Raw genomic sequence first — 288,358 nt, forward strand, 5'->3', positions numbered from 1 at the left:
CCCAAACCATGGGACATTATGTCAGTGGTGCAGAAGTGTACACAACACCCAGTAGGTCCCTTCCATGGAATCCTGGACAGTTAGATTCTTCATGCATCAATTTCCTTAACTGTAAAATGGAGATTATCTGCCAAGCACGGTGACACCTAGAAATTTGGGCTACTCAGGAGGCTGTGTTAGGAGGATCACCTTGAACCCAGGAGTTCAAGGTCACTCTGGGCAACACAGTGAGGTCACATCTTAAAAGAGAGAGAGAGAGAGTGAGAGAGTGAGAGAGAGAGAGAGAGAGAGAGAGAGAGAGAGAGAGATTATTATAGTACCTGCCTGTGTCATGGAGTTTCCATGAGGATTAAATTAATTCACACATGCAAAGCAGTTAAAACAGTGGTATATTGTGAGTGCTAGGTGCTATTATAAATTGGCCTGTGGCCATTTTTTCCCTATTATAAGAAATTAAAAAAAACAATTAAAGCTTACTAAAGATTTGTTTTGTACCAGGCATCACATGACATGCTTGATAAGTGTTGTTTCATTAATCCAATTTAGTCACTATTTTCAGAGGCCTACTATCAAGTTAGAGCTACCCCAAATCTTCATTTTGAGCCTGTTCCCAGAGACTCCCTGCATTTCTCAGGCAGGTCATGGTCACTATCTGAGCTCCAACAAATGCATAAATTCTCCAGGCAATGTCCCAGAAGATTTCTGTTCCAGCCACTGATGAACACTTGGTGAGTGACCCAAGCTTTTTCCCCTTACACCCTCAAATAGAAAAGACTAGGACAAAGTATTTCCAAAACAAAGGGCCATTGTTTGAGGAAGCAAAACATTTAATGGAAGGGGCAGCAATGTTGTCAATGTCACTGGCCTTGAAACACCCCTATGGGTGACCCATGTATGCCTTTCATATCCCTTCATATGGCTGACCAAAGATAAGGACCCAGATTCCGAGGGATCCCCTTCCCTCTGACAATTAAACAGGCCTATGCAAGAAAACAGAGAACAGCAGGTCATAGTCTGCTATGGTTAAAGGCCATGCATGATTCTGGTCAGAGCTGGGGATGTCGGAAGCCAAGGGTGTGTTTCCCCGGGCAGCACTCATTGGTGAGCTCAGCATCTTCATCTCCCCAGTCTCCGATCAGTGTTGCAACCAATACATGCACAATCCAGATTTCCAGTAACAACTCTCAACACTTCTGCGGACATCAGTCTCTCCTCAGAAACCTCCCAGGGCTCCCTGTGGCTTGCTGAGTTAAGCGCAGCCTCCAATAGGATTTTGAAACAGGTGACGCAGCTGCCACTGGCAAGCGTCAGATACACAGTGGCTGCCCTTTACACACAGTCCTCGAGCAGCGGCCCACATGGGCTAAATAGCCCTGTCTTGTTTCTGAAACAGACTCACCCTGTTTCTGCCAGTAGCAGAGCCTAATGTGGCCTCAGGGGTTCTGTGGTGTGGGGGCTTGCCTCTCAAGCCCTCAAGGACACTGTACCACCATCACCATGGATCCTCACTGCAACATGGAAGGACAACCTAACTCTGCCTGGTAACTACATGAGGATAGAGTTTCTCAGCAAAGCTAGTCATTTGGTGATTTCTATCCACTGGTAAGCAGTAAAAACAGAATTTGAGCTGAAGTCAGATTCCAAAGCCAAAATCTTTGTCCTGCACCTATAGAAATGATTGTGCAATATTTCTTCAGATGAATTACATCAACTCATTTTCAAACACTGAACCAAGTGTTCACTTTGGGATGAACCCTGTTTGGTCATATTTTATCCTTTTTATATATTCCTAGATTCAGTTTGCTAATATTGCATTGAGTTCACTGTTAATGCTCATGAGGGATATGGGTCAGTTATTTTCTTTTCCTATAATGTCTTTTTCTGGTTTTTATATCAGGATGATGCAAGAATCAGAAAATAAATTACAAAGCATTTTCTCCTGCTTTTAAAAAGAGTTCTCTTAGCTCTCTGTCACTGTCACAATTACCTGAGATAATGAACTTGTAAACAGAAAAGATTTATTTGGGCTCACAGTTTTGGAAACTGTAATTGTTTGGCTCCTCTGCTTTGGGACTGTGGCAAGGCCACACATCATGGCAGGAACATGTGGTAGAAAAAAGCTGCTCACTCCCCTCACGGCTGGAAAGTTGCAGAGAGAGGAAGGAATAGGGATCCCCTTCATGGGCATGCCCCAATGACCTATGACCTCCCTCTAGGCTCCACCTCTTAAATGTTCTACCACCTCCCAATAGTGCCACATTGGGCACAAAGCCTTCAACACATGAGCCTTTAGGCCATATTCCAGACCTAGACTACATTAAGTTATATATTCTAAAATAATTTCATTATTCTTTAAATGTTTACACTTTACCAGACCTGGAGGTTTCATTATGGAAGAATTTTTAAACAGTTTTAACTGTTTAGTTTATCTAATTCTTGATTGGGCTTAGGTAGTTTGTTTTTCGAGGAAGCTTATCCATTTCATACATGGTATCAAATTTGTTGGCATATGTACAGAAAAATAAAATTATGTCATTTGCAAGAAAATGGATGGAACTGGATACTATTATGCTAAATGAAATAAACCAAACTCAGGTCAACAGTCATATATTTTCCCTTATATGTGGAAGCTAGAGAGGAAAAAGGGGAAGAAAGGTGGAGTGGAGAGGTTTCATGAAAACCAAAGGGAGACCAGTAAAACAGAAAAAAGAGACTAGGGAGAAGGAGGAGTTGGAGGGAAAGGGGAAATACTGGAGAATGATACTGGCCAAATTATATTGTTACATTGTGTGAATGTACAAATATGTAACACAAATGCCACCATTATGTACAACTATAATATACCAACAAGAAATATGGAAACATTTGTTGGCATAAAGTTGTTCATAATATGCCCTTATTATCCTATTAATATCTATAGAATCAGGAGCCATATTCTCCTCTCACCCTTGATCAATCATTCGAGTCTTTTTCTTTATATCACTCTGGCTAGGTTTTATCAATTTCACCAATTTCTTTTGAAGAATTAGATTTTGGTTTAATGATTTTCTTGTTTTCATTCATTTATGTTCTCTTAATTATTATTAACTAACTGTGCTTACTCTGGATTTGATTTGTTTATCTTATTTGCTCAGGGTAGAAGCGATTGAGCTGAGACTTTTAGTGTTTTCTTATAAAAACTTTCATAGCTCTTCATTCTTTCAACAGGGGCCTCACACAGTTTTTGATATATTGTATTTTTTCTTGTCAAGATAATTTCTAAGTAATCTTGTGATTTCTTTTTGTCCCATAGGGATACTTAGAAGGATGTTATATAATTTCCAAATATTTGGGCATTTTCCAGATATCTTTGTATTTGTTATTTCTAGTGTAATTTTATTGAATTCAGAGAACATATTTTGTACAGGTTCAAACCTTTTATAGTTGGTGAGATTTATTTAATGGCACAGCCTATGTTTTATGATCCATTTGAGTGAATGTTCCATGTGCATTTGTAGATAATGTACATTTGCTGTCTGGTGAAGTGTCTTATAAATGTCAAGTATGTGAATTATGTTGGTAGTGTTGTGTAAGTGTTCTATGTCTTTACAGATTTTGTCTGTTCAATCACTATTAAGAAAAAATGCTGGAGGACCCAACTAAGATGGTGGATTGGTTTACTCCTCTCAGTCTCATCATGCTTGTTTTTTGTAAGTTGAAGTTTTTTGTTGGGTGTGTACACATGTGATTACTATGCTAATGTATTCCCTTTGTCTTTATGTGATGCTCCTTTTCATCCTTGGTAATTGTCCTTGTTCCTAAATTTATTTCATCTGAGATTAACATGCTACTCTGTCTTTTTGTTAGTGTTTGTATATTCTGTTCTTTTTACTTTACATATCTTTAAAGTAAATTTCTTATACAAAGAAGATAGGTGAATCTTACCTTGTCTTTCTTTTTTTGAAGTTCAATGTGCCAACCTTTTTTTTTTTTTTTTCAATTGGGCCTTTTGTATTTATTGCAATTGTTGATGTAGTTGGCCTCAAAACTATCTTTTGTGTGTGCCTGCCTTCCTTCCTTCCTTCCTTCCTTCCTCCCTCCCTCCCTCCCTTCCTTCCTTCATTAGTTTTAATCAGTTATACATAGAAGTAGAAACTTCTTCTTTCATTGTACACAAATGGAGCAGAATTTTTCACTTCTCTGGTTGTGCATGAAGTAGAGTCACACCATTCATGCAATCATACGTGTACCCAGGGTAATGATATCTGTCTCATTCCACTATCTTTCCTACCCCTTTGCCCCAATTCCCCTTTGCCCCATCCAAAGTTCCTCCACTTATCCCAGACACCACCACCCCAATATGGATTAGCATTGACTTATCAGAGAAAACATCCGGCCTCTGGTTTTTTGAGATTGACTTATTTCACTTAGCACGATATTCTCCAACTCCACGTATTTACCTGCAAATGCCATGATTTTATTTTCTTTTAATGCTGAGTAATATTCCATTGGGTGTATATGCCACAGTTTCTTTATCTGTTCATCTATTGAAAGGTATCTAGGTTGCTTCCACAGTTTAGCAATTGTGAAGTTTGATGCTATAAATATTGAAGTGGCTGGATTACTGTAATATGCTGTTTTTAAGTCCTTTGGATATAAACTGAGGAGTGGGAAAGCTGGTCAAATGGTGGCTCCTTTCCAAGTTTTCTATGGAATCTCCATACAGCTTTCCAGAGTGGTTGCACCAATTTGTAGTCTCACCAGCAATGTCTGAGTGTTCCTACATTCTCGCCAATGCTTACTGTTGCTTGTATTCTTGATAACTGCCATTCTGACTGGAGTGAAATGAAATCTTAGTGTAGTTTGGATTTGTATTTCTCTAGTAATTACTAGAGGAGTTGAACATTTTTTTCATATATTTGTTGATCAATTATATTTCTTCTTCTGTGAAGTGTCTATTCACTTCCTTAGCCCATTTATTTATTGGGTTATTTGTTTTTTTAATGTTAAGTTTTTTAAGTTATTTGTATATCCTGGAGATTAGTGCTCTATCTGATGTGAGTGTGGCAAAAAATTTGCTCCCCAAATGTAAGCTCTCTCTTTACCTCATTGATTGTTTCTTTTACTGAGAAGAAGCTTTTTAGCTTGAATCCATCCCATTTATTGATTCTTGATTTTATTTCTTGAACTTTAGGAGTCTTGTTACAGAAGTCGAGGCCTAATCTGACATAATGAAGATTTCTTCTGTTAGGAGTAGGGTCTTTGGTCTAATGCCTAGGTCCTTGACCCACTTTGAGTGAGTTTTGTGCATGGTGAGAGATAGGAGTTTAGTTTCATTTTGCTGCATATGGTTTCCAGTTTCCCAGCACCATTTGTTGAAGAGTGTATGCTCAAAACTATCTTAAATAGTCTTGCCAGTTGTTTTCGATTTGCCCCATCTGATCTTTGTTCATGTTTTCTTCTCTTCCTTACTTTCTTTTGGGTTATTTTTATGATTTCACTAAAAAGACTTCATTATTTTATCTCCATATTGATATACTAGTTTAAGATACACATTAGTTACATATCTTCAAAAGTTCTCTCTTAGTTACTATCTAGGGTCTATTATATACATCTTCCAGTTATGCTGTCCCACTTCCACACAGTGTGAACACCTACCATTACAGCTTCCTCCTTGGTGCCACTATTGTCATACATTTTACTTCAACCTAAGTTTAAAAGTCTATGATACATGAGACTCACTCATAGGTATGTGGAGGGAGAAAGGACATTCATTTCTGGCAATAAGCATGAGCCAAGATTTGGAGGTGTGCATCTTGAAAGTACCAAGAAGCTTAGGTATCAATTATGATATGTGGTAAGACATAAGCAGAAATTGTAGCCTGGGACCAAATCTTGGAGGGCTCTGTATGCTTTATTCTGTATGCAATAAGATACATTTCAAAGTCTTGGTAGGAATGTAGCAGAGGAGGTAACTACTTGAATGTATATAAGTATAAATCATGTGGTGGCTGAGGAAGTTGTATTTGGATAGGAAAAGAGTGGTGGGGAGGAGGGAGGACAATCAGAGGGTTGAAGAGATGGCCAGGGCCTGCAATGGATATGGTAGCACGATGAAGTACTAGTCAATTTGACAAACTCCTCCAAGGTGAACCCAGTGGTGAGGTGGTTGACCAGGTGGGAGGGGTGAGAGAAAAGAATGAGAATGAGCAGCTTCTGAATTACATACAGTGCTGAAGAGCAGCGTGTCATCAAACATGTCTCCAGGGCCTGATGGTTACAGGTGCACTCTACTCAGAACCTAACAACTTTGAGATTCCCTGCCCTGGATGGTTTTTAGTGGGCACCTGGACAGAGGGATTTGAAGTCTAGGAGGAGAGAAGGGTGAGCAGGATCTTGGCTCAGGCAGCTTCCCACCTTCCATACACACTGTGAGTAGGTAGAGCAGAATTTCTGGCATCTGTGGGCCACATGGAGGAAGAGAAGCCCAGGAAGGAAACTGAATGGTGGAGAGGAAGGGTTCAAAAAGAAACAGAAGGGTGTGGTTTCACAGAAGCCAAGGGCACTGAGGGATCTCAGGAAGTACAAAACCAATGACTTCACATTCAAGATGTCAGGGGCCGTGCCTAACATTTATCAAAATGCTGATAAAGTCTCACAACATCAACAATGAAGACACACAGGTACTGGTGCCAGAATTTAGGAAAAAGTGATTATGATTACAAGGCACATGGTGTGGGTTGGAGAGATGCCCACTCAGACCTCTATGTAATGTTTGGCTCTGCACCAATGGCAGAATAACACGAAGACCCTTCCCTATAGCCTGCCTCTGGTCTCAGTGCCCAGAATATCAGACAGACACCTCTCATGAAGAGAAGGAGGCCAAGAGTTACAATCACATCACATCTCTCACTTCTTTCTTCCCTTTTTTTAGGAAACTATTCCAAATCCCAGGAAACAACTGGTCAGAAAGGGTATACGTGAGGGCAGTAGAGCTGCATCTCCTAACAGTTAATTCTAAGACAATTAGAATAAAAATACAAAACACTAAAAAGACTAAAAAGTTCATTAAACATATGATTGTTCTTTACTGAACAAAAATTGGCAACACCCCAACATTTTCAAATGTAGGCAATTGCATGTTTTGAAATCCAATGCAGGCATTCAAATGAACATATGTTTTTATTTTTTGACAAGATGACCATATTTTAAAAGTGATTTATAAAGGTTATGCACTATTTATTTATACAGGTTATACACTAAGTCCTTAACATAATCCATTTAATATGTATGCACAGAAGAGTCTACACTGTAAAATGTTAACACTGGTTATCTCTAGGTGGTCACTCTTGTTACTTTCCTGTCCTGTTTCTTCCATTGTTTGCTTCCCATTGTTTGCACCCATCTAGAAGCCAGAGTACATAGAAGCCTATATATCTGCCATTACAGGTTGGGGTAGGGAAGCCCAGAGGGATCAGGTGACTGAAAAAGAGGGTGGGTAGATTTGGTGTTGATAGGATCCAGGAATTTACATATTGTGTGGTTTGGCAGGTCTTCAAGTATATTCAAACGTCAGGAATTGGGGTAGAGAAGGTAGAAACAATGCATGGAAATCTACCTGTCTAGTATCCTTTCCAGGAAGAAGGTAACGTGAGCCTGGCAATTTATGAGGAATTACAGAAGAGAGTTTCTGTTTATATTCACAAACTGCATGAGTTGGTTCACAGCCTATTAAGTGTGTGGCAAGGATGTATGCACTCACCAAATGTGCTTTCTTTTTTCTCCAGAACACAGGGCTTAAATCCATTTGCTGGCTTTTTGTGCAGTTAGAGGGCAGGACATGGGGCTGAGCTCCAGCTGATGGATTGGAGGAGGAGTGAGTGCACCATATTCCTGTTATGGTATCCACACAGATTCTCCAGTCTCTGTGACAGTAGTGTGTGTTTACAGACAAGCTTGTGCCCTAGGTCAGAATTTTACCAGGGGGATGTCTCTAATACTGTCCTAGCCTGACTCAGAGAAGCCCTTTCCACGCTAGCCTCTGTATTTCTCATTTTGCATCCCAGGACTGAATGGAAAGTTCTCCCAAGACTACATGTTGGCAGAGCCCCATGAAGGGAGGAGCCATCCTTCCATGGAGAGCCTCCTGGGGAGTCCCCTGACCAGGAACTCCACATTGGACTTTCATGTGAGCATGAAATAAATGTTCCTAGTGTCAAGTTACCACAGTTTGCATACTAATGGAACAGTTCGACTTTCCTCGGTCAGGTTAGGGGGATGGTGATGAATGGCTGAACCCAGGAAACCCTGTGTAGAAAAGATAGGAGAGTGACTGGCTAGGGGAGAAGGAGAAGGAAGGTGGTAGAAGTATTAAAGAATATTCAAGGTAAGAGTGTAAAATCTTTAAAGGATGGTGTCCTTGATGGCAAAAGGAAAATGAAGAGGAGAGGAGAGGAATGGATCTACAGTTGAAGAGCAGAGCTCTCGCAAACCCATTGGTTGGCAGTGGAGATAGCACAAAGCATCTGCAGACAAGAAGGGAAAGAGGTTAATTTGATTTCACACTTGATTTTGCCTCTTAAGGACACTGAGTTCAGCGAGGGACAAACGGTTCTCTGAGTCACAGGGAAGTGCCTGTGGTTAGGGGATGGTGGGAAGGAATCAGAATGAGCACTCAAACCTGCCCCAGCAGTTAGGAAGTCACCAGAAACTTGTAGCTACCTTGCTTGACTCTGGAGGACACCTTTATTTCTGACTATCATGACTTTAAATATGTAGAACTGTTGTAAAATGAATGAAGAATGGAGTAGAAGTGAATCCCTTTGCTCAAAGGATTTGAAGGCATTCCCTCTGGTAAATTCTCAACAGGCACAGTGCTGTGTTAAGTGGGAAGCACATGGTACCTGTCACAGAACCTGGGGAATATGTCTGGATCTCAGTTCCATTTGGACACTACCAAAGAACTGACAACAAAGCTCACCTCTCGGTTGGTTTAGTCAGAGTTGACTTGACAAGCTCAGGAGGGACATGATCTCTTCAGCAAAGTTCCTAGAGCAAAGTGGAAACGGTGTGAGCAAATACTAAGTTCTGACCACTTTTCCAAACCACTTCTCATTCGGGACTGCTTCTGACAACAGAATCACCCACTTTAAACCCTATAAGGGAAGAGCTGCTTGGGCATACTTGAGCTATTAGCAGGTTTTAAAAAATAATCCTGAATTTTTTTCCAATCACTTATTTTGAAATAATTTTTAGACTTATAGAAGAATTGCAAAGATCATACAGAGTGGCCATATATACTTCACCTGGTTTCCCCTAATGTTAACATTTTACATAAATTTGGGACACTTTACATAAATATTCCATAGTTATACAAACTATGGAATTAATACTGCTAAATACAGATTTTATTAAGATCTGGATGATAATTTAATGAAAGCAATTGTTGTGCCATTTGCAGGGAGCCAAGTGTCATGGCAGCTGCCAGCATGAGCTTGTCTGACCTATGGCTATCCCCTTTTGAAGTTACTGGTACAGCTAAGTGGAATGGACGAAGGAATGAAGGGTCTTAAGTTTGCAAGAGGCAAGTGAGATGGGGCAGTGCAGAGAGTACCCACCTGGCACCTCTTCTCCTTCCCTCCCTTACCCCCAGCTAAGGTGAAAGTGCAGACCAATTCTATTGTGGGTTATTGTGGGAAGAGACTAGCTATCTGATAGAGAGATAATGGTTGTGGGACACTTTACAGTTTACAAACTTTTTCACAAAATGACTAAAGGGTGTCCAGAATATAAGCATGACTCACCACAGGTTACTCCTAGAGTTGTGAGGAGCCTCCGTGATGACCTGGCTCAACTGCACCCAGCGCAGAGACCGAACTTGGGCTCAGGGACACTGGGAGTCACTTCTATTGGGTCATAGGTGAGGGAGGGCAGCCCACTTTCTGACTTCCAAGTCCATGTTTCACTGCATATTTTAATTCACATCTCCAGAGAACCCAGCCCACATGGTAAAACTCACATCTAAGAAGACAGAAATAAGATGACTGCCCTCTGTGGCATTGTTTGTTTGAGAGTGTCAGATTGGGATTGGCTTATTTCACTTAGCATATTCTCCCACCCACAAGAATGGGGTCCTAGTTAGAATAAAATATATCCCATGCTTGTATAACTTTATCAAAATGGATTCTACTGTCATGTATAACTAAGAAGAACCAATTAAAAAAAAAGAGTGTTGGGTTGGTGCACAAGAGGACCTGAGTCACCCAGGCACATCAGGCCAAAAAGAATCAGAAATTCTGTTTTGAGCCAAGAAGAGTTAGGACAGTTCTGATTTGGGCATGTGGAATTTTAACTCTTTTGCTTTGTTCCAAGGCCACATGCTCAGAGGTGCTGAGAGATTTATAAACTCCTGAACTTGCTTAGGAAGTGTGCATACCTGACAAGTTTTAAGTGGCTCATTGTTTTTTTGTGTGTGTTCTTTAAAGAGAAATCTTCGTGTTCTTAAAATATTCAAAATTACTTGAGTTTCATTTCTGAGGAGCATTGTCAAAGGTATTGTCTATTTTTATAAACACTTCTTTTTTCTGAATGAAAGTATTTATGGGATTTTCTTACAAATGAAACAATGTTGAGGTTTCCTGAAATGAAGTGGAGGCAGGTCTGTCTATCTGGTTTCCATTGAAGAGTGCATGGGTGATTCCAGCTCTCTCTCAAAAGTCATAATGGAGACTGGGGAGAGACTTCTCTTAAGATCTGTCAGGGATATAAGGAGAAATCTGGGGCTCATAAGAACAGTTTTAGACTCATTTCCTTGGGTTCCAAACAGCACATTGCTTGGCCTGATCACTGTCCTCCGTCAGGGATGGGGTAGATGATCCTAGTGCCAAGGAAGAGCGTATAGGCCAGGTCCGTCATGCATGTCAACTGGATATCAACAATCTTAATGGCTGATAGTCAGCCAGGGGTGACGTTTCCCTCCAGAGGATTTAACTGGGAAAAGTACTGCATATAAAGTCAGATAGTTTTTATTGAACTGGAATTTAAAAAAACCTCATGCAAATAGAGAACATCCAGGTTGGGTTCACAAATGCATGGTGCAGAAGCTGCTTCCATCTCTGTCAAAGGGGACACTAGGACTGCTTCTAAAAAGGAAACTTTAGCATACGGTATTTTCTTGAAAAGTGAAAAAAGGAAAACCAGCATCTTATATTAGTGAATGTCTTCCTCCCCTATTAAAAAAATACCTCAAAGGAGGGAGACAATTGCCCCTTCATGCCTTCCTTGGTCAGCAGGGCCTGGTAGATGCTTTGGTTAGTAACTTCCGAGTTACTGGAGACTTTGGTGTGTTCCCTGGGATTCCTCATTCATCTTTTCCTTCAGGCATGCCCTCTTCACATCCTGCTCACTGTTAAGCACAAGGTAAGCCTTCATTTTCCCAATTTCCTCTTCAAAGAGACACTTTGCTGTTGTTGTCCACCCTTGTCCCCCATGTCACTCTGTTACCTTGGTCCCACACAGCAAGCTCTAGGCAGTGGGAGAATTGGAGGAGAATCACTGGCTCTCTATAAAATTTATGCCCCAAGTCTGGTTGGAGTCATCTGTTTTCCATTTTGACCATGGAATTTAATAAAACAATTTAAGATCCCTGAACAGGGAGAAATCAAACACCAACTCCAAGTGTCAGGACTTTGTGTTGTCTCAGGGACAATGACTCAAGCTTTCATCAAGCAATGATGGAAGCTCTTTAAGGTGATAAATGTGTGATATAATATAGTTGTTCAGAGCCAACACTGAGATGTGTATTCAGACCCAGCCAAGTAATGTTTAGAGGTGAAACTAGTCTGACTCAGTTTCTTTGAGGTTCACAAATAAATTTTCAGGATATTTCTGAAAATTCAAACACACAAAGCCTAAAACATGATTTTGACATTCAGGCAGCAGAGCCACCTGATGATACCAAGGATGTGCCATTTATCTACATACTACACGCTACCATAACTCTTATTGAAACAGAGCCCAGACACCATGTCACTTCAAGCCTGTGCACGTCACTATGTGGCACATAGACAATAGGGCATTTTCTCACATAGGTCTAATACTATTATCACATCTACCCAAACTGACTTCTAAATATCATCAACACCCAAGCCATATTTAAGCATTCTCAAATATGATTATATCCCTAATATCCCTATATGGTTGGTTTACCAATGTGTCATACTGAAATAAATTACATTGAAAGTAGAATTCATTCGGATGTGTAGGTTCTGATGTGAATTTACAACCTGTCTCCCTGAAAACACCCCTCCTTCTCTTCAGGAAAAAGTTCTCAAGTTTCCAGGCCAGAGGCTAAGGACATCAACTTAGTGCTCTGGACCAAGAAGCTGATGACAAGACTAGAGAAGAGTGGCAGAAGCTCTACCTGGTTTCCTGAGGTTACACCTCAGCCCTGCCAAGGTAAGGCTCTACTAGGAAGACAGTGCCCTAAGACACAGTGGGTCTTGGTTTTCACTCATCCCTATGCAGTCATAGGTAAAGCACTAGATTTCTCCTGGCCTCAGTTTTCCCTGTGGTAAAATCTAGATGTAACAATATTAATATGTCTCATTTCAGAGGGAATCCTCAATCTTGTACTTGAAAGCTCCTGAAAAAGCACTATATGCTACACCTATGAGAGATGACGTCATGATCAGAAATGAGGGGTAAATACAGGTCCACCTGTACAGACATGTGGGCAGGAGCTGCTCTATGAAGATAGTGGTGCATGATGACATCTGTATTTACTGATTTGCACAACTAAAAAATTAGCTTGTTATATAATAGCAAATAGTCACCACATCCCTACTATTTCAATAAATGTAACAGAAGCTCTCCTATTAACACCAGATACATTAATTCAAGATGAAGTAGCATCCAGTGGAAAAATTGGTTTGTAGGATTTTTCCTTAAAAATCTAGACACCAATCTATTAAATGGCTGGGTTTGAACATGTTTTCTAAATAGTAAACTGTGATGTAATGTTTTCCTTTTGCATTTGCCCGAGAGCCTCAGTGCTCCATCTTGCTGCAACCCTGGTTTATTTATTTATTAATTATTATTATTTTTGAAAATCTGGTCCTCCAGCCCAGGCTACCTTGAGGATTTGTCCTGGTCTCTTTTTCCTTCTCATTTGATATGATCCCACTCATCCCTATGTGGCTTTAGCTAACATCTTTGATTTCTGTGGTTTCTTCCTGTCCTCACTACCTTGGGGGTCTCTGAGTGGTATATCCAATTTCTTCAAGCCCAAACAAATATTGGGAAGTTGGTGAAAATAAACCTCATGCCAAACTTCTGTCAGCCTGCTTTCTGCAGTTAAATTGATTCCCTTTGATTTTGTGACAATGGACTTGCCAAAGACACATAATCAGGTCAAGAACTTTTGTTCACTGGTGCTTGGACAGCCTCTTGACATGGAGCTTGTGGGAGCACAGGTCTCTACCCCTCCTAAGTGAGCCTCTGTATTCCTTGAGCAAAGCAAATATTGTTCATCTCCACAATCTGGTAGAGCCCAGGAGTCTCCACCAACCCAGGCTGCCTTTCATTCCTGCTTGGAGAGTCCATTAGGCCTGAGTGTGTGCTGTCACATGCCTAGTGTCATCTAAAGGTAGTGCAGATGGAGGGGAAGTGAACAGACTCTGGAGCACAACTCTTCAAATCCTAGCCGTTCCCCATTGGTTATGTGGCCTCAGAAAGGCTGACCCTCCACATATTTCAGTTTCCTCATGTATAAAATGGGGATGATAGTAGAGATCTGTAAAGGTTATCGTGAGAATGCTAATACATATAAACTTGGAACAATGTCTGAAAGACAGGAAGTACTCAACGTCACCTAGGTATTGAGGGAGACCCCAAGTGATAGGTTACAGAAGTTGGACAGTGCAGATGCTGAAGTCCTCAGCTGTGGCACCTCAAGTTAGGGAAAAACTGGGCCCCTCCTGTGAGTACAGTGGGTGACTTGGGTGTGCTAGGAAGTTTGAAAAACATTTCCTTATATGAAACTTCTGGATTATTCTCTTTCACTTTGAAAAGCAGAGCAAAAGCAAGTAACCAAGGCACTTATTTTATCCAAATCCTTTTCATCAGTGTAGGTTTGTGGAGGAGTTATCCTGTGAGAGGGCTGGTAGGACTGTGAATGCAAAGGCTGGGGTGCAGTTGGGAACACCCATCATTTGTGTGTCAGAGACCGATGGGAAGGAAGCAGTTCTATTCTTAAGCAGGATAGCATTTTTCGAAAGTTCTGATTAGGAACCTAATTTTTAAAACCCATTTGTCATTCAAAATGTCATTGTGGATAATATCTCACCCATCAGCTTATACATAATAGGATTTCATGTTGTGACTTGGTACTGTCAAACACAGATGATAAACCGTTAAAAAAAAAAAAAAACTCTACATGGTAGTTTTCTCATTCTCAAAAGAACCTTTTTTGATGAGAATCTGTGTTAAGCTCTGTATGGTAACTGGGAGGACTGAAGCCGAGTGGGGGCAGGGTTCACTGTGCTGAGTAGCTGTTTCCTGTTTGGTTAGGATGAAGACTTCTAAGAGGTGGTAGAGAGAGAGCATACCTGCACTTCCCACCCATCATCAAACCAAGGTACAGGTCCTCAACTTGCTGTGTCCAGAACTAGTTGTTTTGCTTTTTTTTTTTTTTTCTTTGTGGTACTGGAGACTGAACCCAGGGTGCTCTACCACTGAGCTGCATCCCCATCCATTTTTACTTTTTGAGACAGGGTTTTGCTTAGTTGCCTAGACTAGCCTTCTAAGTTCCTGAGATTGCAAGGTGTATATGACCATGCCTGGAAGAAATAGCTTATTTTTAAAAATCAAGTGGGTATATGTCATGTTTCCCTCTCCATTCCCAACATATATAATCTGTCTTTTTCCCCGCTTACCTTTGATCCATCTTGCCAGGTTTGTGTCCATTCTTTTAAATTTTCTCAAAAAACTTGATGGCTTGATCATCTCTACTGTGTTTTTGTCTTATTTTTCATTCCTTCCATTTGTGTTTCCCTCTATGTTCTTTGGGCTCACAATTAAAAATAATTTTTTTAAACTTTGATTTTGATGCCTAGCTCATGTTCAACCTCTCTTCTTTTTCAGAAAGGCATTAAAAGTCACACATTTCTCTTCAAGTGTTTAGCTACATCCCACATTTCAATGTGAAATTTTTCATTATCATTCAGCTCTTGATTTTTCTCATTTTTGTGATGGTTTCTTTTTTGGCTGGTGTGTTATTCAGAAGTCTATTTAAAAATTTCCAAACATATGCAGGGTCTTAAAAGTTATCTTTTTGTTACTAATTTCTAGTATAATTTTATTGTGGTCAGAGAACTTAATAACAGTTCTTCTTGAGACTTATTTTGTGGCTAGTAGTAGTCAATTCTCTGGTTAAAAGTTGAAGGGTTCTATAAATTTCTGCCAGATGAAGCTTGCTAATTGAATTTTTCAAATTTTCTTTCAATTTGATAACTATTTTGCTGGCTTAATCCATCAATTCTGAGAAAAGTATATTAAAAACTACAAGGATGATTATGGAGTATAAATCCCAACAATTTAAAAATTCTATTCTGGAGACTACATTATTTATTATATCTCCATTTAGAATAATTTTATCTTTCTGGAAAATTATTACTTTTATTATTATATGGTAGCTTTTATTCCTAAATGCTTTTTGGTTTCAATTGTCTGTTTTTAATATTTATTTTTTAGGTGTAGTTGGACACAATACCTTTATTTTACTTATTTTTTTATGTGGTACTGAGGATCAAACCCAGGCCCTTGCATGTGCTAGGTGAGCACTCTACCGCTGAGTCACAACCCCAGTCTTTCAATTGTCTTTTGTGTGTTGTCAATCCAGGACCCTTAGCTTTCTTTTCATGAATATCTTCCTGGCATACTATTTTGTGTGTGTGTGTTGTGGGGGACCAGGGGCTACCATTTTTTTGCTTCTTTTTTTAAAATGTTGCCAGTTTATTATGAGAAATAATACTTGAAATATTACATTTTGATCTTCAGATTACTCACTGTACGAGATTCATAGACAATCCTGTTCAAAAATCCTTGATCTAATTAGACCTAATAAGACTTATGATGAATTTGAACCCAATACTTTAAGATCTATCACTATGTGACAGTTAAATGATAACAAGGAATAGGTTAGTTATTGTATAAGCATTACTGTTCAGTAATTCTTTTTTTTCCTTTTTTTATTGGTTGTTCAAAATATTACAAATCTCTTGACATATCATATTTCATACATTAGATTCAAGTGGATTATGAACTCCAATTTTTACCCCAAATACAGATTGCAGAATCACATCGGTTACACATCCACATTTTTACATAATGCCCTATTAGTAACTGTTGTATTCTGCTACCTTTCCTATCCTCTACTATCCTCCCTCCCCTCCCATCTTCTCTCTCTACCCCATCTACTGTAATTCATTTCCCTCCTTGTTTATTTTCCCCTTCCCCTCACAACCTCTTATATGTAATTTTGTATAACATTGAGGGTCTCTCTCCATTTCCATGCAATTTTCCTTTTCTCTCCCTTTCCCTTCCACCTCATGTCTCTGTTTAATGTTAATCTTTTCTTCCTGCTCTTTCTCCCTGCTCTGTTCTTAGTTGCTCTCCTTATATCAAAGAAGACATTTGGCATTTGTTTTTTAGGGATTGGCTAGCTTCACTTAGCATAATCTGCTCTAATGCCATCCATTTCCCTGCAAATTCCATGATTTTTTCATTTTTTAGTGCTGTGCAATACTCCATGGTGTATAAATGCCACATTTTTTTTTATCCATTCATCTATTGAAGGGCATCTGGATTGGTTCCACAGTCTAGCTATTGTGAATTGTGCTGCTATGAACATCGATGTGGCAGTATCTCTGTAGTAGGCTCTTTTAAGGTCTTCAGGGAATAGTCCGAGAAGGGCAATGGCTGGGTCAAATGGTGGTTCCATTCCCAGCTTTCCCAGGAATCTCCATACTGCTTTCAAAATTGGCTGCACCAGTTTGCAGTCCCACCAGCAATGTACAAGAGTACCCTTTTCCCCACATCCTCGCCAGCACTTGTTGTTGTTTGACTTCCTAATGGCTGCCAATCTTACTGGAGTGACATGGTATCTTAGGGTGGTTTTGATTTGCATTTCTCTGACTGCTAGAGATGGTGAGCATTTTTTCATGTACTTGATTGATTGTATGTCCTCCTCTGAGAAGTGTCTGTTCAGGTCCTTGGCCCATTTGTTAATTGGGTTATTTGTTATCTTATTGTCTAATTTTTTGAGTTCTTTGTATATTCTGGATATTAGGGCTCTATCTGAAGTGTGAGGAGTAAATATTTGTTCCCATGATGTAGGCTTTTAATCTTTCTGAGTTGTTATATGTTAGGATGCAGAAGTAACAAAAAAATACCAAATAGATAAATTTTTTCTTTTTTTTTTCTAGGAAGGGGTATCTTATCTGAGGATTTGTTTGGTCTGAAAACATTAATTCATTGACATTTATGGTGCCAATTTACTTTAAAACATTTTTTAGCCTCTGAACTTACATTTTCTATTTACTCTCCTGTTTTTGTTTTACTACATCTCATATTAATTACTTCTACTCTTTTAATTTCTCCTTTAATTAACCAATACACACTTATTTCAAAGTTTTCCATCCTATTCCTATTATTTTTAAAAAACCAAAACAACTCTCACTTTAATTTTACCTAAAAACATTTCAATAAAGTTATAAGAATTCCTATATTCCTTCTCTTTCCCCCAAGCTTATCCAAATATAAATATTACATAGCCATAGCACAATGATCAAAATTAGGAAATTTCATTGATATATTATGAATTGATCTGCAAATTTTATTCCAACTTCACTATTCAGGATGGTTCCTCCCTCAAGTCTTTGTTTTCTGTGACCTTGATAGTTCTGAAGAGTACTGCTGAGGTATTTTGTAGACTGTCCTTCAATTGTGCTTGCTTAGTGTTTGTAATTAAATTCAAGTTATGAGCATCACTTGATATTTTTTGTCAAAAAATAGTAATACCAAGTATGAAATATCACCAAATCACAGATGTTTCAGTTTCAACTGTTCTCTCCTGTAGGTAATATTTTCATCAAACACTGTTCTATCACAACCTCCTAATTTAATCAATAGACAGGAAAATATTTACTTAGATCCAGGTGCCTGCTGAGCTTCAAGAGGTAGTCCTTAGGCAGGATGGTCAACAGGCCCAAGGGAGATCTCCTTGATGGTTGCTGGGAACAGCAAAATATGAGGGCATAATTTGATACTATTTAGAAGGAATAGTGATTTATTTATTCATTTCAAATCTTAGGATTTTCATGTGGTGCTTCCTCTTGGATGTTAAAACCATACTGTAAACTGTCATTTTAAGAATCCAAATAACATTTAGAAAGAAACCTATTTTAACAGAGGTAATAGGTACATCAAGGATGCTTTTTTTTTTTTGTAGCAGTCTTACCAGAACTTGTTTTGCGGCAGAAAACAACTTGACTTTGCTGTGTCTGACTTAAAAAAAAAAATTATTTATTTACTTATTTATTTATTTTTATCAAGGATTGAACCTAGGGAACTCAACAACTGATCCATAGCCCCAGGCACTTTTTATATTTTATTTTGAAACAGGGTCTTGTTAAGACATCAGGGCCTCATCAAGTTGCTGAAGATGAACTTGCTATCCTCCTGCCTCAGCCTCCCAAGCCACTGGGATTACAGATGTGCTCCACCACTGCTCTGAATGTCTGACTGAATCTTAGACAACTCATATGGAGAAAACAGACGCACAAAGATAATAATTTTCCAAGGGCCTCAGGAGCAAGCAAACAAAAATCAAGCTCGGAATCTTAAGCTGTGCTTTGTAGTCTACCTACCTCAATGTATTCACCCTTGCTTGATAAAGAACACTATTTTTGTGAGTTATGTCTTTGTTCATGGTATACATTCCTTTGAGCATTAAAACAATGCAAATTAATCAGTGTTACAAATTGCAAAAATAAATAAGGGGAAGTGACCATATCTTCTTTGGGCTTCATTTATTCATCATATTTATAAAGCAATTGCCAGGACAAGCTTATTTTTTAAATTCCAATATTTTTGCTTTTCTTCCTCTACAAGTAACAATTTGAGCACTCTGCGCACCAATAGAGTCCAACTGTCCTTATCATGCAGATGAGTAAACAGAAGCAGCAAGAAGTTCAGGGATTTGCCAGCATTGTGCAGAAGAGATGAGAGAGCTAATGGGAGAAATCCAGCATAGCACCTTTGGATTTCATTTTCCTTATTGCTTATGCATTTTCTAGTTCATTGACTTCTTCCCTATCTTTATTATTTCATTCTACCTTAGTTAGGCGTGGAGTTCAATTTGCCCTTCTTTGTTGAGTTCTTAAAAGGGAACCACTGAGTATAGATCTGTTTCTTTCTGACACAAGTGTATAAGGTCACAAATTTCCCTCTAAGCATCTATTAGCCACATTCTTCAAATTTTAATATGCCATTTTACTTTTCATTCAGTTTAAATGTTTTCTAATTTTTCTGATGTTTTCCTCTTTGATTCATGGTTTGTTTATTTCTATGGTGCTGAGAATTGAACACAGAGCCTCGTGCGTGTCAGGTTAGTGCTCTACCATTAAGCTTATACTCCAACCTCCATGGGAATTTATGAATGTGATGTTTAACTTCCAAACACTTAAGTTTAGCTAGATATTTTATTACGAACTTCTAATTTTTCTCAGTGGTCTCTGTACTATACAGTTGAATAATATTTTTATTTTTTACCTTTCTGATCATGGTTGATTATTTTTAATCCATTCTGACCACCTCTGCCATTTAACTAAAATCTACCATTCTAATATTCATTTTTCTATCTGTTTTCTATTATCCTTTTCATGCCTTTTAAGAATCATATAGTTATTTGAAAAATCAATCATAATTTTCCTATTGGCTTTTTAGTTACACTTCTCTATGTTATTGTCTTGGTGATTATTCTGGTGATTACAATATATATCTTTAATTTTCATAGACCATCTGCAGTTAATATGACACCACTTCATGTAAAATGTAGAAATATTGTAATCAGGTCCATTTCTCTGGTGTCTCATGTTACATCTGTACATGCTATAGAGTAATACTATAATATTTGACTGAAACAACCATATAAAAATTTAAAGACAAACAGGAGCAAAAAAAAAAAAAGTTCTATATTTACCCAAGTATTTGATACTCTTCATTGCTTTTTTAGGATCTGAGTTTCTATCAGATATCACTTCTTCATTATCAGGCATCACTTCATTTCAGTTTGAAGAACTTCTTTAAGTGTTCCTATAGTACAATTCTGATGACAACAAATTCTTTTTAATCTAAAAATGTCTTTATTTTGCTAAAGAATGTTTATGCATGATATTGAACTTTGGGTTGACAGTGTTTTACTTCTATCTCTTTAAAGATGGCTATTTCAATCATTCTGATGTTAAGTCAGAATTCAAATGTTGTTCCTCTGCATATATTGTTTTTTAATTTGTTCTCAGAAGTTTTTTTTTTTTTTTTTTAAAGCTTTGGCTTTCACCTACTGCCTCGGTTTGGCATTCTTTGTGTTAATACTTTTTGTTGTCCACTGAGCATCCTGAATCTGTAAAGTTGTATCTTTCAATTAAAATTTGGGCAACTATCCATTATTATTTCTTTAAAGAAGTTTTTCTGCTTGATTCTGTCCTTGTTCTTCTAAGGTTACAGTTCCACCTGTTAAGTCATTTGATTGTATCTAACAAATCTCAGTATATGTATATATTCACTTTCCCTTTCTATTCTTCACATAAGATAATATCCACTGATCTACTTTAAATTCATTCACTCATTCTTTCCTCAGTGATTGTCATTGTGCTATTTGTCCATCCAATTTTTTAAAAATCAGTTATTTTTCAATTTAAAACTTTTGTCTTTTTTTGGCTGATATTTGCTCTTAATTTATTAAGAGTAAAAGTGGTTTCTTTTACTTTATTGTGGATAGTTATAATAGGTGTATTAAAATCCTTGTCTGCTAATTCCAACACCTGGATCATCTTGTGGTTGGTCTCAATTGATTTTCTGTTGTCTTGAAAATGTGCTTCATTTTCCTTGTTCTTCAAACATCAAGTAATTTTGAATTTTATCCTTGATATTAAGAATAATAAGTCATGGATAAGTGGAATCCTATTTTCTTTAGACTAGTAGGCAATAATCTTGCTTAGATTTGAACTGCAAACTTAGTTTCCTGAGTGGAACTTTTAATCTCAGATAAAATTATGGTCTTTAGCTGAACTGTTCTGTTTTGTGCAGGCATTGTTCAGGGCTCAGTCCAACAATTTAGGCAGAGTTTAGGGATTTCTTCTCTGATTCTTTCTTCTCTAAAATTCTCCTCTTTTCTAGTAGCTACAGTTTCTGGGAATCACACCTTTTGGTTCCTGAGGACAAAAAGATGGCAATTTTTCCACTGGTGCCCTTGCCACCCCTAGCACTATGCCAACTATAAATGGTTCTAGGATAAAAGCTACAAAAAAAAAAAAAAAAAAAAAAAAAAGAGAGAGAGAGAGAGAGAGAGAGAGAGAGAGAGAGAGAGAGAGAGAGAGAGATTACTCACATACCTTGGTCACTGTGTTGTGGATTCTGCCTGCTCTGTTCCTGCTCAGGGCCTTCAATCAGTGGTTTTATGTGTACACCAGAATTTATGGTTGTTATCTGCAGAGTGTCAGTCAGTCTGACGGGATTTTATCCCCAGCAGAGAGAATTAGAACTCAGTTCCTTTTGAAATACTAAGCTTTACTCTGACTACAGTAATTATCTTTAAAACAACAACAACAACAACAAACTAATGCTCCTACTGTGAATAATTAAAGGGAAATGACTTTATTTTCTATGTAAAAATTACCTCTTTTAGGGCTGGGGTTGTGGCTCAGCAGTAGAGCACTCGCCTAGCATGTGTGAGGTCCTGGGTTCAATCCTCAGTACCACATTTAAAAAAAAAAAAAAAAGATATTGTGTCCATCTACAACTAAAAAATAAAATATTAAAAAAATTAAAAAATTACCTCTTTTAAAGGGCTATCCTTTTCTAGCATTTACTTGAACAATGAATAATCAGTGATAACACGGAAGGGAATAAATGTTTCCTCTGCTAGGATATACACCTGCTGTTATAGCAGTAACCATCTCCCACCCTTACTTAGTATCACAAGACCACAGCTATGATTTCTCATGAAGTGGTCTAAGAGCACTTGTCCTTAACGGACACTCCTCAGCCCACATCTGTTCAGTTCCAGCAAGAGATAAAAACAAATACAGCTGATGCTTACCAAGTCCTTCTATCTCTTGCCCATGTGTGAAGCCCTCTGACTCTCCATTCATCTCTTTCTAATAAAGAAATGATTTGACATTACTACGTGCAGTTGTTTAATTGACTATAGTGTAAGTGAGGAGGACTACTCAGTGACAACTTTTGTACAATTTTGCTATTTAAAAATTTCATTATGTAAAATTTCAAATGTATCAAAAGTGGAGAGAACAATATAATGAAGTATCTTGTACCTTTAACTCTGACTCAACAATGAGCAACTTGGAGCCACCTTTATCTCTATAAAATGAGTAGATATCTATATACTACTCTATCCCCTCATTCTCACATCTTTTTAATGTAAATCCCAGATATCTTGTCATGTCCTTTATAATGAGTTAAAAGATAAAAACATATACATATGTATAGAAGTCCCTCAGTATTCTGGGGGGGCTGGTTCTAGGACCCCTTGTAGACACCAAAATCCACAGATGTTCAAGTCCTTTATAAAAAATGGCATAGGATTTGCATAAAACTTATGCTCATCCTCCTGTATACTTTAATCATCTCTGAATGACTTGCAACACCTAATACCACGTAGCAAATGCTATGGAAACAGTTGTCATACTGTATTGTTTAGGGAATGACTGCAAGGGAAAAAATCTTAGGCCACACTATGTAGTATGTCAGCAAGACATGAGAATGAATGATGCTCAAACAAGTGCAGAAGAGAGACTGAGAATCTATGAAATAGTGAGAGGCTACTGTAGGGCATGCCTCATATTCCTTCTTCATGTGGATTCAACATAGTGCTCGGTGTATGACAAACTTGAGTTTTGATTTTTGGAATTTTCTAGACTTTTCTTTTTGAATATTTTCAATCTGCAGTTGGTTAAAACCTTGGATATGGAACCAGGGAATTTACAGAGCTGAAAAATTTATAGGTATATTATCCAGTACTTTTATTTTTTAAAAAAGTTTTAGGTTCATCACAAAATTGAGTGTAAAATCCACAGTTCCCATTCACAGCCTGTCTCTATACATACACAGACCCTCCAATCAACATTCCCTGCCAAAATGGCACAATTGTTACAAAAGATAAACCTCCATTCACACATTATTAATATCCATACTCAAAGTGTACAGGGTTCCCTTGGTGTTGTACATTCTGTGGGTTTTGACAGATGTTTGATGACATATCTACACCAATGTGGTATCGTGCAGAATAGTTTCACTGCCTTAAAAATTCTGTCCTCTGCCTCTTCACCTCTCCCTCCACTCTAACTCCAGGAAACCACTGATTTTCTTACTGTCTTAATAACTTATCTTCTCCCCAAATGACATACAGTTGAAATCATGCAATCTGTAGCCTCTTCATATTTGTCTGTCACTCAGTAATATGCATTTAAGATTCTTCCATGTCTTTTTAAAGCCTCATACATGCTTCATTTTAGTGCTGAATAACATTCCATTGTCTAGATGTTTATTCATTTATCCATTTACCTATTGAAGGACATATTGGTTTCAAGTTTTGGCAACTATAAAATAGTTGTTATATAAGTCAAAAGTCATCACTCCAACCAAGGTCATCTAGATTTTCTCCTGAAGCATCTTTCTAGGAGTTTCATGTTTATTTACAACTTTAATCCAGAAGAGTAAAAAAGTCTGTATCTAGATTCACTTTTATGCATGTGGATGCCCAATTGTTCTAGCACTACTTGTTGAAAAGACTAACTTTCCCCCATTGTATTGTCTTTGCTTCTTTGCCAAAGATCATTTGACAATAGTTATGTGGCTCTATTTATGGGCTTTCTATTCTGTTGCATTGATTTATTTGTCTTTTTTTTGCAATGATACATACACTGTTTTGATTACTGCAGCTTTATATTGACACACTAAATGACATGTATCATGTCACAAAGAGCTAAAACATAATTATTTTTAAAATAAAAATCAATACCATTATAACATTTAAAATTTTAACAATTCCTATTACCAATGTTTAAATATTGATAGAGTGTTTAATATTTTTAATAATTAAAAAAATAATTTCCTGGTTTAATTCAGGATCAAATAGCACCCACACAATGCCATTGATTGATAGATCTCTTAATTATCTCATCATACAAGATCTTCTCTGGCTTCTCTCTCTTTCATTCTCTTTTTCATTTCCCCTTCAATTTCTTTCTCAAAGAAATGCGGCACTTTAGAGTTTCCTGCAATGTTGATTTTGTTTAATGTCCACCAATATGTCTTTTTTTTATTGTTGGTTGTTAATTACATAGTTCTTGATATATCATATTTCACACTTTGATTCAAGTGGGTTATGAACTCCCATTTTTACCCCATATACATATTGCAGAATCACATCAGTTACACTTCCATTGATTTATATATTGCCATACTAGTGTCTGTTGTATTCTGCTGCCTTTTCTATCCTTAACTATCCCCCCTCCCCTCCTCTCCCCTCCCCTCTTCTCTCTCTACCCCCTCTACTGTAGTTCATATCTCTCCCTTGTATTATTTTCCCTTTCCCCTCGCTTCCTCTTGTATGTAATTTTGTATAACCCTGAGGGTCTCCTTCCATTTCCATGCAATTTCCCTTCTCCCTCCCACCTCTCATCCCTGTTTAATGTTAATCTTCTTCTTATGCTCTTCGTCCCTACTCTGTTCTTAGTTACTCTCCTTATATCAAAGAAGACATTTGGCATTTGTTTTTTAGGGATTGGCTAGCTTCACTTAGCATAATCTGCTCTAATGCCATCCATTTCCCTCCAAATTCTATGATTTTGTCATTTTTTAATGCAGAGTAATACTCCATTGCGTATAAATGCCACATTTTTTTTTTATCCATTCATCTATTGAAGGGCATCTAGGTTGGTTCCACAGTCTTGCTATTGTGAATTGTGCTGCTATGAACATCGATGTAGCAATGTCCCTGTAGCATGCTCTTTTTAGGTCTTTAGGGAATAGACTGAGAAGGGGAATAGCTGGGTCAAATGGTGGTTCCATTCCCAGCTTTCCAAGAAATCTCCATACTGCTTTCCAGATTGGCTACACCAATTTGCAGTCCCACCAGCAATGAACAAGTGTACCCTTTTCCCCACATCCTCGCCAGCACTTCTTGTTGTTTGACTTCAGAATGGCTGCCAATCTTACTTGAGTGAGATGGTATCTTAGGGTGGTTTTGATTTGCATTTCTCTGACTGCTAGAGATGGTGAGCATTTTTTCATGTACTTGTTGATTGATTGTATGTCCTCCTCTGAGAAGTGTCTGTTCGGGTCCTTGGCCCATTTGTTGATTGGGTTATTTGTTATCTAATTTTTTGATTTCTTTGTATACTCTGGATATTAGGGCTCTATCTGAAGTGTGAGGAGTAAAGATTTGTTCCCAGGATGTAGGCTCCCTATTTACCTCTCTTATTGTTTCTTTTGCTGAGAAAAAACTTTTTAGTTTGAGTAAGTCCCATTTGTTGATTCTAGTTATTAACTCTTGTGCTATGGGTGTCCTATTGAGGAATTTGGAGCCCGACCCCACAGTATGTAGATCGTAGCCAACTTTTTCTTCTATCAGACGCTGTGTCTCTGATTTGATATCAAGCTCCTTGATCCATTTTGAGTTAACTTTTGTGCATGGCGAGAGAAAGGGATTCAGTTTCATTTTGTTGCATATGGATTTCCAGTTTTCCCAGCACCATTTGTTGAAGATGCTATCCTTCCTCCATTGCATGCTTTTAGCCCCTTTATCAAATATAAGATAGTTGTAGTTTTGTGGATTGGTTTCTGTGTCCTCTATTCTGTACCAACCAATATGTCTTTCTACTCCTGTACTTCCTTTCTATAAACTGTTAAGTAGACCTGAATGCTGAGGTTTGACTTTTGGCAAGAATACTTCATTCGTATATTTTAAGCCTAGCTTCTAATTGGGCTATGAAAGATTATTTCCTGCATGCTCGACCTGACAACTTTGGCAACTGCAGATGTAGAATGAGTTCATAAGATTAAATAGCCTACCTACACTAATACTCTTTCTGACTTCTAAATATTACAGTAAATGACTGTATCTTAGGACAAATCTGAAGACTAAGTACATGTAAACACTCATGGTGTTATGAACAAGTAAAACATACAAACAAAAAGTTAATCTGAACTTTCAGTTATGAATGGCAGATTAAAACCACATTAACTTTGCTCTTCCAAAACTCAACAAAAATGACAGCATAAGATAGGGGTTTAGGGGTGTGTGTGTGTGTGTGTGTAATATATGCAGTATATATCCTTAATATAGGTCTATGCACACAGGATATACACTGTGTAACATTTATACACACAGAGAAGTAACACAGTTGGATTAAAAAAAATGGTATAATCCATAAAGCAAAAGAGAATAGAAAACAATGGCTAGAAGAGTCTGAAAGCTGTACAATGGATGAGTTAGTGGAAATTGATTCATAAGATCTACACAAGTTATATCCCAAATTGACAGTATTAAAAACAAAAATGCAAAATTTGAAGTTCTTACTGCAAAATTCCCAGAAGTCTCAAGAATTTGTGATATAGGAACCTCTGGAAGTGGGGACAAACTCAGGGTTAAAAAACATATGATTAGTATGGCAATATATAAATCAATGGAAGTGTAACTGATGTGATTCTGCAATCTGTATACGGGGTAAGAATGGGAGTTCATAACCCACTTGAATCAAAGTGTAAAATATGATATGTTAAGAACTATGTAATGTTTTGAACAACCAACAATAAAAAAAAAAAGACAAAAAAAACAACAACATATGATTAGGGATGGGAATGTAAAACATACAAACATCCTTGTCTAGCATGCAGGAGGCCCTATGTTCTATCATCAGCACTGGAGGGAAAAAACAAAACAAAAAGTCAGTCTGAAGGCGTTTAAGAAACAGCTAACTGTTCCAGGCTTCTTCCTCTTCCCCACACAACTGGGCACTGCCCTTGATATTCCTACCACCATAAAAGTTAGAGCTTTATTCTCGTGGGAGGCCGAAGGTAGAAGGTTAAATAAGGAATATCAGATCCAGTTGAGAGCAGGGATACTCTCTACCCAAACTGACCTCCAACCCCTTTTGCTGCCACTTGCCTCCCAGGATGCTGATTGCTGCTAAAACCTTCTAGGAATGAGATTGGAAGCACCTTCTCTGGGAATCTGATCAACCCTAGAGAAATTACCTATATTTTGAAAAATGAGCTAAAGATAATACAGTCATGGGGATTCCTTAGTGAAAAGACCCATCCCATCCTAATTGAAGCACTCAGTTGATAAGCATAATCCACTGCACGGGGCTCACAATCCTGATCAGCTTTGAGTTAAGTGTGAGTATTAACCAAAATTCACTAGAAATATAAACTTTTAGGTATTTAATGCATAGAATAAAGCAAACTGACGACTATGCAAACAGAAAGAAAAACTAATAGATTATTATTATTCCCAGAGAAATAATAAGACTCTATAAATTGGAACATTCAGAGAACAACAACCTTCTTGTCAGCTTAAAAAAATAGCAGAAATTAAACTCAATAGAAAGATTGAATGGTAAATGTGAAAAATTTCCCAGAAAGTAGAATAAACACAAACAGAAAAGAAGAAGGAAAGATTTTTAAAAATCTTGACAGGGTCAAGGGGATTCAAAAAAATAATTCCATAAAATTCCCTAGAATTTAAAAGAATTAAACTTATCACTAGGAATAAAAGAGCATCATATCCATAACATTATAAACTGTCAGAAAACTAGGAGAAGGATAAAATTGTATAGCAAAGAGAGCTAAAGGCAGAGAGATTGGAGAATAATGATATAAGGCTTTTGAATTCGAGGGAAAATGACTTCCATCCTAGAATTCTATACCTAACTAAGCAATCAATAAAGATTTTCTTTAGATGTTCAAAGTCTCAAAGAAATTCACCTCTTATATTCTTTTTTTTTCAGGAAGTTATCAGAGGGTAGATCCAAACAAGTACGGGAGCAAACTAAGAAAGAGGAAGACACAAGATACAGAAGTGGTGGATCCAACACAGGAGAGAAACAGGGAAATTCCAGGTTGATGACTTTAAAAGGAGGACCCAAATGTAAGGCCAGTCCAGGGAGCAACCAGTCCAGGCTGTGACAGGCTAGAAGGCTATGAGGGAAGTTGTTCAAGAAAATGAACTTGATAAAATACTTATGTGTGTGAATATATCACATAGACATTTACACATTTTGTATGAAAGGAGTTTGGGGATAAAGGAAAACAACGTGGAATACATAGAAAATACAAAAAACTACAGAACACATCACAGTCTAAATTGGTTTAGCATATAACAGGCATGATAATCTGGACACTGAACATGGAACCAACCAAAATAAACACATTGGGAGTAAAGTTTAGAAAAGGGTGTGTGTGTGTGTGTGTGTGTGTGTGTGTGTGTGTGTGTTTGAGGCAATAAGAAAGGAGAGAGCTAAATTCTCATATTCTATTGTAGAAAGATCATAGAGCACAAAACTTAAGAATTAAGAAGTAGCATTATAAACTTGTTAAGGAGTGACAGGCAAATACCAGAAGACTCAGATGAGTTAGGAGAACTAAAAATGGATGGCTTTAGAGAGTAGGCAAAGTGGGTAAGAAGGATAGAGGGACTGTCCACAACCAGCTCTGTGAAATCATTTTCTTTATGTATTTAATTTAAAAACATGAAAAGATTCTCTGGCACATTTGCTAACAGTTTCATCAATAACATTCAACAACTATTTCCTAGCTATTCATTACCAGCTGCTGGGTTGGGACCCCTGTCTACAGACAAGGATGGTCCAGTGATTACTGGATGTGGCACAGTGCACAGCAGTCCATGAGAGAAGGGGATGGGAAATATGGCTGTACAGAACCCAACCTGACATTCTGCTGTTTGTACTTACCTAGGCACAGACTGATTTCAGAAGCTGGGCTGAGACTCAGCCAAAGGTTGGGCAAGAACATCGGTAATAGTCCAACAGACAAAGATGCAAGAGCAGCAGGAAGTGATTAGGCACCGGGAAGACAATTAACATTAGAGAAGCTGAAGAAAGAGCCCAAGAAAGGAGTTTCACTTTGGTTCTTAAGGCAAAGATACTCAGTGACACTCAAGGAAGAGGCAGTTCTTTTAACATCCCCTATTGTGAGATAAGAGAACTACTGCACAGCAGTTCTTTTCTCTGGCCTGCTTTATTACTCTCATTCTAGTCATTTATAATTTTCTTAATGCCAAGTTTATTGACTATTTCTCAGTATTCTTCTTTTGACATCTAACTCTTTTGACTTTAATGATTGGTCTTGGTTCTTGGGGCTCTGTGCTTAGTTAAAGTGTTTATGGGCTGGTGGGACAGGAACAGTAGTTTAAAAATGTGAGGAAATAATAATGCTAAAATCAATATCAACAGTGATCACAATAACACAATCAGTGGGACACCAGCCACTGTTAAAAGACAGAAACACACTGGCTCCAGTGCTTGCCTGGAGTTTATAAACAGAAGGACATGCTAACTTTCTTTTGGATTTCATTGGCCACCATAAGTACATTGTAACCCAAAGACCCAAGTCTTGTCCATAGATTTTCTTTTTTGGCAGGGGGAAAGCGGGTACCAGGGATTGAACTCAAGGGTACTCAATCACTGAGCCAGAGCCCCAGCCCTATTTTGTATTTTACATAGAGACAGGATTCCACTAAGTTGCTTAGCACCTCATTTTTGCTAAAGCTGGCTTTGAACTTGCAATCTTCCTGTCTTAGCCTCACGAGCTGCTGGGCTTACAGGCGTGTGCCACTGTGCCCAGTCATAATATATTTGTTATTTATTTATAACCTGACAAGTACAAAGAGGCTTTTTTAGAGTGATATATATGATAAAATTCAAATGTGGGTTAGAGAAATGAGATAAGATCAGCACACAAAAGGCAGAATGGCATATAAATATATATAAATACACACACACACACACATAAATACACACACACACATACACACACTTATACCAGCATTTAAAGCAAAGTGAAAATCATTGCAACTGCTTCTCTAATTGAGGTACCCTGTAAATATTAAAAATTTTTAGATTTTCAGAGCAGTTTATAAATCCATATAAAAATCTTTATAATATTGATAGATAAATGTTCAATGACAAAAATGTATTCAAGTTTCAGTATTCATAATTTCAGTATTAACAACTGTGCTAAGCATACAAATATGAGATTTAATTATTTTAATATAATTATTCTAATTATTTGGAAACCAGACTTGATTTAAAAACTATTTGGAATAGTAACGTTTCAGAAAACAAATTTTAACACTCCTAAATAACAACTAGACTATCTTACAGTATATTCATAAGAGAAACATATACCACTACCTTGTACTTGAATCAGAATTAAAATACAACTATTTTTATTCATTCTCTTAAAGAAAAATTCATGCAAGGATGACACAGAAGTGGGAATGAGTCAGTAAGCTGTGCCTACAGCAATTATGCTTGTTTTGCAATGCCCAAATCATTTCTAGAACATGCCACTTTCATGGTACACTGATATAGAAAGTCTTAGTAAAATCAAATTATTTCTAATAGTTCCTTAGCATTTAAAATGAGGCCTACTTAGCTAACTCACATGAAGCCAAGCTGACCCACATAGACGTGGATCTGTTAAAATCAAAATGCTACCTGCAGATGAAAGCACCTTGGACACCTCCATTTTTTTTTTTTCTCTCAGCTGTCTCTGTGAAACTTGTTGTAGGGTCTGATTTAACTCTCAACTTTCTTCTAACTTATGTCATGTTCCTCCATCTCCACTTAACCACTAAACTCATCTTCTGTAACATAAGTAGCTCTTGAAATCCCCCTTTCTTCCAAGAAGTTCCCCCCAACTACTTGGAATAGCCTTCCTTGAATTCCCTCATTTGGGTATGGGGTTTTTATGCTATACTTCCCTCCATTCTCTGAGCCACAACTTATTCCTATGTTGCTGAAGTTTATTAGCCTCTTGCACTTATGTGTTTCCCTTGAACTATGTCCTCAGCTGGGAGGAAGAACTGGAGTAGTAGTAAGGCAGTAATGAGGTCAGGAAGCCAGAGGGTATGAGTGTGAACATGGGTCCTGCCACTTACCAGTCTTATTGTCTCAAGAGAAGTCACCAACCTCTCTATGTTTAACTGGACAAAGGAGGTGACCCAGCCTACAGTTATATCATAAGCTGTTGTGAGGATTAAACAAGGTAATGTAGTACAACAGCAAGCATGTGGCAAGTTCCCAACAAAAGATTTAGTGGGATACCTGATAAATGCTTGCTGACAATGACTTGACAAACATAGCGTAGACCAGCATTTAATTATTTTTGAATTAAAACTAGACATATCAGCAGTTTTATAACTAATGAAAATCTTGAAATAGACACTTGGGTAAAAAAAAATGTAAACTTAACTACATCTCAGAGTGAAGAAAGATTCTTTATTGGCTGAACATACTGTACTAGATATTTAAAATAACACAAACATTCAGGATTGCAGTTTTATAATTTAGTTCACAGTCATGCTAGATACAATGGTTAACACACTCAGGAAAGACAATATTCTGCATACATTAATTTATCAAGTCATGTCTGTAAAAGATTAAACTTTTAACGTCCAGTTATTGTGAGTCCACCCAAACATCAAATTAACAAATACAACATTTACTTTTTTTCATATAATTCTGTATATTGCTATACTATGCCCTAAAATCACTTGTATTAGCAAAGACATTTATTTCAGCAATTGAAAAATAGAATTCTATATCATCTACAGAAAAATTTGAAGACCTTGACAAGTAAACCACAATTGGAAACTGTTTTCTGAAACAGAGGGTAAAATGGAGTTAGGTGAGAGAAGCCACGTTGTCACAGTGACCTGAACCTATTCTGGTAAGTCCAGTCAGTAGTGAATCACTGCCTGCTGACCCAGGGGTGTCTTTTTCAGAAAACACTGACTATGTCAGAGTAGCATCCTTTCAGCTCCGGGGCAAGATTTTTCAAAGGCTAAGAAGTGGTGGAGAAAGTAAATCACTAGAATCAAAAGCAACAGGCAGGAGTGCCAGCTGTCCCCATGTGCCTGGCTTGTTCTTTAGATGACATTGAAGTTGGTGCCGTCCTGACAGTGCCTGTGAGTTTGGCATAGAGTCTGGCATTCACATCCCATCATAGATAACACACAGGTCCTCAGGAATCAATGACACACCAATGCTAAGTGACACACATCGCACACATCAAATCAAAAAGAATGAGTGAGAACAACAACAACAAAAAAAAATGCAAAAGGTGTTAAATATTTAGTACTGTGAAAAATAAAAACTGGACAACAAAATGCAAAGTTAATTCATGAACCACTTTTTAATGCAAGACCATAAATTTACCCCAAACCCACATGAATTAATGATGTAGGGCCATCTGTATGAAATAAGGTTTTAAAGTACAGCTGTGCAGTTTAGGATAAAGTCCCAAAGATGTCTAAATATAACTTTCAAATTTCTTATCAATCTCTTCATGGATCTTATAAATGCTGACATTAAAAGTCTATTAAATGATACATATAGAAATGCTTTCAGACATACCATGTGCCATCTCAAAACATTCCCTAAATAAGCTGCTCCTCCCACAACACTCACCAGGCAACATTTAGCTGAGGCAAAAATAAAATAAAATAAAATAAAAATAAAAACAAAGTATGTCAAACAGTCATATAGAACCTTATTAACAACAACAAAAAAAGAGCACACAAAAAAATTACTGCTTGGGTTTTTCAAATACTGTCATTTTGGTTGAAAAAAAAAACATACATTAATTTCTAAGCTTCTAAGGTGTGGAGGGAGGTATACAGAGAAATTGTAAACGCAGTGCTCTATACACCTAATACCTTTAGGGCACTTAGAAAGTGAATATTCTTATTACATGTTATCTTTCTGGACTGCCCTTTTTTTGCAGGTATTTATGTTTTCATCATGGTTGAAGAAGCAGCTTGGAAACAGGTAAGCTGCAAGTGCATACTGCTCTTGAACTTGTTCAGCAGCTCTTCCAGTAACCTGCAGGGAGGAGACACTATTTCACAGCCTGACAGTGAGGGTGGCTTAGCAACCTAAGCAAACAAGTAGGGAGCCAGCTTGCAGAGCTTTGCCTTCTGCTTGCTGTTTTTAGAAGGAAGCCGAAAAAGTCATTATCTATTGATTCTTAATAATAGAAACAACTCAACCAAGGAAGCTGGTCTAAAGAATATATTAATATACACATTGTGTTTATATTTAAAAATGTCCCTCCTGTCCCATTCCCCTAGATTAGATTTCTCCCCTAAAACAGAGTAATATTCGGGCCTATTTTTTTAAATTCACTCTAAACATTTTGAAAAATATTAAAATTCACTTTTTGTTATACATTTCTATGAAAGCTAACAAACACATATAGTAGTCTACCTGTTCAGGAGACAGAAGAGTTCCATCATCCTTTTGTAGTCAACCTTTACTTCTAAGCTCACACCACAGCAACCCTGACTTCTTTTTTGTTATTTTCTGTCCCTCTAATCTTCCATTTTGTCTTTAACAAATGTTGGAGCATGGTGAATAAAAGTAGCAAGTTAAACACCAGGGGAAACAGGGTTAACTCTAGCTCCTCTAGGAATATCATTCTGCTATGATTCTCAATTGCTTCCCTACTTGGTCTGATATATTCACATAATTTTAAAGCTAGAAGAAACCTTAGAGCTCATCTGATACAGATGAAGCAACCAAGGCCTGAATTTCATGGTACTAAAGTCAGGAGATTGTTTCATGATTGAACAATGCTCAATATTAGAACATTATCTTCCATAGTACATTAAAATATAGTCCTAATCTGGGATTATGTCAGGGTGTCTGTTGCTCCAGACTCAAATGTACCAGGCTTCTGAGCCATGCTCCATTTATTTAAAATAGAGGTGACTGCTTTAATCTTTTATCATATTTATTTTAAAGAAATAAACAGGGTTTGTTATAAATTCAGTTAGAAGTCAAAAGTTAGTGAGAGAAGAAGAAAGTAGGAAAATGGAAGCAAGGGCAGTTGGTGTGGGCACTGTTTGTTCATATATTTGTCTGCCAGTGTGAGAAACACACAAGGGATTGTACTGGGGATCACATAAACTGGGTAGCTGGTCTGTTCCCCCTTCTTCTAAGCCACGTCCACTCTCAATCTCATGACAGTGCCTCCTATTGGTCAGTTCCTGATGTTCTGTCTGTGCTCTGAGTTCCCACCACATTCCCCTGTGCTAGGGAGCCCAGCCAGCCCCATGTGCTTCCCACTACACCCTGATGGATCACATGCAAAGGTGGGTGAACTTCAGTTTCAACTGGTGAGGAAGCAAAGAGCTACAGCATTTCAGTTGCTTCAATTGATGCTAAGTTAGATAGTTAGGTCCCTGGCCTAGATTTTCTCTCATGTCAGAATTCTTGTTATTTGAGTAGTAAAGTTTAAATACAGGTTGAGATCATTACTGTGGTAGTAATGAAATATATACAATTTTATGATGCCATATTGTATAAATCTACTTTCTTTATACTTTTTATTTTGTAGAGAATAAAGTATACACTATTAAACTAGTCATAAAGAAAAAAAATACTGAGTTCTGCACTTTACTACTCTGCCCTCTTTATCATATTCTTAAATATATACGCCAATAATATAGTGTAAGTCAAATGAGTTTTCTTTGGATATTTTCAGACACTTAAAACTCAAAAAGTCTTAATTTCTATATTATCTTAAACCTAAAAGAAAAGTCTTACCTTATTCTGTCACTTGGAAGAAAAGCAAGATACAAGTAACTTGGTACAGCTATTAAATACTGCTCCTCCTTAAATCCACATTATCATCATCATCATCATCATTATCATTTTTAAAGGTTCTTCAGATAACAAAACCTTGTTCAATACACCTAACTATCCTGAGGACAACACAGAGAACTTACTTCTTATCTGCTCCACTTGCAAGCTGAGGCAGGGCTTCCAGGGCCTGTTTAAAACTAGACCTGGAATAAAAGGATAACACTTAAGCCCAAACAATTCAGAGTTCTGAGGAAATCAATTAAGAGGATCACTTAAAAATTCTTAAGCATATCTTAAGTATAAAGAAACCAATATAAGCCAGTGAAGCAAGTGGAAATATGAGAAAAAGTAAAAGTGAAAAACAACAGAAAAAGTAAAAGCAAAAGTGAGGCTATGGTTACTAGACAGAGGCTTCACAGGAGCAGGGTCAGAAAGACTCAACTGGGAAATGAAAGTCACCTGAACAAAAGGGGGCTATTCATGGGAGAGGCGGGCTGAGTGTGGACATGTTCTAAAAAACAAGATCTTTTTTTTTTTTTTTAAACAAAACTAAACTACAGATAAAGTAATAGGTATGAGAAGAAGGAACTATAAAGAAATGGGAATAAGCTTGTAAAATATGACATAAGTAAGGACATTATAGTATTGCCACGTATAGAGCCTGATTTACAGTCAGTATCTTATAATAACTAAACATGGTCTTCACAGGATTTAGCTATTATATTTAAAATCTGTAAGAAAATGGACAGATGTCTATATACTTTAAAAAGACAACATAACTTCTTTACATGAAAAGGACAAAAGGAATACATTTAAGATCCTCATATTTGGTAGGCTTTTTTTTTTTTTTTTTTTGTACCCATTGAATCCAGGGACGCTTTACCACTGAGTCACATCCCCAGTCCTTTTTATTTCTTATTTTGAGACAGGGCCTCCTTAAGTTGCTGAGGCTGCCTTTGAACTTGTGATCCTCCTGCCTCACCCTCCCAAGTCTCTAGGATTACAGGCATGGGCCAATTGCACCCAGCTTGTTATGCTTAACTTTTCCAAGTTATAAGTATCAGAAAAATCACCGAACCAAATGAAAAACATGTTAGGAGAAAATATTTGGTACTAAAATGTACTGTTCACTAAGAAAAAGTTCTGAGGATTTTCAAATCTCTAATGACTAGTCAAACTGAGGAAATAAATGTAATTGTTACTATTTTAAGATGTTCTGTGATTTTGTATTATAAAAACATCCTCATCAATCTACCAGGAAGTACATCTTTGAGCAATGCTTCTTAAACTAGGGGCAAGTGCTACATTAACATATAAAGAGAAGAAAAAGTTCCAACAAAGTCATAAAAATGGGCGCTGGGAATCTTTAGTTGTACCTGAGACAGAAGTGGGGGCTTCAAGGGGTCCTTATTGGTATACTCAGCCTTCCCAATAGTTATTTGGTTCTCCTCTTTCCTGGGATGGTGGGAAGGCACTGCCATTATCTCCACCATCATCTTGTTTCTTATAAACCTCTTTCAAAAAACTGAGAGAAATGCAATACTATTGTTCTTCACTGTTACTATTACAATAACAATGGATAATGATGACAAAGGTTATACTACCTAATACTTGTGGGGGCACCAACAGTTTAGAAGGTAACTTGATATATTTTGTTATTTAATCTTCTCATAACTTTGCCTAGGGATGCACGTTGAGCTTCCCCAATCAAAAATCTGAAATTCAACATGCTCCAGAATTTGAAACTTTTTGAGTACCAACATAATGCCACAAATGGAAAATTCCATAGCAAGCACAAAATATATTAAAAATATTGTATAGAATTTAAGGCTATGTATTTAAACCATATATGAAACAAATGAATATCGTGTTTAGACTTGGGTCTTAGCCCTAAATACCTCATTATGGATATGAAAATATCAAAATAAAAAATAATTCTAAATCCAAGCATTTTGGATATAGGGTACTCAACCTGTATTATCTTCTTTTTCTAGATGAGGAACTTAGGCTCTGTAAATTTTAGTTCTTGGGGAGAAAGAGGCACTCAGACTAAGCAGATGTGGACTGGGTGCTTTTTATCGTCTATATAGCACTTGGTGCTATATAGAAAAATGATGGTTGGGAAAAGATATGGTTGTACACAAACATGGGAGTCTTCTAGAAATAAATTCTGACAATCAGGAATGAAAAGCTAACTTCATTTGTTTAGAAAAAAATTTTTTAAGTCTTTTCAGGTATAATGATATCAGTAAGAATGATGGCATAAGCCACCTTATCAACACTGGAAATGAATAAGTATATTACAGTGTCCTTAAATATTTGATTTGCATACCACTTGTCTTCTCAGGCACAGAATTACAGTATTTTCTAGGTAATATTGCAAATGTGGTAAATAATTTTGTAAAGGTAATTGGTAGCTCTGTTTCACTTCATCTACTGATATTTCAATGGTAGGAAATCCTGACTTTCATTCAAAACAGCTAAAAATTATCATCAAATTTCCACTACAAAATTTTGTAGAGAAACCACAAGGCTTCCTCTTATACTGATATTTACAACATTCGAGCTGTCCTTCTAATCTGCTATGAATAGAATAAACCTCAATTCTTCTTCGCTTCTTTTTTGAGATGTAATTCTCTACCATATAATTTATGATAGTAAGATTTATCAGTAATGAAAGAAACACATAAAATTGTATTTAACACCTTTTCTTTATTTTGTGCTACAAAGAAGTGATCTTGAGAATACTTGGTTTATTGTAGGCTCATAGTGTGTAGCTAAAAAATTGATCAAATATAATCTTCAGCACAAGTTTTGAGCTTTTTTACAAAGCATGTAACACACTAGTAAAACAACCTTTTTAAAAGCAGACATGAGAACACTTGACATCTTACTTGCTTTCAGGTGTCAGGTAAATGGCCACAGTATCCCTCAAAGCACAGATCTCAAGTCTTGCCTAAGATGAGGAAAGGACAGAGAGACAATAAGGAAGCTGTGTTAATTTTCAAATGCACACAAGTACTGAGGGGAACAGTTTCTCCAGTCTACTACCCACAGGACAGAGTGGACATGGTGGCAATTAGTTGCAAAAAGACTTTCTAAAAAGTGTATAAAGAAATTGTCTACAATAAGATTTTTGTTTTTAGCAAAAATTAACTTGAGTCAAGTATGATTATGTGCAGACAGAGAGCTTTATACCTCACATGAAAAGTACAAACCATGCAATGATTTTACAGCAATCGGTATTTACTATCTGACTTGTAATGTGCCTGCTAGTCTGATGGTGACAGGAAGGAAACTCTGAAACAGTGGCCCTGAGGGGTCCCTCCCCCACAGTGGGGGAAGTCTAAGGACTTGCTTCCTCAGCCAATGCCCTTCCAAGCACATGATTTCCTCTCAAAAGCTAAGCTGTACTCTACAGATTTAATGCAATCCCTATTAAAATCATAGCTGTGCTTTCTTAAAAATGGAAATTAACAAATTGATCCTAAAATTCATATGGAAGTGTAAGGGACATAATACTGCCAAAACAATCCTGAAAAACAGGAATACATTTGGAGGACTCACACTTTCTGATTTCAAACTTACTACTGTGCTTCAGTAATCTAGTCAGCGTGGTATCAGCACATGACAGGCACTGAGATGAAAGAACACAACTGAGGGACTGAATAAACCATTACACTTATATCAATTGGTTTCAACATGATACCAAGATCATTCAGTGGAGAAAGAAGAGCTTCTTTAACAAATAATGCTGGGACAACTGGAGGTTGAATTTCTTCTTTAGTATGAAAATCAACTCATAATAAATTATAGGTCCCAACTGTAGGAGAGAAAACTATAAAACTCTTAGAAGATGGACCGAGATTGTGGTTCAGTGGTATAGAGTGCTTGCCTAGCATATGTGAGGCACTGGGTTCGATCTCCAACACTCTATAAAAATAAAAAAATAAAATAAAGGTATTGTGTCCATCTACAACTGAAAAGATATTTTTAAAAAAATTCTTAGAAAAGGAGTTGTTATGGTTTACATATGAGATATCCCCCAAAATCTCATGTGTGAGACAATGCATGTATTTCATATATGAAAATTTCAGAACAGACAAATCATAGAGATAGAAAGTTGGTGGCTGTCTGTAGTAGGGAAGGAGACTTATAAGAAAACGGTAGGAGTGACTGCTAATGAGTCTGGGGTTTTTGGTGGGTGATGAATATTACGGTGATGATTGGGCTATTCTTTGGATACACTAAAAATCCCTGAATTGTTATTCTTTTTCTATTGTAGGCAAACTACATGGTAAATGAAATTACCTACATAAAACAAACAAAAGAAAAGCTAACCTAGGGTTCACTGCCATGCAAGGAACATAAGCCAGGGTTCCCTGGTGCTCCAGAACTGTACAGTGATGATACCCACATACTCGCAATGCATTCTCTAATTTCTCTGTCCTGACAATGGGCGTTGGAGGAGCATTTATAAAAAACAAAACAAAACAAAAAAACACCCTATTCTCAGGAGTATAAGAAATAATGTAAAAGAATAGCAAAAGGCATAGCTAATTTATATAAGATCAATTTTATTTAGTGACTTCTGTTTGGAAAAAAGTTGTTTGGCTTCATTTTGCAGTGTTTAAAAAACTAGAAAGCATATGAAATTTTCGTCTCTATTGTTTAAATTCTAGTACAGGCAAACAACAATAACAACAACAAAAATTACAAACAGACCTAGAGGAAAATATTAAAGGGAAAAAAATGTGGTAGAATGCTTAGCTGAATATCTTAGGAAACAGATTAAACTGATGTAAAACTAATTTTCAGGTAGAAATTTTATTCCATCAAAGTTACAGGGTATTTCAATTAACCTATGAATTATGCCAATTATAAAAGCTATAGCTACTTAAATAATATATATACAATTGTAAGCCAGAAAATGTCACAATAAAAGATCAGCCAAATTGTCACTCTCTTCTTGCTCTGGGGAAGGTTCTGGATATTGGCCCATCTGTAAGTGACTGAAAAATGATCCTATAGTCCGAGATACCTGCTCCAAAGAAGGGAGTTCTAACAGTCATTCTTACCAGGAAAGGGTGAAGGTGGGAGTTTAGACTCACTTGAACTTTTTCAAAATATAAAATGCCTGCTCATACCCTCAGAGGGATTCGTAATGTCAGAGAGTAGAATAGTTATAGTAGCCAATACTCTCCTGACTTGTACACCTCAAAAAAGCTTCCCATTGATGCTAATATTTCTTCCCAACCTTTGCCTGCTGGATCTCTGTGGGATTTAGCCATTGAGTAAATGAATTGCGGAGGTAATTTGCAGAGAGGGCAAACTTCAGTTATAATTCTAAGACTGGTGAGGGCCAGAGTAGTTACTGAATCTTCCTTCAATACTACAAAATTCATCTTTCATAATGGAACCATTATAATAATCATGACCTTTCAACTTATACTATAATATCAAAGGGCTGATAAATCCAATTTCTAGAGAAAACTGGTGGCAAATGGAAATGCAGCACAGGTTTTTGTAACTGATTTCCCTCTAACCAAATTAATAAGTGTTGTCTATCCCTTTTCCATAATATATATATATATATATATATATATATATATATATAGAGAGAGAGAGAGAGAGAGAGAGAGAGCGAGAGAGAGAGAGAGAGAGAGAGAGAGAGAGAGAAAGAGAGAGAGAGAAAATTTTCAAAAGTACAGACTTCTAAAGAATTTGATAGTGACTACCTGTGTACTCAGAGGTTCTACTATTAACATTTACTTGACATACTACATTCAGCAAAATGTTCCTGAGATTCATCAGTAGTTTTTTTCTCTTTAATGCTGAAGAGCATTTGGGTATATGAACATATTGCAATTTGTTTATTCTGTTGATGGACATCATGGACACCTGTGCAGTTTCCTGTTTGGGGCTACTATGAAACAAATTACTATGAGCATTCTTACATGCTTTTTTTTTTTTTTTGAGACAGATATTTTTGTTCTAGTTATCACAAGGTTGGAATAGCGGGGTCATAGAGTATGCATATGTTTACTTTTAGAAGAAACTGCAAAAGCTTTCCTCCAAGTTGTAGTACTTTATATTCCCCGCAATGCGTAAGAGTTCCAGTTCCTCCACATTTTGCCAACATTTGGTAAAGTCAGTCTATCTTGGTGGATGTCTACTGGTGTCTTTCTGCAAAGTGAACTTTCATTTCCCTGGTCTTCCTTTACTGACTCTTTTACTCTTTTAAATATCTAGTTACATACATGCTAACTAAACCTCTGACACTGTCCCAGGAATCCCTGGAGTTCTGTTTGTTTTTTTTTTTTCCAATTATTTGTCTATGCTATTCCCATCTAGTAGATTTTAAAAATTTCACTCACTTTATTTTTCCATTTCAAAATTTCTATTTGGTTCCTTTTTTAGGGTAACTATTTCTCTACTGATATTTCATACCTATTGGTTCATTATGAGCATAGTCTCCTTTATGTCACTGAACATAGCTGCTTTAAAATTCTTATCTGCTAGTACCAACAACTTGATCATCTTATGGTTGGTCTCAGTTGATTTTCTTTTCTATTAAGAATGGGTTATGTTGGGCTGGGATTGTGGCTCAGCGGTAGAGCGCTTGCCTTGCATGTGCGGGGCCCTGGGTTCGATCCTCAGCACCACATAAAAATAAATAAGTGAAATAAAGACAATGTGTCCAACTACAACTAAAAAATAAATAAATAAAAATGTTTAAAAAGTTAAAAAAAAAAGAATGGATTATGCTTTCTCCTGTTTTGTCAGTTTTTATTAATTTTAAATTTGTATCCTGGACATTGTGAATGTTATGTTTTAGAAACTTTGGATTCTATAATATGCCTCTAAAGAGTTCATTTTTTTGTTTTAGTATGCAATTAATGTATCTGGATTCAAATTGAGTGCTCTTGGCTCTTGGGTAGCAGTTCCATTCTTACCTCAGTTTTTTTAGTCTTATCTGGGCTGGTTAGATTAGAGTTTAACCATGAATGTATATATTTAAAAGGTTCAACAGAGATTTAGGAGTTGTGTATATAGAATCTAAGGCACTTGCTTTCTTTCTCTCTGGGATACTTCCCTGTTGTTGAGGCTGCCCCAAAGCCTAATCTTTTCTATTTATTTATTCATTTATGTATTTATTATGCGTAGTTGGACATAATACCTTTATTTACTTATTTTTATATGGTGCTGAGGATTGAACCTAGAGCCTTGCACGTGCTAGGCGAGCGCTCTACTGCTGAGCCACAACCCCAGCCCGCAAAGCCTATTCTTTAAACCAGAAAGATGGCAGATTTTGGATTGAAGTTTTTGGTACCCTATAGCCTACCTTCAGGCTAAAAATCCATAAAAAATTGGGGAATTCATTCATGTTCCATTTCCTCCAGAATCTGCTTACTCACTGACACATTTGGTGCCTTGTGTCTTCAGGTGTTTTATTGTTATTGTTTGTAAATTTTAAAAAATCATTTTCAGATCTTATTCACATTTACAGCATTATCTTTGGAGGGTTGGCCTGATGGAAGTTTCCTCAGCCATTATAGGAGAACTGTTAGTGTTTGTTTTGTTTCTGGTGTGTGTGTGTGTGTGTGTGTGTGTGTGTGTGTGTGTGGTGCTGAAGATGGAATCCAGGGCCACAACCACTGAAACACAAATCCAACTTGCTACTGTTTTTTGTTTTTTTTTCCCCTTTTTAGGTTTTTAAAATTGCTTTTATTTTAAAAAGTTAGTATGTGTATAACAGGAAACAAAAACACTAGCAAAGATCAAAGTTATCCAGTCACAAGTAGCTTAGTAGGACATGTCCTTCCAGCAGCTCCATTCTTACTTCAGTTTTTATGTATGTGTACACATATATAACACCCCATTTTGTGTGATTGAGATCATTGTGTGTACTGTGCTTTTCCACACATCATGAATATTCACCAATTCAAAACCCCAAAGCTACAGGAGTATTTTGATAGCCAAGAACACACTGTTAGAACTCAATCTGTTACAAAAAAAAAAAAAAAAAAAAAACTGTAATCCTATCTTTCTTGGGGACAAAAATTTCATTGAAGTGGCAACAGGTCTCTAGATAGAAATACTCTGCTACTCTTTTTTTTTTTTTCCCAATATCCTCCCAATGCTCCAGGTACAAAGATAATTCATAGGCAGGGAGTTTCTCTCCCATACACCTACACATCTGCTCTCCTTGAAGTTGGCTTACATGCACACCAAGAATCAAGTGACTTGTTTATAGCAGTTGTATTTATAAAATTTAAACAAATGGGACATAAACCAATGAAATGTGAGATAGCTATTTGTGCTTTCTATGTACAATACATTGAATGCTTTGAAAGATTTATAAATAAGTTGGAACAATTTTCCTATGAAATTGAATATAATGAAGTCATGCACAAAGTAAAAAAAATCACAATATTTTTAAGTAATCTGCATTCAGATAATTTTTACACTTAATAGTCTTTAAAGTTTTGCTCTAAGGACTGAAACAGAAACTCTGGAACTTATAAGGTAACATGGGTGTGGCTCATGCAAGATATATGATACATCTGCAATCAGCAGAGACATTAAAAAAACTGTCTATATGTCACAGGATGGATGAGTTAAAATACATTTACATATTTTAAATAAAAATAAAATTTCAACACAGAATTGAATTTTCGTTACCTGTAGTGCTCCATTTTTGCTGAAGGAGGAAACACACTGCATCAGTCGACTTAGTTCTTCAGAAACTGCTTCTACCACCTTGGACAGTACCCGAGGCACCAATTCTTTGGAAATAGTAAACACCTGATGGGAGTTTAAAATAAGAAAAATGATATACTCTAGGATTTTCCTGGCCTGAATTTGTTAAAATCAAAGGAACATGCAAAAACAACAAAACCCCATAGGTTTTCTTATTCATTCATTTATTATTTTTGGTAGCAGGAAGTGAGCCCAAGGGAGCTCTTACCACTGGGCTACGTCTCCAGCTCTTTTATTTTGAGTCAGGGTCTTACTAAATTGCCCAGTCTGGCTTTGACCTTGTAAATTTCCTGCCTCGGTGTCTTGAGTGGCTGGGATTACCTGTATGTGCCACTGAACCCAGCTCTAAGTCATATTTTTAATAATTCTATTTAAAAATACAATATAGACAGTTAAATTTTTGAGAGTTACTGTTGATGTGGATAAACTAAAATTTGATTTGAAGATTTCTTCCTCTTCCTATTCTTTCACAAAAAAACAATTTTTAAAGAAGAAATTAGAAAAAAAAATACACTCTGGATAAATATTTTACCATAGTTTAAAAAAAAACACTGAGCCAAATATGGTGGTATGTGCCTGTAATTCCAGCTTCTTGGGAGGCTAAGGCAGGAGGATCACTTATGCCCAGGAGACTGAAGTCAGCCTGGGTAGTAAGTAACAAGAGTGATAACTGGTCTTAAATAAAACAAAACAGAACAAAACAAAACAACCCTGGGTCAAACTTTCCTTAGAATATGACAAACACCCTACTTGCTGGGTCCACTATTATGTATTGAACAAGATCCCCAGTTTTATTATATGTTGTACTAGATATATATATATATATATATATATATATTTTTTTTTTTTCATTTCACACAACATTATTTTCAAACTTTTTTAAAAAGTTTGACACTTTTAAACTGGGAATTATCAGGAAATTTAATGAAACATTTTCCTTTCTGATTTAAAAATTCAAGTAAATTATATTTTCTTTTTAGCTTTTCCTATTTTTCAGATTAAGCCAACAGGATTAATTAAACCTTTGGATCAAACCCTAACATGACTTGAGAGTTTAAGAAAATTTTGGCAATAATAAATATTATTAATGAAATTCTACTTTCAGTCATTGGGCTAAACTTAAAGAGGACTTGAATGCCTAATATTTATAAATAATCTCACAGCTATTGACAATGGACATTAATAAAAGCTGCCTTGCCAGGCATGGTGCTACACACCTGCAATCCCAGCAGCTTGAAAGCATGAGGCAGGAGGATCTCAAGTTCACAGCAAGCCTCAGCAAAAGTGAGGCACTAAACAACTCAGTGAGACACTGTCTCTAAATAAAGTACAAAATAGGGCTGGGGATATAGCTCAGTGGTTGAGTGTCCCTGAGTTCAATTCCTGGTACCAATACATAAACAACAAACAAACAAGCAAAAGCCATCTCATTAGAAATCAGCATGATCACTATGTGCACACCTATAATCCCAACAATTTGGGAGGCTGAGGTAGGAAGATGGAGAGTTCAAAGCCAGCCTCAGCAGATTAGCACTTAGCAACTCAGAGAGACCCTGTCTGTAAATAAAATATAAAAAAGGGCTAAGGTTAAGCACCCCTGGGTTCAATCCCCATTCCCAAAAAAAAAAAAAAAGAAAGAAAGAAAGAAAGAAAGAAATCAGTGTATGATCTTTCTATTCACAGTTCCCATGTATTTTGCAATTCCTCTGCTCACCTGCCACCAACATTTCTACCTGATGATTTTAATTTACCTTTTAAAGGAAGCTAATAAGAGTTTTCTGATAGTTTTCATAAAATCTCAATTAAATGAATTGCTCATTATTAGATCTATGTGATAAATTCCTGTCTTTGATATATAAAAACTTGATTTATAGAGAGAAAATTATATGCTTCCCTTTTACTAAGAAATGAAAAATATAATATACTATTTTGCTCTATTGCTTCAAACTTAGAGCCAAATTCAGGAACCAGGTAATATTACCTTTGTTTTCTGTGATGGCTGTTTTACTTAATTATCCATGGTTTTTTGTTTTGTTTTGTTTTGGTTTACCTCCGTGACCTGAAATACTTCTGGATGGAGGAGACAAACATAAATCTAGAAACACCTATTTGGATGCATACAGTTGAGGATGCTCTTGAGCATCTGTGCTCTTTGCTCTGTCCCATTTTATCTGGTTTCCCATCAGTCCATGAGCCACAGTCACTCTGAAAGTGTTGGTGAAGCAGTGAGTAATGGACTATGAAACTACTTAATGAGAACAAGTCATCACAGTGGTGACAATGGTGGTAGCTGTGGTACCAATGTTGATAGCTCAATATTCCTCAGAAAGGCTCTCTTCCCCAACTAAAGATGTTAACATGAAGCAACATCTCCAAGAGCCTACACTATTGAGAGCGTCTGTTTCATTCTAAAACGTCAGACTCCCCTGGGAGCCTGTCTTTCTAACAAACTTCTACTTTTCTGGAATCCCTAGCACTATGTGAACCCATATTGCAATGTGAATGAAATACCAAAGCTTATTTGTGTTCTGACTAACAAGAGAATAACTTAATTTCCAAGATAAGGAATTTAACATTCTTTAAAGAAAAAAATCTTTCCCTTCTATTTTTTCTGTACTTTCCAAATATTACTGAATTTATTCTTAGTTATCAGAGAAAACATACATAATTTCAGAAAAAGACACACACACACACTCACAGAAAGAGAGAGAAAGCGAGAGAGAGAGAGAGGGAGAAAGAGAGAAAGAGAGAGAGCTGAGCTTTATTTTATTTATACCCAAGATACCTTCTGAAGGAGAACAGAGATCCCTATTAAAAATCATCAAATTTCCCTTTCTCTTGTTTTCTTTCCTAGTCATCCACATTTCTTAGGAACATCTAATGATAGCTTACCTCTGCATGCACAGCAATTATATTCACCAACGCTTCTTTTAAATAGTTTCTGACACCTGAAATCAAGAAGGGGGAGGGAATAATGCATTAAGTGGGAACACAAGTCAGCCCTCTCCCCTGCTAGCACTAGTGTGCACTGTGCAGCAAGCTGCCTTACAGTGTTCTGAGGAGAAACAGAAAGTAACACCAAACTATCAATTTCCTTTTGAGAATCAAATGGTGAAAGGACTATTTTCAAACAGGTTATTAAAAAAAAAAAAAAAAGGTTAAATTAGAAGTTTTCTTTTACTGTTTTTCATTTCTATCACTGTGCACCTATATGCTCTTTGTCAACTATTGGTAACTTGGCCTCAAAATAAAAGTTTTTAAAAAATGTTCTTCTATTTCTTCACAAGTATATGAATAATAATGCAAAGAACAGAAGAAAGATTTTATTAAGGCTCATAAAATGTATATTAAATATCACAGCATTTAACTTCCCAAGGTAAAAGTCAAATTATTATGCAGACTGACTATTCTGATCTTAAGGAATCACTTTGAGGAGAAACTTCTCACAAAACCACACTGAATCTGATTTAGTAAGGCAAGTTTATGCTTGGACAAAACAAAGACTTCTGATTCTAGGTATAGTATCACTCAATAGTAGTACTCACAAGATTTATGAGTACAGGGTCTAAGGTCACACTATTTTGAATCAATCCCCAGTTTTAACACCGAATAGTGTTGAAACACCTAATAGCTTTTGGTGAGAAGACTGTAAGCTTCAATTTTCTCATCTATTAATGAGTATAGTAAGTGCACCCTCTCTTATCATCCTGTAATGAGGATTCAAAGAGATAATGCATGGGACAGGTATTCACACAATTCCTTAACAGCTTTCATGATCATTATTTTTCAAGAAAATACATAAAAACAAAATGCTATTGTATTGTAACTCCAAAACAACCACTGCCATTTAAATGAAATATTTTAGAATGCCTTCCAGAATTAACTACACCCCCTTAGAATACTTCCACTACAGAACAGAAAAAAATGTTCTATATGCAAAATCATGGATGTTAATAGTAATGACACTAAGGACAATCTCTCAGAATGTCATATACACTTCTGAATATTTAGGAAAGTTAAGACAGAGATCATGAACTATAACCAATTTTTTGAATCGGCATTTGTAGATTACTAATACATATCTGGCATTTGATTTTATCATATAATATGGTATAAAGTAAGTGCACTGTTTTTCTTTTGAGAAGCCAATTTCATATGAATAGAGTTTCATATGAACCTATGATATGAAGTTCAGATGTTGTTGATAGGATAGCTGAGAAAGCAGAGTGAAGAGTAATTACATGTAATCCAGAAATTGATTCTTTCTGAGAAAAAAAAAAAAAGGATAATTACAAGGGAAGAAGTTCTATGTGGGAGGTAGGACAGAAGACCTAAGGATCCTATTGTAAGTAAAGAGGGAAATAAACAAGCTTGGGAGATCACAACAGCATTCTTCCTGTCAGAGGAAAGCCACATCACAGAGTTCCTTTGGACTGAGAGTACCAGAGGGCTTGGCCTACTCTGACACCTGCTCTCTCCCAGAATTAGTGCAGGGTGCATGGAAGCCTGCTCTGGCTCCCGGGTCTGTGATCACTGTCTCATGTCTACTGCCTTTTAACTGCAATTCCTGTGGAAGATCAGCTCATATATATTTATATAATCAGTGTATTTAACATATAAGTAACTGATACTATACACATAATACTATGTTTTAAGGCACCAAGAGTCTCCATCCTCAGTGAAAATAAGGGTCCTGTTAATGCCACTATAAGAACACATGTCAGGAGTATGGGTTCTTGGGGTTCTAGCACTAGTACCTAGAAACATGAAGATAGTTTTTGATTCTTAAATTTCTTAAATGTAAAAGATAAATTGAGCCAGAGTGGTGACTAAAAAACCAAAAATTAAATTCAGAATCAAGCAAGAAAATGTCGTATGCTCTGTGACATCATATGCTATGAACTCAACTCCCACTCTGACCTTAATAGAAGCAATATTTCCTGGTAAGAACCATTAGACTAAGCATTACTAATAAAATACCCTTTAAAAGGGGGAAAATATTAGTTAATACAATTTTAAAGACTTAGCTGTGAACTATAAGAATAAAAGCAAAGGGTACTCTTTATTTTTTTAATTTATATATGACAGTAGAATGCATTACAATTCTTATTATTACACATATAGAGCACAATTTTTCATATCTCTGGTTGTATACAAGGTATATTCATACAAATTCTTGTCTTCATACCTGTACTTTGGATAATAATGATCATCACATTCCACAATCATTTCTAACGCCATCCCCCTTCCCTTCCCTCCAACCCCTCTGCCCTATCTAGAGTTTGTCTATTCCTCCCATGCTCCCTCTCCCTAGCCCACTATGAATCAGCCTCCTTATTATCAAAGAAAACATTTGGTTATTTGGGATTGGCTAACTTCACTAAGCATTATCTTCTCTAACTCTATCCATTTACCTGCAAATGCCATGATTTTATTCTCTTTTATTGTTGAGTAGTATTCCACTGTGTATATATGCCACATTTTTAAAATTCATTCATCTATTGAAGGGCATCTAGGTTGGTTCCACAGTTTAGCTATTGTGAATTGTGCTGCTACAAATAAACATTGATGTTGCTGTGTCCCTGTTAACCCAAAGAACCACATTTCTGATAGCAAATTTGAAACATGATCAAGCTTCCCATTTTAGGTTGACCACATGGATAATAATGTAAGAAGCAACTTGGATAAGTAAAAGAACTTTAGATTTCTTGGAAGGAGATTTTTTTCATTATGGACAGGAGAAAAAAAGAGGAAATACCCCCTTCCCGTCCCCCTCCGCCCCACACACATGAAGTAACAACTGCTTCAAGTGGTGATATGGGGAAACTAAAGGGGAAATGTATGGTTCCAAGGATGGACACAAACAGGGATCCTACTCAAGACTTCAAGGCAGCCAGTAAGGGTCAGATAGATAGTATGAAATAGAAGACCTCAAAAAAAGGCACACCAGCTTGATGCATAGCTTCATAAAGCATCATTTATGTCCCCCTAGGCAATTATAATATTTAAAACATAAAAGATTACTTCTCAAAAGAAACATAACTATCCACTGTGTTAAACACAGAAGTATTTTTTATTGCCTATTGTTCATTCTAAGGAAGTTACTCAAAGTTTTCACTTACTCATTTAATGTAATTTACTGAGACTCACTACATAGTGGACACCATTAAGTATACATCAGAAGCATTAGGTCCTTCATACAGAGGATCCCAATGTGCTTAGTTATTACAAGTTTGGCCCCAATTTACTCATGTTGTGTGTTTATATTGCATATAACAAATAGGTACAAGAGGGTTATATGAATGTGCTTGACATTGTAAAAAAATTCTTTATACTCTGATTTAAAATAATTTGAAAGACGTTTACTTGGTGTGAATTTCTTAATTGGTTAAAGAACAGTATTGGAGTAGGGGTAAAGAAAGTCTGAGCAAAGGGCTAGAAACCAGGCAGTATCTGTGTCTGGGAAACTCATAAAATCTCTGTACTCTTCTAAGCTAAGAATTTTGATTTCTTTCTTTCTACTCTCCAACCACAGTTGGGAAGCAAGCAGCTAAACCAGATGTGCCACACACTCCTGTCTTTCACCTTCCCTGCACATGCTCAGGGATCAACAGTCAGATGGCTGGACACAATCTTAAAATACTAACCTTTGATAAACTTCTTGGTTTTAATTGCCCATTGAGTTTTCTGTTTTAAAAAACTCAAAATCTGTTAGTAGGAGGATGTCAGATCTTTCAAAGACCTGTACCCAAAGCCAGGTGCTGTTGGTCCCCTAGCTCACTTGCTCCTTGCGGTACTCCACCTGGTGGCAAACACAGCTGGCAATAATGTGGCAATGTACTTTTCCAACTGGACAAATTAAAATACAGTTGGCCTCTTTTTCAACAGTTTTTGCATCTACAAATTCAATGAACAGTGGATTGACAAAAAAAAAAAGCAATTATAATGATTTTGTACACACAATAATTTGTCATTATTCCTAAACAACACAGTACAGCAACTATCTGTATAGCATGTATTCTGTAATAGGTATTATAAGGAATCTAGAGATGATTTAAAGTATATGGAGGATGTGTGTAGGTTCTATGCAAATACTAGACAATCTTATATAAGTGACTTGAGCATCTGTAAATGCTGTTATCTGTGGGGGTTCCTAGAATCAATTCCCCACCTCCGGAAGCCAAAGCTCCTCTAGAAGCCATAGTGAAAGAATGTGGATCCAAACACTGAGAGGTGACTGAGACCACACTAAGGCTTGGGAATGTGAGGATGGGTCTCAACTGTGCTCTCCTGGGCACTAACTGGCTCCACGGTTTCTTCCTTCAATTAGAGGACTGGAAGAAGAAAGACAGAAATGCTGAGGAAGATGTCACCTGAGAAAGACATAGATGTTGCCAGGAAGCTGTAAATGCATCTATTACAACAAATGTCCAAGGCCTAAGTGAGAGGCGGAATGAAGTGTAGAGTGAATTTCAAAGGACCCTGGTTTTCATATCTGGAGATAGAACCAGAATATGATTTTTGGTGATGGCATGATCTTCAAAAGGTCCAAGATTGTGTCCGAGGGACAATATTATGTTAATTTGGATGGTATACGTTGTTTCCCTTTCCACTGCATTTATTATAATTATAATATTATTAGTATCAATGGTTGATAATTACCTTTAAGTTCAGAGAGGTAACAGAAAGGACACTTGGGATCTAAATTCTGCCTTACCTATATACGACTTATATGACCTCAGAAACCACAACTTACTTTCCAGACAACTGTCAACTCTGAAATACAGAAATTATATCTCATTCTTTAATATTTGTGCATCTAATATGTGCTAGGTACCTCCAGGTGGTGGTCTCCCAAAGTAAGCAAAACAGATGCAACCCCCGACCCCTAGCCCTAAAGGAGCTTAGAGTTCAGTGGGGAGGAGCACTTTGTCCTGATAAGCAGTACACATATTTCAGGGGCTAATTTTTAAAAATAAAGACATTAGTAGTTGACTAAAAGACATAATGACTAGAAAAAAAATACATTAATTTTTCTTTTTGAATCTCATTGTCTATACCTTTGTACAATATAATCCATTATGACCCTTATGTACTTGTAGGTGAAGTTCTATTGAGTGGCGCAGAAATTCCTTAGCAATTGAATTTGTACATAAGGCATAACAGCAGCAAACAATCCAGACATAGCATCAAATGTGACTGTGCCATGATTAATGGAAAGATTTGTCTCTGACAGTACTCTCATTGTGCTGGTTTCACACAAAGTTCTCTAGAAGTTGGAATTTTAATGGAACTCTTTTAGGATACTTTGCACTGGCTTTGAAAAGAATGGTGGAACATCACATACCAGTAACAGTCTTGTGGTAACATCTGAACCATGACCAAAAAGAAGAGGACCAGGTGGACACAGGAAGACTTAGACATGTTCTCCAATACACATGCTACTTACTTACTACAGTCACCTTGGGACAAGTTTCTAATCTGATGATTTGTAACTTTCTCTTTCATAAAACAAAAATAACATTTATAAAATGGAATAATATTTTTAAGAGGCCAAGGACTCACTTGCCAAATACTGGGCAGTCAGCAAATGGGAGGTGCTATGATTGACTACAGCCACGGGCCCCACCCTGCACTTACACATGCACATGCATCACCTGGAACATCCTCTCAGAACACTGTGTCTTTTCCTCCCACTGAAGCAGCTTCACATTTATTTGTAAGACTACTTGATTAATATCTATCTCCTCTACTGGACTATAAATTCTACAAGCATAGAGATCACACACACTTTTTCTTATCTTTGTATCCTCAGAACCTACCACAGTGGCTGGCACATAATAGGCGTTTGGAAAATATTCATGAATGAAGAAATAAAAGGCAAAGTCTATGTCTGCCCTGCTTACTCCTAAGTTCTGAAGACTAAACCATCTAAATAAATTGATAAATGAATGATGAATGGCTAGATATGTTAGAGAAGAAACTTGAATATGTGTAAAATTCTATAATGTCCACAGTCAAATGACACGTGAACTATATTCACTTAAAAGATAAGTAACTGGACCTGTTTATGTGAGAAGGAGATGTTTTTTGGTAAAGCACCTCTTACTTTTCTTAAGATATAGGAAAATGAAGAAAGTCTTTCTGTGATTAACAGTCAGGATCCATTTGAAAAATACAATTTGACTAAAGAAAATATAGCAGAACAGAATGTAGCTGAGATTAAATCTATTTGCTTTTCAAATATGCTTTATTTTTCCAGCTGTATTCTTAAACTAATCACTTGTTTCAAAACACTGAAGTAATTGCTAAATTCTCACTATGTGCTAGATACTTAGGAAGATGTCTATGTATTAATAGAACATAGTATGTGAACATATTAGGAAACCTGGGTTTTAGTTTAATGTATGGTAAATTAGGAAGAAACCATCAGTGTAGACAGTGAGAGCAGAAAAAAAGCAAACTGCCTTGATTCTTGGAGTTATAGATAAATGTTACATTATTATGATATAGTAATAAGTACTGTTTTCAAAAAGGTACCCTTAGATAAACCCCCACAACTTTCCATGTTATTTAAGTGAGGGAATGAGAAATAGCTTCTAAGCATTTACAATATATATCTTCTCTACTCTGAATATGAAATTAGAATGTGTCATGATATTTGACAAAAAAAGTGTCCCCACCCACACAGTATCAACCCAGACTATCACTTAGCAATTAATTTGGTAGCCCATTGTGGAAATTCCCCATGGAGAAAACAAAGCTTATTTCTACTCTGTGCTAGGACTTGTAGGCTCTTTCTTGCAGGGTGGGATTCCTGTAAGTCAGCCAGTACAGTGTACCATCCCCAACAACTAAGAGATTTTTTTTCACACATCAAAATGGAAAGACTTCTTGCTTGGTATATTTGTGTTTGTTCTTTCAATGAAGTAGGGAGGTACTTGATTTTGGAATAGGATAACTATTAAAAATATTTATTGTGTACTTATTACTATTTCATGCCAGACACTATTCCAGGTGCTAGGGATATGGCAGTGACCCAAACCTACCCACAACAAAACCCCTCCTCTCACAGGGCTTACACTGGACTAGGGACATGCCCAGATGTAATACAATAAATAACTTGCACGTAGAGAAAAGGAGTCTTAAGCCATCCCAAAACAGTAAGCAAGTGCATGATATAAAACTGTTCAGGCAAATGGTAAAATCTGCATTACCAAAGACAGAGCTTCTGTTTAATAAGACTTCTCATCAATGTCTCTGGGGGAAAAAAATGTCTCATTACTTGTTGAAAAGATGTTAATCTTCCTTTTGTGTCAGTTTCATGGAAATAAATTCTACCATAACTTTTAATAGATAATGTACAACTGTGTTTTAGAATAATTGGGGTTTAAATCTCAGCTGGAAAATCAATTCACTGAGCTTCAGGTTTTCCTTAATGTATGGGAAAATTCTTTGTAAATATATAAATTAAAAAGTGTCATACAGATTTGATTCTTACTATTAATACTTTGGACAAATCACTAGGTAGACTGCTATAGGAGAAAAGTCCATATTAAAGAATAGAACATTGAACATTTGGGTTGATCAAGTCTTTGTTCTTCAGTTTTTAGTTTGAAAATTTAAAAACTGCCCATTGAAAAGAAATTAAAAACCACGAGAGTATAAGTTTACATAAAAATGAATAAACTCTTCCTTCATCCTTCTCCCCAGGAATAATCACAATTGATAGTTTGGTGTATATTCTTTCCATTTTTTCTGATGAATATAATGTCTTTCTAAAACAATGAGATTACAGTACACATTCTCTTCTTGAACTTGATTATGTCATTCCACAATACATCACAAATATTCTTTTAAAAATATTTATTTTTCAGAGTAGTTATGTTCTCAGCAAAACTGAGCAGAAGGTATAGCAATATCCATGTATCCTCTGCACCCACACAAACACAGCCATCCTGTTATCACCATCCAGTGATATATTTGATAAAATGATGGACAGACAATGAGACATCACAATCACTGAAGTCCACTGTTTACATTAGGGTTCACTCTGAGTGTTCTACATTCTATAGGATTAGAAAAAAACATAGTGACATGTATCCACCACTATAAGTACATGCAGAATATTTTCACTATCCTAAAAATCTTCTGTGCTCACTCTGCTTATTCATCTCTCTCTCCACTAACCTTGGTAACCACTAGTCTTGCACTCTCTTCACAGTTTTGCCTTTTCTGTAATGCCATATAGTTAGAATCATACAATATGCAGCCTTTTAAGATTAGCTTTTGTTCCTTAATAATATGCATTTAAGGTTCTTTCATGTCTTTTCACAGCTTGACAGTTCATCTCTTTGGGTGCTAAATTATACCCCATTATCTGGATGTACTAATTTATTTATCCATTTACCTATTGAAGGACATCTTGGTTGATTGCAAATTTTGGCAATTATGAAAAATACTGCTATGAACATCAGCCAGTAGGCTTTTGTGTGGACATATGCTTTTAGCTCCTTTGAGTAAATTTTAAATAATGTCACTTCTAGGTCTTATGATAAGAGTATGTTTAGTTTTGTAAGAAACTGTCCAACTGCCTTCCAAAGTAGCTATATCATGTTGTGTTCCCCCTGACAGTGAATGAGGGTTCTTGTTTACTTTCCATCCTTACCAGCATTTGGTGTGGTCCAGTGTTCTAGCCTTTGGTCATTCCAATAGGTATGTAGTGGTATCTCACTATTGTTTTAATTTGCATTTCCCCAATGACATAAAATGTTGAGTCACCTTTTTCAAAGGCTGATTGGTCATGGATAGATTCTTTATTGAGTTCTTTGGCCCATTTTAAATTGAGTTGTTCTTCCATGTATATAAATCTACCAGATAATTTTCAATGGCTACCTAGTATTTTATAGTATGATATATCATAATTAACCATCCTCCTACCGTTACTTCCATAAGTAATACTGCAGTGAACATAGATATTCATGCATTCTACTAGCATATTTATGTAAGATATCTTCCTGGAAGTGGAACTGCCGAGTCCAAAGATTCCACTTTTGACAGATTCTTCCAAGCTGACATTTGAGAAGCTATAGAAAATTATACTTCTTTTCGATTTTAACTTGGATTCTCTGGTTGCTATAATTAATAGTACCCCTAATACATGCTTCTCCTCACCCATAACAGTCCATTGAAAACCTTCTTATATAGCTATTTGAAAAAACTTTCATTAAAACAATAAAATAAAATTTTAAACAAAACACAAAGGTCAAGGGGAACTTACTAAAAGTTACACGAGACATACCCTTAATTTGACTGGATAAAGAATGTATAAAAGAGTTGGAGAGGAAGAATACTGTAATTACAGAAAACAACTGCTATATACCATTTGAATCTATACCAAGAATGCAAACTTTTCCATGAAGCACTTCCTGTCACAATCGAATAGACGACTCCTTTACTAAGTTCAAGATATTCTGCCTAATGTTGTTTTGAAACATGACACTCTTCAGTCAAGGCTATAAGAAATCAACCCTGGAAACTCTGGAGATACTGCCTACCTTATAAACCACATTTCCTGTTTTTAACCCCTGTGCCCTAAATCAGTTATCACTCCTAGTCTACTGATAAAAATAGATTGAAAAATACTATAAATATCCCACAATGTACTTTTTTATTGTCAAACTGAAACAATACATGAAAGTACTTTTGGGTATTTCTTTTTCAAGTAAATTATCTATTCAATTGTACTCTGAAGCCTGTCAAAAAAAAAAAAAAAAAAGTAACCAGAAACCATATTAATATTGACAGAACAGACAGAAAGACCTAAATATTTTGTAACAAAATTAGCTTTTGTTGGAAAAGAGAAGGGGTTTTAATTCCCAAGTCTCCAAGGTTTAATGTAGTAATTTCCACATTGATAGTGTTTGCCTATCTGAAGACAGGTTAGTAGTGTACAAATAACTTCAGCCTCTACAGTGTTCTACTTTCTGTTCAAGGATTTTTCTTCTTCTTCTTTAGTCAATATGATCTCCTGTTAATCAATATGATCAATCTGAATAGAAGACTTCAATGCTTTTGAAAAAGAAAAATTATCACCAGCAGTGAAAATAGCAATAAAATGATTTCATGGCTTACTTTTTCCATCTGTAATAAGAATTTATATTCCTAAGTTTAACATTCATAAACTTTATGAAAAGCTCTTAAGGTTTAAATAAAAGTAAGGCAAACATAATCCCCTGTCCATCTCAAAAGTTAAAGTCTGATGTCTAAGACAAAGAATGATATAAAATGTTACAGAATACTTTATACATGTAACCTAGAATATCAGTTTCTTCATTCAAAAACTTGATACACTGAATTTCAGACTTAAAGGTAGAAAATTAACCAATTTAACTAAAACTTATCAATTAAATTCATCTGTTTAATCTTTTGGCAAAAAAGTTTTTTCTATTAGAGGGCAACTTCAATTGGAAAAATGAAAGTGACAAGAAAATAGAATTCATTCTATAAATGCAAATGAATATATTTGACTTCTACTGTGAAGTATGACTTCTGGATTTAATGTTTTATAAACAGGTTTTGGGTAAATGTTCAATTTTCAAACTCTCAAGTGGTCTTTCAAAAAAATAAGAATGACTTCAATGAAACTGAAAGTAATTAATGCTCATGAAAGAAGCAGAGCTGTGAAGCAGGTTGTTTAGCTGTGTGGCCTCTGTGAACAATGGAAGCACTTCTACTATTTACTATCTGACACCATGTGGATGGTTCAAAATTGCTGGGTAGTTCTACTGCTATTATTGAGCAGGCAGTGCATCTCTATGACTAGAATTAGTACTGTGGAGCACAGGAAAGAAGTAAGCAGGTATTGTCCCTATTCTCAATTTATGGCTCCAAATTCAATTTTAAAAAGAAAATACAATCATTATAAGTTTCAGGCACTAGAGTTCATCTATCCCTCTCATGCTCCCGCTCCCTATCCCACTATAAATCAGCCTCCTCTGGACAGAGGGGTTGGAGGGGAAGGGAGGGGGTTATTAATGATGGTGGAATGTGATGATCATTATTATTCAAAGTACAGGTATGAAGACACGAATATACAACCAGAGATATAAAAAATTGTGCTCTATATGTGTAATAAGAATTGTAATGCATTCTGCTGTCATATATAAATAGAAGAAAACGTTTCAGGCACTAAACCAAAAGAAGGACCTTGAAATTAAAAATGAGCTTGAGTCATAATCAAATTGAAGGCAGATAAAAATGTGAAAAGCCAATAGTTATAACATGAGATAAATGTATAATATCTACTTTATAAATATCATGTTAGCAAAATGTTAATACTGTCTGTATATTGTAAAATACATATAATAACAAATGTATAAAACACATGTATAAATATCTACTATATATTTTATACATTATAAATAATAAAATAAATTAGAAAGAAAAGAAATAAAGAGAAAATAAAAATTATTTTATTAGTCTAGATAAGCCAGGTATGCCAAAGTTGAAGAATACCCCAAAATATCAGATGCTTAAAACAACAGGAGGATTTGGATCATTCTCATTCTTGTATGAAATTGTACTGTACTGTACATTTATCTGTAATAAAATTTGTTTGCAATTTTTAGCTATTTCAAATGGGGCTGCTATGAATATAGTTGTTCATGTCTTTTGGTAGACATAAATACCAATGCTCTTAGGAAAGCTACTAGAATGGAACTGGGTCACTGCAAACATGCATGCTGATCTTTAGTGCATATAGCATGTTCCTAGTGGAGATCACAGCAGGAAGGACTGCAGGCCCCAGCAGAATATTAAAAAGAAAGTTACTGTAGAAACCAAAAAAAAAAAAAAAGAAGGTTAAAAAAATACCAAGTATACACACGAATTTTTCTTTTCACTAATACAACCCAACCATAGAGTGCAAGAATATAAACTTCTTTCATACCCATCATATTTAAAGTCTATGAAGGTGGCTTTCTGTGACTGCATAAAACCTATTATTAAAGTTCTTCAATACACAAATTTGCTAAAAGTGATATGTAGTCTACATATAATTCTTAAAGCCCTTGTTACTGTAATCATGGGTTGTCACACCATTTGCAGCCAAAAATGACAGTAATTTCAAAAAAGAAAAATGAGTTTTTAAGTATATCATATTTATGAATTTACTTTGGTTGTCATTCAAACATTTTGATTATTAGTGTGAGATACTATCAAGAAATAGAAGTAAATTGATCCAAAAAATAATTCATATCCCAAGTAAATATTCTCTACTGTATCAAGATTTTATTAGCATTGTCTTTAATTTTCTCAGAGAGAAATAAACTGGTTCACTGGTGTCTTTTGCTCCAAATACTTTAAAAAAAATAGTCACAAACTCAGTTTTTATTCCAGCTATACTATTTTTGGACTGTTTATACAGGCTAGGCATGTTAATTAGCTTGTGAATAAATGATATTTTTTTGAAAGTGATTAGAAAGCAGAGAGAGAAAGAGTTCAATACTCGTCCATGGTCTTACGTAACATTTCATCTGGACCTCAGTTTTCTCAACTATAAAATGAGGCATGTTACATCTCTCATCCCCATTCAGGCCTGGATGTTTCCCATTTATTGTGGACTTCCAGGAAATGCTGAAGATATTATTTTTAAGATACTTAGAAGTTTTCCACATTGATGTTCAGCATAAATAGTAATCAAAAAGGACAACTATTAAGCTGTATTCAAAGTATTTGGGGGTTGACTTTTGCTTCTTATTCAGAGAAGGAAAAAAGAAAGTTGGAGTCCAGTAAATATTTATTGAATGCCTCCTATCTTTGAGGTTCTATATTGGTGTTGGAAGAGACAGATGGTGATGGCATTCTGAAAATAATGCTCTGTGGTTTAGCATTCTTAACAAATTCTCTCACATGCTCAATATTTATAAAAATGAGTAAATTTCTGTGTCTTCTTCACTCCCTGAGCATAGGATTTGAGCTCCTGGTAGTCATCTGATGGTTTACTAGTGGCTGTAGGTAGAGTGGTGGTGAAGTCCTACTCCTCAACGGCTCTCAGGGAACTCATCCATGGAGACAAAACTCACCCCTGGAAACGAAACTCCAGGGATGAAGGACAGCCAGGGAAGAGCCCACATTGGACAGAAAACCTGGTTTAGGCACACAGGAACCTCCCAGCAGAGGTGTAGGATAGGAAGGGTAGAGCAGGATATGGGGATCAAGTGAGGGAAATGAGCCCTTGAAAATGTTTTAAAGGGAGTCAATGACCAGACCTGCATATGTTTAAAAAAACAAAAAAAAACCTTAAAAGAGAATGATAATCAGCGGAGGCTTTACTCTAAACCAACCCTTCTTAAAACTTTTCTTTTTCAGTTTTAGCCAATAAAAGCATTTGAATGGCATTGTTTTTTGATGAAATTATGATCCTTTTGTCTTTTATAAAATAACACACCAGAAACAAATTTGTAACTTTGTAATGTATAAAGGAGGATACTTGAATTATACATTTTCCAGCTCAGCCTCAGAATTACTTTTCACTTGCCCAAAGTTAGCAACTAGGAGTTATTATTTGCTTCCACCTTGTCCTACACCCAGAAATACAAAGAAAAGCAAACAGTTTTAAAAAATAACCAACCAATACTAGGAAAAAAAATCTCTTTTCATCTTTTTATCATTTCCACAGTCTTCTGTTCTAATATTCCCTGTCATTCCTGTCATCTCTCTTACTGCCTTTTTTTTTAAAAGAGAGAAAGAGAGAGAGAGAGAAAGAGAGAGAGAGAGAGAGAGAGAGGGAGAATGAGAATGAGAATCCTCAATATTCATTTTTTAGTCTTCGGCGGACACAACATCCCCGCCTGCATGTGGTGCTGAGGATCGAACCCGGGCTGCTCGCACACCAGGTGAGTGCGCCACCGCTTGAACCACATCCCCAGTCCTCTTGCTGTCTTTGAAGGCACAGAATCTGTGTGACACATGTGGATGTGAGGTTCTCCCGAGTGATGCCTGGTCTAACTAAGTGCCAACAGCAGCTTTAGAGCTGATATGTAGCCAGTTAGACTCCAGGTGTGCTGGGAGGGATGTGGCACCACAGTCCAAGGGAGGAAACATCTAGTAAGAATGATTGCAATTAAGTAACTATTATCAATAAAAAATGAGAACATAAACACACACACACACACACACACACACACACACACACACAACATGTAAATACATGTGTGCTGAACATAAAGTGGCTTCCAGGATTTCTTTTAGTCAATTTGTCTAAAAGTCTCACTACTGTTACTCTAATTCCTTAGATTCTGCAAAACAGGAACTAAATTATCAAGGCACATTTGATAATGACTTAAAATTTGTAAGAAAGTCCAAATGTAACATTTGGAAATCATCTGAACCTCAGCTTTCTGTTGTGATGCATGTTATAAATAACTCAGAAAGTACAGCAGTTGTTAGTTTTCCAGTTCAAAGTAACAGTCTGGAATTGTCTATATCACAATACTAATCCAGTGCATGCCACTTATCCAAACACTATGTCAATCCTCAAGTTTTTCATTAAATCTCATCTTTAATGCAAAGTGCAGAGATATTAAAATTAGTCCAACAGTTTTTGGCTAACGGTAGATAGTGCTGCCCTATTCTGCCGAGCATATTTAAAGAGTCTTAATTGGCTATATATCAGCTCTAAAGCTACTATTGGCACCTATGTGGACCAGACTGCTCTCCAGCACAACAGATTAGGAGAATAAAAACTTCCACATATGAACCAAGGCTTTTGTTTAGAGGAGATATCAGAACAGAGATAAGATAATTTCAATGCTAAACTTACATGAAAATGATGATCCAAATTTCAATGTTCACTGTAAACTTTCAACTTTTTCCAACATGAGAGTATATACAGTAATCTCACCAGACATCCCCCCAGCACAAAAAGGCATATGGCATGGCTGCCTCAGTTATGTTATCTCTGTTCATCAGGTGTAGGGGCATCAGAGACTTCCACAGGCTCCTCAGAGAATGCCCTGAGGCAAGGAGATCAAACATTGGCAGGCCCAATGCTCTTCAAAGGTTTTCAGACAAAACTATTTAAGACAAATACTTATTAAATTTAGGGGTCACAGTAATGCTAAATATAAACAAGTTCAGTAAGAATAATAAAAATACCTGGAATAGAGGAAAAAAATGTCCAAACCGTGGCATATAATCAAGTATCTGTTATTTTATTATCTTGGTGTTTACCACTATGCACAAAACTGTAATATGAAAATTAGTTTTAGAAAAAAAGTCTCTCAGACTATGAACAAATGAGCAAAATCAGGTAAAGTGAAGAGAGGAAGTCCCTAATGCTTTCTATAGCACCTTAGAAGCTTAAGTTCCACAGATTCATAATACAAATATAAAATAATTACAGAACACACATACACACTTTATCCAAGGCCTTACAGACTGAGAAGTCGAGAATACAATGCTTCATCACCTATCTTAAAGGAACAGTGATGTTCTGGAATGGCTCAATGAGTGTTGACTTTCAAACAGAACTGATGCTATTGAAGGAATACAGAAAATACCAGGTAATAAATATCACTATTGCTAATGTGGTTCATCCAATTTTAAAACAGACTTTTGGATAAGATTTACTGAGAGTGAGAGAGAGTCCAAAAGCCACAGGATCAACAGTGAAGGCAGAGACACAGTTTGGATAGAGTAAAACTGAGTTAAGAGAGAGGAAGATTTTCATATTCTCTCTCCTTCTGTTCCATGGTTGGTTCCACTGGGACAAAAAAAGCTACAATGAGCAAGGAATGTAGCTCTATTCACCAGAGCACAAGGATACAGGGAAAGGCTGATCTATAAGACTCAAAGTCCACTCAAGGGATCCCTTGGTAAAGAGAGGCACAATTTGATTATTAAAAAATTAACTACTAAAATGAATTGAAGCTCATCATATGTGTTCATATCATGAGTTTCTAAAAAATAATTTTAAAAATAAACAAATATTTTGTTGAGACTTTTGAGAAATGCTAGGGAACCAACTCATTCTGAAAAGTGCCAAAGAAAGAATCAAAAATTTCCTTGAACTTCCAGTATAAATTATACTTCAGAATAAGTATACAATTATTGAAAAGAATTTTTTAACTTATGTCATATTCCAGGAAAGAATCATTAATTAATAATTTCTAATATGAAATAGATCATGGGAAAAATTATCAGTGGTACTAAAACTGTTAGATGCAAAGTTTATGGCCAACTTTTAAAGGGTGAAGCTGACAACATTTGAATCTAATTTTCATCTTAACACTACAAACAGACCAAACATACTATGTAGACTTAATGGAAGTAAACCCATTAAACCTAACATTGATAAAGCATCTTTACTAACCACAAAATTTAGAGCAAACAACAAAGATGGAGGAACATGTTAAATGACATCACGAGGAATCAATCTAAAACACCTAGACTGTGAGGAAATCTAAAGAACAAAGGACCTAATTTATTTAAAAAACTCAAGAAGGAACCCAGAGAGTTAATAAACTAAAAAATAAATAAATAAGACTGAAAACCACTTAAGAGATGCATGAATAAAGGAAAACATATGTAACTAGAGTGAATCCTAACTTAAGAAAACTGTCTAACAAGCCTCTGTAAGAATTTCAACAATGGAGTGGTGTGACTCTACTTTGTGTACAACCAGAGACATAAAAAACTGTGCTCTATATGTGTATTATGAATTGAAATGCATTCTGCTATCAAGTATAACAAATTAGAATAAGTAAATTTAAAATGAAATAACATGAAATTTCACCAATAAGGATATGATGAAATTAAAGAATCGTTTTTCTTTTTTTTTCAGATCTGATAATAGTATTATGATTGCTTATGTTTCTTTAAAAAAATAAATAATTTGCCTCTGGGTAAAATGATGTAATACCTGAGACTTCCTTCAAATTACTAGACCCTGGAAGCAGTGAGGAATAGGGTGGTAAAGATTAAAAAAAAAAAAAAAAAAGATTGGGCAGGGCTGATAATTATTAAAGCCAAAAGGTAAATAAAGATTTGCTATACCATTCTGTTTTACTTTGTGTCTAAAAATTTCTCTAATAAAAAGTTTGAAAAATGACTTAAGATTGTTTGCACAATAGTACATTAGTTTATCCTGATGCCAAAAACATAGTTTACCACTATCAATTTAATACATAATAAAATAAAATAAATACTTCAGCAGATAAGACATGCAATGAAGAAAATATGTAGGCCACAGTCCATCTCAAGGTTAATAAATTTCATTTCTAATAGTCTTCACATTTAAGACTATTAGAGCCAACATTTAGCTTTATTGAAAAATGTTTGGCAAACAAAGAAATTATAACCAAATGTCCAAAGCATTGTCCAAATGGTTTTCATAGCACTGGCTCTAATATGTTAAATTGCTTATAAAAAAGGAGACAATGTCTGAAAAATATGAACCTACATGAAAAAAAATGATTTTTAAAAAGGATGACCAACTAGGATTATCCTCCTTTAGAAATATGTAAAATTGCTCTTTGCTCATCAACAAATACAACACCATTACAAACTACCTTACAATAAGTTTCAAATGAAATTAAGACCCCTCGAAGGAGTTATAATATCTTTTCCTTTAGAGTTCAGTAAAGGGAAATTATTGACTTGGACATTTCTTCACAGATTAAGTTCACTCAGTTGGTGTTCGGTCTGATCAAAGGGAGAATTCAAACAGCACTGAACTACCCAGAGCAGGGGACTCATTGAGGGGTGGAAGGGTAACAGAGAGACAACTGCTTTCACCAAATGCTAACACAGATTTCATATTCAGAGAAGAGGACAGATTCTGAAGTGTCCCAACAGATAGCACTAGGAATATGATGTTTATCGTGGTGTTACATGCATTTTACAATATTCGAAGCCCTTTTAACTGGATGGTGTATGTGTTATTTTTGTAGCTGTGGCAATGGGGCAGGCAGGGCAAAGGCAGCAGTGCCATGATAAAGAACACAGAGGAAACAGAGTGGGCAGTGGGTTGGAGAGGAAGCCTTTTTGAAATAAGAAATGGAGATGTGGTGAGATTTAGGGTGTGTCAGAGACAGCAGGAATGCAAGAAACTGGAGCTCACTGAGTGTGATGTGGGATGAGCTAAGGACAAGGAAGGTGCCTAGAACTGCGGGTGAGAATAAAGTGGAACATGTCAGTTCTGGAGGCTGAGGGAGGCATGTCCAGGGATCAGGACAGTGAATATGACAGGCCAGTGATGGTAGGGAGAGCAGAAGAGTGAGCACCCAAAGGAGGAGGGAGAGTGTGATCTGAAGCAGTTCTTTTCAAAGTCTTGACTACGAGGGTAAAATGCAATGTCCAAGTGCAGCTAAAGGGGATGAAACAAGGTTTGCTCATTATATTTTTTAAGATACTTGAGTGACTTTCAATTTTGATAAGAAAAAGGCTATGGAGAGGAAGATGTCAAGACTTGGCCAAAGAAGAGAGGAGAAGAATGAGCCTCAAGGGATCACAGAGTGGAGTGTGAAAGCAAGTTTAATTAGCCTCCAGAGGCTAAGGAGCACATGATATGGGAAGGATGGAAGCACACAGGTGGAAAGGAGGGCAGTATCGATCTGGATTCCATCATCCAAAAAGCCAGGACTTGGTTATGGAGACAAAAACACTTCAAAGTTATAGTTTTATAAATCTTCCTTATAGTTCATCCCTGAACTGTTGGCTGAGGTGTTTTATTTGGAATAGAAATTAACACTGAAATAATGCTTTCTTTGTATATTATTAGAACACCACAAGTTTTATATTTGCTGAGATCAGCTCATATTTTTGCCTGCATACCTAGAACTGGTTCTCTAGATTTACCAAAGTAAACATTATAATCATTATCTCATTAATTATCACTAATTATTAATTATCATTAATCACAATTAACAGAGTATATCATATTAATTATAACTAACATTAACTCTTAGTGACATTATTTAGAAATGGAAATGGATTAGTGTCTTATAAAAGGGTTTGAGTGGCAAATGAAACTCTCCACCCCTTCTACCATGTGAAGATACAGGGTTTGTCCACCGCAGCAACAAGGTGTCATTTTGGAAGCAGACAGCAGGCCTCACCAGACATTGAATCTGCTGTCACCTTCATCTTGGACTTCCCAGCCTCCAGAACTGAGAAGTAAATTTCTGTTCTTTATAAATTAACCAATTGGTGCTATTTTCTTATAGCAGCTCAAAGGAACTAAGATGAAGAATAAGCCAGAAAGCAATATTGCAACAACCCTGTATATACCTCTCTGTGCCAGTACATAAAATGCATTTTAGTAAACTCTCCAGAAATTTTCAGAAAAAGATTTTCCCTATGAGTTGTTAAAGTTTAACAGCTGATGAGACTAATGTTTAAATAAAGGTGAAAATTTAATGATATGGGCAAACAGCACAGACAATACCTGAGTTCTGTGTACAGGAGCAAGTCTTACTTGTTTACTTTTACTTTTTTATCAGTAAAACAAATTTATAATTGAAGTTATCCCCTCTGCTTGACATAATGAAATTTTAAGTTCTCTTCTAGCTTACTTTTCTGCCCTGATTAAAGCATTTAATTCCCTTTCACTGCAATGTCTTAGTTGCTTACAAATCTTACTTGCAAGTCTGACTTACTCTGAGAGTCAAATTTTAAATATTTTTAAAATTACAAAATTTAGTATGAAGAGAAAAATGTTGGAGGAAATAAAACCATACAAATAGACAAATTAGATAGTCTTCATAGAGCAAATATATGTTTACTAGGTAACTGCAAAGAAATGATGGTATATAAAACAAGACAGTAAAGTATCAAAAAAAAAAAAACCCAACAAAATAAACACAATAATAAAGCATTTTTCACATGTTTTTTTCCCCACAAAACTAGCTGGATTTTCATTTCAATTTTGGGAAGGATCACCCCAAATGGTCCAAGAAGATATAATTTTTAAAGATAAATGGATATAAAAGCATAACAGAAGAGATCTACTTTGGTATTTAACATTTTTTCCACCTAATGCCATGATACATTTTACCAAAACATCTGCTCCCTGTCTATATACCTGCAACCACCACTACTGATATCAATAACCAACCAACCAAACAACAAAAAGAGAAACACTCACCACAGATAAAGATACTAATAAGAAGTAGTTTCAGGAGTCTTCTCTAGCAAACGCTATTTTAAGGATATTTCAGCGCGTAGAAAATATTAAGAGCACACCCATGATTTCAGGAATGCTGAAGGAGAAAGCAGTCCTTACTAATTCATTTGAGAATCACAATGCTGTCATCTCCTTCACAGCTTCTCTACTGACACTTTAAACTTGGAAATCAAGGTGGGCATGGTGACACACAACTGTACTCTCAGTGACTCGGGAGACCTCCCAAGTCACGAGGATCACAAGTTCAAAGCCAGCCTCAGCAATTTAGAAAGACCCTGTCTCAAAAATGAAATAAATAAATAAATAAATAAATAAATAAATACATAAATAAATACATAAATAAATAAATGCAAATGTATTTTTTATCTACCATGAGGTAAAGATTTTAAAAACTTTGAATATACAGATTAACATTCTGATTTTCATTTTATTCTAGTCTTAATGTTCTAAATATGTATATTTCTGTATCTGTGAATTAAATTTAAACAGGGCATGAATGTGTAGTTTTCTTTGGCCAGTGTGCAAAGCATAATTAGGTCCTTAAATTTGTACTGGTGATCTCACGGATTTTGTGACTGAACTGCTGTTTCCCAAATTCCTTTTTTTTTTTTTTTTTTTGAGAGAGAGAGAAGAAGAAGAAGGAGAAGGAGGAGGAGGAGGAGGAGGAGGAGGAGGAGAAGAAGAAGAAGAAGAAGAGGAGGAGGAGGAGGAGGAAGAATTTTTTTAATATTTACTTTTCAGTTTTTGGCGGACACAACATCTTTGTTTGTATGTGGTGTTGAGGATCGAACCTGGGTCGCACGCATGCAGGCGAGCATGCTACTGCTTGAGCCATATCCCCAGCCCTCCCAAATTCCTTTTAAAAATGGAATTTAGGGACTGGGGTATGGATCAGTGGTAAAACACTTGCTTGCATGTGCAAGGTCCTGGCTTCAATACCCAGCACTGAAAAAAAGTACTCTCTCAATGAAAACTATGTCTATTTCACATTAAGTTTATATTCTGAATAAAGTGTTATTATTTGAACATAGAGTTAGGTATGTATGCTAGGGGAGCAAAACTGATCAGGACTAAGACATTGCAGTGAAAGTTACTTAAATGCTTTAACCAAGGAAAAAAAGGAAGCCAGAGGAAGAGAACTTCAAGTTTCATTATATCAAGTGGAGGGGATAAGTGGTTATAAATTTGTTTTATTGAGAAAACAATATACTCAGTGGAAAGAACAATTTCTTATAATCCTTATTCAGGTATCCATTGGGAAGAACTATCAGACAAAGCAATGGTATAATTATGTAGAGAGGTCATCTTGTGAAGAAATTAGCCTGGCTGCAGCCTTCTACATGCCCAGTAGAGCCATCTGTGACTACCAGAGTGGGCCTAATGAGGCTACTCACAGATGGTTGAGGTCCAGAGAAAGTGATTCTAAAGTGATAATCTGCTTTCTTAGTTTAAGAAGCAATGTTCCTAATACACATAACTGAGCAGTGATGTACAGTGAAATAAGTGAATTGAAGTAATGGATGTTTTCCCTTTGATTTCTAACCACATATAAAAGATAAGTTCCTACTCTAGAAAGTTTTACAAATTTAGTTTTGAATTTTTTATTTCTTCTAGCAAAAAGAGGAAAACAAACAAACCCAGGTCCACTACTTACTGAAATATGAAAATGCTTGTCATACAGTCTTCCCCAAGTTGTAAATACATCTTACTGTACATAATTGTGTTAATTGTTATAAAGCACATTTTATCATAAAAAAATCTCATTTATTTTTTCCTGATTCCACCCAAGTGCACAGTCCACTCACCTCACCCCAGGACTTCCTCTATAGCTTCCTAACTAATCTCTTCAGCAGAATGATAAAGTCCCACCTCCATCATCTAGTCCCCACTAGGCCATATTGCCGTCACTACCTTAATAACTTCCCTTAAAGCATCTAACTTCAGTTTGATTAGTTTTATTTTTGTTTTGTTTTGTATTTGGTCTTTAATGTCTAGGAGTTTTGAATGCCCTAAATCATCTGAATTATTGGGATGTATCCCAAATCCTACTTGTTCCTTAAGATATCTACCCTATGATTATAGGCCAGGTTAAATTATCCCCAATTAGAAACAGCAGAATCAGAAGTTTGCAAGTCTTTGGAGGCCATTTCAATCAACAATATATCTGGTGGCTGGCCACTCAGCATTGATGTGAACACCGCTGCTGATAAAAATATATATATATATATATATATATATATATATATATATATATATATATATATATATATATATATTTCTTATAAGGATGACCATATTTTTGAAAATTCTAATGATAACTGCTATGTGATTTTAATTCTGCCTTCTCCAGCGATATAAAACTACTTTTCCTTTTTAAAAATGTAGATATAAGAAGATAGCTATTAAATCCATCTCTTTTTTTTTTTTTTAGAGAGAGAGAGAGAGAGAATATTTTAATATTTATTTTTCAGTTTTCGGTGGACACAACATCTTTATTTTATTTTTATGTGGTGCTGAGGATCGAACCCAGTGCCCCACGCATGCCAGGCGAGCGAGTCACCGATTGAGCTACATCCCTAGCCCAAATCCATCTTTAATCCCTTCTCTAGAATATAGTCTATCCTGATAAGCATTTTCTCACATGGTTTGGTTTTAAGATGTAATAGTTTCAGAACACAGGAATTTCTACCTTCTATCTTTGGCTACCATACTATAGTAATTCCAACTCTCATTTCACTGGACACTTTAAAGCAGAAACATCACAGAGCACTTGGACAGTAGACCTGCAAACAACCTACAACTTTTAGAATTCATACACTGCCCCATATTAAGCTGTGCCTTCTCCTCCCTCTAGTTGTTAAAACTTGCCTACCCCATAACTGTTCCTACATAATTTACATGTAATATCTTTTTTGTCTTTGTTTCTAATTATGCCTTTTTCTTTTTTGTATGCTTTTTTTCCCTCATAATTCAATTTTTCTTGCATGACTTTAAATTTTTTTCTACTCAATGAACTCTTTTGAGGTAAAATTCATATACAGTGAAAACAAAGATCTTTAGTGCATAATCCAATGGGATTTGATACAAGTGTGCAACTTTATAATTACTATCCAAATAAGATACAGATCATTTCTTTTTTGGAGGTGGAGGGGTACCAGAAATTGAACTCAGGGGCACTCAACCACTGAGCCACATCCCAGCCCTATTTCGTATTTTATTTAGAGACTGGGTCTCACCAAGTTTTTTAGTGCCTTGCTTTTGCTGAGGCTGGCATTGAACTCACAATCCTCCTGCCTCAGCCTCCCAAGCTACTAGGACTACAGGCATATGCCACTGCGCCCCGGTAGATACAAACCATTTCAATCACCCCTAATAGTTCCCTCCTGCCATCGTTCGGTCCATTACTACCACCCACCTCTAGTCATCTTGAATTAGTCAGCCTGTTCTTGACCTTCACTTAGATGGAATCCTCTAGTATGTATTCTTGTACTTGAGCTTATTTGCTTATGTCTCCCTTTAAGGGGAGTAACAAGTCATCGGTCTATGGCACTATTAGGAGGTGGTGAAACCTTTAGGAAGTAGGGCCTAGTTTGAGGAAGCAGGTCACTGGGAATAAGCAGGCCTTTGAAAAATATATTTTGTCCCTGTCCCAGCTCTGTTTCAGGCCACCATCTGGTGAGCAGTTTTGTTCTACAGTCCTTCTGCCATAATGTTCTGCCTCACCATAAGCCCAGAGATAATGAAGCTGGCTAACCATGGACTAAAACCTCCGAAATTGTAAACCAAAATAAACCTTTCCTACTGTAAGTTGAGTTTTTCAGGTATTCTTTCACAGCAACAGAATTCTAACACAGAAAATTGGTAGTGAAGAGGGGATATTGCTGTGGTTATACATGGCCATGAGAGCTGGAAACCTTTATAATTGGTTTGTGGGAGGAAGTCAGAAACATCTGGAGAAGTAGGCTAGAAAAGCTTAGAATGATGTAAGCAGAGCTTCATGGGTAATTTTGGTGGAAGCTAAGAAGAGAATGAGAGAATGCCAATGGGAATCCATATAGTAAAGGCTGGGCTCATGAGAGTTCAGATGGAAATGAGGATTCTACTGGGAAATGGACCAGAAGTCATTCATGTTACATTCTGGCAAAGAACTTGTCTACATTTTGTCCAAGTCACTCTAAGTGAGGGTGAATTTAAAGGTGATAGACTAAGTAATTTAACAGAGGAAATTTAAAAGCAGCCTGCTTTCAGGCTTGCTGGTTGCATTAGTCAGATTTACAGTGAGAATCAGGAACAAAAAATAGAGAAGAAATGTCTGAAAAACTTGCAGGAAAGAAGTGAGTGTAAACTTTTAGGCAAGGAGAGTATGATTGTTAAAGAGATCAGTAATATTAAAAAGAAGCAAGTCACTTTGCAAAGGGACATAGAAAAGATGCCTAGAGGACTTCTAAGGAATAAGTAAGACTCTATCCCTCCCAGACTCAAAGGTGTTAAAAGGTATAAACCATTCATCTGAGAAGAAGCCCTTGGGCACCCTACTCCCACAATAGCTTCCACAACAACTCAGAAGTTGTTGCCCCAGGACTGGTTTCACCATGTTCAGCTATCCAGGCACTCAGAGGTCACCAAAGCCATGGCCCAAGCAGTCCCTGGTGCTGCCTGAGCTGGTGGCACAACTTAACATAATCCATGAAGTTCTGGTTTTGCAGGCATTCAGAATGTAAGAGTCTTATGATTATGTAGGCGTCCACTGAGATTTCAAAGGAAAGCCTGGGAGGCGGCAGTAGACGGCAGGGTCAAGGTCCCTACAGGTAACCCCTGAAAGCATGATATGTGAAAACTATGAGAGTGATGCCCAAAGCTGCAATGGAGATCCCAGGAAATTAGAGATGCCAAGATTGTGGAACATCTGCCAAGGAATCTGTAGGCAATGAGAGCTAGCCTGTGGAGGGGCTTTCATTTCAGAACAAAGAAAAGGAAACGTGGCATTCAGTGTGCTTGTCAACTCTGCTGCAAATCTGTTATGACTCTGTCATAACTCAGTTATGTAAGAAGCTGTTGCAACTTTAGTTGCAACTCTATAGTATGAGAATACCCAATCAGAATATGTATTGTCTTATATGGGAGACAAAAGAACTTGTAAGAGACACACCATGCTGCATTCCAGGCTCAGCCTTTAGATATAATCCACTGGGCAAGTGTTGACACTAATAAAAGCTGTTTCCTGCTGAATGCCCCAGTGCCCTGTTTTACTGGGCGATAATCCCATTACAAGCCCAAGAGTGACCACATGGGCTATAGCTGACAAGACTATAGTGGAAGAGCCATCCAAGTCCTTTGTAGATCACATCATGCCCTGGATGCTGAACACGGAACTACAGAATTTAATATTTGCCCTGCTGGGTTTGGGTTTTGGTCTTAATCTTTGGCCCAATCTTTCCTTGTTATTTTCCTGTTATTCCCATTTTTAAAAGGAATTGTGCCATTGTATGTTTGAAGTATATAATTCGTCCTTTGATCTTTACAGCTAAGAGTTTCCTTGAATCTCAGAGGAGAGGAATAGATGCATTTTGCATTATGAGATGGTCATGAGCCTTTGGAGGCCAGAGGTGAAATGTTATGGTTTGGATAGACATAGACTTCACACAAAAGGCTTGGTTGCCAGCCTGTGGCCCTAGTAGGAGATAGTACAACCTTTAGGAGATGGGGCCTAGTTGGAGGAAGGTCACTGGGAGCAGACCTTTGAAGGTACATTTTCTTCCTGCCTCTCTTCCCCCCAATCCTAGTCATCACAGAGTGAGAAGCTTTACTATAACATGTCTTCAGCCATGATGTACTATCTCATCACAGGCCCAGAATTAATGGAGCCAGTCAACCATGAACTGAAACGTTTAAAACCTTGAGTCAAAATAAACCTTTCCTGCTTTTAGTTGATTATTCTCAGTTATCTCATCACAGTGATGGAAAACTGATGAATGCACTATCAATACTAGAGTTCTAGTTGCTCCACATCCTTTGCCAACATTAGTATTCCCAGTCTCTAATTTTAGTTGTTCTCATGAGTCTGAAGTAGTATTTCACTATGATTTTCTTTGCCTTTCCCTGATTATAAATGCTGCTGTTTATTCTCAATCTGTTACTGGCCTTTTGTGTTTTTTTTTTTTCTTTTTAAAAAAGCTGTTTTTATTCACCTGTTGCAATATATCTGTTAATATTTCCTTTTGCCATGGACATGCTTTAGTGCCTTGTCAAAATAACTGACCATGTATACATGTGTTCTTTCTGTTCCACTGATCTATTTGTCCTTATGCTAATACTAAAGTTTCATTAGAGTAGCTCTATCAAGTCTTTATACCAAGCAGTGTGAACACACCGACTTCCTGTCCTTCATTAAGAATCTCTGGGTTATTCAAAACCCTCATTTTTCCAAATAAGTTTTGGAACCACCTATTAATTACTCCCACCCCTACCCCCCAAAAAAAGATGCTGAGAATTGGGTTGGTAATGCACTATATCTACAGATCAATTTGAGAGACCTGACTTCTTAATACTGAGATTTCCAATGCAAAAACACAGTTTATATATTCATTCATTTTAGTTTTATTTAATGCAATTACATTCAGTAGTAATTTTCCATTTCCAGTGAAGTCCTAAATGTATTTTGTTTGATTTATTCCTTATTCTTTAAGCATTTAATGATACCATAAATGGAATTATTAAAATTTTATTTTCTATTTTTTGCTATATTTAACTGTTTTATGTTAAATATAACTGAGTTTTGCATGTTGATTCTATATCCTGAGATCCTATAAATTCAATTATTAATTACAATAATTTTATAGATTCCTTAGAATATTCTATATAAACAGTGACATTGTCTTGGAATAAAAACAATTTTATCTTTGTTATGGTTTGGATATGAGGTGTTCCCTAAAAGCTTGTATTAATGCAGGAGTATTCAGAGGTGAAATGATTAGATGATGAGGGCTAAAACCTAATCAGTCCATCTTAGAATGAAGTAACTAGATGGTAACTCTAGGCAGGTAGGGCATGACTAGAGGAGGTGGGTCATTGGGGGGTGTGCCTTGGAAGGGTTCCTGAGGCCCCTTCCCCTCCCTCTCTGCATTTCCCAGCTGCCAGGAACAGAGCAACACTCCTATGCCATACCTATCTGACATAACGTTCACCTCACTTTGGGCAGAGTGAGGGAGTTAGTTGGCTGATCATAAACTGAAACTCTGAAAGAGCGTGTCAAAAGAACTTTTCTTCCTCTAAGTGGTTCTTGTCAAGTATTTTGGTCACAATGACAAAAATGTCACTGACAACTAACACAACCTTCCCCCACTCCCACCAATCTTGTGTTTGTTTTTTTTTTTTCCTGCATTATGACAATAACTAGGACCTCCAGGATAATACTGAACAGAAATAGAGTAGACACCTCTGTCTCCTTTCTGATGCTAGTGGGAAGTATTTCATGTTGCATTATCTTATTTTAGCCACAGGACTTTTGTAGATCCTTTTATCAGGTTTAGGAAGTCTCCTTCTATATCTAATTGGCTGAGACTTTTTATGATGAATTAATGTTGGGCTTTTGTGAAATATTTTCTTTACCTCTGCTGAGAGGCAAAGGTTATATGGCTTTTCTTTCTCAGGCTATTAATATAGTGATTAATTTTCAAACATTGCACAAGCCTTTCATATCTGAAATAAACCTTGCTTGGTCCTAATGTATTAGTACTCCATTGTATGCATAATGTCACTTTATTTGAATTGCTAAAAATAATTGTAAAAAATTTTTTCTTCCAATGTTCATGAGGTAGATTGGGGTGTAATTTTCTTTCCTTGTAGTATTCTTGCCAGATTTCAGTTTGGGATTGTGTAGACCTCATAAAATGAGATTCAATATTCAATATTAAAAAATGAGATTTCTTCCACCAACATTTTCTGGTAAAATTTGTGTAAAACTGTTACTATTTCTTCCTTAAATGTTTCACAGAATTTATCAGTAAAAGTGTTTAAATAGGGAATTTTCTACAAAGAAAACTTCTTGATTGTGAATTCAGTTTAATGACTACATGGCTTTTTCTTGCATCAAACAATCATTTTTTTTAATTAGTGAAAAAAGCAAAGTTTGCTTTTTTCATTTACTCATGTGTCAATCTTTTCTTTAGATTTGAGTTTCCATCTAGTGTTACTTTCATCAGCTGCATTCCCTGTCTTACTTATCTGTGGCTTTCTGCTTGAGTGCTAGCCACAGGTGCTGCAACCTGGAGAGAGCCCTAAAGGGAAGCCGTGGAAAGACTTGCTTTGGTTTCTACAATTTCACTGAAGCACCCTCTTCCAGTTTCTGGTTTTGACGGCTCTTCTGTGCTTCTACATTCTGTGCAGAGTTTACAATTTAACTGTGGAAGGAGATATCTGATAAGTTTTCCACTATTGCTGGAACCAGAATTTCTCTGAAACTTATATTTTTGGTTCTGAGGTAGCACTAGTAAAGCATGCTAAATTTTGTCATTAATCTGAGGATGTTTCTATCACAAGATACACAAAAAGCATTGTAGAAACTTTGTAAGTATAATGTAACAGTGCTACATAAGCTAACTTCACTAGTCTTTATTCCTCCATTTTCAAATGGTTAACAAAGTATTAAACACTGTTTAAAAAAGAAGGGCTGGGGATGTGGCTCAAGGGTAGCGCGCTTGCCTGGCATGCATGCAGCCCCAGTTCGATCCTCAGCACCACATACAAACAAAGATGTTGTGTCTGCCGAAAACTAAAACAAAATAAATATTTAAAAAATTCTCTCTCTTTCTCTCTCTCTCTTTAAAAAAAAGAAAATACACCTGCAGTGACTCCAGGCTTCCCTCTAAACTGATAGGAAGACATTCTGAATTTAAGTAGCATATACTTCCAAGAGAATATCAGGAAAAATGGTTTCATGACTTGTTGAAACCTAGATTCATGAGACTGTCATTTTCATATCAAACCAAGTTCGTGTGTATGAAGAAAATGAATTAGTGTCATGTATACTTTTTCTTCATGAGTATCCTGCCTCCATGGATAAAAATTTCTTTTTAAAAATAAGAATGTATGGGGCTGGGATTGTGGCTCAGCAGTGGAGCACTCGCCTAGCACGGGCGGGACGCCGGTTCGATTCTCAGCACCTCATAAAAATAAAGGCAATGTGTTGTATCTATCTACAAAAAAGATGAAAGAAAGAAAGAGAGAGAGAGAGAGAGAGAGAGAGAGAGAGAGAGAGAGAGAGAGAGAGAGAAAGCTCCTCACAAATATTCTTCAAACACTAAACTTAAAATAGAAAATTAAAGTTTTCTGTGATTCTACTTCCCACCCTTATCAAGTCACATTTGTATATGACAAAATATGAACCTGATATGTTGTCTTTCTAAATAAAAATATGAGAAAAATGAATGCATTTTTCCTTGACCAGCATTTTCTACCACTACATGAACAATGTATATGTCCCTCCCTCTCTCTGTGTAGGTAGAACAATACCAAAATCTCTCTGTACCCATGGGAAATTGATTGCAGAACATTCCCCTAATGGAGACTGAATACCAAATCCACAGATGTTCAAGTCCTTCATGTAAAGTAGTATGATATGTGTAAAACCTATAAAGGTCCTTCCATATATTTATCTCTAGATTATTTATATTACCTACTACAAAGTAAATGCTATGTATATTATTGTTAGGCTATATTGTTTACACAATAATAATAAGGAAAAAAGTCTGTTTGGGTTCCATAAGATGCAATAATATTTTCAAATACAGTATTTTTTATTTGTGATTGGTTGAATCCACAGATGCAGAACCTGCAGATACAGTGGCCAAATGTGTAAGTGTGTATATGATTCACATAAACATATCACAAATATAATATATGATTATTTCATATGGAGCCACAAACATTTTAATGATCAATTTTCTCAGAGAGCAAGACCAAACTTTGACATTGCCTGCTAGTTTAAAGTTTTTTGAAAAATTAACCAAATATCCATTTTTTTCCTTATCCCTGTTCTTCTTATTCTCTAGAAATTCTAAACCAGACCCAAGCTTTTAATTTGAGTCATTAGATGCAGGCAATAACCTAATTATACAATGTCTCTTACAGAATTTATTTAAAATATTTGCAAGATATTTCTGAAAAGCAAAAATCTTAAAACTAAAATTGTTTTGAATGAAACAAACATACACATAAGAAATATGCATTTGCCTTTGTCTCCCAAGATGTACATTCTCTCTCTGCCTTGCTTAGATATGCTGCCTAGCACACTGCTTTGACAACAGACATCTAATAACTCTTGTTCACTAATGAAACTGGGCAGTACAGGGACTGTGATCTGACATATTACTAATGTATGGGAAATTATTCGACTCTGGTTATATGCACCATTTATGTAAGCAGTCAACTATGATATTATTTTTAGAATGTTCAGATGTATTCATGTCACAAATTACATAAACCATCTTCCCCTTCCCATTATAATTTCAATTATTATAATTAATAAAAAAGCACTTGAATTAAAAATTCAATTAGGTGCTTTACCTACATAAAATAATTAAGTTTAAATTCATTTTTTAAATTCCTTTAATGAATGAATATAAATTTAAACTTATATGCCTTTTGGAGAGAAAAGATAGCTAAAACTAGTATTTAAGAGAAAATTTAAAAGAAAGATTTTTAAATATACTATAAAGATATGAACTCCCATGTGTATATGAAAATGGAATTCAATAACATTCTCAAATTTATAGAATGCAAATCCTGTCGCTCTTGATAATTATGGATGACAGAACAATTAAAATCTTAAGAACAGTCAGTTATATGACTCAGAACTAGCCAGAATGATCTCTACTGACATAACAAATAAAAAGGTGACAACAATTTAAATATCCAACTGCCAGGTTAAAAAGCACATGTATGGCTTTAACGGATATTTTTTCTTGAATCATGAAATTAATCAACTGGATTTCTTTTTAATCACTACATAGAGTATTGAAAACTAAATTTAATGCTAACTACAGCAATAAATAATCAGTTACTTACATGATTTTAAAATTCAGACTCTGGAGATTAAAACTCTAAAGAAATATTAAAGTTGTGAATTGAAATTATTTTAGAAGATTAATAGTCAAACTTTTGACTGTTCACTTTACAAGGCTCAAGTCAACTTTAAACAAACTAAAAATCACTAGATGACTATGCAAGACTGAGGTTTGGGTGTACTCATGAAGTCAAAACTACACAAAGAACAGAACTAAATACAGTTTATAAAAGTGAAACAAACATGGACTACTTCTTAAATGCTTTTGGAATCAGAGAGAGTATATAAATTGCTGACATTAGGGTCCCATGTGCCATTTGCTTATGAAACAGTTTGTCTTTCTAAAAAACAAAAACTGAGCTGGGTTTTAAAAAAAAAAAAAAGCCATGCCACTTACTCATTTAGCCAGCAGAATTTTAATTTTGTATAGAGAAAAATATATATATATAAAACTATTACATTTTTAGACTTCACATGGTTGAAAACCATGAAGACAACAGATAATAGACTTTGGGTATCTGAAATTAATATGTTACAATGGGGGACTTGGACATCAAATGTCTTATTATCCAACTAGATACAATGGACACCTAAGATCCCTCTTAGCCTGATATTGCCACTCACACACTCCTTGCCTCTTGTTAATTTTCACTAAAGTGCTGTCACAGAACCCACATGGCCAGCACTTCAACCCAACAAAGCCCTTCAAGAAGTACAAAACTTCATGGAAGTCTCCTTCCCAAAGATATCTCTTAAAGAGGCAAAATGATGAGAAAGAATATCTATGTTCTACCCCAAGAGGAACTGTGCACTGCTGTTGATGTTTTTTAAGAGAAGCAGCAAGTATGATAAAGGGCCAGTCAAGGAAAAACAGACATCTTCCACACTGGCAACAAGTAAATTCTGTTTCTCTATAACAATTAGACCTTTTGATGAAGACATATAAGATCCTCAATTCCAACTTGTTGCAGTAATGGATGAATTAGTTGTGTCATGAGTGTTCCTATTACCACAGAAATATTGCAAGCAAATTAATCACCTTGGACATACACAAAATAAGGTTAAGAACTGTTTGGGTGCTAACTTTTAATATCTAGTATAGGTTACTCATTGAAGGAAATATGAATTTTAACAAAACTAGTTTACACTATCACTGAACAATATATTATTTTTACATAGTGATGCTACATAGAATTACTGATGTGTTAGATATACTTGATTGTTTAAAATGCAACTGCCCCAAATTTAGGGAGTACATACAGCTGTCATGTGAGAATTAACAAAGACAAGAAAATGAGCATTTACAACATTCATTTTAATGCACTTCAATAAGTATGAAAATCTCTTGGGTATAATTTATCAAAAAGTGAATAAGCATAATCATGGAAATGAACACTGTATGATGTACTTTACTACTGAAGAAAAATTTTAGAAAAATCACTGCAAAACCATATAGCAAACAATTGGAAGATAAATTGAGGAGTAACACACTTATGTACAAAGACTGCATATTAATAAACTTCATTCACTCAACACACACAAACTGAACATCTTGTGTGCTAAACACTGGGAGCTCAGATGTGAAAATGATCCCTGCACTAAGGGTATCCAGTAAGGACAAGATAATAAATAATTCCCACATATACAGCACTCTAAGAACAGGAAACTGCTCTAGAAGCACAAGGTCAGAGGTATGCCAACTTCAACTAAGGACATGTAGAAGGGGGTCAGGCAGAGCTTCCAGGAGGAGGAATCATCTAGGAAATCAGGGAAGGGCTGGAGTAAGCAGGATAGAGAGTGAAGCTAGAGGGAAGGGAGTGGACACAGGGCTTTGATGCTTGTTGCCTGCTGGAGGTACATGGAAAGAAGAAGGGCATATGGCAAGCATAGGTGAGTATATACAGGGCCTTGGCACTGCTTAAGAGTTTAAATTAGGGGATGGAAAGGATCCAATTTACATTTCAGAGGGATATGGTTTTCAAAAAGGTAGAGGTAGAGGCAGCTGGACAGAGGTCTTAGGGTGAGGTGCTAAGATATAGGGGCAGAAGCCCACATATCAAAGCTTCATGAAGCTGAGTGTATGATGGGAAAATACTGAAAAAATTATAAACAAGATTCTAACTGGATCTGATTTAGACTTTAAAAAAAGAAATAGTTTTGAGTATGAACTGTAATCCATTTGGGGCACACAAAGTATGAATACAGAAAAATAATGGAGATTACAGGGAAAAAAGATCAATATAGCAAGATGAAGGTATAAGGATATAACTACAATGATCAAAATTTCATAAAACTAAGTTACTGTGGTCACATACATTATTATTTATGATTGTTTTTGGTATCAATACATATGAACACATTTTATTACCATCTAATGAAATCATTACATAATAAGAAAACAAAAGACAAATACAGTGATTAATTAAAAGAACAAAGATTAAGTCAAACTTGTTAATAATTCACTGTTACATCTATGTATGTATACATGGGTTCTTTTTGGATATACATACATAGATGTATAGTACAAGCATGACATTTCTATATATGTCCAGTACAATCATGACATTTCTATATAAGACCACTTCTATAAAAAATGTTAATAGATAACTTGGTTTTATGTATCCCACATTATTTTGTAAAAGGAAACAACTATTTGATCAATCAAAAAATTTATTTGATTCAAAGAGCAATAATGATTTTTAAGACATATATTATAAAGTGATTTAAGCAATTTTCAAATAAAATCACAAAGATAACAGTGGTATATGTCAGTCATCCTTGTGTAGCTAAATTTTCTTTGCTGAATTACTAGAATAATCTTAGTCCTACATATTTTCCTTCTATTCACTTTTTTTTTCTTCTATTCACTTTTTTAGCATCAATAATGAGGTCTTAAACAGAACTGACTAGTTTTCTTAAATAACTTTTTTGATGATGGTCACAAGGTCATTGCATGAAAATGTCACCCATAGTCACTCTATTGTATCAATCAAAAAACAAGTATGATAGAGAACAAGTATGTATTATTAGAATGTTCAATGATTATAAATAAGGTAAATTAATTTTCTCAGTGCCTCACACATGCTAGGCAAGCACTCCACCACTAAGCCACAACTCCAACCCCCATCGAGCACTAATAATAAAAAAAATGGACTGGGGTGTAGCTCAGCAGTAGAGCACTTGCCTAGCATGCATGAGTCTGAGTTCAATCCCCAGCACTGCCCAAAAAAAAAGCGTACTAAATTCCAAACTATCAAAAAAAAAAAAAATGGGTTTGAGCTAATAAGTTGAAATAAAACTCATCTCCCACCCTCAGTAAGAATGAAAATTTGAATAAAAAGCATTCTAAGCATATATTAATTGACAAAAGCACATCTATACCTACTATTAGCCTATTAAAACTTCAGTTACTGTGTTTACTTACCTGTTGGAGGTAGGCAGTCTTTCCAGTCAAAATAGCCTGCATAAATTCCAGGTTCCAAGGAGCCAACGATTGGATCTGCTTTCAGCTCAATGTAATTTTCAAAGAGTCTTTGGTCTAGTTCTTTCAATGAGGCCATGCTAACCTAGAAACACAGAATAAAAAAATATGAGCTGCCTACCTAAAGGCAAAAGAAAAAGTAAAATAGTGTAAATAATAAATACTTCAGCATATTTTAAAAGTACTTACCAGTTTTAGGATTTTATTTTATCTATTTTAATAACAAAGGTCACTCTTAGCTATTTCACAAGAAATAATCTCCATCTATGAACTATAGATCATCTCTGAGAAAACTTTACTAAACTTTCACTTGTATAAGCAAATAAAAAAAGCATTAAAAATACTAAACTGTTATCAGCCAATAAACTTCAATAAAAAGAGAACACCTATAATTCTAAAGACTCAGGAGGCTGAGATAGGAGGATCACAAGTTCGAGACCACCAACTTGGCAAGTTGGCAAGCCCTGTCTCAAAATAAAAAAATATAAAGGGCTGGCGATGCAGCTCAGGAGTAAAGCACCCTGGATTAAATGCCCAGTACAAAAATAATAAATAAGGAACCATGTAAGATAATAAAACTGTTTTTTTCATATTAATTCATTCATTTAAGAGTATTATTAAGAGTACAAAACATGTTCTGACCCTTTAAAAACCCCAATGCAGCTTCCTTTCCTAGTTACAGCCCTCCTTGCTGTGACTTACGAGTGGCTTGATGGAGAGGAGACATCAGTTAGGACCTATGGTAACTCCAGAATGCAGGGCTCCCTCTCTCAAAGGCAAATAAAACACTAAAGCCACTGGTGTAAGGACTACAAAGAGACAAACCCTAGACAAAGTTCAGCCCATGTTATTCACCATGAGGTCCCCTGATGGTAATGGGATCAGAACAGGGATGAGGATGTTGACAGCAGCCCCACATGAGTGGGCCTGTTCTCAATAGCACTCAAGAGGCCAAGAAGTTACAAAAGAGTGCATGTCTGCCCCAGGTTCTCTCCAGTAGATGGTGGCTAGTGTGCTTCCATGCTATTGGTTTGAGGAACATAAGCTTCTCTCCAATACTAGACCTGAGATTCCACAAAGTAACAATGGAAAAAAAACCATATATATGAAGGGTCAGCCTAAAAGAACATCCATCAACATGTGGCATTCTGCTGTGAAAGATATAAGTGATAATCTGAACAGAAGAATAATAATGCTTAATGTGATTAAAGTATACCACAAAACAATATTTTAAAGAGATAAGACACATAACTTGCATAGCTGTCAACTAAATAGATGGCCACTACTGAGACTGAAATGAAGTGCAAGTAGTACAGAAAAAACATGTAGAGAAGTAATAAGTAATGATAAGTATGAAAGAAGAGATTTGGAAGATAGATCCGAAGGCAGCAAAGAATAGAAATTCAAGTAGAGATATGTAAGCAATTAGAGAAAAGGTAATAATTAAACAACCCATGAAAGAATATCTAACTGGTTCTCAACCAGAGTTTGCAACTTGAATAGGCTTGTTGAATTGATGAAAACACTTCACACGTCTAGGCAGATACTAACGGTTCCAGTTTCTAAATTAAATAAGAAAGAAACAGAAAATCTTTCAGGCTTCCAGATCAAAAAATAATTTATTGACAAAGGAGAAAGAATCAGAGTGACCTAAGATTTCTGACATGTGACAATGGAACCTGAAACCACTGGAATATCTTCAGGAATAAAAGCATACAACCCAAGAGCCCTATATTTAGCCAAGACATCTTTCCCTCAACCAAGTCCAAGAAACATATTTTTTGGTGTATTTAGCATGCGTGAGCCTTGCGTTCAATCCCCAGCAGCCCCATCACTAAGAAAAAAAAAAAAAAGAAGAAGAGAAATCATGGGAGCATCCAAAAGAGAACAACTGAATAGAATCTAACAACATATCAAAACCTATGTGGAGCCAGGCATGGTGGCACATGCCTGTAATCCCAGTGGTTACAGAGGCTGAGATGGAAGGATCACAAGTTCAAAGTCAGCCTTAGCAAAAGCGAGGCATTTAAGCAACTCAGTGAGGCCGTATCTCTAAATAAAATACAAAAAAGGAATGGGGATGTGGCTTAATGGTCAAGCACCCCTGAGTTCACTCCCCAGTACCAAAAAAAAAAAGAAAAAAGAAGAAAAAAAAAAACTATATGGAAACAAAGCCTTGGCAGAAAGAAATTTATATCCCTAAGTATTTAAAAAGAAAAACTTAAAATGGATAAAGCCTTATAATTAATGTTTTAATCTTCTACTTCAAATAGCTATGAAAAGAGATATTAAGCCCAAAAAAAGCAGAAGGAAAAGATAAAAGCAGAAATCAATTAAATTTTTTAAAAAGATGAATATTAATGCCAAAACATTAATGCCAAACACAGGTTCTCTGAAGAGAATAATAAAATTGATTAAATTCTTAGGCAAGACTGATGAAGAAATAAAGAAAAATTAGAAATTACTAATAACAGAAATGAAAATTGCCAATCTATTCATATTGTCAACTATTGCATAGTTGATAGCTATGCAAGTTATGTATCTTTATAAAATATTGTTTTGTGATGTACTTTAGTCACCTTAAGTATTATTATTCTTCTGTTCAGATTATCACTTGTATCTTTCACAGCTGAATGCCACTGTTTTCCTCAATTGTTCATTTTCCACTATTACAGACTCTATATTAAAAGGGTAGACAAAAGTCATTATATTTTTATGCCAATAAGTCTGACAACACTGAGGAAGTTGACAAACTCCTGAAAAACACAGCTTTCAAAAACTGGCACAAGTTGTCTTATATTTATTAAAATAATTGAGTTGATTATTTTAAAAATGGATTTATATAATAAAAAATTTACACAATAAAAATCTCAGGCCTAAATAACTTTTCTGGTGAATTTCACCAAGAATTTGAGGAAGAAATTATATTACATAATGTTTTTCACAGAGACTGAGAGCATTTCCTACTTTAATGAAGCTGGTATAACCCTGGTATCAAAAACTTATAAGGACATGTACAACTAATTAGAATAAAAAATAGGCAAAAAATTGATTACTACAAATACAAGAATTAGAAGAAGGAGGGGGAAGATGGTGATGATGGAAATTAATTAACTAATTAATTAATTATGCACCATTGCCCTTGTGAACAAAGACATAAAAATCCTAATAAACTATTGGCAAATGTAATCTACTAACAAAAAAAGACACAGAATGGTATTGTTTCAATAGGTAAAAAAAAAAGGTACATTATAAAATTCAATATATTTTCATGACAAAAATTCTCAATAAACTAGGAATAGAAAGAAAATCAATCTTACAAGTGGTACACGCAAAAATGGCACAAACAGAATGTTTATCACATGAGATAAGGAATAAGAGAGTTATGTCCTCTTTCACCATTTATTTTTGAGGTCATACTAGAGGTCCTATCCATGTAATATATGAAGAGAAAATATCCAAAAAGTAAAAGTAGAATAGACTATTCGTAGAAGACATGATGACATACCTTAAAAATCTAAACAAACTGACAAACTCATAAATGAAATAAACAAGTTTGTCAAGGCAGCAAAGTTAGTAACAAAAATCAATTGTACTTTCATATATTAAAAAGAAAAATTATCACACATTAAAAGATTTACATAGCATCAAAAAATATGTGGAATGAATTTTTTTAAAAATATAGCAAAATCCCTATTGAAAACTATAAAAAAATGACCCAAACAAGTAAATAAGAATTGATACTGTCAATCTCCCAAATTCAATGAACTCCTAAAAAGACATATTTTGGTTGGTAAAAATTCACAGGCTAATCAATAATTTGGAAAGGGCTTAGAGTAGACAATGCAATTTGAAAAGGACAAAGTTGGAGAAGTCACATCACGTGATTTCAATATTGCGGGGTGGCCAGCACCTTGCCAGAGAACTCTTGCCTGCTTGGAAGGATAAGCCTCTTAAGAATTTAAAGTCAGAAAAAATTAGTGAAGAACAAAAGACAAAGTTGGAATTAGTTTTAAAGTATGGAGCACCTGATGGGTTCAGTCCACAGAGAGCTGGAGGTAGACAATTAGAAAATGGCTCTTGTGGTTTATTTAAAGGGGTACATCAAAGGCAGGGATAAGGTTTCAGGGTGAAGTCTTGCTTCATGATGTCTTGCAATCAGCAAGTTGACTGGTATCTTGGCAGGTCACAACCTTGTTAGAGGGGCTGTGCGGCTATAGCAAGTCACCCCATCTCTGGTGCTGGGTAGGACCTTTGGCAGAGCTTGAATAAGGCTCACATGTGTTTGGGCAGTCAGCCAGAGGAAATGTCTACTGCAAGTTTCCAGACACCAGATTCTCCTATTAATTAGGGTACAATGCCAATGTAGTCTACACAGAGCCCACGAATGGCTCTCAACTACTCACATTACATGATTTCAAGTCATACCATAAAGACATAATAAAAATAACAATACAATATTTGCATAAGGATGGTAAGGTAGATCAGTGGAACAGAAAAAGAAGCCTAGACATAGAGCCAGTCATATACAATCTTTCATGTTTCTGACAAAAGCATCAATAAAATTCAGTGAATAAAGATTTTTTAATAAATTATGCTGAAACAATAATGATATCTACATGGAAAACAATATGAACTTTGACTTCATTTAATACAGAAAACCTTAATAAAAGATAATTATAGACCTAAACATAAAACATAAAAGCTAACATTAAAAAGCTTCAGGATTTTGTTCAGGATTTTGAAACAGGTAAAGGTTTTGACAAAATATGAAAAAAAAACCATTAAAAATTGATAAAGTGAACCTCACAACACTAAATATTTCTACTCAAAAGATATCATAAAAACAAAATAGCTAGCCATGGTTTGGGCTGAGAGAAAAGAATATGTATGTGACAGAAAACTTTAATAGAGACATCTAAAAATCACTAAGATAAATAACCCAATTAAAAAATAAGCTGAAGAATTATTCTCTTCAAAAAAGAAGGATGTGAATATCTGAATATTTAAGAAAAGCTATTTAATGACATATTTGTTAGGAAAAGACATTTATAGCAAAAAAAATTGATAAAAATAAAGAATAATAATGCATGCTGGTGAGAACATGAGCCCACTAGAACACTTATTTGAATATTTTTCACTGGCTGAGTGTAAAGCATAATACGCACTATGAAAAGCTATCCAGTTTCTAACTACGTTGATCCATCACCAGCAATTACACTTCAAAGTGTATGTCCAATAAAAATTAGTACAGAATGTCCACAAAGAGACTTTTACAATGATATTCATAGCAACATTATTCAGTAAAAGCCTAAATAGACATTGGAAATAACCCAATGTCTATGAGAACAACCAAACAAAATTTGGTTATCAATACACAGCAAAAAAAAAAAAAAAAAAAAATCATTGACAGATACACAATTTGAATGAATCTCAAGAAAGTATTAAATTAAAAGAGAAAGGCCAGATACATGTGACGTTTCAAAAAGGCAAAGCTACTCTACTGACAAAGTCAGAATGCCATGAGAATAGTGCCTGGAAGGAAATCCAAGAAAATATTTTGTATCTTCATCTAGGTGGCGAATATAAAAAGTCATCAATCCATACCCTTAAGATTTATCGTTTTACTGTATGTAAATTATTCCTCAACTTCTTAATGGAAGTGCATAATAAATGCTACCAGCTATTACTATTCTCACAACTGACCCTTTTCCATTAACACCTGTTCATGTTGGCTGCTGAGCATAGATGTTAACTTGATTCTGGCTCAATAGGCAAGAATGAGTTTCATCCACCATCCACCATCAGATCAATGCATGAGTGTGGAATGAAAGTTAAGTAAAAATAAGGATCCAAGGACTAAGCAATTTGGAGTTTAATAGGGAAGAAGGAAAGGAAAACATTTATAAAGGAATGTACTTGTGGGGCAGAGAGGGAGTGTGAAAGAGCCACTGGTGGGGGAGCTGAGAAAGACAACAAAGACTACACCAAGAAGTAGAGGTCAGAGAGCAGTGTCCTGTTGGACCAGGAGTCTCTAATTAAAAACAAGATGTATTCTTAACAAAAAGTGATAATTCAACAATTATGTGCTCATAAATAGAATTGCTGAATTCCTATATCCTAGAACTGGGGACCATCTTTTATAGTACTTTAAAAATTATTGGTAATAACTTACAGAGGTAAAGCTGATGTTAAAAGGCTGCATTTCTGATATAAGGGGCAAATTATTACCTATGATAAAATACTGTTCTCTATTCCTCAGCAGCAATATGGAGGAACATTCTTATCTCATGCAACCTGGCCCATGTCCCAGTCAAGGTTCTTGATGGGAAACACAAGACAAGACACGTCTGAATAGAGATCACATCATATTTTTAACAAATTTTTAGAAGTTGTCTTTAATCAAAATGGTTAAAAGGGTAAAATCATTTTCTTGGTATATTTTAATGTTTTAACTTAAATGTAAAAATTTATGCTTTAAACTGTTTTGGTAAAAATGGTATTTTGGGGGGGTTCTGGTTATTGAATTCAGGGGTGTTCAACCACTGAGCCACATCCCCAGCCCTGTTTTATATTTCATTTAGAGACAGGGTCTCACTGAGTTGCTTAGCACCTCACTTTTGCTGAGGCTGGCTTCAAACTCTCCATCCTCCTGTCTCAGCCTCCTGAGCCACTGGGATTACAGGTAAATCTGTTTTAAATAGAAAAAAAACATTTTTACTTTAAAGAAGACAGAAAAAATACACTAAACTTGATGAAAGTACAGAAATAAACTCAATAAAATTCCATCAGTTTTTCACCAAGCCAAGTGAATCTGGATAACTTGGTTCAGTCAAATTAACATTTTATTTTTAGAATTTTACAAATGGAAAAGTAAAGAAAAATGGCAAGCTCACATTTTCATATTATTAAAACATAACTGGGGACAAAAGTCAAGTAAATAATTAACTTTTAACAATAAACTCTTCTTAGTAAGAGGTGGGATTATTAGGAGAAAAATGAAATGTAGATGAAGCAGGATATAGGCCAGAAGATGTTCCTAGGACTTGCTAGGGAGGGCCATGCTTTCCCACTTCTTGGCTTCCTGCTATGGTTCTAACTTGATGTCTTGGAAATCTTATCACACTCACAAATTGAACAGTGTCTTCATTGTCTATGAATGCTTTATAATCTAGTTAACTACCCACTTCCCATTGCATAGACTTCATTTATTTATTCCAATTTGCTTTTGAATAGTACAATCTCATAGACTCTCTGAGTTGGCCTCAGTGAAGGGCAATCTTAAGGGTACTGGGGAGAACTTAACTGCCACCACCTTCTCCACTGATATTTGAAGTTATACCACTCCAAAGTAAGTTAATTGTTTTCCCTCAGTAACAAAAAACGAGTTTCTAGACATGAATGGCTGAAATGAAAAACTTAATGAACAGCAAATTTCAGAAAGATTAGATAAATAGAGATACAAAGAATGAGAGAAAGCTGCAGAAATTATCCCTAATTAGCAAAGAATAAGGGAGGGAATGGAAAAAATTAGACATGGAGAACAGAGTGAGGAGGTTCAACATATTCAACAGGAGGGAGAATTAATGGACACTGAGCCAATCATAATGCAAAATATTAAATATTATTCAGTGGTATGAATGAAGCATAGTAATTAGAAAGAAGAGGGTATGATCCACTTTATTATCTGGGAGAATGGATAAGGATAAGGTAAGGCCATAAAAGTTTTTATATAGGATGAGACATCTGCATCTCAAATGGCTTAGAAGGAAAACTCATGCTGAATGAATATTTGTTGAATGAGGAGGAAAGATGAGTAGGTGGCTAGGTTAGATGACAGGTACTGGAGTGGGGGAGATGAAAGCCATGACAGAAAGATTAAAACCCAACTAACACTACCCTGAGGAGTTCAGGCAATAAACAACTCTGAAATGTGGGAAGGAGGAAGAATAATATAATCGAATCTGTTTCTGAAAGCTCATCCTGGACACTCAGTGGAGGACAATTAAAGAGTAAAAGAAGTTACGTTACATATTAGACCAAGCATTTGTTAGGAAGGTTCCTACACCACTAGAGTGGTCAAATTATGGTAAAGGGCTGAGCTTCAACAGGAATAGCAAATGAAAGAAGTGTAAAAGAATTCAGAAGATGGTTCAGAGGTAGAGCTAAGAAAAAAACTGAGCATGAACTGTTATGAGGGACGGAGTCAGGAGCAATTCCCATCCAACAGATGAATGAATAAATAAAATGTGAATAATACACACAATGAAATATTGCATATTCTAAAAAAAAAATGAAATTCTGTCATTTGCACCAAGATGGAGGACATTACATTAAGTAAAATAAGCCAAGCACAGAAAGACAAACACTGATCTGACTTACATATAGAATATTATGTTAGTTAGCTTTTTGTCATTGTAACCAAAAAACCTGACCATAACAGCTGAGAGGAGGGAAAGTTTATTTCAGGCTCATGATTTCAGAGGTCCCAGTGAAGCCAGATTTAAAGTTAGGTAGTCAGTGTAGTTAGGTAAATCGGGTCTAATATCGAGTAAGATCCAAAATGGAGGCCATGTTGAGAATGAATTCCGGGAAAAGCAGGACAACTCATGGAATGTTAATGTCCCCAAGGCCCAGAGCCCATCCCAAAGAAGTGTTAATGAAACAGCTCCCAGCAAACTTGAAGATGCTGACCCAAAAGTCCTAAAAGATTACTTCTTTGGCCCACCTGTGCCCCATCCTTCGGGCCTTCCCACCTACATTCTATCACTGAAAGATAACAGAACAAAGGACAGGAATTGTGGTGGTGGTTGAGGGGGAGACCAGATGAAGGCCTTAACTATAAAATGGGGAGACAACCGCACTTCCACGGATTCCATCTCTTGGGTCCCCTTCTTCCTCAGGAAGAAGTCTTTTCTGCTGTTCTTTAATAAACTTCTACTTTCCACTCTGACCTTGCCTCGGAGTGCTTCTCTGGTGTTATACTTCAACAATGGGGAAGCAAGGACTCGTCACCGGTCAACAGCAGTAACACCAGTATAGAGACAGACAACTCCACTGTTTGGCTAACATGAGGCAGAATATCATGGTGGAAGGGCATGGCAGTAAAGCGGTAATCTTCTTACTGTGGCTAGGAAGCACAAAGATAAAAGGAAAGGAAGATGCATCCTTCTAGATCATGCCCCCAGTGACCCATCTCCTCCAGACTTATCCCACCTGCCTACAGTTATCACCCAGTCAGTCCATTCAAACTAGGATGAACTGATTAGGTTACAGTTCTCACAATCCAAATATTTCAGTTCTAAGTAATGATGCATTAACACTGGAACTTTTGGGGAACACCTTATATCCAAATATAATATTTTTTTTTAATTTATCTCATACAAAATGGTAGAAAGGTAACTCAAGAGTCTGTAGACAGAGAAAAGGGGAAAAGGATGGAAAGGAGAGATCAAAAAGCACAAAGTTCTAGCCAGATTGAATGAGTAAGTGTTAGTGAAGTACGTCTAATATGGTGACCACAGTTAAAAATAATGCATATTTCAAAATTGCTCAAAGAATAGAATTTTAATGTTCTCACCACAGAAGCACAGTAAGTTGATAAGGGGATGGGTATGTTAATAAGTCTGACTGAATCATTCTACAATGCATACATATGTCAAAAGATCACATTGTACTCCACAAATATATACATTTTTATGTCAATTTAAAATAAATAAAAAATAGAAATAAAAGAGAATAATTCCCAAATTCTGGCTTGAGGACTCAATGTTTACTAATATAGGAAATACAAAATAGAAAGAAGATGGTATAAAGGATGAAAGAAGATGACTCTGGTTTGGGCATGCTAATTCTGGAATGCATCAATGAAAACTTCTAGTGAAGAAATCTGGTGGGAAATGGATCTGAAGTGTACGAGTGACACATAGGTCAAAGATAAAGGATTTGGGAATCACAGTCATTAGTAGTACATAAAGCTATATGGTAGAGGAAATCAACTGAGGAAACCATTCCCAATATGAAGAAAAAACAAATTACAAGCACAGCAAACAAAAATATTAAGGGGAGGGTGACATAATCATTCTCATGGACTAACTTAAATTAATTCAGATTCCCTGCACATATTAAGAAAAACAAACTATACTCTTCAGACCTTCCATATTAGAGTTTCTGAAAGAGATTTAGGGGCTTAAGTAAAAATTCAATCATGAATTTTTTAATGCCAGACTTGTTTAATGTCCACATTCCCAAGTCAGGAAAAAATATGATTACATAAACTCTAAATTAGATGTTTGTTTTTTAAAGACTGGAACAAGGTTAAAATAATATTTCACATGATTTTTAAAAAGTTCCCTGGCATTATATTATTAGAATTACCACAAAAAAACTATATGCTAAAGTTTATTAACTATACTGCTCTGGTTTTCCCTTTTCAGAAGTCTCAAAGAATTTGACTTACGCAGATTTGGTTTGCACAGTTAAGAGTACAAAACTCTTGTGTATTTCTTTAACTCTCTAACTGCCTTCAAAACTTGTTCTTCTAGAACATAAACAGTCAATAAACAGATGAAAAAGTACAAATCCCCCTAAAGGGGAAAGTCATGCTAATTAAAATATAATGAAAGAGTCTTTTTACCCCTCAAAATGGAAATTGTAATAAGAAATGAGAGCAAAAATGTGGGTAAGATCAACTCTCTAAAAGCAATCTGGTGATACTTGCCAAAAGTCTTCAGAGCTATAAGTCTATTTCTAGGGATCTACTGTGAGGAAGTAATTAGACATATGATAAAAGAGTATCATTCTTTTTTATAAAATTTTTTTATTTGTTTTAATTAGTTATACATGACAATAGAATGGATTTATGCACTTTGATATATCATATATCATATATAGATGGGATATAATTTCTCACGTGTTACAGAATCATATTGATCATGCAGTCGCATATCACTCTTTCTTAGTAACAACAACAGTAAAAATGGAAAATAACTTTAGGGTTCCTACTAAGGGAGAGGTTAAAAAATAAGACGGTATTTTCATATTAACCTATACTGTAAGTCCTAAAATTCATATTTTACAAAAATAGTTAATAAAAATATTACTGTTCACAACAGAATATTCAATAGAAAAATATGTTCAATACAAATGAACCCAGAAAAAATGTTATTTGTAATTTTATAACATATAGATGTGTAGTAAATATAAAATACTAATTACTATAAATACTAAAATAGTACCACTTACCTTTGGTTAGTGCATAAAACACGATTCTTATTTTTATTTGATTAAATTTCTTATTTTCCTTTTTTTTTTTTTTAGTTGTAGGTGGACACAATACCTTTATTTTTATGTGGTGATGAGGATGGAACCAAATGCCCTATGCATGCCAGGTGAACGTTCTACCTCTGAGCCACAATCTCAGTCCCATTTTTTTCCTTTTTAAAAACAATGTTAGCCAGGTGCGTTGGCACATTCCTATAATCCCAGCAGCTTGGGAGGCTGAGGCAGGAGGATCACAAGTTCAAAGCCAGCCTCACTAAGCTACTCATTGAGACCCTGTCCCTAAATAAAATACAAAATAGGATCACAAGTTCAAAGCCAGCCTCACTAAGCAACTCAGTGAGACCCTGTCTCTAAATAAAGTACAAAATGTGGCTCAGTGGGCAAGTGCCTCTAGGTTCATTCAATTCTCAGTACCTACCCCTCCACACCGCAAAAAAAAAAAAAAAAAAAAAAAAAAAAAAAAAAATGTTGGGTTCTACTTTTATTTAGTAGAAAAACAAAGTATTATTAGAAAAAAACATTTCCATTTCCAGGTACATGTCATTTGTTGTCTGGGATCCAAAAAGCACAAAGACCCATGAAGGCTCAACATGGAGGAACTTTGTAGGGTGCGGTTCCCTTGTAGGGAGGGATGATTTGGATATTCTGACTATATGAATTACCATTAAATGAATCAAGAAGCTTCATTTTCTTTTCTTCTTTTGGGAGGGGAGGGGGTGTGTTTTCATGAGAATAATTTCATTCTTTAAGATGTTAGAGCAGGAAACACTTTGGATTTGGAATGAGAAAACTTAAATTTTGAGTCCTGGTTGCTCTACTACTTTCAGGTCAAGTCCTTGGCCTCTCTGAACATCATTCCTATGAAGAATATGGGGCTAATAATGCCATCCATTATTTATTTGCTTATTTATTTATTGACTTCTCAAGATTATTTGTATAGAGTAAAAATATACATACGAAATCATTCTGGTTTCTAATGTTAAAATCCTAAAAAGCATGGTTATTTGTATATTGTTCCTATGATTAATTCAACTCTACTTTTGAATGTGAGAAGCAAGATGAAGAGAATTAAAAAACTGATTGTTTTCAGTCTTCTACTGATTGAATGAAGTAGCAATAAGAAACTAGAAAGAAGGCGGGGGTATAATTCAGTGGAAGAATGCCGGCCTAGCATACTTGAGGCCCTCAGTTCAATCCCTAGTGTTATAGCTAGGATATGAGGTGTCCCCCAAAAGCTTATATGTGAGATAATCCAAGAAGATTTAGAGGGAAAATGATTAGGTCATGAGAGCCTTAATCCTCTAATGGGATTAACTGAGTGATGGCTGAAGGTAGGTAGGGTATGGCTGGAAGAGGTGAGTAATTGGGGGCATGCCTTTGGGGTATATATTTGGTAAGCTGAGCTTAGTCTCTCTCTGCTGCCTGATCATCATCATCATTTGAGTTGCTTCTCTCTGCCACACTCTTCCACTGTGATGTTCTGCCCAACCTCAAGCCATGAGGAATGGAGCTGGCTGTCTATGGACTGAGACCTCTGAAACCATAAGCCCCCCAAATAAACTTTTCCTCCTCTAAAATTGTTCTTGTCAGGTCTTTTAGTCACAGCAGTAAAAAAGCTGACTAAAACATCTAGCAATTGTGGGGTGGGGGTTAAGAAGAGAAGAATGTAGGAGGAAATATACCTGGAAGAAAATCTGGCCAACTACCAGATCACACCAGGAAGAGGTCTGAGAGAAGTTCTAATGTCCAGTGACACCACATGAAAAGCCCTCTAGTGAACAATTATCTCTAAGAGCAGAAACAGAGAAGAGAATTGAAAACTACGACCTTTTGTACCCTGTGATTTTTCTAAGATAACTCTAGAATCATCTGTCATTTGAAAAGAGAACCATATGAAAAATGATGGCAGTTGGCAACATTCCTCCTTGAATGCAAGCAATAATTTACTTGGTGGACATCATGAAAATAAAGGGTTCAACACCTAACAAAACAGAAACAGAAGAAATGCTATAATATAAATCTTGAGTACTGTCTATTGGTTTCAACCACAACTAAATAATTATAAGTATTCAAGATGATCAATTTATTAAAAAATCCAAATTCAGGTTCTGAGTGGTAATAAAGCCTATCTATGATACACTCCCAGATCCTTAATACTTTCTGCATCTTAATGATATAAACCTAAGCAACAGAAAGTTTCTAATTATTACTTTACAGAAATCTGGAGAAAAACCAAACTTATTGCTTCTCTTATATGCAATTCTTAATCATTTCATATATTTTTAAAATAACAAAATTTCTCCAATAAAATATTCATGTTATTAATGTATCGAAAACAGAGTATCCACATTCTACACATAGTAATTTTTTATTGTAAGACAACATATTGCAACTCTTTACACAAAAATTTCTGGAAGCAAACTAGACATTTGGCCCTACAGCCTTAAGTTACAACATTTCTCATCAGGATGATTAATCTTTACGAAAAGGCAGGAAAACAAGACAGTGCCGCCCACTATGACATTTTGATTCTTTGAAGAAAAAAAAAAATCCCAATCTAGTTCATGAACTAGAACCATCATTTATAAAAAGTATGCAATCCACCAACAGTACACTTTGATTATATGATTAACAAGATCATTATCTTTCTTATTCTTTGCATTGAGAAAAGTGTACTGACATTAAAAAGTGGTTCTAGCAACATTTTACCTAGAAATCTGATAAACCTTTGCCCAGGAACCAACCAAACTTTAATAACAAGGTTATTTCATTTTTTCCTTTTATGCTTACTTGAAAAAATATATAAACAAGAGATAACAATAGAGATTTTAAAAAAACCACTCAAATGATTTGTACAGGACTTATTTTTATCCAACCTCTCCAAATCTTTCTATATCCAATGATGTATTTTTCAGATGTTAAGCATCCTGCAGCTGTTATGAGCTGGGCACATGCATGTGTGTGCACACATGCTTGAGAAGTACAGCAAAAGCATCATTGTGGTCACAAGGAAAGGAAGAGAGGAAAGAGAGGTGTGGATCAGCAGGAAGAGGTTTATCCGCAGGCTCAGAGAGTTTGCTCTTGGTCATATCTAAAAGCTCTACCCTAAAAGTAGTTAAATCTGACATTTGATGCCTAGATCTTACTTTCTTCCCTCACTTTTAAAGAGCTTAGGTGGGGAGTGAACCATATCTAACTTTGCAAACATGGTTCTACAGAAAGTAGCTGTCATTAAATTAACTGTTCAATGGGAGGTATGAGAAGGAAGAGAATCATTAAAGATAGTGTGAGTGAGAGCAGAGTGGCAAGGAAAAGGAACAAGCACAGGAAAGAAAAAAAAATGAAGGACAAGAAAACAGCTTATAAACAAAGTTCAGAAAATGATCAATTTGTCCACTTAACTTTAACTCATTTACCTGTGTTATTTTTTCTATTCCCTGGAAGTTGTGCTTTTCAAAATGTTCTGCTATATTTAAGAAAGTACGACGTTCTAGATGGCGGCAATTACTCAGGACAATCAAAAGTCGCTGCTCCTAAAAGGAGAACAAATCTTTAGAAATACATTTATAGTAACACATGGCAAGTATAAAAGATAAACCTTATCACTTCTTAAATTTAATTATAATCTCTTGCTCTTTAACCTCTATATTGCATGCTTTCCTTTTCTTGACTATGTCTTTCCTAACATTAACATAGGCAGAAACATCACATAATTCTACAGTTCTACTAATTGCTTATGATTACATAATACACTAAAGAGTCAAACAGGAATTGGAGATGTGCTCAGGCATCGGTGCTTGCCTCACATGGGCAAGGCCCTACATTCAAAAATAAAAAATAAAAAAAATAAAAACCACCCCCGAAATAAAAAAATAAAAAGAAAAATCAAATAATGTTTATTATGCCAATTTTATGTACACAAAAATGTTATATAAATGGATACCTTAAATAACTACATAAAGTATAGAAATTATCAGAAAAAATTATTTATAAACTTTTTATAACTTGAAAGAGAATAAATCTACCCTTTTATCTGTTTGATAGGCTCCTTCAAAACTTCAGGCTTTTAAGAACTTTTTTTGTGTGTAGGAATAACCTCCTTCTAATAGGGAGTGAGGGTCCCTTAAGGTCAGGGGATTCTTCCACAGGAAGTAATCAGGTCAGTCAAGTGGAAGGAGTAGAGCTCCATTTGCTGGTACATTCTCCAGGGTCCTGTGCCACTTAAGTAATTTCTTATAAAAATGATCAGACCCCAATACTTATGAATACAATATCCGACAGTTCAGAGGAACTGTGTTTGTAGATAAAATTCTGGGAATGGCCCTTGAGGCTGCTACTGTGGTCACTGAGGCCAGGGGTCTTGTACTCCTGCTGGTGTGAGAGCATTCTTTGGAACAACTGTGACTCATCTAGGGCCTTAACTCAAGATCCTTGACTAAAACTAAGGCAAAGCCACTGTCTAGGAAAAATTCTCAACCACATTTGGCATATTCTTTCTGTATGGAAAAAGAATAACTTGCAATAATGTAGTTCAGTACAGAAAAGGCAGATACAAATAGGATGATGTTCTTTGAGTTACATGGACCAAGGATGAACTAGAGCCTTTGAACTCAATTGCCAAGCAAACCTTGCATTTTCCAATAATTTCACTTAGTTCAATCAAGTATCCACAGACCTTCTAAACGTCTTTCTTTCTTTTCTGGGGGTGGTGGTCGAGCAGGTGGGGAGGTAACCAGGAATTGAACTCAAGGGTACTTAACTACTGAGCCACATGTCCAGCTTTTTTTTTTTTTTTTTTAACTTTTTAAATTTTGAGACAGGGTCTCACTAAATTGCTTAGGGCCTCACTAATTTGCTGAGGCTGGCTGTGAACTTGCAATCCTCCTGCCCCAGCCTCCCAAGTCCTTAGGATTACAGGCATATGCCACCACACCCAGCTATATCCAGGTTTTTTTAATTTAAAATGTTCTCATCTTTATTTCTGGCAGAGTATAGCCTACTCACTGCCCTTTTTGGTCCTAATCAAACACAAATAAAAAGCCAAAAAAATTAATTAAAGTAACTTCAAACAAATGAAAAAATTGCTAATGGCTCTAAGTCAACTTGTGGATAGGAAGTGGGACATATAACAAAGTTAACAGGGTGATATTATGTATAAAACTCTTTTTCCATATTAAGTGGATAAGTGGCAGAAAAGGTACCAGAAAGAAAGCAATGGGTAAGTGCTAGAATTTGTACAGATGAAACCAGGAATGGCAAGACCATATCTCCCCCTCTTGTTCCCAAGCCTACTTCTGCCATTATGCAGTCCTTTCAAAGCACATGGGCTTTGAAACTGGACATTTCATCAGTCATTCCAAACATGATATACTCCTCAGAAACCTCAACTGCTTTCTCAGTTTATGAGTCAAAAAGCTTCATACCCAGCAAACTCAGCCTCCTGAGTCTTCTCTACACTGGTAGTGAATTCTTTTTGCTTGATTCTCCCCATTGTAATATATATAGTTCCTCTTCAAAAACAGAAAAACTTCTTGAGTTCAAGTCTCACACTTAGTAAGCATATTTTTCTCTCAAATCTAATCAATCAGATGAAATAAAAGAGGGAAGAACAAATGAACACCATAATCAAATTCTTAGAGTTGCATAGTTAATCAAAAGCTTATTATTAGCACCTAAGAGGGAAACGTATATTTGAAAAGAAACAGCTCAAACTGATCTAATACAGCACTTACAGATGAAAAAATATGGTCTGAGGTATTATTTTCTTCTCAGTTATCCAGGACAGGACCAGGCCTGGATGTCCTCAATAATATCCCTGGTTATACAGTGAATAAGGCACACACTAGGATGTGAACCTGTGTTCCCTGACTTAAAATCTAGATCTCTTTCTAAGCATAACTGCCTCCCATTTAGATAACAAAAGACCTAAGATAGAAATCATCTGAAAAGATGGGCCAAATTAAAAAGGCATCTTCCAATGGGGAAATACAGGAACTGAATTTGGTAACAAATGGACAATTTTTGGTGAATAAAACAGGACAAGCTGATATCAGCAAGTATAAAACACAGGAGTGGGGTAGCCTCTGAGCATAAGCTCAGTGTGAGCCAAGAGCGACAACTTTGATTCTTCACAGGAGGCAAGTCACAGAGAGTCTGTGCTTGCTCTCATGCTCCACCTCTGAAGAGGTACAGATTTAGGCTCAGAGCAGGAACCCCATGTCTGGGAATGCCCACAAGTCAGTAGAAAAATACCTAAATGGATACAAGGCATCAATAAAAGAAAGCAAAGCAGTTTTCAAACACTAGAAAAGTTACCATGTACAAATTAAGCTTATTCTGAAAGAAGGAGGAAAAAGTACAGTTGGTCAGATGGATGGAAGGTCTATCAATTTCAAAGACCTTTTCTTCAGTCCCAACCCTCTCTAGCATTCTTTCTTTCCAGGTTCACATGAAATGACTGGTTTAAACTTTGTGTGTGGCTTTCTCCTGTCACTCTCCTCCAGGACAATCAGCTGTTCCCTCATTAACCTACAGAAGCAGCTCCTATAACACAGCCCACAACGCTGAGTTTTCATCTCCCACAACCTGATCCTCCTCAGTTTGATTGTTCAGCATCTCTTTGCTTAAATGCTCTTTTCCGCCTGTTCAAAGTACACTGCTCTACCAAAATTTCCTTCTCGCTCTACAATTATTCCTTTTCAGCAAATGATGAGGAGGCTGGGGTTGTGGCTCAGCGTAGAGCACTCGCCTAGCACGTGCAAGGCCCTGGGTTCAATCCTCAGCATCACATAAAAATAAATAAACAAAATAAAGGTATTATGTCCAACTACAACTAAAAAATAAATATTAAAAAAAGAAAAAGAAAATGCTGAGGTTCTCTGTTAGTCACTCTATAACTACTGGTTATATATCCCCAATATTATTTTCATGTTGGTCTTTATCTCATTCTATTAATGTGGGTTCTCCTAGAACCCCCATTTTCTGTTCCTGGCTGAATGCTTTGACCCCTCTGTGACCCAGTCAGCTGAATGTCTTGCTCTGCAGACTTCAACCTGAGCTGGGCCTTATCTCTGGCATTAGGAAGCTGTTTGGGCTGTTGCTGAAAGGTACCCAAAGATGAGCTGTGCCATTGAGTATGTGGAAACCAACCCACCCTCAGTCAGATTATTTAAACCTAAATTTCATAACATGGGCTCCTTTTGTGGATGTTTATTCTCTTGTCCCCTGTCCACCGAGAGGAGATATGGTAGCCCTTCCATATGTAAGCATTCTAATAAATGCTTTGGACTAATCACCATGCATTTTGAAATCCCAACAGGCCCCATTCCAGGATGGTGTAGGGCAGTACCTTGCAGGAACTCCCCTGCCACCATGTCTGGGGAGACTCTGAGTATAAGTTCTGCTGGACGGAACACTAGTATTTTTCTTAGTATTTTTATCTATTCATAGGCCTTCTATTATGTATGTATGGCTTATTCACAAATCTCTCTAGGATCCAGACAAGTACATTGAATCACCCAGAATTTATCTCTGACTGTCACTCATTGGACAAATATGCTCCCAAACTAAGTTTTCAATCTTTCTTTAGAAGCTGTTTATTTCAGTGAATGGTTAACATTCTCTACCTAGTCATCCAAATGAGCAAACCCAGAATAATATTTTTAACTACTTTGACTAGACAATACTTTTCCTAATATGCCAAACACATTATTATTTAGAAATATATACTTAAAATTACTGTGGAAATAACAGGGTAGGAAATTCAGATGTTCTTTTTTCTTGATACACACACACACGCACATGCACACACATACTCAATAAATCATCACAAATCAGAGGAAGTTATTTTTTTAACATAGATAGCTTGAGTCTGGATTCAACATCTAAGTTTGCCTACATGATCAATGTCTATATCTGAATCATCACGTACATGTATACGTGAAAAATGTGTTTTTGTGTGTGTGTGCACGTGTATGCATATGCATGTGTGCGTGCACAGATACATAGTGATCTGGTTTTGTTTTTGCCAAGAAACCTGTATTCAAATAAAATGGGGATCTCACAGAAACAAAAGAGGGAAAAGCAGAGCTTCTCTGGCTGAAGAGGCAACAGACGTGAGGAAATGCCCTTGTCCTGTGCCTCCTACCCAGAGGATCAACTTTCAAACATCAGAGAAGTAGTAGGACACCTTTTAACATTCAAGAACCTGCAGGGATGCAACAAGTGTACAGGAGTTTAAATGCAACTCCAGCTAAAAAGCTTTCAATATGGAGTACATTTAATTATACTTTACTAAAATCTTCACATAACATAACATAGCTCCCATGTATAGGCACTGTTTCATACACATGCTACAGCAATGATGAAGTAATACTCAAAGTAATTCAGATTGATTTATGGACTAGTCATTAAATAATTTTAAATGGCACATCCTACTTTATTTTTATTAGCTTACTTACAGAAGTCAAACTGAAGTCTTCATGAATACTTCCAAACAAATCAGGAGAAGAAACATCTACAGAAAGACTAAATTATAGAAGAGTTACAATTAAAGCACTGAAATTAAAAAATGTAACAAACTATAAATTTCACTTTAAAAGGTTTTGGTATAACTATAATGCACATTTTTAAAAGTTTTTTAAAAAATCTTTTTTGAAAAAGGTTTTGGTGCAAAGAAATCAAATAACTTTCTGTGAGTTTCCTGAAATACATTTTAAAATTAATCTCTCAAAGAAGGCACAGTGGGCTATCAATTAACATGGACCATTAAAAAAATAAAAAAACTGCTTTTGGACCTTCTCAAAACTGGCATGAATTTAAAACAAACCATCAAAGGAAAAAAATGTCAAGCAATTTTACTCAAAGTGTTTCTATCAGAATTTCCAGGGGGCTTTTTGAAGCTTGCTTTCATAGTAATCCACTTAAAGGTGAGGTAAATTAGGAAATTAATTGATAACCCACAAACAACTAGAAACAAAACTGGAGACAGAGGAAGGACATATCATAAACACACCATTTCTTTTCTTTAAACCTGACTGAAATTAAAATCAATATAGAAGACTAAAGCAATGAAAATATCAACTAATATTTTAAAACAGAGATAATAAAAGAAGGCCAGTCTGAAAAACATTAAAACATAAACCAAAGATAATTAACACAGCACTAATATAAAATATATTTGATAAATCTACTAAAGATAAAGCTCAGAAATACATTGTACCTGTTTATCTAATACATTGATATATGAAAAAATTATAACAGAGCAACAAGGAAAGATTTATTTAATCAATAATATCAAGGTTCTGATTAACTATACACATTTTGGGCAATGTAATAAACTAAATATACAAAATCAAATCAGAAAATCTAGAAGAATTAAAAACTTATTTGGCCTTCAAAGAGGTAACAGTTTTATATACTGGAAAGCAAAAGCCAGTACTAAGAAATAAACATTCAGAAAAACTTGGTGTTAAGAAAACAAATTCAGCATTTTATACTACTGTCCAATATAGCCACACTTTGAAAAACCACCCCATGAATTTGTAAATACCAAGTCAGGAAGTATTCTTTGGAGCTCAAATAACTAAGCCTGGCCCAGGCTAACCTCTAACCAAAGGCTCAATTTCTAACAAGAGATCTGGTTTAGCACCCTAACACCAGGAATATAAAAGTAATCAACTAGGAGGTATACAATTTCCCGCTATTTTATTATTTATAAAACCTGTTGTTTTAGACAATCTGTAAGCTAATTATGTTTTAAATTTGTTCAAAATGTCTGTAATATGGTTACAATAAATTCAGAAGATAAAAAAATTTTTATGGAAAAAGCATAGGCCACATAAAATCATGATTTTAATATAAACAATTTACCTCTCTTACTGGAAATCTCAGAATATAAAGCCAAATATGTAACTTCAGTCTATATTTTTAATTCTCTTAAATGCATTGATGAGAATAATTTCACTTTTACTTACTGTGTAGTATCTATATCAGCATCAGGCTTGGTGCTCAATTGTTCCAAACAGTATATAAAAACCTAAGTCAAAGATAGTTTCAGTGACATGAAAATTTTTTACATGAAATAGAACTATCTATATCATCAGTTGTATGTTGTCAGGGTATATTAAGTATATTTATATGTGTATATTTGTGTGTGACAGGTATGTTGCTTCAATATATACCACATAAGAGATAGAAATTAGAAGCACCTATGTTTTGATCAATTAAGTTCTTGAATATATTTTAGGAAAAAAAAACTTTTTTCTTTCCCTTGTTCATTCACTAACATTTTCAACTTTGTTTATACAATGTGCCTACAGAGAAAGAACTGATCCCAATCAAAAATTTTACACTCCAGATAAAATGTAAACAAATAATTATCATTTAATTTACTCTAATGGAGTGATCTAATGGAAATAGAAATAAAGTATCATAAGAACACAAAAATGGAAAGGTTAACAAATTAAATATTCAGATATTATTAAAACAAGCAGGAATTAATCCTAGATTTAAATACTATTTTGATACCTTATTTACTCTAAACTATTATGTACATAGAAAAGATTCAAATATGAATCCATATTTAACATATTATAAATACATATTATATACATATTATAAATAGAAGGAGCTGACTATTAAATGCAGGTATGATCCCAAGCTTTGGGTATCACAGCTGTTAAATATTACCTGCATGATATTGATGCTTAACTGGCAAACCTCCTCCTGTGTTTTAGGTTGTTGAAAGACCTGTGAAGAAAAATTATGATTAAAACTTTTGGACTTTCTAAGAAAATAAAACTATTTACAAAGTTGAATACAAACAATTAAAACTGCTGTATGTGTGGACATCTTGCTCTGAAGAGCTGGACTACAGGTGATTTCCTACCTAGGGTAGTTCTGGTCCCAGGCTGGCTGACAATACCCAAGTTAGTCATTCACTTCATACACAAAGTGTTGCCTACAACCCTTGTACTCATATTTTAACTTTATCATCCCATCTTAGAAGTAGAAATCAATATATCCTGCAGTTAAGCTAAAAAAAAAATAATAATAATAATGATAAAATACATAAGCAATAAGGAAAAGAAGTTCTTGTATGGCAATGACTCAGAAATTTTAAACTGTGGAAAGGATTCCTCAAGAAATTCTGAAATGGAGGTGGAATTGAGCAGAAACTTACACTGGCTTCCCCAGGCTTGCACTCGAGAACGACCTTCAGGGACTGCAGGGAGTGCACAATACACTGTTCAAACTGACATGGCTAAAGGAAAAAAATATCCATATTCAATTTTTTAAAAAACACAGGCTATGAAGACAACTTAAGTAAGTAATGTGGCCAAGCACTCTAAATTTTCCAGGAGTTTGGAAAGGAAGAGAGACACAAATAATCTGACCAATAATAATCTAGTCACCAAGTTTTAGATTTGGCATGTGCCTTTTGCACTTTAAAATATTTTTAAATGGGTCAATCTTAAAACTAAATTACATCTCATTTTACTAGAAGAAAACTCAAATGCCACTAAAATTTTTCTTCAAAATTTTACTCTTCTGACAAATGATGCAATAAGGGCCAAATTATAATGAGCATATATGTTACTTTATTTATTTGTTTGTTTGTTTGTTTTTGGTATTGGGGATTAAACCCAGGGGCATTTTACCACTGAGCTATACCCCAGTCTTTTATTTTCAGACAGGGGTTCTAAGTTGCTTGAGGCCTTGCTAAGTTGCTGAGGCTGACCTGTGATCCCCCTGCCTCAAGCTCCTGAGTTGCTGGAATTATAGGTGTGTGCCAGTACACCCAGTTTGAGTTTATATTTGAAACACTATTATATCCCAGGTATATTCTGGGTTGAGCTGTTTCCTCAATGTTCCACATCTCTGGCATGGTTCAACAAAATCTAATGTTAATAATAATGATCTGGAGGATGCATAAGATCTGTAAGTGAAATAAATAATTGCAGTCATATATACATTAACTGAAAAAAAAAATGAAACTCGAAAATATGTCCAACCAATGGCATCTAATAAGCTTGAATGAATTCTAATACCTTAGGCTCCTACGTATGTCTGAAGTTTTACTCTGGATGACAGTGACACAAGAGTGAGTAAGACAGAATCCTCATGAAATGCTTATTTTAGCCAGGACATACAACCATGAAAGTCACAGTCAAAATTGTTTTTTTTTTTTAAAGCATAGAAATATAAATTTTCAACTGCATAACAAAATAAGCGTCATGAATAAAACTCAAGAGAAAAATGGTGCTAGAGGGAGGTCTTCTCTAAATAGGACAAAGAAAGCCCCTGAGATGGCAAGAATACTGAGGCTGAGACCTGAAGAGCAAGAGGGGAGGAAAGTAGCAAGTTTTCTGGAGGAAGACAGTATGCATATGGGCAGGGGTGGGGGTAACAAACTGCCAGCACTGAAGGACAGCAAGTCATAACCTCTGAGTGTGAACACAAGCACCACAGAAAAAGTTAGGATTTATTGAAGTGGCACTGAGCTGGGGCAGGATCAGTGCTCAACCAACCATCTCTGTGCACAAAATATGGCATGAATCTCTCCTCAAAATACGCACTAATTTTTTTAAAAAGTGTTTGGGGGAAAAAAAACTAACAGAAGAAAGAAGTGACAAATGTATACATATTCTTAAAAGACAAGTTTATTTCCTTATAAAAAGTAGCCCTTTTTTTAAGGCTCATAGTTTGTAGATTCTTTATGATTTTCTAGATATGTAATCATATAATTTGCAAGTTATATTATTTTTTTAATTCGTTGTAATTCTTAATGATCCCCTTACCTCCTAGCTGGTTTGTTCTTCTCCACCCCTTTCCCTTGCCGTGTTGCAGTGCATGTGACCTCCATTCCGTGTTGAATAGAAGTGGTACTAATTAACACTTTCTTATGATAGATGAAAAAAAACATCAACTAACATCAACTATCTTAAAGCAAAAGATTTTTGTCCATCAAAGGCACCATTTGGTAAAAATACATTAAAAATCACCATTTCTTTATGACAAATGTTTGAAGAGATAGATATGTTTATCTGAATTTTAAAATTATGCAATTTTAAAACATTTCATGACATCCAATTAATATGTACAATGTTTATGCTTTTATGTATCAGTTTAAAAATAAATTTTAAAAATTAAAAAAAAAAAAAAAAAAAAGTAACCCTGACTTAATGAAAGCTAAAATAGTGCCTTGGCTTTAATGATTTTATTGCTCTCTTAAACCACCAGAGGGCACCATAAAGAATATTTTAAAGTATTAAGTAGAAAACAAGAGGCATATAGGATGATGACCACACAGAAAGCATTTAAAGAGTCAAAATGTTTATTAGTGCCTAGCATGTGTGAGGCTTGGTGTTTAATCCCCAGCACCATGGAGGAAAAAAAAAAAAAAAGTTTGTTAGATGAACTGACCTTAAACTTTGACCTCCTGCCTCAGAAGGCATGAAAATTTAAGTTGTTAAAACAATGATAATAATCATAATATTGAAAATAAAATGAAAAATTCAACTATGAACAGTTAAATACTGACATTCATGTGTGTTCACTTAGTGTTTCTTGTATTACAATTTAAAATACACTTTTAAAATTTTTACATTTATATTAACACAATAAATGGACAGGGAGTAATAGAAGCTCAATGAGCAGTTTCAGTTAAATTGAGAATAAATGACAGTCTAAATAATTGTCTTTCCTTTTTTCTAAAAAGAATCAAATAGTGCTATCTCTGTGTATTTTCAGTGAATCATCCAAGATAGGTGACTACTCTACAAGAAGTTATCACAAATCATTCCAGTTCCTCTGAAGAAGAAAATTCTCAGAATTATCCAAATTGAAAAAAGGCAGAAAACATTTTCAACATGAGAAGAAAACAGGATGCTTTCAAGTAAGCTGTTATGGAGCACTGAAGGGAAGTTCTAATTAAAGATAATAGTTCAGCAGAAATAACAGTCATAGGTGGCAAAACAACATTCATTTCATTAACGTGATAAGAATGTTTCCCTATAGCACCCACAGAAAAAGAAACAAATGGGATTGGTAGTATGAAAATGTTAAGAAAATATAAATTAGAGGAATGTGACAAGCTTTGCAAGAACTAAGTCATTGTTCAAAGTCTAAGAATTTTACAAATATACATAAGGTTAAACTACTTTAAATTAGATTCTAGACTTGTGCTGTTAAGTGTTGACTTATTTTTTCTCTTAAGAGAGATCCATGCTGAATGGCTAAAACCTTGGTCAGCATTATCAGATCCATTCTGTTGGCTTATTTCTTCAAAGACATTGACCAGAAAATGTATTGGCTGACTCCCAATGTGCTCCTTCTCATGGGTCATTCGTTTCATGGTCTACTGGGGTTTAGATCTTCCCTACACATACTTACATGGCAGGTCAAACAAGGAATTAGCCATTTTACGGGTATAATTGCACTAGGGTAGTCAAACTTTAAAGACAGACTACAAACACATTTTTGTAGCAACTACCTCAGGTCATTTTCACAGAGGACAATTACAATAATCAAGTAAACAAACCGTCTTTGGTTACAGTGGCTGTCAGTGAAGCACACACTGGGCTGACCATATATGCTAGAAGTATTGACTTGAAGAAGGACCTAAACCCAATAGCTATTTCATGGCTGAGGATCAAATTTACATCAGTATATATGTATATATTTTTTTAAATGAAACAGAATCACAGCAACTGAGACTTAAATTTTCTCAAACTGAACATATACTCCCCCCCATTTTTCTTTGCAGAAAACTAATTTTAGGCAGGTATCACAAACCAGGAATTAAAGTGATTTAATGTTTAATTTGCTCATACCTATTTCATTTGGGGCAAGATACTCAGTGGATGATGGTTCAGCAATCTCTTGGACCTGTCCTTCAAACATGCTATGATAATTAGGACAGGGTTGTATAAAACAGACTTTCTAATATAATAAGAAATAATGTAAACTTAAGGAATTTCCATGGAGGCCCCATTCATTACACATGTTCAATTAACAAATAATGATTCTTTATGTTTGTCTAAAATTTTACAGTTTACAAAAGCTTCAGTCCACAGTATCTCATTTAATCTTAACTCAAAACACTGGGAAGAATTATTCTATTCCTTTCCTAATTAAAGCACAGGGGTTAGTCAGGTTATTTGGCTTTTTCAGGATAAGTTCTGATTCTAAATCAAATGCAGTATATTTTCCTCCATACCAGTGCTGTCCAATAGAAATATAAAGTGAGCCACAAGAACAAAATTGAAGTGTAGATTTCCCAGTAGCCACATTAAAAAAAAAACTAAAACCAAATAATTTTAATATTCAAAATATACAAATATCATAATTTCAAAAGGTAATCAATAATAAAAGTTGAAATATTTTACATTCTATCTTATAGGATCTCAAGTGGCTGCCCTAGTTGCTACACATCTTTTTCTTTGAATTTAATGTGAGGGGGAAAAAGATACAAAATAGCTTTTATTTAAATACAAATAACAGTGACAAATGGAGTAAATCTAATTAAGATATTTTTATTCTAGAGATTCTTAGAAATAGAATTATAATAAATTTATTAAAAACAATAAACTTTTCTAACTCATTTCAAGCTTGATTTAACAAAAAAAAAAAAGGAAGTTAAGCTTAACTATGTTGTTACTTAATGTAAGGAATGCTTGCATACATTTGTATCACCTTAATGTAGAGCCTTCAATTTTGGAGAAATACAACAAGCCCCAAGTTCTCCAATTGCTAAAGGAAGATTGTTAATAAGATGTTCAAAATTCAAGGAAAAGAAAAAATATTATGTGGGCGCTTTGTCCCTCAGCAGCCTGGCTCCTCACTGATTTATAAATCTGAGCTGGCCAAAATCATTTTATTCTTGTTTTCTTATCTGAGGCAGGAACCAGAAGTATTCTTCCCACAATTTATTTTCTCCCCTTTCTCACTAAGGTAAGACTAAAATTGGAAGCAGCCACAAACTCGGCTGAAAAACTTCACTTCCCTGCCTCTGCTGCTGAGGATGTGGACACAAAAATGTGTTATGCCAACTACATGTGGGGAGAGCTGTCAGCCATGACTCCTAGAAAAGTCCTGGACTTTTTTTCCTAACAGGAGTGAGGCTGTGAGTTATCATGAGCTCATCCTGAGCACAAGCCAGTACAAAGAACCACAGAGAAGGCAGAGGGCCTCTAGGTATGGGATTCTTGAGTTATCTGGCCAATGTGTGAGAAAAAGAAATTTTCTTATGTAAGCCGATAGGATGTTTTATTGGCAAATGCCAATCTTACTGACACACCCACATACAGGATTATTAGGGGGATTCATAAGTCAGGTATGAAAACACAATAAATTATGAAAACTATATTCATAGGTATTTTGAAACCCTAAAACCTATATGAAAAGAACAGACCATGGTTATAGTTGCTGCCTGACCTGTAAACACATCTGCAAAGATTTGTGCTTGTTATTTTTGTTTTGTTAAACAAAGCTTAAGGGCTGGAAGGAGTATTTCTTCTGTCCAGTTTTTCTGAAAATTTGAAGTTGCTGAGTAATATGGAATTAAGGATAATCTGTTTTCTAAAAACTAATGCAAACAAAAATAGTGATACAGGACGAAAAGAAGCCACTCTAAACACACTGTTTTCACTAATTGTTAAATAAATGTGATTAGCATTAAGCAAAAATGAAAAATAAAAAAAGCTTATTTTTCTATTTTCAGAAAACTATTTAGAGTTGTAATGCAGAGAGCATATACTCCTAATGAATGTAGTAAATGATTTATTTTTAATATAATAAACAATAATGACTAATAATGAAAAAGAATTTAAACTTACTAGAGAAGTCAATCCTTCATTATCAACAATCCAGTCCTCCTTTTCAGCTAATCTCTTTATTTCTACAAGGAAAACAAGCATACAATCCTTTTCATTATAATTATCTCACTGATATTTATAAAGATAAAAATCTACAAAGGGTATGGCTTTAATTGTTTTATATAGATTTGTAAAAACCTGATGAAAGTAGGAATAGAATTTAATTTTTATAGATTTAAAAAATTAAATATGCATTGCTTACTGGATTTTTCTAATAAAATACTAATATAAATACAAAATTTTTATTACATAGCCCAATTTGGAAAATAGGCTTAATGATCACTTGATTGAGGATAACTTATTCAGTACTCTAAACTGGACAGATAAGCACAAAATAAGCCCTACAATATTTTTTTCCCTAAAACTTCTGATTAATACATTGGATTCTATTTGAATGCTAGACATTCTTGACAATGGCAGGCAGCATAGTTCTCACTTGGCTAAAGGAACGAAAACTGCCCAAACCTTCAACATTGCAGGCTGGCACAGATTCCTAGGGAGAAAGGGTGAGGGGACGAATTAAGATGGGAATGTTCAGCTACACAATGTATTAACTACCAAGTCTACAGTGATGTGACTTCCCCACTTAAAAAGCCCAGTGACAAATAGTAATGGTTTGTGTTATTTCTAACAATGTTCTCGAATGTTTTCAAAAATATTTAATACATAAAAGGCTGCTTTATAAAAACTAACCTTACTGCTTTTTATGATTCTATGTAGAAAATCCTGAGAAAAATCAAAATGCATCTATAATTTCTAGTATTCATAATACCATTGCTAATAGCCTTTCCTCAGTTTTACATTGTTTTTTCTAAATTAAAAAAAATTAAATATACACATATTTTTGAAACCAAATCCATATTTTATATATTACATTTCCTATTTAACATTTGCCCTAAGGATGCTCTTATATTCTGAACTATTTTCAAGTATACCTGCCTCAATTTCTGCATGTCTTTCATATCAACTAAATTGATTGGAAAAGATACCAAAATGTAAAAACCTCTGATGAACAGATAGAAATGAGATGAATTTCCTAAGAGTACTTTTCACTTATTTTCAAGGATTTGGAAGCTGAAAGAAGAGGGTATATTCAGATAACTATTGTCCAAGTAAGTGTTATCAATTTTTCTTAACACACCTTCTGCTGTGTGTTGTAATGTGACCATTACACAACGTACACGGAGATCCAAAATAAGATCCTGGATAGTCTGCAACATATCATTAGGAATTTCGAGGGCAGTCAATGATTCATAAGTAAGCCTAGGAAACAAACAGAACAAAACAAAAATTAGCCGAAGGGATCTTGAAGCAATTCCTTCCTATTGCTTTTATCATCTGTACTTGTGTTTCATAGAGCTCACAAGCTATACCATTAGGACGAAAAAAAGGAGATGAAGACCAAGATCATGGTATAACAATAATATTGAATTAAGCAACAGAAAAGATGCATATACAGTTTGGTTTTCTTATCCAACATAAAAACCAGGAATGTTTAAGAGTTTCATTATTAGATGATAAGCGAAAAATAGTAGAGGCAACAGGACAGAGAAAAAGAAATTTCTTCCTTGCTGACTATATTAAAACATCATATCCCATACTAAAGTCCACTCTCCCCCTCCCCCGAAAAAAAAGAAGGTATATTTGTGTGTGTTTACCCTTTTTGATGACCATGTGTCTATACTTACCTTATGGTCTGAATGACATGAGCAAGCCATTGCCCAGAGAGCTCAGACTTCACCTCCCAGCCTCCATACTGCCTCATTTCTCCCTCTCGGATGCTGAGTGGGAGCAAAGCTCCACGGATCAACTTCACAAGAGAATGCATTACTTCCTGAATCATTTTCTAGAAATGGACAAGCAGAAATGTATTGAAATTTCATCAGACTGACCAATAACAAATACTTTCACTGTAAAATCTTCTCAGATTTTAAAACCTCAGATGAGAAAACCCTACTCTGTATTTCTGCATACTTATACTTACCTTAAAATCATTTTGTCTTTGCCTTACATTCTTTGATCTTTCAACTTGGCCTGACTTCTCAGCAGTCTTAAAAATTTTTAAAACAAAGAAAACATATTAGTTGTCTTTTAGGAACAATTTATAAAAATAAATCTTTTAAAGTTGTACACAGAACATGAGATATGAGCTGATTTGATTGGATACTTAAAAAATAATTTAAGTTTCTGGTTATAAGATGACGAATTAGAAAACCTTTCTTATACCAGCAAGAAGTTACATACATTTTTAAAACCTTTAGGAACAATTCCCATAAATAAATCTAAAAATTAAGTTGAATTTACCAACTTTGAAGGTGTTCATATGGTATTTCAATAATTCCATATGGTTAAACTATGATGTATCCATAATAACATTTTTAACATAATTTCTCATTAGATAGTACAGAAGTAAAATAAAGAGTAAACTCTAAATTAAGGTACAGTAATCATAGGATATCCATTCTATTTCCCTGGTAAATACTTTTTAAATATAAGCATTATGTAATTTTATTTAAAAAAATTATAAATTACGGCTCTTCTTTTAAGGATTTTACAGTGTAATTTAGGAAGAAATACATTCTACTATTCTAGAATAATTTTTTTTCTGCTTTTGACATATTCCATCTTTTCCTTAAAGTAATGTGTAGAAGACTTCATATTGATTAAAAGAGAGATCTGTTCAATTGGATTTCAGTTGGCATTTTATTAACCAATTTTTAACAATTAAATACTAGGAGGGCAAGGTGAGAAAACATTCCAAATAAAAAAGCAACAAAAAAATTACACCATGTGAAAGAAGATTCTGACATTTCATGGATATTATGTAAAAATTATTCCTTAAAATTAAAACCCTTACATATTATTGGTTAAAGGGTAAAGAGATGTCAAGAGACCTTTCAAGTTAAAAACAATCACTTTATCAATGATTATGTTATGGACTTCAAATTAACTTTAAAATACAAGTAGTGTTTATTGATATATAGAACACATATACACACATTGTATAAACTAAAGAAACAGTATATAGAATTTATATAATTAACAATATTAATATGAATGAGTAAACAAAGGATTAGATTGTTGGTTGTTTCCAACAAAAATGTCTGACAGGACTGACAAGAAATGGTCACACAAACATAAATATTCATCCTTCAAACTCTAATTTACACTTATTTTAAATTTTATATTAAACTATGAAGTTGTCAATTTTACTTAGAAGAAATTCACTTTTGCTTTGAAAGAATTAAAGGTATAAATAAAAACCCTAAGCTCAAAATTCACTTCAATAACCATTCAAAAAAGCTGACTCCTAGGTTCACTGATGCTTGAAATTCTTAGTACAGCAAAATGGATGTTTTCCTTTATTTTTAAGATGAATGAAAATAAGTAAAGTGTATTAAGTATGAGAGTGATGTGATATATATATATATATGAAGCCTGACCACCCTGGGTACTGTGGAAAGGAAGGTGACCTGTCTGTGCCTCTTGTCTGAGTCATATCCACTTAGGCAAGTCCAAATAGCTCTCAGAGTCTGCTAGCTTGCTTTCTGTTTTTGTTCAGTATAGTGCTCAGTCAAAATCCCACAATTGGATTACAAAACACACGTGAAGCTCTGGGTTTGATTCCCAGTACTGCCCTCCCTTCTCCAGCCGAATCACGCTGCTGGTAATATAGAACCTCAGTGCTGAAATAATTGCAAATTAATGTTCTGCTCACTAAGGGGCTAGTGCTGTTCTCTGAATGTTGTGAACACTTTTCCTCCACTTTCCTTTCTTTACTCTCCCACTAATTGTTCCTACAATTTCAAATGTTATTTCTATCCTTCCAAATGGTATCTCCAGTGCAAATGTTTTCTCTGAGACCCATACTTGAATCTCAAATTGCCTATTGCAATCTCTTCTTGAGTCCACTATCTTAGAAACTTGGTATGTTTCCTCCTAAGCACATTCTTTCTCGAATCTTTCAGGCTCTGAAAATGGCAAACCTGTTCACTCAGGAACCTATTACAGAGCTATATCTGACAACCTACTCTCATCTCTCTCATCTGATCCACCAGCCAGACCAATCAACACTACTTCCAAAATACAAATCATGCCTACCAACTTCTCTCCAACATAAAACCTTCATCCAAAACCACCACTCTTTCCTGCCACCTTCACTTGCGTTCTCTGACAATTTATTTAGAATAGGCAACCAAAGTGATCTTTTTTTAACACAGAAGGCCAGCCCAGTGAGCTCCTCCTGACGTGTGCATGTCTGCTAGGGACAGTCAGGGGCTTTCTTCCCATTTTTTCAGATGCCACATGACACATGTGCCATTCATCATATACTGCTTGCTAATCCCTCCTGCATTGTTTCCTTTTCATATGACAAGTGTCAGCTTAAATATCCAGAGAGACGTTACCTCCATTCCATTCCACTACTACAATTTTTATCTCAGGGTAAAAGACAAAGTTTTTTTGCTTCTTTTTGTTTCTTTTACAGCCCTTTGCAGGACTTAGGGTGACTTTTTTAAAAATATATTTTGGTCCTACCTCTCCAAGAGGGAAAAGGGTCAGGCTTACCCTTGTCATTGTTTTATTTATACTACATATGTCTATTTTAGAATTTGTGTCTGCATATATATATTGTGTGTGCATGTTTGCATGTATATGCACGTTGAAGTTATATGCACGTGTACTCATATAATGTATGCATGTATGTATGTGCACAAATGTATGTCTGTAATATTGGTAGCTACCTGTGCATGTGTTTGTGTCAGTATCTGGCATACAGAGGATTTCCAGTGTATTCCATAAATATCTGGTGAAGAAATTACCACCAGGGGTTAGGTTATATTCCTGAACATACTTCAAAAAGCATGACTGACCTAAACACTGTGATGCTCTGAAGGCCTTTTTGAAAAACCTGAAGTTCTAGGTCTCAAGGTGACAGACTAACCCTTGGAAGGAGATCTGCCAGGCATAAATACTATGATATGTCTCAGAAGAACTCAACACACTCAGTTCTTCCTGGAGACTTAAGTTGTCAACAAAAGGTATAAGCAGAAGTCTGAAAGTTTTGTGTGGGGACTGGGAGTACTACTATCCACGTTGAAATTCGAAGCTCCTGAGGATCCCAGCTCCTACTGCACTGTCAGGAAGTACACAATGAAACAGAATTCTGAACTGCTGAAGATTTAAGAAACTTACAATCATTAATTTTATTTGTCAACTTGAATAGGCCACAGGGTGCCCAAACATTTGTTCAAATATGAATCTGTGTTCCCAGATGAAGTTAACATTTAAATCAGGAGACTGAGTAAAGCAAGAGGCCCTCCCCTATGTGGTGGGCCTTATTTGATCAGTTGAAGGTCTGAATATAACAAAAGGCTGTTTCCCTGTTTCTGAGGGAACTCTTCCTGCCTTCTATTCAACTTGGGGTATTCATCTTTTTTTTTTCTTTGATACTTGAACTGAAACATTTGCTTTTTTTGGATCTCAAGCTTGATGACTTTCACACTGGACCCAGTTCTCCTGGGTCTCCTCTCCAGCTTACTGCTTCACCCTTTACACCTGACTTGTCAGTTTCCACAATTGTCAGCCAATTCTCCTGTGTGTGTATGAAGGAGAGAGAGAGAGAAAGAAAGAAAGAAGGGGGTGTTATGAATACCTACACATATCCTATTTGATCTGTTTCTCTGGAGAACCCTGATTCACACATTCCTACTCTGGTATGCTACAGAAGAAAGAAGAGACATGCCAGCATAAAACTGTCAGAGGCAGTCTTTTCTAATTGTATCCTCCACAGTACCTGAACTTTGTACATAAGGGGGATGTTCAATGGAAAGGTTATTTCAAAGTCAGTTGTTCTGTAAATACTTTTAAATGAATGAAAATGTGTAGTTAAGAAGTATCACATCAAGGGCTGGGAGCATGGTTCCATAGTAGGGCATTTGCCAAATACATATCAGGCCCTGGGTTTGGTGCCCCATTTTTCTCCCACTCAACAAATATCTCAAATTAAGGCTATGTTTTGTGATAATTTTGATCACAAAACAGGTGCTTATAAATGTATGATGACATCTACTGGTCAATAATTTTGTAAAACTCAGGGACTTGTCTCCAAATATATGCAAAGTAAAAGGGAAAGAGGAGTTAGGTCTAATGCATGCAATTGCTAATGAAACAACAGTTACATATTGTTTTAATCTGATGAGGAGTTGAACATTCCCAACACAACAAATTTCCTTAGGTTTGCCCTACTTGAAAAAAAAAAATCTAGCTTTGGAATCTACAGTACATTTTAATTGCATGAGTTATACAACTTTTTAAGATAAAATTCCTAATTATTAACATATATTTGGATACTTTTTAAAAATTTCATTCAAAAATACACTACATTTAAAACTATCTAAAGGAGAGATCCTAATCTATTATTAACCATTTCGTTAACTAAAAACCTTAACTCTTTCCTGCACACACAGACCAAAACTACTTTGTGGTAAGACCAACGGCTAGATTTCACTGTTTTGATTCACATTATGTTACTTCACATGGGCTAACTGGTTTTGAAGAACTGACTATTTATTTAAACTGTTGGAAACTTCATCTAAATCTTTAACGGATGGACTCTTAATAATAAAACAAGATAGTTCTATAACAAAATATGAAATTTTAAGTAAATTGTATTCAAATATTATAAAGCTCTCTGGTATGAAATTAATGCATTAAGACTCAAGTTGTCAATTCTGAGAACATAATAATCATTTCAAAGTTACCATAAGTGGTATACTTGTTGCTTAATTTAAGTTTTTATAGGTGTTCTACATCTGAAACAATGGGACCAAATGGGTTAAATATCAACTATCAAAAACCTCAAAATTCAGGGACTGGGGTTGTTGTTCAGTGGTAGAGCACTTGACTAGCATGCATGAGGCACTGGGTTCGATCCTCAGCACCACATAAAAAATAAATAAACAAAGGTATTGTGTCCATCTACAACTAAAAAAAGAAATTCTTTAATAAAAAAAAACCCTCAAAATTCTTCTCAGTATTAAGTTTCTAGATTTCACTCATAGACTGACAGGATGGACACACTTTTCAACTCTTCCACTCCTAGCTATTTCCCTTTGTTACCTTTTGAGCTTCTTAATAGATGGTAAAGAGTTTTAAAACATGCTTCAAACTGTACAGCAAATTATACTTAATTATATCTCATATTTTTACCATAAGTAGGTAGAACCTACAAGGAAGGAAAATATATCCCCTTTCACTAAAATATCCCAGATCAAAAGCTATTAGAAACTTTATGACTCTAAAAAGAGTCAAAATAAAGCAAGCTACTGACTATATTGGGTGGTTCACTTTTAGGAACTGATCCAAATGAGAAGAAAAAAACATTTGGCTAGAAACAAATAATATAGCTTACAACCCATTTCCTAAGGGACTGATTCTTGAGGTGAGTTAATCTACCTTGACGTCATTCAATTCTACTCTAATAGTTTAGCACTCTAATTTTCTCTCTCTCTCTCTCTCTCTCTCTCTCTCTCTCTCTTTTTTCTGTTGTTGTTGTTGGTACTGGGAGTCACATCCAGGGACCATACACATGTTATGCAAGTACTCTACTACTGAGTCACATGCCCAGCCCTGGCATAAATTTTATTCCAAATAATAAGAACAAACTCTTATTTATCTGCCAGAGACTGTTATAAGCACTTTACTTACTTTAACTCAATGAATTTTCAAAGCAGCCCTATGGAAGTAGTCATAGAGAAGTAAAGGTCATGCCTAGTAAGGGCTATACACTGGATATTTCTGTTTGTAACACTAGTGTTGTGAGAAAATCTTTGAACAACCTTTCCTGTCCACATAAGTGAGTTGGTTTAGAGATGGAGCAGATTGTTAAGAGGAAGCTGTGGTGCCAGCAATGCATCTCTTCTCCACTGTGGCATAGGGTAAAGGACCCAAAGCCAGTTCCCAGCACAGCAAGCTGTCCACATTCATTTAGCTGAGATCCATGGAAAGACAAATCAACGTGTGAAACGCATGAAAAGCAGAGCACTCGAAAAACTTTTCTCAGCCGACCTGCAAAACTGAAGTTAAAGTATTCTCTTCCGAAGCTAGCAATAAGCAACATTATATTTATGAAGAGCAGTCAAGTCCAACTTTATTGTATAGGATTCCCTCTTTTAAAGTTCACTCTTCAACAGAGGTTTTGCATAACCAGGTGATACAAAGTAAAGCAAAAAAGTTGTCAATTATTGCCTTAATATTTAAAATTGTACCTCTAGAATAATTAATACACTTTTGATGTTAAAGAAATAAAAATTGTACTTGTTATGTGATTGGTTTTTCAGCACTAAAAACTTGGGTTTTCATGTACTACCATTTTTCTGGTTTTCATACAAGAAGTAAATTTTATAGGCTGGATAACCAGCCAGTCATATAAATAAAGATCTAGGAATCCATAGGCAGAAAAGAGATCATGGACAAGGAGTTTTAATATAAAGGGGGGGGGGAACCCTCCAGAGGACAATTCTATTTCTTTAACATCTGAGTGAATTTATCTCATGGTCAAAGGAGATTCAACAGAACACTAGAGCATTCAGATACCTAACTACTTCTCACTGAGGAGGAAGGATCTAAAACATCAAAAATGTGCCATCTTTTGGGGGGCGGTGTTGTCATTTTATTTTTTGAAAAAAAAAAGGTTTATCCTTTGTTCATGTCTACTTTCCATGTTGTCAAGTTCAAAAAAGCAGGAAATAGATCTTCATGAAGACCCCCCACACCTCTTTTAGCTCTCCTAGGGCTATACAGAGTTCCCCTAGGTCTGAAATAATCCATATAACGAGAATTTCCTAATGGGATTAAATTTAAAAATCATGTCATATAGCCCCATTGTTTCAATCTACCTGAGTTCTTATGAGCCTTTACATTTTAATGAGTCACACATTTACTTAATATCTTAATAGTAATGTACAGATGTCTCTGACTTATGATGGTTCAACTTTACAATGGTGTGAAAGTGATAAATATCACTTTGAATTTTGTATGTTTCCTAAGCTAGGGACATATGTTGTAATCAAGAAACAGAACCATCTTCTTAATCTTACAGGTGGGACCAGGTAGCAACTAGAGGCAAAGGATGTTTACAGTGTATATTCCAAGAAATGGAGGCCTTTTGTGAAGTATCTGATGTGAGGTCATAAAGTGATAAGTCTGATTTCCAAGTGTGACATACAAAAGTCAAAGTCGTTACTTTTATGTCCATACTTTCCACTCTGCCAACTATAGATGCTTTTCAATTCACAATGGCATTATGTACTGATAAACCCATTATAAATTAGAAATATCCTAAGTTAAAAATGCATTTAACATATATAATCTATAGATATTATAACTTGTAACACAATAAACTATAGTGTGTGGGCTATTTTCCTGCTCACTGCTGCCACCTAGCATCACAAGTGATGATTACACCATATGTCCCCAGCTTAAGAAACACATAAAATTCAAAGTGATATTTCTATTGTTATCACGTTCACAATGTAAAGTTGAACTATCATAAGTCAGAGACATCTGCACATTGCAATTAAGATATTAAGTAAATGCATGGCTCATTAAAATGTAAAGGCTCATAAGAACTCAAGTAGGTTGAAAAAATGGGGCTATTTGACATGATTTTTAAATTCATTCCCATTAAGAAATTCTAGTTATGTGGATTATTTCAGACCTGTGTACAAGCTGCAAACATTTTGTTTGTGCTTTATTATTTGTTCACAGTTTACCAAAGTAATTTCATTCACAATTTGTCCTGACATTATACTTGAGTCTGAATCCTTGAAAATACTTCATGTTTTTCTTAATTTAGTTGTTTTCCTCATTTAATCCTTATAACCACTTGCTGAGATGAATACCCTTACCATTTGCTTTTTACAGATGAAGAAACTGAGTCCTGGAACAATCAAGTAATTTGATCAAGGTCATGTGGCCACCAAGTATCAGTGTTTAATAACACTTTTAAGTAAATCTTAAGATATAAAATGACAATTACAGGGTTCAAGCTTCTAAGGTTTCAAAATCTAAAATAAATATTTAAGAACAGAAATTCACAATAACTTAGTTCCACCTATAGTTTATTTCCTTTACATACCTCACTGAAAAGGCTTCCATTAACATAGGAAATCCAGAGTTTCCAGAAGTTAGGCAGCTGACTTAAAACAAGCTTAGTTAATTTTTCAACAAATGCCACTCTGTAGGGAGTTTTATATCTCCATGCTAAAGGAAAGAAGAATAAAATACTATGAATACTCTTGTGAATCAGAAAAATAATGTATTTGAAGATATGATTTTCTACTCATACCCACACCTAAAAATGAAATACAAAGAAGAAATAACCTAAATATGGGTAGAAACTTGTGTTGGCCCACTTTGGCTATGGAACGTCAGTTTAGTGATACAGCAATATTTCTTTTTTTTTTTTAATATGTAGTTTTTTAGTTGTAGGTGGACACAATACCCCCATTTTATTTTTATGTGGTACTAAGGATCGAACCCAGTGCCCCACGCATGTCAGGCAAGCACTCCACCCCAGCCCCACAGCAATATTTCTTAATTCATATCATACTCTAGAGCACAACAGTCACCAAGGTCCCTACTTTTCTTGTTTCAGTCTGGTATTGAGGAGCACCCTCTAAAGCATCCCAGGCTAGGCCAGGCAGGGACCAGGATGACAGGTCAGGCCATTACAACATCAGCTGGGAGGACCAGGAGAGAAGGGTACTTTGGCTCTTCAACCTTATCCTCAGGATAGTGTAGTTTTCTTCAAAAAGTCATGCCTTCAACCAGCAAAGAAAAGCCAACATAGGGGCTTGCTCTGCCATCTAATGAAACTAAAAGCTAATTACAACCTTTGAGAAATGTCATTATACACCCTAGATGGTGAAAATTCAGTCAAGAATCCAGTTGTCATAAAGGAGCATATTCAAGTGCAATCACTGAATGAATAACTCCTCCCATAAGATAGAAATTCAGAAAAAAAAAATACTGAAACCTCTTTGGTTCTACATTATTTATAGCAGTAACTATAGATTTAGCCTTAGATTTCTTTGAGGAGGAATACATTCTTGGGAACAAAAACAAATGTAGAAATTTAGGCACCTGTAGCTATTTTCAGGCTCCCCCTTTGTTTATCCCAGGGTTGACTGTTTGGCTACTTGGCTCAGGATTCCTTCCTGTCTTCACTGCTTCTACCCTACTTCCTAGCTGCTCACTTGGGAGCTGCTGCAAGATCCCACAAAACCCTTCACCAGTCCCATTTCAGTGATTATCAGAAATGCTGGAGGGTGGAGGGAATTATGATCTGTTATTTAGCAACATCAAAAACAAGTCAGCTTCCAGCAAGGATTTCCATTAACTCCATGACCAACCACTGTTTTTCAAAATACCCCTAGGCAAAAAAAAAAAAAAAAAAAATTGCTATTCTTCTTGGTATTACAGGGAAGGAGGTGTAAATTGTATTTGTTTTAAAATGTCTAATAACTTTATAACTTGTTAATATATGGCTAGGAAATAAAACAGTGGAAGACACTGCCTGGCCCCCACCCCCATTTGCCCAGTCCTTGGTCCAGCTGTAAGAAACCACTGTAACAAGTATCTTGTGATTCTTTGCTAAAAGCTTTTTGTATGTACAAACATAAATATGTACTCTCTCCCTCCCAACTGTCACTTTAAGTTTTCCTTTTTTTACAAAAATGAAAGTATACTAAATACACTCATTTGATGCTTGACTTTTTTCATTTAACAATGATTCTTATCTTCCACCTTCACACTTAATATGTTCCTCTTCTTTCTTCCCATAGATACAGAGGACACAGTATTTAATACTGGAGGTAGTCTAATAGGAAAATTATCTTCTAATAGAAAAGATTGTTTTCGGTCTTTTGCAATTAAAACTAATGCTTTAGCCAATAACAGTATGCCTATATCATTTAGCACATGTGCCTGTACAGAATAAACTCCATTATAAGAACTGCTGGGTCAAAGAGTACATGCAGTTGTAATTTTGAGAAATATTATTGAATTGCATTCTAAAGAAGTTATGTACACTTTATCAAACAACACATGAAAGTATAAGCTTCATTATAACCTCACCAACAAACAAACCAAACACAAAAGCTTGGGGGTTTTGCCAAACTGGTATTTCACTACAATAGTACACTGACTTTTATTACTATTGTTATGAATGAGGTTGAGTACCGATTCATATGCTTCCAAGCCACTGAAACTTCCTTTTTGCTGCTTTTAGAGCCTCCTTTTTTTTTCTTATGCATATCAATCCTCTGCCTATATTGTACAGGCACGTTCTAAACTCATTTTTCACATGTATGAAAGGCATGATTCTTTAGTTAAGGGCACATTGTAAACTTTTACTCGACCAATATTTATTGATGATCCACAGTGTGCTTATCATGTGGCTATACTCAAGATCTGTGTGAATTGTTCACCACTAATGCTGAACAAGCTCTGCTTTCACAGAGCTTCACAATCAACAGAACAGTCAATTCAGTACATCACAATAGCAATGTGAGGCAAGGCTAAGAAGTTAAGAAGTAGCTTTCATTTGTTGATAGAGCTGTTACGGATTCTTTTTCCTAAAAGTAAATGATAGATTATTTTCCAAAAGCAGGCAGCATGCCAGGGGCAGGTGTGTTCTAATAACAAGGTAAAAAACAGGAGGAGAAAAATCTAAAAGTTGAAGCACTGAAAAATTTTCAATACAGGGTAACAAATAAACATTGTATCTTTCCCAAGAACAATGTTTCCAAATATCTTGTCCCTCCATGCAGCCAAATCTATTATTATTTTGTACCCACCACCACCACTATCCAACCCCTCACTGTGAGAAACTCATCTGCACCTTTATCTCACATATTCTTTGCAAGGCTTATTTGATGGGAAATTAAAGTAAAAGCGTCCAAAGCAGAACCCATTGAACCTGTACCAGCTCTTTATGTAGTTTGTCCTAGCTCACTGCCTATAAATGTACCCTGTGCATATAGATAATAATGTAGGTATCTATACTCTATAGGTGTAAAAAAGCAGTTCTTCATGAAGATTACACCCCAAACCCAGGCAAAAAATAAGGAATATTGTCTTTTTTTCTCTCTTTCTTTCTTTCTTTGGGGGTACCAGGGATTAAACTCAGGGGTACTCAACCACTGAGTTACATCACTAGCTTTATTTTGTATTTTATTTAGAGACAAGGTCTCAGTCAGTTGCTTAGCACCTCACTTTTGCTGAGACTGGCTTTGAAATCACAATCATCCTGCCTCAGCCTCCTAAGTCACTAGGATTACAGGTGTATACGCCACCTCATCTGCTTTTTGTTACTTTAAAAGAAAAAATTCTTTTTAAAAACCATAAAATAAGCAAAGTAAACTCACCCTCTTTCTTGTTAAATCCATTAATGAGCATTATAAATTGAAATGATTTTAAGATAGAAAAAGTACTTAAACAATCATAAATAAAAACATAACAAACCAATTCCAAAAGATTCCTTTGACTGAATCTTTCTATGGCACATTAACCAGAGAAACTACTTTGCCAGACTTCACATAGTGGAGAAATGTTAGAATAGCTACTAAATAATGTTGCTGGACAGTCACAGGGAATGGGAGTTCTGCCATCACTAAATATACTGGCACTCAGTCACCAAGGTTCTCAGAAAATAGCACAGTTCCTGCACCTCCTGCCCAGTGACAGAGAATAATTCTTACCTTTACATTACGTGTAAATTCTTCTTACGTACACGTATATGTAATAGACTCCTTTCTCCCCCATTCCTTCTAAGTCTACTTCATCCAATTTCTTATCATTATAACTGAATAATAATTGGATTTTCTTTTCCAACAAGTCTTAGTTAAACGTCACATGATTAGTTAAGGGTCACATGATATATGACTGACAGAATAACATCAAGAGTAATTGCCTAAGAATGAAGAAAGGAACTAAGGATATATGGCAGAAACATTCATATTTTTTCCCAAAAGAAATCACAAAATATATAGATTGCTTTGATCACAAAGTTGAGAAAAAAAACTATTAAAATTTATTCATCCATGATTTATTATAAGTAATCCTTCATAATGTTACAATTTCAAAATATAACTTTAAGGAAATTAAACTTGATTTCTTTGACTTCCACTTGTAGCCATGCTAGAGTAATAAGAATTAGACTTAACCTCCAGCCATAAATAACTAGACCAGCATTGAGAATGGCAAACCCCTATGAAATAACTGTTTTCAGATACTGATAGCAGGCAGCACAGGTCTGTGATCCCTGGGGTGGGAATACATGTAGTAAGCCCATCAACACTCAGGGTTCCTGCTTGTGGCCAGTTTCTAGAATAAAGAGGCAAAGGAGGAAGAATTAAAATAAAGCTCAGTGGCCTTTCTGAGTTGTAGAACAAAGTTTAAGGAGGCTGGGGTAACTAGAAATTGCAGGGAGAGTTCAGGACAGAAAAGGGCTAGGTATTTAAAAATAAATAAAAAATAAACAAATAAATAAATAAAGCTTCAGATCTGTATAGGGATTCTCTTAAGTTTTTTTGCTGAGGACTAGGTCATGTATATTTGGAGTTCAAACACTTCACAAAGCTAGGGAAAGACCAATTAGGAAATTATAAACTCAACAATTTTCAGATATCACGCAGGCCATGATAGAACTGAATTGATCTTAACTGCCTGGCTAGCATTATTTACAAGAAGACAATAAAACCCAGACACTCACCACTGAACATTCAGTGTGTGACAAACACTAACAACCACAAAAATCATTAGAAATATTCGAAAGCAAGGGAATGAGAATCATAGCTAGAAGAAAGAAGAAAAATTAGTTGACAGTAACAGATTCAGAAATGATACAGATGATGAAATTAATAGCTATTAACAGATATCTTTATATCATATTTATACTATATAATATAATATCTATGGCATAATATTCATATTATAATATCTTAAAGGTATAACTATCTTCAAATACTTAAGGGAAAACATGAAAATAACAAAGGAAGGGAAGATTTTAAAAAGACTAGCTGGGGGTATAACTCAGTAGTAGAGCATATGCTTAGCCCTAGGTTCAATTTAGAGCAAACAAAGAAGAATAGAACTTGAACAGATGAGAAATATAGTACCTGACATTTTTAGGTTGAACATTAACTAATGTTGGGCTGGGATGTAGCTCAGCGGTATAATATCTGCTGAGCAAGCATAAGACCCTGGGTTCAATCCATAGTAACACCAAAAGGGGGGGGTCAGAAAAGTTGAAATTGACTTTATAATAAAGCACTGAGTAAACCACAAGGAAAAGGCAAAAAAAGACCCTATCAATTAAATTTAATTACTGCACAGTTATTTAAAAAGCACAAGAGGTAAGAATTGATAATATTTCATACCAGTTACATCACTAAATCATGGAATTTTCCAAGAAAAGGAAGAAAGTTTGAAATCATATGAGTACAGATTTAAAAGACCAAGTAAGTGTGTGTGTGTTGGGGAGGGAGAGGGGTGTTGACACCTACTGTCATCTCGACCAGACTGAAAGCTGCTGCCTCTCTTTAGTGATGCTGTCTGACTGAGGTGGCCCAACACAGAAGGTCGCACATCATTATCAAGATCCAGCATGGGACTGTGCAGGCCAGGGTTACCTGCAAGAGAGAGGTGATATTCCCATTTATTCTATATATTCTTACTTAATTGATTTAATGCACTGTTTCTCTGAGGCTATTTCTTGCTCTACTGTTCTAATCTTTAAATAAAGCATCTACTAAGTAAAATAAAAAATATTTTCTCTAAATAGCTTTAAAAATCATTACTACCATTACAAATTTGGAAGATTTAATCCATTATTTTAAAATCATATGGTAGAACATATGTGTCATTTTAGACAGCAAGCATGAAAACTGGCAGGTAAGGCTGTAAACATTAAAACTGGAAGGAGAAATAATTTTTTGCAAAACAATTCGTTGACACTTCAAAAGGAAGTCATGGAGACAGCACGAATCTTCTCTGGTTTTTTCACAATTTCTATTTAAATTCCCAAATCTCCTCCTTTTTTTCTGGGATGTAGAATTTGATTCCATTTCTATTCCTGATACAGGTCATCTAATTTGGATCCTTTTTACTTCACAATGTTAATATTCCAAAAGCTGAACATTCTGATATTATCAAAAATTTTCTTTCTTTTCCTAGGTAAATTTCACACAAAAATACTGTTCTTGATTCTCTTCCCAGAAGTCTTCCAGAAACCCTCAGGATAAAGGCTATACCAGTTTTTTTCCATTCCAAATTATCCTGAAACTCAGGACACAATTTCTCTAAAATGGATCTCAAGAATTATAGGAATGGCATCACATAGTACTAAAAGAGTTTGAAAGGATATTGGTTTCAAGTGGTAAAATTTGCTTTGTTGCTCTGCAGAGGACCCTAGAAACACCACTTTAAGCGCTTTAGTGGAGAATTCAAAGATCTCCAAAATAAATGGAATTCAATGAGCATTTACAGATCATTTACTATACACAGGACAAAAAAAAAAAAAAAAACAAACTTTAGGAGCTAGGGATGTTGCTCAGTGTTGGAGCATTTATGGGTACTTGCCCTAGCATGCATGAGGCCCTGGGTTTAATCCCCAGCACTGAAAAACCAAAACAAAACAAATAAAAATAAAAAGCACCTTACTTTTCTTGCCTAATTTACTATCCTCTCCACTTGAAAGACCTCACTCATGTTTCCTCTTTATCCATTTAAACCCTTGTCCTTAAAGATTCATCTTAAATTATAGCTACTGCACAGCCTCTAACTGTAGCAACTAAAAGGGTTATCTATCTTTGCCCTCTGACAGAAGTCAATCAGAATGTACACAATTTTACAATTTCACATCTCCCTTCTGTTCATTAACAGTTATGTATTATTGCCTAGTCCCAAACCAGACCACTGTGTTCTCAGAGGTAAGAACTAAATATTATATCTCCATATTCCAATAGTCATTGACCTTCCACAAATAACACCCTCAATGTATTAATGAGTGGTAAATTTCAAATTACTCACTAAAAACTGTATTTCCTGTTTTAAATAGCTTAAAAGAGCTTTAAAAACTTATGGATTTGTGTTCAGGTCAGGTGCTAAGGATATAACACATTTATAAATAAAAATAATTTATCATTTTAGTATGGTGATTTCCTTATTTTAATAAGAGAACAAGGTGATGATTTTATGCCACCAATGCTAAGCAATCCAGTTACATTCAACAAGTTATTTATTGAGCTTGTCCTGTGTGCCAGGAATCAAAGGCCCTGGGAAAAGGTGATAGATAAGTCCCTGCTCTCAAGGACTTTACCTTAGGAAGGTGGAGGCAAAAAATAGACCAGTAAAAAAATAATAAAAACCTAGTATGAATGCTATGCAGAGAATCTAAAGGAGTGAGGAAGTAGAGTGACTGGGTGATCAAAGAAACCCTGACTTCACAAGCATATGCTATCCTCATGAGCCACTGTACATAATACAGTACCAGGTAAATGTTACCTGAAATAGAAATTAAATCATTTGGACAGATTCTTTTAGTGGGATGCAAGTTTCTGAAGACTATCTTTGGACTGCTGTGTTAAATATATTACTAATTTGGAAAACTACTGCATTTAACACAAAGCTTATAATTCAAAATGCTAAAACAAAAAAAGACATGTGATGCAGAGTTAAAAAAAAAAGTAAAGAAACAATATTTTTTGTAAATAATTTTTCTATGTTAAATAGGAAGTTTGAGATTTTAATGATTTATGACATTTTACTTTGAAGTTTACATAGTTATTACTATTAATAGTAGAATTCAGTAAGTTAATATCAAAATATTAATTTTCTGATACACTTTAAAAGGAAACTCAAGAGGGGTCTCAAACTTAGCATCACATTACATCTATATCCATTTTTATCTATATTTTAAAATGTGTTTTAAAAAGTATAAGAGAATGTTTTAATTTAAAAATGTTACTTTTGCAGGTTTCAGTACTATAAATTTATGACAAAGAAGAAAAGTGCTTCCTAGTTTCCTGAAAAATATGCTATATAACATTCTACAAATAACACAATTATCACTGCATAAGTAGATTCTCAGAAAATCTTTTCCCCATAACTTATATCGTGACAACTTTAATTTAAATGGTTTGATATTGTATCATTTATGTAGTTTAAGTAAATCTTGAATTTTGAAACTGTTAAAAGACTGATTTATCTTTTTCTTTAATAACAGAAACTGTGTTAAGAATATGCTTTTGTTCTATTAGAAACCACATCATCAGTTTTCTGTGATATCAGACAAAGAACATTAAACATAAACTAATTTCTTAATTGATAGCCTAGCGTCACCAGCAAGTATAACAGCAACACATGCCCTTATAGGACAAATCAGCATCTGGAACACATTTGTGAGACCTATTTGCGCTGAGTGACCAGAAAGTAGCACTGCGCCATTGCACCTAAATACATAAGCCTTGTAATCCAAGCAGTAGGCACTGACCTAGAAGTGCCATTTCGCTCCCTAACGTTTGGCTCCTTTTCTCTGCTAAAAAGGAGGAGGAGGAAAACTTACAATGCATTATTGTACAGGGAATTAAAAGAATTTTGCTTTGCAGAAAAAGAGATGCAAACATTTTAAATGATTTGTTTCAAATAATTTACTATCAAGTGTTCACAAGTGTTCAAAAAAGAAAACTTGAGGATTATGACACTTCTTTAAACTGTATGACTTGATATTTTACCTCACAAAATTATTACAAATATTAAGTGATTTTGACAATAAGTAAGCATTACTATAAAAGAACAAGATGGAAAAAATCCATAATTTTTGTAAAATATAAAATCAGCAAAGGCTTTAAGATATTTTATAAGAGCCTGGCATGGTGGTACATGCCTATAATATCAACAGCTCTGGAGGCTGAGGCAGGAGGATCGAATTGCAGGTTCAAAGCCAGCCTAAGCAACTTAGAAAGACCCTGTCTCAAAATAAAAAATATATATATATAAAGGGATAGGATGCGGCTCAGAGGCTAAGTGCAGCTGAGTTCAATCCCAGATACCAAAAAAAATTTTCTTAATAAAATATTTCACAAGAAATTAGTCTATTTTATCTTGATTGTATTACCTTACAATATGTTAGCAATGTGTTTAAGAGAAATGTAAAGACAATATAAAGTTATATGTGAGAGTATCATATGCAACTAAAAATGATGTTATTTTGTATATTTTTCCTGAAAACCTAAATTTTCTTCCCATTGACGGTTAGCTGAGGATTAGTGTTCAACTATATCCATACTACTTCGACTTTTCATTAGAATGCTTGCTTGCAATAAAACCTTGTGTAGGTGACCGAGACTGAAGTTTTCATAAAGCTGTGTTTGACTTTCCTTTTCAAACTAATACTAGAGATATGATAAATTGTGGTATAAAGATGTATTAAGAATTTTAATGCAAAAAATAATAATAAGAGAGCTCATGTAAACAAATAAATAAAAATTTAAAAATATATATGAATTTTGAAGGGTAATTTGTTTTCTTGGCAGTAAATTTCCCCACTATTTTTTTCTGAATGGAAAAACAAAACTTTCTTTTTCTTTAGTGCAAGGGATCGAATCTAGTGCCTCATGCATATTAAGAAGTGCTCTATCACTGAACTACTTCCCATCAGATGGAAACTTTAAAGAAGATTTTGTCAAATAGGAAGTTATTACTTTTACCCTCAATGAAAATGTTTATGTTATACCCTCATTTGGGCCAATACCAATTGTTCCCTATATAAGACAGTAGGGCAGGGATTAATTCTATGAAGAAGTCTCATGACTATATAGCTGGTGTGGGGTTCTATAGCACTTAGTCACAGGCCTATTCTGTAAAACATACCTATAAAACATTAGTGCTTAAACCACACATTTTGTAAAAACTTCTTGAGCAGTAAAATTCTGATCCTGTGATTCAAAGTTTGAGTATAAAATTTTAAATCATCATTACAAACAAAATTGGAAAAAAAAAAGTTTATTCTGCTCATTATTCCTACACTTTAAGAAACTCATCACTGGTGTTATCTTAAAAGTATAAAAAGTTTGCCTCTACATATACAGCAAATGTGAAAATTATGCCTTAAAAGGAAATTATATCACACAAATATTAAAGGTAAATATTAAAGGTACTTCATTAGAATTTTGTGATATTATTTTATGGATTTTAGAGCTTGGCTAATTTTAAAGACACTAAGCACAGTAACCAATAAGTATTCTCAAATGAATAAACTTAAGATAAAAATTATACATTGCAGTCTGTCAAAATTATCTGAGAAATAACTACAGGGTCAAGACTACTCTGGAGTAATTTCAAGTAGGCACAAACCCTGTGGCGTGAAAAATCATTATAAAGCATTTCTAGAAATTCTACTATGTATTATTCATAAGAAAAATGGTACAAACAAAATTCTAAAAGAGTTCTTAGATCTGGCTTTATCTTTTAACTTCCACAAACTAGTATTACAATAGTTACAATTTTACCAATATAAATGATACATCTCATCTACAAAAAGTTGGAAGAAAAAAATGCTTTACCTAATTGCGATGAAGAAACACACACACACACACACACAAACTATACTTGGAAATAATTGACAGTAAAAATTCAATCTCATTTCTCCAGTTACATAAGTTTCTAAAATATCTGATAGCAACATTGTCAAAAGAAATTCTTAAGCCCAATAGTAGAGTGCTTGCTTCACATACATAAGACCCTGGGTTCAATATCCAGTACAGAAAAAAAAAAAAAAGTCAAAAGGAATTATTTTTCTAATTGTGAGATGTGAGCACTGGATATATCTAACAAATTATAAACAAGTATAAAATTAGTTTTTAAATACTGTATAAATGCAGAACAGAAATTTGGCTTTAACAAGAAAACAATGGAAAATTTGTTTAAAAGTTGCAGGAGTTACTTTCTTCAGAACAATACCAGTCACTTCACTATATTACAATATTTATCAGTAAGTGTGAGGTCCTGAATCATCAATAAAAGACCAAGTTAAAACATTTGCTTTTTTTTTTTCTCCAGCAACTATGATATTTCTACTAGGTTAAAAATAGTCCAGCTTTATGTGCATCTATAGATGAGGAAAGATCTCCCACAAAGCTCACAAACTCAAGGATTTATACTAAAACTCTGAATCCTACAACAATCAGTTAAAAAAAAAAAAAAAAAAGCTGAGGAGGACTCTAAGAAGACTATAGAAAAATGCTTATTATACCTACATTCCATAAGACTTCAAGAAACCTTATTACATATTGCTCAAATCCTTTCAGCTCAAGCTGTGCAAGGTTTTGCCTATTTTAAATGCAAATAACTGTCAATATTTGTTTAACGGGGGTCTATACAACATAAAGTGCAGAAAAGACATTCTGAAGGCAAGCCTGCAGATGTACAGCCAGGTGAATAAGTTTACTATATTTTCTCATCCTTTATGCCTGTATAGCAAGTTTTCTCACAGTCCACAATGGACTGATCTATAGCCCAGGGACTCTCAGAAGGGCGGCTGACTTCCTCACCGCCCTTAAACACCTTTGAACACATTTTCCTGTGCACAGCGGGCCCTTGTCCTGTGCTGCAGCCTGACCACCCACTGTTGCTTGTTGACCAAACATGCAGACCAGGAGCCTCCACAGACAGAGGCAGGATGGGATTCCTTTCAAGCACACCACACAGAAGAATTTCAATGCCAAAGCTGGGGTGGGGGTGGGTGTATCAAGGCAGAATTACAAATTCCTTACAAATTAGACCTGTATCAACAGATAAAAATGCTCTCTTTGATCTTCTGATTCTCTCTATATTGAAAGTTTTGATAGGGACATTTTCTCAATTTAAAAAAATCATTTAATCCAAATTAAACCAAGGGAGTCAATAGTTAATACACCCATGTTAACTACTTCATTTTGGATAGTCTTTAGCAGATCCTAGGCCACATTTCTGATGTACATTTCAACACCACTCAAAACAATATACAAAAAAGTAAATGTACTTTAAAAACAAAACTATGTGAACTTTCAAGAAGCCTTTTTAGCTAACTGGTTAGTTAAGCAAGAACTTTATATTTGTAATAAGTAAAATGGGTAAGTAACCAAAATGTTTATGTTTTTATTAAGTTCCTATGCTTTTTGGCAGTTATATATAGATTACGTAGAGAAAATATTATCTAGAAGATAAAAGTAAAAAATTGTTACAAAAAACGAAAGAATATAGAATTAAAATATTTGTAATGATCAATATTTTTAAATTACCAAGTGTGAATTCAATGTGTATTTGACATTCAATGTCACACTTTCCTTTCCACTAAGAAGAGAGGACCGGGTTAGGCATGAAATGGCTCTCAGCTGCAAGAAGTCTTCCTCCAGATGTACAGTAAGCCAAGGTTGTAGAAAAGAACCAGCTGCTAGGATAACCCACTGAAAAGGTCCTTCGACATCGCCTTTTTTGGCCTATCTGATCTAAAAAAAAGAGATTGCTTATTGTAAGGTGAATAGAATCTATTATAAAGCAGAAGATACAGAGGCCATAATCCAATTCTCTCCTATGATATTCAACAGCTGTTATTTTACCATACAGGATCTGAAATGCTATTCCAAAAGTAAATCAAGTTCTTAATCCTAGGTTATTGACTTTAGGGGAAAAAAAGTACCTAAATTACTAGTATTATTAGTCATAATTTGAAACTGGAGAATAAAACTTTCTTTTCAAATTAGATTTCTAAACAATCTACAATCATTATGTTAAAAAAAAAACTGCTGATCTGCATTTTGGCAATTAGAACCATTTATGCAGACTTGTACTACTTACTATAAGAGTGACAATTTCTGATGGTATGCATTCCAAACCTAATTCATGGTATATTAAATATCAACTTTTTTTCTTCTCTCTATCTCTCTCTCTCTCTCTCTCTCTCTCTGAGGAAAAAAAAAGGAAACTCAAGACTCTTGCTTTGCTTAAAAAAAAAAAAAAAAGACAATTTGATTGCACTCATAAATGGTACTTTTCCTTTATTTAATACCCTACCCTGAATTAATTTTCTCCCTGTATGGCCTCTAAATCTTAAAGCAGGTAAATAAAATCCTACTAAGCTTTCATATTCTGAGACCAATTTTTAAGACTGTCATCACAACATGAAAAAGAACAAGTATATAGGTGAATCAACTGTCAGTCCAACTCAGAAGTCCTCAATGTTGGATAGAACTTAGTTGTAAGTAGTAGCAGATGGAAATCAAATTAATATCCCCCATCTGTACTTACTATAATTCTGCCTTTCCTTTTGTTGTTGTTGTTGTTGTAAACTGAAGTTTATCATTCCAGGTTCATTTAGTAATAAACACTCAGGAGAGAAACTACTTCTTAAATCTCCAGAAATTAAACTACATTAACAGAAACTTAAATATCTACAACCTCATTATATCAGCTTTTAAAAATTATAATTATATTAATCTAATATATGTATAACAACACCCTTTGGCTGTCTTTTTGACTATGGAAATATTTTTATAGTTCCACAGAAAATTCTACTACTGACAGTTTCCTAATGGAGGCTGCAGTTTAATCCAGCATATAGAAAGTCTCCCTAACCCTGCATTAGGGCAAAACCAGAATTATATGTGTAAACCCCACTTATTAAAAAATGTACATGTACATACATATATAATATATATAACATGTACATACAGATCACAGCTTTATTTTTTAAATATCAAGAAAAAATACAGTTCAGTTTTACTGTGTAAATTAACAAAATCGTAGGCAAATTACAATAATATAACTTACACATATATTTTATGAGCTTCAGTTGAAAATATGGGCTTTTTGTATCATAAGGTCCTTGAAAAAACATAAACATTTTTCTTTCTTTCAGCAAGTATTTAACAATCTGTTGACTGTTTGAAATCAAAGAGAAACTGAGCATTGTATAAATTTATTTCCTTCTGTTATGAGGTTATTTTTAAGAATTCATTGCTTACTTAAGCTACGGCTCCTATTCTAAATGTTCCCTCTATTGGGACCCAATTCTAAGATGCCTTTTGGGAAATCTTAATTAAGCATATTTCTGAAAGAAGGGAATTACTCTATGAGAAGGCTGATGACTTTTTCCTCAAGTTATTAAGACATAGCCAGCCTATATCTGAAGAGTTAAGCTCAAATTCACTTTCAGAACAAAGAAAAAAAATACCTTTGAAGGCCACCTTTAAAAATCCTGTTTAGAACGCCAGTAGGGGGTTAACCAAAGGGCTTTTCCTGGCAGGAAACCTGAAGACTTACTCTAATTTTGGACCTATTTCATAGGAATTTCAAGAGATAATTGACACTTCTCATAAAGTGGTTAAGTTTAAGGTGTACAATGATTCAGGGCACAAGGCTGCTTTGAATGCAGGGGACCAGAAGCAAAATGGTTACCCTGTTGAGGCTGGAAAAAAACAGAAGTCAAAGTCTTCCATCAACATTTAAGCTTTCAAACAGGGTTTTATCTTTGTTCTTGTTTCTTTTGACTAGTTTTTTTCCCCCCATCTTTTTCTCCAGTAGAAAAATCAGAAGATCACATTTGGGTTACAGTTGTCAGGCTCCAGAAGAGGAGAGAGGGACATCTGGGGATGATGGCCAGGTGTGTTGAAGATGCAGGGACAACCTCCTGCTCTGCTTTCCCAGACTGTAACCTGAAGAGCACCATCTGCTAGGGTCCGTGTATATTATTACTATAAAAACTGGAATCCGGAGAAGGGTCTAATGCAGTACTCATAGGAATATCCACCTTACGGCCACCTCTGATGCCAAATGCTTCATCTACAAGAGAGTCTTTCTTACAAAAAGGCAGCTTTGTATGTAGGGCTGTGGTCTCTGAAAATCTATCATCATCTTTCCTCATTAAATTTTCTCTGAAGACCACAAGACTAAATACAATTAACATTTCTCCCAAACCCACACGCAAAGACTTTTTAAAAAATATTTATATGTAAATTAGAATTTCTTAGATTCATGCATAAAACCAGCTTTACTCAAAAATACACCAAGAATTCTTTTCCTTCTGGAAACACTTAAAATTAATCCATTTAAAATTGAGTTTTATTTCAGAAAATTGTCTCAATTTTTTACCATTTTCTACCTATGGGTTTACTTAAGCAATTACACCTATTTCTTTTCTTCAGTGTTAATAGTCTAAGTACAGTTATTATGATAGAACTTAAGATGTACTTTCTTTAGAAGGCAACAGGCTTTCATTTTCAAAGTATATTCCTGAGAATAACCTAATAAAATCAACATAGCTTTACAACAAAGTACTAGATGAAATGCAGGCACTGTCTTTTTTAGGGACATTTCTAAGCAATTCCTGGCAGAATATGAATCACCTTTTCAAAATGCTTGAGACTTCAGTGTACAGTTATAGTCAGTTCAAAGAAAACCAGCAACTGCCAAGCAAATAAGTAAACACCCTGTCACTAGGCAGTGAGGATCAGACCAAGTCACAAAAGTACAAAAGTGACATCAACTGGGAGATGCTGGCCCTACCTCTTTCCATCCCTGTCCCCATAAATCTTTCAGCTCTGCTGGGAAGATAGTAGGCCTTCCCAAACATATTTTTAATATTTCCCAGGATGACTTCTAGTCACTAGATATTTTCTCATTCACCTCCATTTTCTCAACATGTTGACTACTGGAGCATTTATTAATACTTGATATATAATTTTAGAGGTTACTAATTATGTTTACATAAAATTTCTTCAATAGGGTTTATCTAAATAGAAGCAAAATAACATCAAAAGTAATAGAAATTAGAAACAGCTCATCTAGCTTGGAGAGTTTCAGGCATAGTAGATCTTTATGATTTACCAAACATCAATTTGCCTTACCTGCCAGAAAAATGCCAATTTGCTTTGACATCATATTCAGAATTCTGTATGATAAAATATGCTCCAACAATGTAACACAGAGAAGTACTGTGTCTTCTGACCTGGGGAAATGAGTACAGTCTGGTAGAAAGGGGAGAAATCTGCACACTCACTTGCTAGTTCTGCCCTCACTCAAAATACAGACAACTTGGGTCTGTCACCTGGCTTCTCAGGGATATCACATGAAAGGGATTTATAGTCATCTATTGAACCAGACAATTTCTCCAGTTTCTTCGGATGGTAAGTCCAAATGATATTTTGTGGATCTTTCTACATATTGCCTCATATTTACATTATATATAATTAGAGTAATGATAAAATATCTATTTAAATAACTATATAACAGTTATAGAATATATGAAAGAAAAACTGTGTTCATTCCCAGCAAATTTATAATTAAGTCTAAAATTTATGTAAACACAACCATACACACAGCAAACATAATTATATTACCTACACAAATGTAGGTTAAGTGTATATTGAAGAGATGGCATGTATCCAACAATATATACATATATTAATGATGACAGACAAAAGCATCTAAGTACAAACTGGCCAAAGCCAAAACATATTTTAACACTGACTGATTCTTCTTCCATTCTAGGAAACAGTTTACCTACATCTATGGCACATTCATCATTTGGCTTTGCACAAGTATCAGTCAAAAAGTGATGGTATCAATATACTTGAAAAGATAGATGTGAAAAAAAAAAACCCAATAACCCAATCAATAAACAGGCAAAGGAACTGAACAGACACTCCACAGAAGAAGAAATACGAATGATCAAGAAAAATATATGAAAAAAATGTTCAACATCACAAACAATTTAGAGAAATGCAAATTAAGACTACGTGGAGATTTCATCTCACTCCAGTTGGAATGGAAGTTATCAAGTATATAAGTAACAATAAATATTGGCAAGGATGTGAGGCAAAAGGTACACTCATACACCGCTTGTGCTAATTGGTACAATTCTGGAAAGCAGTATGGAGATTCCTCAGAAAACTTGGAATGGAACCACCATTTGACCCAACTATCCCACTCCTCAGCATATACTCAAAGGATTTAAAATCAGCATGCTACAGTGACACAGTTACATCAATATTCATAGCAGCTCAATTCACAATAGCTAAGCTATGGAACCAACCTAGGTGCCCTTCAATTGATGAATGGATAAAGAAAATGTGGTACATGTACACAATGGAATATTACCCAGCCATAAAGAAGAATAAAATTATTGCATTTGCTGGTAAATAAACAGAACTGGAGGCTATTCATGCTAAGTAAAATAAGCTAATCCCCAAAATACAAAGGCCAAATATTCTCTCTGATATATGGATGTTGACTCACAAAAGGCAGGGGGGAGGGAAGAGTGGAGGTTCACCAGATTGGACAGGGGGAAATAGGGGGAAGGAAGAAGGCATAGGAGTAGGAAAGATGAATAGGACATACCTTTCATATGTTCATATATAAATACATGACCCGTGTAACTCCACATCACATACAACCACAAGAATGGGAAATTATAATCTATATATACTATATATGTATATATGTCAAGATACATTCTACCGTCATGTATAAGTAAGAACAACAAATTAAAAATTTACAAAAAAATGATAGAGGTGAAATTAAACTGTTTATGAGTTTAAAAATTAAATGAATATTTGATAATAAATTATTGACAATTTTTAAAAGACTCCTTATCTCTGAAAAGTACATTGAATTAGCTATGAATGAAATGATGTAACCCACTTCAACATAATCCAAAATGGGAGAGCTCACAACTATTGAAGTTATGGTGGGTTCATGGAAAATTATTCTATTGTCTTTCTTGCTTTTAAATATGTTTGGGAGGCTAGGGGTATGGGCCAGCAGTACAGCACTTACCTAGCATGTGCAAGGCCCTGAACCCAGGTCTCAGCACCATGCAAAACATATACAAGGAGAATTTTGAGGTTCTCTAAAATGAAACAATTAAACTACTTCTGACCTGAACACAAAAGACCATACTACTCTTCCAATTAAAAGGTTCTCATATATTAGGATTACCTAAATTATTTCTATTAGTAGCATTTACTGATAATGAAAAAGGGCACTGTTGCACATGAACATCTGAAGAAAATTAAAGTATAACAAAAATTTACTAATTTATTTGGGAAATCTATCCTGTATTATCATGAAATTTATAGAATAAAATCAGATCCCAGAAATTCTGATATTTTCATACCAAATTTTGTGTTCAGATTGTTTCCTATATGCGTAAGTAGGAAAATTTTTTTGTCAGACCACATATTTTGTGTGTATCCTTTGAACATGGCCACCATATTTACCACCAACTTTGATGGAGAAGGATAGCATTTACTGAGATGTAGGGGGAGTCTGTAATAGTTCCCCACACCAATCTAGATAGCAGACAGTCATCATTTGGGTTCAATTGAGGTATCACCTTCTCTAGGACACTTCTTTGTACTTTCCCACAAGCCAGTCTGTGTATTCTTGTAATATGATTTCATAAAATTCTGCACTCTACACTTCATAACCCTTTTTACAATTACAATTAAACACATACTTATATGATTTCAAAAATCATACATCTATCCCACCAAACTCCAAGATCTAAGAAGCCTTCTCACCACAGCACTTCTAGCCCCTAGTACAACAAACAGTAAATACACCAATGATCAACCCTGGCTGCAGCTGACTCACTTGGAAGCTTGAAAAATACTGCCACCTGGTCTCACCTCCAGAATCTAATACAATTGGTATGGAATTGATGGGTGTCGGATTCTGGAAATCTAGGAATTCTGATGTGTAGTCAAGGTTGAAAGCCTACTGAACAAGTAGACTAAAAAATTACTAGTGAAATCAACAGAGAAATTAGTATGTTAAGACAATCTTAAGTATTCCCAAAGACTAAGGTCTCTGTGTCTTATTTGCTATCATTTTCCCTTGCTACAAATGTAAAATAATTAATGATATCAATAGAAATATTGACATGGCATCAACAGAGAGATATTCGTGTTTTTTGAAATATCAAACATAAAAAAGAACAAGAATCAAAACTGGTAAGTACTCAAATCCAAGCCAAATAATTCATGACAAAATTATGCTATAAATAAATATAGGCAACAACTGTTATCATCTTTCTGGGCCAGGATTGTTCTCTTGTCATTTCACCTAACTCTTCTGGGACCTGATGATCACTACAACTCCTCATTTTACGTCATCTACTCAGGAGTTCAGGCCACTGACAATACATTTGCCAAGGTCACCAACAGCAGCCTTGGTGCCCAATCTAGAGGACATTTTACTCTTACTTTCCACTTCAATTTAAAAACTTCAATAACTTCCTCCTTTTGGTTTTGTGGCTCTAGGCCTTCCTTTTTCCATCTTGTCCTGATAACCCACCTGTCATCATCTCCTGTCCAGGTTTCTCTTCTACTAGCTCCTCAGGATTCCATTCTTGGTTTTCTTCTCTTTTACCTTTTTGAATGAGTGCATCAACTCCTAAGAATCATCCATTTGCAACCATACCCAAATCTCTGGCTCCTTTAAGTACAAATACCTTCTGGGTATCTCTACTTGCATGTCAAACAATTCCAAATTCATCTATCCAAATGAAAGGAGGGAAAAATCACATTTTTCCTCTAAGTCCCTTAACTCAATAATACCATCATAGTAGTAAATTACCACAATCAGATGCCTGAGAGTCATCCTTCATCCCCTCTTCCTCTTCCTCATTCTTCCAGTACCTAGTCATATCTATCTACTTTCTAAATAGCCCTGTAATCTACACACTTCACATTTCCAACACCTCCATGCTAGGTCAGATGCCAGAATTATCATACTAGTTTCTAACCAGCTTCCCTGCTTGGGTCTTATTCCTTCTCATTGATTCTGTATATGAAAGGCAGAGTTATCCTCTCTTTAAAAATAAGTTTAATCATGTCTTTTACCTCTTAAAGTCTTTCAATGTCTTCCCTACTGCCAAACCACTCAAAGCAGCTAACAAAGTCCATTATTTGGTGTGTCCTAATTCCTGCTGGGAGCCATCAGCCAAGTAGGTATGACAAATTCCTTGCCAGCTTACTCCCATGCTGTCTAGTGGAAGGACTTCTGAAAGGTGACCTTGCTCAAGGACCAGGGCAGGATCCGTGTTTAGGGTGTTCCCCCTTTAGAATAGGGCGGTTTAGCATAATAGGAGATTAGGGTGTTCCCCCTTTAGAATAGGGCAGTTTAGCATAATAGGAGATTAGGGTGTTCCCCCTTTAGAATAGGGCGTATCCTGCTGCTGTGTTCCTCTTGAGTGCTTAGGGTCAGACAGTATATTTTGGGAGACAAAAGCCCATGCGGAGTGGATTTGGGCAGAGTGTTTGTAGACGGCCAGTTCGGGAATAGAGAATTGCTGTTTGAATCTACAAGCTGTGTGGAGACTCGTGATTTGTGCCCAGCCAGAGACTGCGGCAAATTCCAGTCTCAGTTCCTCCAATTTTAATCACTTTCTGGCTCCAGGCATACAAAATTCAGTGGCTTTCCCTTGCTCCAAACCTAGTACTCTTCCTGGAATGATCTTTAACTCTTTCTTCTTCTACTTGAAATCATCAATACAGGTAGCCTTTAGATCTCAGAGTCAATGAATTTCTTTCAGATCTTAGAATATTATTTCCCTGACCCCAAAACCCTAAATTAGGTTCTGTTCCTAAGTGCTATGACAGCATTAAACACTACCCCAATCTTAAAATATGACATAGTACACAGTATCCTAATAGCCAACCAGAATGTCTCTTCCATGATGTTGTAAACCTGTATGAATCAGCCCCTTGTCAGTTATACTGGCCACCCACAGTATCTGGGAGCATGGTAGACATTCAATATATTTAATATTTGTTGAATGCCAGGATTATACAAATAAGTCAATAAACCTTCATGAAAACAATTTCATGCAGGTTTAACTTGTCTCTTCAAACTCACCAGAGGGCCTTTGCTCAAGTGGTTCCCTTTCTCAGGCTGGGTGGAGTCTGCCTGATAAACCACTTCCAATTCTTAGCTAAAATGAAGCATTCCAGGGATACTTTCCCAAACCAGTCATCTAAAGCATTTTCCTCAGTTACTCCCCAACAGAATACCTTTTGTTTTCCTTTTTATTGTTTGTCTCAATGTTTTTATTGTTACAGGTTTAATGCCTTTTCCTTCCTCTATCTGTGAATTCAATGAGGCATGGCTTGGGTCTTATTCATCACTATCTATTTAGTAATTGGAATTTGTCTGGTATGCAGTATAGATCAGCATATATCTGATGAAACAATTAGCAAGACTAACATTTATCAAGAATTACTGTCATTTCTAGAGCATCATGCTGACTCCAATGAAATTTTAAATGTTCTTTACAACAAACTCTTGTCAATCCTGTTAACTGGTCACAAAAGCAAACATATTAAAAAAGTTTTCACCCTTCCCTCTGTTTCCAGCTTGTAAGTACAATTTTAAAAAGCAGGGAGGGGTTAACAATAGCAACAACAACGGGACAGGTACAGACACCAAGAAAAATAGGTAATCATTCCCTTAATCATTAAGCATTCCCAAAGAATATTAAAGTGATATAAAGGAATAGCATATACATCAGAAAAGAAACCCTTGCCTTTCAGGTCTTTCACGTAGCCTTCCTTGCAGTTGTGCATGAGCTGAAGGATCCACTTGTGCTGGGCTCCAATGCATTGCCAGGCAGGGTCACCAGGAGCATGAAGGTCAGACAGATACCTTAAAAAAAAGCAAGCCCAAGGCTTTTTCTGTTATAAGTGAGCGCAAAAAGAAAATCAAGCATATTTTAAAATCAGTACCTTTTTTTTGAAAGAAAAACTAAAATTGTATTAATGAGTAAAGCATTTGTCAATATTATATTAAGTATCTAATTTGCAAACAAGATCAAATTTCTTTTCATGCAATAATAACAAAACTGTAATTTGTAATTGGCTCTTTGTATAAAGATAACTAAAAAGACAAAGACAACTTGACAAAGACAAAGCGATCCTATTGACATGGTGAGGCTTTTCCTTTACATCTACATTTAGTTCTCAGACTATGCCTACTCCGTTTGAAGTCATTACTGAAGGGCAAGCCAAGAACACTGGTTAAAGAACTGCAACTGTTACAGCCACTAGATGGCAGTGTAACACAGCTTACTAAGAGCTAAAACAAGACTGCTTTCTCAACATGAAGCAATTTGGTAACAAACTAATTCATCACTGAGAAAGTGTTTCTCTAGAATATATATGGATAGTTTCTTATTTTAAAATAGTTTTTAAAATATTTTATGTCTTTGTGTATAAAATACGCAAATCCATATAGACACTTTAAATATATTACAGTTAAAAAATTTCTATCAAATAGTATTCAAGATATGGCATTCATACTTCACAAAATGTATGAATACAACAAGTTAAATCCAATTAAATCAAATCAAAAAGCATATTAGAATAAATTTATTGTCTTAAAATTATTCTTAAATAATAGGCTATCCTTTGTCTTGTGGTTAAAGATTTTTGGTCAATGATAAATATTCATTAATAGCTACAAGCTGTGACCTCTAGCCAAATCTCAATCACTCATGCCTGATGCTCCCTCCCAATTTTTTCAGTAGCCAGTACTCATTACTCAGACATCTCAATTAGCAGCTAATTAGAGGAGAAACAAATCAATTTCATAATAAGTTAGCAAAAAAGATGTTGAGAAGAAACATGACATCATATTGAGAAACTATCCACAACAACCCCAACCTCCACTAGCTATTGGATTCCTGTTTCTGAGAATGTCTAGGCATTTGATCATCTTCAGAGGGCCACTTCACAGCATGGATCACACTGCACTTGACAGGCTGCCTGCCCTTCTCCTCCTGATGACTGTGGGTAGGTTTCAAACAGGCGATGTGTCAGAGTTGACAAAGACACAATTAAAAGGAAGAATTTTATTAATATTAAGATACCACCTAAGAGCTGAGGTTGTGGCTCAGTGGTTGAGCACTTGCCAGCACGTGAGGGGCCCTGGGTTCGATCCTCAGAACCACATAAAAATAAAACAAAACAAAATAAAGGTATTTGTCCATCTACAACTAAATATATATATAGAGAGAGAGAGAGACATCATCTAAGTCTCTTTATCTGAGAATAATCTCCTAACAATCTAACAAATTAAATTTAGCTTAGCATAGGGAATTCCTTCCAAAGCTTTCAAAAACCAACCTGATTCTTCCTCTCACACAAGACTTTCCTATTTTATTATCTGTAATGCAAATATAACAAATAATATATTGTGTCTACTCTTCCCAAAGAACATTCGTTTCTTTCTTGCTGGGAGTAACTGATTTCAACAAGCTTCCTAAATAGGTTTGCTATGCCTCCAAATATTTCTGCAAAACTTGCTTCTAATACTTTTACTCACATAATCCTCAGATTTAATGCTAGAGGCAATATTCTTTTAGAGAAATGGCTTCCATCTAATTTTTAAACTACTGAACCAAAATGTAGAAGGTCCACTGTTAGGGCTATTTCTCCAGCAATACAGCAAGAGAAATCAACAAGTTCATCTAGTTACAGTGATTTTAAAATTATGTCTCCTTAGCAAGTTGACCATGTCTTTGCAAAATTTAATGATAATCCTATCTTCTCATTAATAAGTATTAAAGGAGTTTAGAAGAATTTTATTAAAAAATAAAGCTTTTCTCTCAGAAATTCTAGAGAATATTTCAGATCAGTTCAGTTCAATTCAGCTTATTCCATCCTCTTCCAATAAGTTTCTTCTTTTAGTATGAAGCTTAAAACTAATAGTTTCCTTATAAAGATCTTTGTTTAGAATTATGATGTTTAAAACTACACATTAAAGAATATTTTTTATGAAGGCTTTTGAGGGAAAACATTCCAAAGATGATGGACATAGGCTTAATAATTTCAAATTTAAGAGTAAAAATTTTAAATTCTATATTCCGATTTTTACAAATTATCAGAAACAGGGTCACACTTAGATAGAAAGGAGTAAATGGAGCTTGGTTCTTGTTAAAGTTAACAAGTTCTCTACCAGATCAAGACAGAATGAGAAGTAAAACTAATCATGAAGATTTACATTTGATAAAATAATGAACAAAGAGTAAGACACCACAGCAAGTAATCCGATTTTCACTTCTACTATGCATAAAATGGATCACAGAATACTAACACTCTGTTATTTTTTTTAATAATAAAGCTGTTTCCATTCCCTCCTTGTGCTCTCAGTGTCTATCACCATAGTTTTTAAAACCCAACAGATACTTGATGTGGTTCTGATCTTATTTTCTATTTATTAATGACTAAAATTTTAATTAGAAAAAAGTAATCAAATTGCTTAGTGTCTTCTCAAAGCATCAGAAATAAAATAATGATGAAAACAACTCAACCATTGTTGACATCCTTGTTGTTTTTCCTTTAAAATGAAAGGGGAAAAAAGCAACAAAATAGGCCATCTAAAGACATCTCTTCTGACCCTACCATCTTTTAAATGATGTTCAGGAATAAAAAACCTGGTCATATGAACTGGCCATTATCCATACAGACAGTAATTTACCTATAAAGAAATTTTATATTTAGTAAAGTCTCACATATTACTGCAGGCAAATTTAACATAACAAATGTACAGCTAGGTGAATCTATAAAGAAAAATCTGTAAAGTAGCAGAGGGGAAGAGAGCAAGGAAGAATCAGGGCACCTGTTCCCCATCAATGTGTCCTGGACAACACACTCCACCTTACCAAAATTATTTTTTATATGTAGAAAATAAAACAATTGGATAACTAACATGTAGTTTATTTCCAGCTTTAAATTTATTCAGTTCTATGAGCCAGAAAAGTCTGCTGTAGACATTCTTTCCTTAAGGAGACAACATGGAGAAAAGCCAGGATAGGCTTTGAACCAGACCAACAGTAGAAGTAATCCTACTAGCTGTGTGTGCTGGGCAAGCTTTGCTTTCTTCACCTGTGTAACAGGCACAATGCAAGTACCCTTTGCTAAGAGAGGAAACACAGAATGCACCCAGGGCAGTGCCCAGGCACAGGGTACACGTTCTGCAGTGGCAGCAACTGACTTTACTGCTCATTCTGTCCTATTCCCCAAGCCTCTACTCACCTTCCAACTAGACAAAACTAGTATGTACCAATGCAGTGGCTCATGCTCCCACAGTTTCCCTCATCATCAGGACAAGGTCTAAGTGTAAACTCTTGGACCCTCCACAACTGCACACACAGAAGCTTTTAGAACATATCCTTCTCCTATGCCTGGAGAGTATTTTCAATGATCACATGATAATCACAGCCAAATGCATATATGCCTATAGTTAACTATAATGAACAGCTAGTTCCATCATGAGATACTGCTTCTTCCTGAAGACTCTTCATATCCTATGAAGTCCATCTCTTTTAATATTATTGCTATTTTTAAAAAAGTATTTCTATTTAGTAACAATATTTATCTTATTGACCATTAAAGGCTTGTAAATCAGATAGATACTCAAGGGCAAAACTTTCCAGAACTTTCTTCACTATTGAGCCATGGGACACTCCTATGGCATGAATAATTTCTCACACAGCGTAAGACAGTATTATTCTCTTTAAACCATACAGAGAGCCCCTACTTCATGAACTATGGTATTCACAGGGTGTGGAGGGCACCACACCATCCCACAAAGTTAGGTAACCCACAGGAGGAAGAGGTGACTAAGCAATAGGGCTACTGTTCCTTTGCCAAACTGGCAGGATTTTCTAGCTTTAAAAAGTAAATACTATGTAACTACTCCCAATTTATTGGTATTCAAAAGAATTTTGGTGTCTTATACCAAAAACCCTAAATTTCTGCTATTTGGCTTCTCTTTTACCATTTTATCAGTAGTCTACTAATTTCCCCCTAATTAGTGTTAAGGGTTACCTGACACATCCAATACCAAAACAGATAAAGGTGATTCCTCAGAATTCTTGCAAAAGTTTTACCTTATATAGCGTTTTTGGTCATGTAAGGTTGATGGTGTCTCAAGCAATTTATCCAGAAGTAATTCTCGTAAAGCTTCTATTCGAGTTTCTACTTCAGCATAATCTATTTTTAAAAAGAATACACAAGATTTGCAGAATTAAAATTTAAAATCAAATTTCAGAAAGCAGATGGTTCCTTTTGACTAAGAAGAAGTACAGGGACCTTTGGAAGTGATCAAAGCACCATCTTGAGTGTGTACGTGGGCATGTATTTTTGTTAGAAATAAATGACCTGTAACTTGTAAGGTCTGTGCATTTAAGTAAATATAAATTTTACCACAGAAAAGAAATAAAATTATGATTTCTGAATTCTTACATATTTCATTTTTAGTAAACCCTATAATATTTCTAATTGTTGGGAGTTTTAAACATGGGGCATTTTAAGCTTTTCTTATACTCTATAAATCCAGTATTAGAAATAATTTCAAAAGGTGTTGGGTTTGCTCTAAAAAAGAATTAGAATTCATATAGATTGTTCTCTCCAAAGGAAAAAAAAAAATCGAAATGCAGGTTTATGTCTATAAATTACCTGTCTTTGCTTCTTTCTGATAAGAAAGAGTTTTAAGAGCACTGTGACTAGCAGCAAAGAATGTCCAAGAATAACCCATCGTCACGAGTGCTCATTTTCACTGCATCTCAGGAAGAAAATCATAATGTTATTTTTGAAGTAATTGTTTTATATTTTAAAGAGAACACCATATAAACAAAATTTAAAATGCATGTAACATTCTTTACAGAACACATTCCTCATTCTTCCTGTAAAAGGAAAGTAGAAGATGTAGAAGTAATAACAAATCTTACATTTCTTGAAAACTTGCACCTCCGTTTTCCCAAAGAGTGACTTGGCCTTTTCATAATCATTAATAACCACATCATAGTCACCCTTTAAAATAAAGAAACATTTTGGAGACCATCAATAAAGCATAATGAAGACATTTGGTTAATATTAAAAATGTATTAACAAACCTTTAAAACTTATGACATTTATAACTGTTAGTACATAAATATTTTCTCTACCTTTTGAATATTCCTTTCAATATTCAGAGGAAGATTGAAGAGAAACTTAAATCGCTGAAGTACATTGAGTGCATTCCTAGTGGAATCTGCCTTGTCCTTTCGACCTAACACTTCTTGAAATAACGTGTCCGCAGTATTACTTGCTCCTATTTTTAAAGGAGAAAAAAAAACTTAAATAAAAGCTAATTTGAATCACAAAATGTATAACTGAGCACTAGAAACAAAATCTGAGACAGCTATCGAAAGTTTACAGTTAAATGCAATAGACTCTTTTTTTTTAAGTTAGCTATATTGGAGATCTTTTATAGTTTGCTAAAATAAAATTTCCATTTTGCCTGCTAAGTCTTTTCATATGTGAAAAATGGTACCCAATTAAAAACAACTATATTTTCCATGCCCAAATAAATTCTCCCACATGAACCTGTATTTATTTTAGTTACTCTTTTAAATGTTATTGCAATTATGGGCCCTTAGGTTACATCATTACTTCAGACAAAAAAAGTAAAACAAACATACAGATGTGTGCAGATATACATGCACACTACTGAAATTCTATGGATTCAGCATCTACATATGGGGCAATAAACAAAACAAGGAAAATCATTTTCAGAAAAGTTGTTCAAAAGAAGTAATTTTAAAACTAACCCTATTTCTTGATAGAATTATCTCCTTATGTAGCAGACACAGAAAATTATATACACAATTTAAAATGACAAACTTTAACATAGTATTAATATTTCTTAAATCAGCTAATTCTTATAAAGTTATACAAGAATATTTCATAATTTTTTTCCTAAAAGATGTCAAATTATATGGGTCACTGTAATGAAAGAGCTGCTTTAACTAAAGCAAAATTTGCAAGTACAAAAAATTGTTTAAATTTTGCAACTTGTGAATTATTTTTAATTAGCCACAAGGAAAGGGGAGAGAAAAGATAAACTGTTTTTTGGCTGTTTGATCACTGCTTGTAAAAAGTTTCTACATTATCTGGTCTAGTGACTATACTTTAAGCAAAGATGAAAAAATTACCTCAGTCTCACTGGGTGGCTTGCATGCCATATCCTCTGGTACACACTGTGGGTGGCCTGATCGTGTTAAAAGTCGTCTTTGTAACATGATTGTTTTATCTAAATAATGTTTAAATTCTGTTGAGATTTTAAAGGCCTGATATAAAAACTTTGTTTGGTCAAGATAACTGTTTTCACCACATGCCATTTAATGTAGACTGCTAAATTTCTACTATAAGATGAAGAAAAATACATTTTCTTCTTGCCACCAAACCACATAATAGAGGCTAAATGAATATCTGAAATCTGATTAGGGTTAAAACTTTCTTTCTTCAAGGAAAATTATTCTAAAGTATTTGCTTATCATTCTAAAAATATAAACATGAGTTGAGATCTCATAAATGAATAGATATTCAAGTGGAAATTAATCTTTTTTAAAAGGTTACTTACTTATATGTGAGGTTTAGACATTAAGTAATTAAGCTTCTTTTATGTTCAATGAAAGTGAAAGAATTTGGAACAATCAGGGTAAAGAGTTCAAAATTGGATTTTTCTCGTCTTATTTTTAAAGTAATAAAATATTAGCAACTAATAATTAATTTTAATCCCTAAAAAGTATGAGAACAAGAATATGAAGAAAAGCTACTTATAATAAAATAAAATAAAAATATTGTATACAGAAAAGTTTATAGACAGAAATTCTAAACTATAAAATTATAATTTATATGGAAATATATGCATTTATATGAAGGATTTTAATTTGTATGATACTAAGAAATTATATAGATAACTTTTCAATAAATATTATTCTGCTGTGAACTTTACTGCATTAACAATAAAACTGCAGTTCATGACTCTAATAACTAAATGATACCTCCAGTAACAAAATACAGGAGAACAGTGAAATCAAGATTTGTACAGCAGATAAAAATCACCAGCAGGTCACAAAATGCACTGTCTTTTTTCCCTAGGGCTACTAATAAGAAAACAAAACTACTACACAAAAAGGGCACTGGGGCTGGGGTTATGGCTCAGTGGCAGAGTACTCACCTACCATGTATGAGGCACTGAGTTCAATCCTCAGCACCACATAAATATAAAATATTGTGTCTACCTAAACTAAAAAATAAATATTTTTAAAGGGGGAGGGATCTTCATCTTTGGGCTGTTGTTACAGATAAGACCATCAGTAGGACATCCACAGACATCCAATAAATATCCCCCATGTATGCTGACCCACACACACCTCATACCTCACTCCACGTTCTCACACCAAGAATACCTAATTTTAAGGCAGGGATTTAAGTATCCAGTGTGTGACCACAAAACAAAACTTAACAGAATCGGATGGTCGTGAGAACCATGACTTTGGCCTTACAAATCAAAGAAGAAGCTTTGATCCTAGACCTGAAAAGATCTTTCTCCTCACCCAGGGATGATGTCAACACCAGCTACCTTGGACTGCAACCATCACTATCTCAGTTACACACAATTCCCAAGAATTAATAGCAATGCTGTTGCAACAACATGCCAAATGCCACAATTATGATTGGGTTCATGGAACAGTAAAAATTTTCCACAGAGTAACATGAAAAGAAAAGTCACTTTCCCACTGCATACTAACCTCATACTCAGACCTACCAACTGATCTATCCATAATACACACACAAAAAAAAATATTGAATTGTCCCAGGAACTCCTGTAATCTAGAAAATCTAGTCCTGTAATTCCAAGGTGTCTTGAAATTTCAAGCATGTTACTTTCTCTTATTTCAAAGTGACCTTATTAGTCCCTTTCTTGGTACAGACACTTGAGACAGTAGATCTTAAAAGTAATTTTTAATCTGTGCTTTCCCATTCCTGGGACTTGCGAGGGTCGGGGAAGGATGAAAGGAGTGCCCCCACCACAGTACAATCTATCCCAGGAAAAGGAAAACCAAATGATACTAGAAAATTAAACTTTAGGATACTCAGGAAGATTAAGGTAACCCTAAAACATATGTTTACATTTATAGCAAAATTAGGACTACAGAGAGAGAGACCTAACAACCTGCTTTAGGTATCTCATTTTAACAGATTCTGGAAAATCACTAGATAGCAGCTGCCTAACATAATGATATTACCCAAACCACATTGTATACAATAGTTAATGCATGTTTACAACACCATGTTACAGCCATTACAGCTCTAAAAAAAGGACACGCAACTAGAATCCTGGGGATGAGTTTCATACACTCTCAAGAGGCAAATATTCACAGCTCTCCCCAACTTCTTTTCAAGTCAAGTTTGGGAAATGCTAAAATTGAGGTTGGTTTTTTTTTTCCTTTTTTAAATGTCACCTGTTAAATATTTACCACCCAACCACTAAGTAGACATGTTTCTTTTTTACAAACTTGACTCTTACAGATATCCCTTAATTTCCTAACAACATGACCTGGTTATTTTAATTTTATACAAAGTTCTTCAATTAAATTATTCAATCATATCACTCTTTCTGTGTGCTGGTGACTCAAAAATCTATATCTCAAAATGTGTCTGTGAACTTAAGACTAATCTTTAAAAATATTTTCACTAGACATATAATAATGACAGCTAATCACTGAGAATTTGCTCTATGCTAGGTGCTAATCTTAACTTTACATGTACTTTACATTAAACTTGTATGCCCCTCCAAGACAGGCACTATTTTTACCCCTATTTTAAAGTAGAAGTAACTGACATAATTTCTTCCACTTGTTCCATGTGATACAGTGGTAAGAGCTACGAAGATTACTCACTGGTATGACCCTTAGAATCTGAGACTTTTATGTTATAAATTTATGTTATAAATTAAACTCAATTTTTTTCCTCTCTACTTCCCTTCTCATGGCCCAAACCTCTCCTTCTTCCTCCAGAAGGCCAGAAAACAAGCTATCACTGACCACTTCCTTTTTATTACCTCCTACCTCAAACCAATGACCAAATACTGCCATCCTTATCTCTTTGATGTTTCTTCACTGTTGTTGGTCTACTTTACCCACCTTTTAGGTTGGAAGTCCTCATAAGGTCCCCCTTACATTACTGCTATGCACTCTATTGGGATTCTCTTCCTGCCTCCAGTGCAGCTCTCTCTAAATTACTCCCTCTACAGATAGCAAAGTGCTCTTTTAAAAATCTCATCACATCATTCCCTTATTAAATTCCTTGAATGACTCATCATTAGTCTTCAGGACAAAGACTAAGGCATAAAGAGATTGTGTTGAGCAAGCCCCATCTCTCCCATAGCCACCACACATTAGCCATTACAGATCCTGCATCCCATCTCCTTTCTGAAGTCATTATCTTCTCCTTGATGCTGCTAACCCTTCCAGGATCTGTAACCATCTCTGCTGAGCTTCCCACTCATCAGCCTTTGCTTATTTCCTGCTTCCTTTTAAGATGCACATGATCAACCTGATATTCCTCCTACTCCACTGTACATATCCCTCCCTTCATCCCTACCTCAGTGCTGGGGAAAGAACCCAGGGCCCTCCACATTTAACTTAAATTTTCTATGACATCTAAAAATGTTTATTTAAACATTAAAACTTACATACCACTGATTAAAATGAATAGGAAAAAATAAAAATTGTAAAACTAATATCTTATTAGTACCCAGTTCCAAATATTAGAAACAATGAAAATTCAAGTGTTTTCTTTCTTTTTAGAACTTAAAAGAGTTCTTGCTTTTTTTACTTTGACAAATTATCTTCTTTCCAAGAGTAAATCAGTTTACAACATTTTATCCTTTGCACTTTGCAATATCTCCCTGAGAGTGCTTTTAAGTATCACTTCCCTTGGGGCATTTCCTTTTCTTCACAAGCTCTTCTTTTAGTTATACTACGAAGATCACCTTCACTGAATCCCTCCAAAGACACATCTCCAGTCTTGAACAGCAGCAAGGTCATTCCCACTGTCACCATCTTCTATAACTCCATTTACGTTGGATTTAAATTTAACATACAGTATCATCACATTTGTTGTTTGATACATTTTCATCTTATGGACTGATCACACAGTTACAGTGAATACACTATAGTAACGGAAATCTGAACTGTGTTGTTGGGTGTTGGGTGTTTATTTAACTGAGACTTGGGCACACCAAAACCAAGCAATTACATCCAGAAATCTGGCTCCAAACTTATGCGTTAATATTATAGTTCCTAGCCTTTTCACTTGTATGAATTTATATGAATTTATGTAGCTAATTTAATTTTCTGTGCTTCAATATTTTCATCAATAAAATGGAGAACTGGGCACAGCAGTGCACACCTGTAATCCCAGCAACTCAAGAGGTTTAAACAAGAGGATTAGAAGCTAGCTTCTGCTACTTAGCAACACCCTGTCTCAAAAAGGAAAAAAATAAAAAATAAATGACTGGAGATGTAGGTAGAGTGCCCCTCCCGGGTTGAAGTCCCAGTACTGCAAAAAATAAAATAAAGTAAAACAAAATAAGACTATAGGATGGCTGGAGAAGGTGGGTCACTGGGATGTGCCCTAGAAGGGTTCATCTTTCCTGTGGTTCCTCTCCCGTCTCCTGCCCTCTTTCTGCTTCTTGACCCTACCATGAGCTAAGTAGCTTTCTTCCACTGAGTCTTTTTTCCATAATGTGCTACCTCACCTTGGGCCCAGAGCAATGGAGCTTAGAGCAATGCCTAAGGACTAAAACTTCTAAAACTGTGAGTCAAATAAACTTTTCCTACTCTAAGTGTTGCTGCCAGGTGATTTGGTCACAGTGATGAAAGCTAACTAAAACAGCTATTATTATCATAACCGCTACAAATACCCAGACTGTACTATCTATATCTGCACTGTCTAATCCAGCAGCTACTAGCCATCTGAGGCTACTGGATGTGGTGTTACACAGCTATAATCTCAAAGACTCAGGAGACTGAGTCCAGACCTGGCAACTTTGTGAGACCCTCACACAAAAACTAAAAAGGTCTGGGAGTGAAGTTCAGTGGTAGAGCCATTGGGTTCAAACCCCAGTACAAGACTTAATTGGTGCTATAATTTGGATCTTGAATGGTCCCTAAAAACCCATATTCTAAAGAATTGGTCACTTACCTATGGTGCTACTAGGAGATGGTGGAACCTTTAGGAAGTTGGGCCTAGTGAGAGGAAGTTAGATAATTATAAGTGTGCCCCTGAGGGGATATGGAGACCCTGGACCCTTCCTCTCTCTTCACAGTTATCATGAGGTGAGTAGCTTTGCTTCATCAGCACTCCCTGCCTAACCACAGGCCCCCCAAAAATGGAGACAATTGACCATGCCTTGAAATCACGAGTCAAAATAAACCTTTCCTCCTTTTAAGTTGATTTTCTCAGACATTTTGTCATAGTGATGGGGAAATCTAACACAGCTAAATTAACTAAAATTAAATAAAAGTTAAAAATTCAGGGTTGGAGATATAATTTAGTTGTACAGTGCACACCTTGCATTTAACAAGGTCCTGGGTTCATCCCCAGAGCTTGGGGAGAATAAACTCAATTCCTCAGTTATTCAAGCCACATCAGAGGTTTTCAATAACTATGTTTCATCATTGTAGAAGTCCTATTGGACAGTACTATTTTATATGTTTTACACTTTTGGGAGAGGTAAAAAACAGAGAGTTAGATTAAGTGGCTCCCCCCCACACACACCGCCTGCCCTCCAGGTACTGAGGACTAAACCTAGAGGTGCTTCACCACTGAGCTATCTCCCCATTCCTTTCCATTTTTTATTTTCAGACAGGGTCTCACTAAGTTGCTCAGTCACCCAAGTCACTGGGATTATAGGTACATACCACAATGCCCAGCAGATAAATGAATTTGATGTAAACAAATAAAAATTCATCACTGGCTTGATATCAAGGAAAAAAATTTTTTAAGTTCAGGCAAATATGAAAAGCATATGTCAATGAAAACCAAAAACAATTCCAATAAAAGTTGTCAACATTGGGGCTGAGGTTGTGGCACAGCGGTAGAACACTTGCCTCACACATGTGAAGCATTGGGTTTGATCCTCAGCACCACATAAAAATAACAAAATAAAGGTTGTGTCCATCTACAACTGAAAAATATATTTTTAAAAAAGTTTTCAACATTGAAAAAAAGGCATTAAAAATTTGAAAAAGAAGTTTCATTTAAGTTAGCTATTCTGAAATGTAAGATAAAAGCATTAGTGATTATTTAAGCAAACTAAACAGTAGTCATACTCATTTATTCCTTCCTTATCCATTTATTCCTTCTGTCCTCTTAAAAAGAAATTAAATGTTCAATAGTACTTGTATAATTATTTTTCTTGATCTCAGATCTCTGTTTTCATTGTTTTTACAGTACTTAAATCCTTGGCCATCTAGAATATTCCCGTCTGCACCGAAAACACGCTTACAATATTAGAGCCACACTCTTTGGGCTTCATCTTCTAAGCAGGCTTAGCCCAGGACTTTACATAGCTAATGTGAAATAAATGTTTGTTATGCTGACCTGAATTAGCAAAACCTTATACTGAGATAGCAAACATAAACATCACTTTGATAAAGAATGTTTCTGGGAAAAATGAAATTATTATAAAGGACTATATTTTAAGGAATATTTTTTCTTTAAAAAACCCTGAGGATCTTATAAAGAAGGGACTATTTATGTCAGTCAAGCCTATCCCAAAAAGAGCAAACTTCAGTAGAATTCATGTGACACATTTTTAGAAAAGGTTCACAGTTCCAAAAGAATAGAATGAACAATTTCCCTTACAACTTCTATACTAGAATTCCCAAGGGAAGATTGTTTCCAAACTATACCTTAACAGAAGAAAATTGTTACCACACATTGTTAAGCCTAACAATAAACTTTAACAAGTACCTCTTCTACTGTCACAATGCTTTAGTTAGTGTCAGCTATACTTTTAAATGTTAGTAATCTCATTTTTTTTTTTTTCTTGTGGGGCCAGGGATTGAACCCAGGGTCTTATGCATTCTAAGCAAGTACTCTACCAACTGAACTATATTTCCAGCCCTGAGATCTCATTTTTTTGTTTGTTTATTTTTGTATAATGTCATGGTTTAATGACAACTTTTACAGTGCAAATAATATCCCTGAGGGCGGGGGATGTGGCTCAAGCGGTAGCGCGCTCGCCTGGCATGCATGCGGCCCAGGTTCCATCCTCAGCACAACATATAAACAAAGATGTTGTGTCCACCAAAAACTACAAAAATAAATATTAAAATTCTCTCTCTCTCTCTCTCTCTCTCTCTCTCTCTTAAAAAATAAATAAATAATAATATCCCTGAGTATAAAACATCCTTCCAAAACCTTAAAATGTCTGACTGCATTATTTATTTGGGTAGTATTCAAAATACACTTATTTTAACAAAATCGGTGACTTCATTCTCAGACACAAAAGCAAGGCAAAATCTAGGACAAAAAAATAACAACAATAATAGCAATAATAATCAGAGAAGATTTTTAAGTGCTGTCAATTCACAGATTTAGAATGAAATTCAAGTATTCAATTTCTACTACCAAAGAAAGCAGACATTAAATTAACCTCCATTCCCAACTCCTGGAAATACTAAGGACTAGACCCAGGGGCACTTTTACCACCAAACTACATAGTCGCCCTTTTTATTTGGAGTCAGGGTCTTATTAAATTCCAAAAGCCAGCCTCAGACATGCAATCCTCCTGCCTTAGGCTCCTGATTAGCTGGGCTTACAGGCAAGAACCACCACACCCAGTGAAACTTTTTTTTTCAAAAAAGTATTTTCTTATTAAGAATTCCCCAGGTTTGTGAACAGATTTTTACATAAAGGATCTACAAATTCTGCTCATGAGAATAAATTAATCTAAAAGGACAGAGTTAGCTTCATATCACAATCCTGTGATCATAGAATCTTTAAAGATCCAAAGTAAGGTTTCTTAATTTTTTAACCCATTTTTTATATGGAAATCATATACTATATTATATTTAAAAGCAAGGAGATTCCTGTACAAATTATCACTTCATATCAAATGATAACTACATGTGTGAAACAGAACAACAAAATTTTAAGCCACTAATAACATAACAAGGACTGATTCATCTGATGAGCTTCTTCTAAATCAGTAGGATAAGTAGCTGGAGCCCAGGATGTCATAAAAAGGAGAAAAGAGGAGGTGGGCAGGATACAAATTTTTGCATATACCATTCTCTCCAGGATCTACAGTTCTTACAAAATATCTTAGAGCTAGATTCACTCTTAAACAGACAGCTGCCCAAATTCCTTTTAAAGAAATGAAAGGTTTAAACTAGCAATCCTTAAGCATCTGTTGTTCTTATAGGTAAGGTTATCTGTGTTAAACACTGGCAAATGCTTGAAGATACGTTTTCAGGTTTTGGGTCAATGACAATTCCAGCTATTGCTTAGTGCTTTTCACTCTAATCTGTCTTAAGGTAGCAAATTTTATTTCTTAAGAAGTAAAATGGCTTGTTTTCAAATTATGATTTCTCATAAATAAAAACAAAAACAGGACATTTGTTTTTAATGTTGCTATTTCCCCTTTATGTTTATTAAATCACTACTATTTAGAAATGAATATTGAAATGCAACTTACCACATTGTCCTGTGAAACCAGGTCCAAGAACTATATTAAAGCTTGTTATAAAGCCCATAAATAGTTTCGGGTCATAGAACAAAACTTACTGTTCAGAACATTCTCCAGTTTCTGCGTCATGGATCCTTCTACTTTTTCCGTTCCATCAGCCTCTAATTTTTGATGGATGGCTAGAAAAAGAAAAAAAAAAAAATCTAGTTAAAATGTAGGCCATTTTAATGGGTAGAAAGATATTATATCAAGATGACATTTTTAAACAGGCTTTAAAAATGGTCATATTATTTTCACTGCTGGGAAGGAGCACAAACATGCAATACTTTGCAAAGTACCCAGCAGACACCATCTAAGTTATTCACAGTTTAACATTATTAAAATAGTACATAATACACATATTCAATCATCTGATCTTCAAAACTGTGTGGTAAAAATAGTTGAATGAAAACAGAAAAGGAAAAAAAAAAAAGAAAAGTGAGACCTTGGGCATCCTGAATCTTATACTAATATCTTTGATATTTGGCCAAGGGAAAGTCATTTTTATTTCTGTTTCACCATTTGCAAAACAGAAATGCTACTACTTGAAGTCTAAAAGCCACAAAAAAAGTTAATTTCAGCCTTGGAATACAACATGGCAAAATATATATTTTTCTATGCACAATAAATCCACCTGTAGGTTCCAAAGAAGTTTCTAGCAATATCTACCAAATATGTCAACTCTGGATATAAAAATTACATGGGAGTTTTGTTTGATTTTATTGATTTATATCTCTCTGATTATGATAAAGACCATCGGGAAATCACTTTATAAAATATTTAGCTATTAACTACTGAAGAAGTAAGGTTTTAAACATAGTAAATCAGGCTTACATAGGTGAAGAACTAAGAAATATTTCAAAACAAGTGTAATTTCATATTCAAAAGTGTGATTAAAAAAAAATTGTAGAATAGCACAGCAAACATTGAGCCTTGACTGTAAGCTAATCACTATAAATTTCTAACCTGTTTTTTCATCTTGTAAGAAGCCAAAGATATGTGTTCTAACATCATTTCTATTTTACAGATAGGAAAAAACACAGATTCATGAAATTAAACATCTTGATCAAGGTCACAAAGCCAAACTCATAAAATCAGAACTCAGGCAGTCTTAAATCTTAAAATCTTGCCCTACACTCCCCTGCCCAACAGGCCACTTAGATTGCCTCAGCTTCTGTTTTCATGTTTGTAAAATGAAAACAATAAACCAACTATGTTACTTGGGAATTACATTCAGTTCAAATACAAGAGTCTCAATTCCTCAAAATAATAGCTGCTAAAACATCTAAGATTTCTACTCTTACATAATTTGCTATAGTGAAATCCAAATACAAGATATCTAATTCCACTGTTTTTCAATTAGGGCACTAAAATGAACATCATTTAAATATTAGCTATTCTCTGACATGCAAATAAGAATAAATTTAAAACTCTTCCTTAAAAGGAATTTTTCAGGTTCTGCTTTAACCCTCTAATCATAGATGGCAGATTTATGCTGGAAAAAAAAAATCCACAAACAAAATAGTCTGCATATACAAATGTGTGTGTTATATTTCATTTATGAGCCCTATACAATTGAATGTATTTCCTCTGACTAATTGGTCAGAAAATTCTGAGTCAGATTCAGTGCCCAAATAGTCTATGAACACATTCTCAACACCTGATAACATCTATTTCTCGGCTTCTGTTTTGTTTTTTTGTTTTGTTTTTGTTTTTGTTTTGGTGAGGCGTGGCTAGGTACTGGGGATTGAACCCAGGAGTGCTTAACAATTGAGCCATATACCCAGACCTTTCTAATTTTTGAAACAGAGTCTCCCTAAGTTGCTAGGGCTTCACTAAGTTGCTGAGGCTGACTTTGAACTTGTGATCCTCCTGCTTCATCTCTGCTTCTCTTAGTTACTTTTTAATTCTAATCTTATTCCCTTTAATACTTTTTACTTATAAAGCCACCTCAAATTTTGTTTGAATTCTAAAATAAACAGACTGCTCCTCTGTTGAAGTACATTTATAGAAAAAGAAATACATTTAGAAAAATAATTAGCCACTGTTTTTTAATTGTCTTGTTGGATTCAGAAGTGAAGAGAAAGTAATGTCTCTAATGTTTCAAACTTGGATTATGTGGTAAAAGTGTCACAAAATGTTTCCATATGTCAAAGCTTATATTTCAGCTTGACTTGTAAAGTAAAAATGAAAAGAACTTGCTTCCCTATCTTTAAGGAGACAAACTATATACCTAATTATTAAAGAGTTAAACTAGAAAGACTTCCATGCTCTATGTTAGCAAATCTACTCATGCTATTTAAAAGCCACTGTGGTTTTCTGACAATCCTGGTTTTAAAAGACCATTTGGCACATAATAAGGAGGCACTGCATGTGGTTTGTCCTGGGCAATAAGACATTACAGCTTAGCTCTGCTTTGAATGTTATTTTCTAAGTCAGAATTAGCATTAAAGAAAATCATGCAGTCACATTTTCTGATGCTGACATAACACATTACTGATCAGCAGGTCAAGATGAGGTGACCCCGGTTCTACAGCTCAGTTTACAGCCCTTTTTTGCTGACAAAGCAACTTCCTCCCACCCATCTCCACCACAGCAGAGCCACTGTCAAGCTGTCAGCCAAGCATGAGGACTGAGAGACACTAAGATCTGATAAAGGCAATCCGATTTTCCAGAAAATTAAACCAAATAACCCAATGTCTGGTTCACTTGACCTTTTATTTTCTCAGAAAACATTTTTAAATAAAATAATTCAATAAGCAAGTTGGTACATGATCACAGGTTTGTTATTGTTTCTAATCTATTAAAACTTAAATATGTGAGACAGTTGAACATCGTAAGTTTTTATTTGGGAAACCAAAAAAATGGTAGATATAAAAATACTATTCAAAGAAAAATCAGGATTATACAAAGATTGCCTACTGATTCACTGAAATTAGTTAATCATTTTATTTAACTTGAATAAAGGATGGATTTGAAACTTGTAATTTAAATCAAAATTTTTTTACAATATCTGTTCTTACATTTATATAAATACCAGTATTCAGTGAGGCACTAGGAATAATGTGTATATGGGTAATATCTGTAAGAATCCAGGTATGCATCATAGTTCTATATATACTCTAGTTAGATAGCAAATTTATATCATGAATTCATCATCACTGTCTTTTTTTCTTTTCATTTTCTTTCTTTTCTTTTTTTCCTTAACAATTCTAGGGGTGGGGGAAAAAGCCAAATTTAGCTCCTGGACCTTATAAAGAGAGGTTGTTGCCTAATTTGGCTAGTATGTCAGCTCTGAGGGGATTATACTTACTAAAGAGAAGATGAGAAAGTGTCACAAAATATGCATTATAAATTTAAATTCATGTTTCTCGAAGATTTAGTTTTTACTTATTCCACTGTATTTTAACACAGAGATCTATGTTAACGGATTGCTGCTCAGGGTGGCACTAATGGAAAGTGATATGTACTTTGAGAGAATCTTTGTAGGAGGTACTTGGGTCATTGGGGGTGTACCCATGAAGGGGACTGTGGGACTCTGGTACTTTCTTTTCCTTCTTTGTTTTCTGAGATGAGCAGTTTGCTCCACCACACACTCCCACTATCATGTGCTGTTTTGTTAGAAGTCCAAAGCTATGCTCCCCCTGGAACATCCAGAACCTAGATCTAAAACTTTTCTTCCTTAAATGTTAATTATCTCAGATATTTTGTTATAGTGGTGGAAAGCTAACACAGAGAGGCTAAATCATACATAAATTATATTTAAATTAAGTAACCTATGATTTCCTTTCCTTCTTCATTATACTAAAGAAAAACAATAAATAATAACTTCAACTACTATCTAGAAGACTAACAGAAATGACTCATTTAGAAATCTGGGTCCTAGAAAACCATATGTGCCTAGATCATCTTTGAACATCAATAGACACTAACAATAGAATGGTCTTTTTCTTCCTTCCTTTTTTTTTTCCTTAATTAAAGGCTAAACAAATATATCTTCTAAGCATAATAATTGAAATAAAAACAGAAAATTTCCCTACATATTAAAGAATTGTGTTGGCTAAGGATTTCTTCTAATACTAAAAATCAACAGATCAAACCTTCACAAAATAATTCTTAAACAGCACAAACGTTATTAATGAATAAAGGCAACAGACATTCAAGAATTCAAAAGATATAGCACAAAAGATATATCCCACTGCTCAAAATAAAAAATTCAAAGACAAGAAAGATGAAATATAAAAGGACTGGTGATAAACATTAAGAGCAATTACATTTACATGTATACAGTAAATTGTATATAACTGTGGCAAAATTAAATGCAAAAGAAAAATATATATAAACAACATTGAAATGAAAAAGAAAAACTAAAATAAGAAATCAAATCTATAACTTCAACTTATATTAAAATAGAAAAAAAGCACAGGAAATAAAGTTATGCTAAACTGTTGTCACATGCAATAGAAATCAAGATAATTCTATAACAGAATTTAAAACACTTTTCCCAATCTGTAAACAATACAATTTATATAGGAAAGATAAAAATGAAAAACACAAAGCAATAATAGAACATGATAACCACAGGATAAAATTTTCAGTTATGATAAATGGCTCAAATTCTGTTAAAAGGCAAAAGCTCTCAGAATTCTATTTAAAAAATAAAAACCTGCCTCATGCTGCTCACAAGACACATTCCCAAACAAAACTTCTGAAAGTTTACAAAGACTACTATAGATACTTCTGGCATGCCATTCAATGGTGGAGTACACTTTGATGTACAAGGCCCTGGGTTCCATCCCTAGCACTGCTTTCAAAAAAAAAAAAAAAAAAAAAAAGATAATATTTCAAGCAAATGCTTTCAATTCAGCAAAGAATTTAATCTTGCCCCCTCCTCAAAAAACTCTGGCTTTTCCCCTCAGTTTCTGGGAGGTAATCTTGAAGTTCTTGGAATGTTCTACCTGATAAAAATGTCTGTTTACCTAGAATATTTGGGTTATAGCAGATAATCTAACAATGCGATTTATGGTGAGGGCTTTGAATCACCTTGACCTTTCAGGGGCCTGGAGACTGAGATCAGCACAATGGTCACTGATCCTATCTGTGTGATGAAGACTCAATATAGACAGGAAATGGGTTCCTGACTGGCTGTACCCCATGTCTTTTTCACATATTACACCCAGGAAAGTCAGTGTTGTACATGATTCCAATAAGAGATAAAAAGTGAAAGTACCCCACATGAAACTTCCTAGATCCTGCCCCATGGAACTTCCTTTGGCTAACTATGATCTGTCTCTTTTCCTAATAATAAACCATAAATGTGAGTGCATCAGCTTTCAGAGAGTCCTGTGAGTTCTTCCAGTATATTACCAAACCTGAAGGTGACCCTAGGCACTGTCCTTCTCTTTGATGTTGTTATTGTACTACTATAGTATTAATAAAGAGACAATTAACCATCAAAAATTACAAAAGAAACAGACTTCAAATATAAAGAAAAACTGATAATCAGAATTAAAGAAGGATATTTGTCTGTTACGTTTATTATAAATAACCAAGCTTTAAACAATGCAATTAATCAGGCAATGGTAACATATCAGTGTGCCCTGAAGAGAACATGCCCCCTGCTTCTTTTGGTTTCTGTTTTTGTTTTTTCTAGTACTGGGATAAAACCAGAGCCTCATGCTTAGGCAAGCACTCTACTACTTAGTTACATTCCCAGTATAACTTCTCTTTAGCAGAGAAATTGACACAGATTAAGAAATATGTTCTTTGTTAGAAACTAGCTTTAAAAACAAAACAAAACAGAATTTTCTACAAACTATGACATCTAATGAGAAAATTAAAATTACAAATTTTAAAAAACACCAAAAAGGTATTAGTGACTAAAGAATTGACATTTTAGGGCTGAAGCTGTAGCTCAGTGGTAAAGTGCTTGCCTCGAATGTGTGAGGCACTGGGTTCAATCCTCAGCACCACATAAAAATAAAAAAGATACTGTGTGTTCATCTACAACTAAATAAATATTTTAAAAAGAAAAAAGAATTGACTTTTTATAAAAGTAGAATATACAAATGAACTGAACAGATTATGAAAAGGAACTAGAACATGAATTTTAAATGATTCGCTAATTATAATGCAATGCTGAAAAACATGAACATTTTCCTGAAACAGAGAATTTCTGGGGAAAATCAAACCAAAATAAACAAAACACAGAAAGGAGAAAATTTTTTTTAAAAAATTTAATATATGTATGTATATCTGTGTGTGTGTGTGTGTGTGTGTGTGTTTATGTATGAGGACTGGGGTGTAATTCTGTGGCAGAGCAATTGCCACGTACAAGGCCATGGATTTAATCCACACACTACCAAAAATCAAAAAAGTATATAACATATATCAACTGCTGGTGCCTAATGCCCCCCACACACACACAAACACACAAGCTACTGATTCACTGAGGTATCCACAGAAGAAACAACCAAACACTAAAGGATTTCTGGTATAATGGAATAGGAAGCACACAGTACTATCCATGGCCAAAAATGTTGAAATCGAATCTTATCTAATGTCCAAACAATGCAACAGAGTTAAATGACAAAACAGGGAAGTACTCAGGTCCACTCCAGTGTGTGGTATCCTAAAGGAAAAATGACCTGTATATTCAATGGCATGGGGCGGGGAGGCAGGAAAGGTGATGGTACTGTTGCAGTTTTAAAAAGGATTTAGGAAGGGGCTGGGACTGTGGCTCATAGGTAGAGCACTTGCCTCGCACAGGCAAGGCCCTGGGTTCAATCCTCAGCACCACATAAAAATAAAAAAACAAAATAAAATGTATTTTAAAAAAAAGGCTTAGGAAATTTAAAATAAAATGAAATGCCTAAATTTTATTTGTATCTTGATTTGAACATATTAACTATACAAAGGAATTTTGGGGGTAATGAGACATCTTAATATGAACTGAGAATGAGTCAATATTCAAGACTTTGCTAATTTTGTTAGCTGTTATAATGGTATTGTGGTATTTATGTATATAAATGTCCTTATATGGGGGAATTCATACTAAGTCTTATAGCAGAGAAACATCACACTGCTTGAAATTTGCTTTTAAAACCATCAACAAATGCAAACAAACCAACCTCAAAAACTGATAAAGCTAGTATGGAAAAAAAAAATTTGTAACTGTAAAATCTAGGTATAGGTACATAGGGGTTGATTATATTATCACCTCTACTTTCAGCATTTTTGAAAATTTTCATAGTATCAAAGCAAAACAAATTACCTGAGCACTGTTATGTATCAGCTCTCAAATTTCAAACAATTAATTCTGCATGTTCATACTTAGCCAATACAGATACATCAACATGTATAGATCCATATGATTATATATAACATAACCCTAAAACGTGACCAAAAAAGCATTTTTTAAAAACTACAGATCAATTTCACCTAAAACTTTCATTGGAAAAAGTAATGAAAGGCTACAAATAAATTAAATGCTATGGAAAAGAGTCACACAGAGGAATGGCAGGTTTGATCTGAAGAACAAAAAAGATTTCTAGTATATACAACTTTACAAACAATACTCAATTTTGTCATATATACTTGTTTAAGCTAAGGTAAAAAAGTTCAAAAGAAAAAGAATGAAACCATTAATAAAAAGAAAAATCATAAGGAAATATGTGTATAAATGTTTTTTAAGAGTGAAAGAAAGTAAAACATTTCTTTGCTAAGTGAAATTAAATTAATTACAATAATTTATGGAAATCATTTATGTAGTAACTGAGCATATGCTACATTTACTTGATAACATAAAACTGATAACTAAGAAAAAGCAGTAACAGGCACAAAAAAAGAAAGGTAAAACATTTAAGAAATAGGGCACAGGATGTATCCAAGAAGTACACCTCGTTGCCCTATTCACTTTTAGCCCTTCAAAATCCTAACCTCTACCTGCATTCACATTTTAGCCCTTCAAAATCCTAACCTCTACCTGCAAGAAAGAGACTGCATCAAATATTTATTTAATGAGGAAGGGGTTTTAGAAATAATAAAATTAATTTGATAACAAATCAATTTTAAAATTTATCTTTGTTGAAGAAGATACAGTCCTGTAATATACAATTAGAATTACTGATACTTAGGTACCTAGATATAGGTACCTTCACTTTTAAAAAGATTCGGGTTAACTTTTATTAATATACTTTATATTTCACTCGATAAACAATAATTAATTTTTATTAAATAAAGGTAGTTAAAAAGAACCTGCCCTTCATCTTACATTGAAATGTTTAAACCCATATTTCTCCTTAATGCAACTTTCCTCACATATGAAGATGATGGCAGATAATGGACATCTAACTTTATGTATGATCATTGGGGGTTGGTGGTATGATGGCTAAAACAATGCATTATCATAAGTCTTTTCCAAATTGAACACACAATGGTTCTATCATATGTACAGGATTGGGCACATGTGTAAGATACTGATGGCTGCAAGAAGACTTTAAGAATTCTAGAATTTTAGCCATTGGGATTTAATTTCTTATCAGCCCCAAAGATTAGTCATCATAGAGAGGTAAAGGAGTCTCCCATTTCACACATATAAGATGGGTCAACAAAGGCTCAGAGACAAATATTTAAAGTACCAGGCCTTCAAAGAGATTCCAGCCTAGTCTGCAACAAATATTTATGGTACATTTTAGATCTCTACTTTTATAAATACAGACTGAATGTCGCACCCTGTAAACACTCTGCAAGCACAGTGTCAGGTTTCCATGGTGGAAGCTCCCAACAGATGGATCGCCTTACCTGAGAGGGCATCCTGTGCTTCAAAGAATGTACTGAGTCCCCCTTTCACATATGCCAGACTGCCCTCGCTCTTCTTGTTGGCCTGCCTTTTGAGGGTGGTGACTGCTGTTTTGAGCTGTTCAAAGCTGAAATGAAATTAAGAAACCAAACGTTTGAGACTACTCACAAGCAAAAAAGAAATAAGATCATTCATTAAGTGTAAAATACTAGGAACGCTGAAACTTATGTTGAGAAGCACACAGATTAAAATGAGACCATATGAAAACAAAAAGCTTTCAAATTGTTATCTAAACCTTTCATTTATAATGATGCTTAAATTACAACAACTATTAAGAGTTTTGTAGCCTTAAAATGATAATCTGAAATATATCCAATCCATAAGAAGTAAATACACGTGTAGATATTTTTATAACTATATATATTATATACATGATTTACCAGATATCGGGGTTTGAGTATCTTCTACCTGACAGAAAGACAAGTATTTCCAAGGTGGGACTACTACATTCATTCAAATACTTTGGAACATTGAGCATAATGGTAATCTTACCATGTCAATACTACACAGTTCTTAATAATAAAGTTACATAAAACCTGTGAGTTAATTCACAATTTAAATAACATCATCTAAAAAAGAAGGAACAAAAAGTTAGGCCTCTCCTCAGTGCCAAAGGGAAAAAAAAAGTTAACTAAAAAGATGATTATTCATAATAAAACTACTATTTAGTATCATGAGCTTTGTGGGATGAAGTTGCCAATCAGAGAACTAGAAAAATTTGGGGGAAAAATGTGGTTTTTATTATCCCTTCTCCTTTTTTTCCAAGTGAAACTCTGTGAAGCAACATTTTTTTTTTTTTTTTTTGGTCCTAAGAGACCCAGAGAAGAGATTTAAATCAAGTTCATTAACATTTAAAACATGTGAACAAATATGTTGATTTATTCAGTGAATATTTAATATTGGGAGTTTGAAAATATAAACTTAATTTATGAAAACATGAACTTATTTAAAGTCTTTCATAGGGATTTTATAAGGGATAAGAGATTGCATAAAACACTTTTGATGAGATTTAGGCATTAGTGCTTTTTTGTGTCTTTTAGATACTATTTCTAGAGATATTAGTGTTTCTGCTACTTAACTGTATGTCTTTAGTATGATTTCTTTCAATAAAAATAGAAAATATCAAAAAAAAAAAGGTAGGCCACTGCATTTCCAAAACTGATTTCCATTTGAGCTACAAAATCTAGCTGTAAAATTTTAAAAATATTCTTCAATACTATGATGTTCTACACAGAAAACATATTCTAATTCTCAGTTATAATAGAAAAAGCATGGCTGTAATTAAAGAAAATTAGAATCATTTTCTACAATGGAAGAATTATTTCAGATATTTGCTTTAAAAATTTATCAAGCCAAATGTATTAAAATACTAACTTTTGTATTAAAATACTTATGTGTTAAAATACTAACTTTTCCTCATGTTTTCTAGTAATGGTTTTCATCCTAATAAGAAAAATTTATATTAAGGTACATTTTAACAAGTTGACTTACCAAGAATATAAATTTTAAGCAATAAACCATTCATTCATCCATATGTTTTCACTAAACATGTTTTAAATCAACCTTGTAAAGAAGTTATAAATCTCTTATAGAGAACTGATAAACCAATTAGCACACAAAAGAGAATACTGTAACTTGGATATACAAGTAATTTTTGGTTCATTTTAAGTCAAGTATTTACATAATTATAATCTAACTCGTCTTCCTTTGCTCTATGATCAGGAAAAGCAGTGTGTTCTGTATTTCACACCAGAACTTAAAATTCATCAAAATTTTGAGTAGGGCAATATATCACATGCACATATATCAGCTTAGGTCCCCAGCTAAAAACTCTACAAAATTTTAATGAGTTGCACAAATAATGAAACATGTAGTAATACAAAATTATAGTAAAGAATAAAAGACCTCTAATAATCTCATTTTACAAATAAGGAAGTTGATACCCTGAGATGTTCATAGATTTACTCAAGTCAAAGAACTCATATACCTAAAACTGTTACCATATGCAGAGCCAAACTTAAAACTCAAGTTATGGTACTCAAATTCACATCATTAGCATCTGAGCAGAAGCTCTCAAGAGTTCAGTCTGAAATCCACTAACCTGGTAGTTGAGTGGTTCTCTATAAGGTACCAGGCAGCTGAAAAATTCTCACTTGTAAAATCAGCACTCATTCCATGGAACAGCATTTCTAAGTCCTTCTGAGGAAATTTACTTCTAAGGAGAAAAAGATTTAAAAATATATTACAACTGGTACTGCTACCAAAATGTGACAAGAATCATTAAGTGTCTACCTAGTATAATAAATATGAATATAAACAATCACAATTATATGGAATGTTATCAAGAACATCTTTGTATAAACTTTTATTATAAATTTCCTATATCACAGCTGATTTTCTATGTAAAAATCATGTACCCCTGTGTATAAAAGATAGGAAAAGAGTTGAAATACAGAAATTACATCAATTGAAGAATATAAGATTTAAGAGTCCTTAAAATATAAGATTGAATTCCACTTCCATGTCTAGAATAACCTTTAAGAAAATCTTGTAATAACAACAGGTTAAATATTATCTGCATTTCCCTATCTTGCCTACATTTTTAAGATGACTTCTGGATCAATTCATTTACATATTCATTCAAACACTAATTAAATAGCTATTACAGGTCAGGCTTCATGCTGAGACACCAGCTGTGTCTGAGGACAAATGTACCATAGCCAGACTCTGCCACCCACCCTGGAAGGCTCACAACCTCACAAACAGGCTTTGCTGCTGTCCCACCTCCCTATTTGGAGGATGAAGTCCATGTTCCACTTTAAATATCTTGGGAGTCATTTCTGCCATTCTAATCCTCAAACCCAAAGCTTCAGTAGCCTCTAAGGGATTATACTCTCCTGCACACACCATGTTCATGTTTACTCTGTTCCTCTGATTTATTGTCCCATTTAACTGATATGTGTCCCTGAGTCTGATACACTGAAAAAGTCCAACCTGTAAGGTATAAGAATGACACAATATTATCTTATAGCCCAGAATCTTCAGTTTATTCAGTAAGAAAATTACCCCCACCCTTTAGCTCTCAGATCCATTTGCTTCCTACTGCCTTTCCTCAGTCTCAAATCTTTTGCACACATCTTTATTGTACACATCTCCCTGCTGGAACCCCACAACGTTTAGATGCCTGACCACTAGGCACAACTTCTTGGAATCCATTCTTTTCTATGAGGTTTTCTTTTGGTCACAGGGAACAACTCTCCCAAAAAGCCACCTCTAGCTTAAGCAAGCACTGTCACCAGAGGGCCCAAGGGAAGTCCCACTCAACAGGCCTAATTGGAGAAGGTCACATGTCCTCATTCTACCCCTTCAAAGACTAGCACAGCTCTTCCCAAGGAAACTTTCCACAAGTCCGCCCTGTCAGGACTCTCACCAAAAAGTCAACAGGTTCAAGCGGCAGAAACAGGTCTCAAGGATTTCCTTTGCAAATCTGCCTAGTGAGATACCATACCACATTCCTCTAGAACGGACCATGTGCTATGTGAGAATCTCACTCTACATCCTGTTAAACTAACTTTTTTCCCTATGAAGAATCATTCTTATTTTTTATTAGAGGGGAAAGAAAGGCTTGCTAAAACTGTGGTAACCAAAGAAGACCAGTGAGATTTTAGGAGGACTCATATCACCTCAGTTTAGAAACTGAGACTAAATTTAATCTTATACTTTTCCTTACTAATAGCTTCAAAAGTTCAAACATTACAGTCAGAACCTTCTTGAAGCATGTATGTGGCATTCATTAGCTTGCTGGTCATCTTCTCTAGTTAGTGGTCACCATCTGACTAGTACTCTGCATTTTTACAAGTTTATTTTGGTGTGGATTCTTCATGCTGATTCTGGTAAAAAAAAAAAAAAAAAAAAAATCCTGTCACCTCTCGAACTCAAGAAACTCATTTCATTTATTTGTATACCATGCCTATAATTTAGACCTTTTGGGGAACATAATGTCTAAGTAGAGACTTAGGCTAAGCCACAACATGCTGAGCTCCAGCTAACTAATCCAGAAACCCTTATTTCTGATAGGCCCTGGGCTTCAGGGCCTTTACTCAGTAGTTCTACCTTAACTGACAGGGAGAGTCTCTCTACACTACTGCATGAAGGATCAATTGGCTTTATCTAAATATGATCTGTCACCAGTTATAAGGGAAGAAGTAAGTCCATGGTGGCATGCAGACCACATTTGGTCAACCTTGCTTTTATGTGCAGATATTCTATATTATTCATTGACTCAGAAAGCTAAATAATCCTAACAAACAAAAAAACCCTACAGAATTGCCTGATATTAACTAAATCCCTAATTATAATAGTGACTATGAACTATTTAACTATAAGAAAGCCTCATCTAACAAGAATCAATTCCAAACTCACATATTAAGGACAGAGCTAAGAAAAAAAGAACAAAATGTGACACAGAGAAGTCAAACTAAGCATCTGCATCCCTCACTCCAGCCCTGAAGAACTTCAGTTTGTTGGGTATTTCCCTGCCCATCATCAAAGCAGTGGGTAAAGAGGGATTATTTGTATCAAGAAATTATATCATTGAGGCTGGGTATATTGCTCAGTAGTAGAGTGTTTGCCTAATATGCACAAGGCCCTGAATTTGATCCCTAGCACTACAAATGAAAAAATAACATCTATCAAGTAAAGCAAAAAAGTATAAAATGTCTCAAAACTAGAGTAGTTATATGCCATGGTAATATGGCTAAGATCCTACACTCTTCATAAGCCTGACACTTAAACCCTGCTCAATATAGTTAGCTTAAAAATAATTTTTAATGGGATAAATATGGCATATAAAAAGTTTATATCCTAAACAATAAAATGCTTAAATTGCTGGTACTGAAAAATGTAAACTATAGTACTCCAGATCTTCCCATTCTATACTCAATATTTAAAATACACCTGATTTAGTAACATTTTACTTATAGTACACTAAATTGTTATTCTTACAAACAAAATCTGTTATAGTGAAAGAGAAAGTTCTAATGTCTAGTGAGGACTCTAGGACAAGAGCTATTAAGAAATACACCTTGCCCTCAGAAAGAGCAAGAATGGGCCTGATCATACTGACTGGCATTAAAGAGACACCCATGGGCATGGCGAGACCCCCACAGGTTCAGCACTCTCATCTGTCATAATGTTTATGCCATGTCCACTGAAGGACAAGTATGGGAGGAAAGGAAAAGACAGATCCTGAAACTGAGCTTTGGCATTAAGTTGAACAGTGAGGAGGCCCTGTGCTCCTACCAAAGACCTTTATGCTGAGATCTGAAGCATCAACTCATCTTGTTAGTTTTTTTGTTGTTGTTGTTTGGGTTTTTTTTTTCTTGTTTTTGTTTATTTGTTTGTTTGTTTATTTTGGTGGTCCTGAGGACTGGACCCAGGGGTGCACTACTATTGATCTATGTCCCCAGTCCTTTTTATTTTTACTTTTGAGACAAAGTCTTGCTAAATTTCCCAGGCTGGTCTCAATTTCACTGTCTTCCTGCCTCAGTTTCCAAGGTTGCTGGAATTACAGGCATGCATCACAGCACCTGGCTTACCCCCCACCCCCCCCCACCCCCACATACACATAACTCCTTCAGGCTCCCAAATGAGCCAGGCAGAATTTGAAATTACTGGTCTCTTGGTTCAAATGTCCAAACCCTTATAATCACACCTCAGACTGAATTATTCTTCAGTGATTTTTTTTCTGAAGACCTTAAAATTCTTTTACCAAACTTAACTACAATTATTAAAGTTGGAAAAAGTGCTGAGACCTAAATCAGAAATTGAACATACAGGAATAAGACAATTTATATTCAAGACAGTGAAATTCTAACACAGAGATGTCAAGTCATTTTGTCCAAATCATTCAATTAAAGTCCAGGACTAATCATGCATAGAAATGCAGACACATTGTTAGTAGACATTGTTGGCCAGTGACCTGACAATCACTCTAGGCCCTTTTCACAAGAAGAATCTCATACAGCCTGGTACTTTACCTTTAATGGGTGAGATCAACTATCCCAAGCCAACCCTATCACTTTCCCCTTATTCTTTATTGAGTGACCCTGTTTTGACCAGTGCTGTCTAAGAAAAAATCAAATAGAGCCTTTTTGAGAAACATCTCCACACTTTTAAGGAGAACCCAGGGGCTGGAGTTGTGGCTCAGTGGTGGAGTGCTTGCCTAGCATGTGTGAGGCACTGGGTTTGATCCTAGCACCACATAAAAATAAAATAAAGGCATTGTGTCTACATAAAACTAAAAAATACATACTTAAAAAAAAAAAAAAAAGGAGGAGAACCCAGAAGAAATGGTGTCTTTCTGCCTCTGAGTATCATTGTGTTTAGTTTCAACACTAGGAATTGCTAAAGTCATTTTGCAATTATGAAGGAAATCTATTTTACACTAAGGGCAGCAGAACAGCAGGTTTCTCAAATCTCAGTGACATGACTGAATCACCGCCTCAACTAATCTTGGAGTCTGTCATCTGCTTAAATATACTCATATTTTATGCATATACATAAAAAATGTGAAATAGATGATTAAAAAAAACAGAGAAATGACAATGCCAAGAATCAACAAAGCTGACTGCAAATGTACAGACAACTTTACTCAGTATTTATAATAGGAGGCAGCAGTGATGAGAGTGGCAAGAGGATAGGCTCTGCATTCAATCTCTAAGTTTGCTCCATCTGTCTGCATAACTGTGGAAAAGTTATTTAACTTCTCTTAGGTTCCATTTATTCTTAAGGATCATAACACCTTCCTCTTAGGAATGTTTTAAGGATTAAAGTAGATAATGCTCGTGAAAGGCTTAGCAGTCTCTGGCATACAACGAAGGCTCAAAAATGTTATTTGCTGTTACTTTTATTTTTTATACTTGTTAGTTTTTTCATATTTTGCAGATTATTTTTATAAGTATCATTACATTTAATTCTCATCACAAGTGAGTCAAACATTCTCATATTACAGATGAGTAAACACCCTTAAGAGATTAGATGTCAATAATCAAGATTGGACTTCAGTGCTTCATAGTCAAAGAATCAGAGAATCTTAAGATAGGAAATAAAACCGTAACTATAAATCTTTGAAGATAAATAATCAGGGAGGAGCAGAAGGGAGAGTTTTGGTCAAAAACAAAAAAAATATATTAATTATTTAATAACAGCAATAGGAAAGGAAGAAGTATTATGTCAACATCGTTAGTGAAGCACAGTTAAAACTGAAATGTATGTTCAGAATAACTGGATTTTGGATACTAGATTTCCAAACGAAATGACAGTTCAGTAAAAGCAAGATATAGTCTTGTACTTTCAAACTAATTAGAGTTAGAGACTAAAAGCAACATGAAATATTTTCAGTAAGGAATCAAAACACATTTTCAGTGGTGGACAACTCTTACTACCCTTAAAAAATGTTTTCCATTAGATGGCAGTGTAAACTCAGATTTAAACCTTCTAAAAATGATTAGACCAAGCATGTGTATTGAGGAAATACATATAAAATTAACAGGAATGTGCTTAACATATCAGTATTTGCTTTCCAATATGAGAATAGTCTTCAGGATAACCAACGTAGCATGCAAAGCAATGACATTTGTTGTAAAAACATTTTAGCCACCCACATACATTGAAGACTGGCTGCAGTTTTGGTATTCTGTTTGCACTGAAGAGAACACATTTCCTTCATGTGGCATATGGAAGATGGAGGGGCAGTGGGCTTATGTAGCTCTTTGTGTAAATGTTATGTTTAATTTTTTAGCTTTAAATTTTTAGCAACATTGTTGACATTCTGTTATATTAAAGATCATAAGTTTGCTTTGATTGTTTCTTTTTCTTTTTTCAACCTGATAGTTTCTAGACTTAGGTACCATAACACAACCCACAAATCTATTTTACAAAATTCTAAAAGGTAAATTTATCCAAGGCTTTTCTCTTCTACACTTCTAATAAGGTTTATTTTGCCATCACCTTCTCTTTCTTTAAATATTGCTTTCTAAATGTAATGGGAAAACTAGTCATGTTTTTTTTTTTTTTTCCCTGTTGGAAAGCTAAACTTATTAGAAGAAAATGAGATATGCATTGCCTATAAAATCAGTGTATATGTAAACAGATATTAGTGGTACATCAACTGAATAAACAGCCCTTCCCACACTGTAATTCACACACAAAAAAAGAGGTTATATAAAATCAAGGCAAAATTCTATTTTTCTACTCTCACTCCCATAGGTGTACTGTCTCCAAAACATTATATATGTTATTCTCTTGTTAGACAAATAAGTATTGCTTTTAAGAAACAAAACTTAGTGAAGTTTTTCACTTAATATGAACCTGGTTTTAATTTCTTTTTTCAGTTTAAATAGTTTGTCTCCATTACAATTGAAGCCATGCAGAGAGCATATATATCTGTGACAATAACCATAATAAATCAGAAATATGGACCTTTTACAAGCAAATCCTAGTCTCAATTCAAAATGATGTTAGTTTTGCTGAGCAATTAGTAACACTTTTATAAGTATCATGGCACCATGTGTGCAAAAACATCAGTTAAAAATTTAGGAATATGAAGGACTTTAACAGTCAAAGGTGGCCAATAAATGCCAGTTGTTAAAACTTGTGGCCTGAAAGAGGACAGCATGCATGCTGGGTCAGCCAATAAAATATTTATTAAACTCTAACTCACACCAAAAAGCAACAAGGAAACTATATTGTATTACTCTCACTTTGCTTTTTCATATTCAGATGAACCAACCACAGCACCACAGGGCTCCTCATTGTTCCACTTTGTGAACTGGGCTGTCAGCTGTAGAGAATTTCCATAAACATTCACATGGCAATTACTAGGAGCTGATTCATCTTCCAAAGGCTGCCTCTCCACTTTAATCTGATAATTCATCAGGATCACAGTTGAGTATTTTATAGTAAGCATTTATAATTCTTCAAACCTTCCAAATCAATACCTTTCAACCAGCAAATAATACTAAAACCCTGTTTTCCTTATTCAATGATGTTTAAAGAAAATGGGTCATCTTCAGCCTTTTAATTATAAAAGAAACTCCTCAATGGCATTAGTTAAGAGAAATAAAAGAGAGTAAGAATTCTATTTATTTATTTATTTGTTTGTTTATTTATTTATTTACTTTTTGACAATAAGGATCCTGATCTGAATGAAACACTCTTCTCTACAGAGACCAAAGCTTTTATCTAAAACATAGTGAGTTAGGAAAATGAAACCCATACCAGCATTTTACAATCTGTCTTTCCCTTCCTTTTCTTTCTTTTTTCCTCTAAAACAAGATTTCTCTATTCAGGCTGTGGTTGTAGCTCAGTGGTAGAGTGTACACTTAGCATGAGCAAGGCCCTGGGTTTGATTCTCATCACTACCAAAAAGAAAAAAAAGATTTCTCTTTTTGAGGTAAGAGTTCAATAAACCAAATGTAGCTTTCTTGTCACTTTCTTTAAAAACTAAAAGAAGGGAAGCCTGGAAAGCATTTTTCTGACCAAAAATATTCTCCTCTTGGTTTCCATACTCTTTCTTCTTTTTTTTTTTTTTTTTTGCTTACTGGCACCTCTAGTTTCTCTTTGGGGAGGAAAAAAAAAAAATTGGCAAAAGATTTTTAGACAAAAAGATTACCAGATGTCCTTTCATCCAGGCTCAGGAGTGCCTTCCTAATGCTCTCTCTGATGCTATGGGGGAATCTGTGCCTTTCTCTGTAACTGACAATTTTGCATCTCTGTTAGAGACACAGAGGGTGTAGAGCTCTGACAGTGACAGGAGGGATTCCATCCTCAGAAACAGGGAAGGTGAGGATATAACTGTTTACCAGTAGAAGCACCTCATTTTACACCTTTTATTATTCCTCACTGCCTATTATATCTCTCCCAGAACACTCCTTTTAACTTTTTTTTTTTGCATTTTATTGGTTCTCCCACTAATTAATGATTTAAATAAAAGCTCACTATTCATTTTATGTGAGAGTCGAGATTTTACCTTTTTCAAAAATTATTCTTTAATATTTTGCATTATCTAATAATAAGGCAAATGTTACTGAAACTTGAGCAATACCTTAAAATAAACATTTAATATTACCCCCATTTAAGTACTTCTTCAATACATGTACATTAGATTACTTAAGATTTTAATATAATTCATTACCCTATAATTTTAAGTCATTAAAGAGAGGTTCTTGGGGTGGGCAGTGGTCTACTTAGGGGACTGAGGCAGAAGGATCGCTGGAGCCCAGGAATTTGAGGTCAGCCTGGGCAACAGAGTTAGAACCCCTCTTTTTCTAAGCAATGAAAATGTATGTCCCTAAGAATCACAGTAATAATGAACTGACATTCACCAGCCACCTGCTATGTTCTACATGTTTACCTGCATTTATTCACTGAAGCTCCACAACAGTCCTAAGAAACAGGTAAACCATTGTGCACCTGAGGAAACCGAGGAAAAGAGAAGCTAAATAACTTCCTCAAAGTCATCCTGCTAGTAACTGGTGGAGCCCAGTTTCAAGTCAAAGAAGTTTAGCTCCAGACCAATCTAGACTACCTCTCAGAGAAGAAAGATAAGAAAATTTTAAGCAAGCTCATCATTTGTAGTGCCATAATTCCTTACTGCCATTACCAATCTTGCCAAAGGATTATCTTAAAACATATTAAGAAAGAGTGTCATTAGAGACAGACATAGTCAAAAGGTAAGAGGACATGAGACAATAGAACAAATAAGGCAAGTCTCTATGCCAAAATAAAATAGGAAGACAACAATTTTATGAGAGTGAACATCCAACTGAATCCTAATTTTGCTCACTGGCTAAACCTGTAAAATGTGTGCAATGCCTCTGCATTCCTTTGGGCCACATTACAAAGATGCCTTTTAGTCAAGCAAGAGCAGCTAGAAGGATCCTTCTGCTCCAGACTTCTGCAGCCATCTTGGAAAGAACCTGCCTGGCTCTCAGAATTGTTGAAGCAGGTGTGCTCAAATACACACCTGGCCAAAAAAAGAAAAAAATGGCTCTTGTCATTCTTTAAACTGTCTAGATCTTTAAATTCTTCATTAATAGGACACTAAAATCCTTAAAACAGCTATAGAATGACCCATACTGCCCAAGTGCTTCAAAGATGTTACCTTGAGGAAGTCCAAGCTCACTAAAAGCTGCCAAGCCACATGGTTTTTCAACACATGATATGTCCCCAAAATAAATGCCCTGACTCCCTCTCACAGGAAAAACCCCATAGTGAAAAAACAGCTTGTTGTTTAATTACTAATAATATTCTAGTGTAGGCTTGAAGGTTGAATATTTATAGTTTAGTGGAGAATCCTCCCCAATCTTAGAGAAACCTAATGGCTAAAGTATTTATAGAACAAACTTGTTGCCTTCTCTGAGTGTTTATGAAGTAACTCTAAAACATTGTGGTAGGGAATTAAGAAAACAAAATTCCAGAATTGGTTATGAAATATCATGAAAAAGATCATTTACCAGGCATAATTCTGATAACTGAAGTGAGACTTATGAAAGGAATTACAACTGAAATAAAAAAACATTTGGGAGATGGGGTCGTGGCTCAGTGGTATAGCACTTGCCTAGCATATGTGAGGCACTGGGTTCAATCCTCAGCACCACATTAAAAAAAATTAATAAAATAAAGGTATTGTAGCCATCTACAATTAAAAATTTAAAAAAAAAACACTTTGGATCTAATTATTCTAAAATATTTCTAGAAACATCAAGTAAATGGACAGATTACAAATTCTATCTTCATGTTAAATAGCATCTAAATATTTAAACTTACCAATTCCGGATAATATATTAATGCTCATGTCATTAAAAATATTAGCTAGGAGTTGGGGATATAGTTCAGGGTAGAGCTTGCCTAGGTAGCTTGTTAGCTACATTGATCTAGGCTAGACATCTTGCCTATAATGTGCAAGACCCTGGGTTCAATCCTTAGTACCACAAAAAAAGGTATGTTATTAAAATACTAAGACTTTTGTTTGCACAAAATGCAAATTCAAAAAAACTAAAGAGGTAGGTAGTTTTGTCAAAAGTTTACACTAACTATAACATTTACCCTAGCAAAGCAGACAAAATTTCAGAAAACAGCACGTGTCTCCAAACAATTAAGTTGTCTTCGACTATGCTTCCAGACATTTCTAGAATTTGACTCTCCTTAAATTTAAAAAAAAAAAAAAAAAAAAAAAAAAAACTTTCAGCAAATGAAGAATAAAGAAAACCAAAGACAAGATGATACTCACTTTTCAATTTCAATGCCAAGAGGATTTGCAGGACGGAGGGACAATGGAGGAATTCCTTTATTCCTGTCAGTACGCATATCATAATAATTCATTTCATCGACCCACACAGCAGACTGATCCAAAATGCCTACAAACATGAGGAACACAGCCTTAATAAAATAAAAACTCCCCCAGGTATTTTCTAGGTCTTGCTTTATTGCTTTATTTTTTAAAGACCTACTACCAAATGCCTAAAAGATCAAATTTAAAAGATTTGAAAGCCCTATAGCTTGGATTCTTTTTAATGGCTAGTGGATTAATTAAAAATACTAAGAATTTTTAAAAATCAAAAATAACACATTGGTTTATGGGTTCATTGTATATTTTTCAACAGAGAATACAAATTAAAATTAAGCCTCTGAGAAAAGTGTTCTGCAAAAACAAATGTATTTTACAAATAACAAATGCTACAATTATTTATGCATTGCTAAATATTATTGATTTTATTCAAGAGAATATTTTGGAATCATGTAAACTTTTGAAAAATGGCTGAAAAATACTTAAGACAGAAAACATTCAAATTAAGCATTAATACAATGAAAAGCTTCTTGCTTATAATAACTTCAAAAATTATCACATATATATGCAATTATATTTAATATTTTGAGTTTCTTCTTAGTTCTACAAGCTACCTAAGGACATTTCAATGAAGATGAAATCCAAAATGTTTCTTTTTTTTTTTTTTTTTAATTTTTATTGTTGGTTGTTCAAAACATTACATAGTTCTTGATATATCATATTTCACACTTTGATTCAAGTGGGTTATGAACTCCCATTTTTACCCCCCCGTATACAGATTGCAGAATCACATCGGTTACACATCCATTGATTTACCTATTGCCATACTAGTGTCTGTTGTATTCTGCTGCCTTTCCTATCCTCTACTATCCCCCCTCCCCTCCCCTCCCCTCCCCTCTTCTCTCTCTACCCCATCTACTGTAATTCATTTCTCCCCCTTGTTTTTTTTTTTTTCCCCTTTCCCCTCACTTCCTCTTGTATGTAATTTTGTAAAACCCTGAGGGTCTCCTTCCATTTCCATGCAATTTCCCTTCTCTCTTCCTTTCCCTCCCACCTTTCATCCCTGTTTAATGTTAATCTTCTTCTCATGTTCTTCGTCCCTACTCTGTTCTTAGTTACTCTCCTTATATCAAAGAAGACATTTGGCATTTGTTTTTTAGGGATTAGCTAGCTTCACTTAGCATAATCTGCTCTAATGCCATCCATTTCCCTGCAAATTCCATGATTTTGCCATTTTTTTTTTAAAGAGAGAGTGAGAGAGGGAGAGAGAGAGAGAGAGAGAGAATTTTTTAATATTTATTTTTTTTTTTAGTATTTGGCGGACACAACATCTCTGTTTGTATGTGGTGCTGAGGATCGAACCCGGGCCGCATGCATGGCAGGCGAGCGCGCTACCGCTTGAGCAACATCCCCAGCCCCGATTTTGTCATTTTTTAATGCAGAGTAATACTCCATTGTGTATAAATGCCACATTTTTTTTATCCATTCATCTATTGAAGGGCATCTAGGTTGGTTCCACAGTCTTGCTATTGTGAATTGTGCTGGTATGAACATCGATGTAGCAGTGTCCCTGTAGTATGCTCTTTTTAGGTCTTTAGGGAATAGACCCAAAATGTTTCTTAAATAGTTCTTAAAAACTCTCAAGAAATCTCTTTCATATTTTCTTCTTTTCTATTAACATGAACATGGCTCTCTTAAATAGTTATACAAAAACAACATATTCCATGCTTTTTTTTTTTTTTTTTTCCTATCAGGGATTGAATCCAGGGACACTTAATCACTGAGTAATATTCCAAGCCTATCTATCTATCTATCTATCATCCATCCATCCATCCATCCATCCATCTATCTATTTATTTATTTATAATTTTGAGACAGGGTCTCACTAAATTGCTTAGGGGTTTGCTAAGTTGCTGAGGCTGGCTTTGAGCTTACAATCCTCCTGCCTGAGCCTCCAGAGCCACTGGGATTACAGGTATAAACCACCATGCTGAGGCTCCACGCTATTTTTCATTCTTTTTATTATTATGAATGTTGCAGTTGTCCTGGGTAATAAAGAACAGTACATTTTTTTTTCTATATTACACTAAAACCAATTAGTCAAATGCAACAAAATATCCAACAATTAAATCAATCAAATACATCCAAAGAACACATGGCTTGTGTAATGGAAATAACTAGGTTATTCTGGGAAAACTAACTGGACATGTACCCTGTGAGCAAGACATAACTCTGAAAATAGCATTTTCCTTAATGTGACTAAACTCTTCAATTATTCATTTCAGCACAGGACTTAGCAGTTACTACTCCAAGGACCCTGGGTTTAACAAGGCAGAAGCAAAGAGCCAGGCGCACAGAGCAAGCTGCACCCACCCCTGCAGGAAAGCTGGGAAGGCTAGGGAGGCTGGAGAGGCTTTTCTGATAGAGGCTGTTTGAATACCAGGCAAATTGTCACCGCATGACTCTTTGTGAACCTACTAATTCAGCACCCACAGTTCTGCCAGGACACAATGGGGACTCTGTCTGAGATTATGCTTAAATCCAGTCACTCTGGAGCACAGGTCAATAGACCATTACATCTCCTCTGTGCTAGGTCCTGGGCTGGGCATTCTGGAATAAAATTAGTATTTTTACCTACTGTTTTTTAATCTGCTATATAAACATGATATAAAATGATGCTGAATTTAGATGAACATCATTACTCTAAGTACATGTATGAAGACATGAATGGTGTGACTCTACTTTGTGTACAACCAGAGATATGAAAAACTGTGCTCTACAAGTGTGATATGAATTGTAATGCATTCTGCTGTCATATATAACAAACTAAAAAAAAATATTAAGTTCCTCCAAAAAACTGTGAAACAGGTTCCTACTTTAATTTCACACTTTTAAAGATGTTAAATAAGTACCTAAAAATAGAACTATATTTTATATGACATATGTATGTACTTGTGCATATGTAAATATATATGGATTCAACTTTTAAAATTTCTTTAAATTCCTAAAAGGAATTTTTATTTATAAAAGGGATTTATATACATATATAAGAATTTGCAGAGAATAATACTGAAGAAAGGTTTTATGATTAAAGATAGAAAACAAAAATAATTTGCAAAAATATTTATTTTTCTACAGAGGGAACTACTGTATGGTTTTAATTATACCTTACTTTATATAAATATTTAGGTATTAATGCAAGACATTAACAGTGTTACAAAAAGGAATATGAAATTACTCTTATTTTAGTAGGGGAGATAGATTTGCACATAAGTAATTATGAGAACAGTCATTTAACATTACTAATTTTCTGTGTAAGGAACTACGTTAAGCACTTTAGATTTATATTCTAACTCACCCAATGCTATGAGGTAGGTAATATTATCATTATACTTTTACCCACAAAGAAACTAGGCACTGAAGTCAGCTAGTAGCTAGTAGTAATAATAACCCATGTTAGAATTCAAGTCTGTATCCTTAGACTAAGTTCTTAACCACCACTAATGTGTGGAAGTAAGAGATGAGTGTGTTAAAAGAATTATGTGAACTGCTATGAGATACAAAGAAGAATAATTATTATTAATTTGGAGGACTAAAAACTGATACAAGTCAGGAAATATTTCTTCTGGGACTGGAAGGTAGGGAAAATGAAGGGAAAGGAAATATTACTTAGAAAATACTATGCTTACCTGGCCAAATGAGAAGCAATTTTACCTTGAATCTTAACAGTTTAAAAGCAATATCATTGTATTCACAATCTAAGAACCAAAACTGGTATGACAAAATGTAAAATGAACAGATTTTGTTAATAACTTAGAATAATATTTCTCTCATGAGCATCTGCCTTAGGTTTTATTGACTTTTAGCTCAGCAAATGGGCAATTTTTTCCAAAAATTATACTTTTTACCAAGATCCCATTCCTGTCAAAATTAACATATACTGAATTGAAGTTGATGAGATATGAAAGTAGGTAAATTTTAAAATAATCTATCATTTAAATTTTAAAAGAGAAACTAATTTTTATTTTCTCCTTTAGAATAAAATCACTAAGAGTTTTACCTATTTTTTCAGGTTTTAATAGCTTGAAAGAAACTGTTGAGGTTCCTTTGCCACCCGATTTGGTTGTGACAATAATGTCCCCTTTATCGTTTTTGGCTTGTCCCACTCGACATACTATTTTACTCGCAGACATCCATTCGGCCGTCAAAAGGCAATTATGTCCACAAATTGTCAATCCTGAAAATAAAGGAATAAACAGAAAAATGTTAAGACTTTAAACATGTCTTACATGAAAAAAAAGAAATAGCCTTTCCTTGTTCAATAGTTATTTTTATTACTAAACATACTTGATGTTATTTGTAAGTTTACTGCTGTATACGCTGATTTTTTCCCACTCTGTTTTTTCTCTAGAATTTAAGACTTCTTTTAGACTATATTTCAGTTTCTTGCATTATCAAAGGAATTAATAAATAATGGACCATAATTACATCCAGGCATTCCAGACTACTTAGACTATGAGAATTTTAAATTATTTTCAGAAATGTTAAAAAAGAAAATTATTTCTAGTACTAGAAGTTTAATTATTGATATATGCTTTTCAAGCATATTAATAAATTTGTAGATCATTCCCTAAAACATTCTATATTAACCCATCTTCCTGAAAAGAATCAATAAGGGCTTTTTCTAGTGTTCAATTATGCCTAGTGTTACAGAATAAACTAATCTGAGTAGTTTATTAAAGAATAAAATATTACAGAATATCTTATTTATTTTAAAGATATTTCAGAGTGTGATAAACCTAGTGAAATGTTTCAGGCTTTACTTGATTACTCTATCATTTCTTATATCTGCCTATTAGTTCCTACACTGGTAGTTTATGCTGCCTTAGTATTTTCCTAATAAAACTCTAACTACATTACTCTTCCAATAAACCAACATCTGCAAAACGTCATATCTATCACCTCCCTCACTGACAGGATATAAATTAAATATTTAGCAATAACCAAACAATACTGTCTATTGGAAGACTGTAGTGAGTAAGGCAGAACACCAATCCTGGCTAGTCAGTCTTCTCATAACTTACTTTCTTTACATTTTTCATTTCCACAATGAAAGGAGGTAATAAATATTTATGGAAAAAATAAACCAGAATGTATGTGGCATAAATGCAGAAATTTCACACTTTTTTTTCTTCATTATTTACTTTATATATTGCTAAGCAGGCAAATTTGGCAATTGCTATGTTTATTTTTGGGGTCCCCCCATCAGATACCAGGGAAACCTCAACCAATGGCAAATTTGGTTTTAAAAACAAAGAAGAGATTCAAGTCATCTTTTCTTATAACTTAAATAACTATTTAGCAAGAAGTTTATATTAACCATAAAGAAATTCTAAAAGATACATTTTTAAGACATTTATATTGTTTGAAGTAATGAATTTTGTGTATTCCCCTACAATATTTATTGCATTATTTATTCATTTATAGAGAAACTTGTTTTCCTAATGACATTCAAAGGTTTCTTTAGGACTAAATTTTCTGAAGATATTTTTTAATGTACTCAAAATTCAAAGCTTTTTTTTTTTCAAAATGAGAATATCCTTGATATCATTCCTGATAATCAATTTTTTTTTTTTTTTTTTTGCACTAGGGATTGAACTCGGGAACACTCAAACACTGAGCCACATCCCCAGCCCTATTTTGTATTTTATTTAGAGACAGGGTCTCACTGAGTTGCTTAGCACTTCACTGTTGCTGAGGCTGGCTTTGAACTCAGGATTCTCCTGTCTCAGCCTCCTGAGCAACTGCAATTCACAGGCGTGCGCCACCCCACCAGTTCTAATAATAAATTTTTGTTACAAAAAGTTTAAATGATTTAAAAAATTGAAAACTTCTCCAAAACCGACTTCCCAAAATAAATAGAATGTACACTTGCTCTGGTAATTTTATACATGTGTAAAGCAGTCTATATGTTTTTGAAAACGAGCAGAAAATGTTTTCATTTATAATGTACTTACAAATGTGGTAGATATTTTGATATTTCAATATAACTTCAAGTCAATACATACCTTAATGTTTTTAAATTTTATAATATCAAAAAGATTCATATGATCTTAAACAGTAACTTTTCAGAAAAGAAAATAACAATAAATGTCAAAGCATAATACAAAAACATAAACAGTATTTTTATTTTTTAAAAAAGGTCATTCCTGATATAAGTTCACTGCTAGAGAACTATCCCATGATTAAAACTGAGCAAAGCAGCAAATTTCAGATATCCTATACACATAAAGTCTTAAAAATCATTTATATGAGCAACCATGAAGAACAAGGTGGCACAAAACTATCTGTAGAATAATAGCTTACTCACCTGCTCATAGATGTTTTCAAGGTTCTTTTGATTTAATATCTGATTTATATTTTTACCCCCAAAATTAATAACCAGCAAAGAATTTACACATAGATTCCAACAGATCATTCTGAATATCATGTAATAAAAAATGATTACAAGATCTACAAGCTTCATTTCTTAAGCATATTTTTGCTAACCTACAAAAAGCTAAAAAAATCTGCTCCATGATATAAAATAGCATTTAAAAAAAAAGAAACTTGTAGAATTCCAAGTAAAGTACTTTTATAATGTTTTACTTGGCTAGTGTAGAAATCATCTGAGTTAAAAACACTTAAATTTAGCAGGTTAAGTTGGCTTTTTTTAAAAAAAAATGGTTTCTTGGCAATACATGAAGCAGGATGAAAGCTGAACTAGCAAGGTTTATGAAAGTAATATACGCTTGGTCAAATAAGAATAGCATTGCCTGAAGCTAAATCAAGATTAAAATTTACATAGGCTTGTAACTATCATGTTTTGGCATTCACAAAAGAGTGCCAGTTAAAATTTTAGACATAACCTCCACCTATATGGTATATTTCCATGCATTCTGGGGTTTTTTTCCTATTTGAGCAAAGAAATATCTGAATTCAGCTATGTCCAAAAAAAAAAAAAAGCCAAAGAATTAGACTACCTTTATAAGAAAAATTTAAAGTGATCTTTAATAAAGAATCAAAAACTATTATTACAGAAAACAATATAAAATGAGATAAAATGTATTTAAATAACACTAACAAAAGGAATTAACTGGTAAGTATAAAACTCAATTGTTATTTTACAGTGCTGAGCTCTGATTCACTTTCTTTTCAATGGGTTTTCCAGATGACCAAAAACCAATCCATTAACCAGAAGTTATAATGCAGGAAAGTTAAGTTCCAATTCAATCTCCAGGACTTTATCAGTAGTTCCCTCATTGGTTAAGAACTTAGTCCAGAGAATGCTTAAGTCTAGAATAATTTTTTATGTGGCAAGTCAGCATGTATATTCAGTAGCACATTCTGGGGTCTTTTTCTTCTTCATTCTGAATGCATCTCTATACCCTCATCTGGAATTCAGTCAAATAAATGTTAACTGGACATAAAATCATATATAAAATTTGCTCTCTACCCTGGCTACTGCTGATACCCATTTATATTTCTTTTAAATGATGGTCTGCCTCCATTCTTTAGCAATCTAAGCATAAAAGATGAAATCAAAGCAACAAGCAAAATCTCAGCTGTGGAAAACTTCTCTGAAGGAGAAGTTTTGAAAGCCAATATAGATAAGCTTTGATAAAATAATGGTATTCATAGAAAAATCAGACAACCAAATATTCTTTAATTTTTATTTAGATCATTCTACAGAGATCAAATGATGTTTTCCTTTCACCTTCACTATTTTAAAATAACACATCTTGCTTTAATAATACAACATAAAAATCCATCTACCATGGTATAGCATAGAATCTTTGCCCTTACCGATAAGGTCAGTGGGGCCAGTCCCCAGGTTTTCTCCTCTAATGGTGACCTTTGTCCATGGTATTCCTTCATTTGGAGAGATGCCTGTCACCAGAGGGGGTTGTCGAGATCGAGACATTATGTTTTGTATAACTAATTGGTGACCCAGTTACAGAAGTAATCTATTAAAAGAAAAAACAATTGTGTCAACTGAAATATGCATTGAGTAAAAACCTAAGAATCCTACACATTCAGTACTAAAATATAAAAAGCAGTCTAAAAACATGTAGTTTTTAATTTTTCAGCCTATCAGTTCATATCTAATGAACATTAAGGTTTCTAAGGAATCTAGTTAATACAGCAAGATATATCAGAAAATTAGCCCTTAGTTTAGTTCTAAGCATTTTAAACATAATGGCAGACAGAATCTGAATGTCACTATTTAGTTCTATGCCCCTGAATTCCAAATATATATAGTAGAAATTATTCTGGGTTCCATACTCTGTTCTCAAAGTTGTTTAAGAAAGATATTAATTATAATCATAAAAATTGGGGCTGGGGTTGTGGCTCAGAGGTAGAGTGCTTGCCTACCATGCGTGAGGCACTGGGTTCAATCCTCAGCACCACATAAAAATACAAAAATAAAGATATTGTTTCCACAAAAAAATAAATATTTTTTAAAATAATCATAAAAATTAAAATACACTTATATTCCCATAAGTGTATTGAATTTAATTTTGTGTTATATGCAGTAGAATAACTCTTTTATAATGTGCTGAAATTTATATATTGATACTTTTACAGAAGTACAAATTTGCTAAATATAGCCAGAGTTGGTAAAAGTGCAGTTTGTGGGGTCAAACAGTCTATTCCAATCCTAATTTACTAATTGTGTTCTAAACCTTTGGGGGTTTGTGAGCAAAATAAAGCTAATAATTGAATCTGTTTCATAAACACATTGTAAAGATTAGATAGAATAATCAGTGAGAACTCCCTTGTTATATGTACTATGAAGTCAGACATTCTGGCCCTTGTCTTCATCCTGCACAATCAGACAAGAGAATCAGAAGTTTAATTTCTAAAGAAAACAAGTAAGAAGACCAGGGCTGAGGGACCACCAGCATAAGAGGAGTGTGAAAGGGGTGGCAAAAGCTAAAACCAGGAATTAGTGTGAATTTGTGCAAGCAACCTGAAGGACTCCTCAGGACACACCACTACCAACAGGTATGTGAGCCCTCCACACCCAGCTCCACCCTGTCCAGGAAACAGAGCCCTAGGAAAAAAAGACCCAAAGATTCTGACACATAAGAAAGGATCTCTTGCCCTCATACTCCTAAGGGAAAGCTGTTTATGGGCAACCTCTGCCCACATACATACTAAATCAAATCAGCTGTCAACAGTATCATTATAAAATATGAAAGGACAACCAAAGACAAGATAGAGAGTCAAGAAATATATTTAAAGTAGAGATGGAAGAAAACCAAAAACAAGATCTAGAAGAAACAGATACTACAGGTATTATATGGGCTGAACTGTCATCCCCTACCCATCACCAAAATTCATCATGTTAAAATCCTAACTCCCCCCTATATCTCAGAATATGACTATATTTGGAGATAGGTCCTTTAAAGAGGTAATAAAGGTGAAAAAAGGTCATTAGGGTGAACACTAATCCAATTGACTGGTATCCTTATAAGAAATGCACAGAGGAAAGATATGCACAGAGGGAAGAGATGCACAGAAGGAAGATCATATGAGGACACAGGGAAAAGATGGCCATCTACAAGCCAAGGAAAGAGGCCTTAGGAGTCACAACCCTTCCCATACCTTGATATTGAACTCTAGTCTTCAGAAATGTGAGAAAATACATTTACTTATGCTAGCTCTAGCTAGCCTATGGTCCATTGGTAAGGCAGCCCTAGTTAAACTAATACAGCAGGTAAAAGAAAGTGGGGTGGGGAGACAACAGAAGTATTATAGAATTTGATCAAAAATTAACATCTGCTGAGAGAAAATTTTTTGATATCATGAAAAAGAAACAATACAAAAATAAGTGCTCTTTTAAACCTTCAAAAAATTCAAAAGAAACAAGGTTTATAGAGCGCTAGTATTGAAGGAATTGACCACTGGTTTAACCAAAGTCGTAATAAGGCCACAATCGGCAGATATGTGTTTGGGAACAGGAGAGAGTAGTAAAAAGGGAAAGGAAGTGATCATATTTTATATACTATAATAGGAGATTGATAGCTAATGTCTAAAATTAACTATCAGGAAATGGCAGATTAGACCAAAAAATACATAGAAATTAGGAGATGAATACCAGAAGAGAGCTAAATGAGTTTGGATTACATTATATAATCAGGTGTTTGGCTTTAGTCCCTATTTCTAGGAAACTGATTTTAAATCCTTGGAGTTTTCAAGTAATTGGGAGTGGCTTTGTAATTCATGAGTCCCTCAGACCATACCTGTATTTATAGCAGTAAGATTTGATTCTGTCCATGCCAGAATGACTATGTGCTTAGAAAGCTGGGATTTTGAACAAAGTAAAAGCACCCGACTTCCTCTGGAGAAATGGCTTAAGGTAAAATGTAATCATAATGCCCATTTCTTTAGCTCAAACAAAACAACAGCATTACCAGCTATTCAGAAAAAACAATGAGACAATTCCAGGTTCTCTTGAGTCCTGTCCTATCCCATAGCAGCCCCCCAAATCAAAAAGAATTTTTCTATCAGAATCAAAAGCCAACCATTCGGGATGGGGTTGTAGTTCAGTGATAGAGCAATGATAGTGGAATGTGATGATCATTATTATCCGAAGTACAGGAATGAAGACATGAATTGGTGTGAATATATTATGTATACAACCAGAGATATAAAAAATTGTGCTCTATATGTGTAATAAGAATTATAATATAATGCATTCTGCTGTCACATATTTAAAAAAAAAAAAACCCTTAATATTTTGAGTCAAGCTTAAATGTTACCTTCTGTAAGAGAGACCCTTCTAGACTACCTTCATGGTACTGCTACATGATTATAATAGTTACTAGGTTAAATCTGAGATGATGTATTTGTATCTTTTTGACAACACAAAATGTTTAATCGATTCTATATTTCCAGTATCTGTCATGGAGTTCCTGATATAAAATAAACATGCTCTACGTCAAGAAAAAAGTCAAAATTTTCTAAACATTTTATGCTATCAAAGGAATGCTGGAATAAGGAACAGAAGTAACAATACAGGATAAGAAAGGGAAGAGAGGAATTAGGAAAAATATTAGAAGTGAGATACATATTTTTTAAAAAGTCATGAGTAAAACATACAAATATTGTAGCATTAAAATGAATAAAATATTCAGGATTAAATTTTACAGAAGAGATACAAATCACTGTTGAAAGAAACTAAAGACCTAATAAATGAAAAGGCATAGATAGGAAAATTTAATATAGTTATTTTATGTCTCCTGTGGAGAAATGTTTGTTTGATCCTTTGCCCATTTCTAAAATCAGACATTTATCTGCAGGAGACACAAAAAATGGCCAAAAATCCCAGGAAAAGATGTCCAATATAATTAGCAAATGGGGAAATGCAAATCAAAACTAGAATAAGATACCACTTCATATCCATACTCTTATGGCTATCAAAAAGGCTAAGTAATAAAGAATTGGCAAGGAAATGGAAAAAATGGAAGCTTGTATATTGCTGGTGGGAATGTAAAATATGCAACCACTTTGGAAAATAGTTGGCAGTTCCTCAAAAAGGCTAAACATAAGATTTACTATAATCTCACCAATTCTACTACTAGGTAGAGAAAAAAAAATTGTGTATCCATACAAAAACTTCTTCTTGAATATTCTTAGCAGTATAAATAATAGTCAAAAAGTAGAATCAATCCAAGTCCACTGCTTGATAAAAGTATATATATAAATATGGAACATTCATACAATGGAATATTATTTGGCATTAAAAAAGGAAAGAAATTACTGATACATGCTGCAAAATACATGAACATTGAAAATATTGTGCAAATTAAAAGAAACCAGTTGTAAAAGACCACATATTTAATGATTCCATTGACGCACAAATATCTGGAATGGCAAATCCACACAGAAAGATTAGCAGTTGCCAAGGGGTCAAAAAAAAAAGGAGTATAGGTGGGAGAAATAGAGACTAACTACTTATGACTATGGGATTTCTTCATGTAGTGATAAAGTTCTAAAATTTATTGTGGTGATGGCTGCACAGCTTTGTTGTATTAAAGAGCACTGAACTGTACACTTTAAATGAGTAAATTTCATAGTATGTGAAGAAAGCTGTTTTAAAAAGTAAAAATATTCTCAGGTAAGTTTCGAGATGAATATAAAGGTTACAATACTACTTCAGAGAACTTCAAAATCACTCAACTGGACACTCAATTTTCATCTAAGAGAATACTCAGTCCAATAAGCCCAAGGAAGCTGAAACACAAATCAGAAAAACAAAGTCCTAATCTTATGGTTCAACAAGTTAGCATATGGAGTTTTGAGCTAAGAAACCAGCTAAAGAAAAAAGAAAGAAAATCCTGGTGAGGAGGAAGCCATAGGAGCAGAAAGAGTATTACAAAATTCCTGGTCTGCACGTGCACAGGATGCAGAGCAGAGAGTCCAGAGAGCACAGTAGAGAGCAACAACTTGAAGCACAAAGACAGGAGCAGTGATTTCAGCTGCTGCACACCACAGGGAAGATAAGAGTTTAAAGTTTGTGTCAAACCAAGTTAACAATGCCTGTGAAATATATATCTGGCTTCCATCACAGTTTCTTTTCTTTTAGACACAAAACAATAAGTTTGTGAAGAAGTGATAGGAAAAATGAATATCTGGACTAGGGTAGTATTCTAGGAATGTGACGAGGAGATATAGGGGGGCCAGGGTAGAAGTTAGTGCAAGATAAGTGTTACTTTGAAGAGTTTTGAAGAATATATATATTCATATTCTTCAAATATATACATATATATTCTTTAAATGTGTGTGTGTGTGTGTGTGTGTGTGTGTGTGTGTGTGTGTTAACAGGAAATATTTAATTTTCCGATCTCCACTTTCCATTTTTACAAACTGAAAGAAAAAAATTTAATATATTACAAAATATCTTTACATAAAAAGTTCACCCGATGGGAGGCAAAAACAAAAGAAAGGAATACAGACAGTGTCAGGAACCTATAAATCAGGGAGACTGAGGTGGCAACTGACACTTTACTGATGCAGCACTCTGTCAAAAATCTGCTGTTAGCCATTTAGCACTGTAACTATATATACATATTATACAAGTGGCTGGGTGATATCTATGGCATAAGCTAACAGAAGTCCTACTTACAAATTTGTACTAACTGCCCTGCTTTAAACATTTAGATCTGATGATGTTTTCAAATCCTTATGGTTCCTATGGACAATAGAAATTGGGTCAAAATCATGGTCAAATCAGTTTTGCCTCTCATTCATGAACAGAATCAGAAGAGTTTTTTGTTGTTGTTGTTGTTGTTGTTTTATTGAGATGCACCCTTTCTTTGAAAACCCCTTGGAATCTCTATATCCATAAAAGTGACTTTAATATGCATGATAGTGATGTGACGGATGCCTTGGGGCCCTAGATAGCTTCAGGATGGGGGCTGGTAACTGGAAAGCACAGGCATGAAAGTCCCAACTCCCCAACCTCCAATCCAGGCAGAAGGGCTGAAGGGTAAGTTGATAATCAATGATCAGTAACTTAACCAATTATGCCTATGTAAGAAAGCCTCCATAAAAACCAAAAAGCATGTTGGCTCATCCCAGGTACTTGGGTGGCTGTGGCAGGAGGATCACAAGTTCCAAGTCAGTCTGAGAATTTTAGCAACACTCTGTCTCAAAATAAAATTTTAAAATGAGATAGGGATATCAAGTGGTTGAGCACTTGCCTAGCATTTGCAAGTAACAGGGCTCAAAAAATAAAAATAAAAATAAAATGGGATTGGATTCAGAGATACTACCCAGACCATAATGGAATGAAATTAGAAATCAATGATGAAATTTTTAAAAGAAGCTACTCCAACACCTGGAGATTAAACAACACACTATTGAATGATGCATAGATAACAGAAGACACCAGGGAGGAGATTAAAAAAAAATTCTTAGAGGTAAATGAGAACTCCGATACAACTTATCAAAATCTCTGGGACACTATGAAGGCAGTGCTAAGAGGAAATTTCATTGCATGGAGTTCATTCATTAAAAGAAGGAAAAGTCAACGAATAAACGACCTGACATTACAGTTCAAAGCCCTAGAAAAAGAAGAACAAACCAACACCAAAAGTAAAAGACAGGAAACAATAAAAACAGGGCAGAAATCAATGAAACTGAAACTAAAGAAATAATTCAAAAAATTGACAAAATAAAAAGCTGGTTCTTTGAAAAAATAAATAAAATTAGGCACTCTAACGAAAAGAAGGAGGGAGAAAACTCAAATTACTAAAATTTTTTATGAAAAAGGAAATTTCACGACAGACACTACTGAAATACAGAATACAATTGGAAACTATTTTGAAAATTTATACTCCAGTAAAAGAAAACCTCGAAGACACCGACAAATTTCTAGAGGCATATGATCAACCCAAACTGAGTCAAAAGGACATACACAATTTAAATAGATCAATTTCAAGCAAGGAAATAGAATATACCATCAAAAGCCTACCAACCAAGAAAAAGCCCGGGACCAGACGGATTCACAGCTGAGTTCTATAAAACTTCACAGCTGAGTTCTATAAAACCTACAAAGAAGAATTAATGCCAACACTCCTCAAATTATTCCATGAAACAGAAAAGGAAGGAACCCTTCCAAAATCAAATCTACAAAGCTAGTATCATCCTGATACCAAAACCAAAAAGAGACACATCAAGGAAAAAAAATTTCAGACCAATATCCCTGATTAACATTGATGCAAAAATTCTTAGTAAAATTCTAGCAAATCACATACAAAAACATTTTAAAAATAGTGCACCATGATCAAGTGGGGTTCATTCCAGGGATGCAAGGTTGGTTCAACATATGGAAATCAATAAATATAATTCTCACATCAATAGACTTATATCAATTGATGCAGATAAAGCATTTGACAAAATATAGCACCCTTTCATATTCAAAACACTAGAAAAACCATGGATAATAGGAACATACCTCAACACTGTAAAAGCTATCTATGCTAAACCCAAGGCCAACATCATTCTAAATGGAGAAAAATCAGAAGCATTCCCTCTAAAAACTGGAACAAGACAGGGATCCCTTTCACCACTTCTATTCAGCAGTCCTTGAAACTCTAGCCAGAGCAATTAGACAGACTAAAGAAATTAAAGGAATACAGAGAGGAAGAGAACTCAAACTACCATTATTTGCTGACAACATGACTCTATACTTAGAGGATCCAAAAAAACTTCACTAGAAAACTTCTAGAATTAATTAATGAATTCAGCAAAGTAGCAGAATATAAAATCGATATTCATAAATCAAATGCATTTCTATACAACAGTGATGAATCCTCTGAAAAAGAAATTAGGAAAACTACCCATTCACAATAGCCTCAAAAAATAAATAGATAGATAGATAAGATACTTGAGAATCAAACTTAACAAAAGAGGTGAAAAGACCTCTACAATAAAACTACAGAACACTAAAGAAAGAAGTTGAAGAAGACCTTAGAAGATGGAAAGATCCCCCATGTTCCTGGATAGGGAAAATTAATATTGTCAAAATGGCCATAATTAGGCCCAAATCTTCATCATAGCAGATTAGGTCCTGACTTCCTTAATAAGACTCCTAAAGTGCAAGAAACAAAACCAAGAATTAATAAAAGGGATGAACTCAAACTAAAAAGCTTCTTCTCAGCAAAAGAAACATTCAGTGAGGTAAACAGAGAGCCTACAATTTGGGAGCAAATTTTCGCCACACGTCAGATACAGAACTAACCTCCAGGATATATAAAGAACTCAAAAAACTTAACACCAAAAAAACAAACAACCCAATCAATAAATGGGCTAAGGAGCTGAACAGACACGTCTCAGAAGAAGATATACATTCATCAACAAATATGTGAAAAAATGTTTAACATCTCTAGCAATTAGAGAAATGCAAATCAAAACTAAGATTTCATCTCACGCCAGTCAGAATGGCAGTTATCAAGAATACAGACAACAGTAAATGTTGGTGAGGACATGGGGGAAAAGGCACACTCATACATTGCTGGTGGGACAGAAAATTGGTACAACCAATCTAGAAAGCAGTATGGAGATTCCTTAGAAAACTTGGACTGGAACCACCATTTTACCCAGCTATCCCACTCCTCGTTCTATACCCAAAGGACTTAAAATACTATAGTGATGCAACCACATCAGTGTTCATAGCAGCTCAATTCATAATAGCTAAACTGTGGAAGCAACCTAGATGCCCTTCAATAGATGAAGGGAATAGAGAAACTGTGGCATATATACACAATGGAATATTACTCAGCATTAAAAGAGAATAAAATTATGGCACATGTAGGTAAATGGATGGAGTTGGAGAATATCATGCTAAGCAAAGTAATCCAATCCCAAAACACCAAAGGCCAAATGTTCTTTCTGATAAGTGAATGCTGATCTATAACAGGGAGGGGGGAGGAATGGGGAAAATGGAGGAACTTTGATTGGACAAAGGGAAAGAAGGGGACAAAAGGTGAGTGAGGGCAAGAAAGATAGTGGAATGAAATGGCCATCATTATCCTAGGTACATGTATGACTGCACATATGGTGTGACACTACATCATGTACAACCATAGAAATGTAAAATTGTGCTGCAATTGTATACAATGAATCAAAATTCATTCTGCTGTTATATATATCTAATTAAAATTAATTACTTAATTTTTTAAAAAATCGATACAACATCTAAAAAAGTATCTAAGTATTTGCAAATTAAACAACATACTTCTAAATAATGGTCAAAGAAGAACTCAAGATGAAAAAAAAAATTATTTTGAGGGCTGGTGCTGTAGCTCAGTGGCAGAGCACTTGTCTAGCATGAGTGAGGCACTGGGTTCTATCCTCAGAGCCACATAAAAATAAACAAATAAAATAAAAGCATTCTGTCCAATCTACAAGTACAAAAAAAAAAATGTTTTTTTAATTATTTTGAACTGAATACCAAAAATATATCAAAATTTGAGGGACACCAAAAAAAAAAAAAAAAGTGGTTTTAAAACTTCTTTAAAAGAAACTAGAAATAAAGCCAAAGTAAGGGGATAGGGGACAGCAGAAAAAGGAAGCAGAAACAGGAAAATAATATAGAGTGGAAATCAATAAAATAAAAAGGAATAGAGAAAAAATTTAAAGTCCAAAGTTAATCACCAAAAATTAATACAATTGATAAGTTCTAGCAAAACTCTTTAAAAAAAAAAACAAACAAGATAATCACCAATGTCAGAATGAAATCAGGGATAACTACAGATATAAAAGATATTTAAAGAAAAATAAAGGAATATTATGAACAACTTTATACCAATGAATTTCACAATAATTTTTAGATGAACTAAAAAATTCCTTGAAAGGACAAGTTATGATAATCAAACAAAATGAAATAGAAAATCTCAGTAACTTCATATTTACTAAACAAATTGAATTCATCATCAAAACTGTCTTACAAAGAAAACTAGATGGTTTCACTGATGAATTCTAACCAACATTTAAGGAAGAATAATAAACCTACATAAATTATTTCATAAAACAGGTTTTTCCCAGTCATGAAAGGACAGTTTCAGCTTTCAGAAATGAATCACTGTAAGTCACCACATTAAAACAAAAAGATTATATGCTTATCTAAACAGTGGTAAAAGAAGCCTTTCACAAAACCCAACACCCATTCATGATTAAAAATCCTCACAGGGTACAGTGGCACATGCCTGTCTGAAATCCCAGCAGCTCTGGAGGCTGAGGCAGGAGGATCACAATTTCAAAGCCAGCCTCAGCAACTTGCAAGGCCCTAAACAACTTAGCGAGATCCTGTCTGAAAATAAAAAAGGGCTGGAGATGTGGTTTAGTGGTTGAGCACCTCTTGTGTACACACACATACATACACACACACACACACACACACACACACACACACAAATCTTCAACTAGGATTGGACGGTAACTCCTCAATCCAATAAAAACAATTGGAAGGAGACTGAACACGGGAAAAATCATACTTAATGGTGAAATGCTTTCCTCCTTAGACCCACAACAAACAAAGGATGCCTCTTCAGGCTGGGGTTGTGGTTCATCGGTAGAGTGCTTGCCTAGCATGTATGAGGCCCTGAGTTCCATCCTCAGCACAACATAAGAATAAATAAATAAAATAAAGGTATTGTGTCCAACTACAACTTAAAAATAAATATTAAAAAAAAAACTCTTCAAAGTAACACTTATCTTCCACTAGCTTCTACCCTAGCCCCCATATACCTCTTAGTACCATCCCCAGAATTTACTACCCTAGTCCAGATATTCATTTGTCTTATAACTTCTTCACAAATGTATTGTTCTGCATCTAAAATGCAAATAAACATCAATTGGTCAATTGGTCATTTATTTTGACTTCACTCTCTTGTACATGTAAAATTAATAAAACTAGTGTGCTTTTCTCTTGTTAATAAATTATTGTGTTAATTTGGTTAATCCAACCAAAGAGCCCACATAAGAACCAGGAGTGGTTGGGGGTTGGGGGTGAGTAGATTCTCCTTCCCCTACTATAAACCAATAGATTTGGTAGATGTGGGGGAGGGCTTATTTCCAACTCTACACTGAGAGAAATAAGCAGCAATAATACAAGAGTAATGAGTGTATCTACCTTTTAATCACCATAGTTCTCTAAAAGGAACCATGGATAAATAGTTCATCTGAGGGGTAAGGCAGGACGTATACAAGTTAAGCATGAAGTATTTTCTTGACCCAGTAAGGAAGTACTCAAGGAATAATGGAGATATGTCAAAAGAAAATAGGAGCTAGATTGAAAGACCTCCTCCTACTGTCCAAATATGAGATTATTTGAGCAACAAAAAAATTAATAACAATAGATTACAATCTATTAAAAGTTTAATAACTGTGCTTAGTAATATGTACTATTGTTCTTTTTAAATATATTTAATTATTTTTGCTGTGCTGGTGATCAAACCTACAGTATCACGGATGTTAGGGATATGCTCTGACACTAAGCCACATCCCCAGTCCTGCTCTGTTTTTAATAAGTACATACTAAAGTATTAGAATGAAGAAGAGATGTGCACACCTCATTCTCAAATGCTTTGGAAAAAAAACACACAGATGGATGGATGGAATAAAGCCAACAGGACAAAAAGTAAACAACTGATAGGTGTTTCAGTCAGCTTTTGAATTGCTATAAACAAAACATCCAACAAGATCAATGTAGAGGAGAAAAAGTTTATTTTGGCTGGTTCAGTCGACCAGTCTGTCAACCCCATGACCCTGAGTCTGAGGTGAGGCAGAACATCAGGGAGGAAGGACATAGTAGAGAGAGGAAGGGTACAGTAGAGGAAAGCAGCTCAGAACATGGCAACCATGGCAGGAAATTGCACTCACCCAGGACAAAATCTAAACCACAAAGGCACAGCCCCAGTGTTCTACTTCCTCCAGCCAGACCCTACATGACAACAGGTACTGCCCAATTAATCCTTATCAGTGGATAAACCTCTTATATTCTAATCATTTCATCTCTGAAAATTCTCTCACATGAGCTTTTAGGGAACACTGCATATCTAAACTATAACAAGGTCTGATTAAAAGGTTTTCAAGGGTTATTTACCAATATTAAAGAGTTTACAGGAGTTAGTTACTTTTAATATTCCTAAAAGTTTTCTTTAATTCTTAAGTTACATAAAAATGAAAAGTTACCAAAAATTAGTCTTTGGTATTCTTTTGAAACATAAATATATCACATTTTAATATTCTATAAATCAACACAGAAATCCAACTATTAATCAGAAATCATAAGACAAATATTTATTTTTAACATTTGATAAAAGCAAAATGTACAAGCAATCAACAAATGAAACTTTTTGCGGGGTGGTACCAGGGATCGAACTCAGGAGCACTCGGCCACTGAGCTACATCCCCAGCCCTAATTTGTATTTATTTGAGACAGGGTCTCAGCAAGGTGCCTTGCTTTTACTGAGGCTGGCTTTGAATGCCTGATCATCCTGCCTTAGCCTCCCAAGCCACAGGGATTACAGGTATATGCCACTGTACCTGGCTCAATAAACTAATTTTAAATAATAGACATACTAGATGATTTAATAGTTAAGCTTACATAAAGCTTTAGAAATAAATATTCCTTTAAGGAGACATTCTATTGGTAACCCTTTAAACATGCTTCTAAATGCAGAGAAGAGTGAAAAGTTTCTTTTGAGTACATGTCTGGGAACTATTATAAATTGATAAATGTAAAATTCAGGTAACATATTAAAAAAATTCGCCAGGCATGGTGGCAGATGCCTGTAATCCCAGTGGCTCAGGAGGCCGAGACAGGAGGATGGAAAGTTCAAAGCCAGCCTCAGCAAAAAACAAGGCACTAAGCAACTCAGTTGAGACCTTGTTTCTAAATAAAATACAAAATAAGGCTGGGGATGTGGCTCAGTAGTTGAGTACACCTGAGTTCAATCCCCAGCACAAAAAAATAAAAATAAAATAAAATTTCATGGAACTGAAAAGACATTTGGCCACAAAGTTCTAACAACCATTTAAACAAATAGACATTATGTTGCCCCAAAGATACTACAAGAATTGCAGGGAAATACTAAGAAAAGGTTGGATAATTAACCTGCTTCGTTAATTAATACCTACAAACCAACTCTGAACAAAGGAAAATGCTTCCTTCAATTGGCATGGAAAAGTAGGCCCTCAATGAGTAGTGATTTAATTATCTTGCTGGCACTATTAAGCTGTGACCTCAATTGTACAACACAAATTGGGTAAGCATGTGGCTTCAGTGGATTACTTTCAGTATCTGGTCTAGTTCACATAAAGAACCAAATTTTCAAGTAGAAATTCTCTGTTCCCCTTGTTTCCAGAGAAACAGTAGTATAACAACTACCAGTAATTACCAGTGACATTAATATTATAGAAAAGATGATTACTAGTGATTACTAGAAATATCAGACTAACAACAATCTTTGAAAATGACAGTTTTGATTACCAGAAGAGTATAGGCTAGTATTCACACAATCAGAGCCAAAAGAGACTTGATCCAATTGATATTTAGTCTTGTCATCTGAAGAAAATGTAACTTAGAGATGTCAAATGACCTTTACAAAGTCACACACTTTATTAGCTTTAAAACAGACCTTGGTTTCCTGATTCAAAGAGTCTAATATCACTCTTCTATACGACCTTGTGTACCATGAGATCCTTTGTATATATGACAAATGAGATAAGAACTTTGGCTGTTTCTCAGTAATCTGTGGCTCTGGCTCATTCTGATGTGAAATTAGAATACCTCTGGTCTCAAGACAAAACTAAAAACTAACAGAGCATTTCTAATTCACTCTTAATTTTTAAAATCCATTTGCAGTCATTTATCAAGGGTCATATTCCTAACTACTTTACCCTCAAAGTTTATCCAAATAAAATAAAGTAATACCTGGGGAAATAATAATGATGATGATGATAATGTCTGAGAGTGATGAATCAAAAAGTGTGATCTACTTTGAAGAGTATAGTTCTATACCAGACACACAAACTAGGAGGCAAGTAAAAATCTAGCTGTTCATATGCAAAAATAATATCTATTTCCTTACCACCTATTTCCTTAACCAAGGACAAATCATACTTTAGACCAGTAAGCTATTTAATTTAGAAATACAAGAATATGCTTTTTTATACTGTTGTAGCCACTGCCTGCCGAAGTATGCACTTTTATTTGTGGAATTAATAATAGCGATTTCTCAACACTCTTCCAGTTAAAAATACACTACACTCGAGGTAATGTTTTATTAAATGTAATGTTTTTATTAAAATCACAAATAAATAATTTCTTATTGCTCTCATAAAAGAATCATGTTAATTTACCAAGTATTTTTCAACTGTCTCACCTGAATTGGAATAAACAGAACTAGGAGCATCCTTATAGGAATGAATCAGCTAACAGACACTTGTTTGATTTCTTTTGATATTGGTAACCTATTCACATACTAAACATACACTCAAGAACAATTAAAAGAAATACAAGTCTGTTATGTAGATAAGCTTACTACAGCTTTTAACAAATGATATCTACTAGGACAATAATATTTATATTGAGATGTCCACTTTGGGATATAAAGAAGAACTTTAATACATTTTGTCAATGATTTATTTTCTGTGGATAAGAGTGAAACATAAAAGGCACAGTGTTTCCTTGCTTCTCAGTAGCAGTGTCTTCCTGAAAGATACAAATAAGAGAAGCTGAAATAATTTATAAACCTGATGCCTTGGCTTTTTTTTTTTTTTTTTTTTTTTTTAACATGAGACTTGTTTTCTGTATAAGTATCTTTTACCCTCTTTTGGTACCAGGGATTGGACCCAGAGGTGCTTAACCACTGAGCCACATCCCCCACCCATTTTATTTTTTGAGATAGGGTCTCCCTAAATTGCTTAAGGCCTCACGAAGTTGCTGAGGCTGGCTTTGAACTTGCAATCCTCCTGCCTCAGCTTCCCAAGCCACTGAGATTACATGCGTGCACCACTGCACCCACCTAGAAGTATCATTTTGTGGCAAATAATTTCATTCCTCCCTGAAAAAACAAAGACATCATCAAACAAAAGCAATATGGCAACACTCTTCACAAAACATTTGAGATTGTTTTAATGTAATTTAGACTTTTTAGGTAAGTGGTACATTCACAAAGTACTACAGATTCATCTTAATATAAGTATTTCCAAACTGTTAGTCTCTGAATTAAGGCTTGATAGAATAAGCTCAAAACATAAAGATCTATGAAGAGTTTGGAGACTGGTTTCTAAAATAGATCTTGGCTTAGTCAAACGCCCCTGGTCACTTTGATGTTCTGTGAAACTGTTTCCTCAACTACAAATAAGGTGATTCGATGATATCATCTCTAAGGCATCTTTTGGTTTCTGTTTCTAATAGAGTCTTATAGAATCAAGCATTTAAACTCAATAACTAATGTATAAATATGGAAATGAACCCTTCTTAGCTTTTCACAAACTAAAAACCTGTAAGAAGGTTGTTATTTTAAATTTATATTTTATAAAATTTTTTGACTACCATTAGAATGATGTGAACTTTCAAGAGCTATTTAGATGGCCTTTTGCTATTTCCATAATCTAGCTTAGTAAATAACCAAATTATCTCTAGCTTAGTAAATAACCCAAGTTGAAAAAAAACTTATCCTTCCCTTTTTTCAAAAGTTCCACTGCATAGACTAGGCTATAAAACTTTTGACAGACACTTTCTGTTCATGAATTACTAAATTATAAAAATTCACCAAATTAAACTTCACAAACCATAAGATTTCTCATTTCCCTCAGTTTCTTTAAATACATAAAAAGGAAGAAACAGAAAGAGAGACTGACAGTCTAATGGAAAAACAGAGGGGAGAGAAGATGAAACAGTCAAATAGAAGATGACAACTAAAGCTTGAACACTCCAAAACAAGAAAAGAAAGAAGAGATGCCACAAATAAATGCAAGTCCTGTTTATGGTACAGAACAGAAAAAAAAAACTTCAGAGCTTAGAATTTTCTATGTTAAAACATTTGTTTTTCACTTTCATGTTTAAAGTATATGAAAATTCTGATAAGAGAAGAGGATTTTTTAATGGCTTTTTAACAATTTTTTCACAGCTTAGACATTAATGGGCTCAATTGACTTGACTAGGTCCAATGTTTGTGTTCCTTCCATAACAACACAGATGGAACCTGTGGTTCCATCTGTGTTGTTATCGGAAGGAACACAAACATTGGAAATAGTCATTTCAATTAAAAGAGTCATTAATGTACTAAGCTGTGAAAAAATAAAGACTTCCAAGGTATACAGGATCTTACTGAGCAAGCTACTAAAAAAATTAAATTAAAATTTAATATAAAAGAATATGACCAATTATGTGATATTATTCCATCAATATACCAACCTTTTAAATCTCTTCTCCTTTTTCTCAAAATAATGATGAAAGGATGAAAGGATGAAGGATGAAGAATTATTTCCTAAGTGGAGCTCATTACTATGGGGGAGCAAATGGAAACTTGGTTTATCCAAAAGTTACATAAGCAACATCTTGGTTCACATAAACTTAACTATTTTCTTGATTCATTATATGAATACAATACATATGAAAAATAAACCTAATAAAAAGCAATTCAAACTATATAGATCATAAATCCAAAAATAACATACAGTTGACTATTTAACCAATATGGGGGTTATTAGTGCCAACCCCTGATGAGCGCCAACCCCTGCAAAATCTGTGTATAACTCTGAGCTTCCCAATAGAAAAAGGAGATTAAAATGAAATTTACAGTAATACAAAATATACTAGAGCTGATTTTATACAGTTGTAATACTTCAGCTTTATATTTCTATCAACTACAAATGGGACCATGTATGGTATCTATGTGTGTAAGTTTTCATTCATTGTAACTAATAGATTCATGGATATTTTATGGTGCTAAAAGATAAAAGACTTATCTACATATATTTTATGTATTTGTGACATTTTCTTCCTCATTTTTTAATATATTTCTAGGCTAAGCACCTCCTCTATGAATTTTTCAAATTGCTGCAAATCTACACCACACAAAAAAATCTGCATAAGTGGACCCACACAGTTACCATTCAAGGGCCAACTGTACACTAATATCTCCTTTAACAAAATACAGTTTCTTACAAAGAATGTGATGTACATAAATGCTGGATGAATACCCTTATTTTTAAATATACTGACTTCTCTGGATTACACAAAGTCTTTCAGAAAATGTTTATTTTATTTTAAAAAGAGAAAAATACCATTCTTCATATTAGTATTTTATAATAATGACAAAATTGTTTTAGGATTTAGAGGTATTTACATTTATTTTGTTACAATATCTTTTCCATCTATTTCACCAATGATTGTCTTTAATATCAATTTTGCAAAGGAAGCTCTCAATGAAACATTTACCCTCATAATCCACTGAGGGTACAGACTCAATTGAATTAACTCAAGGTCTATTTCAATTATGAAGAGATCCTAAATTTTGTGATTTTTGTTTTTGTTTTTAATCCAGGCTGGTTGCATTTTTTATAAGGCAGGAATGAAATACTGAAGAGAAACATCTTCATGAACCAAAACAAGATGAAGAAGAGTATTGCTCAAAATATTGCATAAGGCCATTGTGGGATTTATCTGCTGTCCCTCAAAAAACTGCAGAAGTTTCCTATTCTCTACCCGCACTTGCACCATGCTCTCCGGGTCTCTGTCTTGGGTCACGCTATGAGCAGACTTTAAAGGATTTCCAAGATTTTTAAAATAACTTTTAATAGATACTACATCAGTTTCTATACTCAAGTTCATTTTACCATTTAGATTTGCTTCCACGAGCACGTTATCGCCCATGTTGGCCATCCTTTCCACAATGCTCTTCAGGGTCTTGAAAGCTGGCAGATAAACACTCACATCAGAGACTTGAATACTGGGCTCTGGGTACTCTTTCCACCATCTTCTGGGAAGCACCCTCACAGGTAGATCATGGACCATCACATGGGTGTGCCCAGTGCGCGATGCCAGCTCTACCACCACTGTGAGGCAGGGGCGACGCTTGTTGGTCAGCTGGATTTTCAGGGAGGCAGCATTTCCTGCACTTCTCACAGCTCTGTACAAATGCTCTGATATCAGCTCTAGATAAATCTCATTGAGCTCTTCAGAAACACCTTCCATGTTAAACTGGTGGAAGGAGGCTCCCCGCATCACTTCACACCACAGCCTGGCCTCTCGGGTGGCCCTGGGGCCTGTGGGACCAAAGCACAGTTTGTCTTGGCACACACGGAGCACGCAGACCTTTGCCAGCTTTGCTATGGTGCCACTGACCTGAATGAAGAGCTCTATAAAGCCCTTGTTGATGATCTTGGCACGAAACTTCATGCTGCAGCGAAGAGAGTAGCCACTGCGCTTTCCAAAGAGAGACGCCTATGGCTGCACCCTTTTCCGGCTCCCCAGGTGCACCCACTTGCCCGCCCCCACTCCTGCCTCTAGCAGAGCATGCACTGGGTTCCGCCTACCTACAGGCCCCTTTGGTGTAGAGCTACCAAAGGGGGCCTCCCTGCCCATTCTCACCTGTCTTCTGCCTCTCTTACAAAAAAACTTCACTGTTCCCACTCTGGTTATAAAAAGGATAGTTTTCCTTTGCATAAACTTAATAAAAATTCTATATAGTATGAGGAGAATTAAAAGCATCGCTCATAACTAGGCCCTTTTTGATCTTTTTTGGCTTATACCCAGTACTGTCTTCTTCAAATCAGGACACATATTGTGTTCTCTTATTAAAAAAAAAAAAATTATAGCATACTAGACATACACTTTACAACCTGATTTTCACACGTAAATAGATAATTGGCATACTTCCATGTTGTTAAAACACAAATTTATGTCATTTTCATGGCTACTTGTTTTTTTTTATTATATGATCACTTATTCTACAACTCACATTTAGATGATTTTCAATTTTTTTCTACAATAACACAAAACAATGAACATTTTTGTACAAAATATTTTTGTCCATTTTCCCAACTATTTCCTTGCATTAAATTCAAAGAGAACTAAAGATACACATTTAAAAATTTGACTACCACCAAACTGGCATGTAGTAAGCTCTAACAACACAACCTCCCATCAGCACAATTCATTTTATATACAGTAATGTCATGGGTAAAATAAATGGGTTCATTCTGCATTTTAAGTGTGTGAATTCTACCTTCATGGTCTTCGCCTCTTTTTATGAAGCTTATGTTTGTTGATGTTTAAGATCTCCCATAAGAATATTAGTCCTTTGTCCCTACAAACATCTCCCGAAGTTTATAGTGCTCTTTACCCTTAGGAAAAATGAAATAATGAATCTTTATATACCAAACCTATTGAGCTTTTCTTCACTACTAAAGTGTCTGTGGATGAAGGTGGCCCCCTGCTAGTCATTGCTGTGAGAGGAAAAAGTTTGAGGCATACCTTCCAGAAAGTTCTACTGGTACTGATCAGAGTTGTCCAGCAGGGAAGAGGTTTCTTTTGAAAGATAAACCTTGAGCACAACTGGTATTATCAGAGGCTCCAACACTGCTGAGGGTGCTATGAGTGGAAGGGACAGTCACAGGGCTGGGAGACTGCTGGGGATGGGTAGTCTTCATCTCTAGATCAAAGAAGGGACTATCAGGAAGTCTGTGGTGTTGACCTCCCACCCTAACTCCCAGTCCTCCCCAAGAAGATAATTTCCTATTATAGAACCAAATAAAGGTAGAGATGGCAGGCTTGTTGCTTAGGGCTACAGAGACTGTACAGTCTACCTTGAATGTAAAGAAGGACAGCAGTAATTTTGAAGATCAGCAGAAGGCAGGTGCTTCATGGTGTGGTGGGCCACTCCAGCTGAGGTATCACAGTCCCAAAGTTGACAGCTGGCTTCATCTTATTCCTGGCCCACAAATGAGTCCTGAATCTCATTCTGTTCATAGCCCATGCACAGCATCAACTCAGTCAGGCTGGAGGTCATGGTAGTCAGGAAGTGAATTGATGTAAAGCTTTAGTTCTACTTTATGGCCCATATTTGCCCATAGGTCCCTCGGGATTTCCCCTAAAGTGCATCTCTCGAGCTGGGCATGATAGAGCATGCCTGGAATCCTAGCAACTCAGGAGGCTGAAACAGAAAAGTACAAGTTCAAGGACAGCCCTGGCAACTTAGTGGAGACCATAGCACAAAAAATAAAAACATTAGTGATGTCTCTCAGTGATAAAGCACCCTAGATTCAAACTCCAGAACCAAATAAATAAAGTGCCTCTATCACTGGTGTTAAAGATTAGGAATTCCATAGACACATAAAAAGTAATCCTCTTACACCTGTTTCTGCAATGTTCTACCCATTAAAAGGCAGTATCCAGTGATGACTCCTAGGCTCTCCACATCTATCATAAGGCCATTGTACTTTTGGACCTTTAATAATTCTGGACTGGGCTGGGGTTGTGGCTCAGCGGTAGAGTATTCACCTAGCAAGTATGAGGCTCTGGGTTCGATCCTCAGCACCACATAAAAATAAATAAGTAAAATAAAGATATTTAAAAAAAAAAAAATTCTGGAGTAGCATAAAGAGGGCTGCCATAAAAGTTTGTCTGCAAGAACTAATACCAATACTCTTCAATTTATTTCAGGAAATAGAAAAAGAGGGAGTACTTCCAAATTCATTCTATGAGGTCAATATCACACTGATTTCAAAACCAGACAAAGACACTTCAAAGAAAGAAAACTTTAGACCAATATCTCTAATGAACATAGATGCAAAAATCCTCAATAAAATTCTGGCAAATCAAATACAAAAGCATATCAAAAAGATTGTGCACATAATCAAGTGGGATTCATCCCAGGGATGTAAGGTTGGTTCAACATTCGGTAATTTAATCAATAAATGTAATTCATCACATCAACAGACTTAAAGATAAGAATCATATGATCATCTCAATAGACACAGAAAAAGCATTTGACAAAATACAGCACCCCTTTATGTTCAAAACATTAGAAAAACTAGGGATAACAGGAACATATCTCCATACTGTAAAGGCTACCTACACTAAGCCTCAGGCTAACATCATTCTAAAGGGAGAAAAAATGAAGGCATTCCCTCTAAAATCTGCAACAAGATAGGGATGCCCTCTTCCACCACTTCTATTCAACATAGTTCTTGAAACACTGGCCAGAGCAATTAGACAGACAAAAGAAATTAAAGGAATAAGTATAGGAAAAGAAGAACTTAAATTAGAATTATTTGCTGACGATATGATTCTATACCTAGAAGACCCAAAAAATGCCACCAAAAAATGTCTAGAACTAGTAAATGAATTCAGCAAAGAAGCAGGATATAAAATCAACACCCATAAATCAAAGGCATTTCTGTATATCAGTGACAAATCCTTTGAGAAGGAAATGAGAAAAACTACCCCATTCACAATATCCTCAAAAAAATAAGATATTTGGGAATCAACAAAAGAGGTGAAAGATCTATACAATGAAAACTATAGAACCCTAAAGAGAGAATTCAAAGACCATAGAAGATAGAAAGATCTACCTTGCTCATGGATTGGCAGAATTAATATTATCAAAATGACCATACTACCAAAAGCACTATACAGGTTTAATGCAATTCCAATCAAAATCCCAATGGCATTCCTCATAAAAATAGAAAAAGCAATCATGAAATTCATCTAGAAAAATAAGAGACCCAGAATAGCTAAAGCAATTCTAAGCAGGAAGAGCGAAGCAGGTAGTTTCGCTATACCAAACCTTAAACTATACTACAGAGCAATAGTAACAAGTACAGCATGGCATTGGCACCAAAACAGGCCAGTAGACCAATGGTACAGAATAGAGAACACAAAGACTAACCCACAAAATTACAATTATCTTATATTAGACAAAAGTGCCAAAAACATGCACTGGAGAAAAGATAGCATCTTCAACAAATGGTGCTGAGAAAATTAGAAATCCATATGCAACAAAATGAAATTGAACCCCTATCTCTCACAATGCACAAAACTTAACTCAAAATGGATCATGGACCTAGGAATTGAACCAGAGACTCTGTGTCTAATAGAAGAAAAAGTAGGCCCTAATCTTCATCATGTGGGATTAGGCCCCGACTTCCTTAATAAGACCCCTATAGCACAAGAATTAAAAACAAGAATCAATAAATGGGATGGATTCAAACTAAAAAGATTTTTTTTCTCAGCAAAAGAAACAATATGTGAGGTGAACAGAGAGCCTATATTCTGGGAGTGAATTTGTACCTCTCACACATCAGATAGAGCACTAATCTCTAGGGTATATAAAGAACTCAAGAAGCTAAGCACCAAAAAAACAACTAACCCAATCAATAAATGGGCCAAGGACCTGAACAGACAGTTCTCAGAAGAGGACATTCAATCAATCAACAAATATATGAAAAAATGCTCATCATCTCTAGCAATCAGAGAAATGCTAATCAAAATTACTCCAAGATATCATCTCACTCTGGTCAGAATGGCAGCTCTTTTGAAGACAAACAAAAAGTGTTGCGGAGGATGTGGGGGAAAAGGACACTCATACATTTCTGGTGGGACTGCAAATTGATACAGCCAATTTGGAAAGCAGTATGGAGATTCCTTGGAAATCTGGGAATGGAACCACCATTCGACCAAGCTATTCCTCTTCTCGGATTATACCCAAAGGACTTAAAAACAGCATACTACAGGGACACAGCCACATCAATGTTTATAGCAGCATAATTCATAATAGCTAAACTGTGGAGCCAACCAAGATGTCCTTCAGTGGGTGAATGGATAAAAAAAAAAAAAAAAGTGCATTTATACACAATGGAATATTACTCAGCATTAAAAAAGAACAAAATCATGACATTTGCAGGTAAATGGATGGCGCTGTAGAAGATAATGCTAAGTGAAGTCAGCCAATCCCCAAAAAACAAATGCCAATGTTTTCTCTGACTCATAGTGGGGTAGGAAGGGAGAGCATGGGAGGATTAGATTAATTCTAGATAGGGAAAAGGGGTGGGAGGGAAAGGGAGGGGGAAGGGGATTAGCAAGGATGGTGGAATGTGACAGTCATCATTATACAAAGTACATGTATGAAGACTTGAATTGGGTGTCAATATACCTTATATACAAACAGAGATATGAAAAATTGTGGTATATGTGTGTATTAAGAATTGTAATGCAAAAAAAAGTACACGTATACTGGCATAAATTAACGTGAACATACTTTATATACAGAGATATGAAAAATTGTGCTCTATATGTGTAATAAGGATTGTAATGCATTCCACTGTCGTCGCATATTTAAAAAAAATAATAGAATCAATAAAAATAAACAAATAAAAATAAATAAAAGCTTTTTTGTATAAGTAAACAGACTATTGATGCCAAAGTCTTCAATTTTTATGTTCAGGCTAGCATCTTCTACCGTTTGAATGTTAAGTGTCCCCCAAACTCCCATGTGCTAAAGGCTAGGTCCTCAGAGTGGTGCTACTAGGAGGTGCTATGGACCTTTAAAAGATGCAGTTCAATGAGAGAAGCTTAGGTCACTGAGGACATAACCTCAAAGGGGGATTGTGAGACCCTAGTATCTTCCTTTTTTGTTTCTTGGGCCATTTATAAGCTATTTTGCTCTGCCATGTGCTGTGCTTTTTGGTTTAAAAACCAAAAAATTTCAAAAAGAAAGGAAGGAAACCCCAAAGGATTTCTTGTTTATGTGGGATTTAGAAATTAATATTTATCAATAAGGTAAATTAAGCCTTCTCATTTTTTAGTAGCCTTCTTGTTTTTTAGTAGCCTTCTCATTTTTTAGTTTGAAAATACAATAATTTGGGGGTTTTAAAGAATTTATAATGTTTACAATTGAAATAATTCCTTTATAATTTTGAAGGATTATTCTCAAAATAATTTGAAAACTGGCATCACAATACTACAAGATATTTTCTTACATAAGACACAACAAGGTACACTACTAACATCTTAAAGCAGAGGAGAAGATAGCATTCATCATATTTTCATTGCTTATTTACAATTTTGCCCAGTCTTTGGGATAGATTTCTTCCTTGAATAAGCCACAGAACTCACTATGCCCACTGTGGTATCCCACTGCTGAGTGTGTGTCAAAAAAAAAAAAAAAAAAAAAAAAACTTCTAATTTATTTTTTTACAGTCAAAATGCATTATACTCTGTGTCTTTATTATTTAGCATTGTTGATGGGGTTCTGGGAAGTGGGCATAGTGCCAGTACCTCAAGGGAAAGAATCAAGAAGTCCTGTCTCTTATTCCTTCTCTACTACTCTTTATGTGGAACAAGTTTCTGACCTATATCATTTCCTTTCCCTCTAAAATTTTATCATTTTAACTCCCTCCCCCCCATTAGGGGAAGTCTTTATTTCTCCTTCAAATTTAATGACCATCAAAGGCATTCTTCATTTCTGTGATTTTATTTCTACTATTTTTATTCTTTCTTAAAGTTTTCACTCATATACTTATATTACTTATCTGTTATATGTTATCTGAATTTTTCCATTAGAGCCCTTTGTATTTTTCCCATTATATTTTTCCACATAATCAGAGTGGTTTGAAATTCCTAGATTACTAATTCTCACATCCCTGCCACATTTACGTGTGGTTCTAATCCTAGATCTATTTCTTCAAACCGTGTTTTTAGCCTTTTAGTATGCCTTGTAATGTTTTGTAGAGGCAGGGACCTTTCTAATGTATATTTGCCTTCCTAGTAGTATATGGAACAAAATTTATCTTTAAAAAATTCACTCGTGGCAATTATCATGATCATTGATGACTGTTCTAAGTATGTTTCTGGGTTACTGCTTCAGACTACAGAGTTTTATGGACATGCTTTTTTTTTTTTTTTTTTTTTTTTTAAGAGTGAGAGAGACGGAGAGAGAGAATCTTAATATTTATTTATTTTTTAATTTTCGGCGGACACAACATCTTTGTTTGTATGTGGTGCTGAGGATCGAACCCGGGCCGCACGCACGCCAGGCGAGCACACCACCGCTTGAGCCACATCCCCAGCCCCTGGACATGCTTTTTATAGTCATTTGACATCAGACTAATATCTGACTTGATGTCAGATTCTTATTAGGTCAGGGTGCCAGCCTGGTGTACATCTATTGTCTTTTCCTTCTTATTTGTTGCTTCTAAACTGCTGCACTGCTTCTAGATGATCACTGTTTTCATTAACCCTCCTGTTTTATCTTGTTCAATTCAGTTCTTGAGCATTCCTACAAAACAGGAATTATATGGAGGAATCATGAGGTGCCCAGAAGCTCCTAGCTTCATTTAAGCCTCGCTGAAGTCAGGAAGAATCCCAAACTTCTTGTTAACCTCCTCCAAAGTTGGGGTTCTCCACTGTTGTGCTAGTCACAGTGTTATAGTTTAGATATTAGTTGTCTTCCAAAAGTTCATGTGAGACAATGCAAGAAAATTTACAGGTGAAATCATAGTTCTGAGAGCTTAACTTAATCAGTGCATTCATCCACTAAGAGACATTAACTGAGCAGTACCTATAGGCAGGTAGGATGTGGCTAGAGGAGGTGAGTCACTGGGGATGTGACTTTGGGGTATATATTTTATCCTAGGTGAGAAGAGCTCTCTTTCTCCTGATTGTCATGTCCTGAGTTGCTTTCCTTCATCATACCCTCTGCCTCAACTCAGGCCCAGAGCAAGGAAATCAGCCATCTGTAGACTAAGAACTCTGAAACTGTAAGTGCCAAATAAACTTTTCTTACTAAAATTGTTCTTCGCAGGTCTTTTGGTCACAATGGAGAAAAAGCTGCCCAAAACACAGAGTTTGGATAAGACCACTCTTTGTGATGGAAACTATCCTCCTGTGCATTGCAAAATGCTAAACAACATACCTACCCTCAACTCACCAAGTGCTAGCAGCTCCCCTCCAAATGTGATGATGAAAACTATCTCCAGACAATTCCAAATGACCTCATTCTGAAGGAACGGGAGTCACCTTTAGTTATGAATCAGTGCCCCAGTGATTACAATGTGCCCAGAAATCTAGGTGCTTAGGATAAGACTATCTCTTCTGGGGCAACTACACTACCATTGGCAAGAGTAAAGAGCAGGGCCCAGATTTCAGTATATGCCCAGAAAGACTCCACTCCCTCTTAAACTCACAGCCTCACCACCATGATCATCCTTAATTATTTGTTTACCTTGGTCATAGGAATGTCACTGAAGGACTTCCCAAAGAGGGGAGCCTCAACCCAGAACAAGTGGGGTCATAGGCATACATGACAAAAAAAAAAAGAAAAGAAATTCAGCACACACCAGTCAGAGCCACTGATTTATTTAAGAAAGCAAATAAACATTCAAAGGAGAATGTGGATTATCTCAAGGGAGAGACATTTATCAGAATACATTAAGAAATACAGACTTAACAGAGAATGCCAGCCATCTTGAGTGAGAAGGTTTGGAAGTAAAGCAAGGAATACACGTTCAAGGGAGAATGAAGGCCATCTCCAGAGGGAAAGAAAGCAACCCCTTGGTGTGAGTTATTAATATTTATAAAGGGACATTTGCTCGGAGCTGGGCTAGAGGGTGAGCCAGGGAGTTATACAATTTCCTGCCAGTTTTTGTTGCACTTGCTTATCACCTTCATGTTACTTTTTGCAGGCAAGGGCACAGGTTAAATGATCAGGCCAAGGGCATAGCTAGGAACATGAGCTATGTTGCTCATGAATGCTTGTTTTGCATTTCAATTACTCATGGATGTTTCCTGCATTCCAATGATTCTTGGGTGCTTCTCTTTTGAGACTCAGTCTGTCTTTCCTGTATCCCCAAATTTAACTCTTGGAGATCCTGCACAACCAGACTCTAATCTATAAAATCTGATCATTTTTTTCCCTGTCTAAAATAAGAACAAGCAGACTCTGAGGGCCAGCCTCTGACTGTGATGCCCTTTCACTCCAATATCTGCATTAGCCCTCCACAGCTCCAAACAGGGAGGTGTAATGTCAAAAAATGACCAAAGAGTATTAAGAGCTGGTAAGAGTAACTTCCTATAACTTCCTTAATCCAAAATCCATATTTAGAAAATGAGAGCAACATTTAAAATGTACTTCAATGTTCAGCCATTCCTGGGTCTGAAAGTCAATTCCACAAAATAAAGAGAGTCTCAAGGTTGAGGATGTGGGAAAGAAGCAGGAAAAAAGCAAAATATATTTAGAAATTCTTAACTCCTTAATTATTCTAGGGGGGGATCTGGTCACAGTAATAGCATTGTTTCTTTGAAAGTTTCTGTATCAACGTAAGAATGTGAAATGAATGGACTGTGAGAGAGATAATGTATCCTAATCCTAGTTTAAATGGACTGAGGTAACTATAGGCAGGTGGAATATAGCTGGAGACAGTGAGTCACTAAGGGCATGCCCTGGAAAGGTACATCTTCCCTATGGCTCCTTCCCTGCCCTCTGCTTTCTGATCCCACCATGAGCTGATGCAGCTTTCCTCTGGTGGGCACATTCTCCATAATATGCTGCCTCACCTTGAACTCAGAGCAATGGAGTAGGACCTCTATGGTCTGAGATCTCCAAAACTGTGAGCCCCAAATAAACTTTTCCTCATTTACACTGTTCTTGTTGGGTATTATGGTTACTGTGATAAAAAAAAAAAAAAAAAAAAAAAAAAAAAAAAAAACTCTAATTATAAACTGGTACTGAGAGTAGGGTCATTTTTCTGAACTGGTTAGCAGGAGGAATTTTGAAAGGTTTGGAAATGTAGGTTAGAAAAGCTTTAGAATAATGAGCACAGATTATGGGTGAACACCAGAATACCAATAGGAATAGACTGTGTTTATGAGGCTTCTGAGGGAAATGAGACCACACATGTTGCATTCTGGCAAATAATCTGGCTACATTTTGCCTGTGTCCTCAGATTTTGTGTGTGGATGAATCTAAAAGTGATACACTGATTAATCTGGCAGAAGAAATACCAAGATAGCACTGCTTTCCATCAGTGGCGTGGATATTGCTTAAGCTTTTAACCAGGATTACTGTGAGAATTGGAAGCAAAAAAGCAGAGCTAAAATATTTTTTAAACTTGCAGTTTGGCCAGAAAAGTGCATGTAAAGCTGAGGCCAAAGAAGGTGTGCTTGTTGAAGAGATAACAATCCCTAAAAAGATGCTAAGTATTTTGCACAGAGAGAATGGAGGGCTTCTCAGGTATTTACAAGACCACACCCACTGCAGGCTTCAGGGTACAGAAGAGAAAACTCCTTAGAGAAGAGATTACAAGGTGTCCTGTTAGCACAAGGAAGCCTAAGAAGTTGTTCCACCATGCTGAGCAACATAGGCACTCTGGAGGCCACTTGCAGCTATGATTCCAGGAGACCCAGATACTGGCAAGCTGGCAGCAGACCTTGGCATTATCCAGGTGGTGCTTGTTTTGCAGGAATGTAGGATGCTCAAATTAAGGGGTCATGAAGACTTCCACTAAGATTTCAAAGGAAAGCAGCCTAGGAGGCCAGGCAAAGTGTAGCAGCATTAGAGTTTCTTCAGGCTACCCCTGGGAGGGTGATGCATGAATATGTGAAGATGAAGCCAAAGGTGGAATGGAGAATTTACAGAAGCCAGTAATGTGGACAGTCTGCCAAGGAAAATTGTTGGCTGTGGAGAGTGTCAGACTAAAAGAAAGGCCATGTGGGCTACAACCAGCAAGGTCAAATGGACAGGACTTCCCCACCTCTTTGGAAATAACACCTCACAGCCATGTGTCCTAGATGCAGTATGCAGAGTTACAGGAAGTGTTTGCAAGCTGTGTTTTGGTATTGCTTTTGGCCCCTCCCTTCTTCCTATCACCCTGTTATAGATTAGATGTATGTTAACTTCTTTTTGATATTTACAGGGGCTCATAGCCAAGAGTTTTCTCACAAGAATGTAAAATGACTAGCCTGTGAGAGCTATAATCTGATCAATACATCCTAGTTTAAGCCAAAATAGCCATTTATCCAAGGCAGATTAATGACAGAACACAGATAGGAAGATCCAGCATACCTGACCCCTCATTTTTCCAGAGTACAAGAAGAAAACCTAGCATCACATTACCCATTACTTCTGAAATTTGGGACTCTGCACATGTTTTCATGGTGATTCTCCAAATCCTCACACTACACTTTTTGGTTATCTTAATTCCTTATTCAGTAGGCTAAAGTTTTCATGTGTACTGCAGAGTTACAATTTGAGGTATGCATTTAGGAATAAACAGGGCTCATGCCTTTATTTACAACATTTTTCTGACTGTGGGTATAGTTCAGTGGTTGAGCACTTACCATATGCAAGGCCCTGGGTTCAATCCCCAACACCAAGCCAAAGAAACAGAAAAATATTTTTTTCAATTGATAAAAAGAAACAATACAAATATTAAGTGAAGGATACAAGTGGCTATTAATCAACAGATAACCAATCTTCGACATCAATCAATAATAACAAAAGCAATATTACTTATTGAATCATTATTATATCCATACATGTTTCTATGGTCTCCCCATGTGATATCTTTTTGGGGGGGTACCAGGGATTGAACTCAGGGGCAATCAACCGCTGAGCCATATCCCAGTCCTATTTTTTATATTTTATTTAGAGACCGGGTCTCACTGAGTTGTTTAGTGTCTCACTTTTTGCTGAGACTGGCTTTGAACTTGTAATCCTCTTGTCTCAGCCTCTTAACCCTCTGGGATTACAAACATGTACCATGGCGCCGGGCCCCATGTGATAACTTTTAATCCTCACAATTCCTCTATGAGAATGGCACATTAAATACTTTGCCTATTATTCCATTACTAATTCTGCAGAGCAGGATTCCCACCTGGCAATTTGGCTTCAGCAGGTGAGCTTATAAACACAAACACAAACACACACACACACACACACACACACCCTCTCTTCATGTTGTCCTTCATGTGTAAAGTATTTGCCTGGCACTGGCATGCTTAAAGCTTGAGTTTGATTCCTAAGACTGGAGAGAAAAAAAAAAAAAGGAAGTAGGGCACCACAAAGGAAGTTTTTCAGAAGTGTAGTTACCACCTCCCTGATCAGCTCTTCAGTGTGACCATAAAGCATAAGTGAGAGATACTAACTGGCATTAAGAACACTACCAAGTTTTTTAATCGGTGCAAAATCAGATGGCTTACATGAGGTAAAGAACACTAGTATCACCAACACCCCACTTTGGCCACACAAACCAACTTATTCAGTTATGAAGAGATGCAAGAAATACTTACTTTGGAGTCAGAAGACATAAATTCAAATCCTATCTATACAACATAATCAGGGCCCTTTAATCTCTTAATCAATTTTCTCATCTGAAAATAGGAATAACAACTAACTTCAGAGGTATACTGAGATCATATAGTACTAGTATTAGTCATGTATCAAAAGCTAACTATAAGTACACTCAGGAACTAGATAAATCATTAAATGTACTTTCATTCTGGAAGGCTGGATAAGAAAGGCTATATAGAAAGATGGTTTTAATCTGGCTTAAAACAGAAAATATTTTAGGCCAAGCATAAACATGGAACTCTTGCCACATACCCTGATTAAGAAGCAGGGCAGAAGAGGCTGGAACCAACATAGCAACCATAAGAAATCACCATTATCTCCAAAGAATCTGGTATATGGGCAAACTACCTTAAAGCTACAGTAAGGCATTTCATCATATGATGGGAAAATTTGAAACACTTTTTTTTTTTTTTTTTTTTTTTTACTATTAGACATAGTATAGCCAAAATTAAGTATAACTTCATTCCAAACAAACAAATGCTTTATTTTCTTAGCATCTTATTTTCTGTATATTAACCTCGATCCCCAAAATGTTTCAGTTATAGTCAAAAGCATAATTTTCTTGCTTGCTGATATAGTTTGGATCTGGAATGCCCCCCAAAAGATAGTGTGTTGAAGGCTTGGTTCCCAGCTGGTGGTGCTACTGGGAAGTGATGGAAACTTTTGGAGCTAGAGGAAAGAAACTCCTGGGGGTATGCCTTTGAAGAGTTTATTTTGTTCCCAGCACTTTCATCTTCCTTCCCCACCACCCCCAGCTCTGCTTCCTGACTGCTAGAAAGTGAGCAGCTTTGCTCTACCACATCCTCCTCACCATGATGTTCTACCTCACCACAAGCCTTCAACAATGGGGCCATGTAACCATAGACTAAAATCTCTGAAACTATGAACCAAAATAAATCTTTTCTTGTTTTGTTTTTTTCCTCATGTACTTTGTCACAGCAATGAAAAGCTGACTAACACAAATTACTCCAAAAATCCAGAGAATTAAAGAATTTCTAGTTATTTGAAAGTCAAATATAATTTTAATTAAACCAAAAGACCTAGACAAACATAAAGTAAACGTACATTACAGCTTTCAGAGTAGGAGGACAGAGAAGCACATCTTCTTTAGGTTAATTAAAGAGAGACAACCAAAACTGAAAAGCAAAAAGGAAGTTTGAGAAAATATTCAATATCACAAAATATGAGTAGACATAGACACCTCACAAAGTTCAATAAAAATATAAGGCCCTAAGAGAAAAGAAACAGAGAAGGCAGAGTAGACAATTCACAATCAAGGAGATGCAAGGAATAAGCAAACGTGAAAGAAATCAACATCAGAAAAACAAACAAAAACTGAGATTCCATATTGTCTATTAACACAAGATATTTAAGACAATCATGTCTGTCTGCTGAATCTATGTAGCATTTCTATGTTACAAATCATTCTAATACTGAAAAATAAGAATTTGCCAATATGTTTCAAAGACACATATTCCTGAAAGGTGAACAATGATTCAAATAACCCAAGCCTGGTGATTATCAGGCATGAAGAATCCCAATAGATATAGAAATTTTCTATAACAAGTGGTGAGAGGTATCCCAAACACCTAGAAAATGAAGTAGGTAAAATGTGAAGGTCCAATCAAGGAAATACTAATGCAGTAAATGAAATGTTATTAAAAACATATACAAGACCAAAAAATACTTATAACAACTTAGGGGAAAAAAAAGACACAAATATTGACAGTTGGATAATATAGGTAGAGAGAGAGAGAAAGGCAATAGAGACACAAAGAAATAGGCAGAAGCTTCTGGAAGGAAATATTCTAAAATGGTAAGTGATTTTATTAATCACTTAAACAGCTTGGAAACAGCGCAGGGCTGGGGTTGTGGCTCAGTGGTAGAGCGCTTGCCTAGCACGCATGCAGCACTAGGTTCGAACCTCAGCAACACATAAAAAAATAAATCAATAGTTATTATATCCATTTACAACTAAAAGGGAAAAAAAAGGAAAGAAAGAAAGAAATTGGTAGTGAGATGTAATGGCATGCACCTCTAGCTTAGCTACTTAGGAGGCTAGGCAGCAAGATGTCTTAGGCCCAGGAGTTCAGGGCCAGCTTAGACAACTCAGCAAGACGCCATCTCAAAAATAAAACAAAACAAAAACAAGTAAACAAATTCACAGTTAATAAGTAGTAGAGTTGCAATTCAAAGTCAGGCTCTAGCTCTATGCTGGTCTGATTTTCACAGTGTTTTTTCTTTTTTTAACTTTCTATTATGGAAATCATAAACTTACAACAAGAAAGATTAGCATAGTGAACTTCCATGTTTCCATCAACCAGCTTTTAGCATTATGTCTATTTCAACCACCCCATCTCGTCAAGTCCTTTTCATATTTTTGAAAAAGTACTTTAAAGCAAACTCCAAACACATTTCTTCCACAAATATTTTATTTTGTATGTCTACAAAGGACTCTGTAGTCAGCCCAAGTTCATTTTTTCCATAGTCTCAAAAAAATTAGTTGATGTGTTAGAAGCAGGATACAACCAATGCTATTAAAAAAAAATTAGACAAATATATATGCCTGATGAATACAGAGAAAGGATGAGAAGGATGCGTAACATTAAGAAGGGGCTGACATTGAGACAATAAGACTGTAAAAGGGTAGAGGCATCAGGGAAAAAAATGTGTTTAGATAAATTTCTAAAAATACTGTTTTCCCTGAGTCAACAGCACGAATGTAATTTTTAGAAATTTTAGTATTTTTAGAAATGAATATAATTTTTAGAAATGTAAATAGGTTATATACTGCATAGAAAATTCTAATCCCAGAGCACCATGTGGAGCAGCCCTTCTGGAAGGGGATGTAAGGCAGTGAATAGACAGCTTCCTTAGGAACACTGACCACATGATGACTCCTCTTGGCAATTCTGCCTCATAATGGTTTTTTGTTTGCTTGCTTATTTGTTTTTGGACTTCTTCCTTTCTCCTACAAGTTAATTATCTAAGAAAGGGATTATAACAACTACAATACCCCCTACATTAAAGACACAGGTGGGTGGGTGAAAAAAAGAATTACTGTGTCAAGCTCCTTGATAAAGTCATCCTCAGTGGGTATGTCTAGGACTGTCATCCTATGTGTGCTTCTCTAACATCTAGCACAGCCCAGACACCCAGTAAATTAGTGGTTGAGCTACACAGATCTCAGAACACATCAACTCTCTAGTTTGACTCTTCTTTAGATTCCTCAATAACAACACTACAAACCTCAAAGGCCATGTGAAAGCCCAGCTATGAGAAAACATGAGATATGGCCTTTCAAAGGGATGTCAGCTAGATTTCTTCTCCTTCAGGACAGATGTTATTCCTTGATTCTGTACTATGTCCCATACAGTTTCTTAAACCAATAAATCTGTGCCATAATAGTTATCATCAAAGCTATCACAGAAACTAGGAATACCCTACTTACATTCTAAAATATACCATGACAGCTTCTCTTGATTCTCAATACAGAACATGCCACAGAAAAGAATTAGATGAATCCAAATTAACCACAAAGATCTGAACAGAATAATCCCTTTTCTATGTACCATCTTTGGGTGAAAATGGTTCAAGCCCAAATGTGATCTTTAATGGTAAGGTCCAAAAGGTGAAAAGATTAATAATCTATTAATACTTCTATACAAAATTACCTAAAAATCAGAAATTCTAATTGTTAGTTCTAGATCTTTGAGGCAATATGTATTTCTTTTAACAAGGAAAAATTATAAATGTTTAAACTACAATTAATTTTACCCCTTCATAAATCTTTCTATAGATTTATTTTTAACCATTCTTTATCCCTATAAAAACTAAGCCAAAACTGTATAGTTTGCTTTTTAAATTTAAAACATCCATACATAAAAGAGGAAAAGTCAGTGGTAAGAACATATAAAAAGATTCTTGATTTTCAGTTTTAAATAATAAAATGTTCAGAGGGTGTTTTTATTTTTTCTTAGATTCGAAGATAAATTTGTCTTCAACAGAAATGTACTTGAAAATGTTATCATTTACAATGCTATCCATCTGCTGTGGTTCTACAGTTTCTCTACATTTCCATGAGAATCAGTTGCCCTGGAAAACACTTAAGTTCCCAATAAGCAAAAGCCTGATCCTTTTCAGGCTTATTCTTCATTCCTGGAGAATTCAACCCAATAACGGGTAAGGTAGAAATAGAGGGATTCAGCTCAGTCAGATTTTATTAGTTTAGTTCTACATCAAATTTTATGCAACCGGGCTGGGGTTGTGGCTCAAGTGGTAGCGCGCTTGCCTGGCATGCGTGCGGCCTGGGTTCAATACTCAGCACCACGTACAAGCAAAGATGTTGTGTCCGCCAATAACTAAAAAATAAATATTAAAAAATTCTCTTTCTCTCTCTCTCTCTCTCTCTCTCTCTCTCTCTCTCTCTCTCTCTCTCCCCTCTCTCACTCTCTCTTTAAAAAAAAAAAAAATTTATACAACCAATTAGCACTGACATTGGTCAACTCAGAAAAGGCTAGGAACAGGTACCAACTGTGCTACCCCTAAAGTGCATGTCATTTCTATCATTTCTATCAAAGCCTAGAACATTTCACACTTCCAAGTTTCCAAAATACAAGTACAATAAATACAAATACAATACAAAATGCAAATACAATAAATCATTTCTATTTATGATTATTTAACTATAACCATCATTTATCAATATTTTCTGTTTATAGAAAGAGAATCTTTACTTCTTAGGTAAATATCATAGGGTAATGACTTCATTTTGCCATAACTGACATAAAAGGCACATATTTTATAATTCCACTTAAATGAAAGTCCAGAATAAATAAAATCATAGACACAAAAAGTAGATCAGGGTTGTCTGGAGGGAGGATGAATATAAAAGGATAGATAATGAGTTCAGGGTTTTCTGTGGGAGTAATGAAATGTCCTGGAATTAAGACAGAGATGATAGCTGCATAATTTTGTGGATAGACAGTGTTTCAAAATTCTTGTGAGCATTAGATTAACATTGTTACCACCAAAAATACAAAACCCTCTCAATTAAAAAAGAAAAGAAAAGAAATATGAGATGATAGCATTAAAAAAAAAAAAAGTATTCAACACTACTAAATTCCAAGTCAGATAAAACAAAGGAAAACCTCGGCCAATACTAAGAAAGGCAAAGACAGAGAAGGCTTACCCTCTCCTTGATGGAACTGAGTTCATGTTTGAAATTTAGGACTAAAGATAACAAAACAAAACAATAAAAGCAGCAGACGTACTAGCTATATATATATTGACTCCTTTGGAAGATCAAGATGTTAGTACCCCAGATTTTCTAGCACTCTCTGGACAAGGCATCAATAACACAACTCCAGCAAGACTACCCGGGAAGAAAAAGAAGTGAAGAAGCTAAACAGTGGAAAATCCCAACTGATATTAAAAGTCTAACGATGTTTATTCAAATAACAAAATATTTGACAATCTCAACAAAAATGTTCAGGAATGAGAAAGGAAGAAAATCATGAAAATATTACTAAGCTATTCATAATGAAATAATTTTTTTAAAAAAAGATTGTCCTAAATTTATATTATGACATAAAAACAAAGTTCATTTGTCTCAACTTGCCAAATCTTTATGATGAAATAAGCCAATATCACTGCTGACAAATATAATAACTACAGTAAACAGGCATGCCAAAATCAATGTGGATTTTCCAGAAAGGTCAAGAAATCAGCTGTCAGCTTAAATTGGTTAATTTCATTAAAATTGTTCAACATGACAGATGTCACCTAATTCCAAGATTCTTTTACATGAGCACAGTTGGATTAATTTGATCCAAATTCTGTATAATAGTTTTCACAATTTCTAAAAATACATCAAAACTTTGTCACTTATCTTACAATTTCTGCTTTATTTCTCTAGTTCTATCTCAAAAGAAATTTCTTCAAGGCCATATATCTTGACATAGTGAAAGCAAAATAATCACAGCACTCAGCAGTGCCATTAACATTTCTGAGCCACAAGGGATTAAACAGGCAGATGCTATGGAAAGTGCCTGTCGGGAGAGGCCAGCCTAGAGTTCAGACTGCACCACAGCTGTGAGGGATTGAAGCTGCTAGCTGTGGAATCAAGCTTAAGAGAAACCCTGGGCACAATTCCGGCATCCGAAATAAATTAAAGTAAACAGTATTGCTCTCTCTCATCCACCCTGTTAGCAACCTCTCGGCTGAGCTGGAGACCACACACTCAGACCACACAGCGCCAGCTGAACTGCCTCGCACGCAACATCTACAAGCTGTCACTCGGCAGAAGCAGAGAGGTAGAAAGGGAGGGAGGAATGGAGGGAGGAAGGGATAAGGGGATGGGAGGAAGAGGAGGGGGAGGGGGACAAAGGAGAGTTTCCTCTACTTACTGCTGGAATGGTGTGTGGTTTGGAGGAGCGGGGGAGGGGTGGAACCATAAACCTCTGAGAAAACAAGCTGGTCATGGCCTTGTGTAGTCTTGACCTGTTCCCCTGTACCAATTTAGTAGCTGATGAAGGATTAACAAAGCATCCATTTAACATCAATTAACCTCCTATCCATCACAGGTCAAAAGAGAAAATTACCATTATTAAAGCATTTCACTAAAGAAAGGCAAGAGGTGACTTTTTTAATAATGTATACCTAAATAACTGAATTTTCTTCATAGATTTATCTTACTTTCAACCCATCCACTTCTTCATTTAACCAAACCCACGAAGATGAATTGAAAATGTTTCTGCAATAGAAACCATAAAATTTTATGATTTTCCCATGTTGCACTGACATAATCTTAATTTTCCAAAGTATTTACTGGTAAAATTAGAGAGAGTAAATTGTTCTTTCTTTACAAAACTTCAAACTAAAAATATACAAACAAATTAATTAGTGGCAATAATATTAAGAAAAAAATCAGAAAGTGAAACCACAAGCAACAAAGAGTTTTAGAACCATAAAAGCAATATTTTTTTACTATTTAGTAAAGAAGAGTTCTGCTGATTTAAGTAACAGAGGTGAAATCTGAAAAAAAGAAGAAGCAAGGCTCAGCTACAGGGAAAATATAAGTTCCGATTCACTTAAGAATTGGAGAAACTTTAATAAGTAGGCCAAAAAAAGTCTCTCATCATGTTAAAGCCCTATTTTCTTAATAGATTAGGCCATACAAATGGGAACATTTCCCCTAAAAGACACTCAAAAAAAACCCCACCTACTCTACCCTATCCCCCAGCATGCTATTCCTACTAGCAATATCAGCATCACCAGGGAACAAACCAGAAATGTGAGTTGAATCTCAGACCCTAGCTCCACTCTAGCTCTCTGTGTTCACAACCATGTTTAAAAAGCACTAAGTAGCATTACCCTTCCCAAAGCCATTTTGGTAGCAGCCAATCCCAGAAAGATCTGGTTATAGAGCTGCCTATTGACTTTCAACACAAAATTAGACTCAGCTAGGCTCTCAGGACACCCATGACAAAACAGAATTATAAAACTCATGTCATCCTTGAGGCACACCCAATCTCCTATAGAATAGATTTGTCACCACTAGGCTGAGCTAGACTCAAAGGAATCTCCCAAAAATATTGAGAAAAGGGTTCAAAGAAATGCTTTTCCTTTCTTTAGTACTCTGTAAACTCAAGACTCCACTCTTCCTGAGTAGGGTCAAGTTACATCAGCATTACCACAAATTTTACAGAGTGGGGCAAGTTTCAGAATCAAGGTCATGAACCTCTGTGGTCCAGTTTTCTAAATTAATCCTTTTTCTTCCTGCTCCAATGCAAAAGTCATGATTAACAAAACCAATCATGAATGAACCTGGAAGAATCCAGGGGGTCCAAACAGTATTTCATAAAAGATCCTCCTAAGAAGACTCATGATCTCAAAAGGGATGTTTACAGAAATAGGGTGAACTAACAAGAAATAATGCATCCTGCTTTCCTGGCCCTCTTTAGACCTCTTTTCCTTCTTTATGTCTACAAACAAAAAATAATTGAAAGCACAGGTGCTTACATTTTAATCCCTTGGGCGAAATCTAGTAATTTAAATGATATATTAAATGGAACTTAATAAGTATGTCTATTTTATCTATTATAGCCATTGTAATAATTAATGTATTTATTTATGGATGAGGAAAAAAATCTGACCTCCTCCAACAATGTTTAGAGGTACAGATTAAGGGAAAGAGAATGTGCCTTAGGCGACCAAGAAGGAACATTGGAGACAAGATAAAATATAGGATAAGCCTGGGCTTTTCAGATGGCAGAATAGAGGGGGTCACTTTCCTAGCTGTTCCATGGCATGAAATCGAGAAACCCTGATTCTTCGCAAGTGAAGTACTGTAAACCTTCAGGGACACTATAAGTCTAATGCCTCAGATTAATACTGTTAGATGGGTAGACATACAAACAACCTGAAAAAGCAAGGGAACAATTTACTCCAAACAAACCAAGATACTCCAATAACAGAATCCATCAACACCAAAGCAGAAGAAATGTCAGAGAAGGAGCTCAGAATGTACATAGTTAAACTGATCTGTGAAGTAAAGGATGAGAAAATGCAGGAAGGGAAAGATCCCTTCAATAAAGAGGCAGAGATTCTGACCAAAAAAAAAAAAAAAGTAGAAATCCTCAAAACGAAGAAAACAATAAACCAAGTTAAAAATTGAAGAGAAAGCATTACCGGGCTGGGGTTGTGGCTCAGTGGTAGAGCACTTGCCTAGCATGTGTGAGGCACTGGGTTCGATTCTTAGCACCATATAAATAAATTAATAAACAAAAATAAAGGTCCATTGACAATTTAAAAAATATTTAAAAAAAAAAAAAAAGAAAGAAAAGAAAGCATTACCAACAGACTGGACCACTTGGAAGACAGAACCTTAGGCAATGAAGACAAAATATATTATCTTGAAAACAGAGTTGACCACAGAGAAAAGATGTTAAAAAACCATGAATAGAACTTCCAAGAACTATGGGATAACATGAAAAGACCAAATTTAAGATTTATCAGGATAGATGAAGGCACAGAGATACAAATCAAAGGAATGCACAATCTTTTCAACCAAATAGTAACAGAAAATTTCACAAACCTAAAGAACAAAATATAAAAACAAATATAAGAGGCTTACAGGACAAAATTAGAACAGACTCACACCAAGACACATTATACTGAAAATGCCTAGCATACAGCAAATTTTAAAGGCTACGAAAGAAAAGTATCAGATTATACTTAGGGGAAAAACAATTCGTATCTCAGCTGATTTCTCAACCTTAAACCCTCCAAGATAGGAGATCCTAGAACAAAATACCACGCTCTGAAAGAAAATGGATGCCAGCCAAGAATTTTATGTCCACCAAAATTAAGCTTCAGATTTAAAGGTGAAATAAAAACTTTCCATGATAAGGCTGATAAAAATGAGCCCTCAGTGCCCCCAGAAAATTAAATACTGGCTTAGTCAGCTATTCTCATAAAAAAAGTATGGATTCCATCCGAATCAGAAGAGTTGCTTAGGTCCTCTGCCTCAGCAGTTAAGCCTCTTCCTAGAGAGCAATAACCTTCATTACACTGCACAGCCAAAAGTTGAGGTCTAAAGATGGCTGTCCTCTAATGCCATGACACTGATGATGACATATCAAAAATGAAATAGGCCAGTTGAAATCTATCCCCCTCCACACATACACTCCCCCCCCCCAAAAAAAAAAAAAAATCCCAAACACACACTACTTTTAGAAGAAGGAATGAAGAATAGTTTCAAATAAAAGCATAGCATTAAATTTATTCAAAATATATACATATTGCCAATTGAACCCAATTCCTGACACTCCCCTTTTATTAGATCTATATAAACAAAACATTAATTCCTGATATTTTAGAAAATGTGCTTTTTCAGGAAAAAAAAAAATCCAGCTTGGTTCTACCCTACCCCAGAAAGATAAATCACCTGGACAAGACTGGAGAGACATTACCAAATAAAATTCATTTCTACCTTTGCTTAGTTCATTGAGAAGATTTAGTATATACACTGAGAATAGTCACCCTGAACTTCAAAAATTGACAAGTGTTAGACTCCTATATACCTCAGAAAAATAGAGATATAAATAAAAATTAGATCTATGGAAAGTAAATATCCTCAAATTTGTTCAGTCATAACAAATACTTATTAAGCACTTGCTATGACCCAGGCACTACACTGGGGAACCAATAGGAACAAAATTTTATAACCAGGAGGTCATCAATAACCTTTAGCAGAGTCATGGGTACAAAATCAGATAGCAGTGGCTAGGTAAGAAGTAGCTATTTCAAAAAATTTGACTGGGAAGGGAAGAATTAAATTTTAACAGAGGAATGTGAAACCAAGAGAGAATTCTACTTTTTTTATTGTAGTTGTTTTTCTGGTTTCCTTTATTGTTGCTATCTCTAAGCCTGTGTAAAAGCCAAATGGAAGGGGCCTTTAGCAAGACTGAAGAGCTAATTGAAGTCCTCACAAAGGTAAGAGCAGAAAATATCCAGAGTCCAGGTATAGGGATTGTCATCTAAAAGTAAATACAATTTCTTTCCCTTTAACTCAAGAAGGGATGTTTTTGACAGAAAGACCATGGGATTCTACTCTGACAGCTCCATTATTATTTTTGAAACAGATGGCAAGAACATGTGCTAAGAGAGTAGATGATGTAAATGGATGAAAGGTTTGAAAAGTGTAAAAATAAAATCCTAAAATTAAATTCTATGGAGATTGGAAACAGGTGCTGATAAGAACAACTCTAGAAAGATTCCTTGATGACCACTTGAGACTGGGGACCAAGGATTTATAGGGACACAAATCTAGATACAATGATTTGCCCAACTGGTTCTAACAACCAAGACTCAAACATAACAGAAGATAAAGAGCTGAGATCGTGCAGGGCTGAGAACTTGCCAGACAACTACTACATACAAAGACAATGAACAACTGAGCATGTGGGCAATGAAAGTGGCTGAAGATCAAGGAACCTCCTAAGGAGGTAAAGTACAACAGAGATGGGAACATGAAAGATAAAAATATAACACTATAAGCAGAGAATGGGAGGTTTGGGCTTTGGATTTCTGAAGGGGACCAATTTCAAGGCTGGTACATTTCAGTGCTGCCCCCCGCCACCCCAGTCCCCAGCACCAATAGCCATACCTACCCGCACATCACTAGCTCTCAGTGGGCTCTACTTTCTCCTTCTGTCCCTTCCAATTGTTGGTTTCTCTTTGAGCTTCGCTTCTTTTCCTAACCCTTCCCACACCTCTGTGAGTAGTCGCTTTATTAAAGCCTCCTCATTTAAACATTCTGGCATTAATTCTGTTTCCTGCTGAGATCTTCATTTACAGACATAAATCACGTTACATAGGGCTTTCATTAAAGATTATAATCTTGGCTTTTTGTCTTATTTTATTTTTCAGGAAAATTATAATATAATTAAAGTTAAATTACACACCCTCCAAAATTACAGAATTTTAAAACTAGAAAAAGCCTTTAAAAATTCAACCATGCCTGGTGCGATGGCACATGCCTTTAATCCCAGCAGCTCAGGAGGCTGAGACAGGAGGATCATGAATTCAAACCTAGTCTCAGCAACTTAATAAGGCCCTAAGCACTCAGCAAGGTCCTGTTTCTAAATAAAATATAAAAAGAGATGGGGATGTGGCTCAGTGGTTAAACACCCCTGGGTTTAATCCCCCATACCAAAAAAAAAAAAAAAAAGAAAGAAAAAATTCATCCATGCTTACAGCCATACAGCCATGCCAAAGCAAGTACTTCTAGCAGTAGAAAATGGAGAGTCCTTCAACACTGTGCACTTATACCTGAGTGAGTACTATATGCCAGGCACCATTGTAGGCACTCTCTTGATCCAGCCTGGATAGCTGACATTCTCATAAATGAAAATCCAGGCTTCCCAAATCCAGATATCCAGTGTCCTTTTCATTATTAGCACCAAAATTTACTATGAGTGGAAAATATTTAAAAGGAATTGCTAAATCCAAAAGCAAAAATAAAGCAAACTGAATGATCCACTCCATTCTTAAATATTACCATCAATATTAAAGAATGTTCAAGAAGCTTTTGAGCTTGCCTAAGATAATTTTCAAGACAAAACCATTGCCAACAAATCAGTTCCAAACACTTCTGCCTTCACCTTCAAGGCATTCCATAACCCAAAATCCACTCACTCAGCAGCCTCTGGGCCTCTGCTCCTGGTGTAGAACCCAGATATTCACACACCTTGCCCCATCATGGTCTTAGCTCCTCAAAGCTTTCCCAGATCCTTCCCTCCTCTGAGCTCCTGCTGCACTTACGCGCAGTTTAGTTCTGTGCTGTTATTTAATTGAGAGGACAAAAATGCCCATTCTAAATCCAGGCTAATATTTTTATTACAATGTGTATATCATGCATATGCTGAGACTGGGAGGGACAAAAATAACTGAAACTAATCCCTATCCATCAAGAGTTTAGTCCATCAGTAGTTATAGCCCCTAACACAATACAGGAATAAGACAAGTGCTCAGTGGTTATAGGATTAACTGAGTTGGAAATTTTCAAAGCAGAAAGGATTCTTCAAGAGAGAAGATCTATGAGCTAGGGTTGTAGCTCAGTGGCACAGCACTTGCCTGGCACATGAGAAGCACTGGGTTCAATCCTCAGCACCTCATAAAAATAAATTAATAAAATGAAGATATTTTAAAAATTTTTTTTAAATCTAGTTTTATATAGTCTCTGAATACACACACACACACACACACACACAAAGGAATCCAAGGCCCAAAGAGACTAAGGAACTCAGCTAGTGCCAACCAGGCCAGTTGTAGCCCAAGATCTAGTGATGGCTGCTTTAACTCCTAAACCAAACTACCTTTGACTCTGTAATTTTCAAACTGAGATCCTAGAATGCCTATGGGTGTGTACACAGCTTCAAAATTCATAATTTCTCTACAATTCATTCAAATTTGTATATTTGCTTCAATAATTATTCTTTTAACATAAACCTACTATAAAGCATTTCAGGAGCAGCCCAGGGGGTCCAAGAACACATTCCCCAGGGTCTAAGATCATTCAACATTTTAACATACTGCTTAGCAGAATGATCAATGTTATTTCCTATTCCAGTCAATTTCAAAATCTCCCCTACTCAATACCAGTCTAAAACTCACCCATTCAATAAACATTTAAGAACAGTGGTTCCAGCAGCTCAGAGGCTGAGGCAGGAGGACTGCAAATTCAAAGTCATCCTCAGCAATTTAGTGAGGCCCAAAGCAAATTTGTGAAACCTGTGTCAAAATAAAAAGGGCTAGGATTGTCACTCAGTGGTTAAGCACCTGGTATCCAAAACAAACAAAAAAACCTACTATGTGACAGGTGACATACTAGTAACCCTGGCCAGATTAAGATAAGTAAACTAAAGCCTGGCATGGTGCCAACCTGTACTCCCAACAATCAGGAAGCTGAGGCAGGAGAATCACTTGAGCCCCAGATTCCAGACAAGTGTGAGCAACACAGTGAGACCCTGTCTCAAAAGGAAAAGATATGTGTAAGAAAAGTGAAAAAGTAATCGAGAGAGAACTTTTTAATTAGTACTTCCTATATACCCTGACTGTACTGCTACCTGACACTTAGAAATTGTTCCAAGTCCTTTACTAGAAGACTTCCTGTGTATGAGTATCAATTTAATTTTCTGTTAACAGAAATCTTAAGATTTGCAAATAATGAGCTCCCAAATATTTGTGGAATGAAAAGAAACTGAAGAGGTTAATAATCATCTTTTAGAAAGGTAATAGTTCAAAATGATACCTAGAACTAGAAACTAAAATTTTGCCAAAAAATAACTTTCTGAAACTTCCAAGAGTTGTTCCTTGTTATACTGGAGGATCTTCTGCTTCCCTGCATAAAATTAATGCTTCTACTTAAACAGAAAAGAACATCTAGAGCTGGGATTGTGGCTCAGTGGCAGAGTGCTTGCCTAGCATGTGTGAGGCACTGGGTTCGATTCTCAGCACCACATATAAGTAAATAAAGGCCTATCAACAACTAATAAAATATCTTAAAAAAAGAAAAGAACATGTAAATACTAAGCATACATCATCTTCTCTATCTCAACCCGTGATTCACCAACTTTTCACACACAAATCATCCTTGGGAAGACTTTGGCTTTCAATTCCTTTCTCATTAAAGGAGTCTGTTACACATAGACTAGACCAGCACACACCAATATTTATAAACAAAATATTATTAAGCATTAGGAGATGGATCCACATACTCTCTGCTCTAGCTTTTCACTATAGGATACCCAAATGTTTTAATTAAGGTGTGGATGACTTTGCTTTTGAATGTGAACAGACTAACAGTTTCATAAATATATCACACTTGAACAAAATTTCTCATACATCTTTAGCAAATTAAAAATAACAATTTAAAAACAAATTCTCTCAAGAACAGTTTCTTGGAATTAAAGAAGTGCCTATCTACAAAATCTTGAGATACTAGGTCACACATATCATCAGGCTTCCAGGAGGCTGTGCGTCTCAACAATAGTTATATCACTGAAGAAACTATATGAACTCAGGCTCGTTGTTTGCAACCAGAGTCGCCATTTTCCCATCTGTAAAATGGGATAAGCTACCATCATCTACCCACCCCTTGAGAGGATCAAATAGGTGCAAACGCCAAGATAGTTGCAGGCACAGAGTAAGCGTCCTAGAGCCCTAAGTGGATGCATACTTATGCAGATAAAATGTGCCTCGCGTTCACTTTTCACCAGTAAACTCAGACCTGCCAGTGACTACTACACAGAGGTACAATGGGGCAGGTGGGCCCGAGGCACCCAGGCCGGTAGGGGTCATGGAGCGCAGGCGTCAGGTGTCGCAGAGCCTGGCTGCAGGTGTCCTCCGCGGGTGGGCCGGGGCCGCGCGGCCCCCAGCCCTTCGCAGCCAAGGCCCGGCCGACGCAGGCCGGCCGCGAATTCCACTCGGCCTCACAGTGCGATCCGCGGTGCGCCCTCCGCCAGGATCTCTTAGGCCCACACATACCTCCCGTCGGTCTGTGGCCGCCGACTACAGGCTCAAAGACTGGGGTCCGAGCAGTTCTCGCCAGTAGCTCCCGGCCGCTGCCGCCCAACCGCCGGCGCCACACTTCCGCCCGCCGCGAGCGCCGAGCACATCGATCCGCCCAGTAGTCGAGCGCCGAGTCTTCGATAGGCTGAACCTCTCCTGGAGAGGAAGGGCTGGGTTGCTGCGGAAGGTGGACACCGTGAGAGCTGAAAGCTAGTGTGCCTTGCTTTCCAAGGGACCCAGCTGCCGGCTTGCACGCGAACTGGCATTTTGTCAGGACAGGAGCGTGCCTCGTGTAACCTCAAAGGTGTGCTATGTGTACCTTTCATTTCCTTGCCCCATGGTATTTTCAAAAAGGCCGTGGGATGACAGACCGTTTATGGACCTTCAGTTCATAAGGATGGGCCCTGCACCCAGTAATAGCACCAGGTCAGGGGGCAGCACAGGGTCGAAAAGCTGCACTAAGTTAAAGCACTGCAAGAGTCAAGGAGTACATAAGGGACTCCACCGAATCAGGACAGGTACATTAAGGGACTACATACACCACATTAGGACAATGCACCAGGTCAAAGAACTGCTGCAGGTCCATATGGCCCACCAAGTCAGGAGGATCCACCTCATAGGGTCCCTCGAGAATTCTATGGCTCCTGTTGAAGCCTTAAAAGACAAGATGACATAGAGACATCAAGATACCATGGAAATTACAGAGGTGACTGGAATACGAATATTGAGTGAACACTACTTGGACCTGATGCTGTGCAGGCATAAAGCTAGTGCAATCTCTTCCAGCTTTGTTCCCTGGCTAAGGATAATCATGGAGTGGTGAGAGGAAAAGCAGCATCATTTGGGAGTGACTGCAGCAATCTCGGCAAGAAAGGACAGTGGTCAGCTCTAGGGGACAATGAGTCAGGTAGAGCACAGTGATCAAGCTGGGAATTTGTTGACTGTAGAATTGACATGATTTGCAAGGGCTGTGAGAGAGAAATAACTGGAAGATACTAAATTGTGTACGTGAGGAGTGGTGGTTCCACTAACTAAAACAGGAAAGACCAAGGGAGAAGGGGATGCAGCTGTCATACTCAGACAAAGGCAAGTTAACCAGACCACACACGGCAGAGGTCTGGGTCATTTCATGGAGTAAGCAACCTGGACCTCAGAAATGCTAGTTGCAGATGAGAAGAATCTAGATGGGCAATCAAGGAGAAATAGTAAGAATATCTGGGCCATCAGGACAACTTCAGCAGTGGACCCTAAGGTCAAACCTGTTAAGGTCTTTTTCACCCCCAATAAAGTGTGATTATATACCACCATGAGAAATCAGAAACAGGACACAGCACACTGGTAGACAGTAGTAGAGAAAAGTGAAAAAGTTACGAGAGAGAACTTTTTAATTAATACCTCCTATATACCCTGACTGTACAGCTACCTGACACTTAGAAACTGGCCCATCCATATACCCTCAACTGAAGTGACTTTCTGGGAACACTTGTACCTTTCTTTGTGCCTGAGAGCTTTCTCTCTGGAACAGAGAAGCTGGGAGCACTGGAGGATTCATTCACCCAGAAGCAAGCCTCAACCAACAGCTCTAGGAGCTGGTGTGTAAACACACCAGCAGGCTCTCTCTGGGTGTGTAGCTTAGAGGCATATAGTCCATTGCATAGCACACTTCCCAAGAAGGCTGTGCTCCAGTTGCCCTCAGTGAAGGAAGCACCTCCTAGCACACCTTGATTGGCTTCCCCACTCCCAGCTTGCTGTCTCCCATGTCACTACCCACATCAAATACTAGCCCTGGAAACCTTATCTCTGGTTCAGCTTCTGACAGAACCAACCAAGATTGCTATTGTCATAAACCAAAAACACCTATGTTTCTTACTTTTCAAACATCATTGTATGCTGAATTGTACACTTATTCTGGAAATACATCTAGGGATAGAAAGATGATAATATGTACCGACTCCTTGAGTCATAGGATTTAGCATGACTTCATTTTTGTCTCTTTCTTGTCAGAGGATGTGTCAAAGTGTTCTTCTAGTATGCAATAACCTGACTGTCCCCAGGATTATTCATTTTAAAGAGCAAGGGGAAGACTCTTTAAATGTGAATCAGAAACTTGGCAGCAGAGGTCCAAAGAAAATAAAGTGAGAAATCTCTGGCAGCATTACTCCTCCTGCACAATGAAACCAAATCCTCTGGGTCTCAGTGACATGCCATTTCTCAGGTTAGGCAATCCTGCCATTAAGTCAGGATGTATAGGTCTTAAGAATTCACAGATCCTGGATGGTGATGATGATGATGATGATGATAATGATGATGATAATAATAATAATAATAATAATAATAATAAATTCCTGGAAAAAACCAAAACACTCAAAAAAGGAAAGAGACTCTTTTGTTAATATTAGTGCTGTTTTCTTTCTTTTTTCTTAGGTTTCTGATCCTAATTCTTAAGCCAACCAGCAAACATGAGCACAGTATATGCAGAAGTTCTCAGAAAATAAAATCATTAAAACTAAAATTGCAATAGTAGCTGTTGGGGCAATTAACTATGATTGGGTAGCTTTGTGTTTTCAATTCTGTGTCAGATTTCATTGGACCTAGAGAGAAAGAATAACTTTGAAGCATGAAATTCCTTTGGAAACAGTCTTAGGAAACACCATGAAAAATACAATGTTATACTCTTTAGATACTTTATTTATGTATTCAATTTACATGAAATCAACACCCTAAGTGTTCTGTACTGCATGGCATATCAGTTTGAAATGGACCATAATAAGAATACAACCTAATCCTGTAATTATAACTGCAGTTTGCCATATGTGAATGATCCTTTTTACCAAAAATTGAAATTTGGTGATCTGTTAACCCATAAATTCTATGATCCTTGCTGGCAGATTACTGACTTATTCATTGTTGTAGATACTACAAAGACTTAACTGTTATGAGATAGACCAGGCTGACCATCCCATTCATTGAGTGCTGAATTCTACACTTATTCTCTTGGGGATTATCTTGTCCGTGCCAGCCCTACTTTAGTCATATTTGTAAATTTATTATTATCTCTTCATTTGGCTCATCCCACTAAAGTATACATTTAAGGAAAGGGACTTTACATTGTTCACTAATGCCTCACACATAATATGTACTCAATAAATGTGTGTTGAATGAAAAATTAAAATTAAAGTCAGGTTACATTTTGATATTAGCAAACTTAGGGGACAGTCCTCTTTCTAATTGTCTATCTCAAAATATGCTGAATGGCTACTTAAAGGCACAAAAAAGTAAGCAACACTAGATATATAAATCTTGATAATATATAGATGCCTGAGATATTTCACCAGCTTTGTCATTTTTTGTGTTTTAAAATTACAAGGATGATTTGAAATCCTACAAGACGGGAACAATTACAAACTCTGATTTAGCAATCCCTGGATTGTCCTTTTTAGTTAAGGAAGCTGCTTGTCTGGTTCTGTTTTTACCTTTGTCTTAGCTATTGTGTGCTCCTAGTTTATGTGGACTTAGCCATCTACATTTCTTGTTGGCTTCAGAGCTCTGTATCTGAAGAGTCCTCAACATCAAACAACAAAGTACAGCTCTGTGGTTTTTCATGTTTACTTGCAATTTGCATATTTTAATTTTAAAAAAATGTAAATAAAGCTGGCTCTACGGAAGAAGTATGGTGTTACAATAGTGTTACTCCCACCATATGGCCATTGCTGCCACCCAGTGCAATAATGCAGATGTGTTTAACACCTGTGTTTATATCTGGGGGTCTCTGGAAGTAGGTTGTATCCATAGGTGGTCCAGAAGGGAAAGGAGAAATTGAGGAAAGACATTCACTGCCAGAGAGATACGAGAGCCACATAACCTAGAGAAAAGAAACCAGGTTGGGATCTGAAAATAGTTCATTTGAGCAACCTACAAGGGGATTCTCTTATCCCTGCCAGCCCTACTTTACACTGCAGAGGATACAAAATATCCTAATTCTGTGTTTTTCTGTGAATAGGAATTAAGACCCCTTCATGTTCTAAATGAAGAATTTCTATCTGAACATAAGATATAATCTTACCTTAAATTGTTTTTTGTTTTATCTTTTGGAATTTTCCACTTGAAATTCCTCTATAGCTTGTTCAATGGTAACAAGACCAATTGGCATTTTGTTAGTAATGTCAGCAATAATAGAAAATGACTTCATATTCTCAGTTTATTTCATGGATGTGGTGGCGCCCATAAAGACAAGCCTAGGGCAGAGTCTGCTGGCTTCCTCTTGGCAGCTCAGTGGCCAAGGCCTATCATCCCATTGGGAGCAGAAGTATCAGCTACAGTTTCACAGTGGCAGGGAACATTGTGTACAAGCTTTGATTGGTGCCAACACTCCTTTAACAAGGCTTTGCATGGTTCTAGAGTGTTACCTTGTATACTATTTGCTGTCTGTCTTCAGATCTCATTTGTTTTAAATTCTAACATGACACAAATTTTATCTGAGTCCTTTCAAAGGATTTTAAATTACTTGAAAACAGGTCTCTCACCCTTTGTGTTCAGTTGGGTTCCCCCAAATTAGCTTGGAGGTGTTCCCCTCTCAGGGACTGACATAGTTTCCAAAAGTTTTTTAAAGTGATGACAGGTGTCACTGTGTAGGACGCTGGCACCACTTGTGCACCACAGTTGTGTCCTGGCCACTTAGGATGTCTAGGTCCTTAAGCACTTGTCCTGCACCTGCAGGAAGTTGCCTCTTGTCAGTTCATCTTTATATTTTCCCTGGTACTAAAGGATAAGGAGCACGTGCAAAATTAAAAGCCAAAGATAATTTCCACATCATACTTTATCTTTGTTCTCCTTGACTGAATCCTTGTAACAGAGATACATGACTAATTGGTTTGAATAGTAATTTATTTCTTCACCCCTAGTGAAAAACTATTAAAAATGTTTAACAGTGAAATACCAAAAATAAAGGCATGAAAATATTCTTACCCCTGAGTTCATTATAGACTATCAGTAAAAAGAAAAATTACTTTGGAAATCTAAAGCCTGCATTCTGGATCCTACCTATTGACCCTGATTATTCCATTTCATGAGAGTTCCAGTTATTTTAAAACAAGGTGGTCAGAAAGAAGTACATTTTTCAATAAACAGCTATTCTGTAGCAAGTTTGACTGAGCTGCAGGCTCTCTCTTCTGGTGACTTTTTCAGACCATCATACACAATAGGACATGTGGGTGACGTTAGTGGAGATTTTCCAAGTAGCTCTATATACCAGTGGTTGTAGATCACACTAATTGTTCTATTACTCAATTAAAGGATTTTTCCCCTCCCAAATGTTTTGTTCTTTGAATTTGTTACAATCCATTTGAGACAGAATTTTGTAGTTGCTCTTTCCAACCTTGAAGCAGATTATTGGTCCTTTTCTGTTTCTGTAACTTTTGCTCCTCTGTCCTGAATCCTTCCACACTTTCCCCAAAATCCCTTGCCCTGGAAACTAATTCTTTGCTTACAGTTGTAGAATGCCCAAACATGATAGGTTAGCTGTGAAGTAAAGTAATAAAGAGGAAAACAATATAATGTTAAATATGTGGGTTGCATTTTCAATTTTGCATTTTTATTGAAATCCTACTTTTCCATTAAGTAATTTCGTCCAAGCTTGGTCACATTTTTCAGATCTAGGGTGTTCGAGTCTGTGTCAATTTGCATTATTATTATGTTTTACATCTGTTCAACAAGATGTGTATTTATTTCACTAACAGATGAGAAGTTCAAATGAATGCACAGACATGAATGGTAGATTTAAGCACATATGTATGATTTCCTTCTAATAAACAATAGCTTTTCAGGACTCTGTAGACATGTAGGGATTCCTAACAAACTTTTATTTAAGAACTAATGTATAGACATCATTACCCTAAGTACATGCATGAAGACACGAATGGTGTGAAAATACTTTGTGTACAATCAGTGACTTGAAAAATTGTGCTCTATATGTGTAATACGAAAGGTTTTAGATTCTGCCACCATAGTATAATAAATTAGAATAAATAAATAATTTTAAAAGATCTAATGGAGAATATCTCTCCAACTATACAGTTAAAATTATATCCTAGAAATTAATATACCCTTGATGACCAACCATTTAGTCTTTTTGCAGGCATTGTTTTGTTGAAGAAAACATTAGTAATTATTATCTATTTCTTCACATCTTTTGTGTTTTGGATATGTTTAAATATAATTGCTACTGCTGTTAAACAACCTCCTATTTTCAAGCATGTATTCGCTAAAACATGTTGAGAAAAGAAGTTTTCATTCTTTAGGAAAATCAGTTTTGAGCTAGAATTTATAGAATTTTGTTTTCCTTGGTTACAATGCTGACTTGCTTTGAAATGCCAATCCTCTTCCACTGCCTAATGGAAAAATGACTAGCCATGATGTGACAAGGCACAATGTTGATTAATATCCAGGAAAAAAATATTAAACACCATCCAGCTTTCTAAGCTCTTGGTTTACACAAATATGCTAGTAACTACTGACTCTAAGTTTGGCAGCAATTTTTCTAGTAAATATAATCTCAGGCCAGAAACTCTATAATGTCAAGTAGAATACTATTCAAAAGAAAAAGAGAATGAAATGTGTTGCTATATGCTCCTTTGCTCCTAAAATGAATCTTGGCATGCTTTAAGAGAAATAAAATATAAATTAATTCTCAAAGAATTTAGAATGCTTGTGTAGAATGAGACAAGTCAACTTCCCACATCAAACAGGGAAGGAAGCCTTTTGCATATTAGTTGATCTTCTATATTTACAGAATTTTCACATTGCTTTCCTTTCTTGAATTATAACAACACAATAATTCTTTCCTTTAAAGATGTCTTAGAAATCTGTATTTACTGATCCAGAGGCAATGCAATTCTAGAAAGCACTTACAAAATAGGTTTATTTTCTGCACAAACTGTCCAGTCACTAATTCAGAGAGATCTTCTGTACATGCATGGCAATGCAAATTGAACTTTTTTTTCCCAGTTCCACAATATTGACACAATGTCTCTTATATGCAAAGCATTGTTCTTTTTTCTACATATTATCTCTTGCCATCTAATACTACTATTACTATTATATCTTTACCTTAGTGGTTGTAGTGGTAGTAGTAGTAGTAATTGCAATGTTAATTATTAATTTTCCAGAAGAAAAATGTATCTTGGGTAATGGAAAGTGAGAAGAATAAATGAAAAACTTCGTTTGATTTTTTATTTTTATTTATTTAGTGTTTGTCCCACTCTTGTTTTGTCAGTGTTTTTGATTAGAGCTAATACAAATCAGTTGCCTAAGAAAAACTGCTGGAGAAAAATCTTTAACAAATAAGAAAATACCCACTCAAACTCTGAAGAATCTGCTTGTTTTTCAAGCATACTCTAACATGTTTAAATCAGCAAATTTTGAGTGGAATCAAATATAAAACTATTCTCCTGGTTAGGTTTATGTGTAACCATGATTACATAAGCAGTATTTGAGGGTGGAAATTGTCCCAGGTTCAAGCTACCGTCACAACAAATCTCTTTACAATGTAAATATGAATAAACTCCTTACTATAAAATGTTAATTGCCCCATAGTCTATTAACCTTTTAATTTTTAATGTGAATTTATATTGGAAGTTATATGTCACTGTATGTGTGCATTTTCATATGCATCTTTGAGACCCTAATGAAATATACAAGGGTGGGTCTTTGTGACTTCACATGAAGATAATATACTATTAAATACATGTTATGACTATCTTTGAAAAATGACAATAAAAAATTATTTAAATGTGTTTTAAAACTGTATGCACATCCTGATTAAAAATCTAATAACTACATATTAAGTAGTTGTAAATTATCAGAAGTGTTATAAATTACATAACATTTAGTGAACCCAAATAATTTACAATAGTGATCTTTCTTACAAAATATAATTATAGAATGCAGGTAGTTTTTTCATGAAATTGAGCTTTCTACTTTATTCAGTAAGAATGCATGTTTTCTTAGCATAACAGTAATATCAAATTAACTTTTTTTTTGTACTGGGGATTGAACCCAATGGCACTTTACAGCTGAGCTAACATCTCCAGCCCTTTTTATTTTGAGACAGGATCTTGCTCTGTTTTTGAGAGTCTTACTAATAATACTCTAGCCCCAGTCTCCTGAGTTGCTGGGATTACAGGTATGCACCTCCATGCCTGACAAAATTAACTTTTACAAATCTAATAACGCTTACATTTTTAAGTGGAAATTAGAATATTTCTCATTGTAGGAGCATTTTGTGAAGTCAATATGTAGGATTTAATGAATACTCTTCCACCAAGTCTTAACAGTTTATTTAAATGTGAAATAACTGAATGCAAAAAATTTTGTAACTCTGATCAATAATAAGCTGATCCATTGTCCTCTCAAAGTATCTATAATACTACTACTACTATTAGCATTGTATTAATATTAATAATTAATTGCTATTAATAATTAATAATCATCTGTAATTTTTTAGAAACACTTAGAAATAAAAGCCTTCTCTCATGTGAGCAAATTTATGGAGTCCTAGGAGTTAAAATCTCTATCTAGTTTTAGTCACTGTTACCCCCCAAGTTTATTTCAGGTCATGGTAAACATCATGTCACAGAGATCTCCTAATGGCCAGTCCAGGAGCACTATGGTCCAGTAGCAGTCAGTGGATGGTGGCCACTGGAACATTCCACAAAGCTGAAACAAACATTTCAGTTTATGGGTGAGAGTAAGAAACATCAACTTCTTGTTTCCTTTGCATAAAAACAATTCATATTTACTTCACAAAGACTGAGTATTATTCCTGTGCCTTTTATATCCTGATGGTCATATTAAGGGGGAAAAAGTTGTTACAAAACCCAAATTGGCTGGCAACAGGCAAGTTGGAACTATTAGCTAACTGGTTTCCCCTCCCAACAACCACACTGCACCCCCAGCAAAAAAAAAAAAAAAAAGTAGAAGTGGACAGAGGAAAAAATGGAGTCAGTAGACTGACTACAAGTTCCTCCCCGCCTGCCTGCCCTACTCCTTCTCCTTGTCCTTTCCTCTTCCCATCCTTCTTTCATTTCTTTCTTTCTTCTAGTGAATGAAACAATTGTCCTGAGAAAATGTTCTTTCTTCTTTTTATTTATTTTTTAAAATTCTTTTAAGTTGTAGATAGACACAATATCTTTATTTATTTATTTTTATATGGTGCTGAGGATCGAACCCAGTACCTCACAGGTGAGAGGCAAGTGCTCTACCACTGAGCCACAACCCCAGCCCAAGTTTTTCTTCTCACACAGTAACATACACAGATGCACATATCAATACACACTGCATTACAAGTTTGCCCACGTGCACAGCTGCAAACATGCATACACACATCCGTACACCTTGTATACATGTATACATGCACATATACATCTACATATAGGCAAACACCCCACATTGACATTCCAATGCACACATACACAGGTGTACCCACATGCACACTACCACAAAATTACACATTCCTGCATACATATACACATGCATATACATATGCATATGCATCCAGACCCATACACACATGAACCTAATTAAGATTGAAAATTTAAGCTCAATTTGTAGGTAACAGCTACCGAAAAGAGCTGCGTTGAGGTGAGAGTAAGCAGGACTTCAGGAACTGTGGCAGAAGTGGCTGTGGGGGCTCCAGATCTCTGGATGTTTAGACTCTATTTTTAGCTCACCTTGCATCCTCCTGTCTCATCAATCATGGTTTGAATATTTATTTTCCAACATCACTTTGATCTTTTCTGTAAATTGAGGTCTTCCGTAGATTTCCATGTAAAAAGAACGCTGACAGTGGCGTTCTAATCTTTTCAAAATTCTCTGATTAACACATTTCTCTTTTGTGGCTAAAGCACTCATCATAGGAAGATTGTTCACTGGTACTTAGCTTTCAACAGCTCTTCAGCTTATTCAAGGAGTGTGTAACTGGAGAATTGTGTTTGGGTGGGTTTGGGCTTCCTAGCCACAAGGCGTCTTCTCTCCCTTCTTGAACTGAGTTGACAGCCTGCACTGACCCATCTGTAGGCCTGGAGGTCTGTTAGATTCCTTGCACTCTAGTTACATTACCTCTTTTTGCCTCCATTATAAGAAAACGTTCAGAAGAACAAACTTACTTTCTCAGGAAAAAGACATCAGGAACCTGGTTTATTTTGCCTTGTGCTTTAGATAAACTATTCTGAATCAGGTGAGTTGTCGGTTGTTTACAGCTGAGTGTCAGATGTAGAAAGTCGATACATAGATCCAATAATTCCATTATCCAACATTATACATATACCCCAGTTTTCTGTCCAAGTCATTAAATTTCAAGAGAAAGCAAAGGTGGGAAGATAGTTCATACTTGGGCTTTCGTGTTTTGTTTTGTGCATACTATTTGGCAACCTCGTTCCCTTCTCAGTGTGCTCTGCAGATGATGGCTTGTCTTCTGTAATATAAATCCTCCAGACTTAGTATTTTTATTAGGCATAGTTTTGAAATTTTAGGAATTAATTTCTTTTAGGCAATTCCTAAATTCAGCTGCAATTTATGTCTGTGTATATCGTAAAATATACTCTGAAGTGATCTCTCTGTGTTGAAATGAAATGGCAGCTCTTGGCTAAACCCAGGGAAGGGTAAGTCACGAGAAGTGGTTTTTGCTCTTGTTATTCTGTAAAATACATTTCTTTGAAAAACATTTTAGATTTGTTATTTGACACCAGGGGGGTAACTCTCAGCCATGCTAAAATTTATGTTAATCCTAGGAAAGTGGAAATGATTGTGGGAAATACTTAAAATTTACAATTTTTATTTTGGAGACTGTACAAATAGGAAAACACACCTTTCTCCATCTCTGTTCAGACTTATCTACAAAAGCCCTGGCAACCATATGGTCTATATCTAGGTGCCACTTATTTCCTTAAGATCTAATTTAATATAATATGACAGAGACAGTGAGAGACCAGTTAATTACTGTGGGGAAAAATCATATGGATGTGAATAGTAAAAAGTGTAATTTACTCTTAACATTTTATTTTTAAAAGGCCAAATGAAAGTAAAACTGTTAAATAAAATACGTTTGAATTTATCAAGTGAATGAATGTTTTTGAGCTTGTTTTCTAAGAGTTTTCATTCTACATTAGATTAAAAGTTAAGCATCTCCTTTATTTAAACTACAATATATTTCTTGTTTCATACTTGATTCTATTATTATACATATATTTTAAAAAACATACGCTGAATTTCCTTTACATTTTTCTCATTGAGTTTAATACACTTTTAAAACAAGTTAGCCTCAGAGAATTAGAAAACTCAATTATATATATATGTTGAAAAATACTTGTATAGTCCACAAAAAGCTATGTAAACTTAAAATATTACTATTATTATATGTACAACATATCTTACATAGAAAGGCTCAAATATATAATCAGTATCATGTGGAAAACTATAATTATTACTCAGCTCACATATGTATATTCAAATTAAGTACTTCAGCTAGGCAATGTTTGCATAACTTGAGCACATTTTTCCCCTCACTACCCTTTTAGTTTTAAGACAAGATATAGTGGATGTGGGATATAGCTCATTAGTAAAGCACACACGATTAGCATGCATAGGCTCTAGGTTCAACCCCCTGCACCACAAAAAAAAAAGGAAGAAGAAGAAAAGAAAAAATATATACATGGAAAAGAAGTCCTATTCATGAATTATAATAAGATATTAATAAGTTTTTTCACCCAAGAAGTCAGGTAATTTTACATAATTACTTATTTTTTGTAAAGATATGATTTGATTTTTCAATAATTCAAAGCTATCTCCAATTTGTAAGAAATAATTCACTTAATACCATTAATTTTTTTGTAGCTAGATGAGGTTTTTGTACTTCTCAAAATCCATTGTTAAACAAAAATAGGACAAATGTTTTTCAAGATTTTACTTTTAGCTCATATATACATGGCAATCCTTTGCTCCATAGAAAGGTCTTATTTTCTATTTTGAGTTACATTGATGTATGCTTAGCATGTCGATCAATTTCACCAGTGGCAGAAATGTGTATGAAATAAACAAGGGAAGGTAGCTCTCAAGATTAAAAAAAAAAAGGACTTAGATCCAGTCCCATTTTAAAGACAGAAAAATGGAAATGAATTTGCATCTCAATTGGCATGCTTTCAGAAAATAGAATTAAAGTAATAATCTTTGGTAACAATCTATTAAACACGTGTACATATTTTCAACCACTCTAAATTTTTCTTTTAATATATTTTACACATGAGGTATCACATGTTAAAAATTCACTTTATTTCCTTTCAGTTTAGAAATCAGATTCACCTATCCAGAATGAAATCAAAAGTCTGTTTTAAAGTGTAAATTCTCTAAGCCTTGTATATAAATTTAATTTTTGCCAAAATTGTGTTTTTATACAAATCCATTTTAATGGAGCCCTCTTTGAATGTTAGGCAATAGAAAATTTACTGCAGGGGTAGATTATTAGAACAGCATGGTTTAGCATCTTGAGAAAATTAAAAATTCACTGTTAGCTTTCATATTCCTACAGAAAAAAAATGCTTTCGCAGCATGTGCATTCTGTAATGTGTAGGTACCCCCAGCGAGTGCGACAATATGTTGAAACAAGTTGATTTTTTTTTTTAAATAGAAAATCAGAGCTAATCCATTTTATGAAGATTTAGACATGAGACAATCAATTGTTGAGTTGCATCAAATAATTTTCAGGGGTATCTCCTATTTATCCTTCGCTTTTCATAGTATCTAAGCAGATCACTGTGTTTTCTCCTTTTCCGTGAGAAAGTAAACTTGTCTCTTTCATTTCATGAAAGAAGTGGGGCATCTCTGATGGCTTATATTTAGTTACAATTTACAGAAGCAGAACTACAAAGTCAAAGCCCGGGACTGTCTTCTGCTGTGTGTCTGCGTGCTGACGGGGGACTGGCTTTTCTTCTCATTGTTGTAGTTTGAAATCGAAACGCTGCACTGCTGAGAAAATGCCATGAAAATATAACCCACTGCATTCCAGGAAAATAAATAAGCAAGGCCACCCAAATTTTCAATTAGTGCTCCTGCAGAATGCAGGAAATGGCAAGAGATCCGTCCAAGGCGCCCTAGGCCGGGTTGTGGATGGGGAGCAGGGACAGGAAGGCCTGGGAGGGGATGGCAGGCGCAGTGTGAAGATGGCCCGTCTCCAAGGAAAACTGCATACTAAGAGGCTGGTGCTGGCTTCCTGAATCAGACCCCAACCTTCCATTCTGACCGGGGGAGAATGCTAAGCTTCAACATTGGGACACTTCATGGTGAAACAACACTTAAATGTTCCAGTGGAGTTTCCCATCTTATACCATAAGCTTAATAAACATTTCCAGTATCCCTCACAATTGGCATGTTATGCACCTGAAACAGCAATATTCTGGTCAGTTGGTGAAAGTTCTAAGATCTTTTGATTTAGAGTGTCAGGGTGATGGCTTGCTTGCTAAACAAGCCATAGCCAGCCCGGTGAAGCCACTGGCTTTGAGGCAAAGAAGTTACAGGATGTTTTCCCACCCTAGGATAAATGCCATTCTTCCCCAAGTCAGTAAGAAACTATCAAATCCAGAGGGAGGTTAAAAAAAAAAAAAAAAAAAGTTAGTGTTTAGAAACTCCTTTCCTTGATTGTTTTTCCTCTAAAAAGTTCAAATCACTAGTTTGAAAGTAATACTTAGAAGCCAAGAAAGATAAAAACAGGATTCTTCAGACTCCTGCTTTCTTGCTCTTTGACTTGCTTTCTGTTTCACTTCTTGGTTATCTTCACAATAGCGTTTAGAATTTTCCAACTCAATCATGTTGAAGTTGGTTAAGAGAGGAGGGGGAGAAAGGGTTGACGTTTCAGCAGCATGGTGTTGTTCTTGTTTATAACACAGATGGCCTCTATTATTCTGGATGAATTTTATCTGTGTTGTGGGTCTAATTGTTTAAAATTTATAAAATGAGGTTCAACTTTTTTATTCCCTCCGTACTGCATTGATGAACAAAAAGCAAATCTACATATTCTGTTTATCCTTACAACCAAGGAGTAAAATAGTGAAGTAGCTACTATGGTTAAGAGAGAAAACTCAAAAGTAATCTCTGTAAGCTACAATTAGTATGTGTAGGCAGGAAAAATGGTATGGGTGAGAAGATAAAAATCCATCACTTCAGCTGAAGATTAAGTATGAAATTCAAATTGTGCTTTGTAATTATTTAGATAATGATGTTGGCTGGGGTGTTGGTGGTAATCACAGGAGAATTTCTTCTTAAAGCCTGATCCCTGCACAAAGATACAGTAAGTGGAAACAAAAACACTCATGTGTATTTCTTCTTTGCTCGTTTCTTCAAGTTGACAGCATTTTCTTGGCAAATCAAATATTTTGTTAGGTCAGAAAGGCTATCATTTCCTTTTTCACAGTAAAATCAGGAATTTCATTTTTGTACAAGTCTGGCATTTCCTTTCATTGAATTCTTAAGGTTTGGGAATGTGTTCTTCACCAAGTTTTCCTATACAAAATAAGGAGCAGGGCGGGGGAAAACCTCTTTCCATTTGCAATAGTTTTGAAATATACATGCTTTAAGGTTTAGTAAGTTATGTAATTTTCAGCCACAGGGAAATCAAGAATTGGATCCTGTCATAATATATGCTGTTCTTCATGGATCTTGCCCTGAGAAAAAATCACCCAGGGGTGAAGCAGTGCCTGACTTGACTTCACAGTCTACCTCCTCCACACACCTGGAGGGCTTGTTTCACTTGTTTCTCTTTCTTCTCCCTTCATCACCACATCCATGGTTCTCAGTTCTAGCTAACATGTTCCATCCATAGAACCTGCTCCCAGAAAATTATCTAATGAGTTCATACTGAAGTGTAAGTTATTCATAAGGTTTAACTTATTCAACAAATGTGTCCAGTAACATACTGGGTGATGTCTCTGAGAAATATAGAAATGTTGCTGGCACTTGTCCTTTGGGTAAGATTCCAAAATAAATAACCATAATGCAAACTTTGGGCTACACATCAGAACTGGAGTGGACCTTAACACCCTGTAGACCAAACTTCTGATTTTTTTTTTAATGAAAATTGTGCATTTCCACTAAAATTCATTAGAAATCTGCTGCTCTATCGGGTGCTCTTTCTGGAGTGCTTCAAGATCCAAATTGTTCTCACATGTTATGGGGTAGATAAAATTGTTGTTGAAATAGTCACTGCCCCTCCTAAAGGCTTCTCCCTCGAGGAAATGATACACCCTCATCTACTGATGTCAGACCTGCGTGGATTTGTTTTGAGAGAGGAACAAATGTCATTGGCCATTGTTTCCCCATTGTTCTGGATAAAGGATGCTTCTTCGGCCAACAACCTGGGATAATGAGTACATGGAATGAAGTCACAGCCACAATGGACGTAACAGGATTGAGACTTCTCTCTCAATCTCAACCCTGTTGGGATTTCACAGTTATTTGTTATTGTGGCAGAACACAGGCACAGCAGACTCACCCATAAGCAGTGCTGCCAAAACAGAGTGAGTTACTCATTCCATTCTGTATACTCTACCCTTAATCAGGGTCATTATGGACATCAAGACCGGATTGTGTGTGTGTGAGTCGGGGGGTGGTGGGGGGGAGCAGCAGTGAAGATTAAACCCTGGGCCATGTGCATGCCAGGCAAGCACTCTGTCTCTGAGCTAGAGTGATTCAAATTTTTATACTAAGATCAAAAAAGGGGTAGGAGAAGTACCTACCTACTGTCCTCTAGGGCTCTCTGAAATGGCATGGTCTCTTTGGAATCCAAACTCAGGAGTAGAAAAGCCTACCTGGAAGGCAATGGACTCCCCTATCCATATAGCCAGGTTCACACACACCTGGAGTTGCTTTCATTTGACAGAATTTTGGCAGTACCAGCTTAGCTGCCTTCAAGGGAAAGATTCTCCAGGGGTAAAAAAAGAAAAAAAAAATAGGAAGAAGATGTGCTTTCTCTCTTTCGTAACACCAGATGGCCTCAACCTGAGTCATGTGTCCCTAATGGCAAAAATTAGGGGGATAAAGCCCTGTTGTAGGTTAGAAAGTCCTAAGTTTATGAGAAAACAGTCAAGTGGGATCCAGAAAATCTTCTTGGAGTTGGCTTTTCTTTAAAGAATGAATATTTAACATTCTGAGATAGCAGGAAATGGCTAATTTGTAATAAATGTTCATTGCGATCAGATGTATTGACATGGGAAGGCCTAGAATGTGGGCTGAGGGTGTAGTGCAGCAGTAGATTGCTTGCCTGGCATGCACAGGGCCCTGTGTTCAGTCCTCAGCATTGTAAAATAAATAAATAAATAAACAACAACAACAACAACAAAAACTCTAATGTTTCAAAAAAGTTTGCAGTTCAGTTTTGTGTTACTTCTCACAGAACAAAAATAAATAAAGAATGAAAAAAAATTAATAAAGAATGAAACTTTACCCCAAACAATTTAATTGTTAACCATACAACCATATTTACTAGATTAGGACAAGTATTTTATTTTATTTTTTCAGGGGAGAGCAGTTTGCTCTGAATCACCACACAAGTGTCTGCCTGATCTTTGATGTCTTATAGCGTTTTGCTGAATGCGTTGGTACTAATTGTGCATTAGGATGATTTCTCTGCATATATCTATATCCTGTACCCTCAGCAAATACACACTCCCTACCCTTAACTATCTCAGTGTTAAGGGTAGGGAGTGTGTGTTTGCTGAGCTGTTATCCTGAAACCTGGCATAATTCCTGACACAAATAAGCCTGCAACAAATACCTATTGAAGAATAAATTGATAAATATCATTTGTCTTCCAAATTCTTCACTAGTAGATTATGCTTCACTTTCTAAAGTGAAGAAATTACATACCTGTCTTTAACATGTATAAAAATAAAATATAATCATAAAGATTTGCTCAACTGTGTCTCTTTTAAGTGATAGTTCATAACTATGCTACATGCCTTCCTATTTCTTTCTTTAGGGGTACTAGGGGTTGAATCACAGGTCACTTTATCACTCAGCTACATTCCCTAGCACTTGTTATTTTTAATCTTGAGACAGATTCTTGTTAACTTGTTTAGGTCTCATTAAGTAGCTGAGGCTGAACTTGAACCTGTGATTCTCCTGCCTCAGCCTCCCAAATCACTGGATTATAGGTGCGAGCCACTGTGCCCAGATGTCTTCCTATTTTGTAAGTAACCATGTATACCTTTCCAAATTCAATGATGATTAAAATTGGAAAAAAAAACAATATGTAATGACCTTTGAAATTAATTTACAAACCATTTCTTATTCCAGTGCCACATTTACAAAATATTCACAATAGCCTGAACTTTTCTTCCTTCTGGGCTCTGTGTATGCTTCTGAAGCATGGACCTATGATCCTTCAACACCAGGGACAGCTGTTCATTGGAAGGACATGCTCTTCTGGAAGAATCTCACCACTGGGCAATGTACAGCTGGTGGAAGAAACTCACACCATTAAGATGCTGTGACTATGTGTTTTGTTAAGAGGTAACTAATTTATGAGAACAAATATGGTCAGAATGATTTATATAAACATACATCCAATATAAATAGGTGTCTCATTGCTCTCATCATTGGAGGCAGGATACCCATAAACAAAAGGAAAATGGGTTTTGTAATCCAAGAGATTGCTGTTTAGATCCCGGTTCTGCACCGCATCGCCTTGGGCAAATTAACCACTCTGAGCTTCAGTTTTCTAATGAGCCTAATGGACATAATGGTTTCAACTTCTCAACATTATGGTGCTTGGCACAAAGCAAATGCTCCTTAAGTATTTGTTTCCTTCTTGTTTCTCATCATAAATAAGTATTTAGCATGCACCACTATATGATAAATTATTCCTGCTTTAAATTATTACTGTATTTGGCCAATGCAGAAAATTTATCATTCTTTCCATGTGCAAGGCAGAGGGCTCAGTGCTAATTGTGCAGTGGCACAGCACCCATTGAGAGCTTTCATTTTTTCCTTCCCAGCCTTAGATCTCTTCCCTCCCACCATCCTCCTGATGAATTACACACCCAAACCATAGCCTATTTAGAGGTTGTGGCACATGGCCATCTTCAATATAGCAGTCCAGTCTGAATTTAAATTTGTCACCATTCTCCTTAGAGGGAATGAGAGGGAAAATGAATTTAATTTAGTATAAAAAATAAACATTTCTGGGCGCTGGAAACGTCTGTGGTGTTTTAAGAGCTGTTATCATTAATCAGTCAAGCATGTTTACCCAGACCCAGGATTGCTTATGAAACTGAACCGCACGCCTTGAGCCCTTCAATGAGAGATGGCCACCAACATCCGAGGTAAAGGGTGCATGTTCACGGTAATGGTTATATGCCCTGACTGGCTCTTGAATGTGGCCTCTTTCAGAGTGTGTTTTTATGGTTAAAAGGAGGTGACATAAAACATAGGACTATGGAAAAGCACTTCTTGGACTATTGTTACCTTGTGGCTCTCTGGTTTTGGCTAAAGCACTGTCTTGTGGTTGTGCTTTTTAATAGTTTATCCTCTTACAATTTTGAAAGGCAACATCTTCTGCATGAATTCTCCTTATCCTAGTTGTAAAATAGCCATGGAAATTATTATCAGTAATGAATTCTCATCATAGAAAAGAAGCATGCACCTGCCTGGGAAGGGCATGTAATTTAGGATGAACAAGGCTAGGAGCCAGACATATGGCTTACATAGTCTAACCTGGAATGGTGGGAGTTGAGGAGCAGGGAGAACTTGTGAGCATGTAACTTGAGAATGCTCCTTTGTCAGTGTTCACTAGAAACCTTCTGGAGAAATCAAGGCAAAAGGAGGCCCAACATAGAAAATTGCAACTTTACCAGGTGCAGCGGTCCATGCCTGCAATTTCAGCTACTCAGGAGGCTGAAGCAGAAGGATCTCAAGTTTGAGGTCAGCCTTAGCAATTTAATGAAACTTATGTTAAAAAGAAAAATTAAAAGGACTGGAGATGAAGCTCAGTGGTAAAGCATTTGCCTAGCATGTGCAAAGTCCCAGAGTCAATATCCAGCACTAGGGAAAAAATAAAAGGAAGAAGAAGAGAAGAAGAAGAAAGAGGAGGAGGAGGAGGAGGAGAACGAAAGAAAGAGAGAAAACTTGAATGCTAAAACCTCATTCCTTCATTCATGTATGCAATAAATATTTACTGAATTCTAATTATGCACTTGACTGAGTTCTAGACTAGTGATAAACCTATGAACAAGGCAAAGTTCTTTCCTACTCACATGATAATATAATCTAGAGAGATAACAATAACTAACCAGCACATATTAACATAGTATCTACCCAATGCTGATTGCAATCTTGAAAATTAAAAACAAGGTAAGGAGATGAAGATTGACAGGAGGAATAAGGGGACCTATATTACATGGAGTGGTCTGAGAAAACTCTTAAGGAGGTAACATGTGAGAGAGAGCTGAATGAAATGAGCGAGCCATCAGAATTTCAAGGGTAAGTGCAAGGAGAGTTCTAAGCAGAAAGAAAGAGGGGCCTAAGGCATAAATGACCATGGTCAAGGAATAGCAAAGCAATCCACATGACATTTACCAAGGAGAGCTGCCAAGAGTGGTGGGAGTTGAGGTTGATGAGGAATGCAGGGAGCGGGTCATGCTAGGCCTCAGAGACTGTGTGGTGAGGAGTTTGGATGGAATTCTGAGAATGACCGGGAGCCGCTGAAGGTGGTGGGCATCATATGATTCATGTTTATAAAGACTTGATTATAGGTTTGCAAGAGTCCAAGATGGTGCGAGAATGATTGGGAGGTTTTTGTGATAGCCTACACATACAATAGTGATGGCTCAAAAGAGTGAATGCAGAGCAGATGGGACAAGTGGCTGCGCTTGTGTCGTACTTTGTAAGTAGAGCTGAGGGGGACTTGCTGATGAATGAACGTGGGCAAGATGAAGGAAAAAAGATTAATCAAAATAGTTTGATATAGTGCTTAATAGCAAAGATTTGGGGACTTACAGACTACATTCAGCCTCAGAAACTGTGTGATGAGGAGTTTAGATGGAATTCAAATCCTGCCTTTGCTACTCACCAGCTATGTAAATTTGGGTAATTTATCTAAGTTCTCTGTGCTCAACTGTAAAGTAAAGATGATAACAGGAAGATAATAATAGAATCTCATTCATTTCTTTTTCTACTTTTTGTCACTGTTGTTGTTGAAATGGGGTCTTGTCACATTGCTTAGGCTAGTTCTGAACTTGTGAGCTCAACTGATTCTCTTATTTCAATCTCCTGTGTGGCTAAGACTACAAGCATATGCCACCATGCCTGGCAATAATATGATCTCTTTCAATTGGGGTATTGTGAGGATTAGATGTGTCCATCTATGTACTAGGGTTTAAATATGGTTTGAGTGTGTCTCCCCAAGGTTTGTGTTGGAAGCTTGGTCCCCATTGTGACAATGTTAGGACGTGGTAAGACCTTTAAGAGGTGGGGTCTAGAGGAAATTTGTTGATAGGTCACTGGGGGAGCTGCACCCAGAAGAGATTGAGGTAGTTCTCATGGAGTTTACACAAGAGTTAGTGGTAAAAGAGTGAGCTTGGGCCCTTAGTCTTGCTCTGGCTTCCAGTCTTTCCCTGTCACCCATGTTCCCACCATGATGTCACTTACCCTTAGAATTTGGCCTCCATTAAGCATATATGTATTAGTGAATTTAGCAACTTGGTGAATTTGGTCCAATTTACTAAAATGGTAAAGAGTGACGGAGAAATAATTTTAGGGGAAAGTGTTAGGAAGCTACTTTGAACAGTTAAGTTTAAGATGTTTGTTGTTCTCTTAAGCAGAAGTGTTGAGCTGGACATAGGAATCTGGAGGTCTCAGGGAGATGTCAGAGCTAGAGATACAGATTTGATCTTCAAAGTGTGAAAGAGATCATGAACACTGAGAAGCTGGAGAAAACAGAGCCAGAAAGGGGAACTAAAGAAGGAGACAGAGGCATCAGAGGGAAATAGAAGTCCATTTTCCAAGGGAAAGAGTGTGTGGAGAATTGGGTGTAATCATTCTGTGTTCCATCCCATTGAGAAGTCAAGTGTGTTTGGAGGCTTGGCCATGGAACAAGAAAAGTGGAGGCAGATGGTAAGTTGGAGGAAGGGCTCAGAGTTGTGGTGAAATCAGAGGCTGTGTAGTGGAATGAGACAAGGAGAATGGGGAGGTAAAAAAGGACAGAGAGTTCATTGAAAAGTCAGCTACTAGACACGGGCTCCAGCGCCCTTGTCCTCCATCTGGGTGTGTGCAAGTTTAAGCTTTGCACACCCTTATTTTTCACATTGGCACTGCCATAAGGCTCATGGGGTCCACAGTTCCTTTCTACTTCAAGGAGAAATGGGAATCAGGGTAATAGCTTTGTTTCTTAATGCTAGCCATACTGACAGACATATCCACCTACATGTGCATACACTGGCACAAAACTCTGTGTCCTAAAACCAATCTATAGATTGTAGTCTTTGAGTAATAGAAGGCACCTGCCCTCCTAAATAATCATAATGTACTTCAAATGAATATGCAGAGTAAAGAAGACATCTGTAACAACAATCATCATAACCCATGAGATGATGTAAGATAGGGCAATGTGCTATGAAAATTATAAAAAGGAGTAATGGGGTGGTGGGAAGGGCCCCCTTCTGGTATGGTGGTCAGAGAAGTAGACATCTGTCATATGAAGGAAAAAAGGGAGCTAACAATGTGGGGGAATGACATCTCAAGTACAGGAAACTGTACTTGCAAAAGCAGAGAGAGAGGAGATTTAGACATGTAAGACTGGCAAAATCTAGTGAGGTAGTAGCATATTGTTGGCCATTCTAATTAGACTGGCCAGCCTGCAGAGGGTTGTAAACTTGGAGATGATAAGATGTTATCTCTGTTTTAAAGTGTCTTCCCAGCAGCTGAAGGAACTCAAGATAGCAAGCCATGGGGAGGCACAGGGAATCACGTTGGAAGGCTGTGGAGGGATTCAGGTTGGAGTTCCCTCAAGGTGCACTAGGGGGTGCAAGCAGTAGCAATCATAAGGAGACATAAGGCTCAGAATATATTTTGGTGGCAGAACTACCAGGACATGCTATTGGATGCGATGTCTGTGTGTAAAAGAGAGGAGTAGAGGGTCAAGGAGGACAGTATGCCATAAAGTGAGAAATAGAAACAGTAGTTGGGTTGGAGGAACAAATCTAGAGCTAACGTTTGTGGTATTTAATAAGATATTATGGGAAAAAGGACTGGTAAAATGTAAAAATACATACCACTTAGGAGGTAAGAAGAGGCAGCGAAGGGAGTACTGGATTTGGTCAGATGAAAAATCATCAGTGCTTTTGATAAGAGCCATTTTAGCCAAGTTGTGGGAGTGAGAACTGCTTGTACCAGACCAAGTTCAAGAAATAATGTAGAGCTAGAGGTAGAAAAATCCATCAGGAAGAGGATTAGAGGAAGAGGGGACAGGAAGGAGCTATTCATGATGGGTCAGAATTAGGCCTGTTCATATGCTGTTGGCAATGGCATGTTCAGAGTGAGGCAGGAGATGGGGGCTACTTGAGGAGCTAAGTTCTCAGGGTGGCTGGATGAGATGGGGCATGGAAGAAATAAAAAGCTGAAGTTAGAGAATTGAACTTTTCTCCCAGATTGAATATTTCTCTTGTAAGTTGAATATATTTTAGCCCATTTATATTTGCTTCTAAGTCTATGGATGTTGGGTGTGTGGGAGACTCCCAGCTGAAGTTAAGATTCCCTCTCCGAGAACAGCACGGAATCTCTTACGCCTCCCCCTCCTCTCTGAAGGGCGCCAAGCCGAAGTGCACCAAATTAAAAAGTTTTCTGGATCAATCCCTGCTGGAGACAGTGTCCACTCACCACTCCTGAGTCACCCTGCCAATCAGCACCCACCACATCGTCTGCAGAACCCTTCTTATGCAGAAGCTAAGAGGGCAAGCTCATGCTCTCTGGCCTCTTTCTCTTCTTTTTCTCCTCTCATTACTCCTTCTCTTTATCTCTGCCCTCTTCCTTTCTGCTCTCTGCCCTCTTCCTCTTTTTTCTCTCCTTTCTCTGCTCTCTGCCTCTCCTTTTCTTCCCCTTTGGGTAGCTCCACAATAAAATTTCTTGGTTGAATCTCCATCTCGGGTGAGTCACTCACCTTTCAATGGACAGTCTATTGATTTTTATAGAATGGACCAATCACAATGAAAGGGCTGTATTTTGCCTGTACATGCTATGGATATTAATTTTTTTGTGTCTTGGGTAGTGACATGTATAAATAACAGAATATAAGTACTGTCATGATCATTTAAATTTTAAAGAATATCTACTTAATAACTATTCATGTATTATACTAGAAATTTACCACAAAGTGACAACACTTTGTTATATTTCTAGCAGGTTGAGAAAAAAGGGGCTGGGTGTGATGGTGCCCACCAGCTACTATTTAGGAGGCTGAGGCAGTAGAATCAGTTAAGAGTCCGGGAGTTTGAGGCCAGTCTGGGCATCAGGGCAAGACCCTATATCAAGATAAAAAGAAAGAAATAAAAAAAGAAGGGTACTTTTAGGGGAATGAGGGGAATGACAATAAACTAAGTTTTGGATTTGAAAATTAGCATTGAATTCTGTGTGGCCGACTTTGAAGAACTCCCTTGCTCTGGAGCTCCAAGAATCCACCACTAGAGGGAGCTCACAAAAGTCTTTACAGGAATGTAATCTCCAGAGGAGGATCCTTGGGAGGGAAAGGTTAAATGAAATTTAAACAAATTTGGCTTCATAATAATTATTGCTTATTGGTACCTACCCATCTTCTAAGTAGCAGATTTAATAGTAGTGATCAAAAAGTTAAAGTTGAAGAATTGAAGTTTCTTCTTAGTTGAATATTTCTCTTGCATACTTAAAAAAAAGTTGAATATTTTTCAACTTTGCAAAGCTGTAAATTCCTGAAATCTGCAGAGGTTAAAAAATTAAATCAAACACAAAGTGAAATAATGACATTCTGAAATAAACCCCTCTGTTATGTTCTAACTGTAATTAACCAGCTGTGTGGGAAATGACTATATTGTCTAACTGCCATTTCTTTGTAGAAATAAAGCCAAGGTGATCTCCTTCCTTTTCTTACCAGCCTGTTCTCCGATTTTAAACATTCAATAAGTTCCCAGCCAAAGAATGCATTTTTTCTTCCTTTTGATGCTTTTCTGTGGTTCCTTGTGATCATTTGTAGACTATATGGTGGTTCTGTTTACCTCTGCCTGCCGTTTCCAGACCCTTGTGGCTTCCTCTACAGCTGCGGGTGTTTTTCATGTGAAACCACAGGTCACTTCAGAACCACAGAACTGAACTTGACAATTAGAATTTTAGCCACTGTCCTGTGGGATTTTTTGAGCCACAATGGGCTCCGTATTTTAAATCCAGGTCTTAAATTACTACCATCTGATGTCTGAAATATTCTTGGTTTCTCTGAAGAATCCTAGGTCAGTTTTTGTCAATTTTATTGAAAGTTGGTGTAAACCTATCTCATAAATATTTTTCACGAATACCTTCACAAGAGAGTAAGATCATGAGAATGAGAATTTGGCCTTTCCTGTGTGTTCTGCGTCTACTCCTGTTCACTAGTAAATACCTCCTCCCGCTCCCTGCAACACTTACCTGCAGGGGATATGTTTGAAGACTCTCAGTGGATGTCTGAAACCACGGATAGAACCCAACCCTATATATATGATGTCTTTATATATATATATATATATATATATATATATATATATATATATATATACACATACATACATACATTTGATAAAGTTTAATTTATAAATTAATCATGGTAACAGATTAATAAGAATACCTTACTGTGGATTTTAGCAACCTCAGCATGATTTTTCCTTTTCTTAAGTCAAGAACTTTCACTTTTTCACTTCAAGGAAGCAAGCACGTTCCTTTTCTCTTTGGCATCACTGTGAGCATCACTACTTGTGTCAGTCAACTTTTCATCATGGTGGTCTAAATACTGATATGAATAACTTGGAGGAGGAAAGATTTATTTAGACTCATGGTTTCAGAGGTGTTCAGTCTATGGTCCACTGGATCCAAGGCAGAACATCATGGCGGGAGGCCATGGCAGAAGAAAGCTGCTCAGCTAATGGCAGTTGGGAAGGGGCTGGTGGAGGGCGGGAGAGAGACTCATTGGGGGAAAGTGCACACCCACAGTGACCCCCTCCAAGTAGGACCCACCTCTCTGTAGTCCATCCGGCTATCAGTAGGTAAGTCGCTGATAATATCAGAGACATTAATGATCCAATCATTGCCTAAAATCCCCACCTCTGGACCTTGCTGTATCTGGGATCATGCTTTCAGCAAATGAGGTTTTGGGGGAATGTTTCTGATCCAAACAATAATACTCTGCTCCTGACCCAAACCATATCACTACTCTTATACTTTGTGGTCATTATTAAGTAAAATAAGAGTTACTTGAATATAAGTGCAGAACTACCCACAACCATCTGTCTAATAACTGGAATGGCTACTAGGTGTCTAGTGGGTGGACAGAATATACAACACAGATACACTGGACAAAGGGAAGATTCATGTCCCAGAATGGATAGAGTGAGATGATGCAAGATTTCATCACACTACTCAGAAGGGCATGAAATTTAAAACTTACAAATTGTTATTTCTGAATGAAAATTTTCATTTAGTATTTTATGAATTATTTGTTTCTGGAAATTTTCGTTTAGTAATTTTGGACTGAGATTGACCACAGGTAACAGAAGCCTCAGAAAGTGAAACTCTGGATAAGGGAGGACTGCTGTACCTTGTCTTTTTAAAATGACTACATCTTTTGCTGAGAGAAGGGAGTCTCAAACTTTAGCTTGTATCAGAATCTGCTGAAGGGCTTGATAAAACACAGATTGCTGGGCACTACCCACAGAGTCTCTGACTCAGTAAGTCTGGGGAATAGAGGAGAATTTGTACTTATAACAAATTTGAAGGTGATGCTGATGTTTTTGGCCTGGGAATCAAGTTTGGAGACCCAGGGATTTAGAACATTACGAGTTCCATCAGAAAGAAGAAAAGAACAGACCCAATGATATGGCAGAGTTCAATCCAGACTGGAAGGGCCTGGTCTGGTTCACTTTTTGGCTGGCCTACTTATGGAAAAAGAGGCCTAGTTAGAGGCAGCATTGAGCTTTGAGCCAAGTAAAACATGTCCATTTAATGGGACCTCTGAGTGTAGAGAGAGGATGGTATGAAGACAGCCAACTTGTTTGTTTAGAATCAAGTACACAGTCACTTTTCATTGATCCCTTGTGCTATTAAAACTATGACAGTGTTTAAGGTGTGAATTATAAACTATGCTATTTAACAAGAAAAATATTTTTTCAATGATATCTTCAAGGTCAGTGTTAATTTCTCTATTATTTTTTGATCCTGACTATGAAAAGCAAGCAGGAACAAATAGAAAAACTGAAGGTCAGTCTCTGAGGCCATGTGTGGTCTCTCCAAGGCCACCTCAGCTCTCCCCAAGTGAAGTCTACCAGGCCCACTCCTTTACTCAGCCTGGGCTCCTAGAACTGTGTCTGGACTGAATCAACTCCTACATAAGATCTAGATTTTTTTCAACCTGTTTGATTATCTCTTGAAAGAGCTTTACACACACAGCTACTAAGTTGATGACTCCAAACAGGTGTATGTGTGATGTGCTAGGGGACGTGAGAAAGCACACAGTCAGCAAGGCACTTTGGGATCAGTGGTTTCAGAATTACCAACACTGAAGATCTTTGGCAGAACTGATCTGCTATTTCAGCCCTGCATCATGTCACCTCTGCTGTGTCATGGAAGAAGGTCTTTGTGCATGCATCCCAGGTCCTCTCTCACGGTCCTTTCTCCAAAGCAGAGGTTTCTGCTCAGCTAGCAGTCAGATATTGCAGTCATTTTGGAGATGCTGGGAGAGTTAATGCTCCTGGGAGCATCTCTCATCACAGGAGTCAACACGCACACACTTCCTGCCTTTCATTCCTTCCAAGGGACAATTCTCCATAGTGGTAGCTCGTTCTGCTTGGTTCTTCAAAGGTTCCCAAGGAGACTCAGCTGCAGTTTCCTGCAGTGGCAGCCAGCTCAGTGATTCTCTCTGTGTGACTTTCCCTCTTCCCTTCTCATTCTGCCTGCTGCTTCCTCCCTCTCAAATAAATGGCCCACACTTCATTCTTCTTTCAGGCTCTGCAAAAATGGAGAAAAATCAAGATGAGGACACAGAATATTCTGTGAAGTAAGTGCAGTGAGAAATTCACCCAAAGTTTCAAGATGTGTAGTAATGCTTGAAGCACAGAGTAGTGCACAAGGCATTAATTTTTTCCTTCCATGGGGGAAAAATGGAAAACAATTGTTTTAAGTTCTAAGAAAAAAGATTCTTTAGTTGCTATCTCTTTACTTTCTGCACATTCACAAATTTCTCCACTGAAACTTCTGATCAGTAACTTCTGATTGGCCAGACCTCCTGGACAGTTTTGAATTCTTATTTATTGGATGTCCCTTCTGCATCTGACAATAATGCTTTCGGTCACTCTAAGACTCGCTTCTCCCTTGATTCTGTCTGGTACTATGCTTTGCCATCTCTATTAAACTTTTGACTGTTTTTCATTTTCATGCTTAAATTCACTGAAGAATGGCTTTTCAGTTCATTTTTCTCTCTACATGCTGGTTTTGCATGTTGCACTAATTTGGGCTATTTATCTTCAGTGGCCTTATTTTAGAATAAAAATTAAAGGGCAAACTATTTAAAACTAATTTTTATTTTTAAGATTTTTTATTTGGTCCTTTTAGTTATACATGACAGTAGAGTATATTTTGATGTACATATATGGAGTATAATTTCCCATTCTTGTGGTTGTACATGGTATGGAGTTACACTGGTCATTTATTCATATATGAACATAGGAAAGTTATGTCTGGTTCATTCTACTGTCTTTCCTATTTCCCTCCCTCATCCCTTCTCTTCTTTCCCCTTTGTCAAATCCAATGAATTTCTATTATTTCTTCCTCTCCTCCTCTTATTGTGTGTTAGCATCTGAATATCAGAGAGAACATTCTGCCTTTGGTTTTTTGGGATTGGCTTATAAAAATAAATTTTCTTAATCCATACTGTTTCCACTTGTATCAGAATAAACGTACAACACTTAGAACACCTAGAAAATTCATATTTGACCCCAGACATGCTATTGTACTTACAACATCATAAGGAGAGAGTATGTAATTAATGTGTGAATGAATCAAATTTTCCCTTTTGAACCACATATAAACTGTGATCTGTTTGACATCTAGTAAATCTCATTGAAGATGATTACATAGTGTAAACCTGGGTAAAATTTATAACAAAGTGTATTTAAATTTGAGAAAAATAATGGAGAGAACATTTGGTATCCAGAAATAAGACTTAGAGATCTTAATAAAATCATATGTAATATTGTACTTCAGAAATCTATTTGATATACGTATATGTATCTTCAACAATGTAATTTATATCTGAGGAGTTTGAAAGATCTATTTTGACATAAGCCTGCAAAGCAGGTTGAATTTTCATGCCAGAAATTCCTGAGAACGAAAATGCAGATGTTTTTAAAGTTTTTAAGGGGAGATTTTTTTTTTTGAAGTTGAGAAAAGTACTTTCCACAGTAACATCATTATTGCTCATGATTTTGTTTAAAATATTTTTTAGATTGAGATGTTATTACCTTATTGAACATTTCCTTCCAAGTATCTATTTTAATAATCATTGAAAATATTTATTCTAAGTAATCAAAAACATCTCCATCTTTTTTCTCTATATTTTATCTATCATAGGTGAGGCATTCTTCATTTTCTCATAAACAATGTTACTGATGAATTCTTTCACGTGCATTTGTCTTCCCAAATTATTTGGTGGTGCTCCCTCCTCTCTTCTGCCCTCCTCCCCCTTTTTTAAAAAAATATTTTTTTTTAGTTGTCAATGGACCTTTATTTTATTGATTTATATGCGGTGCTGAGAATTGAACCCAGTGCCTCACGAGAGCTAGGCAAGCGCTCTGCCACTGAACCACTCCCCCAGTCCCTCCTCTCTTTTTTCTCTCTTCCCTGGCTCTCCTTTTCTTTATTCTTGTCTTCATTAAACTCAAATACTTGTACCAGTTAACTGTTTGGACTCTTCTTTCTTATAAACATAGTGTTTTTCACTTTAGCTCATGACTGAGTTCCTTGGCAAAATTATTTATGGAAGTTCAGGGAATAGAAATGTCACATAAAAATAGAATGAGTTGAGAAAACAGGCAGTTTCCATCTCCCCCAAGACAGACAAAAGCTTTTAATGACCTCCCTGGGAGCAGGTAACCCAGAGCATATTCAGGTTTTATGGCACCATGGATCAGGATATTGAATAAAATACAGTTATTTCATGCCTGGAAAATAAAGTGCACTTCAGAAAATCTTTAAATATCTAACTTCGCAAAGATCCATTTTACTATATTCATGACTATTTCATTTCCATATTTCTCTTTCCTGTTATTCACCATGGGTCCTTTGCAAACCATGTGGTGGAATGGAAGTACTTTTTCAGCTTTCAAAACAGTTCAGTTAATACATTCAAAGCTATTGTCATTTTCCTCCTCAAAGATGGCATTGTTGGAGTGAGCATATATAAACTTTCTTTCCTGCTGAGTAGACCACGTGGAAAAACGCTTATTTTGTTTTTTCTTGTAAGAATAAAATTGCAATCTTTCAACAGAACATGTTGATTATGCCATCTGGCACATAATTTCTATGCTTAAATTAAGCTGAGAAATCAATTCAGTGTTGAAAGATATTATCCGTTTAACATTTTTTCACCTCCAAGCAATTTGAGAAAGTAGGGCAAAAAATAAGTTGTTTTCATTTAAGTATGTGAATTATATAAGTCTTGAATATTTTCTTCCACATAGGGGAAAATTATAATTTATAAGTAGATAGCTATGATCCTCTGGGATTTCTCTTCCTGAAATCATGCCAGAAATATACTGTATCACCAGAACCTACCGTGGAAGGCCAGGTGATTGTTAGTTGAGAATTAGCATTAGTTAATGGATGGCATGATAAAAATGAGTACAAACACCTGCCCTAAGGAGTGTTCAAATGTTAGTGCCCTAATATTTTGTTCAAATTTGTTTTTTTGAGTGGTGCTGGGGATTGAACCCAGGACCTCATGCATGCAAAGCACATGCTCTACACTGAGCTATGCCCCTGGCTCTCAGAGTCTTTGTTAAGCTGTTTGTGGGTTCAGGTTGTTGCAAACAATAAAGGCACTACATAAGTCAGACTGCAGCTTGAGCTCCCTGGCAAAGCTCAGTAACCAATAGTTGGGGGCACTCAGAAGAATAGGGTAGACATAAGTACCTTTTTTTTTTTTTTTTTGCAGTATTGGAAATTGAACCTAGGGCCTCACACCAGTATTCTAGACAAGTGCTCTACTAGACTGAGCTATAGTTGCAGGATTTTTTATTTATTTTTATTTAAAAATTACTATTATTATTATTATCATCATCATCATCATCATTGGTATTGGGGACTGAACCCAGGGACACTTTACCACTGAGCTACATCCACAGCTTTTTTTTTTTTTTTTTTAATTCAAGTTTGAAACAGGGTCTTGTTAAGTTGAACAGGCTGACCTCAAACTTGAGATCCTCCTGCCTTAGCTTCTCATGCATAGCTGGCATTACAGGTGCATATCACTGGTGCCCTGCACAGTGAGTACTTTTGAATTTGAAAAAGGAGGATCAACAGGATCCCTTTGACAGTTTTTTTCTTTCTGCCTTGTCTGCTGCACACATGGACATATAAATCAATGCTTTAGTTACTGAAGAACTTCCAGGTGAAAAGTATGAGCCAGTGATACCTTTTGACCAGCCTATGACTGCTAAGACAGAGAGGAATTGATTCATGAGGGCTGGTTTGGGAAAGCTCAAACAGATGCAATACATTTCTAGAAAAAAAGAACTTTGAACTAAAGATTCAAATGGTGGAATAATGGGAAAAAAGATAAAAAATTAGTTAGAATTTCTGCTTTTTTAAATGTATTTTGAAAAGCCATGTCAAAATAATGGTTAAGCTTAAAGTTTTGCTACTTAAGTAGTGAGTTTTAAAATTAAGAAATAAAGAATGAGAAATTCTCATTTTGGCAGGTGGGGGTTCATCCAGAAATCAACCATCTGGAGTCTCACAAAAACACACTTCTCCTTAGACTTTGATGCCCACCTGCTTGTTGATGTCACAACACACCTGTTGACTGCCTGGGGTGCTTGGAAGAAAAGAAAACCTATGTGCTTTCATAGCAAAGGAAATTTAAGAAATGCATGCAAGCATCACAAATGGAGTTTTAAGAAAGTCCAGATTCTAACTGCAATAGATTCCAAAAATATTTGATAGAAAAGATAACTGTAATTTTTGCTACAAGAACTTTACATAGCAATACTAATATTCTCATGGCACTGACCAGCTTTTGAAGTACTTGTGAATTGTGCTGTATTTCTCATTGCTATATGCTAATAGGTACAGGACATCATGGTCAAAATGTTGAACTGGAGTGAGATCAAAGGTTTTGGAGAGGAGCAAAGCTGAAGTTTTGGGTCCACTGATGAAAATGGCATATCACACTTGGCACACAAGCTTAGGAAATGCTCTCGCCATGGTACCCATTTAAAGTCTTGGTTAACTGCTTGTATTTATTCACATCAGGGCAGTGTAACTTGGAGTCTGGCAACAGTGTTCTCAAGTGCAGTCTGTTCCTTGTGTCACAGAGCCCGAGACAGGATTCAAGAGCAGGTGGGCAGAAGCTGTCTGGCTGATTTTTGTCCTGAGTTCTGGGCTCCCACACTGTTATTCTGCCTGGCAAGCAACACCAGCACAAGCCTCCGGACCATGTCTTTGCACTTCATAGGAGACAGTTTCCATAATCTTGTGCCTCAAACAAATGAAGGAGAGATGAGAGAGACAAACACACAGAAAGAGACAGAGACAGAGAAACCGGGAAGGGGGGCGGGCGGAGAGTAGAAAAGATCAAAAGCACATCAGCCAGAAAAGATGAAATTGGCAAGAATGATTTCAGAGTATGACTTACCACTCCTGCTGGAAAAGGCCAGTTTCTGAAACATTTCAAAAATATTTACATGTAAGTGCACCTGGGAAAGAATTTCTCTGCTTGGCACCTTAGTTTTCAGGTCCTTTTAGGAGTGAACTGACAAGTCCTATTGGTGGAAAGAGGAAAGCTAATACAAGGGGTCATGAAAGCACAAACCTAGAAGAGCCCAGCTCCTTACTGTAGAGAAGCACAGCCGGCTGCACCCTCCAGGGCCAGGCCCAGCCCGAACTCCAGGGCTCAGAACCATTGTAGCCACCAGGGGGCCACTTTGGGTTTTCCATTTGTTCAAGAGGAACGTGGAAAATTCAGAAGCACAAGAAATGAATGTAAGAAAGTGAATCGGAAGACTATTAAGTCCAAGCTCAATTTGCTCCATCTCTTCACTGTGGTTTATGATTCTGGCAATGCCCCTGGGGGCTCTCCTGACCACCTCTGTTGACTGACCGTACATGCTACAAGATACAAAAATGGATTGTCCACATTTTCAAGGCTAGAGAAAGCCACAAGCTGAAGAATTTCTAATAAAACTTTGACTCTTGAACTCCCTACCTTTGCAATATGAAATGTACATTTTATGTACAATTTCCATGGCAATTTATAGGTGCTAAATTAGGAACAGGAGTACAGACAAGGGGGACCATGTAATGTAACAGATACAGAGTTCAAACCAAGTCTGTTTCCTATTTTTAAAAAATATATTATCATCTGGGTGTCTGCAAATTTCATGCAAATCCATCTTAATTTAATATGTATATATATATATTCATATTTATTATATATCCCAAATATGGGCTCTTTCATAAAATATTCTGACTGTGCTATTTCTACATTTTGGCTGTAAAATTTTCCATAAATTGGTGACTTATTACATTTTTTAAAATGTGGAATGATTCAGTCAGCACAAGAGTTCAGATGAAGAAATACACCAGATAGAAAAAACTAGGCCTATTTTCCCCCAACTTCCCCAAACATGACTTAAGTCCTCACGTCACTCAGACATAGGGGGACATGCTTGAATACTGCTAGACTGCACTGTTCTTAGTGTTTCCCTTGTGTTTTTTTAGTATCACAAGTCCATATTAACTTTAGCCTGTCTCTGCAGAGTTACATGTTGTCAAACTAAGTAAGCACTTTGCAAACTCAGTAAGCACCCTCAGGCGGACATGAAGGGTTTTGTTGGTAACCTTGGTTACCCAATGACAATAACCCAGGGCCTTGATGAGCTGGTGCTCCGTGCTCTTGGAAATTTATCCCTTGGCTTTTCAGACTGGAGGATGAGTGAGCAGATGACATTTTTTCCCCCCCCAGGAATTGCAGGAAAATGAAGTATGAAGCATGGGAGGTTGTTTTCAGATGGTAGTTTAGATTGGTTACGGAAGTATCAAGTCAGGAAAAGTCCAGGGAAGCCTGATGCTTGGTATTATGGAGTGGAAGTTTGGAAACATAGAGGACTCTTAAGGAGGAGGAGGGGGAGGCTGCACAGATTCCTTAAAAGGCCTCCTCTAAGAAGTTGTGTGTGCGTGTGTATGTGTGCGTGTGTGTGTGTGTGTGTGTATGTGTGCGTGTGTGTGTGTGTGTGTGTGTGTGTGTGCGTGCGTGTGTCCTTGTTTTTACAGAATGATCATCCTCCAGACCACCCATCTGTCTCACTCAGCAGAGCACGTCAGGGATCCTATCTCCTAACCACAAGTTTAACATTATGGGGGCTTTTGCTATTCTATTGACTTGTGGCTAAGAGAGATCAGCATGGTGTTATTTAGATTTAGTTATCTTCAAACTCATTTCTTCTCCACATTCCAAGAGGATTTCTTCCCTGAAAAAAAAGGAAGGATAGGAAAGTAAGTTCCAGTATTTTTTATTCAAACATAATCCCTAATATCCTTTATACCCTTCCACCCCCAAAGACAGTTGTTTTTAAAAGGAAAATATCAGTTAAGACATACCATGTCACTAAAGGGACCTTTAAAAAGTCATTTGGCCTCCCGGCTGGACCACACTCAGAGCAGAGATTACAATCTAACCCTTTCTTTAAAATCTCTGAAGTGTTTTTGAAACGGTTAATAATAATAAACGAGATAAGGGAATCCAGGTGGCATGGTCATGCGGGCACCAACTGCAGTTCCTCTATGTTAGGTGTCAGCCAATTTGCAGAACAAAGCTGACTACGTTTTATAAGTCGTATTCTAAGAAGCAAAGCATTATGTACCTTTCAGAACATATGCTTCTATTTATTCTTCGTCAGCATGCTGGGGCACCTGTGTTAGTTTTATGCCACTGCATGCCGAGCCTTTGACCAGCACGATTCTGGTAAGTTCCAGCTGTTATTTCACCTGTGAGAGTAGAAGGGGCGGTATGAAATCCTCACAGAACTTTGTATCTGAAGCACTGAAATGACTTGGAAAATAACACATTGCAACAATATGCTAACACTGTTTATTAAATGTCCAATAAAAATAATAATAATAATAGAAACTAAAAATGATCAAGCAAGGTTGGGGGTAACTCATGAGGGCTTGCCTAGCATGAGTGAGGCCCTGGGTTCCATCCCTGGCATAGAAAAAATTAATGCAACCAAATTTTAAAATGAGCAAACATTTTTAAGATCAAAATAACTCTGGGGTAGTTACTGGGAGGAAACATAAAAAGCACTCGATATCTCCTTTCATTATATTGTTTACACATATGTAATAAATAGTCATTTTTTTTTTTTTTGTCCACCAGGTACTGGGTCCCACTGAATACTAGCAGTAGCTCTATGAGAGAGCTGTCAGTCAACATATTTATCATCTAGACTAAGAAAGAGAAAGTTTAAAAGGTGAAGTAACTTGCAGAAATTCTTAACCCTGGATTTAAACCCAAGCATCTGGCTCCTGAGCCTGAGTATGAATCACTGGAATAGAGCCTCATCAGGGATGAAGTCCAAACACTGAGTGTACAATACTTTCTAAATTAAAAATTTCTTATCGACACATCAAAATTGTACATATTTATGAAGTACAATGTTATGTTTTGATAAATATATGCATTACATAATGACCAAATCAGAATTCATGCTCATATCCATCACCTGTATTTCTTTATGGTGAGAGCATTAAAAAATTCTTCTTCTAGCTATTTTGAAAAAAAAAAAAAATATATATATATATATATATATATAATTATAGCCACTCTCTTCTGCAATAGAACACAGGAATTCATTGCTCCTAACTGCAACTTTTTACACATTGGCCAGCTTCTTTCCTTCCTTACTCCTCACCCTTTCCCTCAGCCTCTGGTAATACTATTCTATTCTGTTCTTCTCTGAGGTCAATTTTATCATATTCTACATCTGAGTGCAATTATGCAGTATGTCTTTCTGTGCCTGGCTTATTTTAGTTGACATAATGTTCTCAGGTCCATCTGTGTTGTCACAGATGACAAGATTCCAGCCTTTTTTATGACGACATAGTATTCCACTATGCATATGGACCACATTTTCTTCAGCAATACTTTCAGACTGAACATGAAAGAACTTTAAGATTGCTTTTTGTCAGTTATGCATTTATATTAATGTGAATTAGAATAAAAATAAAACTAGCTATCTGCCCACTTTTTTGAACTTTATCACTGCCTCTAGTTGCCTCCCCCAGATTGCTGCAGGAATTACTAAATGATTTCTAGAATTGCAACTCTATAGTCAGTTCTTCATGCAGAGGCCTGAGTGACAATGATAAATGGAAAATCCTTCATGCTACTCCCCTGCTGGAAATTCTCCAGTGGTTTCCCATGACGCTCAAAAGGAAATCCAAACTCTTCCCTAGGACCTGTGAGATTCTCCCTTATCTGGTCCCAGCTTGACTCTGAAGTTGACTCAAGTTCTCCTGTTCCCCTCCTTTCCTTCCAGCTAGGCCTGTCTCTTGGTGTTTCCTGAGTGGGGAGGTTTCTTCCTCACGTCAGGCCATGCACCCTCACAGTTTTACTGCTGAGGTTTCCTGGGCTTGCACTCACGTCTCCCTTCAAGTATCACATCTTTAAAGGGCCACTGCATCTCCTTCTCCCCACTTACCTTCCATTAAAGGAAGGAAAATTGAATTTCCTTGTAGCTCTTAGCTGATATTGTAAATGTAGAATGTCATATATTTACTTGTTTGTTGACTTTCTTCTCCATTAAAATGAAACTTCTGTGAGATAGGGACTTTGTCATGGGGACTTATTTATAGCTGTATTTCTAGCTTCCTCAAATATGTAACAAAGTACCTACTCAATAAATACTTGAATGAATGATTGGAAGTGATGATTTTATTGTTTGGAATAAATATAAAAGCAGGGTTATAAGGAGAAATATTAAGGTAATTTAAAGAGCACTATTAAGAAAGTTCAGATGGTGCAATAAGCAGGACCCTGCTCAAAATGAAAAATGAAAAGGGGAAGGGATGTAGCTCATAGAGCACACCCAGGTTCACTTCCTAGAAACACACAAACACACACACACACAGACACACACATAGATGGTGTGATGAAGATGGAAAAAGTCAAGAGGAGGTGCACCTAATAGAAGAAAAAAGCAGGCCCCCATCTTCATCCTGTTGGATTGGATCCTGACTTCCTTAACCAGATTCCTAAACCACAAGAAATAAAATCAAGAATTAATAAATGGGATGGATTCAAACTAAAAAGCTTCTTCTCAGCAAAGGAAACAAGAATGTGAAGAGAGTGTCCACAGAGTGGGAGAACATCTTTACTGCAGGCACATCAGTTAATCACTAATCACCAAAAAAAATAAATAATCAATAAATACGCTTAGGAACTCAACAGACACTTCTCAGAAGATATATAATCAATCAACAAATATATGAAAAAAACGTTCAACTTCTCAATAACTAGAGAAATGCAAATCAAAGCTACTCTAAGATTTCATCTCACTCCAGTCAGAATGGCAATGATCAAGAATACAAGCAATAATAAGTATTGGTGAGGATGTGGAGAAAAAGGTCCACTCGACTGGTGGCACTGCAAATTGATGCAACCACTCTAGAAAACAGCATGGAGATTCCTTAGAAAACTTGACCTGGAACCACCATTTGACCCAAATGTTGCACTCCTTGGTCTATATACCCAAAGGACTTAAAATCAACACACTATAGTGACACAGCCACATCAATGTTCATAGCAGCTCAATTCACAATAGCTAAACTGTGGAACCAACCTAGATGTCCTTCAGTAGATGAATGCATGAGGAAACTGTGGTACATATACACTGTAGAATATTACTCAGCATTAAAAGAGAATAAAATTATGGCATTTGCAAGTAAATGGATGGAGCTGGAGAATATCATGCTAAGCGAAGTAAGCCAATTTGCCCAAAAAACCAAAAGCCAAATGTTCTCTCCATAAGTGGATGCTGTTTCACAATGCGGGAGGGGGGTCATGGGAAAAATGGAGTAACTTTGATTGGGCAAAGGGGAGGGAAAGAGGGGGAGGGGGCATGGAGGCAGGAATGATGGTGGAATGAGATGAACACCATTACCCTAGGTACATGTAGGATGGTTTTTGCACGTGTGGTGCGACTTTACATCATGTACAACTAGAGAAATGAGAAGTTTTGCTCCATTTGTTTACAATGAATTGAAATGCATTCTACTATCATGTATAACTAATTAGAACAACAACAACAAAAAAAAAGTCCAGAGGAGGGAAATGAGAATGTCTTCAGTTTGAATAGTACTGTGTATGCGATGCTCTCTTACATACAATTAGCTAATAATGAAGTTATGGCATTTCTGTACACTTTCACTAATGATCAAGATTCGCACAACTTCCATAAATTCAGTGAATTGTCTTGGATTAATAAGTGGATGGAACACTACTAAGAAACCAACGTATTCAAAGAGAAAATATTGGCTATTCTAATTGTATTCTTTTTACTGTTAAGTTAGTCATAGAAACTGAGTTATGAACTGAAGCTGGAGTGCAAGAAAATAATTATCAGTCAGAAATATTCCACAAAACTCTATTTCTTCAAAAGTGCCACATAGAGGAAGAAAACTACACTAATGAGAATTAATTTATTATTATTATTATTATTATTATTATTATTTTGCTGCTGTATTGGAGATGGAGCCCAGGGTCTGTGAATGTGGAGCAGTTGTTCTACCACTGAGCTGATAATTTCTACTAAATTTTGACACTGAACACGTAAAGAAAGGTAATGCTACAAAATTAAGTCATCTGATTCTTTGGGGGTTTTGAACTGATTCATGGCTATGGAGTCTGTCAATCAGTAGTAGCATGTGGGTTGGGGTCTCCCACCTGGGTTGCAGGGAACTGCTAACGTTCAGTGCTCACCGCTTACTGTCATCATTGCCACAGCATGCCCCAGCCCTCTCCATCAGGATTCCGGTTGCCTTTCATCATTCCTGTAGTGAACATGTACCACTCAAAATACCAATAATTAAATCTCTCATCAGAAGAAGTGAACAGAACTTGAAGGTTCAAGCAATTTAAATGAGGAGAAAAAAAACCCGGAGCATGGAAAGGAAACTAAGAAAGGCAGTTGCTAACAATTGCTTGACTGCTGGCTAGCCTTGGGTTTCTTCTTCAGGGAGCTGGTGTTGAAACATCGGGCGGGTGGTTTTTGGCAAGATCTACTGGAAACAGGGATGGTTCTACAGTGTTAGTTGTATTCCAAACAGGGACAAAGGGAGAAAGCTATTGAAGAGCATGTCTTACTCTGCAGTTCTGATTGAGCTGTGTGGCAGGGATACTAAAGGGCTTCTGGGCCTAGTCCCCCAAATGTCTGTGTTGGCAGAACTAAATCCCTGCACCCATAGGGCTTAAGTTCTAATGAGGAGAAAAGAAAATAACTTTTTTTTTTTTTTTAAAGTACAGTATGTAGATATAAAGAAGGTGTAGAGAATGCGTGGGAGGTTTTCAAAGTTAAATAAGGATAGGAGGGGAAGGCTCAGAAGAAAGTACATTTGAGAAAAGATCTTAAAGAGCAGAGAGGGTCCACCAGGCTGAAGGTGCCCGAGGCAGAAGGAATGGCAGGCCCCTAGATCCAGACGCAGAAATGTGACTGATGTGTTTTGCCAAGAGGTTGATAAAATGAGATAGGGATTCTTAGCTTAAGAATATGAGCATAGGGCTGGGTGAGGTGGCTCATGCCTGTAATCCCAGTGACTTGGGAAGCTGAGATAGAAGGATCAAAAGTTCAAGGTCAGCCTCAGCAATTTAGTGATGCCCTAAGTAACTCAATAAGATCCTCTCTCAAAATAAAAAATTAAAAAAGGGGGCTGGGGATGTGGCTCTGTGGTAGAGCACTCTGGATTCAATACACAGTACCAAAAAAAAAAAAAAAAAAAAAAAAAAAAGATTGTAGGGGAGTGTTTTTTGGTTGTTTGATGTTTTTGTTTATCTGTTTTTCAGCACTGGGGTGGAACCAAGGACTTCACACATGTTAAGCAAGTGCTCTCTCGAGCTGCCTCCCCAGCCCACAGGGGAATGGTATTAACTCTTAGTTTACAGTTATTCCTTCGCTTATTCAATCTAAAACCTACAAATTATATTTTAAATGAATCTAATTAAAATCACAAATGGCGACATCTATTTTGATTTCTCCAAATACCCAAATGAGAAAGTGTTTAATATTTCAATGTTTGGTATTTTAGGTAATTAGTTTATGGGTTGTCAGAAACAATTATTCATTAATAAAAGTACCATTTGGATATAATACAAATCAAAACCAATCCTTTAAGAACATGCCACAAAGTTTTTGACATTTGAGTGAATGTTGATCTCTTCAGGGTTGTTACTGGGGAAGTTGAACACATATTTTAGTAAAGTGCCATTGCTCAAAATATTTTGCATTTCCTATTTGGGGGTTGTTTTCAAAGATTGGAAAATAAAATCTTTTTTGATCATCGTTTGCTTTGTGTGTATAAATTTGATTTTTGAAAGCTCGAAAGTCATTCCCAGCTGGTCCTGATGATTACAGAGGTAATCTGTTAGAAATTGACAGTAAAATATAGTACGGTGACAGAGTTGAGCTTTGGCTAATTGAACAAGCCACGGTTGGGTATTTTCTCTGATTTTTTTCCAAATGATGATGAGGCAGAGGAGGTGGGGAGGTTATGAAAATGACATTAAAGCGTGTCCTCCTGCAATGACATTAGATAGAGAGATATTTAAACATATTAGCTGTGCTTTTTATGGGCAACAAAGATTATTTTCTACATTGAAATTACCCTTGAGATTTTGACATGGGTTTGACTTCAGCAAAGTTATGCTATATTAAACAAACAAAAAAATTATGGAAAGAATGCATGTATAATTTACAGAATAAAAATACAATGAACCCCCCATCTGCCCACCACCCAACTTAATGGTAAAATAGTATGGGTACCCTTGGAGTCTTCTGCGAATTTCTTTATCATCACATTTCCTCCCGACTGGAAGCCACCACTGTTCCTTAGTTTATGTTTCTATCCTCTCATCTAATCTTCTAGCCTATTCAGGTCCCGGTTTTGTCCCCTCTCCCAGTGGGTGGTCCCTTCCAAGCCAGGATCAAGGCGCCAGGATTGGGCAGGCAGACCCTTCCTCCAGGGACGGCTTCCTTCTATGGATAAGAACTTTTCTTGCTCTGGCTTCTGAGGAATTCTTGTACTTTCTGCCAGCTCAGTCATGCATTATACTGGATTTCCCTCCCCTTCTGCATTTTCCTGTGTGATGTACCAGAAGTGGTTTCTGTGAACATCTCGTTTACCATATCTTATATTAGATTTGCAAATCACACGCTTTAAGAATAATAACCCATTCTAAAAAGAAAGTCTTGCAACAGCTTTGGCTTCTTACTCGGCATGCTCCTTCTTAGACTACATGACTCCAATCATTTCGTGACAAGGGGGAAAAGAAAACAAGCCTCAGGACAACATCAGCCGAATGTTCTCCTTCGGTAATAAGGAAAAATACAAGGTTTTAAAAAACTATGTTAGAATGTTGAAAGGGGAAAGAGAGTAAGGAGAATTTAAGTGGGGCTTAGACCAAATAATTTAAGAAGTTACATGTTTCTTTCTGGTGCCAACTTAATGACAGCATCAAAGCAAAGTACTTAATTATTTGCTTTCTCTGTTATAACAAATTATAAAGAGTCTAGGAAAGTTTCTGGTGAGAAAAAAAATCCTATATTTATTAGTCAGGTTTCCACCTCCTTTTAAATCTCTGGAAATTTTAGTAGGGTGTCATGGCACCTACCTGTAGTCACACAGCTTTTGGGGATACTGAGGCAGGAGGATCACTGGAGCCTGGTCAACATAATGGCATCCCATTTCAAAAGACAACAATAACAAAAACTCCAGTAACTTTGTGGGTTTTGAATGTTTCTTCCCCCTTATGAAACATAACTGACGAAGAACTAAAGGAGAGCTTTTTCTTTCTTTCTTTTTTTTTTTTTTTTGTGGTCCTGGGTATGGAACCCAAGGCCACACACATGCTAGGTAAGCTCTCTACCGCTGATCTACTGATGTACCCCTAGTCTGGAGAACATTCTTTGTGAATTTGAAGAGAGTTCAGCCTAGAAAAGAGAGCCTATGCACACATTTTCATCACTGTGTTTGAATTATTGGTAGAAGTGTACTAATTACTGCATTTAATTATATTTCATTGGATAAACTATAAAAGATTTTAAAATTGTAATTGGAAATGACCTAATAGAGGGTTTCTACACTCTTATCAGTATGCAGAAACCAGGTTAAAGAGAAGAACATATTAATCATGACTACGTGGAAACGGGGCAAATGCTTGGTTTCTTTAACATAGACATCTGGGCTTTTGCTTGCAGTAACTAATTGCTTGTCCAAGTAGAATTTGGAATACTGTTTTTCCTTTTTTAATGTTGAATGAACTCCTCTATGTTCTGAACATTTTTTTCCTTAACCATTTTCTGCACTTCTTCACTTGAGCTGAAATCTGGCTTTCTCTGGGAGAAATCTGGTGACTCCAACCCAGAAGAGTCATGTAGTTTCTGTTATGTTGGAGAATGTATTGCTTTTCCCTCCTAAGGTCCAGCAGGAAATTTGGTTCTGTTTCATATTGATAGTAATCTCTTACCTTTATACAACAAGATTGTTGCATTCATCCTTTAGTTTTTATATTATAATTTAATATAATATCTGTATAAAATAATATATGTAACTTGTATGAAAATCATGATACATAATGGTAGATCTAAAAGTCACACCAAAACCAATACCATTCCCAATAACTGCTATTTCTCTGTGTGTACTACTTACATGCCATAAATGAACACTATCTACTTTTATTCTTATAATTTTCTTACTTTCAAATTAATGCTCTCTGATTCATCTACTAATTATTTTAGCTTGATAATTATAGGTTATAATTTTAAATGATATGGAATTTTCTTTTTACATTCATCATTATATTTCTATGAGTCTTATGTGCCATATTAATCATTGGTTTTGGATGATTGTATAGAAAAAAAGTCAATTTATCCATTTTTCTAAAAAAAATAGAAAAAAAGTCAATTTATCCATTTTTCTATCATTGGATACTTGGACTGACTCTGTTTTTTTTTTTTCTCCTATGAATGATGCCACTATGAACATTTTTGTACACATCTCATGATACACATGTATAACATTTTGTCCAGGATGCACTGCTATTAGGTATGACTGAAAAAATGATAAATTTTATAAGATAATACTGAGTTGTTCTCCAAAGTGGCTGTGCTGTTTTTAATCTTTAAGAATTCTCATAGGTCCATTTCTCTCCAACATTTATATTTTCAAATTTCTTCATTCTCGCCAAATTTGGCATCTTCTTGTGGTCTTAATTCATATTTCCATGATTACTGAGGCTGCAGTATCACTATTTGTATTTCTCCTTCTGTGAAACACCTGTTTTAAGTTTGTATCCATATTTCCATTGGGTTGCCTATTTTTTATACTATTTGATGTTTAGACTCTCTTCATATATTCTGGATACAGTCATTTTCAGCTATCTATGCTATCAAATGTCTTCCAGTTTATGGACATATTTTCCCTTTAAAAGAGTGCCATTGATTAATAAGCATATTTAATTTTAACATATAATGTGTCTTATGGTTATAATTCTTATTTTTTTTAAAGAGAATTGCTTTGCACATTTATGTCTTTAATCCCCCGGAATAGATTTTGCTTATGGTGGGGAAAGTGAGGGATCTAATTTCTTCTTCCCCTTTATTGATAGCTAATTGCCCTACCATCATTTATTGATTAGCTTTTAATTTTCTCTTTGACAGGTGTGCAATATCACCTCCACTAACAATCAGAGGTCCAAAAAATGAACAGACTTATTTCAGGTTCTCCTCCATTATTTTTGTCAAATTTCATCTCTATGTAAGTACTACATTTTCTTAATTTCATTAGCTTTATGTTTATTTTTGATATCTGATGGGTCAAGATCTTTTACTTTCTTCCTTAGGAGTATTTTAAGTATTTTATCTATTCTTGGTCTTTTGTTATTCCAAATAAATTTAAGAAGTAACTTTTGAAATTCACTGGAAGATCTGTTGTAATTTTGGTTGGAATTGCTAAGAATTTTTACACCAAACCATAAAATTACTCAATTCTTTCTTTAATTTTTCATTCATTTGTTTATTGAACAACATCCATTGCCACTATGGTAGTTCCTGGGATTAAGCACGTGAAGGAACATAATCTCCAAATGCACTCAATTTGCAGTGCAGCAGAGGTGAGCATCCAGTCATAACCATGTTTCACTAATAATAGCAAACCTTTTGTGGGATTTATCATGTGTCAGGCACTTTTTCAAGCAATTTCCATATATTAATTCATTTAATCCATAGAAACTATGTGAATTACATTATTGTATTTTACAGATGAGGAGATTAAAGTCCACAAGTAGAAATAGTCCAAATAGCCATTGATGGGAAAATGGAAGGATAGGTGTTTAAAAATATCAACACAATGAAATATTGTGTAACAGTTGAAAACGGATGAAGTATATACAATTACATGAAAGACTCACCAAAATGTAATGGATTTATGTAGTCAACAAATGAGAACAGGAAACATTATTCAGCGGTTTTTAATAAGGACTAGATGATGGATTAGAGGTTGAAAGGTAATAAATTGGAGGAAACTAGCTGCCCTAATTAGTAGAGGTAAGCAAACCTGTTGTCTGCTTTTGTGAATAAAGTTTTATTCGCAAAATGAACAGCTATGGCTGTTCATTTATATATTATTGATGGCTGAATTTGTACTGCAACAATAGTTTATGGGAGCTAGGACTAGAGCACAGGGGTATAGTGCCTGCCTAGCATGCAAGAAGTTCTAGATTTGATCCTTAGGATCACAAAAAGAAAGAGAGGTGGGAGGGAACAAGAAAGAGAGAAGGGGAGAGAGAGAGAGAGAGAGAGAGAGAGAGAGAGAGAGAGAGAGAGAATAGTGCAGATAATAGATAAGTGCTTTTGGTATTCTAACTTGAAACAATGTCTGAGCTGAATGAAATAATTAGATGGTATCATATGAATTCTGTCCACCTATTGAAATTGAATGTATTGAGAGAAACTGTATGTAAGTCAATATTGAATTTTCTGCTTCTGGAAGTACAAATTTATGTAGCCATTTTGGAAAATGGTTTTATAATCTATCCCAAAGTTAAGTGCTTGCACACACACACACACACACACACACACACACACACAAACATATATATACCAACTCTTAGGAAATATACAAAAGAAACGAGTGCTTGGGTTCACCAAAAGATATGTACTAAAATGTTGATAGGACTTTTTTTTTTTTTTTAAATAATAGCCTCAAATTGGAATCAGCCCAAATGTCCAAAATAGTAATGTAAATAAACAAATTGTGGTATATTTACACAATGAAATAATACACAGTAATAAAAATGAACAAATTATTGACACATAACTACACGAAAAATCTGAAAACAATATGTTGAAACAAAGAAGCCAGATAGGAAAGATTCTGCATGATGACACTTATATTGCAAGAAAGGCAAAGCTGGTCTCTGACAACAAAGATCAAACTGTGTTTACACGTGGGGTTGAGAGTATAAGTGTCTGGGTCAATATGCAAGGGAAGCCTTCCTGGGTGCTGCAAATGTTTTCTTTCACAACCTTCCTGATGATTACACAGGTGCATACATATGTAAGAACATGCACAGCAGTGTCTAATTTAAAAAGAAAAGATGAAGCTGTTTTGGCAAGTGCCTGGAGTGCATATATATTCTGCATAGGCAAGAGAGGGAAGCTCACAGGAAAATTAGATACTGGACTTATGAATCTTGAGTTTGCAATTTTTTTAAATGAATGCAGTACATTCTGACTTTTTAAAGAATATTTCTTCATTTATTTATAGTTTTTATAATTAGTGCATTATGGATATACATAAAGATTAAGTTAACTGAGAGGTTTTCATACATGAACTTAGAAAAGTTGGGTCAGATTCATTCCACTGTTCCTCCCTTTTTCTGTCCTTCCTCCCTCCACTCAATCCCTTTCTTTACTCCCCAATCTCTTCTGTTTTCTGGAATCCCCACCCTCTTTCTTTCTTCCTTTCTTTCTTTAAATTTATTTTTGTGTAGCTTCCATATACGAGAGACAACATTTGTCCCTTGACTTTGTGGGTCTGGCTTATGTTTACTTAGCAAGACAGAACTCAAGGGCCTGACTTTTAATCTTACCCCAAAGAGGTGCTATTCCACCTCCTTATGAAAGTTGGCTACAGAGATGACCAAAGACAGAATCAAAGTTTTCTCAAAGAAACTTTTGGATTGACTCACATATTTGAGTAATTATTAGTTGAGGTTACAGAATTTCATATACAGAAAATAAATTTACAGGACCAGTTGTTTATAGGTTGGTTGCCTTAACTATAGATAAACCTGAGGATATGTTTCTTGTGGAGCCTGATTTTCCAAAGTACCATTTTCTAATGGGCTAGCTGCAAAGGTATTTCCATGAAGTTGAAGAGTTAATCTGCTTGATATGTTATTTCATTGCTCTTATTAAATGCAATTCAGATTTTAATATTGAGCTTGTTTTATTGTGATAAATTGACTTCTTAAGGTCATTTTTTTGTTCATGACAGTCAAGCTGTGTCATACATACAGTTCTACTTTTAAGTGCAGTTCATTGTATGCTAAATAGTTGAAAATTTATGCTCTGCATAAGGGCTAGATGGCAGTTATCGTTCAGGACATTTAACTGCTTAATATAAATATCTAGCCTACCTGAATATCAATTTTCTAAAATTAACATGTATTACTATTTAATCTGAATACTAATTTTAAAAAATATGTTTATCTTAGTTATTATTCCTGAAATGCATGCCATTGTATCTACTGGGTATTTCTCATATCTCAAGCCAAACTTCTTATCTTCTTTCCCACATTTAAAACTCATGAAGACAGTGACCCCAACCACAAGGGTGATGTGGACCACCTTCCACAGTACCAATCAAGGAGGCCTGTGTATACTACCTTTCTATGATTTCTCCTATCCATTTCATCTCTTCATTCCTACATTACTATCACTCCTATCTATTTTCCATAAAGTCATAGGAATGATCTTTCTAAACCACAAAGCTTATCATATTACACACTTGCAAAAATACCCTTGCCTCTTGGATGAAATTAAAACCTCCTAGCTGAAGAGGGACTTGATTTCCTGACTCCTGCCTACCTAATAGCTTTATTGCTTGTCAAATCTCTCTTAGTGCAGGATTTCAGTTCCAGCCTTGTCAACTTCTTACAATAATCGTCACTTACTATGCTAATTTAACCTATTGGACATGTTGTTCTCTTGAATGTTCTTTCCTTCAACCTATCGCCATCCACCTACATATCGTTCAAGACTGAAAATAACCTCCTGTCTTACTTGTTTAATATATTCATTTTTCATCATCCTATGGTTTTTCACCATCTGTACAGTAATCCCACTGTATCGACAGGGAATATATTTTAAGATCCCCAGTGAATGCCTGAAACCATAGATAGTATTAAACCCTGTATGAACTATGCTTTTTTCCCCCTTGTATACACACATCTATGATAAAGTTTGATTTATAAATTAGACACAGAAAGAGATTAACAATAATAACTAATAACGACATGGAAAAAAATTAACATAGTACTATAATAAAATTTCCAGTGTCACTATTTTTACACTTTGAACGACATTATTAGGTAAAATAAGGGTTATTGAACACAAATACTGTGATACCATGATACTATGATACCAACAAAACTACTAAATGACTAATTGGTGGGTAGAGTATACAGCAAAAATACACTGAATATAGGGATGATTTGTGTCCTGGGTGGAATGGAGCCAAATGGTGAGAGAAGGACTAGAAACTGGATAGGCAGACAGCGTAAGACCTTGACTGTAATAATTCCATGTATAAAGTATCTGATGGGCCAGCCAGCTGGTTATCAAAGCATGTGAACAAGTACATGAACAGCATATGATCAACATCTTGATTAGAGGGGGTGGCACATGATCACTGAGTGTCTCACTCTGATTGGATGAAGAAACTCTCCTCTCACAAATTCATTAGCCAATAGTTTTGACAGTCACCTCCAGCAATAATATATAAGCCTTTAGGCAGTAGTAACTCAGAGGCTACTCATCTGGGACCTCTCCCTGTGGGAGCTGCACTTCCTCTCTTTAAGAAAAGAAATAAATTCTGTAACTTGACTCCATCTTCTGGTGTCTGTGCATCTCATTCTTCAGATCTGTGAGACAAAAAACCTATACCTCACTGCTGTGCTTCTCAATGATGCAAGATTTCATTGTGCAATTCAGAATGGAATCAAACTCATGAAAGGGTTTGTTTTTAGATTTTCCATTTGGTATTTTCAGATTTCATGCTGTGAGTAACTGAAACTACAAAAGTCAAGCTATAGAGGGGAGGTGGATTACTGTACTTCTGTTGATAAGCTTTACCCCAATTTCCTTATCAATTATCTTTACCTTTTCAGGTCTACCATATTAAAAGTTCTTTTAGTTAATACTAGAGATAATTTTGATAGGAATCTGCTCTGAAAGTATAGATTTAGGATTTTTCATTCTACCTACAGCTATCCTAGTACACTATAAAAACAGTTGTGTAGATCAACAGAAGAACAGGCACGAGATCTTTTAGTCATACTCTGTTATGCCGTAACTTTATGAGAATACTTTTTTTTTTTTTTTTTAATGACTGGACCTAACAGAAAGCTGAGAAGTTGGCCAACTGGGTGCATTCTTGATAACCATTTTGAATACTTAAGATGAGTGAAAACCTTCAGACCTGGCTTTAGATTAAGGGCACTGGCTTGTCAACTGTAGCTTTGCTGCACATATATAGCTAGTATTAAACATTTGTATTTGATTATGTTTGACCAACTCTGATGTTTAAATCTATTTTTGACAGGGAAACCTAAAAGAACAAAAATCTGCCTTGAAAATTCTTTGTGGAGCACTCAGGGCTATATGCAGCATTTTTTTTCTGCATACATCAAAATCTTGTCTTTAAATTAATAAGGAGTTCTTAGCAAGTAGGAGAGCCAACTTTCTGTCATTCTTTATTACACAATGGGAAATGGGAAAGAGAAGAAAGAAATGTACTAGGAACACAGTGAGCCAACCACTCCACTGATCCTCTTCCTGTGGGCTAATTACAGCTACTTTGTGGAGCTTTCAATCATGTAACAGATAAAATTAAGATGTTCTTTTAACTGAACATTCTGTGAGGAGGGGAAAAAATACAGAAAGCTGATATTACTATCTAGGAATTAATTTCTTTATTTGCGGTGTCTTGGAGTTCCCCAAAAGTTAGAATACAAAATAAAATATTAAGTTTGTGTACTGTTATAACAAATGGTCATATAATCTATTTTTTTTTTAAATCTTTTTTTTTCTTTTTTACTATCACAATAATTTGAAATGAGTCAAGCAGCTGGCTCATTGTTTGAGGAACAGTTGTTTCATGGCTAAATTGATCCCAACGTCAGCAGCCACCAGCTTGCTGAGGATTTACTTTGAATGTTCCAATGATAAGTGACAAAGTCCTCATGTTAAAGTATGTTCTGATGTGAGTCACATCCAGAGAACTGGGAAAGAGGGAAAAGAATAAAAAAGAACACACCGGTTGGTCAAGCTTTGTGTTTGTTTGTTCCAATGTTACACATAAGGTTACTGCCAGATGTTCACATTTCATCTTGCCTGAATAAAAATCTTTCCTATTCGAGAATGTCAATATCATTTAACAGCAAAAGCAATATAATTACACTATTCAATAAACATTTAACAAGACACAGACATTTTTCAACTGAGAGAGGACTTACCAACATGTACCTTTTAGCAATTTAGTAGTTAAATTAGTTTTTTAAAAAAAAATCTTTTTTTTTTTTTTAACAACATCTGGTGAACAGTCTCTAATTTCTAAAGTTTTGGAATGAAAAGCCACTGAGCAAATGCATTGCTATGAACAATTTGCCAATTGTTTACCTTAATGCCAATCTTGTTCCCCTACCAGACAAATATATTTCAAATGTGTTTTCTGTATTAAAGAAAAACCACTAAATTCAGATTTCTGGGCATAAAGTTATGCCATTCAATTCATCAGCCATCATCTTTGCTTTTTCTTTTGGCACAGAATCAGTCACATTGTACAGGAAAATGATTTAATGGCTACACTTTCACTTCAGTTTGCTGCCTCATGCAGAGATAGACCACTCAGTGGGAGAAAGGAGAGCAAAAGGTAAAGCTGGATGACCTGCTTCACCTCAGCTGGTAGTTTCAGTTTCCTCTTCTCCTTCTCCATGCTGGTAGTTTGAGAGAAATTAGTTTGAGTGATTTTATGAACAGGCACAAAAGCTCCAAATCTACCAACTTATACAAGAGTCCCTAGTTCTTCCCATGCTTGTCAGCAGTGAGAGGCACCGACAGACTGAAGTACTTAGGTTGGTTTGTATGTCAATCTGCTTGCTGAAGCCCCTTTTCCTTTCAAAAATTTTAAAGAGATTTTATGGCTGAGTTCATTTACATGCCTGATTTACCCGGACAATATTGGACTACATTTTGCTTTGAAATATATGACATCAGTCATTGACATATATCAGAGGTCAAAACATGGATCTTCATTAAAGAAACACCTTGCATCAATTAGGTATCTTACTTCTAAGGGGAAAAATGCACACATTCACAATATATGTCTTCATAGAAAGTGCTTGAATTTTCAGAGAAAATTCGAAGGTCTAGTTCGTGGATGAGAAGATACAGATTAAGGGTCTCATGCAAACAGAAAAGTTGGTTCTTACTGGCAGATAGAGTTTTTTAGTTGGAAGAAAGTTGGGCTATGTTGAAAGACTGGGTTACAGTCTAAATTGTGCTATTTGCTATGAGATATAAAATTTCTGTTTTTTTTTTGGGGGGTGTGTGTGTGTCCTTGTTTCTGTATCTGCAAGTGAAGGTAAAGATCAATGCTTTTTCTTTTCTTTTCTTTCTTTCTTTTTTTATATCTTCAGGACTGTAGAATGCAATGAATATTTAACTACAATTTTTATAAAAACCCATTTGAAATAAGTAGGATTGCATATGCACTGAACAGGAAAAGGTATCTTTTTAGAAGCAGAACTAGGTTTTATTTTATTTTTACTGAGGCTTCACTTTGATAGGCCACTTATGTTGAGAGAGGAGTTCAGTTTGGATATTGCTTGAGGGGGGAAAAAAGATTGTCATTGTAAGGCACATTGGTGAGACTTAGTTTTGCTGAGTGGGCTATGCAAAATGAGTATTGCTATGGTTTGGATCGGGAATGTTCCCCAAAGGCCCTTGTGGTAAAGGCTTGGTCCCCTGCCTGTGGCACAATTGGGAGGTGGGGCTAGTGGGAGGAAGTTAGGCTACTGGGGCTGTGTCACTGAAGGGGATATTGGAACTCCTACCCGTTCCTCTTGCTCTTTTGCTTCCTGGTGGACATAAGGTGAATACCTTCCTCTGCCATGTGCTTCTGCCCTATGTACTGCCTCTCCACGGTTCCCTAACACAAGGGACAAGTGACTATGGGCTGCAGTTCTGAACTGTGAACTCCTTTGAATTATCTTATGTATTTTGTTACAGTGTTAGAAAACTAACACAAGGGTATAGCTAAACAAGTGGATACAGTAGAAGGAATTTGTAAAGGTCTTACATGGGAAGAGGAGGATTGAAGTAGTTGCCAACAAAGAGGGACTCTGAGGGAAAGAACAAAGCTCTTAAAGGGGGCTTGGATTAAATTCCTTTAGGGAAATGTTCAACTTAGTCTTTTTTCACAAATCCTGGGTGCACTACATGATCCAGTTGTTATCTGAACATTGTGTGTCTGGGGGAAGAGCACTGTTTTGAAGATAGGGAGAAGATAGGGATAGCACTGTTTTGAAGACTAGCAAGTAAAAACACTGTTTTGTAGCTTTAAGATGGCATAGGATTTTGGCTAAGGTTCTGAGTTGGGGGCTTGCTTACATTCAGGTTACAAATAAATTACGGGGAGTGTTGTAGTTTAGATCTGGAATTAAGATCCCTCTAAATCTCATGTTCTAAAGTCTTGGTCACTAGCCTGTGGCATTGTTGGGAGGTGGTGGAACCTTTAAGAAGTAGGGCCTAGTGGGAGAAAATCAGGACATTGAGGGCATGCCCTTGGAGGGGATATTGGGTGAACAATTTGCTCTATCATATGCTCCCCTCTCTGATGGATGGTTTATCTCACCACAGGCCCCTAAACAATGGAACTAACCAACCATGGACTGAAACCCCTGAAACGCTGAGCCAAAATAAAACTTTCCTCCTTTAAATTTATCTCAAGTATTTTGTCATAGCAACAGAAACCTGACTAACATAGGGAGGAAATGTCTTATCAAACAAGATATGGCAAGATTAAGCTAATCTTAACATGGTTATTGTCCTATTACTATGGTGGAATGAAAAGTGATTTTAAAAATATTTGCACAATGGGTAGGTGGGGGAAAGGAAAATGCTGATCAAAGGTTCCAAAGTTTCAACTGGACTGGAGGAATACTTTTAGTAATGCATTGCATCCCACAGTGACCACAGTTACTAAGAATATATTGTATATTTCAAAATAGCTGAAAGAACAGATTAAATTTTCTCACCACACACCAAAAATAAATAAATAAATAAATAAATAAATAAATAAATAAATAAATAAATAAATAAAAAGAAGAAGAAGAAAGAAAAAAAGACAAGAAAAGAAAAAAGATAAATTGGGGATGGAGGTATAGCTTACTTGTGGAGTATTTGCCTAGCACGCACAAAGCCCTGGATTTGGTCCCTGAAAAAAAATAAAAGAAAGAAATTGGTAAAATGATGAAACTATTGATTCTTTCTATAAAATATACATAGATCAAAACCCACACTGTACTCTGTAAATATGCATGATTATTTTATTTATTTATTTATTTATTTATTTATTTATTTATTTGTGGGATAGAGGGGATTGAACCAAAGGCACTCAACCACTGAGCCAAATCTCCAGTCTTATTTTGTATTTTACTCACAGACAGGATCTCACTGAGTTTCTTAGCACCTTGTTAAGTTGCGCAGGCTGGCTTTGCACTTGGCAATCTTCCTGCCTCATTCTCCTGAGACACTGGGATTACAGGCATCTACCACCATACCCAGCTTGCATGATATTGCTTTATCAGTTAAAAAATTAAAAATTAGGACTGGGGATGTGGCTCAAGCGGTAGCGTGTTCACCTGGTGTGCGTGGGGTGCTGGGTTCGATCCTCAGCAACACATAAAAATAAAGAGGTTGTATCCACCGAAAACTAAAAAAAAAACAAATATTAAAAATAATTCTCTCTCTCCTTAAAAAAATTAAAAATTAAATAAGTATTCTCATCATGTATTTAAGTTCTTCCTAATTTATGTTTCATGCTTTTGGCAGCAAACCACACAGACATCCTTTCTTTCAATTTATCTTCTTTTTGAGTGTGGTCAAATGCAATTACTTTAATTTCATCCTCTAAATTAAATATTACCTCTTGAGTAGATTTTTTTCTTATTAACAAGAGAAAACAAATATACATGACAAAGCTAAGAACGTAGTTCCATATAAAGAAGCTGATATTTTATTATAACTTCTATTACATAGAAGTTCAGTCCCCAGTACCAAACAAACAAATAAATCTGAGAATTCTTAAAAAAATAATATATAAATAGCAAGTTTTTCAGGGGTATTATGTTGAAGAAATCATATACTATTTCAGGATTATAAAAATACTTTTCTTGATTTTTCTCTCAGAGTTTACTTTTCACATTTAAGCCTTTAATAGCCTGCCCTCTCTTTCTCTCTGTGTGTGTGTGTGTGTGTGTGTCTTGAGCTTGATTAAGTAATAATATAATTTACTCTTATTTTTCCATAAAATAATCTATTGCCCAGGTACTTGTCATTAAAACTTTTCTTAGTTCATCATTGACATTTTTTTCCCAGTACATACTTTTAATCTTACATAAGCACACATTACTGTATTTCTAGAATAATTTTAAAAATACTTTTTTTATGGTGGAAAAATTTTGGTAAAGTAGGCAAAATGGTAATAAGTACCTAATTTCCCAACCCTAACAACCATCAATCATGGCCAGTTCTACCACATTCAAACTCTTATCCATGCTCCCAAAGTACTTTCTAAGGAAATGCTAACTGCCATATACTTAATATCAATGCTGTTTTATGTCACTTTCTGTATATATAATCAATTCTATTTCTGGATTCTGCTTCTTTGCATATGAGACTATCCAGATGCCAATTTTAAACACAGTATTAGTTACAATAACTCCATCAGTATTGTATTCTGCTAAAATAATTTCCTCTTCCTCATTCTTCAAAAGTTTCTTAGCTCTTCTGGGTCCTTAATTTTTCCATATTCATTTTAGTGTCAGCTTATCAAATTCCATAAAATATGCTTAAAATTCTTACTTTAGTAGCTTTTAATTTATATTTTAAATAAGAGATAATTAATCTTTATGATTTTGAGTCTTTTCATCCATAAATAGAGTATAGCATTCTATTTATTTAGGTCTTCCAGTTGATGCTTGGTAATCGCTGACCAAAACCCAAAAAACAAATAATAGCAACAACAACAACAACAACAAAAAACCTCTCACAATTTCATTGAATCTATTGCCACGTCAGTTCTAGTTTTTATTGCTATTTTAAGTGGGATATTATTATTTTTTGACACATATTAGGCTGACAATAGAGCAGTTTGATCTTGTGGTATTCCTGCTTCAGTCTCTTGAGTGGTTGAGTGTGTTATTTTTTAATTATTTTTTTATTATTGGTTGTTCAAAACATTACAAAGCTCTTGACATATCATATTTCATACATTTGATTCAAGTGGGTTATGAACTCCCATTTTTACCCCGATTGCAGAATCACATCAGTTGCACATCCACGTTTTTACATACTGCCATACTAGTGACTGTTGTATTCTGCTACCTTTCCTATCCTCTACTATTCCCCCTCCCCTCCCCTACCATCTTCTCTCTCTACCCCATCTACTGTAATTAGCTGTGTTATTTTTTTTCTTACTATATTATGTGTTTGAGGCCTTCAGTCCAATGTTGAACAGAAGTAATAATAGAAGCTATCTTTAGCTGGGTGTGGTGGTGCATGCCTACAATCTCATCAGCTCAGGAGGCTGAGGTAGGAGGATTGCAAGTTCAAAGCCAGGCTCATGCAATTTAGCAAGGCCCTAAGTGACTTAGAGAAGCCCTGTACATTTTCATTGTTATACATGATATTTGCTTGACTTTTACTAACTTTTTATCAAACTGAAAGATATCTCTTCTATAACTAGTAGTAAATAATTATTTTATATATGTCATATGTTAAAATTTAATGCTAGTGAAAGCTTTTTCTGCATCTATTAAGATGATAAGAAAATTTTTCTTTTAATAGCTAATATGATATACTGATAAGCTGGTTGTAGCATTGTACACCTACAATTCCATTAACTCGAGAAACAGAGGCAGGAAGACTTTAAAGTTCAAGGCCAATCTCAATAATTTAGCAAGACCCTCAGCAATTTAGTGAGACTTGTCTCAAAATAAAGGCCTGGGGATGTAGTTCAGTGTCAAAGAGTCCCTGGATTCAGTCCTGGTACTTCAAAAAATATATATGAGTAAATTTTTTTTCTTCTTTTTTTGGCAGTGTGCTGATTGAACCCATGTTCAATCAGCACACTGATTGAACATGCTGAGCACATTCTCCACTTCTGAGCTACATCTCCAGCGCAGTACATTTTCTTATATCTGGAATAAACTCTACGTGGTTGTGATGAATTTGTTTTCAATAAATACTACTCAGTTACATTCATTTAGGATTTTTCTCATCTGTTTCCATTGCTGAGATTAAGGAACACCTTCCAAGGTAGACATTGTGCAGCCCATTCTTAGATATTGTGCCTAGACATGAAATTTGTGTCCTTGTTTTACCAAATATGGAACTTGAACTTTTACTGTTTCTTTTTTTATTGTTTTGAGTGATTTTTATGGAGACCCATTCTACTGGTGTAAATGCCATATTTAAAAATTTTTGTGTTATTTTTCCAGGTTTTGCTATCTGCATTTCACAGAATGATAAAAGAGGTCTGATTTTTTTCAATGTTCTGTGAGAGGTGAAACAAAATTCTTTGATATGATTGACTGATGAAATGGTTTGTATCTGGTTCATTTGTAAGGGTATTGCTTCTTGAGAGCTTTCTAAATTTTTTGGTTTGTGTGTTATCCATCCTGGCATTTCCCACTCTTTGCGGAGTGCTGAACTCCAAAAAGCACTAGAAAGATGCTGTGGCTGGTTGACTAGAGTGCTCGTGGCCTACCTTCAGTCATGAGAGCATCCTCACTCTCACATACTATTGCCCAAATTCCACCATTGTATCAATTTGCTCTGAAGTTTTAAAAAGTTATTGTCACTTATGAAATGGCAACAATTCCTAAAGTTGTAACATTCTGAGACTTAACAGTTATTTTTACTTTCCATGTCAATGAATTGCTGAATGCTGAGATATTTTTCTGTTTTTTTTTTTTTTTTTGGTACTGGTATTAAGTCCAGTCATACTTTACCACTCAGCCAAGTCCAAATCCTTTTATTTTTATTTTAATGAGATAGTATATTGCTAAGTTGCTGAGCCTGGTCTTGAACTTGCAATCCTCCTGCCTCAGCCTCTCAAGTAGCTGGGATTAGAAGTGTGCTCCACTTGGTCAGTGGGGATACTGTCCTGATTCTTGAAATTCAAATTTATATAGGATGGTGAGGGGTAGAATAAGCTGCCATTGTGAGAGAGTTCTGGGGAGGAAGAAGTAGGAAGGAAGAGAGACAGATCAAGGGAGTGGGAGGAAGAAAATGCAGTTTCTGTGGGTCAGGAAAGGATTGTTTGTAATGGGAAAAAGAGAGAAACAAATCATTAATTTTATTTGCTAATTTCACAATTCTATCCAGAACTGACCCGTATGCTATAGGGAATGGATTCTCAATTGGTAAGACCAATATTTTTTCCAAGCATATTCCATTTCAGCCATGTCCCTTTTCTGAACTTCTGTCCTCTGTTTCTAGTTTACAAAAATCTCTATCATTCTGTTTTTCATGGTAACTGAATATTTTTTCAATTGCTCTGTTTTATTGGAGGAAAACTATTTAACTTCCCAGGACATGACTTTTTAAAATCAAATTATTATAATTCAAAATAAAATGTACCCTCCTTTGGAAGATGTTTTTAAGGGAAAATAATACTGGAAATTTTAAATGTGAAAGAAAGGATGTTTTCATTTTATTGAATTACCTTTGCATCAGATTCTTCTTTTCTAAACCAAATGCTATAGTCTTGTTAATTCTGGAAGCACTATACAGCCATTTATAGTGCAGATAGCAGTAATATTTTCAAATAGATAACACTGAGAAATCTTCTTTGTACATTATCAACGGTGCATGAAGTCCTTAGCATGACTGAGATCATAAACTTGCAGATTCATTAGGTTAGTAAGTTGACTGACAGCAGTGATGATTCTAAGAATTAAGAACACAGGACACAGGAGAGATCAAGCACACCTCCGCTAACGATTCACTCATTTACAAGGGAAATGCAATGATGTCCTTGTGGGAGCACTGGAGGGCTTTAGGAGTCATGATGGGAGAAAATGAGTGGGAGCCAGAGAGAAGCTTCCAGGAAGTCACGGTCCATGTCATATGTAGTCTGGTGATCAGAAAAGGAAGGTATTGTTGAGGCTATGTGCTGGGTACCTTCTCCTTGGGCCTGCTGGTTCTTGCTCCACTCTTGCCTTCCTTGTTCTCTAGAGAGTAACCCACATGCTCTGCATCTGTGGAGGCACTGCAGGAAAAGTGAGGTTGGGCTGCTGCTTCCTTTGACTCTACCAGAGGCCAGATTTGGCTGGTTCCTCAGTCAGGACCATAACTTTTTTT

The 288,358-nt window shown here is 35.7% G+C and overlaps 2 protein-coding genes across 3 annotated transcripts; both read right to left on the bottom strand.

The window, feature by feature from the left end:
- Positions 1-31,834: 31,834 nt before the first annotated feature.
- Positions 31,835-230,776, bottom strand: Exoc2 (exocyst complex component 2). 2 transcript variants are annotated; one of them, XM_076859113.1, is made up of 28 exons: positions 230,673-230,776; positions 185,551-185,711; positions 181,766-181,942; positions 177,649-177,775; positions 167,458-167,571; positions 165,299-165,423; positions 156,556-156,636; positions 146,874-147,019; positions 146,658-146,739; positions 145,818-145,920; positions 141,453-141,571; positions 125,395-125,520; positions 119,964-120,088; positions 111,810-111,875; positions 111,514-111,671; positions 110,967-111,088; positions 109,787-109,848; positions 104,131-104,211; positions 103,638-103,697; positions 102,923-102,984; positions 101,408-101,474; positions 96,365-96,481; positions 81,609-81,750; positions 46,827-46,882; positions 43,857-43,979; positions 38,066-38,127; positions 35,315-35,374; positions 31,835-33,407 (listed from the first exon to the last, which is right to left on the bottom strand). In XM_076859113.1, the coding sequence occupies exons 2-28, from the start codon at positions 185,666-185,668 to the stop codon at positions 33,314-33,316; spliced, it is 2,775 nt and encodes a 924-aa protein (XP_076715228.1). In that variant the 5' UTR covers positions 185,669-185,711; positions 230,673-230,776; the 3' UTR covers positions 31,835-33,313. The 2 variants fall into 2 exon arrangements, with proteins under 2 accessions (XP_076715228.1, XP_076715229.1); XM_076859114.1 differs by lacking the exon at positions 230,673-230,776 and adding an exon at positions 228,801-228,868.
- Positions 202,832-203,671, bottom strand: Hus1b (HUS1 checkpoint clamp component B). The gene has a single exon (XM_076859115.1). It carries the CDS (start codon positions 203,669-203,671, stop codon positions 202,832-202,834), a length of 840 nt encoding a protein of 279 aa, XP_076715230.1.
- Positions 230,777-288,358: the final 57,582 nt, after the last annotated feature.

The sequence above is a fragment of the Callospermophilus lateralis genome, chromosome 6 (genome assembly GCF_048772815.1).
Source record: "Callospermophilus lateralis isolate mCalLat2 chromosome 6, mCalLat2.hap1, whole genome shotgun sequence".
NCBI classification, from domain to species: domain Eukaryota; kingdom Metazoa; phylum Chordata; class Mammalia; order Rodentia; family Sciuridae; genus Callospermophilus; species Callospermophilus lateralis.

Excerpts from the sequence above, each read along its gene's own strand:
- Exoc2 (XM_076859113.1), bottom strand. The coding sequence starts at position 185,668 with ATGTCTCGATCTCGACAACCCCCTCTGGTGACAGGCATCTCTCCAAAT. Across the intron at positions 145,921-146,657 it reads GGTGCAAGTTTTCAAGAAAT|ATTATGCTGAAGTAGAAACT; the intron begins GTAAGATTTGTT and ends TTTTAAAAATAG. Across the intron at positions 125,521-141,452 it reads CTACGTGAAAGACCTGAAAG|GTAACCCTGGCCTGCACAGT; the intron begins GCAAGGGTTTCT and ends TCTCTCTTGCAG.
- Hus1b (XM_076859115.1), bottom strand. The coding sequence starts at position 203,671 with ATGAAGTTTCGTGCCAAGATCATCAACAAGGGCTTTATAGAGCTCTTC.